Below are 288,358 nucleotides of genomic sequence, written 5' to 3' on the forward strand. Positions count from 1 at the left end.
AAAACCAAAGCCAAGGCACATTTTTGGCTGGACTATGTATTGTACAAGACGTGGACAGTCCAACCCAAAATATTCCCCCAGAAACTGAAAAACTTATAGATCCGCAGGTCTGGGATCAGGGAATCCCAGGGAAGGCAAAGTAGCTCATTTTCTTTCATAACATATAAACTTAAGGTCGATGAGGCCTGGCCAGAAAATGGGAGCCTCAACTATAATGCCATCCTACACTTAGACATCTTTTGCAAAAGGCAGGGGAAATGGACAGAAGTTCCTTATGTACAGGCTTTTATGGCCCTAAGAGAAAACCCGGAGCTATGCAAGTCCTATGTTAGGGGACCTTGCCGGCTGAGACCCATTTGGGCTACACAAAAGCCCTCTCTAGTGGCACCCCTGGAAGAACAGAAACCCCTGACAGAAGACCCAAATACTTTCGAGGGACACATTGTATTTGCAACCCACTTCATCAGCCAATCACCCCCTGACATCTGTTGGAAGCTTCAAAAGTTTGCCATGGGGCCCCACACCCCTCGTAACCTTCTTATTGACACAGCTTTCAGTGTTGTTAACGATAAAGACCAGGCTGAGGAGGAAAAGAAGGAACAGCATAGCTTCAGGAAGGAATGACAGCAAGCCAGGCTTTTGGCAGCTATCATGAGAAGACCCAACCCACTTCCTTGTCACCCCAAAAGTACTCCCAGAAGATCTCCACCAGGAAAGGGAGCCAGTTTCAGCTGTGGGAGTCCTGAACACTGGAGCAAGGAATGCTCAGGAAACAGGTCCCAGCCTTCACCCAAAACGCTATGCCAACTCGGCAAGAAGATGGGCCACTGGAAGAGGGAAAGCCCCCAGCTCTGAAGGGAGCAAGGAAATTCCCCTGTGTCAATCATGGCAGTGGCTGATTGACGGGACCCGGGACCACCCAAGGCTCCCAAGAAGACAGTCATCACACAGGAGGAACCGCAGGTGACCACTGACGTGGCAGGTAACCTTGTCCAATTTCTGGTGGACACGGGAGCCACTTACCCTGTCCTGACTTCTCACGCTGGGCCCCTTGCCCCTAAAACCTGCTCTGTTGTTGGGGTCGAAGGAAAGCCAAAACTAAAACATTTCGCCACTCCTCTAACTTGCACCTGGAGAAACACTCTTATAACTCACAAGTTTCTTGTCACGCCTGAATGCCCCAGCCCATTATTGGGAAGGGATTTTCTCTCAGCCTTGGGGGCAGCTCTCACCCTCCCTGAAAACCAAAGCCAAGGCACATTTTTGGCTGGACTATGTATTGTACAAGACATGGACAGTCCAACCCAAAATATTCCCCCAGAAACTGAAAAACTTATAGATCTGCAGGTCTGGGATCAGGGAATCCCAGGGAAGGCAAAGCTTGTCACTCTTATAAAAATCACCTTAAAGGAAACTAGTAACTTCCCTTCCAGGTGCTAATACTCCATAAACCAGAGGGTCAATAAGGCCTCCAACCCCTAATCTCAAAATTCATTAAATACGGGCTTTTGATGCCATGCCAATCTCCCTGTAATATTCCAATCCTACCTAGTCTTCTCTGGGAACCCTTATTGCCACCATCCTTTTAAAATGCAAATTTCAAAGAGGGGAAAGTAATTTAGAACTTGACTTGTCAAGAATAAAAGTAAAAATCCTAAGTGTCTTTTCTGTAAACATTAGTAAAAAGTAGCCATCTAGATAGGTGACCTTGATTTGTTCCATCTGCCAGGAGCCCAGTTTGAATCCAACCCCTTATAACTGATGGGTTTTACGTTGACTTAGGGCTACAGTTTTGAAATGGGAACTTTGAGGTTTCTGTGTCTGTGTATTTGTTTGTATCTATGTGTGTTGTAGCTGTATGATATTGCCAAAATTAATTCATAAAAGAGCTCTATTGAATTGGCTTAAAGGAAATTAAGTGCTTATATAAATACAGGAATATAAATCTGGCCAGAATGAATTTCAGGTTCATGTCATCTGGGAAATATTCAAGACTAAACTAATATCTGGTATTGAAGGTGGCTTAAGCTTGTTGGTCTGATTAATATAGACATGTCTTTAGAGTCATCAATGTTAAGTATAATACATCTATTGCAGCTAGGTTTACTAGAGGTCAAATAAGACCTCATTCTATCCATTACAAATTTGTCAACGAGAAAAGTAACTTGTTATGAAAAAAACTTTTAAGGAAAAAAGTGCAATGAGAAAAGCTTTGGGTAAACTTTTTAAAAATAATTATGTTTTAAAAATGTCTGTCTAAATTAGTCTCTCCAGATTCTGGTAACTTGAAATTCTAGAGTTGTGCTAAATTAAGTTAAATGATGGAAGTTTATTAAATAACTAGGTCATTTCCAAATAAAATAAGATACTGAAACATTAATTGCTGAACATTGGCTTCCTTTTACAGAGAAACAAAAGGTTTAGGACTATTAATAAATATGTTTGGTGTCACACTGAGATATTTTCTATAAGAAAGCACATTTAAAAAAAATTATTTGGATTTATGTTTACCAATCTACAGAGTACTGATATCAATGACAGTGCATGGTTGCTTAAGGAAAGTAGGATGTGTGTTTTCAGTAAAGAAAGTATGAGGAATGGAATTGCATTTTATAATATTAAGGGAAAAGGAAGTTGGCTGTCTCTGGATGGCTGTTTCTGGATGGAAAAATAAAGTGATGGATACAGAAAGTGATGAAAAGTTGTGGATAGGAACTGTGAGAAGAAAAAGTTTTGTGCATGGTTAATATTGACTAAGTTTAAAATGAATTTAATTGAGTAAACGAATTTTAAAAGTAAGCTGGTGCAAAACCTGAATTTGGCCTTTCTCTCTGTTAAAAGGACAAGCTTCTTAAAATGTTAAACTGCCTTTAGTAACAGGTTTTAAACTCTTTACCTTTTAAGTGATCTGTTCTGCATTTGTCTTTGAAATCTTTTATTGTCACTTTGGCTAAGTAAATAACTATTTTTTTCACAGTGACCTATGATCCTATCTGACTGTTTTAAACCCTTTTGATATTTTTTTGACAAAACTTCCTAAGTCAAATTAAATTACATGTGAAGTACTGTCAAATGAGTAATAAATCTTCTTAGGTTACATTGTATGGCAAATGTTACTAATACAGATATTCTAGAAATTATATGGAGTTCCTAAAATTCTGACATGTCATGGTAAAGTATTATCAGTCATAATTCTAGTTATTATCTTAAAATATTGTGTGTCACAACAGTAACCAAGTTTCTTTATCAATTACACTGTAATCAGATGTTTAACCATGGCTTTTAAGTCTTTTGTCATTTATAGATAGTTTTGTACTCTGATGCTGTTACAAAAAGTGCTTCATCATCAAGAAAATGCATAGGAAGGCTATGGTAGCAGTTATAACAGTCCCACATCAAGATGATGGCTATGTGAGGATTCTAGCCCATACCAAATGAAAACAAGGAGCTGTCCTGCCTCTGAGGCCTCTAGATCAGGCATCCAGAGTTTTTACTCCCTGACAGGCAGTGTCCATCCCCCTATTCAACCTTGAAGCGGTTACAGAAGATGGACTGTCACCCCTCTGTTTCCCATAAAAATACGGGAGTAAAATCTCTGAGGGGGAAATGAAATAGGAGGGAAGGGGGCAGGGCACAACCTTTAAAAGAATGATATAGCCATAGTACTTGACAAAGACTGGTTAAAGCCAACTGGGTCCAAAATGGCGGAAGATTCGACTTCCAGGGGACCTTGAGCCTCATTATACGCTTATTGTAATACATTAGCATGCTAAATGACACACCCACCATCACCGTGACAGTTCTGAGGACAACCCTAAAAGGTCAAAAAGTGTGCAGTGGCCCAATTCCTGGAAATCCTCGCCCCTTCCCCCAAATAATTGGAAAAATCCTCCCACTCATTAGCCTATGAAATTATCAGCCCATAGAAACTAACCATGCCATATTTCGAGGCTCTCTCTCACCTTCTCAAATGGCCCACACTCTGTCTGTGGAGTGTGTTTGTCTCAAGGTCTCTCGCCTTCCTAGATGGCCCACGCTCTGTCTGTGGAGTATGTTCTCTCTAAATAAATCCACTTTTTACCTATCACTTCATCTCCAAATTCTTTTGCGGCAAAGAAAGAACCTCAAATTCAATGGGAACAATTCCATAAGCTTAAATTGGCTATTTTAAATTAACCTGTAAACATCTATATTTTCTATGTAATTCAAGATTTCTGCTTTACTTAACATTAAATGTTCCACTCAGTAATTTTCTCATTAAGTAATTCATAACATTTAGGAGTGCCTATTCAGTGCCAAGGATGGTATGGGTTACTGATATTGAAATGAGGGAAGCATAGTCCCCTGTTCTTAAAGTCTTGGGAAATGGTTAAAAGCAAATTATAATAGATTTAGAAGTATGTATTGTACTGTGGCAAGGCATAGAAAGAATGCTGAATTAGATTTTGGTCAGAAAACAGTCTGGAAAGTCTTCCTATTACAACTTATACCCATGCTGTCTCCAAATAGAAGATAGGCAAGCAAAGTGCTAGGAGGAAGCACATTACCGCAAGTGCCCAGACTAAGGAGAGAGAGCGTAACAATGAAACCTAGGTTTGTGCATGGATAGTATAATGTGGATAATTTACAAAAGATGTTATCAGAGAGCTGAACAATGATTACATCACAAAGAAGACAGAGTCAGTGCCTATTGTATAATGTGCACTCAATAAATGTTTCCTTAGAGACAGTACAGACAGTGATCAGGAACTAAAGTTCTGGCATCAGATTGTTTGGGTTTAATCCTGCTCTTCCATTTATTTGAACCTAACTTAGTAGAATTAGTGCTCAATACATTTTAGTTATTAACTGTTTCTCTTTATTTAAGATCATTATTGGTTGACTTTGAAGCACATAAGAGGTGCATTCATAGGAACTATTTTTTTTAACATCTTTATTGGAGTATAATTGCTTTACAACGGTGTGTTAGTTTCTGCTTTATGACAAAGTGAATCAGTTATACATATACATATGTTCCCATATCTCTTCCCTCTTGTGTACATTCATAGGAACTTGATGTTAAATGTTATAAATTGGGGTTTTCTCAGGAAATAATTGCATCTGAAAACTTTTTATTATATCTTCTCACTGATCATCATGGTGCTCTACATATTTTTTTCTGTGGAAAAAGAAACAGTAAGTGAAAGAATTTTTTGTAATTCTGGCACAATATCACAAATTGGTAAATAATTAATTATTGTTAGCAAGTATTGGAGTACAACACATCACTATTGTTTGAAGTGGTCATCCAACATTGTGGTATGAAGAATGCAGCATGACAAACATTTCTTAGTATAGGGAAAGGAGGAGAAAAAGAAGTAGAATATCTTAGGGAAGATTTCTGAGTCCAAATACAGTTTTGGGTCTAGCTTGAGTAGGAAAGGCCTCTATACTAAATTCTTTTTTTTAAACTTATTTTTGTTTTTTCCAGCTTTATTGAGGTATGATTAACAAGAAAACTACACATATTAAGGTATAAAACATGGTGTTTTGATATATGCACACCTTGTGTAATGGTTACCACACTCAGTCAAGCTAATTAGCACATCCATCACTTTACATAGTTACCTGTGTGTGTGTGTGTGTGTGTGTGTGTGTGTGTGTTTATGTGTGTGTCGAGAACACTTAAAATTTACTCTCCTAGAAAATTTCAGATATACAATGAACTAAGGATAGTTACCATGCTGTACATTAGATATCTAGAGCTTATTCATGTTATAACTAAAAGTTTGTACCCTTTGACCAACATCTCCACATTTCTCCCACGTCCTCAGTCCCTGGCAACCACTATTCTACTCTGTTTTTCTGAGTTTGACTTTTTTAGATTCCACATACAGGTGAGAACACCAAGTATTTGTCTTTCTATGTGTGGCTTATTTCACTTAGAATAATGTCCTCTAAATCTGTACACACTTTCAGAAAAGGCAGGATTTCCTTCCTTTTAAGGCTGATTAATATTCCATTATGTATTATGTGTATATTTCTTTATCCATTCATCCACTGATGGACACTTAATTTTGATTCAACTGTTAGTCAGCCAGCATGTCTTATGCAATTTTCTTAAGAATAATATAATCTCTTAGTTTTTGGCCATTTAAGATGTCTTTCTGTTGCCTTTACACATGAAATGAAATTTGGCTAGCTTACAAGTTATGATACTTTCCATTTGTATTAAATAAAAGTAAACTCTAAATGGCTTAAACAATAAGGAAATTTACTGGTTCACATAACTGAAAACAGTCATAGGTAGGGTAAGATGAAATCTGGGTTTTAATAATATCATCAAGGTGCTAGTTACTATTTCACATTATTTTGTGATGTCGCTTTTATCCCAAAGCTTGGTTCTGTCGTAGTTATTAAAAGGTGACTCTTAGATATAGTTGCCTCCTTTTCACATAAGAGACTAGATCAATTATGGTCATGTGGTCCAGCTCACTCTGAACCAATATCTGTGGTTGGAGGAATGCAGTACATCGATTGGTTTATGTCTGGTTTTCACCTAATTCTATTGGCTTAAGACAGTCATAGTTCACCTTTGATCCCTATGGTTGGACCTAAATCCTTTTATTCAAAAATGAATATACCCCAATGTTACATGGATATTATTAATTTTTCATTTTGTAAATAATGTGGACAGACTATTTTTATTCCTATGTAGATACACACACACACACACACACACACATACACTTTCCTTTTCAGTTTTGATAGTGGTAAGATCTGTCCTTTAAAATAATAATTAAAATTTTTCTTTGCTAGAGTGATCTAGGTCTGTATCTTCCTCCAATAATTTTGCTAAGCACGTGGTGAATTATTTAATTTAGCATTAGGCTTGAGAAAGTTCTATTCTATCTTTGATTTTTTTAAAATTTGTTCTAACACTTCAGGAACATTAATTATTCATGAATTATCATTTTAATTTTAATTATTTCTATAGATCAGTTTCTATTTCATGATTTTTTTCTTTTGCTTTCCTAGAACAAAATAAATGTTTTTGATCTGCCCACTAAAGTTTCTTTTTGTTGTTGTTGTTAAGAACTTTTGTCGTCATTTATACTTTATATTCCATGCTTTTCCAGTTGTCCCAGTGTTTTACTCAGGAACTGTTGAGATATCGTGAGATCTCTTCTGACTTCTGGCATGTGAGAATGGTTGACTATTAAACAGAGTAGCAGCAAGTTAAAGGGAAAAGAATAAATATGGTTTTAGGAATGGAGATTGGGATGCTGATGGACATTTAGGAAATGGGATCTGGAGCACTATATAGAGGTGTCTGTGCTGAAGATTTGGAGGTTATCAACCTATTTGTAAAAATCAAGTAGATTTCTGAGTAGAGCGAGAAAAGAAAAAGGTAGCTGAGGAGGTAATCTTGAGTAACACGTTTAAACAGTTGAAAACAAAATCAGATATATGGGAAGAAAAAAAAATATTGGGGAGACAATGTTATGGAAATCAAAGGAGTAGTTTTATTACTTTAATACATATTTCTCAAGACTTGCTTTCTGGACATTGCTTCCACACCTAAGAAAGTATTGGGTAACATACCATGAAGTGTTTAATCATTTTTTCTATCTAAAATATTTTTCTAGTGAATATTTTAGTAAAATTTTAATTTTAGAACAATTTTATATCTACAAAATTATTGGAAAGATGGTACAAAAAAGATTTCCTGTATACCCCACACCTAGTTTCTCAATATAGTAGTGTGGTATATTTGTCACAATTGGTCAAACACAATTGATACATTATTACCAACTAAAGTCCATACTTTATTCAGATTTCCTTAGGTTTTTCCCTAATGCCCCCTTTTTTGGTTGTTGTTCCAGGATCCCATCCAGGATACCATATTGCATTAATAGTCATGTCTCCTTAGTGTATTCTTGGTTGTGACAGTTTCTCAGACTTTCCTTATTTCTAATGACCTTGACAATTTTGAGGTTTACTGATCAGTTGTTCCATAGAATATCTCTCAACTGGAATTTGTCTGATGTTTTTCTTATGCTTAGACTGAAATGATACATTTTGGGAAGGAAGACCACGAAGGTACATGGCCATTTTCATCACATAATATCAAAATTGAATGTTACTAAAATAACTTATCACTATTGATGTTACTCTTGATCACCTGGCTTGCAGAAGTGCTTGTCAGCTTTCTCCACTATAAACTTATTATCTTTTTCTCTCTTTTTCAATATTGTGCTCTTTGGAAGGAAGTCACTATGCTCAGCCCACACTTAAGGAGTGGGCAGATTTGCTCCACCTCTTTAAGGATGGAATATGTATTCATTAATTTATATCAGTATGTATTCATGGACTCTTATTTTGTACTTTGGGTTGTAATCCAATACTACTTCTTTTACTTTGTTGTTCAAATTGTTTCAACTTTGGCCATCGAGACCTCTTTCAATTGGCTCCTGAATCCCTTTAATGTATCTTCATCATTATTTACTTTTTATTTTTGGCACTAATTTACTTTTTGGCACTATAAGATGCCTCAGGCCCATTTTGCCTATTTACTGCTGAGTCCTAGAATCAGGTAATTCTCCAAGGAGCCCTAGTTCCTTTTATTGAAGAATGGTATTAGAAACCAAGATCTGTGTGATGGTTGTGCTCATTTGTACTGGAGACATTGCATCCTGGGCCCTCTCTGCCAACAAAGCAGCAGTTTGTAGTTTTCCACATATATGTATTGTACATATTTTGTTATATTTATGCCTAAGTATTTAATTGTTTGATACTATTATTGATGGTATTTTTAAAATTTCAAATTCTATATTTTTACTAGCTTTATTGAGACATAATTGACATATAATATTATACAAATTTAAAGTGTACAATGTGTTGATTTGACACACTTTTATATTGCAGTCTGATTACTACTGCAGTGTTAGTTAACACTCCATCACATCACATAATTATTGTTTCTTTTCTGTGCTGAGAACATTTAAGATCAATTTTCTTAACAATTTTCATGTGTTACAATACAATACTGTTAACCATATCACAATGCTGTACATTAGAACCCCAGAACTTATTCATCTGCTAACGGTAAATTGGCTTTTGTATATTAACCTCGTACCCTGAAGCCTTGCTATAGTTGCTTTTTTATAAAAAAAATTGTTTGGAATTTTTCTATATAGACAATCCTATCATCAATGAATAGCAACTGTTTTATTCTTTTCCAATATTTATCCTTTTATTTCCATTTCTTTTCTTATGACACCAGCTAGGACTTCCTATGTGATGTTGAATAGGAGTGGTGAATGGGAACATCCTTGCCTTGTTTCTGGTCTTAGGGGGAAAGTGTCTAGTTACTCATTGATTATGTTAGCTGTAGGTTTCTGTAGATGGTTCTCCATTGATTTGGAGAAGTTCTTCTCTACTCTTAGTTTGCTGAGTATTTTTATTATGATTGAGTATTGGATTTTCTCAAATGGTATTTCTTCTGTGTCAATTAATATGATCACATGATTTACCCCTTTAGTCTGTTGATACAGTGGATTATATTGATTGATTTTTCAGGTGTTGAACCAACCTTGCATACATGGAATAAATACCACTTGGTTGTAGTGTATAATTCTTTTCATACATTGTTGAATTCAACTTGTTAATATTTCAGTGAGGTTTTGTTTTGTGTCTATGTTCATGAGAGATACAAGTTTGTGATTTTTTTTCTTATATCTAGTTTTAGCATTAGAGTAATGCTGGGCTCACTGAGTGAGTTAGATAGTGTCCCTCTGCTTTTAATTATTTATTTTTTTGAAAGAGGCTGTGGAGAATTGATATTATTTCTTCCTTTAATGTTTGGTAGAAATCACTTGTGAAACCATTTGCATCTGGTGATTTCTTTAAGGAAAGGTTATTAGTTATTAATTCAATTTATTTATACATATAGGGCTATTCATGTTATCTGTTTCTCCTTGTGTGTATTTAGATTGTTCTTAATCCTTCTGAAACTATAAAATATACTTGATAAAATTTGAAAATGCCTACAGAGATTGCCTCAAAAAAGCAGATTTATAGATCTAGAAAATAGAATGAAGCAGCAAATGGCTTAAATTAAAAAAAAATTTACAGTGGGAATGTGAAGTCAGTTTCAAAATTTTAATCAGATCAGTTAGAATAGTTCATCATCTTTCTATTACTTAAATATTTTTGTCTGTTTGTATGTGTGCTATGAGTCTGTGTGCCTCATCATTTGTTACCCCAGGTAAGAAATTAATTTTTTTTTCTATTTTGATAATAGTATATTGTGTTATGTTTTATTTTAAATCTTTACACGGAAATATTTACTTAGTCATTTAAGATCATTTTCCTTATAATAACTTGAGTCATTCCATTCACTGATCATATTTAATTTACATTTAACATTTATCTGAAGTTGCTTCTCAATGTTTTATGGATATTCTCATTGGGAAACAGGTGTCCAAAGTACTGTGTTATTTACTTTGGAGTAATAATGGGCTTTTGTGCACAATGATGATGTCTTGGATTTTATTTTTTAACTGTGAGGATTTCAAGAGATATGTGATCTTTTTGGTCTCAACTAGCGTGGAAAATAATGGAACTGCTTACCAAAAAAATAAGAGAAACTAGCAATCATAATTTCACAGAAATAATGATGTCTTTAGGCACTTTAAGACAATGACATCATGAAGCTGTTGGGTGACCAAAAATATATTAGTTTTTACAATACAGTAACTTGTTTATTAAAAGTAGTTGAACATGTGATAATTATCAATATTGTCATAACATTCTATGACATTTATTAAACCGCTTAATTACCTAATGCCTCAGCATTCTGAAGTGCTCAACAAAAACAGTGCCATTTTCTTTAGAATTGACTGTTCAGCTATCAGTTTGCTTACTAGACAGAAACATCTGTTTTTTCATCCCACACAACACTTAGCCCAGTGGTCCCCCCACCAAACACACACACGAAGTCAGCATTAAATAGAATTTTTGAGAGGATAGGTGAATCAAAAAATGAATGAATGCTCACCTCCACATCAGCTGGTGGGTAAACAGCATGTCATTGCTTTGGTAATGTCAGTCATCTTTTCCTTACTTCTTCTGGTCAGGTATATTACTTGGATATTGGCTTCTTCTTTCTCCTTCTACCAACTCTACATGGAGATATCATTGATTCTTACATAGAGGTTGATAACCTAATCAACAAAGCAACTAAATAATCATATTCCTGGGTTCTGCCCAACTTCTGGTGTAGTATACAAGTGTTTACCAGGGAGTGGGAATCTTAGGGCTGTCTTAGAATTCTGCCTGACACAACAGCAAAAGTATTCCTACTCTAATCCATTTCCCATAATTATCTTGCTGCTTCCAACGTTATGTAAGTGGAATGTCCATTCTTAACTATCTGGACAAAGATGGCTTCCTTTGGGGATATTCTGATTAACCCCTTGATTTATTCTATCTTTGATTATTTTCAGTCTCACCTCCTTTGCTTTTATCCAGACTTTCTTGCAAGGCACACACATTTCTTTTCCTTCTTCCGTTAGAGTCTATTGCCTTTGTAAAAGTTATTTGAACTCTCCCCTTAGAAAGACTAACCTTTTATATTTCCACCTCTTGATAGGAAATTTTTATCTAGCATCAGGCCTCAACTGTAAGTTGTCCATGGATCAAAACTATCCTGCAAAATCAGAAGTCTACATTCCATTTTTTATTGTCCTAAAGGAAAAGCTAAGCACCTATTTATTCCGTAATTATTTTCAAAGTCTATGCCTGTTAATTGTGCACACAGCATTTTATTATGTACCAGACAATGGCTTAAGCATGGTATTCCTGTTCAAAACATGAAACTGAGAAGTATCATGAAAGAATGGCAACTGTGTCATATTTTTCTTCATTCTTAACACCATGTACAGCTTTTATATAAAACTCTGGCACACATGTAGTTTTTCCTTTTCCTGGAAAATGCAAATAATGTATACTTCCTTCATAAATTACATGCTCTATTGAATAAAGTCAAACACCTGAGTATAGAAACAAATTGTAATCAACGATAAGATAATTTTTCACTCCTTTTTATTTAGACATTGTATTAGTTTTCTCAGGTTGCCATAAAAAATACCACAGTCTGGATGGCTTCAAAAACAGAAATTTATTTCTCACAATTCTGGCAGCTAGAAGTTCAAGATCAAGGTGCCTGCAGGGTTGGTTCCTCATGAATCTCTTTCCTTGACTGCAGGTGGACTTCTCCCTGTGTCTTTACATGGTCTTCCCTCTGTGTGTATCTGTGTCCTAATCTCTTCTTGTAAGGACACTAATTGTATTGCATTAGGGCCTACCCTAATGACCTCATTTAACTAAATGATCTCTTAATAGTTCACATCTCCAAATACTGTCACATTCTGAGGTTCTGAGAATTAGGACTTCAATATGTGAATTTCGAGGGAGGGGAACACAATTCAGCCCAAAGTATTCGTGATGTGAACTAACTGCTTTGTGCACAAGTGTCTAAGGAGAAGATAGCAGTGCAGAATGCAGTGTAAGAGAAGTAATTACTGAGATGAACAAATGTTATACAGGGCCACCATTTTATAGCTACTGCAGAAGTACATGGAGCTGTGTAATTCTGGGTGATAATTTTCTCGGTAGATTGTAATAGACTATTCAGAGAAACCTGTTGAATATTTTCTTGGATTGAAAGAAAGAGGCACAAAAGAAACCATTTCCCAACATTTTACTTGATTCCATGAGAATTTTTAGCAGCTAATTATACTCTGCTATGTAGGAAGCCAGATCCAATGGGAATCTTTTGGGTTAATATGTGTATTACTTTCAGGATGAGATAATAACTCACCTGTTGTACAATATTATCAATATTATCTTGACATGCATTTTTAATGAATTGGTTCTTTCAGTTTATGTGCACTCATCAAACCTAATAGTTCAACCTCTCTATAAGTATCTTCACCTCTTTCTATCTGAGAAAATAACATTTTATTATAAAATGACAATTTTTGTAACTTTGATCTCATTTCTAAGATAAGAAAACAAACATTATTTTGGGGGCAGAAATAGAAACAAAGTAAACTCTCTGTTAAAGCAAAAGAAAAACTTTTTGAAACTATCCCTGGACGTACTTTTACAGTATATCAGAAATATTTCTTTTTTGGTCATCTTCTGACTGCAGTGTGAACCAAATTAGTTATGTTAAAAAACATGAAAGTCTTACTGGCTACTTGCCCTAAATGAAGAGCCATCCTTCTACCCGCAAGCAACAACAGAAACTAAAATCCCTCTGTCTTCTCTCTCCATTGTTGTCCATAATGAGGAATTTGGTCAGGAGTAAGAATAACTCAGTTATAGTCCATGTTATCACACTCCTCTCGACTTCTCTACCTCTTCCACGTGTTGAATGACTTCCTGACTTATTTTCTGCATATATGTAATGTTTGTCTCCTATCTTGGGTGCAATAGCTCTTGGTTATCAGATCTCTTCTCCCTGATACATCAGATAATTTTGACTATTATTTAAATTGTGCTTCTCCTGACTAACTTCTCTTTAGTTTCCTTTTCACTTTAGACTACCAATGGGCATGTTTTAATCTTTTACAATTCAGGATTTATTTTCACATTCAGCCTAATAGCTGAATAAGCTTAGAAATTTAGGAAAGATAAATTGGACCACTTTGTACTTTTCCATATAAGGAAAACAAACTACTTGTGTGCTTAGATGTTGCTTCTGGAGGAACTTTCCAGAGCATTAAGCAGTAATTACCAACTCTCAGAATGATGAGTCTCTGATCCTGTGATACCAACTTTCCACCTAGGTAGGGCCAAAGACATTTGGATTGGGTTGAATGGGTACCATCTTTGTTCTTAGAAGTGCTTGGTATAAGTCTTGTTATTGTTACACACAAGGGTTATTTTAGTGTTAATTTGAATACATCAGAAGAATTTATGTTAGAATTTCAAAGAAATATATGAATCTCTATAGTCTTCAAATCTCAATTTTCCTCTGTGATATAAAATATCACTCTTCTTTAAATAGATTGCAAAATTATTCCAAAATACAAGATCCAAACGCTGAACAACAAACAGTTCATATTTACCACGAGGAATAGGGTTAAATTTTGCTCTCCAATGACAAATCCCAATCCAGAACAGATTTTAGCCAGGCAGCTAGCAGAGCTCGCTGGGTGAACTGCACAAGCCATGTTGGGTGCAGAGCTCAGAGCCGGAAAGCAAACAGCTGCTGTAGCCTGATTTGAGTTAAAATAGTGTGAGTGTTTAGTCTGGCGCACGGCTTCAGGGGAGATTGGCAGCTGGGTCAAACAAAGTCCTTCCATTGGCTCTCTTCCCAGGCAGCTTCTGCTAGTATTTAGGTACTAGTGCAGTGTAGGGCCCTTTCTCAGGCAAAACCTAACATCTGACCGCACCCTCTTTGCTTTTTCCAAAAAAAAAAAAAAAAAAAAAAAAAAAAGAAAAAAGCTTCTTTTTCCTTCTTTCGTTAAGATAAATTCTCCAGTAGACAACCTCTCCCACTAATTGTGTATTAGCAATGTATTTTATCTTGAGAGCTGGCACACTGGGCTCTCAACGTGGTGTGGAAGGCAGCCTGTTACAGTGCTGGATTCATAAAAGGCCCTTTATGGTTTGTGAAAGAATATCTGTGTGCTTAGGCAGGAAACTTTTTGATCTGCAGAAAAGCCAGAAGACATCTAGGTAAGGCTGCGTATCAAATCTACTTTTTTGGGGAAAAGTTGGGCAGTGAGAATGATTCATCACAAGCGACGTGAGTTTGGAGTGTGCCTGTTCACTTTTGTAGAAGTTTAAAAGGTACTATTTGTTTGCTTATTTTTTGTTTGTTTATTTAAATCTTAAGGGAATACTGTAGTCTGCATTTTTAAGATTTTGTTTTCTGCTGTTGAACTGATTATACTGGATATAGGGTTTTATTATATAGCAAAATCTTTGTAAACTGCCGTAGAAAGAAAGTGTATTTAGAAGGGAAATTGACAAGTTTTAAAGAGTAATTGTACAATCATTTGAGGACAGAGGAACGCTGCATTAGACTAACAAGGGTTTAATTACCAAAAAAAGTTTAATGTTGCTTTGGAAGGAATATTAAGTAAGTTGTCTTTGTCTCTTACTTTTTAATTTTAGTCGCTGATTTAGCCTGTTGGGTCACATTTTTTGTTAGTGCTGAAGGCTGCCATGAATCCCTAATGAGGCCCCTTTGCACATGATTTTGGCACTTGGCCAAAATCAACTTCCCAGCGGCAAGCTTTCTCTAAAGAACCTGGAGCAAAAAAAAAAATTTTTTTTATTAGGAATCATGTCTGAGAGCTTCCATAACCAGTTGTGTAGGCATGTCAAAATGACTTTATACAGTAAATATGAAACAAACATTAAAAAAAATTTCCTTATATTGTTGCTTTGAGAATTATGAATTCCTGCTTGTGGCCACCTAAAATACGTTATAACAAGAACAATCTTAAAGAAGAAGGTTTACCGATTTTTTTGTTTTTCTCGGCAGACCAGAGTAGGGATGGTCATCACACTGAGAAGTATACAGTACGAAAGGGTTATTCAAAACACTTCAGGATAAATAACAGATGAATTCTTAAAACTGTTAATCTCTGTAAGTAATACTCAGTGAACAGTAAGTAATGAAGTTTTCTAGAAGTTTCGCTGTGTGCACAATTCAGCTTAACCTTTTTAAAATGGGATTTTTGTATATTTTAAATATCATAGTATTTGGGATTCTAAAAAATGTTGGCCCTTTTTGTATAATTTTAAAAGTGTATTAACACCCTGATGGTATTTATAACAAATGTTTTAAAAGTGCTTGATATATAAACATGACTGAATAACTTAAAATAATTGTATTTAATTGCTGTTTTGCAATAAAAATGATGATTTTTTTTTTTATGAAAGAAAGGTCAAAGTCACTTTCATCTAATTTTCAGAACTGTCAGTTTTTATTTTATTTAACTGGATTTTATCATGTAAGCCGATACGTTACTTTACACTCCAGTATTTTAAGAGTTAAATTCACAGGTTGCAATGAAATACCTTAGTAATCAGATATTAACAACCTCAGATTTTATGTAACCATTTTCAGCAATATATTTAGACATTAAAAATAGACACACTGCAGTGTATTTAAAAGCAGAAAAGTAGGATCTCTGTTGCCCTGTTTTTTTTTTAAGAAATCCTATTATACTAAATGCTATTTTGCCTTATATGTTAGTCTGTGGTAATCTAGAGTGAAACTTTATTTTTCACTTTACAATAATCATATTTCTTTTAAAAATATTGATGAGAGCCTGATTTATTCTTTAAAGAAACATGAGTTAGAGCTGTCTTACTAGGTATGTTTTTCATTTATTTATCACTATGTTTATCTTCTCTTTTTTATTATACAGTATAAAAGATTGCTAATTGGGGTCATAGAAAAAAATGAAAATTAACTTTAAATAAATTTTAGCATTAGAAAATGCATCTGATTTCTTTCAGATCAAATAAATATATATATATAATTTATGTATATATAAAATATTTTTTGGTATTTCTGTATTTACATTGCTGTTAGTTGCACTGAGGCATGGAGTGTTTGAAGTTACCCTATCAGTCAGCATTAAAATACAGAGATGCTATAAATTGGGAAAGGGCAGTACATATCTGCTATTTATAGATATTTACCTGGATAAGTTCTGTACTTCCATGTGAGTTCGCAGTTGAATTCTCATTTAATGTAATCTTCAATATTCTTAAAAAAAAAGTTAATATATGTTCGATATTTCAAAATTTGCATAAAGCAGGAACATTTTTATCATTTACTATCATCAAACAGGTGCAGGAAAAATAAGATAGCTTGCTTATTCAGCAGGGTTCTTGCTTAAAACATTATTTTTGAATTCTATTTTTATTTTAATCTTAGCTCTCATACATACAATATTGTCTTCTGTTTCCATTTTTTATTTTTTAATTAAGTATTTTGCTTACTTGAAATTGACAGAATGTTTCTCTAAAATATACTGGAAAATGTTTCAGCTGATGATTTTAGCTGTTGTTGTGGGGTTTTTTGGTTAATTAGAGGCCATAGCAAAATAAATGCCATAAAATATCGAACTTTTAAAGTACACAGATATGTTAGTTTGTGAGTTCCGAAGAAATTTAATTGTATAAAATTACTGACAAACACTTTTGAGTTGAGGGAGAAACAAGTAAGTAGTGAGAAAAATTTAAGTTATACACTTTAGCTAAATTTACTAAGAAATTTACTGTCTTTTGCTATAGCTATGAATTGTAATTGCGTATTTCAAAAGTGTAGGCTTTTTAGCAGACTTATTAGCTAATTTTCCTTTAGGAACCATAAATGCAAAACACTGATTACATTTTTTCACTGAGTTGACATTTTAAAACAATATTCAGGATACAATTACTTTCAAAAAGAAAAATATTTTGATATTTTTGTTAAATTTATTTGCAAAGAACAGTTGGAATAATTTGCTTTATTCAGCATTTTCCCCAAGTTTTTGGAAATACTAAAACCTATTCCACTTTACCATAGGGAAACTACTTCACTCTTCAGAGAAAGTGAATTTCATTTGTAGTTGTCAATTTAGATTATGGGCCTTTACCGTTTTAAGTGTGACAGTGTTTTGGTTTGTTTCAATTATGCAACAGGCATAAAATGCTTTCTTCCCCCCCCCCCCCCCATTTAAAAGAACTCTTAAATAATTAAGTATAAAATTTAATTCTTGTTAAAAAGGAAAACTTTAAAACTGCAGTGTTCTATCCACGATTTTTAAAATGTGAGAAATGTTACAACAGGGCATTTTGGATGAGCATTTTATCATTTAAATGAAATGCTTTGTTTTAAATGGTAAATTCCAGCAATGAGATAAATGTATCGCTGCATTAGATAGAATATAAGTATTGAATTTTGGCACAACTTCAGTGACCTCTGCCATAAAAGATTGGTATATGTGGGATGATCTTGGATTTGCAAAAACAAACGTAGATGGTGAAGCACGTGAGAAACCGACCTTTGTTGTTTTGGAGGAATTATGTGCTAAAAGTCAAGAGATACTTTTCATGTAAACTGCTGATAAATATTTTGTCATTTAATTAGTAAAATAAATCTTGAACATTAAAGAATTAATTACAATTTAAAAAATGCATTCGTAAGACTTTTTCCACAGAAATAACTGTAGTGTATTATTCTTTTATGAGATGAACAACTGTCATATTTCCACGCAGCTAATATTTAACTATAAATTAGATAACCAAGTAATTTTTTAAATGTTATGCTTTGATTTAAACACAGTTAATAGTGAATAAAAATAATGTTCTCTGGTTTTGACTTTTTCATATAAAAGAATGGTTGATTTGCACTTGTTGCATTTTTTACTTAATAATGGTTTAATTTTTAAATTATCATAAAGTAAGTATTGCTATTTGATATCGTTTTTAAACATGGTAGGGTTTATTTTATAAGCGACCTGACCTAGTATATATTTAAACAATGGTTATTTATATTTAGCTGTATAGTCTTTCAGAATCAAGATCAGCAAAAGGCCTCTTTTTTGGTGCTCAAAATTTTTTCTAAAAAACTTGTTTTTAGTTTTCTCTTGTTTATGTGTCCAGGTATGTCTGCCAACCTGAGTATCTGCCTACATCCTGAGATATCTGTCTTGTGAGCATTAGGCCGGAAAGTGTAGTAGTAGGCTCTAAGTTTATTCTTATTCCATATTCCACTGAATAAATGAAGATTTTAAGTTTCTTATTGAAATCTAGTCTATATATGAGTCAGTATAAAGATCACATCAAATCTGATGATTTTGATATTTTGAAGCACTGAATATCCTGTGTTAAGTTAGTGGTCATTTACATGTTTGTGTAGTGATTCTAAATATATGATCATTATTAGTTTTAAAGATTTACTAATTTATAGGAAATATAGAATGCCATCATTTGCTTAAAAATTATTATTTACTAATTTTATAATTGCTTCCACTTTGCTATTATTGAAATGTTACATAATAGTTCTCCTTAAAAATATCATGAGACTAAGTCGTGCCTTGCTTTCCATTTCTCCCATTAACTTTAGAGGTCATAATGTGTGTGTTGGGGGGGTGCCTGAAAATATTTCAAAAAATTTTTTCTTTCCTGTGATTATCAACTACGATTTGCAGAGATTTTGAAAGGAATGATTGTGTATTTTTTTAATGTTTATGTAAATGTGAGGAATACATGGGCTTTCTGTGGACTTCAGTTTAAAAAACTAAAATAGAAAATAAGATGAAGATTAATGACATGGTGTATTTTTATAGCAACTAATTACAACTTGCTATTCATACATAAACAACAAACTGGAAAGATACCCAGTGGGCTCTGAGAGCAGCCTTCACTTAAGAACTGCTGGGAAAGTGGTGGCAAAGGGATGATTTTGGTCCAGTCTGTATGATCTATGGTGTTTCAGACCCGTGCAATCATTTCCCTGTTGAAATCCTCTAGTCTTGCTTCAGAGCCCCCATAACACTAATCTCAGAAATTTTTACAGAGAGGGGTTGCAGAACACACTCTTTCTTGTTGTTCACTGGAGGGCCTGTGATTGGGGTTTCTTTGGCAAAGGCAGTGTTCTTCTCTGTATAGTGGTTTAAAAAAACAAAATCACAGTTTGGGTAGGTCAGCTCAATCAGTTGGCCAAATCAGCATAATAACCAAGCCAACTCAGCCTTAACAAGGATAATTAGTTTTTCATTCTTGCCTAAACCTGGGCACTTTCCTGAAGAATGCGGACAGTTGTGCATGAAAGGTTGAGTTGCTGAAAACTGTACAACATGCATTTTCTACTTGTGAATTAATAAACTGTGTTTTGTGATCAAAATAGTTTATATCAATATTCGTTGTGTGTGCAAAATATTTAAACAGTGAAAGAGCAATCTTCCTGAAATTAAATATGTGGGATTAGCTTTATTATAATTTTATTTGAGATGTCATCTGAAAATTACTTTTTAAAAGCATTCTTTAAGTTTTTTTCTATTACATTCTTCATAAGGCATAATAATTTAGATATGAATTTTTTGCTAGTGGAGCAGTTTTTGAAAATTATATGTATGTTGCCAGTGCTTATTCTGTAGGATTCTAACCTGATCACATGTTCTTTCCTCTCCATTCCTAGGGTTCATTCATAAATATTCTCTGGAGGGATTTTTTTTTTTTTTTGACAACAGCCAATTTTAGATACATTCAGGGAGCGTGACAGTTAAAAAGTTGATGCACAGAAAATCTCTGTTCAAATGTGATTTAGCTATTTCTAAAACATGTTCGATTGTCAGGAAATGAATCAACAAGGATGTAGAAATAAAGAACGATTTGTAATTTTGGCAGATGAAACAGAGCAATAATCAGTTCAGAATATTTATAGAATGATAACATTTTTCTATTGACATATTTTGTGCCAAAAATTTAATTTAGAAACTGCTATTTGTTACTAGAAGCCAGTAATTGACTTTGGTAATCAACAGTTCAAAATGTCTGATATAAGACAAAAGGCTTATTGAATGAATTGGTCTTAGATAAAATGTTAGGCTATTACGCTACCTCATATCTTGAATTTGTTTTAATTTTCAATACCCAAATCATTAAATAAGAATGTAGGAGTATTTGCATATTTCCTACTTTCAGAATTAGCCAGTCTACCTAATGAAAATTGTTCCCTCCTCTTAGATAAGTTAACAACTTAAGAGTAATCAAATATCTTACAGTTTCCATTTTCCATTTTAATGCCTACTCAAGATGAAACTTGTAGTAGCTAAGTCACATAAAAGTCTGGATTAATAGTGAGATGAGATTATGTAGCCCAAAATGAAATTATATATATAAAGCACAGGCATTTACTAGCATTTCTGTGGTCAGATATACAAGTTGCATTGAAGGTAGAGCTTCTCCTTTCTCACTTGAGGAAAGTGCAATCAAAAGTAATTTACAGATGTGCAAAATGTACAGCTGTGCTCTCCTAAATTTCACAGAAATGAGCTAAATTGTAATGGATTTAAATTGGATTGGAAGCATCATTACTAGGTTTACTAGTTAAAGGCAAGTAATACCTATGAGTACTTGGAATGATGTATGTCTAAGTGGCAGCAGAACCATTAATGTATTGGAAATTACAACCAGACCAAAACATGCAGCAGGTTTTGTGAAAATCAATTAAGTGTGTAGATCCCCTCTATGTACTCTATGCCTTTATGCCATTTACATTATATACTCCCTGGCAACATGCAAAATGATCCAAGTACAGCTGAAATATGTGTTTATGTGTGTGTGCATGTTCACAAGATGATGTGTGTGTGTGTATGTGTGTGTGTGTGTGTGTGTGTGTGTGTAAGAGATCTTTATGTTTTCTTTCCCTAGTGGTAAGGAAAATATCAAGAGTAGGATGTAAGTACCTTGGTAAAAATAGGGAACACTAGTAAACTGTCTTTGTCTATTGGATTATAAGCAATGACCATGAACATACATCTCTGGAAAATCAGCTTTTTTAAAAAAATCCATGCGTTTCACTTGGAGCTACTTATATACTCAATAGCGAAAAAACTACTGTCATTAATATTATCTGAGCAGGTAAAGACCTTTATTTTATTGAAGTATAGTTGATTTACAATATTGTACTACTTTCAGGTGTACAGCAAAGTGATCCAGTTTTACAGTTATATATATACATTTTTTTTCAGATTATTTTCCACTATAGGTTATTACAAGATATTGAATATTGTTCCCTGTGTTGTACAGTAAATCCTTGTTGCTTATCTATTTTATATATAGAAGTATGTATCTTTTAATCCCATACTCTTAATATATCCATCCCCCCACTTCTCCCTTGGTAACTATAAGTTTGTTTTCTATGTCTGTGAGTCTGTTTCTATTTTGTAAATAGATTAATTCTTATCCTTTTTTAAGATTCCACATGTAAGTGATAGCATATGATATTTGTCTTCCTCTGTCTGACTTATTTCACTTAGTATGATAATCTCTAGGTATATCCATGTTGCTACAAATGGCATTATTTCATTCTTTTTATGGCTGAGTAGTATTCCATTGTGAGTGAGTGTGTCTGTGTGTATACACACACACACACACACACACACACACACACACCACTTCTTCTTTATCCATTCATCTGTTGATGGACACTTAGGTTGCTTCCATGTCTTGGCTATTGTATATAGTGCTGCTGTGAACATTGGGGTTCATATTGGAATTAGAGTTTTTTTGTTTTCCAAATATATGCTCAGGACTGGAATTGCTGGATCTATTTTTAGGTTTTTAAGAACCTCCATACTGTTTTCCACAGTGGTCACATCAATTTACATTTTTCACAAACAGTGTAGGAGTGTTCCATTTTCTCCACACCCTCTCCAGCATTAGTATTTGTAAACTTTTTGATAATGGCCATTCTGACTGGTGTGAGGTGATACCTCACTGTGGTTTTGATTTGCATTTCTCTAATAATTAGCAATGTTGAGCATCTTTTCATGTGCCTGTTGGCCATCTGTATATCTTCTTTGAAGAAATGTCTGCTTAGGTCTTCTGCCCAGTTTTTGATTGGGTTGTTTGTTTTTCTGGTATTAAGTTGTATGGGCTGTTTGTATATTGCAAATTAACCCCTTGTTGGTTGCTTCCTTTGCAAGTATTTTCTCCCATTCTGTAGGTTGTCTTTTTGGTTTGTTGATTGTTTCCTTTGTTGTGCAAAAAGTCTTAAGTTTGATTAGGTCTCATTTGTTTTTTGGGGGATTTTTTGCTTTTATTTCTTTTGCCTTGGAAGACTGATCTAAGAAAATATTGGTAAGATTTATGTCAGAAAATGATTTGCCTGTGTTCTCTTCTAGGAGTTTTATTGTGTCATGTCTTATATTTAAGTCTTTAAGCCATTTTGAGTTTATTTTTGTGTATGGTGTGAGGGAGTGTTCTAACTTCATCAATTTACACGTAGCTGTCCCGCTTTCCCAACACCGCTTGCTAAAGAGACTTTTATCCATTGTATTTTCTTGCCTCCTTTGTCAAGGATTAATTGACTGTAGGTGTATGGGTTTATTTCTGGGCTCTCTATTCTGTTCCATTGATCTGTGCGTCCGTTTTTGAGCCAATACCATGATGTTTTGGATGTGTAGCTTTGTAGTATTGTCTGCAGTCTGGGAGGGTTATATCTCCAGCTTTGTTCTTTTTTTAAAAAAACTTTTTATTTTATATTGGAGTATATCCGTTTAACAATATTGTGATAGTTTCAGGTGCACAGCAAAGTGACTCAGGCATACGTATACATGTATCCATTCTCCCCCAAACTCCCCTCCCTTCCAGGCTGCCACATAACATTGAGAAGAGTTCCCTATGCTATACAGTAGGTCCTTGTTGGCTATCCATTTTAAATACAGCAGTGTGTACATGTCAATCCCAAACTCCCTAACTATCCTGTCCCCCCATCCTTCCCCCCTGATAACCATAATTTCACTCTCTAAGTCTGTGAGTCTGTTTCTGTTTTATAAATAAGTTCATTTGTATCATTTCTTTTTAGATTCTGCATATAAGCAATATCATATGAAATTTCTCTTTCTCTGTCTGACCTACTTCACTCAATATGAGAATCTCTAGGTCCGTCCATGTTACTGCAAATGGCATTACTTCATTCTTTTTACTGGCTGAGTAATATTCCATTGTATATATGTACCACATCTTCTTTATCCATTCCTATGTCGATGGACATTTACGTTGTTTCCATGTCTTGGCTATTGTAAACAGTGCTACAATGAACATTGGGGTGTATGTATCCTTTCAGACCATGTTCTTCTCTGGATATATACCCAGGAGTGGGATTGCAGGGTCATATGGTAGTTCTATTTTTAGTTCCAGCTTTGTTCTTTTTCCTCAGGATTGCTTTGGCAATTCTGGGTTGGTAAAGATGTGTTCTTGAACAAGTTTCCTTGGGCTTGAAATAGACTTCTTTTCTTTGCCAAACTTTTCTAAAACTCTTCTGGGAAGGTGTGTTGATGGTTGAAGGAAGAAGGGGAAATGGAAGGTGAATGATTGCATGGTTGCATTTGGCCAGGGAATTAAAGGGCTTTTACCCTGTGTAAGCTCAGAGATTTATTATAATCAATCCATCAGTATTTCAACAATAATTTGCTTTTCTAAGAGTTTTACTAAAATAACTGCAAAAAATTGACCTGGGAGGTAATTAGAAAACTGACTCATTGGTTAGGAGTATGCTGATGGAACCCTTTATCTATTCTGCCTACAACATTGTTTTCAAGTGATTGACTCCTGCCATTGAAAGTGTTATACATGATCAGTTATTGATGCAGTGGTTCAGATCTTGTGCAGAGGTCTTCATATATCTCATCTCCCTTAATCCTTTAACTAACCATGAAAGGTGGGGATAATTATCCCTATTGTACGGATGAGAGTTCTTAGAGTGCTTAAGTAATTTTCTTAGAGTTCCTGGTCTAGTAAGGGTCCATGTTAGGATTTGAACCTGTGTTAATGGTGCTTCCAGTCCATGCTATTTTCCATTGCACTATAAATTTAATGATTTTGACTTTGAGAGTATGAGGAACATTAAATATAATCCTCTGATTTAAAAGCTCTTTTTTTTAGCAGTTGAAGAAACAAAGTTCTGAAAGTATTAAAAATCAGTCATAGATGGAGAATAGTGAGAGATATTTTATATAATAGGTATTTTTTAATATATGAATTACATTTAATGTTGTTTAAGTTAAGCAATAGCCAGTGACCAATAAAACACTTTTGATCATAAGAGTTTTTCTCCAGAAAGAAATGATGATGTATATGGGTAACGATTGCATTTCTAGTATGAGGCTGTTTTGCACATCAGTGGCTTAAAATATTAAGAGCTGTGGAATAGTACAATAGGGGGAAAACATTCTCTCAGTCAGGAAATTTCACTAGCTTGTTTTGTTAACATATATGTTATTATAACCAAAAAGGTACAGGAATTGGAGAGGCGCAGTGATTTTTCACTGTGGTCATCAATAACACCCAGTGCCCCTGAGCAGAGCACTATCGTGGCATTCCACAGAAGCGGAGACTCAGAACACTTCCCATAGTGCTTCACTGCTCTGAAGTAGGTGTTGCCACTAGATGATGGCATCTCTTTAAAATTCAGTTTGTCCATATCACAGGCTGTGTAGAAAGAAACTTGAACTATATTATAGACCACTTGTTAGTAAAAGTTTTAAAATTAGATTTCTAACTTCTGTTGATAAGAGTAAGACTTAAAAGAAATGAGGATATGGGCATAAAATACATTTTATAAAATTGTTAATCTACTTCAGTTAAGTTTTATGTAATGCTGGATATTATTTTTCAAAATATCTTGGTGAACATTGAAAAATTTGGTCCAAAATCACTTTTCCAACACTCAGATATTTGATTTATTGTCTTTTAGAGCTGTGATCATTGAATGCTCTTTCTTTAACTTCCTTATTTTCTCCAGGAGAAAATGGTGACTTAGAGGGAAAAAAAAATGTTTTTTCTGCTCATGGTAATAATACGAGCGCCTGGAAAGTTGGCTTTGAATATAAATCTCCCTTCAAGTTTTGTATTCCTTTCTTTACATAAGGACCTCATTTATATCCAGCTAGCAAATGTTCTCTTTTCCTCTTTTTAAAACATTAGTGGTTTGGAAACAGAATAGAAGGGGGATTTAGCTTCATTATTAAATGTGAAAAAGACTAATAAAACATATATATAATCGAATATAACCTTGCCATGAATTATTGTTTCTGTAAAGTCACATTATTAAAAGTTTCTAGTTTATAATTTCATCCTTGATTTATATCCTAGATCACTCTGATCCTTTAATGAGTTTTGTTGAAATGTTCACTTAGCATCCTTTCTGAAAAATTGAAGATAGTCCTTTGAATTTTTTATTTCTTTATGAGATTAAAAGTTTTTTTTTGCTAAATGGAGATATTTAACATACATGATTCTTAACCATACAGCTGGGTGAATGTTTTACATATGTGTAAATATATGTAATCATATGCATACATGTAATCTCTCAGATCAGGATTTAGAAATTTCCAGCATCCCAGCAGACTATTTCATGCCCTACTGATATCTATCGCCATAGATTAGGTTTACCAGTTTTTGATTTCATATAAATAGAATCACACAGCACATATATATTTTTGTCTGGCTTATGTTACTCATCATTTTGTCCATGGGATTTTCCCCATTTGCATATATCAATAGGTTGTTCCTTTTTATTGTGGTGTAGTATTTTTTATGTGAATATAGCAAAATTCATTTATTAATTCTACACTTATTGGTTGTTTCCAGCTGTCTTTACATAATTTTTAAAATGTAGATCTGGTGTCAAAAAGGTAGAAGTCAGTTTTTCTCTCTAGTAGATAAAATATGAAATAGAATCACTTTAATTAAACCAGTAAAGGCAGTGATTGCTTTATATAACTGACTCATGCATATTTGAACCACATGACACAAGGACTCAGCATCACTATTATTAATGGAAATATTTTCTGAAACTGAGAACTAGTATGTATTATTTTAGGTAGATGCTACATAAGTATTTGAAAATATTTAAACCTTTAACCATTATTCTTTTGCTTTTGTTATTTATTACATATATGTAGCTATAATTATAGGTTGGCCCCCATATGCATCTTTTTAAACTCAATTATCAATTTTTTTAAAGTCCTTATGGATTGCTGAAATTTTATGGTGTAGAAAAAATTTAAACCATTGTCTTTGGCAAAGAATAATTTGGAATGATTCTGAACATATTTAACCTCATAATTTCATATATGAACAAAATAAGATCCAATATTTTGACACTAAGGATATATATTTGTTTGAAAGTAATGCAAATAGTTTTAGAGAGATTTTTGTTACCATTTTCTGTCATTTTTTTTTTTTGGTTCCAGGGTTCCTATCATTCTATATTCAAATTTAAGATGACTTACTCTACTAGGAAAACACAAACGTTACCAATGAAAATTGAAAAGTTCTTTGTTGTAGAATAAAATAAGATTAAATTGTTGTTTAGATGTTATTAAACAACTCACCTATTGAGTTATTTACTAGCTTCTACTGAGTACATCCCGCAGTGCTAATGAATATATTTGTTACATTGTCTTTATTGGTAAATAATCTGGGATTGTCATTTGGTATTATTTACACACTAATAAGCAACTGCTTTAAATAAAATAAATAACATTAAAGTAATGTATTCAAATGTAGTTTACAAAGCCCGTTCACATAATACACACATTAACTCTGGCAGGGAGAAGATATCGCACTTCCCCAACCCAAACAGTGAAATAATTAGTATCCTATAGTTAGTAAAGAATGATCTATGAACTGTACTAGGATTTTTTTCCCACTCTAATTCTGTTATCTCTTATTATAAGAAACTACATCTCTGTAAATAATGGAACCCTATTTAAGAGGCCCAGGGAGAATTGTTTACTACATTTTTCCAAAATATTTTTTAAAACTGGTTTTATTTATATTTATTGCACTACAAAATTCCCTTATAATATGGAAATTTATCCTCAATAAATAATAATTTGTTTTTACAGGTCTTTCAGGGATTATATTTTAAAGACACTTTAGCCTCTAAAAACAGTAGTACCACTTTCTAATATTTTTGTTTTTATACAACCAGTCCAAATTTGGCTGAGGTCGGTGATGCTTTTTATTATTTTTGACAACTATACAATGCCCAATAATGATTCTATTCTTGATACCAGCTGGCAGTAACCTTCTCTCTCAGATGAGTTCATAGATGGCCTGTTCACCATGCAAACATGTAATGGACACTCCAAAATTCCACTGCTGTGCTTCTGCTTAATTAGGTGTAGTTTCATCTAATAGGAAGAGAAAACCAACTTCCTGCAATGCTTTTTTTTCCAGAATTTTATTTTAGATATTAAATACATTTTTAAAACTGTGAAATATCTGAAAGCCTCTGAGAAAACAAAGTAATGCAGACATTTTAAAAATACTAGTTTGCCTTATTACTATGTTATGTATCTTTGGCTTTGCAAAAATATGGTTGACTTCAAAATACTGTCCTCTTTAACTCAGGATGTCACCTTGTAGCGATTGGCCTTTACTGACCCATGAAAATGGATGGAGTTATTCTGATCTCACTATGGAGAAGGTCAAGTTCACAGCTTGGATTTGAGAACAGCAGAAGGAATCACCTTAGAGGAAGAAGCTGATTTTAAAAAAGCAAATGTTTATTTACATTGAGTCCATTAGAAATAGGTAGATATCAGGAAGGAAACAACTGCAGAATTACTTCAGGATATTTTTAAAGCGCCTCTACTTAGGTATCCTTGTCTAAATATGCTAGCTTTATAGCCATTTCCTCATGAAGAACGCATCAACTTTTCTCTAGACCCATTTTTTTTTTCAGTTAACACATGCCTATTTTCTTGCTGTAATATTTAAGCAATTTTATCTTAAAGATTTCATAATACTTCATCTGTCCTTATTTCTGTTGTTTTGCAATTCTGTTTGCTTTAATAGAGCTGCTATAAAAAGCAACCATGGTAATCAGAAATAAATATTATAATTCACAAAACTAACATGGCTTACAGAGATACAAGTTAAAATATAGTAGAATATATGCATATATTTATTATTATAAGTTCATCTCAGTAAATATATATGTATATGCATACATATACATTTTACTATAAATATATACCATAAATACATTTATATTATATATAATATTACAGATAAATATATATTTATAGTAGAATGTATATGTATGTGTATCTATTTACATATACACATTTATTTACTGAGGTGAACTTAATTCCTGAAAATTATTTTATGCTTTGAAAATTTTATCTGGAATAGTCTAAATCTTGGGTTATCTTGGGTGGGTATAAAAGGTCTCCAAGAGAAAACAGCAATAAATATGACTTTTTATTAATAGTAATTCATTTTGAAACTATAATATTTATATTCTGAAAACACTATTTTTTTTATTTGTTAGTTTGATATAGAGCAAGAAGCAGTACATTAATAGGTTATCATTTTTCCCAATATTATAGTTTTTTGTTAAAAGAAACTGAATTTACATTTAAGTACAATGAACAAAGAAAAGAGCTCAATGTTTTTATTTTGTCCAGACTTATTGTGAAATTAGTCTAAATAATTTCTAATTAAAGTACAAAATTTCTAATCAATAACATGTTTTAAATGCACAGAACTTAACTGTCTATAATAGCTGTTTTGCTGTAATCATAGTTATGTGTATAATTTATCAATAAGTTTTCTTTTGAAGGGAGGGGATATATCTGATATTTCTTTGATTTTTTTCTTGTCTTGTTTGTAAGAAGTTCTAGTTTATAGAAAACTAAATGGCAATTCTGGCTGATACAGGCCATAATGATACCCAAACTCAAAAAGAAAATTGCCATATGTAGAAGATTGTCTTACTGCCCTGTCCAAACTAGTTATTCCTTATTCATTGTAAGACCTAATGTTCATTGATAGGAAATAACATTCTATTCTGATGCATGACTAATTTGTCATTTGAGTTGTGTTAAAAAAATCAATAAAATTCAAGCCATAAAGGATTAAAGAGTTATAGATTATCTCATCCTTTTGCACCATTTTGATTACAAAATTTTTTTAAAAAGTCTTTTTAAAGGAAATGTTGCAGAATTAACTGCTAACCTTTAAACCTGTGGTGTTCTTCCAGTTTCTGGTGGGTGCTAGCTATTAAGTAAATGATTCAAGGAAGGAAAAGACGAACAAAGGGCATGGTGTATGCATTGAGCATAGTAATATCTGCCTTCTCCCTAGAATAATAAAAATCAATCTGCAATCAGAGTGGTTCATCAGTTACCTATCTTCCATGTAACGAACACACATTTCTATACCCTTATTAAAAAGACATTTGTAGGTACCTCTGTCCCCATGAAGATTATAACTTGGTTGAAAATATTAAACAGAAATGAGCCACATAAGAAAAATAGAAAATAGGCTAAATTGACTGAGCTAGTGGATTTTTTAAAAAATCATATGCTTGGGTTTCCCTGGTGGCGCAGTAGTTGAAAGTCCGCCTCCCTATGCAGGGGACGTGGGTTCGTGCCCTGGTCCGGGAAGATCCCACATGCGCAGAGCGGCTAGGCGCGAGAGCCATGGCCACTGAGCCTGCGCGTCCGGAGCCTGTGCTCCGCAACAGGAGAGGCCACAACAGTGAGAGGCCCGTGTACCGGGAAAAAAAAAAAAAAAAAAAAAAAAAATCATATGCTTTACTTAAAAGAAAGAATAACCAAATCAATGCCAGTAACAATCTCTTTGAACAACTTTCTATGAAAAATAGACTTTGAAATTCCATATGAGCCTATTCGAAAGATAACTGAATTTTACAAGACCATTAGTTGATATTCTGTATGAAAACTACCCTGATAATATATTGGGAACCCTACTTTTATATCTGTTGTAGAACAGGAATTGACATATAATTAACAAATACATGTTGAATGAATGAGTAAACAATCCTAGTAATATGAGTATTTGTTTCTCCAACTGGGTTTCCCCTTCTCAACATGGTTCATTTTCTTAAAGACTAAGAAGATTCTTAAAGCTGTTTCTGGAGTGCTTATCTTTCAATGATTCAGTTACTTGGCAGAGGACTGGCATCTAGTTAAAACTTACATATTCAGAGAAATCACTCTAATTCCCATTTTGTAGTATTATCAGCCAATGAAATTGATAATTTCAGAGGATCTTTAAGTGTGGGAACTTATAATCCTTGTGGCTTTATCTGGTCCGTGAAAGAACGAAGGCTTACCAAGGGTTTAATAATTAAAGTAATATTCAATTATTAATAAATTTTGATGTTTAGTGAGGATACATACAGAAATATTATAATAAATTTGTTTGGCGCCTATGTTATAATACCTTTTAATTGGTGTAGTAAATGGAGCAGTATTTTTCCTCTTGATGTAATGATAACTTCTAAATACTACAGTTCATAGGTATCCTGATTCTCCTATTCATGGCTGTTGACTTTGGCTCTCTGTTTGCCAAATTATCACTAGAAAATTTCTTTACTAATCATCAAGAAGGTTTAATCAAAATCAGTTTGTTTAGTTACCAGCAAATGTACCCTTAGGAGTATGGGAGAAGCCAAGTTTATAATGATTGAATTATTTTATTATGTATTATGAACACAGATACAAAACCCACGATCTTTCCCCCTCCTCTCTCTTCCCCCAAATAATAAATTGAAGAGAATTGGGAGCAAATAATTTTTTACAGCAAAAATATTTTCAAAATCATTACTAGCACCTACTACTAATACCTCTTGGAGTCTGTACTGGGCTTCTCCTGGAACAGTATTGTTAGAAGAATGGGTACTGGAGTCAGACTGCCTGATTCAAACCCACGTCTGCCACTTGCTAGTTATCAAATCTGGGAAAAAGTACTTTCCTTACCTTCCTTTTCTTGTTTGTAACTTGGTAATAATAACACAACTGATTTTTGAAGTATTTGTTAAATTAAAAAATAATAACATCCCTTCCAATTAAGTGACGATGTATAGAACTTAATCCAGATGTGGGAGTGAACATGAATGAAATGGGAAAGGAGGCATGCCTTTGGAGATGTTAGTCTTCCTTAATATAATGTCATTGAAAAAAGCATCATAGTAGCCAGTGTACTGCCATCATGGAAGTCAAAACAGAGAACAGAGTGGCAGGTTTCTAAGAATATTGAAAAGTGAGAAATGTTGCCTGCTTCAGTTTTTTGTTTTTTTTGTTTTTTTTTAAATCAGCATTAAGTGGAGGGTATGCCAGCCTTACCTTCCATTTATATTTTATTTTGAAACATGTCATCAAAGAACCATAATCATCTTAATTACACCAGAGTAAAACTTCAAAGAATCCACTTCACTCATATTATAGGTTCACATAAGAAAGAGCAATTAATTTAAAATCCAAGTTTTATATATTCCCAGGTTTCCAGTTGGGAGATGACGAAATATACGTTCTCAACTCTCTTATTTCTCTCTGGAATCAATTGTCGCTTTCTTTTGGTCTTGTTTTCTGAAGTAACTGGTTATTTTGATTACCTTCAAAAGGCTGAATGGTGTTCACAATTATCTCCTTTCTCCTTCTGACTCTAATTCTATTGTTTAGTAAATTAAGGGAAAGGAATGCCAGATGAAATGAAGCCTGGTATGATTTTTAAGGTTTGGAAAGGAAATCAGTATTAACTTAATTGTTGTCTTTTACGTACAGGTTTGAATATTTATATTTGGAATAGCCTTTGAGCTTAATTCATCTGTTTAGACATGAAATATAGTTCCAAGTCAAGCTAACCAATCTTTCATTAAGATGTATTAGTGTCAGTGTATCTTGCCTTGCTTAAAAATATCTTTTTATACTTTCTGTTTTGAACTATTTAATTTTTTTAAACTTTAGTGAGTTTTCAGTGTGGAAAGTCTTATTTGTCTCTAATCTAACCTCTTTATACAAAGTCTAATAGGTCCATTTTAAGAGCAAAATTGACCTTCTTTAGATGACTAGCTATTAGTGGAGAACACAGCACCTAACCTATGCTTATCTAAATCTCAGAAATGTTTCCTATCTCGGATCTCTTGCATTGCAGATATTGAAAGCATCAATGCTTCTATTCTCTAAAATTTTCACAAAAATATCAGACCTGATAGTGTGATTTTTTTTTTCCTTTTTACCTCAAGATCTAACTAGAAACATAAATCAGAAAAAACTAACTGAAAGAAAAAGTTTGAAAAAAAGAAAAAGAAAATGAATTGATGCTTTGGGAAAGGAAATGATTTGGTGGTAGAGTGTAGATTAGATTAAAGCAACCAGGTTTCAGAAACTAGAGTGTTGAAGTTCAATAAAAGATGCCCAGAATTCTTGAGTGCAGTAAAACACATGTATAGCAGAGGGCCTTCTGTAGAATCTGGATGTTGCTTGGTTTAACAAAAAAGTGAAAAATATCCTTCAGTGGATCTAGCAATTTCTGAGAACATCTGTATGTTACCCATCCAAAGTAATAAGGAGCTGAAATCATCTATCACTACCTACTGCCACTTACTTCATTTTCATAACATCCTTCTAACTATGTCTCATCAGGAAATTAAATTTCTATCACACAGGTTGAAGGTTATTTACAAAACAGACTTCCACTGTGCTAGTTCATCCTGCATATTGCAGCTAGATGATTACAGCCAGATTATTGCAGCCATTTTCCAACTGATCTCCAAGATTTTATTCCTTCGATTATGTACTCTTTTTCTTTTTCCTGAAGTTTCCTTCAAAAATTAAGATCACATCTCTCCTTTTCTAAGAGTCTTATGACTCTGTTGCCTGAAGTTTGTTTCCTCCCCACAAACTTGCATATTGAGTATCATTAACTGGTTATTAATACTAAATTGATCTTGGAGAAACTTTCTGTGAGAAAACATTTCTTGGTATTGTTTTGTAAGTTAAAATACATAGGCACCTTAGATGGCTCAATAGAAATTTTGCAGAAAGATTCTGAAAGATTTCTTTTTCTCCCCACTTTTTTTTAATTGAAGTATAGTTCATGTACAATATCATATAAGTTACAGGTGTGCAATATAAAGATTCTGAAAGATCTTAAGAGGTACATGGAAATAGGTGAAGAATAGAGCTGATAGAGAAAAGTGATGGCCTTCTGCAGGGCAAGACACATTATGTAGAGTTTAATTTTTCTTAACCTGCCTTATTGAATAAACTGAACGTTTTCAGAAATTCCATCTTTTAAAATATGACCGCCACAATTAATATTTAAGACAATAGCTCTACATATAAGCCATGTATTAGGTCTCTGAGGTCATTGCTTGACTAAACACATAGCTTTGAAAATTTCAGAAAATCTCTTCAGCGTCAACTTCTATAAGCTTGGCAATCTGCATTTAAAGATTGAAAAGAATGAGAAAGTGATTTTGTTTCATTACCAAAACATAAAAATTATATGCTGTGGTTTTATTTTTTTTTGAACAAGAGTTTAAGTAAGGAGGTAAAATTCTCATTATTTCAGTAACTATTTTCTAGTTGTTAACTACTCCCTGAAGATATTATATTACTAAATTGTTTTAGCACCAATAGCTACCAATGTAATATAATAAGATATTTGAACTCACTGTACAAATAACATCCAGAACGTTTTTAAATGAATTTTTAAAAATCAGTTGAGTTTGTTTCTAAAGTATTTTGTTGGTGGCCATGGTAAAATATTGACAATAATGGATTTAAAATAAATGAATATTCTAATTAATAATAGAAGTCAGACTTCCACAAAAATTATTGGAAGATAAAGTTTTTGAAATTTTTTATGGCAGTAAAAGAGTAAAATGAAAAAAAGAGAGAAACACAGGTCCGTAGTATTAAACATCTATAAAAATCACTATTTGAACTTTCTTGTTACTTTACGGTCCTGGACTATCACATTTATATATTGAAATGCTCAATATAGTTTTTATGTTATTGGGGGGGGGGAAATGGTGTTCTTCAGAAATTGTACTTGCTACAAGCAAAAAAATTAAAAAGTAACTTCAGTAAGAACGAACTGGAATAATGAGAAATTTCTGTATCATGGTCAAAATAATGCCATTACCTCCTGCAAGATTGCTGCAGTGATTTTTGAAAGCTATACAAGTTGTTTTATCTGATTTTGGCTCTCGAAGGCTTTTTCTATCTAAAAGCAGTTGTGGTAATATACAAATGTAGAATAACTTGTGAGTTATATTTTAGATCTAAAACTATATGTATTTAATGGTATGACCAAGTTCATGTTTGGGAAAGCATCACCTGAAAATTGGGTTTTTAGTATTTTAAGTATTGTCAATTGAACTAAGAGGTGACATTTTTCCTGTTTACTTACATTATAGTTTGTATGCTCTATTCAAAAGCAAAAACTCAAAATTCCCAGTTTTAAATGTTACCATAGCTTCGTATACCAAAGAAAATAGTTTACTTAATTGAGTTTCAAATCTTGAGCTGGATTTAGTATTAGACATAGTTTAGTGATTATGTATATTTTTCATTGATAGTTAAACATACACACAAAGTATATTTTCTTTTTTAAAAAATGCAAAAGCTGCTTTAACATAAAATATGAACAGTTGAGCAAAGCATGATAAAAATACTTACTTGGAAGGATTGGGAATTGAGCAAGCACAGTGTATTTTTTGCCCCAGAGGTGGCAGTGGGAAAAGGTCTGTTTACCCGAGCTCTCCTGCTTCCAAATGAGGTCTGATGATTTTAGTTTGATGAATGACTTCAGGGAGCTATGATGCCCACCACACTGCCCAATGTCTTGGCCCAAACAACAAATCAGCTCATAGGTCTCCATTAATGTGCTGCTGGAAAGGATGTGGATTGGTTGGGGATGTATACAGGGAAAAGTTATTTCTGAAGATGGTATTTTTTATAAAATAATATTTTAACTGTGCTTCTCCCCTGCTTAAATACTTCCAAGGTAAAGACTATTATTTCTTATTTATGTCTATCCAGAGTCTTGTATATAAAGGTTCCTTTCCTCATAAATGTTTGTAAAATAAAATTTGATGTTAGTAGCAAGAATGAACTTTTTGCTTCTTGTTGCTTGCAGGGTTAAGGCAAAACTCATGGGACAAGTCTGGTTTTATGTCTTTTGTTTGTTTGGGGCGGGGGGTTGTTTTGTTTTTCTTTTTTGTCTTTTTGATGAGCTGTGGTATAATAGAAAAAAAGCCAGCAAGCGAGCAAGAGAGTGATGGTAAAGAGGACAGGAACTAGGGGAAAGTTGTTTGTCCATCCTTTCCATGTCAGCTTCACATTTAAGGCCTTTGCCACTCCTCTTTAGCATATGATTCAGTTAGTGTGGAACTCTCACCAGGTTTTCCTAGCACCATATGTTTGTATATACTATTCTACATCATGAAAAATTCTTCCCTTCTTTTTTATCTGAAAATTGTCTGCTGGTCCTCCAATATTCTGACATCTCCTTTGAAAAATCCTCGCTTACTCCCCCAGGCAGAGTTTGATTGTTCTTTTCTGGGATGGTACATATCTCTATCACAATGCTTTTCACAGTGCCTTACAAATATTCATTTACATACATGTCTGCTCTCAGGCTAAACTGTCAGCTCCGTACAGCAAGGCATATTTCTTATTCATTTCTGTATTCCCACCACCTTCTATTATGCCTTTCATAGTTGGCATTTGATGAAAGGCTGATTAATCTTTCTAAGCATTAAACTAGTCTTTTAGAACAATAATGTATTTGCCATGCAGTGATATATGATCCTGAAGAGTAGTTTATGCTCTCTGCTGCCTTTTTTTTCTCTATAAAACTACATAATAAAGAAAAAATGCACCAAATTTAAGAACAAGATTTGTTTGAAAAGTGCTAATTTGAGTAACTTGAATAAAATAGCTAAAGTAGTATGAATATCATATTAAGATAAATTGAGATTATAAATAATTTTTTCCACACTGCTTCTCAGTTTTTCCTAGACAATAGAATATTAAAGTAGAAGAATCATTAGAGGGTATCTTATTCAATTACATTATAAATGTATATTGAATAAATAAAGGAATGAATGAAGCTGAGAAATGTTAACTGACACACTCAAGTCACATCTTTTAGTGTCGATGCTAGGATTGGAGCGCAGATCACAATGTCAAGTGAAAAGTAAAACCCTGACTTTTAAAATGCTGTGATTTTTTTAAACTTTTTATTTTCCAATAATTTTAGACCTATAGAAAAGTTGCAGAAATAACACAGAGAGGACATGTACAGACCCTTCCTTAGTTTTCTCTATTATTAACAACTTATATATTGATAATTGCAGTATAATTATAGAACCTGGGAAATTAACATCAAATTCAGGATCCCACATTACCATTTTTTGTTGGGTCCCTTTGTCTCCTCAATATTTTATAGTTTCTCTGTCTTAACTTTTTTATGACCGTGAAGGGGACTCATCAGTTATTTTGTAGAATGACCTTCAATTTGGGCTTGTCCGGTGTTTTCTCATGAGTATATTGGGATTATGCATTTTGGACAAGAGGAAGTGTTATGCCCTACTCAGTGCATCATATCAGGGGATACATGATGTCAATTGATCTTATTATTGACGAGGTTAACCATAATCTCTTGAGGAATGTGGTGTTGGCCTGGTTTTTCCAATGTAAGGTTACTATTTTCCCCTTCATTATATAACTATATATTTATTTATATATATATTTATTTTTATGTATATATCTCGGAATAGATACTTTTAAACTGGGCAAATATCCTGTTTTCCTTCAATCTTTTGCCCACTGATTGTAACACTTCTTGGTAGATTTTATCTGTAACAATTGTTACTATTGCGTTTGCCTAATGTGATTTTGTATGTCCCTCATTCCTTCTACATTTATTAATTGGAATTCTTCAAAAGAAGAGATGTTCCTTCTTCCCCATTTGTTTGCTTATTCAATTATACATTTACATTAGTGTGGACATGGGTATTTATTTATTGTAGTACTTATAATTCAATACTATCATTGTGTAGTTTATTCAAATTATTCCAGCATTGGTTATTGGGGATCTTTTTCAGGCTGGCTTATTGTCTATTTGATATGTCCCATCCTTTTTTGAGGACTTACCTATTTTTTGGCAACACAAGATATTCCAGACTCACCTTGTGTTTTTCCTGCTCAGCCCTGAAATAAGCCACTTGTCCAAGGAGTTCTTGTTCCTTTTATTGGAGAATGGATTTAGAAACCAAGATCTCAGTGCCAGCTATATGTATTGCTAACAGGGTGTTATTGTTTCTAGTCCTTTATTTTTTTGTGGTACGCGGGCCTCTCACTGTTGTGGCCTCTCCCGTTGCGGGGCACAGGCTCACAGGCCCAGCTGCTCCGCGGCATGTGGGATCTTTCCGGACCGGGGCACGAACCTGTGTCCCCTGCATTAGCAGGCGGACTCTCAACCACTGCGCCACCAGGGAAGCCCTATTTCTAGTCCTTTTTAATGGACAGTGTTAGGGAATATGTGTATATATACTAATCCATGCATAGACATTCATCCATATTTATTTCTACATCAATCTCTTTCTAAATATATGAACAATTATGAATTAATATTGATATCTCTGATTCTAATACAACAGGGTTCTCTCTAGCCTCCAGCCTTTCCTTATTTGTAAATCTTCCTCTAATAGAGAAAAATGTGGCTCTCATTATCTATAGTATATTTACTTATTTGTTCAGTCCTGGTATGCACATCAAGTAATTACAAAGTTGATAACCCTTACCCCTGTGGGGAATTGACTTACTAATCAGAGTAAAGTAATCCTGTACAATTATTTTTGCCCCACAGTATCTCAAAATATTTTTTTTCCAAAGCTACTTTGGTTCATCATTTTATTTTCCATTCCATTCAATGTGGTTGTGTTATTCATTTATAACATAACTAGGTTCATTTGTTACTCATATGTTTACCTCATATACTGGGGTTATTTAATTTTTTAATTAATTTTTTTAATTTTATTTTTTATTAAATTTGCCATGGTTCTAAAAGGCAAAACTATCAAAAATGTTATACTTGGAGAAGTGTTGCTCCCACTACATCCTTACTACCAGGTTTCCCATTCCTCCCTTCTTCCCACTCTTTCTCTCCCATTCCGTGTAGGTAACCGCCTTTTTTCGTTTCTGGTTTACCCTTTCTGTATTTCTTTTGCAGATATGTAAATGAACAGATACATGTTTATTTTCTTGTATCTTTTTCTTTCTTATAAGAAAGGTAGCTACTATTGATAGTCTTTTGTAACTTGCTTCCTTATTTAACAAATCTCTCTGAAAACCACTTTGACTCAGTTCATAGAGATCTTCCTCCTTCTCTTATACAGCTGCCTAGTAACTTGTTGTGTAGCTCTAACATAATAAAGTCAATGACTTTCCTGTGCATGAACAGTAGGTGGTTTCCAATATTTTGCAAAAAAAACAATGCTGCAGTGAATAACTTTGTGCACACATATTTTCTAATTGCTGGAGATGTCATGAGGGTAGAGTCCTAGAAGTGGGATTGCTGAATCAGTAGGTGATTGATTGCATATGTAGTTTTTGTTAGGTATTGCCCAATTTATCTCTAGAATTGTATTTGAGTTAGAAACACATTTCCTAATACATGGAAAAAGGGGAATTTATTCACGTTTTCTTCTGGTACTTATATGGTTTCATTTAAAAAATCTAGGTCCTTAATTCATTTAGAGTTTATTGTGGTGTGTGCTATGAGATATGGACCTAATTTTATCTATTTCCAAATGGCCACCCAGTTGTCTCAGCACCTATTATTAAAAGTTTATCTTTACTTCAGTAATTTGAGATGCCACTTTTAACGTGCCAGATTTCAGACTGTTTCTCGTTGTTGCAGTCCACTTTTCTGGATTATTTGTCTACCTTTGTGCCAGTACTACTTGTTTTAATTATAGAGGCTTTATAGTATATTTTAATCTAGTAGGGCTGGTCCCCCTTACAGTTTTTCTTATGTAGTGTTTCTCTGGCTATTCTTTTATATTTGCTTTGAAAATGGACTTTAATATCAAGTTATCTAACTCCATAAAATAGCTTGCTGGTGTTTTTATTGAGATTTTATTGAGTTTTAAAATTAACTTAGGAAAAGCTCACGTCTTTTTAATGTTGAGTTGTCTCAACAAGATCAGGGTATGTTTTTTCATTTTTTCAAGTCTACTTTTATGTCTTTAAAGGGTATTTTTTAATTTTTTTAAATGTTCCACATTGTTAAATTAATTCCTAAGTATTTAATCTCCTTTATTGTTATTGTAAATGGTTTTCCTCTATCATTATATCCTTTATTAATTTATTGGTATATTAAGGCTATTTATTTTTGTATGTTCATATTATATCATGATACTTACTGGAGTCTATTTGTTTGAATTAGCTTTATCATCCATTCTCTGAGGTTTTCCTTGTATTCTATCATGTTACCTGCAAATAGATAGTTTTGTTCCTTCTTTAACTGTGTTTGTGCCACTAATTAATTTCTGTCATCTAATTACATTAGCTAATATCTTGAGTGCATTACTGAATAGTAGGATAAATAGTGGGCATGCTTACTTTGTTCCCAATTTTAGTGAAGATGCTTCTACTTTTTCCTCATTAAATAAGATAATGGATTTTGGATAAAGTAACCCTTAATTCCTATTTTTTTTTTGCACTTTATTTAAACATGAATGAGTGTTCAAGTTTGTCAAAGTTGTTTTCAGCTTCTATAGAGATAAATTTTCCTTAGATCTATGACATAATAAGTGATAGCAGTAGATTTATAAATATTGAAGTGATTTCCCATTTCTAAAATAAAGCCCATATGGTCCTGGTGCATTATTTTCTTAATATGGTATTGGATTCTGTTTGTTAATAGTTTATGTAGTTTTCTTGCATTAATTATGAGTGATGTTATTCTTTTCTTTCTTCATAATGTATTTATATTTTAGGTATCATTGTTATGCTTGTTTCATAAAAGAAATTATGAATTTTTAATTTCTTCTCAATGCACTGGAATAACTTCTAGGGTCTTTAGATTATATGGTCATAGAAAGTAGGTAAAAAATCCCCTGTCAAAACATCAGGACCTGGGGCTTTTTGTGGAGTAATTTCTAGAATAGTTTCAGTGTTTTTTCCTGTGGAAATTGGACTAAGATTTGTAATTCACATGTAATTAATTTGGTAATATATATCTATCTAAGTTTTCAAATTTATTTGAATAGAGCTCTGCAAAGCAGTCCTGTGCGTGTGTCTGTGCATGCATGTGTACATGCATGCATGTATGTGTTTTAATTTCTTTGGTTTCAGTAGTTATTTCCCTTCTGTCATTTCTTACTTTACATCATTTCCTTCCTATATTTTCTTTCTGCTTTTGCTTGATCAGATTAGCTAGTACTTTTTCTCTCTTATTATTTTAAAAAACAAGATTTTAATTTATTAATTAGATCTACTTTTTTATTATTCTCTGATCATTTACTATTTTTTTTTTTTTTGCTGTACGCGGGCCTCTCACTGCCGTGGCCTCTCCTGTTGTGGAGCACAGGCTCCAGACGCACAGGCTCAGCGGCCATGGCTCACGGGCCCAGCCGCTCCGCGGCATGTGGGATCCTCCTCGGACCAGGGCACAAACCCATGTCCCCTGCATCGGCAGGCGGACCCTCAACCACTGCGCCACCAGGGAAGCCCTGATCATTTACTTTTATTTTTATTATTTCCATCATTGTGATACTTTTTGTTTTATATTTACTCTTTTTCTAGTTTTTTGAGCAGAGAATTTAATTCATTTACTTTCATTCTTTCTTTGTTATTATTTAGTGCAATGATCTTCCTTTTATCAGATATAGTGTTTTCATTGTCACTTTTTTATTTCTATAATTTCAGTTTGTGTTTCCCCTTTTAACCAAGAGTTATTTAATGAAAAGGTGTTTTTTTACATCCAAGTGGAAGGACTCCCTTGTTTGTTTTTTAAATATAAATATATAATTTCTTATTTTATGGCCTTATAATTATGGAGTATTATTTATAATACTTTTACTTTATGGAAGTTACTGGTATTTTCTGTGCAATTTAATATGTGATCAATTTTTGTTAACATTCTCACCTGAGAAGAAAGTGTACTCTTTATTCTTAGAGGTAGAGTTAAATATACATTCATAAGATGTTGGTTATGTTGGTTAAATCTTCTATCTCCTCTCTAGCTTTTTTGTTCACTTGTTCTGTCTTGTACTTAGAGTGCCATAATAAAGTCTTTTATTATTAGTGTTTTTCTCTTCTTGCATCTCTTGTAGATTTTGCCTCATAAATGCAATGTTTTGATTTCTTTAGACCTTTTCAGCTGCCTGAATTCATGGATGATTCATAAACCTTTCTCATTGAATGAAATGGCAAGATGCATTGGAATTACCTTATTGCTCTGCATAAAAATAAGATTCCATCGATTCTTTAATATATAAATCCCCTTGACAGAATTCAGAACATATGCATCTTACCTCAAAGTGAATTTTATACCAATTCTATACCAGACAATACAATGAGAATTGTCTGTGTATATCATATAAAACACTTTGTCTCAAAAATAAATTTTTTTAATTGTAATATTTAGCATTGAATACTTTAGACCATCAAACTATTGATATTTCATGAAAGTTAGCCCCGTGGTTCCCAAACTTGACTGTGCATCATGTTAAGAGCTTGTCACATAGATGCATATGCCCTACCAATGGAATTTTGGTTCAGCATATCTGGATGTGGCCTGAGACCCAGAAACAGAAAATCCAGAACTAGATAGGGGAACCACTGATGTAGTCCTCTCATTTTGCAAGGGTTCCTCTTAAGCAATATTTAATTCCTCACTAACTCACTTTGATATTCAGATGCATTCATATCTATTATGTTGCTTTGTTGGTAAATGTCCCCCTTCTGGACCTTTGGCATTATGACATATATTCAACCATTTAAAACATACTTAGCTTGACAATAGGCAGTATTAAGACACTCCTGGATAAAATATAAAAATTTCCTTAAATCTATTACTCTTATCTTCCCAGACAAAAAAAAGTCAGAGGAACTGTACTAGCGTCTGAACTAACAGCCTTAAATAAAGCTGAAGGATGTGATTATTTAACAAATTTGTTCACCATAAAAAAGAAAGGAAAAACTTTGTACGCCATAGGTATCTGGGCACTTAGTAAAGACTGTGAGTGATAAGAAATATACAAAGAAGGAACATGAACAGAGATTATTTGGAAAATTATGCAGCAAAACTATGACCATTGAGCTCATTCAAGCAACAGAAATATTAGAAGCCAAGCTCTAATCGTTTGGGGTTTTCCTGGACTTCGAAATAACTAACATCACTTCATAAAGTCAGGTAGGGGAATATTCTGTAAAGTCTTTGTTCTGAGTTTTTAATTGTTTTGCTAAAGCCTCAGGCTCAATTTCAGCTGAATTGTTGGACTGAAGTCTCATCCAAACTGACAAAATAAGCAGCGAATCTCTGCAATTCTCTACAAAGTACAAAGGAAAAGAATAGGTTATATAACTGACTACATTGCATTTGGCTGGTAGTTTTTCTGTTCAGCTGGTAGGTGAATTACTTATCGTCTCCTTCGATTGCAAAATAGATGCAGTGTAGTAATTCAGAGGTTATTCATATATCCTTTAAGATTGATACTGTGTGTTTACATATTGCACATTGACAACCATTTTCACAAAATTATTGTGAAAGCATTGGTCTTACATTTTTACGTGGTGAAATAGAGACAGAGAGGGAATGCTCTGCCTCGGGCTGTCAGTGTGAATCTCTGAGATGACTGGAGGCTGGGAAAGAAATTCAAGCCTGTCTTCATTTACCAGGCCAAGATTACTCTACCAAACCAATTTTCAATTTAGATATAAATGTAGTCTTTGATTTCCCTTCATAATATGTGTAAACACATAGAGCCACCTTTGTCCTTATTTCAGGGTTCCTCACCTTCTGCTATTGGAGGCAAAGCAAAAGTCAGGAGAATTCAACTAATTTGAAAAATGACCAAATTATGATTGCCCTGGAGCAGGGCACAGTGTGAGTTTATCAGTGAGTCATTTTATAGCCTCTGATAATGTTTCTATCTCCTGAATCCATCCTCTGCTAATATTCCTATATCTTCCAAAGCAACTCCATGGAGGAATTAATCAGCAAAATTGTTCTTTTGCAATGGAAGCACCTTAATTCATTGAAGTTAAAGCAAATTTTGTCAGTTTTTACTCCAACCCAAAAAATGAAAAATACCATAAGAGAGTCATACATAACAGATGTTAATATTAAACAAAAGAAAAACTACAAGATCTTTCCATCTTTTGAAAGATAACAAGGTGTCCAACCACTATTTTGTTACAGTTCTTGACTATAAATAAGACTAAAGCAGAATCAATAAAATTATTTTACTTAAGAGGTACTCATGCATCTCCAAGAATATTTAAATATCCATTGACATACAGATGTTTGGCTATTCAACAGATGCCTTCCACTGATACATGCAATACTTTCAGTGATATACGCAAACAAAATTGCATTTACTTCAGAGTTTTGAATGTGTCAAAAATGCCCTGGTATATTGCTTAGTAGTTACAAGTAGTAAACGATTATTTGCACAATTATTGATTTGAGATAAGATCATTGTCATCAGATCCTGGTTCAGAGGAAGTAAACACTATAGTTATACTAATAATGTACACATTTTAAACAGTATTTAAGGGACCAATTGTTTTAAACAATGTTCTTGGTGCAAAGACCCCCTGATAATGACTTTTATCCCCATCACTTCTTTTAGAAACAAACATTGTAGGCAAGAAGATATTATATAAGATTTTAAGCAACTTTGCAACAAAATTTGGTCATGTAAGAATTATTCTTGAGACATTAGTTTGGTTAATAGATGTTCCAGATTTACAATAAGCAGTGTCTGTTAGAAAAATTGTTTTAGAGTTTTTAATTTTACCAAAAGAAGAAAGGAGAATTTTAGTGATTAAGTTCTGCTGGATAATGCTTAATTAGTTGTGTGATTGTAATAATGATGCTAAGAATAGTAATGTAGCAGTTACCATGTTTTCAATATTTGCTTTGTACCAGGCACATTGCTATACACTTTACAGTTACACAACTACTGTTATCTTGGGCATTTTGTGTAAGCAGAAGCCACTCTCAGAAAAACTAGGTAACTTCTCCAAGGTTAGACTTATCCATAATTTATACTCATTTCTACAAATGTCTTCTCTCCGTGGTTAAGCTAAATCTTTGAAGAACTGCCTGGATCATGCAATGTAATCATGATACAATGTTACAAGAGTAGTACCAACTCTTTGGGCTTTCTGGATAATAGTAATGATATTAAACTGTACTTGGGGAAATCATTTGACCCTGGGTGTAACTGGGTCCAATGTAATTGTGAAGTTCTTTATAATGGGCTTTGATTGTATCTGGTTTTCTGCTTTGCTGCAGTGACAGGACTGTGTGTTTGATGAGAGTCACATTGGTATAGCTATAAATGTGATACTACAGATGATTTCATATGCAACACATGAGACAATTATTTAATGAACAATGACTATAGCATTCTACATTGCCTTTTATTGAGAGTTGCATAAGAAAAACTCTTTTGTATTCCATGAGCTGATGATAGAGTAATTATATAGTATTTTTTTGCAATGGGAAGATTATGAAACTTTCATTATATAAAAACTAAAGAGATGACAATATAAAATTCAGTAAAGATGCCACCTACTCCACATTTCCATACACATGACTATTTTTTCCAATGTTCTCTTTTTGTCTAATTGCACTACAGGAGAGTCTGAACGTTCATTGAATTAGGTAAATTAAATGTGGCTCCTGGTTTCTACCTTTCATTTTAACTCAAGTTTTTCAGACAAATTGTGGTTTTAAAGTCCTTAGCTCAGAGCTTTAATAAAAAAACAAACAAACAACAACAAAAAAAAAATTTGAGAAAACATTTATATGCCCCAAATTTATTGAGTACCAGCTCTGGGCCAGATACCTTGCTTGAGACTTGAGGACAGGAATAAATGATTTAGTCTATTAGTTGAGATATACAAATTAATACATCATTATTCACAGCTTTTTTACATGAAGTTCATAGCCTCTGTATAAGTCTATGAATACCTTTCAGGGGATTCTTGAAATCTTAAAATTATATGCAAATCATTGTGGGTCTGTGGATATGTACACTTTACTAGGGAGGCGTTCATGGATTTCATCAGGTTCTCCAAAGTTTCATAATGTAAACAAAGTTAGGAATTATTAATCCTCATCTTCCTTGGCAACGTTAACTAGTTTTAGTGGTATAGTTTTTAATATGTAAAGAAATATTGGTTCAAAAGTACTGTGACTTGCTTAATATCAAGTATCTTTTTAATGGCAAGTTTAGAATAAGAATAATAAATTGTCTTTTGACATAATCCAGAGTTGCTTCCCACCATGTATTTATTTCATTAATATTATCTGAATTTTTGTTTAAACTCTAAAATGTTGGCTAGCCATATAGCCTGAACCATTTTTTTCCTACATTCTCTTCATCTGTTAAATGGAAACATGGGCTTTCATATGCCTCCATGTTTAATAGGGGAAAATTCCAAGCCAGTATTAGACATCCAAACTCTAATTTAGTTTTTATTTCTGCTCAATTTTTGTAAGAAGTGAATGATCACCAGAATTTTTTCGATGTAATTTCCTGGAGGAGACCTAACCTGAGAGTGTTGTCCATCCAAGTCACAATATCTTTGATGTCTAATAATCTTTGTTCATCATAAAGATAAATTACAAAGGAAAGATTCCATTTACTTCATCTATTCTCTGCCAACTAGGACAAGGGCATAACTGAACAGAGTTTTAGATATTTCAACAGGATTGGGCCAGATGTTCTGGTTAGATAAGTAAACCAGATAGCAGGGTTAGTCTGCGGAGCCCATTCTCCATGCATTCTCATAGTCGTCAGTGGTTTGCTTTGCCTTTTTCGTTTGTTTGTTTGCTTAGCATTAAGATTTGGTTTCGCCATCAGGAAAATGGTGTTTATCATTTATCAGTGTAAATCATAACAACTTAGTGCTTTCTTATAAGACCTCAGAGTGTCACTTTTATCAATACAATATATAAACACACATTGGTTATTTATAATCCTTCTGTGAAAGCTGCATTAAAGATTTTACTTGTTTTTAGTTGAAAAGTTAGAAGACATGATCTTTTCAAAAAAGATAATGTGTGTTCCTATTTCGTCATTATGAAGAGTAAAGTTCATGTTACATTTCATGTACTTATCTAACATTTTACCACCCTAGGGACTGAAACATAGAAGGAAATTAGGTCAGACTTAGCCTTTATAAAGGCATTTTTACTCTGACACACCACTGGGTGGAGTACATTGCTAGCCCAGAATCTAATGTTACTGTATTGTAGGGTGTTTCTGTGCCAGATGAGAGAAACTCCTAATCAACGTTGAGGTTTTGTGTATTGTTTTAAAAATTTGGGCATGTTTACTAAAGGCCAAATATTAGAATATAATACCAACATTGAATATGCCCTGGCATTATAACTTTCAAGATTCAATCCATCTTCTCTACACCCATGGGAGATAAGGTTTGATACCCTGCCTAGAAAACTCAAAGAATTATTTGGAAGAAGGCCATTTTATGTTCTCTTCAAAAGAGCAGCTGCAATTTGGGCTGAATTAGTGCTTTAACTCTACTTGGAAAAGCATAAAGCTTATTTTTGATAATGGAATCAAACTGTACCCAGATATTGAATTTGACTTTTCATTTGATGTTGCTTTGATACAGTTTATATTGGAGCTGAGCCCTAATCTTATAATAAAATGAACTGTCAGATGCTCTGTGGGACTATCGTTGTCAATAGCATTTACCTGAATTTGGCCTTCAGAACTTTAAGGATGAGAATGATTTCCTAGTAGGTGTTGGTTCCTATGATTTTAAATTTCCCCCATTCCTCTCTTATCTCTCTAATTCTTTCTTTCTAATGCTGGGAAAATGAAATTTACCGATCAAGTCTAAAAATCTCCAACCTTACAAATTTACTGTGCCTCAAACTTTGCAGTCTAATAAAATTACAAGATTTCTATAAAACTATTTAGAATCTATAATTCTAAATATATGGGTGCATATCTCAAGTAAGTATTTTATGTTCCTTGTAAGAGAGGATTCTCACTTTGACAATTCCTTTCTCTTTGTTTCTTTTATTCCTTTAATTTCATTTTCCTGCTCACATTACACTTCCTCATTTCTTCTAAGCTTTCAGCTCTCAAACCTCAGCCTATAGCTTTCATGCTTCTGAAGCAGCCCTCATTCTCCATTTTCTATTCTAAAATGAATTCTTTCGACTGTGTTTGTTAATAATGTCATATTTTCACTTCACTTAAATTTTCTTTCCAGTGCTATTACAGATTCTTTATTTCTCCTTTCCTCCTCACCCCTCCCTACCCCCACCCAAGTATAGCATCTCATCTATTTCTCTATATGAAGCTATGGTTTACCCAAGGGAGGGACTTTCTCATGCATGCAGCTCAGTGCTATGATGATTTCAATGGTGCCAGCATATTTTAACCACATCATTATCATGTAGTCTCAAAGCCTTGCTCGCTGAAAACACCATCTTTAAAAGGATTTCATTTCCATTAATCAATTTTAAAACTTGAGATTCAAGCACATAATGCATTTATTAGAATGTCCCCTACTTGTTCCCACATTCATTTCATTCTCTTGACTATCTAAGAAAAAGGAATTGTGCAGGAGTCTTTTCTCTCTCCATGCTTACCTCTCCTTTCTATATCCCACCGAGCCCCTCCAAGTCTATTCTTCCATACAGTAGTTAAATCAGAGCATGCGGCAGGACCGCATTGTGTGAACTGGTGGCCACACAAGTACTTTGTATTCACTGGAGGTTTAAAAGTACAGCAGCTGCATATAAATATGCATAGTTGAGAGATTCATGATGGTGCCACCTCATTCTAGTGCTGGTTGGCTGCAGTGCAGGCACTACAAATCAATGAACATTTTCCCCATCCATCAGCTGCTCGCTTGCAAGCAGACAAAACACTTACAATGCCAGAAACCCACAGAGAGCTCCTTAGTGAACGAAACCTCACTGTCACAAGATTCAAAATAGCCCTATCCCTCCCACCCTGAATCTCCACAGTTCTCGACCTCAAATGTCTTTTTTATCCAATGTGGATCGCAAGCACTTAAAAAATAACATGAGAAAAGAAAGAGAAAAAAAAAGGAGCAATGATAAATCAGGGTTGGAGGGTCCTCACGTTACACTTGTCATAAAACAAAGGATTCTTTGAGCATTAACCTTTTAGAGAATAAAATAAAGATGGATTTGCTTATGTTGACTATACTGCTTTATAGCTGTAGGGTGTGAGTGCTGAAGCATTTAAGTATGCAAAGCATTGTGCCATGCTCTGGCAGACATTTGTAATTTATCCATAGTTATTTGATGGCTTTGGGTGTTGAAGGAGTTATAATATGCTGATATGAGAAAAATAAATCATAGGTATATTTAATAAGTAGAAATCATGTTTTCTCCCATTGATTGAACAATTTTTGCAGAGGGCTTAGGTATATTTATATTGTCAACCATTCAATCCATGTAGAAATTTTAATAAAAGCTTAATTCCATTTAATAAAATTTCCTGTGAAATATATTAATGAACCAAATGTATATTTCTTGGTGAAAAGGTATACATTCATTACATCTAGAGAACAAATCTATTTTTCATTTTTAGATAGATAACATTAGCAACAAAAATAGTTTATTCTTGTGTAGAGTGAGTACTTAGCTATTCATCAGTTTATAACACTTTCTGACAACTTGCCAATCAACTTACCAATAAGAGCAATAATCAATTAGATTTCTCATTCATTTTTTCAACTATTTGTCAAATACTTACTGTAGCACTATGCAACATAAAATAATATATGATAATATCTATAGTCCCTGTTTTGAAGATGTGAATATTCTTGTTAGGGAGACAAGAAATACAGTTATACAGGGCTTCCCTGGTGGCGCAGTGGTTGAGAGTCCGCCTGCCGATGCAGGGGACACGGGTTCGTGCCCCGGTCCGGGAAGATCCCACATGCCGCGGAGCGGCTGGGCTTGTGAGCCTGTGCCCTGCAACGGGAGAGGGCACAACAGTGAAAGGCCCGCGTACTGCAAAAAAAAAAAAAAAAAAAAAAAGAAATACTGTTATACAAATGACCATGTAACTTTCAAATTTCAAAGAAGTCTAGTTGGGGTTTGGCATGTTCAAGATATTTAGTAAATATTTGGTAAGTATATATGACATATTGATTTAAAACTTATCTAGCTAATTAATATGTTTGGTTACCATATTGCAGGAAGGGTAAAAACAAATACAGTAAAGGTAGTTATAATTGTCCATAACTATGGGTCAGAGAAGCTGACTTAGCCCATGTTTTGTTTGCTTGTAAGCAGCAAAACCAAAATTCAATCCCCTATCTGCTTAACTCCAGAGTCCATCCACTCACTTCCACTGTGCCATGTTGAATTACAAGACAGGATGTGATAATTGCTCTAGTGGATCAGAGGAGGTAAAGATCACTTCCAGCTGGGATGACCAAAGAAGACATCATTAAGAAGGAGTAGCATTTGAGCAAAAGCCTTTGAAGAACAGGCACAGCAACAAAGCAGAAACTACAGACAGGGGTGAACACCGGTGAAACCTTATGACTCTGGAAAACAAGTTGCCAGATAGACAAAGGACATCTCTTTCAGTGAAATGGGTGCTGTAAATACTACCACTTTTAGAGAATTGCCAACAGGACTCCTCACTTATTAGAAGTGGAATCCACAAAGTGATTTATATTTCAGATTTCAAAAAGAAGTCAAACTGTCTGGATCCCAGTTTCTTCATTTCTAAAGTAAGGATTTAAACAAAATAACCAGTGAAGACTCCTCTTGGGGGTTCTGTTTTGTAATGCTTTTATTTTCATTTTTCTCAGAATACAAAACAAAAACGCTAGAAGTAGCTGATTCAGTGTATACTAGTTATATAACCTGTGTATATGTAATTATTCTTAGAATACAAAGCATATCTAGATATTCAGATATCTATATCTATATGTCTATATCTATATATAAATAAGTTATTTGCATTTAACTGGCTAATCTAAGCTCTAAATTTAATTTCAAGAGAGCATTTTTTTTTTTTTTGGGCCATGATGTTTCCCCATTTTGCTTCCCATTAGTGTTGGAATGCAAACTAATTCTTGAAACAATTTAATCAATACTTAAAGAGAAAGTGAACATATATTAAGTACATGATAAATACAAAATTTGGGGATTATGCACTCTTTCATAATATCTGTTTCTGTATTTTAACTATTGGAGAAGATACAGAGATTGGAATATTAGATATTAAATCATCAATAAAAAGGCCTTTTTGCAGTCTTAAATGTTTTGAGTAGATTCATATATTTTCCACTTATCTAGCCTATAACTCAGACAATGCTCAAAGCAATATTTTGGCAATGTTTATCAAATATGTATCAATGATATATATACGTATATATCAGATGAATATATTGTGTGTGTGAACACGCATGCATGCATGTAAACAAGTTAAGGGAACATGAGAACTTAAAAGAATGATACAGTACTTATTTTTTCCTGACATCAAATCTTTTTTTCTTTCTGTCAACATTTTCCCCTAATTTTCCTTCCCAAACAAGAAAAAAGAACAAAGAGAGAAGTGTTTTGTTTGAATTTAGGGTGAGAATAAAATCAAACGTCATTTTTCTCATAATTTTTGCAAAGGCTATTAAAGGGATATTAGTGGGGAGCTCTTCCTTGAATAGAATTACCCTGGATGGAATTCCATCCTGCCATTGTTGCTGCTAAGCACATTCAGGGGGAACTGGATGTTGTGAGAGTCTCAGACTCTCATTTTCCATCTCACTGTTTCTCTTATGTCCTAAGGTAGTATGTTTTGGTAAATACTTATTTGATTCCAATCTATTTGAGTTGAATTTATTAGGTTTGTTTTAGTGATTTGAATTAAACTGAACCCCACTCGTAGCGAACAATGCAATGCTTTGATCATTTTCATTCTGGTTCTGATCTTAAGTGGGATAGTTTAAGCTTATTTTGGTTAAATCAGTTTATGGTCAAATTGGCTAATCTTCTTAACAAATATTTACTGAGCACCAACTACATTCATTAGCACTCAGTCTTGTTACAAAGAAAGGACACATAACAAGATTTCTAACCTTGACGGCTTATATTTTATGTTGAGAAATAGTATTAAATCCTTGAAAACTTAACCAATTTATTAAACTCTTACATACATGAATGCTAAATGAGTGATAAGGTATACAAAAGCCTTTGGAAGTTCAGAGACCAGGAACTTACATTAAGTCCTGGCTTTGTAACTAGGCAGTTTTGGCACCGCTTTCTAATGGGAGAAAACTCTCTAGATAAATTTGCCCTCTGTTGCATGCTGAGCAGATTCAAGTTGAAAACCGCTGCTCCAGGCAGTGAAAATAGTTGAAACAATTTGTGCAGATAATCACTTAATAAAAAGTAGATGAAACCGGAGCAATGGGTAGATTGCAGTAAAATTTACTATCATAACGTGAAAAAAACGTCCCTTCAGAAGAGAAAGGGTAGGATCTTAAGTTAGAAGAACTTTAGTTTTATAAATGCATTTCTGGTGGGAAGCATGAGTTACTTTGCAATAGAATCATTGATTTTTGTCAAATAAAATTGTCAAACTTATACCATGTAATAATTAAGAACAAACATTATTTAGTAATTTCAAAACCAGTCATGGAATTGAATACTTATATTTCAAGAAAAAAGAATATGAATAAATACCAAAAATGTACAACAACATCTTAAGGCTGGAACTTGAATAGTATGTTAACCTAATAACCCTTAAGTCTTCCCATTTTTCTTCGTTACCATGTATATAATCACCTATTTAAGTAAGCAGCAGGTCTAGTAATGTGTTAGGTTGGAACCAACATTCAGATGTGCATTGCTTCAAGTTAGTCCATTTACACTCTCAGTGAACTTGGAAATCTGTTTCAAATCATATAAATCTCAGATTTCTCAGCAACAACATGTAAAATAATAATTGTTACCAAACCTACCTTCCAGAATTGTGAGGGCTCTGTAGGAAGTAAATGAGTATGCTCTAAAAGTGATGCAGCCCACATTTGAGACATTGTCATTGCTGTTATATGACCTGCTTTGTTCTGTGATAATTTTCTTCTAATGTTCAAAAAGTCAAGTATGTTTTAAATTCTACCTTTTAATAAATTTCCTGTAGACAGAAATTGTGTTATTTCTTGTCTTTTCTTCTCTTATAAAATTGATAAAAATTTTGTCTGATATACACATTTATTATTTTAATCAGTAGCTGGAGGAAAGGTGAATGCATATTAAAAATAATTATAAAATCTGTCACTAGAAAACCTGCAATTGTGGACAAAATAATGAGAAAACTACTTCTAAATTAATGATTAGAGTGTAATGTGTGAGCTTTTTAATCTATTATTGAGTGCTGGATTCCAAAACCATGTTATTTCTTAAAATCTAAGTCTGCTGAAGAGGAATAAAAACAAACGTCTTAAGATTAAAAAACTAATTTTATATTGAAAACTTACTATTGAGTCCACAATAAAGTGCTACATGGCAGGAATATTATTAGCTAAACAAACATAAATTTGGCTAAAAAATTTAATTTTGACCAAATTGACATTTCATTGTCAGTGTTCATGCACTGTATATTCAGTTTCAAATAAAATTCTGGTCACCCAAAAACACCTAGGTAACAGGACATCCTCTCATCTACAAAGTGATTTGTTTATTTCTTCTTAAGCTGTTTGGGTCCAGATAGTGATTTGAAATGTTATTCATCTCTGATTTGAAAGATATTGGGTTGTTCTTAATTTGCCATTTCCTAACTCACTCACTGGTTCTCATAGACAAAGCCAAGAAATTTCTCCCTGTGTAGTCAGGGTAATGCTTTGGGCTTTAGAATAAGATCTAGAAAGTTCAGATTCTAACTCTACCACATTATGCCTAGGGCCAGTTATTTAATCTCTAAGGTTCCTGCTCTGTGAGAATGGAGATATCATTTTTTTCCAAATTTCATGTATTGGTGAAAGAGGATATGTATAGCAGAAATGAACTAGCTTGATACCTACCCCTTGCTGAATACTTAGTAATTATTAGTGTTGCTATTCATCCAGTCATTAGGTATTTATCTGTCAAGTACTGTGCTAGGAAGTGAGGGTGTAAAGATGAATGTGACACATTCTCAGCCCTTAAGGAATGTTCAGTATGGTGGATGAGAGAGAGATGGGACAGACCAAAGAGGTAGGCAATTATAACGCAGTATAAGTATGCTGAAGGGTAAGCAGAAAGAGCTAATGAAACATAAAAATGTCTAACTCAGATTTAAGAAAAGAGAGCTACTTGAGTATTCGTTGAATCATTCAGACAAGTATTTATTTAGGGCCTACTATATACTAGTCATTGCCCAAAAAGCTAGAGATATGGTGAGAAGAAAAACAGATATTGTGTGTTCTGTGGGGAAGATATCATCTTGTGGGAGAAGACAGTATTCTAATAATTACTACAATAAATATAAAATCACAACTATAACAGTTGCTACTAACTATAACAGTTGCTACTAACTAACAGTTGCCACTGATCACAACTATAACAGTTGCTACTCTCAACTGAGGGTGATTTTGCTCCTCCCAAGAGACAATTGGCAATATCTGGAGATTTTTTGAGTTGTCCCAACTGAGGGAGTGCTACTGTCATGTAATGGGTAGAGGCCACGATACTGCTTAACGTTCTACAACACATAGTATAGGACCCCACAATAAAGAAATATCTAGGTCAAAATGCCCATTGTGCCAAGGTTGGGAAATCCTGAAGTAATTCCACCACTCTTTATAGAATATAAGCCCATGATGGCAGGGGTGCTTCTATTTTTTTACACTGACATAAGCCCAGTGCCTAGAAACATGCCTGTCATATAATAGGTACAGACGTCCCTCAGTATCCACCGGAGATTGGTTTCAATATCCACCATGGATACCAAAATTCACGGATGTTTTGGTCCCTTAGTCACCCCCGTATCCACGGGTTCTGCATGGGCCGATTCTGCATCCATGGATTCCAGAATCGTAAGCATACTATGCAGTCCACAGTTGGTTGAACCCACAGATGCAGAACCCGGGGATACAGAGGGTCACTGCACTTAGTAAATATCTGTTGGGTAAATGAATTAGCTGTGACTGACTACCTGAAAAAGTGAATAGCATATTCAGAAGTCTGGGCTTAGAGTAAGTAGTTTATGTTAAGAAGCTGAAAGGAGGCTAATGAGTCTGGAATCAAAGCAAGCAAAAGGATGGTTCCATTGATAAAACCAATGAGAATGGGCTTATAGATATTTAAAATCTAGTTGCAAGTCTTGATCACTTTTTATGTAAAACCTAAATTGTTCCTCCTGAAATTTCATACAGTTTCTTTTTATTCTGCTCTCACTGGAGAACACATTATACACGTTTAAGTAAATCCAACCCTTTTTTTTGGTCAAAGAAGTCTAAAATATTCTCAGCCTATCATTTTCATCTTTGCTGATTTCTGTTTTCAAGGTCCTCAGAATTGTGGTCTAGATCAAGAACACCAGACAAGAATCAATTAATGACTTAGACAATTTTATGTGTGAGAACAGATAACTCTGGGAGGGATTGGGTTCCTTAGAGTGGTAGTTCTTGAGGGTGTGGGTAGGATGCTGGGGCAGAAATAGGATGGATATTTCAAAAAAGCTGCACAACTGTCTATTCCTGCCATTTGCATCCAACCAAAAAAGTGGAACATTACTTTATCGGGTGATGTGCTTTGACTCCCTGAATGAGGCAGTGTCTACCGTTTAGCAGCTCTCCCAGCTCCCTGTCTATCATTTCTTAATGATGCCTACATTATAAATATTTTTCTTTCTCCTTTACCAGTGGGGAAAGGGTTAAACAGTTTGTGAAGTAAGCATGGTAAAAATAATACTGATAGTGATTACATTTGTGAAAATCTTAGAACATATAATGGATCAGCAAAAGCACCAACATATTACAAGCTTGCACTCTCTCTCTCTCTCTCTCTCTCTGTAATAATATATTCTAAGCAGTTCATCCCATCTATGATTACCTGAACTGCTTCAGCTTTCCTTAATCAAGCAGGAAAATGTGCCCTACTGTGTGCATACATGTACACACACACATTTTCGCCAGTCACTGCTCCTAAGGGCACAGTAGTAGCCCTCCGCATTTGAAGGCAAAGGGATGTCTGGGAGTACATGGGGAGTGTAAGTGAGGAAGGGAAGGAGAGGCTAGGGGGCATGCAGCTGGGTGTGTTCATCTCTACTCATTTCAGCTTCCATTCTATTTGAAAAAGGGAGAGTGTAGCTAAAAAACAGGCATAATTAACAAACCATTTAAATATTTTAGCCATTTAAAAAAAATCTATATACTTATTTTTGGCCGGGGCATGCAAGATCTTATTTCCCCGACCAGGGATGGAACCAGAGTCCCCTGCAGTGGAAGCACAGAGTCTCAACCACTGGACCTCCAGGAAAGTCCCCTTAGCCAATTTACATCAAATCATGCATGTGATATCCAATATTCTTATTTTTGAAATTGTGTTACTATATACTTTTGTATAGTTTATACAATTGTATTATGCATCTAAATAGCTGATTAACAAATATTAACAAATAATTAACAAAATTCAATTACTCCAAGTTCAACTTGTAAAATTGTGTAATTTTTTTGTTATCTGAGTGTACCATCCTTTTAATATTGATGTAACTGAAGAACTTAGAGAGTCATAAACTGAAATTTTAGAAAAAGTACCTAAAACCTAGCAGAGGCATTCCTGGGGTCTCTTTCCATGCCCCAGTGGAACAGTGGAAAACCCGTATCAATCTATTGCCCACCTTGAAGCTTTTCTAGTACAGATGAAAAGTTTCATTTTTCTGGTGGATGAAGGAACTTCAGGAGTAATTGTGTCTACATCATGACATTTATTGAAGTAGACTAAATCAAGAATGGGGGCCATGGTCTGTGGGCTGAGCAATCCTCACTCCCATGTAGGACAGTAATTCTTATCCCCATCTGAGCATCAGAATCACCCTGGGGACCTTTCAGAATGCACGTGCCTTGGACCCATTCCTGGATATTCTGCTTCAGTAGGTCTAGAGTGGAGCGTTGGCATGTATATTTTGAAAAGACTCCTGGGTAGGTCCTGTGTACTTTGTGGATTAGAAATCACCAATCTAGGGTTTTCTTCTCACAGTCATGCTATGAGGGTCCCTAATATTTGGAGAGTTCTCTACTGGACAGGATGTTAAGAGACTCCATTCTTTAGGACAGTGACGTACCACCCTATGATTTTTGGATGTAGACTAACCTAACGTCCTGAGTTTCTTCCCACATTTTTACTTGTGATTAACGCTTTATCACAAAAGCAAAGCCCTACATGTTTTGCCCGTGTTTAAATAATATTTCAAAGAGAATTTCTTGTAGTGTAAAATATCTCCAACTACTAATTTATTTTAAAAGATTCCTTTTTAAGTAATATAGATTAATAAATCATGTATGCTTCTTTGAGAAATAATAATGTAGAGAAATATTTTCAAAAGACAGTGATAATGAAGGAAATAACAATAGGTATAAATAACAAATAAATGCATAATAGTTTTCCCTTATAGAACACCTTTATATCTAGTGTCTAACCCATTAGATTATAGGCATTCTGAAGCTCACATGTATTTTAATTAAAATGTGATTCATCCTTCTATATATTTAAAATAATATAGAAATGACCTATTTTTGAATTAGTATTTCATTTTTATGTTATATGTACAAGGAAGAAATCATAGCCTTGCTTTTATTTATTCAATAAACATAAGAAAACCTTTATCAGGTAATTTTAAAATATAATTTCTGCCTTTATGATGCTACTGAAACTACTCCGCTACTATGAACACCTGATGAGGTTTAGTTGCAGATCCAAGGGACACATGTAGTTCTTACTTTATTGGACTTCTCGATGCATTTGACTTGGACCACCATGCTGTTTGAAACTTTATTGACTTCTGTGACTCTCCCCGTTCTTCTCCTTCTAATTTTTCACTATTCCTCCTCTCTGTGTCCAGGAACACTATTATCTATCATTCTTGAATTTCTTGTCCCTACACTATACATAGTGTTTCTAGGTAGCAAACTGATTCTCATAATTTCAACTCTTACTAGTAGGAGTTTCCCCAATTTTTATCTCCAGCGAAATGACTTCTCACCTGAGTCACATATTCACTGCCCTCTAGGTGGCTCTACCAGTATCTTAAATTTCGAAGCCACATCTCAGCATTTCCTCTTCCAATCTGCTGTAACTCTAACACCTGCTATCCAAGGTGATGGCATCGGAATGAACCAGTTTCCAAGCTGAAATTTAAGTCACCTGTGACTCCTTCAACATCATCTCCCATACCTGACCCCTTCTAATATGACCTTCTAAATATTTCTTTCTTTCTTGTTTTTTTTTTTGTTTTTTTTTTTTTTGGCTGTGTCAAGCAGCTTGTGGGATTTTAGTTCCCTGACCAGGGATTAAACCCAGGCCCTAAGCAGTGAGAGCGTGGAGTCCTAACCACTGGACTGCCAGGGAATTCTTAAATATTTCTTGAAACTTTCCTTCCTCTCCCTGTGTATTCCCACTGCTCTGGTTTAGGACTCTCATCATCCCTCTTTTGAACTGTTACAAAACCCTCTTAATTTGTTTCACCATTCCAATTCTTGCCTGAGCAATCTACAATTAAATAAAAATCTTAACATATTACCCCTCACATACACTGAAGGGCATCAACTATGTATAACAGGAATAGCAAATATGCCATCAACGCCATGACTCCGTTGCAACTATGGAAATTTTAGTAACTAAAATATTCAAATTTAATAAATCCTAATATTCATCCAGAATCCTTCTCAAAACAGAAACCAAGCCACCCAGTTACGTCATAAAAGCTTTGGCAATAAGAGTAAATTCACTTGCCATGTTGATTAGGATAAACCCCTTTGTAGGACACAAGTTCATCCATGATCTGGCGTTCGTCAAATTCTCCAATTTCATCTCCATCCACTCCCTGCCTCATATTCTATGTAATGCTTCAGTGATAGTCTTTTCTTTCTTAACCATACTGTTTCTTCTTTCTGGGCTTTTGCTTATGCTGACCTCTGTGTCTGGAGGCTTTCTCTTCACACCTCCAACTTTTTGCCAATTTCAATTCCAGTTAATTCTTTCCTGTCCTTGTGGAGCCAGCCTAGTCTGTACCTCGTCCTGACTCCAGTGAGAGATGATGACTCTAATCCATGTTCCTGTAGTATCCTGTGCATATTTCTACCACTGTGTCATTGCTCTTATTTTTCTTGATTATAATTTTTTCCAATTATGTGTTTGTCCAGATGATAGGAGTCTTGAAACAGAAACGCAGTTTTATTATTACTCTTTGCAATCTGGGGACAACTTAAACAGTAACTAGCACATAATCAAACACTATATAAGATGAATTAATTAATTTTAAAAGTATTGCTGCAAATGGGGAAAAGTAGGTACATATAGGAAAGGTTTTCATCTTTTTTACAGCAAAAGTCATCAACTTCTGACATGTACTCTCCAGCCTCATAATGTCCACCCCAGTCCACATAATTAATTCATGTTGTCAGGTTGCTATAGGAATTAGAGTTTCAGACATCTGTCTAAATGCCAGAAACACTAAATACATTTTCCATAAAAATGTATATTTAAATGATCACTGCATTAATGACTTCAGAGAAAACAAGCTTTTGTTTTTTTTGCAAATTGCCTCTAAATATCTAAATTTGGGGGTTTTGTCATGAATTATTATTATGTATCATACATCAAAGTTATATATATTTTGTGTTTATTTGTCTTTGCCCATATTTAAAAGAACACATATTGACTTGATTATCGGTGCAATGTAAGTACTATTTATTCATCTCATCAACATGCTGTGCCTTTATATGGTTGCAGAACATCTAACAGAAGTAAGTGTTTCAAGGTAGTTTTTATAACATAATTCATACTACTTTTCTGGTCTTCTTAGTCATAAACTGAAGCTATAACTTTGCCTTCAGTGAAATTAGCTATAAGAGCTCTATTTAGCCCGGAGAAAATTTCTATTAAAATCCACTTTAATATGGCAATAGATTTTTAGAGTCCTCAGTCAAAAAATTTTGTTCTCTTGAATTTTACTTGTATGTTTCTTTTGTAAAACTAAACAGAAATGACTCTATGCTAATACAGTATTTCCATATTGTCTGAGTCTAAATTCTTGATCAAGGTGTGTGTGTGTGCACATTGTAAAGAATGTGAGAAGAAAGAGACAGAGGAAGAAAAGGGTCAGTTTCAAAATACAAATGCCGTGTCATTTGATCCAATAATACATGAGCTTTCAAGCTGGAACTTAGGTGAACTGGATCTCATATTTTACATGGAATGTTTTGAGAATCATGAGACAGCTATATGAAATATTTCCACTTGATTCACCAAAACATCAGTAAATAGTGCAAAGTAGTTTTCTCTTTGGTGTCTGAATATTATCTGGTGACTCCTAGTTTTGGAATGTGTTGAAATAAAATTGTTTGTCTTAAAATATGAGACAATATGTGCACTGGCCAGTTCACAGAGATGAATGGGAGGCTCTCCAGACATATCATAAAAAATTTCAGGGAAAAATATCTGTATGACAAATAGAAATAGTTCCCTTTTTATCCTTGTTTCAAGTTAGCTAGGGAAACCAACTTCATTTACAGGAAAATGGAGAAGGAAAATCTGGCCAAGGAAATGACTGATTCTGGGCTTTCATAAGTATGTGTTTCTATGTGTGGGAGTACAGATAGGAATCATTTCCTCTGAATGATGTTGTAGCCCAATTCATTCATTCACTAGTGTTTCCCGAGCACTTACTACACGCCAGGGATGATAAGCAAACCAAAGAATTGACCCCACCTCACAGAGCTTACTTACAGTTTAGTAGCAGAGAGAGGCAGATTATTCAATATTCACACAAACAAAAGTAAAATGTTAACTGTCAGAATTGCTGAGAAGAAGGAGTGCAGAGGAATAAACAGGGTAGTGGGGGACCTGTCTGAGGAAGTAACACATCAGTTGACATTTGGAGGATGGATAAATGTTAACTGGGCAAACAGAAAGGGAAGAGAGCTATGCAGTATCTTTGTTATGAAGACACACATTCTTATAAAAGTTAAAAGTCACACATAGAAAACATACCCACTGACCTCAGACTGTTATTGGTATCTGAGGTGGTATGGAGGGGAAATGAAATATGTTGGGTAGACCTGCGGCTACAATAAGATATTTATTTAGCTTACATTCTAAACAGGGGAACAGATAATAAACATTTTGGCAAATAAATATATGTTAGATAGTAATAAATGTTATGAAAAATGAAGCAAAACGAGAAGATGGAAGAGTTAGGGAGTGATGCCACTTCAGATTGGGTGGTAAGGGAAGACTTTTCTTAGCAGATCCCTGAATGAAGAGAGATAGTGAGCTATGCCCTATTTTATTAATTTCAAGAGCTAGATAAAAAGATGACTTTGGCAAAATGGTAATACCTATTTAATCTGGGTTGGAGATTTAGAACCTGTTTTATAATTCTTGATAATTCTGTACATTTGTATTTTGAAGTATTAAAAAAATCATTATATAACGTATATGTTTTTAGTCTATGAGAGGGAGGCTGGTGTCTGCAAGGTCCTGGAAGAATCTAGGTTAGCACCAACAGTAGGGTAGGAGTTTCATGTGCGACAAGCCTGGAGAAGTGGGTGGGTGCTAAACCAGCAAGTCCTTGTAGACTCTGTTGAGAATGTCGGTTTTTATTCTAAGACCAATGGGAAGACATTTAAGCCTGAGTAGGAGTAACAAGATTGGATCTATGATTTGAAGAATTTAAGAATTTCCATTTAGTCAAGAAATTTTAAACTGGCATCTACCATTTGCTAGGTATGGGAAGAATAGTGGTGATAGATCTTTATACTTAAAGAACTTGAAGTATAGAGATGGGTGAAATTTTTGCTATCATCTGTAGATGAACTCACTGGCTAGATAGTTTGAGATCTCCCAGTAAACTGCATGTTCTGCACCTTCAGCAACCTGCGTGTTACCATCTTTGGCAAAGGTTGGGCAATCACCTTGATCTCAACGGCTTTGAGAATTTTGGTAACTCACTAATTCATTTATTGTGGAGAAAAAATTTGTTTTTGTGTAATCAAGTATCTTCCTATATGCCGTTTTACCAGTTTTCTGTTGTATCCGTGCAATGTTTATGATCCTTTCCTAAATTGGAGGCTTCAAATATTTCAAGATTAAGAAGTCCTGGGCAAAGGACAGAAGAACCACGTGAGGGGCATGTTCCTTGCTAAAACAAATATATATATATATATATATATATGTATAGCTGATTCACTTTGTTATAAAGCAGAAACGAACACACCATTGTAAAGCAATTACACTCCAATAAAGATGTTAAAAAAAATCACCCCTTTGGAGTGTCATTTGAGGATTGGAACTTCACAGATTTTGCCAAAAAGGGGATTTAAAATTCAAGTATCAGTGAAGAATAAACTTTTCGTATTTTGGAGGTAGGGTATGTCTTCTGTCTAAGGAACATTAAGTGATTCACTACTACTGAAGACCTGGAAGAAGTGATAAAGATGAACTCTTGATGAAAATATATGAGTGTATGGAAGGATGCCAAACAATTCCAAAAATTGGTTTAAGATCTTTTGAGCACTTGCTTCTGACTTTCGTATTTCCCAATGATTTACATCATTCCTCTGGTGTTTATTATTTTCCACAAAAGTTAACTAATATACCTCTCAAGACAAATGAGGTTCGTAGTTTGCCATGGAGCACATGTTGGTGTTAGTCAAACTTGGTCCTTGATCCATTCTCTTTAGTTGTGTACAAAACAGGGCTACCAAGTTACTCCATCATCTCAAGTGATTTATTGACTGAGGCATAAATTTATTGGCAACTAAGATTTTATCTAAGTAACTCAGATTGACACCATATAGAATAAGCTACCTTATATTCATCATAAAACAAGAGCAGTTTCTTTCTGGAACTTGGGAGGCTATTAAATCTTAATCTTTGGAACATCTAAAATTCAGTTATCATACTATGAAAAAAATAATTGTGCCCAGACTATAATATCTATAGATGAATTCTGAGGAAAAATAATGTATAGCTAATAATGACATTTGCTTTTAAGATAATCATGGGTAATATAAGCAATTAACTGAATCATACATATTTTTATGCAAATGCCAAAACATTGGTGGAATTGCATAAAGTCTGACATATAACTTTTTATGTTGCCATGTTAGAATTGATGAAATTGATTTGTTTGAATGTGGCAAGGGAACAAAATGAAGGGTAAAATAAGCTTATTTATGAAAGAGAGTTGAAATTTATTTATGAAATCAGAAAATGAGGGAACTTGATTTTCAATTCTTTTGTATTTGTTACTACATAGGTTCAACCTCAAGGAAAAAAAAAAAAAAAAAAAAAAACAGAATTGCATCTCCAGTTTGGAAAGCCTTTGCCTCACTTTTCTAACTCAAAGTTTAAAGCGGTATGATACAGTAGAAAAACAAACGGATTCAGAGTCTGCTAACTTAAGATTTAGTGCCGTCTTTCTCAGTAGCAATGAGATGAAGTTACATAAGGATCATATAACTGTTTTGTCTTCCCTTTCCTGAATAACACCTACTTCATAACTTTTGTAAGAGTGGCAGTAAGTAATTAGGGAACATGCTTTAAAGAATTTTAACATATGGCAGAAACATAAAGCATTAAAGTTATTATACTAGATATTAAAGATTGAGAGAGTTGACCTGATGGTGGATGGAGCCTTATGTTTCATCTTCAGAGGGTCAGTAAGGTGGAGCTGCAGGAATTGGGCTTTGGAGCGACAGGGACCCAAATCAAAACGCTGCCTTTGCCCCTTATAGTCTTTCTGAGGTTAGGAAGTCATTTAATCCTCTTAAGTATCCATTTCCTTATCCATAAATGGAAATAATGAGTTTTAACTAATATGTGTAAATGACCTAGGATGGTGTCCAAAGCTAAATGAAGCTCATTAATTTCCTTTCTGGTGCATTTTCTTTAATCACTGTGTTCTTTTCAGATATTTATCTATAATATTTTTGCAATCAATTATGTGCTGCAAAAATTTGAAAAGTGTACTTGTTATCCCATTTTACAGCAAGATCACATGGTGACATGAAGGAAAATCTCAGGCTCAAACGTTTCTAATACCATAAGAGCAAGGTGATAGCTGAGAGCCTCCAGGAATCAGTGTGATTTCTTCTTTTTGTTCTTTTCCTTCCTGATCTTCCTAATCTTCCCACCTTATCTAAAATCTTAACACCAGCTCCTCACTTTCCCATTTCCCTGCTTTCTTTATCTTCATGGCATTTATAGCCATCTGTTATGTTCCATATTTATGTATAAATTAGTTTATTATTTTTGGTAGTATATAAACTCTGTGTGAACAGGAATTTATTATTTTGGATGTAACCTTCCCTTAGTTAAAATTACTAATTATTTTGTATTTCCCAAAATAAAAGTTGGGATATTTTAGGAATAAAATACTGTGCATTTAATTTGTTGCAAAAGAAAATATATTTAAAGAGAGTGTGTATGTCCTTTTAATAAATGATTTAAAACTTACTTTGTCATGTATGTAATAAGCATAGCTAAAAATTATGCATCCTAAAACTGTGTGATTTTTAAAATACAGCACATTTTCCGTGTATGGAGATTTTTACTGCAGAAAGGTATCTAACATGACAATCTGACAATCTGTCATTGGGATGCCACCACTGCTTTTCCCAGATCAACTGACAAGACCTCAGCCGGGTTCTTACAGGTTACTTAAGAATACTTCTAGAGCCATCCTTGGCCATGAAGTTACTGTTGGAACTATTCTTAAACCATGCTATCACCATGCAAGGAAGCTGCAGGTTTTGAAAAATCAGGAGTGGGATTATAATGATTTAGACCTTCTTACTGTTAGGTAGTGAAGGTGATTATAATACTATAAAAGCCCTGGGTCTTACACCCTTTTGTGAGAAGGATCTGTGTGCCATTAATTAAACCACAACTTCTACTATTAGATATTATTAAAGAGACCAAACCCAAGAGACTAACGATAACCCTCACCCTACTGTGGACTTGGATTCAACGTGTAGAATTGGGTTATTCCAATTATAGTGTATAGAAGAGAAAATAAGTCGTGTAAAAGGCTAGGCAGAAACAATACATTTATTTCTTATGAACAAAAATTTATGCTTTACAAATAATGTCAGAAATTTAGTATTTTAAAATGGAGATTTATTTTTTAATCTTGTGTTATTCTTCTATGTTGACCATATAGAAGAACATGGGTTTTCAAGTAAAAATATTCTACTAGTAGACATCATATAATATGAAGGGGAGCTGGAAGTGAGCCTCAAAGCTCAAAATGTGAATGCTTTCATGCCCACTATTCCTAAATAATAATTATTATTAAATAATTATTATTAATTATTGTAAATATTGTAGTATACATCTTAATTCATCTATATATCTGTAAAATAAGAAGACTTATCTAGATAATCAAAAAACTTTTAACCCAGTTGGCCTACAGATAATACTATACTATCAAATTCTATTTTAATAAATATGTGAAGTATAATTATATGTTCATTATAAGAAGCATGCATATTTTGTGTTAGAGGTGTAAAGTGTACACATTATAAAGTTGGTTGTTCCTATGTACTTTTGTAGAAATGCTAAGGTCTAAATTTGCTCTTCTTCAAATGCATTCAGCAACTTTGTGGAATATACACTTGTTGTGACATCTTATTCTAATGAAAGAAATAAACCCTTTGGGAATGAAAACTTAGATAATATTTTATACAATATTTTAAATTCTCTTGGTTGTTCAAACTGCATTTTTCTAAAACAGGATATCTTTTAAGTGTTTTTGGTAGCATCTTTAATAAGCAGTAGTCTCTCAGTGGAAGAAGAGAGCAGAGAACAAGAGAGTTTCTAATTTGTATTAAAAATAGTAATTTGACATTTACTTCTTAGTCCTTCTCCAACTGTCTACAAAATCTTGCCTTGCACACTATGGTAATCTTGCCTTAAATTGGCAGTGATTTGTACCATGTATGTCACTTTGAAACTTGTATTCATGTTTATTTACATAACCCTGATATTAGAGATATTTAAAAAGCCAAAACTCTAACCTGTAGTCAAGGATATTTGAGAACATAAAATGCATAATGGATTAGAAGTATGTATTTCAGTGTTTAACCATATTTGCTTGTGTACAATATAATTGTGTCCATCCACAATACTGTGTGTGTGTTTATATTTATATAACTGTAAGAGTGCTGAACTATAATCGTATAGCTTCTTACAGAAAAATGTAGAAACATTTTATACTTTAATGATTACTGAAATTTCAAAGAACATATTTCCTTGTAATTCCTTCTGTGACTTTATTTCTCTTAAATATGTTTGGGTTAAGTTGCTTAAACTTTGGCTCTCAAAAAAATTTTTTTCTCAGAATTCTTTCTTCATGATTTAAGCAGAATTGAAAAACTGGAGCAATAAAATCCAACAAATACATCTTATTACTTAATAATGCTTTATCTTCTTAGGGACACTAGCTGCTTTGGCTAGATAAACTTCAAACTCTCCAAATGTTTGAATTTCACATTTTGGAAACACTTTTTATTTAATGTCTTTTTTATATCCGCTATAACTTTTAAACTTATGACATTCATCCTTTGACATTCTGCACAGGAAACATGAATTAATCATTGAGTTTGTCCGGCAAGGGGAGCGGCATCTTACACTGATACTGTGAGCACACACAAGCTGTGCCTGAGATTATAGCACAAGAAAACATCCCAACAGCTATTGCACTACTGCTTGCTCAATTCCCAGTCTCCTGAAATTCTAGGCCTTGATAGTACAGGGGTGGACTCTATGCTTATGTAATGTTGACTTTGTTATTGCACTTTCTGAAAACATAGAGGTCACTGTTAATAGCAATGCAAACTGGGCCAGGGGTTGCAGTCCATCTTTTGAAAGCATTTACAGGAAACGGTTTAATAAACCATTGTTATTGTTACAAAAATTATATTTTATTAATTAAGAATCACAAATGATTGTAAATATATAAGTATTTTTTTAATGAAGTCTAGCTGGAAAGCAGATGATTTCATTACTGCCTACAATAATACAGATCAGCCTAGAAAGGGGGAGCATTTGTTAAAGAGCAGTGTTAGACTTTCTTTGAAAGCTGCCCAGAAAACAGATTTTATGTGAAGTAACTACTGTGCGGTTTCTCTCATACCCTGCCTGTAGTGTTAATGACTGCTTTTGTCAGCTTTGTAGCTCTTTTTTCCTTGATTTCTTTTTTTTCCCTACTTTCTCTCACTGATTTGTAAGCAGTTTAAGACTAGAACCCTGTCATTTAACTCTTTGGTACAGTGGTTCTCCGTATCCATGGGTCTGCATCCATGGATTCAACCAACCGTAGTTGGGAAAATAGTCAAAAAAAAGAAAAATTCTAGAAAGTTCCAAAAAGCAAAACCTGAATTTCCTATGCAGACAACTATTTATGTAGCATTTACATTGTATTTACAACTATTTACATAGCATTTACATTGTATTAGGTATTCTAATGATCTAGAGATGATTTAAAGTATACGGAAGGAGAGAAATAGGTGAGGGAGATTAAGAGGTACAGACTTCCAGATACAAAATAAATGAGTCACAGGTATAAAATGGACTGTGGGGGGAATATAGTCAATAATTATGTAATATCTTTGTATGGTGACAGATGATAACTAGACATCATGGTGATCATTTTGAAATGTATAGAAATATCAAATCACTTTGCTGTGTACCAGGAACTAGTGTAGTGCTGTAGGTCAATTATACTTCAAAACAAACAAGTAAACAAACTCATAGAAAAAGAGATCAGATTTATGGTTACCAGAGGTGGGGGGTTTAGGGAGGGGAAATTAGAGGAAGGCAGTCAAAATGTCAAACTTCCAGTTATAAGATAAATAAGTACTAGGGATGTTATGTACAACCTGATAAATATAATTAACATTGCTGTATGTTATACATGCAAGTTATTAAGAGAGTAAATCCTAAGAGTTCTCATCACAAAGAAAAAAATTTTTTTCTATTTTTTTATTTTGGTGTCTATATGAAATGATGGCTGTTCACTAAACATACTGTGAAAATCATTTCATAATGTAGGTAAATCAAATCATTATGCTGTATACCTTAAACTTATGTAGTGATATATGTCAATTATACCTCAGTAAAACAGGAAGGAAAAATTTAAAGTATATTGGAGGATGTGTATGTGTTATATGCAAACAGTGCACCATTTTATATAAGGGACTTGAGCATGCGGGGATTTGCGTATCCATGGGGAAGGGGTAGAACTAATCCCCTGTAGATACCAAGGGAGGACTGTATCTCCCTTCACCAAGGAATGGAGTTTTGAATGAGGTAGATACAATAAATGTTGATGCTGTAGGTCCTTTATGCAGGTAGAAGTATGAAGCTTCATCAAGAAGATGGAACTTATCCAGAGAAGAATACACAATTCCACTCCCTCTACTCCTTTCCAATCTTGGTAGTTACAAAGAATTAAGTAACTTAATGCTGTGGGATAATGATGGGTCTGGGAGATGGAAATTCTACCCTTAGTTCTGCCATGAGCTAGCCATGGGATCTTGCTTTGTTTTGCAAAGTGAGGATGTTGGACCAGTTGATTTTTAAATTACCTCCTAGTTCTAAGATTAATTCTTTTCTAATGAAGAGCACTAGAATATCCTTACAGTAATTCCCTATGCCAGGTAATAACTCTCTTAAAACTCTGGAACGTAGGACTTGATTTCACTACAAGCTGAAATCTTGTGATCATATCCACAAAATGGACCACAATTTTAGTACCTGTATTTTTTTAAATTTTATTTTATTTTTGTGGTACGTGGGCCTCTCACTGTCGCAGCCTCTCCCGTTGTGCAGCACGGGCTCTGGACGCGCAGGCTCAGCAGCCATGGCTCACGGGCCCAGCCGCTCCGCGGCATGTGGGATCTTCCTGTGTCCCCTGCATCGGCAGGCGGACTCTCAACCACTGTGCCACCAGGGAAGCCCTAGTACCTGTATTTTTAATGATATAAAAAGATGTTATTAAATCTAGAAGTGTTTTTAAATTTTTTTGTTGTTTTTAGGTTGTTGTTCTAGGTTTTAGGTTGTGGTTTTGCTTCATTTTAGTAATATGGCATGACTTTACATTTTTCTTTTCACCTTTACCAACTGTCAATAGTAAAATTTCTAAATTGGCTAATAGTTGTGAACTACAAGAGTCTTAATCACAATGTCCACGTACTACAGACAGTAAAAAGTTCTCAATCCACATATATATTTTATTCTAATACTTGTGTGCCCTTCAGTGTTGCCAGAATCATTTGTGGATGGAACAATTGATGCCTTGCCATGGTAAATAGACTAACCCCCAGCAAACAGACCACTAACACTTAATGTTAATAATAATGCTAAAATAATAATGCTTAAAATCCTGCTATTTTATTATCCTCTATGTCATCTATTTTCCATTTGTTTCTTAGGGTATCCTTGAAGGTTAATCAGAGAACCACTCACATGCCTCAAGGTAGGAAAAAGAACCCTTTTTTTGATTATAAAATATTTTGTATTTGTTTTAGCTATGTTTTAATACTTCACTCCCTTTGTTAGATATAGATAGAATTGATGTTGCTTATTCTGAAAACCTGAAAAATATTATGTCTACTTACCTGTTAAACTTGAAATCATCCAACACATAGTGTTTAGTCATCAGTTTGAATTTTTCTTCCATACTATTACATACTACTACAGTTTATTATATCTTTTAGAGTTTATGTTTTACTGCAGATAGAATTTATTCAATATTTTATATTTTTGTATTACCTTTTTCATAATTTTAGGGTAGTTTGACATTACCATATACTATTTCCATGTATCAGGAAGATAATTATATAATATATACTCTTAGGTATACTAATATATGCAATATATTGTTAGAAACTGAGATTCTCTAGCCTACCATAATTTCATAGCTTTCTTCTTATTTTAAAACTGTAATTTTTGAAGAAACCACCAAAGTAACCATAAGTATAATTAGCTATCATGATTTAGTAAACTAAATGTTAATTTGGAAGAATTTACTTCAGTGTTAGCTTTTCTTAATAAGAGTGCCAGAAAATGTGGCCCTTTTCTTGGCTAGGATGTATGTGAAGATAAATTTAGAATTTCTAGTCTAGTAAATAACTTCTCTGATAATAGCTTAATTGTAGCTATTTCTAACCAAATTGTTTAATTGTGATAAATCACATGCAAATTGTTCAGATGTAGGTCAACCTCTCACTCCTTCATTCTAGCACCTCTTTTCTAATTCAAGACAAACCGCTCAATGCCTAAAAGAGGTAGAATGGTACAGATTAAAAACATAAGACAAAAACCAAACAATAATAACATAAAAATAAATAGTGGGCTAGGAGCCACAAAGATAGCAAGGCAGGTTGCATTTATTTTACCTTAGCTGATGATCTCTTATGCTGTGTTTGTACACTATCATTTGCTCACTGCTCATGAGATTTGTGGGTGACAAATCATGGTGCCTCTAGGATGCTAAGTTTCCTCATCTGTATTTATTTTTGGTGATCTGGTTGAGTGACACAAGTGGGACTCAGTGATGGGAAAGAATGCCTTGTGTGGCTCTGGGGAGGCCAACTGAGCTATATTGCAGTTGTATAAGGTCTGGAAATCCTTTATTTTCCTAACTGCTACATTCTAGTTCTAATCTATAGTTGCCTTTGTGATGGGTCATTGTATCACTTTCTGATGAACAGCTGAGATTTTATGAATTCTATTTAATCATTATATGTTGTCTACTATACTTTGAAAGAAAAATTTTTATCTTCAGTTTCTAAAGCATCAAAAAATGATAAAGCAGATTCATGAGTTTGTTATATTTGCTGTCTTTTACCTCTAGGTGATTATTGCTGATGCTTTTGGTATATTGACAGAAAATAGTGAGCATTCCTGGTTATTGACAAAAAATTATTTTGGCCTTAGTGCTAATAAAATTAGAAATCTGCCTTACTATAAACATAATTTTTAAAATTATCTTCATTGGAATTTTATTTAAGAATTTGAGTTTATATTTTCATATAACTTATGATTTTAACATTTTCTAACATTTGTTTTGAGTTAAATTTTTCATTCTTGAAAAATTACTGAATGAAATTACTGACTTAAAAAGTGCCAATGATTTTTCTAATTCTTAGAATGGGGAAAATAGATGGTGTATACTTCGTATTTCTTTCAATATAAATACTTTTGTTGTTTGAATTATTTAAAATTAAAAGTTAGAGAATTATACTAAATAGAAAGTGATATTTCCCTCAAAGTTAGCTACTAATAAAGTTTGGGTGTTTATTCTTCCAGATTCCTTCTTTATATACATAAACATCAATATCAATCTATGCACATAATGCTTTCATACCATATGCATGATTCTGTTTCTTTAACATTTTAATTATGAAATTTTTTCTAAGTCAATATATGTTACCTATTTCATCCTTTTTAATGGCTGCATTTTAGACACATTTTTGATGTACCATGATTTATTTAACAGGCCCTCTAAACTTCTTCTTAATAGAATTTTATAATAGAATGAAAGCAGGCCTTCCTTAATTACATTTTTGGCAGGCATACAAAAGGGTAATTCCCATTTGTATGTTGAATTAGGAAATTAAGGAGTGAAGGAAAAGTGTTACAGTAAAGAGGCATAAAAAGTATTAGGTAAGTGCACATAAATGGTCAGCGGAAAGAAAAGGGAATAATATAGATGTTCATGGAACCGTGTTTTAGATATGTAAAAGTAAAATTCTGATATTTTTTCCAGGTTCACACCACATGATACACCTTCCATAGCTTTCAAAGAGACATTTCCCTTCATCCTCAGTCTCAGCAGTCTTACATCTTTTTAACGCTTTGGGGAAAAATAGATCTCATCACACATGTTATGTCACAATATAAAAATTCATCTCGCATTTATCTTTTTTTTCTCTACTTGCTGTTAACTCTTAGAGGGTAATGACTGTGGGCTACTCATATCTGAACTTAGTAGGTGCTAAATTGGATTGAAGTGTGAAAAGGGGGAGAAATCAGGTAGAAATGTTTAATCTTACCAGAAGAAGAAGGTTCCACTATCTGCCTATTATCTCTGGAGCAAATACAGTAATAATTAATTATTCTGATGAATGGGATACAAAGGATATAAACACGTGATTTTTGATATATAATGAAAGTTCTTTTAAACTGAATTTTAATGATTCTTAGAGGCACTCATGCTTAAAATCAGACCTACAAGTTAAGTGTTTCAGAAAAATATTTATAAATTTATGAAAAAATATTTGTATAGTACTGAGTTTATTTATACATTACCTCATATGGATCTAAAAACACTTTGTCAGCTTTAAAGTACTATACACATGTAAGACATTATTTTTATTGGTAAGACAGTAAGAAAGTTGGCTCCGTGGATTTAAAGTATGGATGGTTATTTACAAAATAGAAGTAATATATAAAAGAAGCAGTTCTTTATGTGAATTCTGTTAGAAGAAAGGGAATATTGCTTTTAATACTTGTATATAATGCAAATTGCTACTCATGCCATTTAAATGAATCTTTGACATTATCTCAACCAGCAAAAGTAGAGTTATTAATAGTTTGAATTATGCCTGAAAGAACCTTTGATTTCACATTAGTCTGAATTCAATAGTAGTGTTAATTTAAAATATCTGAACATATGTACCAATTTCTTTTTTTTAACAGGAAAATGAAAAATTAGTGGGTGTAAAAGTCTCTTTTGAAACTGAATGTAATACCTACTGCATAATAGCTTTTCTCCTCATCTGACTTGCAGAAGTCACTAGCCCCAAACTCTGATTTTACATACATTTTACTGGACAAATCAGGAAGGAGAAAAGGATCTTGGTCAGCCTTCTAAATACATTTTTGAGCTTGTTTTGCTGACATTTGCTTGACCAGAGCTTGAACCTTAGTATTTCAGATGTATATTTTTACATTGTCTTTGCTCTCAAAGCTCTCCAGTCGTTGTTATCTATTTGGCCAGGGTTGTAAATTCAAGTATTTTTGGGACCCATGAATATAACAAAAGTGGGTATAACAGGCCAGTATTGTACAATAGGGAGTGGTGTGGATTGAGGAACAGATGATCACATGCTCAACATCCAGGGGCTGCTTCTGCTCATTGCAGTCAAATATTCTAACTAACTGTATGTTCCAGTAGCCATAACTTCTAAAGGTAAAGGGAACTAAATATTGGAATTTCTATGTGAAGTCTCACAGTTTTTGAATATGGGCTCAGATTTTAAATGTTGGGGAAAAAAAGAAAACCATGAAAAGCAATTATGACGTGCCCTAGATAAGCAATTTGCTACCTTTGCATAGATACCTTGTAAATATTTTCTCAATCAATGAGTGAATTATAAATCTCAATAAGATATAGGGAAATTAAAGAGCACTCTAACCCTTGTTCTCCCATGTCCATTGGAAATTTCATATAATTCTTTAAGGAGGGTCATAGCCATTAGCAACAAATATGGAGACCTACCAGATAAGCCTTTTCAGTCTATCTCTGGATTCCAGAAAGGGGAAAGCAAGAGTGAACCTTTGTTAAAATATAGTATGATATGCAAAAGAATGATGGTTAAGAGACATCTTTTTTGAACACATTTTTATCTTACCCCCAAATTCATCATGCTATTAATTTATTACCATTTTTTCTTTCTTTTTTTGTGGTACGCGGGCCTCTCACGGTTGTGGCCTCTCCCGTCGCGGAGCACAGGCTCCGGACGCGCAGACTCAGCAGCCATGGCTCACGGGACCAGCCGCTCCGCGGCATGTGGGATCTTCCCGGACCAGGGCACGAACCCACATCCCCTGCATCAGCAGGCGGACTCTCAACCACTGCACCAGCAGGGAAGCCCTACCATCTTTTCTTTAATTCAAGCCTTCTGCAAATCTTTTGTCATTTATTAATTTTAAAGAAAATGGTGAATTAAAATATTGAATCAAAGGGAAGTCAAACCCAAGGGAAAAATAAAAATCACACATGCAAATCTTGACACATAATCATTAATGAATAAACATGGATCCAATGGACTCTGTTTTATCTTTTGACCTTCAAGATTTACTTTTTTTTTGAGATCTCTTCTGCTTTCCTTCTGGACAAACTCACCCTTCCTTCTTTTATTTCAGTCCCTTATATCACCACACATTTCACTGCATTTAATGGTACCTAATTACGGTTGCTCTCATGTCTCGCTTCCCAAGTAGACTTGAGAATCTCAAGTATTTTGACAAAGTGGCTCTATTTCTGCTGAATCTAATAATTCTAAAGTGATATTAGTAGATATATTTTATCTGATTTTCTTTTTTATTCCATTTATCTAGTAATTAATTACATTATATTTGCCATATTATTGATCCACAATGAATTAGAAGTTTAAAATGGGTCACTTATCACAGTTCATGGTCATTCCCATCAGAGTAAAGTGCAACTAAAGTGGGCTAGAACTTGGTGGGATTTGACCTTGCACCTGAAGAATGGGTAAAATCTTACTAGTTTAAAAGTTAGAGAAATGGATAATTCAGGCTTAACAAAGTGTAAGAATAAGCCTGTGTGTATTTGCATTATGTGTGTGCAAGTGTGCTCTTATTTGCTTGCTTGTGTGTATTGGATGGGTATTACTGAATGGAAGACAAGAATTTAAAAGACAGTAAGACCTCATGATTCTAATACTGAGTGGTAGCAACTCTTCCTGCGTCTGATTGCACTGCATGCCAAAAGAGTAGCATTGTCCTCTATAGAACATTCTCATGTTCTCCCTTTCCTTTCTGAAAATGTTCTTTCCCTTGAGCACCAGAGATTTAGAATTCCCATTGCTGGCAAAATACCAATAAGCTGCTCTGACCAAGAAAGTGGCCAGTGCTGCTATTACCACTTGTAGATGACAGAGCTTATGCACAGATTTCCAAATATTTAAATGGAAAAAGGAGAGATGTAATTAGAAAAGAGGAAAAATGATGAGAGAAAGAATAGAGTGAATATAAGAAATACTGATAGGGGGCTTCCCTGGTGGCACAGTGGTTAAGAATCTGCCTGCCAGTGCAGGGGACACAGCTTCGAGCCCTGGTCCGGGAAGATCCCACATGCCGTGGAGCAACTGGGCCTGTGTGCCACAGCTGCTGAGCCTACGCTCTAGAGCCCACGTACCACAACTACTGAAGCCCATGCGCCTAGAGCTCGTGTTCCGCAATTAGAGAAGCTACTGCAATGAGAAGCCCACGCACCGCAACGAAGAGTAGCCCCCGCTCGCTGTAACCAGAGAAAGCCTGCACACAGCAACAAAGACCCAACGCAGCCAAAAATAAATTAAATAAATAAATTGAAAAAAAAAGAAATACTGATGGGGAAAAAGAACCGAAAAGGAAGGATGTATGATTGCATCAAGATTAACTTACACTGGCGGCTTTCAAGGGCAATAACATTCAGTTCAGTTCAAAACATGTTTATTAAGAAACTGTCATGGACCAGACACTAGACTCGGGGAATGAAAAGAAGAATAAGACACAAGAACTTGCCCTAGAATGACTTCAGTGTTTTGGGTAAGACAGATAAGCAAACCTGATTTCAATGTAGTGATTGAGACATTCATTGGGATATTCACAGGTACAGAGGAAAGGATGATTGTCTAGCCTCCCAGGCTTCTCTGAAGAGATTATGCGTATGAAAGGTCTTGATGAAAACTATAACAAATTGATAAAAACAGGATGGGAAAGAAGCACAACTTGATAATCAGCACTCAATCTAGGAGCTGGTACATTGTTGGTGCTGAATAAATAGTTGTTGAATGAATAAACAATTTAATTAATTAGAATGAACTGACAAACTAGAGGTAAATGCAACTCTAGAAAGAGGAACTAGAAAGAATCGTGGAAGCATAACATAGCAGTGGTGAGTCAGGGAGAGCAGAAGATCTGCAGTCCTCCATGGTGGAGTAAAAATTGTGTGACAGAGACATGTGAGTTGAGAATGGAGACATAAGTAGAAGGCAGGTAATGGAGACATTTCTCTGCAGTACTAAGGCCCCAGGCTTTATCTATGAGTAATAGGGACGTGACATTGGGATATTTGTATTGTAGTTTGATTGTAGATGACTAAGTGTGGGGAAGACAAGACAGACACAGTGATACTAGTTAGGAGGCCAGCTCACTGGTCTTGACAAGAAAAGACAAAGATCTAAGATACAGCAATGAAGGAAGGGATAGAGAATGAGGAAGGGGCAGGTACACAGATTCAGGAGTCACTTGAGAAATAAAATCGGTGACATGTTTCACTTCTTTAATAGATAGTGTAGAGGGAGATGGATAAATCACAGTGTGAAGGAAAAGGGTGAAAGCTTGGACAATTCCTATATTTATGACTTGAGTTTCTGGATGAATGATGATATCCTAAATTGAGCTAAGGTATATGGGAGGACAAATAAGTATTTGGAAAATAGGGAGAGACATCAAAATGAATCCATTAAATTGAGGGGCCTGTTGAGGAAGAGAGATGGTCAAAACTGGAGAAATGTATGTACATATTTTTATATATGTATATATAAATATATATGTATTATGTAATATTACAGGTATACATATATAGCAAGGGTTTAATGTGTCAATTCTGTCTGCACAGGATCATGTAAAACTACTTTCTCATTAATTTATTGCTGTCAAATTAACTTACTGCTTGAATATATCATTTGAAACTCTAGTAGTTCACTCCAAATTTCAAAACGTACCACAGAGAAAATGCTGTAACTTAAAACTGGTTCCAGACTTATGAAAACATCATGTGTCTCCGCAACCAAAGCCAAGAGGAGAACTGTGCCAATTCATGCCTGAACCTCTTTCAGTTTAATTACCTGGATTATTGAGGCAGAAACAAGCTTTGTGCCTAATTCACCCTTATAATTGCCTTAGTTCTCTGCTTTGCCTTTCTTGTGGGTGTATTTCCATGTTCCACTATTATTAGAAAGGAAAATACACTTCCTTTTTAGGTGGCTCCAGAAAAAATCATTTAAAACATACTTTACAGTTCAGAGAATTAACATTTTATCAGCCTCTGTATCTAGAGAGTAATATACTGAGCAAAGGGAAGAGCGTTGACCAGTAGTCACCTCATTGTCATCATGTGACAGTTCAGTTACCTCTTACTCTTTTTTTTACAACCAACCCCAGTGACTCAGTCATATCAGTAGTGATCTTTGAGCATCTCCCAATTTGAGATGTCCAAAGACCAAATAGATTCTTGAACTCTCCATATGTTTGAGTCAGTGTTATAAAGGTTAGGTCTCCAGTCAATACACACACCTGCAGGGAAACTCAAAATGGATTAGTCAACAGGAAGAGAATGCTTACCCTTCAGTCTCTCAACCACAAATTCAGCTTTTCCACATAGCAGTCCAAAACCTAAGAACTTCAACTAAATGGAGACATTAACAGCACAGACGTCATTACATCCCTAATATTTCACTCATAATACCTACTCAGTAATTTTTTTCAACTCAGTTAATGGAAAACCCAGAATGGTAAGGTCATACATGAATAAATTATGATTCTCTCAGATTACCATTTTGGATTATCTTTTATGAAAGAAGTAGACAAAATTTATGTAATGCCACTCCTTTTCCCCTGGACACAGTCTGTGAGAACGAGTATTTTTAGTAATCAGTTTCACCTATCTATCTTAAATATATAGACTCCAAAATGTACAAATCTAAGTTGAGTGTTAAAACTCAGAAATATTTAACAGTCCAAGTTCACAAAGTATGTGGGCAGCCTCTCATCTTTTATTGTCATCCATTCAAGTGTTTATTCATATGCTGATTTCGTCAATAAGTACTGAGCACATGCTCTGTACTAGGCACTGTATTAGGCTTTGCAGACTCATAGGCATAAGTCAGATTGTCTGTCTTCAGAGGGATGCACACAGATATAAAAGCACAGAGGATAGCTTTTTAACCTTAATCTGTCCCAGAAACCTCAGGTATGGCTTCCCAGAAAACGGGATATGAAGGTAGAGATTTGAACAGTCCGGCAGACTGACAAGATGGATAAAGGATTTCCAGTTACATTAAACAAATATCAATGGCAGGAAAAACTCACTTGAGGAATAAACCATGTGATGTTGAGAAACACAGAGGATAGGTGGGGGAGGAATAAGACAAGTAGGCATGTGCCAGATCACAAGAGCTTTGAATGCAATGCTAATAACTTTGAATTAAATTCTAAAGATGGTGAAGAACAAATGAATAAATATTAAGAATGGGCATGAATTGACCAGATTTACATTTTAGAATGATCTCTGGAAGTTTTTGCAACTGTGAAAGCTAAGTAAATGGATCAAGTAAGAAAAGTCAGTAAAGAGGAGAGTTATCAATGAATAGAAGAATAAGAAGAAGGTAACTGTGTAGGTTATCCAAGAGCTATTTTAGATATCAGATTGACCACTCATGTGAGGGAGGTTAACATGAGCTGGAAATCTTGGATGACTCTCAAAGTTTGCAGGAAAGTTTGGGTAGATAAATGTGCCATTAGCTGACTACAAAGAAGAGGTTTGGAGAACAGACAATGAGTTCAATTATGAACATGTTGAGAGGTTGACGTGTGTTAGGTACATTCAGTTAGTTATGCAGGTTGACTGTTGAATAGATAGAGAGAAACTTAGACTAGAGCTAAACTGGAGGTAGTGATTTGAGTATAATCCATATAGAGGTGGAAGGTAATTCACTGATGTAAGTGAAACAGTCCAGCGGTATACCTATGGCAGGAAGTGAACATAGCTTCAAACCATGGTGAGCCAGTAGAGTACGTGAAATTATAAATGCAGGACTGATATGACGAGAGTCTTATCCGAAATCTTAATGTCTTTGAATATTAATGTGGGATGGCTTCTTTCAAAAGATGCCTTGTATTTTGAAAAACAAGGATCCAAATTCTAGGAAAAATCTTTCCCAAATAAATAGAAGAGCACCCAAATCTTGAAATATGTTCCATTTCTGTAAATCTTATTTTTAAACAATCCACTTTGTTTCAACTCAGAAGTAATTAAACTAATCCTGTTCATATATGAGCACAAAAACATGATCAAGGATTACTCAGCACTCAGGATCCCACTTTTTCCTATCAGATTTTTTGTTTTTCTTATTATAGCACCCAACTCACTTAAAGAAGAACAACCTTCTCAAAGTGTGATGTTTTCAATATCTAACTCACTCAGCTATGGCAGTATTTTCATACATTAGCTCATCAGAAAGAATGCCAATGACATAAAAATAAATGGGAGTAAAAATAAATTAAATATTTGACTTAATAACATATGCTTAATTCCTGTTTTGTTTAATGTCGCCTTCACATGAATTAGCGTAATCTAAAAGAATGATTTCATTTTCTACACTGTAAAACATAGTTACAGAAAGTTTAAATGACCACAGAAAGAAACATAGTCTAGGAAGGCTTTTTTTTCCTTTGAGAATTAAATAGGCTTTAGACAGCTATTAAATCTTATATAAAATATGTTTAAGACAACATTTTAGTCAAGTTAATATTTGACTTTTAATTATTCCTATACACATTAGTGAGATCTTTGTGGGATCGATATTAGTAAAAAAAATATGAGGTTGAATGCCATAAAGATGAATCAATTCCATAGTCTTTTTCCAATTCTTAAAGTCTTTTAGGATTCATTATTACTCAGATTTTACTATACTTCATTATCATCATTAAGATATTTTTCAAGCAAATCAGTTAACTTTTATCAAAACCAGATATAAAACCTAATTACTTAGTTTGATAATAACTTTTTTCTAATTTATGTTGTCAGAAAATGTATATCATTTTCATCAGATTGTCATAATTGCCATTTTAAAATATATATATGGGCCATGCATGTCCAAGTCATAAATAAACAGATAAAGCCTTTATAACACTCATTTGTCATACTAAAAACAATTTTTTAGAAATTGGCTTCACAAACAAAAATAATATTTTATCATTTAAGATAATTTGAAGATCAGTCATTACTCATGAACACATTGGATGGGTTGATTCTTTGTTAACCCAAATTCTCACTGCTTGTTCCCCTTCTGACTCCATGCCTCCTCTCTCTTTGATGGAATATTTTCTTGACCAGACAGAGCCACATATAGCTCTGACCTGTGTGTTGTTAATAAATATCAAGAGAATTTGGAATGCTTCCAAAAAAGAACTTTAAAAAGAAAAAACTTTCTAAAGGGGAAACACAAAAACAAAATTCCCTTCCTCACTTCTCAACTATCATATGTTGTTTGTAAGTGTATGACTTTGAGGGTTGCAAGAGGACAGGGCAGGGGTGAGGGGAAGGTGGGACAATGTGCTTGTTTGAAGGACTGTCGAAAAAATTATGCCATACAAGACTAGTATTTTCATGAGTTTCTTGATGTAATATATAATTAAAATAAGGGTTTGCTTATTTTAATATTGCTCCAATCTACTTTTAGCAAGAGGCTTGTATCCAATTTTATGGAGTATATTTTTAATTTAGTGTCTAAAAATAAATCCTTCCTTAAGTTTAACTACTAACATATTTTTCCAGCTTAGGATTTCATGAGCAAAAAAAGTTTGTATTTTTAGCGTCAATAACCCATTAGAATATAAAGTTTTTGTTATCTTGGGTTTAAAATAAGGAATTCATGTATTCATGGAGGTAAAAAAAAATTAAGAACACTTTTGACAAAAAGTTGCATTAAGAAAAAGAAATGTTCTTGTAACAATTAGACCTTTTCTCTTATAGCCAACGAATTAGATCTTGACTTTTTTAAAGGAAGCATTTTTGAGATGTTTATTTTCTCATATATCAACTTACATAGACATCTTTCTTCTTGGGCACTTTCATTCCATTCAACTTGGTCTAACTCCTTCTTTTCCAGATCTGTGGATAGCTTCTCCTTACTCCTTTGAGATTGCCATTATTTTAATGAAAAGATATCCTTCATTTTTTCCCCTTGTATTTTTCTTTTCTCTATACCTTACAAAAATTGGCCTCACCGTCTTCTCCAACATAGCTCCAACTCTTTCTTCAGTCTTCTTCCTACCTTCCCTTAGCTCTCCCCACCCTGCATGCCCCTACCCTTGCCTCAGTATTGCCTGGTCAAGGCCCCCCTTAGGCATATCCACACTCTCTATGGAACTCTCACTCTATGAATAAACATCAAGCAGAGCAATGCATTGCATTTATTGATTATCAAACTCTCCCTAATATTTTATAAACTGAATTGTATTTATATTCCCAGAAGCATGCTACATGATGACAGATAGTTCTAGTTGCTCAACAGTTGTTTATTATACGAATGAATAATTCCATCATCCAGAAAAAAAACAGATATTTGTATTTTTAAGCTAGTTCCTTCAGATATTATTTAGTTTCCATGCAGTATTTTTTTAACTGACACCTAAACACACTCTGCCTGGTTTTAGCACTGTTATGTATTAATTCAATAAGTATTTTCTCATGAAAATTAAAGTTCTTTGTATGTAAAATTTTTAACATAGCTCAATATTTTATTTCATATACATATCATTTTATAGACATTTATCTATATTTTAATTTTTCCTCTGGATACATTTCTATAAATTAAATTATTATAATCCTGCAAGTTTAGATTTTTTGATACATTTTGGGAAACTATTTTCCAGAAAGATAGTACCAATTTATATTTCCATGAGAAATTTATGAGACTTCCAAATTCACTGCTTTCTTACCAGTACTGGAAAGTCCAGTGGTATTTAATGTTTGCTAATTAGATAAGCATAAAAAATTTTAATTTGTCATTTTAAAATATTTTTTTCATTTATGCTAGTTAATGGATAAAGTTGTTAAATGTTTAGCACCATTTTCATAAGAGTCTTCTGACTTCCAGTCTTCCCACTTACTACCTCTAATCCACTACTGCCTTATAGCACAGTCCTGCCCGTGTTGTGCAGAGAATATCAGTGATTCCAAGTTATTCACAAAACAACTTCCAAATTGGTCATCCAGATTCAGATTACTATCCTCTTTACAGTCTACTCTCAACCTCCTTTCTCTTCATAAAATTTCTTACCTCTCCCATACACACCCTGTAATTGTGTCCAGCTGGTATACTTTCCAATCCCCTTCCTCCTATAAATTTTATCCTCCCAGTTCTACCAGTTGAAATCCTACCTATGGTTTAATATTTGGTAAATATGCCCCAACATTTTTGTGAGATCCCTGTCTATCTAATATTACATTTAGTTTTCCATTTTCTTGTCCTAGATGTTCAATTTTACTGAAAAGTCCCAATGCTGACATTTCAAAAGACCTTTGAAAACATGTCCTACTGTTGTAAGATTTAATTATAAAACAGTAGACCTTGTTAAAATCTTGTGTTTTAAAATAACCTCAGGTCTACATATCTAGAATTTCCCAGAAATGTTTGTCAAATTTTGGTTTCTGAGTCTTTGAAAAATAGCATAAAGATATATAAATAATAAGTATTTGAACCAATTAAGATAATTTAAAACAATCTACATATGGTGGTTATGTTCTATATAAGTATATATTTAAGTTTAATTCAAAAATTATGCAGACTAACTTTGCTTAATTGTCACCAAATTGTAGTCATTAAATCCTATTTATTTTGTAGTGTTCTTGGGATACATGTGTTTCATTTTTGATAATCTGCCTTCCATTCAGCCAAACACATGTTTTTTTCCCAAAGAAAAAAATAAGAGCATAATAATCAAGATATGCACTTGGTTTACAAATTAATTATTCATGGAAAAATAGACCAATTGACTTGATAATCAGTTCTATTGGCTTGTATTTAGGGCTGTAACTTCAAACTCTAGAAAATAAATCAAGGATATTTTCTTTCATCTGTTAATATCACCTGTCTCATTTAGATATATATTTAAATTTATATTTGCATTTATAGGTATATTTATATCTTACTTAGCATCGTGGTTGCACACAGTAATCAGGAAATTACAGTGGTCCTTTTAATAACCAGTGGTAGGTCCAATTATAAAACTATATGTAGGAAATCAATCAGTAATTTTTAAATTCTTTAGGTTTTTCTTTTTAAGTAATTATCTGGAATACGCTTGCTATTGCTCTAGTCTAGATGGAATTTGAATTTTTTGTGGTTTTATTAATTTATGATCATGGACTCAAAGAAAGTATAGTTATTGCTTTAGGTGAAATTAGAGTGAAAAGTAACATAGATAATATTCTCAGGTCAAATATTGAGTTATCAGGATCCACATTTATTAATGACTTTGATATAAATGTAATTGTCAATTAACTCTGTTGGAGAGAATTGATGTTTTTTATAGTATTCAGTTTATTTCATCTAAAATAAATAAAATGTCTTTGTGGCCAAAAAAAAAAAATTACTTTGGTTTCCTGGTTAGGCATTTTATTTCCAGAATCTTCAAACACCTCAGTCACACAAAGTACAATTCCAGTAGTCTTGAGACCACACAAACAGTACAATGTTTAATACTTGCTTTAACAAAATAGAGGTATTAGCACTCACAATTTTGATTCTTTACATATTGACTGGACTCTTTAAGGCAAAAGATCAAAGACCCTTTTTAAAAAGAAAAAAAGGAAACCTCCATGGTAGAAAAATGCAGAAAAGCTGAGCTTGAAATTAAATCCTAAACCTTATAGGTTGGCTTTTCAACAGTCCAAACTTCAGTTTTTTGCTTTTGCTCCCATTTGAAACAAAACTAAGTGCTATGTGTTGCTAGCTTTTTTGGTTTCTTTGTTAACAGCATTTTCTCTTTTTAATCAGCCTGTCTCCTGCTTTTATTATTTTCTTTGATCTGTTCTCTTTTAATTTTCCTCTCTTTCTACATAGTCCTTTATTTTCTGTCACCCCTTTTCTTCATCCTCCTGTAAATCTTCATACTTGAATCTATTGATTAGACCTTATAGCAATAGAATACTTTTATCTGCTTGGAATAAACATGCATAGACAAAACTGTGACATATTCTCAGTACTTTTGTCCCACTTCCACTATTTTTGTAATCTATGAAGCTATAGTAGATGAAATTTGAGAAAATATTCTCAACATATAAATTCCATCTCTTGTAATTCTCAGTGCCAATTTGGAGTATTGTTCATCTATATGCTTCTCTGGCTAACTCTCTGGCTAGTTCTCTGGCTAGGTGGCACCAAACCACAGTACTTCAGACCACACAATGTACTTCATCAACACTTTAGTTAAACTGGCCTTTTTGTTTTTTTTTCATCCTATAGCCAAAAACAAAAGAAAACATACCCCACCAAAAATATTATAATTTTAAACTTTTTGGTTGGTAGTTTTGGCATCAAGTGCATAAGCTTTAATTATAGAAATGCCTTTCTTATAGAAGGGTAGAGTATGCCAACAACTAGAGCAAATCAAATTTAAAAAAATTCTCAAGACGAACAGGGCATTCACGCAGACACTGTGGCAAGGAGGCTGGCACTTACTCATCTAAAGGACAGTGTCTTTTGGCCAAGGCTACCCTCCTCTTTGCTTTGACACTTGGAAATGGTAACTGAGTTCCTAAGACAAAACTAAACATTATGCTTCTTAATGTGACGAGAGTATGAAATAGAACTCACAAACTGGAATTCATGAATACAATTATGTTGCAATATTGCTGGAAAACAACAGACGCATGACTATACTAAGTCAATGATTTGAGTGTAAGGCACCAGTACGTTTAATTTATTAAAGGGATGATTTGGATGTAGTCAATTCCAGAGAAATGGATGCCTTCGATTACTGAACTTGGGCTTTCATTAAAAGTCTGCAGAGCGAGACGTAGGTTAAGAAAGGAGACTCTTAAGCGTCGTGTCATTAATTGTTGAGATTTTTCTCAAGGCATATGAAACAAAGAAATACTGGTATAAATTCTACTCTCTTTGATGTTGATTTGGAAATAGTTATTTTAGAAAATTTAGAGCAGGTAAAATAGAAATAGAATTTTAATTTTTTAAATTGAAGTATAGTTGATTTACTATGTTGTGTTAATTTCTGCTGTACAGCAAAGGATTCAGTTATACATATATATACTTTTTAATTAGAATTTTAAATTCAACACCAAAGTAATTTGAAGAAGTAAAATGAAAACATACTTTAGATTGTGGAGTTTTCCTAGTTTATTTCTGTGTTTGCTGAGTTTTCCCTATGCAGTAGAATTGTATAAAAGATAAACAGTAACCCTGTATTCTACAAAGAAATCAGACAACACACCTTTTTTTTGGTGATTGTTGTTCTTTGAAAATGCCTTATTTGAATTTGAAGTGAGAACAATATCATATTTCTGGGAATAATCCTACAGTCCTAAAATGAACAAATGTATAGAAATAAATTTGTTATCACAGCTCTCCTCTTTACTTTGCACATTTATATTATACAGAGCAGAAAAACACATCCCACTAGTTTCCCCAGACCACCCCATGACTTTGACCTTTCCCGTCTATATCCTACAAGCTCTCAGATTTCTCAATCTCTATCCCTATGTGTTTAGAACAATCTCCTAAGCTGCATTTCTTTTTAGAGCACTAGATATCTTACTATTACTGTTAGAAATATTAATAAAATATGCATTATCAATCTTATAAAATATTATTAATATTATCTATGTGGTATCAATATTCATTATGACCCCCTCTTCAAAGATGATAATATATATGCAAAGGTGCTAAGGTAGGCAGATCCGACCCTCCAACAAGAAGGGACAGGATAGAGATGTATGAACAAAGAAGTAATGAGATCCAGGGAAATTAGAAATCTCATCTAGGAGAGCTTCTACTGGACCCCTTGTTGTTGCTTTAGTTGGTAGGGATAAATTACCAGTGATCCCTGTGTTTTTAAAATAATTAATGGCAAAATAGAATTGTTGTACCTTTTGACTTTAGAATGTCACTTCTTTGTAAGTCTATAAAAACTCGACAAGAATCCCGATGGGAGCTTATTTCTAGAATTATAAACAGCATTGAAAGAAACAGACAAAATACCAAACAATTTTTTACAAAAGGACAAAAGCTTTCAAAATGGTTAAATTTATATAATATTCACTAGTGCAATGTAATAAGAATTGATCACCCCTGAGGTGTGTGTCATTTTTACTGATCATAGAGCTTGAAAAACTTTAATTGCTGGATTATTTAGTTTAAAAGAATGGAAACAACCAGAAAGAAAATAAAATCCCTTCAGAAATCCAAAAATTACTTTAATAAAGAATTATTAAAGGTGCATTTGTTACTAAGTTCCCTTATACTATCAATACAGATGTGCTGACTTTTGAGGAAATGGGAAAAAGCCTTAAATAGTGTGTAGTATTTGGGAGTTTGTGTCTACATTTTTGAGCAGGAATACACTTTGGGGTTGGCATAAATTGTTATTTACATGTCTTCTCATGGTTCTGAAATACTGTGCTACATATATCTGGAAATTCAGAAGTTTTATATACAAGAGTTTTACCTTTTAAAAGTCAGTACCATGTGACAAATTTTAACTTGCATAAATAGCAAAGAAAAAAAAATTCTGTTATGGCTTAAAAACCATTTCCATTACAAGAAAAGCAAGAAGAAAATGTTTTATGAATTCTGAAGTGAGCAGATATGTAATGCTTTAATTTTTTACTGCTAAATGTCCACTACAATTGATCAATAATTTATAAGTGCTTGCTGTATTTTAGTACAGTTTTCATCATAAAGTAAAAGATACCAAAGGAATTAACATTGTACCTCTCTTCAAATAGGTTATGATATAATTATGGAAATGTATCTGAAACACATGAAATAACTTTGAATGATAAAAGCTTTATTACCAGAAAGTGTTATTAGAGATAGAGGAGTTGAGAGGAGATGGGGCCTAATGACGGTGGCAATAAGAGAGGGCTTCATAAAGCATCAGGATTATAATATTGACTGTGTAGAATTTTGTTAATGAAACAAGGGTAAAAGTGGAAGGCATTTTATATGGGGTGAATCTGATGAATGAAAAAATGCAGTTTCCAATGGATGTCACCTTTAATGAGACAGTGAGAGGATGATCCAGAAGTATTTGTTGGTGAACCTCAGTAAATTAATTTAGATGAGACTGATGGAAACAGTTTATGTATGGTCTTGACCTCTAGATAGAAAAGTTTGTGTTTGGTGTGGTTTGAATAGAACTCTATAACTGATTTTTAAGCAAAGTTATAATATGATGACAGTAGCATTTAAAATGGATTAGTCTGGAAGTGGTATGTAATATGTGGGTGACAGTTGAAGTGTGGAAAGAAAGGCGAGAGGCATCCTGGAGTCATGAAAGTCCACAGGAAACAGTTGCAGTGTTGCAGGTGTGGAATGAGTGATAAGCTTTTAGCTTTAGGTGGTGGCAATTAAGATAGCATGAAAAGGGAGGATACCTGACACATTTAATTTACAATAACACTATATATCTATATTCTAATCTTTTAACTACTCTCATATGTTTGGTCTGAAGGTTGTTGGTTTAGTCCTGTGAGCAAAATATGTTTTCATTAATGCATTTCTTATCTCTTAGTTAAAAAGGCCTTATTAAAAATCCACATTGTCCTGTCTATACAAAGGTAGTACAACATAGTATTATGTCTCCACTAAGAGCATGTACTTTTAATTATTTGCCAACAAAGGCAGTAGAATTTGCTGAACCAAATATATGCTCTCAATCTATCCCCATGGTGACCAACAGCCAGGACTTTTGAGATTGTTGGCAAGAGTTAGTGACCCAATGATGGCTTATGACTGAAGTCTATAGCTATGAAATAGAAGGTAGCAGGTACATAATGCATACCAGCTCCAAATAGTATCATAAATGCCATTTACTGAGCAGAGAACCGATCCACCATGTGTAATATGCAGGGTAAGCTGGCTGCCAGAAAGATGGTAAAAAAAGTTAAACAGAATTTCTTTTTGAGCTCTATATCTAAGAAAGCCTTCTAACTTTTCACTAGTTCTGTAAATTATCAGAATCCAGGCTCCAACTCAGGCTAATAGCATATTTAATGAGATATGAGATTGATGCTTATATGAATCTTATGAATAACAAAGGAGTACATTTTCCATTTTTAAAATAGTTTTTTCACTTTTAAAATAGCAATTCATACTGTTTTTGTCAATTAGAATGCCATTTAGAGGTCATTTATGAGATGGAATTCAGCAATACAAGTATGAGAATTCTTTCCATAAAGCGGGAAATTTTCTTTCCTGCCCATTGGAAGGATAATATCCATTTTGTAATTAGAGGGTGAACATTAGAAACAGTGTTTTACTGTTGTCATTGCTACTGTTGTTGTTTTGTTTGATTTAATTTTTATTTTTTAATTTCTATTTTTTATTGAGGTAAAGCTGATTTACAATGTTTTAGGTATACAGCAAAGTAATTCAGATAGGTAGATAGATAGATAGATAGATAGATAGATAGATAGATAGGTAGATAGATAGAGATCTATTATTTTTCAGATTATTTTCCCATATAGGTTATTACAAGATATTGAATATAGTTCCCTGTGCTATACGGTAGGTCCTTGTTTTTTATCTATTTTATACATAGTAGTCTGTATCTGTTAATTCCAAATTCCAAATTTATCATGTCCCTCCCTTTCCCCTTTGGTAATCATAAGTTTGTTTTCTATGTCTGTGAGTCTATATCTGTTTTGTAAATAAGTTCGTTTGTACCATTTTTTTAGATTCCCCATATAAGTGATATCATATGATATTTGTCTTTGTCTGATTTACTTCACTTAGTATGATAATTTCTAGGTCCATTCATGTTGCTGCAAATAGCAATATTCCATTCTTTTTATGGCTGAGTAATATTCCATTGTATATATATACCAAATCTTCTTTATCCATTTATCTGTCAGTGGACATTTAGGTTGCTTCCATGTCTTGGCTATTGTAAATAGTGCTGCCATGAGCAATGGGGTGCATGTATCTTTTCAAGTTCGAGTTTTCTCTGGATATATGCACAGGAGTGGGATTGATGGATCATATGGTAGTTCTATTTTTAGTTTTTTAAGGAACCTCCATATTGTTCTCTACAATGGTTGTACCAATTTACATTCCCACCAACAGTGTAGGAGGGTTCCCTTTTCTCCACACCCTCTCCATCATTGATTGTTTGAGGACTTTTTAATGATGAGGAGGTTTCCCTTTTCTCCACACCCTCTCCATCATTTATTGTTTGAGGACTTTTTAATGATGGTCATTCTGACTGGTGTGAGGTGATACCTTATTGTAGTTCTGATTTGCATTTCTCTAGTAATTAGTGATGTTGAGCATATTTTCATGTTATTTTTGGCCAAAAAATACATGTATGTCTTCTTTGGAGAAATGCCTATTTAGATCTTCTGCCCATTTTTCAGCTGGGTTGTTTGTTTTTTGTTGTTGAGTTGTAAGAGCTGTTTGTATATTGGAAATTAATCCTCTGTCAGTTTGCAAATATTTTCTCCCATTCTGTAGGTTGTCTTTTTGTTTTGTTTATGGTTTCCTTTACTGTGCAAAAGCTTTTAAGTTTCATTAGGTCCCATTTGTTTAGTTTTGTTTTTGCTTCCATTACTCTTAAGAGACAAATCAAAAAACAATATTGCTGTAATTTATGTCAAAGAGTGTCCTGCCTATGTTTTCCTCTAGGAGTTTTATGGTATCTGGTCTAACAGTCTTACATTTAGGTCTATAGTCCATTTTGAATTTAATTTTGTATATGGTGTTAGGGAATGTTCTAATTTCATTCTTTTACTTGTAACTGTCAAGTTTTCCCAGCATCACTTATTGAAAAGACTGTCTTTTCTTCATTGTATATTCTTGACTCCTTTGTCATATATTAATTGACCATAAGTATATGGGTTTATTTTTGGGCTTTCTATCCTGTTCCATTGATCTATGTATCTGTTTTTGTGCTAGTACCATACTGTTTTGATTACTGTAGCTTTGTAGTCTAATCTGAATTCAAGGAACATGATACTTCCATTCTTCTTTCTCAAGATTGCTTTGGCTATTCAGGGTCTTTTGAGTTTCTGTACAAATTTAAAAATTTTTTGCTCCAGTTCTGTGAAAAATGCCATTGGTAATTTGTTAGGGATTGCATTGAATCTGTAGATTGCCTTGGGTAATGGTCATTTTAACAATATTTATTCTTCCAATCCAAGAACACAGTATATTTTTCCATCTGTTTGTGTGGTCTTCAATTTCTTTCATCAGCATCTTATAGCTTTGGAGTACAGGTCTTTTGCCTCCTTAGGTAGGTTTATTCCTAGGTATTTTATTCTTTTTGATGTGATGTTAAATGGGGTAACTTCCTTGATTTCGTTTTCTAATATTTCATTGTTAGTGTATAGAAATGCAACAGATATTAATTTTGTATCCTGCAACTTTACCTAATTCATTGATGTGCTCTAGTAGTTTTCTGGTGACACCTTTAGGATTTTCTATGCATAATATCATGTCATCTGTAAACAGTGACAGTTTTACTTCTTACTTTCCAATTTCTGATTGCTGTGGCTAAGACTTACAAAACTGTGTTGAGTAAAAGCAGCAAGAGTGGGCATCCTTGTCTTGTTCCTGGTCTTAGAGGGAATGCTTTCAGATTTTCACCATTGATTATGATGTTAGCTGTGGGTTTGTCATATATGTACTTTATTATGTTGAGGTATGTTCCCTCTATGTCCACTTTCTGTATTGTTTAATTTTAGAATTGAAACCATTCTATACTGGCTTTTTCCTAAACAACCTCTAACCTGACTAAGGGGGTCAATACAGGATGGTTTTGACATATCAATGTTATATACATTGTATCTGAAACCTGGTCAATTCAATTTACCCTGCTGTTTTAACTAATTTTCTCATATCAACAAATTGACAATTAAGTGACCCAAATAAGTTGTTTTGATAGCTCAAGAGATTGCTTTTAATATGCGTTTTCCCCTTAGACATTTATACAACTTTATACCAAATCTCTGTGTATCTGTCTATTTTTGCCATTTCTAACTCCCTAAAAACTGTTATTTATATAACAGATATTCAATCAGTTATATTGTTGCAACCCATAACCCATGACTCACATGCATTACTGTATATTACTTCTACATCTCAGTCATGGAAGAATTCTAGAGATATAAGTAAAGTATTGTGTGAATTTTATATAATAAGGCAAGTATTTTTTAGGACTTTTTGAACCTTGAGATTGCAACTTCTATTTTGGAAAGTAATTAGTGACCCATATTTGAAAATTTCTAGGAATTTTCTCTGGGCAATACTAGCCTTTCACTTTTTAAAGCGATGGATAAAACTTCCCTTTCTGAGTTATACTTTTCTGAAGCAACAAAATATTAGAACTTTGGTATCAGCTGACAGGTAGCCTAATTCCCCTTGGCTCTAAAATGCCTAAAAAAGCTTGAGGGAGGTGGGGGAATCGATTTAAACCATATAGAGAGTTCACTGTTTACAGCCAGTTTATCTGTCCTTTTCCCACAGGTGTAGTGATAATTAAAACTTACTCATCAATATGGGGATTGCTTACTTAATAAAGAAAAGAAAATAATCCTTCCTTGTTAATAATGAAGAGAAAGTATAAATAGTTTAGATGGGAACATCAAGCTGATAGAAGTGAAATTATGCCAGAATCATGGAGAGGGAAAGCATCACAAGCTTCTTATAACACCAAAAATAGCAAATGAGGAATAAAAAGTACAGCAGTGGTTAATAAGTGTTTTGATATTTTTGATGACTTCAGGAAAAGAACACTATTGAGTAGACAAGTATAAAACATATTTAAGATATTAAATCAAAATGTAAAGACCAAGAATTGATTGTAACAGATTGTACCATATTAAAAGGAAAAAAATAGAGATAAAGCCTTAAAATCGGTCTATTTTTTAAAAGCCTAACTATGCTGAAATAATACAAGTCAAGCTGGGATAGGTTCAAACCAGGGATTTGAAATTCTTACTCTAAAATATGAGCATGAAGTTTATCTGAAAATTGCTCATGTAAATAATTTATTTCCATGCAAATATTTCATATAATTTTTTGAAAAAGTCCGTGTGAGAAACTATATCTAAATTTCACAAGTTAGAACGTTTTGTATTATATTTCAATTTCTGTTCAGAGAATAAAGAATCTTATGCACTTTTTAAGCTTTAAAAGACACAAATCTCCCCATTGTCTTATAAGTATAGAACAAAATAGGAAAAAGGAATTTCTGGAATTCCATGGCACTTTCTGCCTTTGATTAGCCACTTATAATGTAGTGTAGGTCTTGCAAGCATCTTAATCATTGTGGAGAAACCAGTTAATTTTTTTGTTCTTCTGCTTATTTATTTATTAATACATTTTAACAATATAATTAATAATAAAATGTATTTGCTAATCACAAGATGTATGTTCTCAAGACACTGTTAGTAATCATGTTTTACTAAAAATGATTTTACTAGATTTATTTCACTTACTGCTGTTTTTCTTTTTTCAAGAAATTTTATCTTCTGGCATGAAAGAATTGTGCCCATCAGTCTGTGTATAATAGGAAGAGAGAATGCAGAGGAGAGAAATAAAAGGACAGTGAGTGAAGGAAAAGTGGAATGTAAAGATCTTTGGGAAGAGATTAGAGAACTGCTCTATAAATCAGAGAAATTGGTAGTCAAAACCAAGAGCACTGATCAAAATCATGTTGCAGAAGTAACCATAGAATACTGGATATCAGTGGGAGAGCTTATATATGCCACTGGACATTTGTACATGTGTGAGTGGTGTGTGTGTGTGTGTGTGTGTGTGTGTGTGTGTGTGTGTGTGAGATAAGGGGGATAAGGAGGAGGGAAGCATTGGTGTACTTTTTATTCTGGATCCATTTTCTATTTAGACGCAGTTACAATGGTATTAAGATTTCTGGGAAAAAAAGACATTTTAAAAAAAATTTCTGCAAATATATTTAATACAACACATTCAAGTCTGTCCTAAATACATTTTAATATAATTTGTCAACCTATAATTCTTCAAGAATTGGAATCAGTGGTTGACAATAATTGTTCATCTGTGGTTAATTAGCTCAGTTAGTTGAATCATAGCACTAATAAGGCTTTGGCCTCATATGGGCCAGTGTGGTCCAGTGAGGTTTGCTCTTTTCTTGAGCCACAGACTACAGTTCAAACCCAGGCCAACTATCTCACAGTTGCGTGCCACTGACCATAAAGAAACTGGGCAAGAGAAAGTAAATCTACCAATATGCCTGGAAATGATTGTCAACCGTACACATTATCTGCTTGTTAATATTTATCAGTAATGTTCATGTGTGAAGAGAAGCATCACTTAGGCACTCAGTACTGCTACAAAAGGATACAAAGGAAACTGTCTGTGGCCTCAAATGGCACATGAAGGAATAAATAATACTTAAAGTTATCTAAGGAGCCCATGGAAAATGAACTAATTCATAACTAAGTATTGAATCTATCTCAACTTGCAAGTGAAGCAAAATTCCAAGGGTGATTTTTGTTCAGTAGATCATAAGGGCCCTTAAGAGATCTGATAGAAATGCAGCCTACAGGCTCCTTTCAATTCTGAACCAACTGTGAAATAAGACAAAGGAAGAGGAAGAGGAGACAGATGGCAGGCCAAAATATCACATTTGAGGTGAATAAAGACTATATTGGAGGATTTAGCTTGGACCTATAGATATACAGACTTTTTCATAGTAACCTCAGAATCAGAGAAACTTATTCACCCATTTGTACTAGAAAAGCAAGGTCTCCTCTGTGGGATGGGACCATTTTATTGCCTGATAGCTCTTTTTGCAGTAAGATCATCCCCAAAGAAAATAGGACAGCAAAGGGGATTGATTTATTCATGGACATTTTTTCTTGCAAACATATCAATCAGATTAGGTCACTGGAAAGACTGAGTAAGAGGAGAGAGGCCTGGATTGTTTATAGGAAAAAAAAAAAACACATCAGGAATTGAAAAGAATTCCTGCCACCCCCACCCTACACAAAATCTTTTAAATTGAATAACTAGCTAGCATAAAATAAAAAGCAGGGAAGATGCCAGAAACTTCAACTTACACTATGTGTACATTGTGGTGGAAAAATAGTTGTAAACTTTTTGAGAATTGATGTAGCTCCGTAGTGTGGTGGTCCTTCCTGATGGTCTCCCAAAATTCTGAGGGTGGATGGTTCACATGATGTCTGCCAGATTGTGGTCATAAACATGATTGGAGAGAAATGCCTCGATTGGAAAAATATACATACCGTGATGAAAAGTCATATTCAAAGCAAATATTTTGGTGAAATAATTCAATTTACTGGCTCATTATCATTTTTTTAAACATCTTTATTGGAGTATAAAGTGCTTTAAAATGTGTTAGTTTCTGCTGTATGAAAAAGTGAATCAGCTATACGTATTCATATATCCCCATACACCCTCCCTCTTGCATCTCCCTCCCACCTTCCCTATCCCACCACTCTAGGTGGTCACAAAGCACCTAGTTGATCTCCCTGTGTGATGCACCTGCTTCCCACTAGCCATCTATTTTACATTTGGTAGTGTATATATGTCCATGACACTCTCTCACTTCGTCCCAGCTTACCCTTCCCCCTCCCCGTGTCCTCAAGTCCATTATATACGCCTGTGTCTTTATTCCTGTCCTGCCCGTAGGTTCATCAGAACCTTTTTTTTTCTTTCAAATTCATTTATGTGTTAACATACAGTATTTGCTTTACTCTTTCTGACTTACTTCACTCTGTATGACATACTCGATGTCCATTCACCTCACTACGAATAACTCAATTCTGTTTCTTTTTATGGTTGAGTAATATTCCATTATATATATGCCCCATCTTCCCTATCCATTCATCTGTCGATGTACACTTAGTTTGCTTCCATGTCCTGGCTATTGCAAATAGAGCTACAATGAACATTGTGGTACATGACTCTTTTTGAATTATGGTTTTCTCAGGGAATATGCCCAGTAGTGGGATTGCTGGGTCATATAGTAGTTCTATTTTTAGTTTTTTAAGGAACCCCCAGACTGTTCTCCATAGTGGCTGTATCAATTTATATTCCCACCACCAGTGCAAGTGGGTTCCCTTTCCTCCAAACCCTCAACAGTGCAAGAGGGTTCCTTTTTCTCCAAACCCTCTCCAGCAGTTATGGTTTGTAGATTTTTTGATAATGACCATTCTGACTGGTGTGAGGTGATACCTCATTGTAGTTTTGATTTGCATTTCTCTAATGAGTAGTGATGTTGAACATCTTTTCATGTGTTTGTTGGCAATCTGTAAATCTTCTTTGGAGAAATGTCTGTTTAGGTGTTCTGCCCATTTTTGGATTGGGTTGTTTTTTTGATATTGAGCTGCATATACTGCTTGTATATTTTGGAGATTAATCCTTTGTCAGTTGCTTCATTTGAAAATATTTTCTCCCATTCTGAGGGTTGTCTTTTCATCTTATTTATGGTTTCCTTTGCTGTGCAAAAGCTTTTAAGTTTCATTAGGTCACGTTTGTTTATTTGTGTTTTTATTTCCATTTCTCTAGGAGGTGGTTCAAAAAGGATCTTGCTGTGATTTATATCATAGAGTGTTCTGCCTATGTTTTCCTCTAAGAGTTTTATAGTGTCTGGCATTACATTTAGATCTTTAATCCATTTTGAGTTTATTTTTGTATATGGTGTTAGGCAGTGTTCTATTCTCATTCTTTTATGTGTACCTGTCCAGTTTTCCCAGCATCACTTATTGAAGAGGCTGTCTTTTTTCCATTGTATATTCTTGCCTCCTTTATCAAAGATAAGGTGACCATATGTGCAGGGGTTTATCTCTTGAGTTTTCTATCCTGTTCCATTGATCTATATTTCTGTTTTTGTGCCAGTACTATACTGTCTTGATTACTGTAGCTTTGTAGTATAATCTGAAGTCAGGAGCCTGATTTCTCCAGCTCCCTTTGTCTTTCTCAAGATTGCTTGGGCTATTTGAGGTGTCTTGTGTTTCCATACAAATTGTGAATATTTTTTTTCTATTTATGTAAAAAATGCCATTGGTAGTTTGATAGGGATTGAATCTATAGGTTGCTTTGGGTAGTATAGTCATTTTCAGAATGTTGATTCTTCCAGTCCAAGCACCTGGTATATCTCTCCATCTGTTTATATCACCTTTAATTTCTTTCATCACTGTCTGATAGTTTTCTGCATACAGGTCTTTTGTCTCCTTAGGTAGGTTTATCCCTAGGTATTTTATTCTTTTTGTTGCAATGGTAAATGGGAGTGTTTCCTTAATCCCCCTTTCAGATTTTCCATCATTAGTGTAAAGGAATGCAAAATATTTCTGTGAATTAATTTTGTATCCTGCTACTTTGTCAAATTTATTGATTAGCTCCAGTAGTTTTTTGGTAGCATCTTTAGGATTCTCTATGTATAGTATCATGTCATCTGCAAACAGTGACTGCTTTACTTCTTCTTTTCTGATTTGGATTACTTTTATTTCTTTTTCTTCTCTTATTGCTGTGGCTAAAACTTCCAAAACTGTGTGGAATAATAGTGGTGAGAGTGGGCAACCTTGTCTTGTTCCTGATCTTAAAGGAAATACTTGCAGTTTTTCACCATTGAGAACAATGTTGGCTGTGGGTTTTTCATATATGGCCTGTGTTATGTTGAGGAAGTTCCCTCTATGCCTAGTTTCTGGAGAGTTTTATCATAAATGGATGTTGAATTTTGTCGAAAGCTTTTTCTGCATCTTTTGAGATAATAATATGGTTTTTATCCTTCAATTTGTTAATATGGTGTATCACATTGATTAATTTTTTTATATTGAAGAATCCTTGCATTCCTGGGATAAACCCCACTTGATCATAGTGTGTGATCCTTTTAATGTGACAATGGATTCTGTTTGCTAGTATTTTGTTGAGGATTTTTGCATCTATGTTGTTCAATGGTATTGGCCTGTAGTTTTCTTTTTCCATGACACCTTTGTCTGGTTTTGGTATCAGGGTGATGGTGGCCTTGTAGAATGAGTTTGGGAGTGTTCCTCCCTCTGCTATATTTTGGATGAGTTTGAGAAGGATAGGACTTACCTCTTCTCTAAATGTTTGATAGAATTCACCTGTAAAGCCATATGGTCCTGGGCTTCTGTTTGTTGGAAGATTTGTAATCACAGTTTCAATTTCAGTGTTTGTGATTGGTCTGTTTATATTTTCTGTGACTTCCTGATTCAGTCTTGGAAGGTTGTGCTTTTCTAAGAATTTGTCCATTTCTTCCATGTTGTCCATTTTATTGGTATATAGTTGCTTGTAGTAATCTCTCATGATCCTTAGTATTTCTGCAGTGTCAGTTGTTACTTCTCCATTCTCATTTCTAATTCTGTTGATTTGAGTCTTCTTTCTCTTTTCTTGATGAGTCTGGCTAATGGTTTATCAATTTTTATATCTTCTCAAAGAATGAGCTTTTAGTTTTATTGATCTTTACTATTGTTTTCTTCATTTCTTTTTCATTGATTTCTGATCTGATATTTAGTATTTCTTTCCTTCTGCTAAGTTTGGTGTTTTTTTGTTCTTTCTCTAATTGCTTTAGGTGTAAGGTTAGGCTGTTTATTTGTGATTTTTCTTGTTTCTTGAAGTAGGATTTTATTGCTATAAACTTCCCTCTTAGAACTGCTTTTGCTGCATCCTATAGGTTTTGGGTCATTGTGTTTTCATTGTCATTTGTTTCTAGGTATTTTTTGTTTCCTCTTTGATTTCTTCAGTAATCTCTTGGTTATTTAGCAGTGTATTGTTTAGCCTCCATGTGTTTTTTTTTTTACAGTTTTTTTCCTGTAACTGATATCTAGTCTCATAGCATTGTGGTCGGAAAAGATACTTGATATGATTTCAGTTTTCTTAAGTTTACCAAGGCTTGATTTGTTACCCAAGATAGGATCTATCCTGGAGAATGTTCCATGAACACTTGAGAAGAAAGTGTATTCTGTTGTTTTTGGATGGAATGTCTTATAAATATCAATTAAGTCCATCTTGTTTAATATGTCATTTAAAGCTTGTGTTTCCTTATTTATTTTCATTTTGGATGATCTGTCCATTGGTGAAGGTGGGGTGTTAAAGTCCCCTACTATGGTTGTGTTACTGTCAATTTCCCTTTTTATGGCTGTTAGCATTTGCCTATGTATTGAGGTGCTCCTATATTGGGTGCATAAATGTTTACAATTGTTACATCTTCTTCTTAGATTGATCCCTTGATCATTATGTAGTGTCCTTCTTTGTCTCTTGTAATAGTCTTTACTTTAAAGTCTATTTTGTCTGATATGAAAATTGCTAGTCCAGCTTCCTTTTGATTTCCATTTGTATGGAATATCTTTTTCCGTCCCCTCACTTTCAGTCTGTGTGTGTCCCTAGGTCTGAAGTGAAGACAACAGGTCTTGTTTATGTATCCATTCAACCAGTCTATGTCTTTTTTTTTTTTTTTTCTGGTGGTACGTGGGCCTTTCACTGTTGTAGCCTCTCCCGTTGCGGAGCACAGGCTCCAGACATGCAGGTTCAGTGGCCATGGCTCACGGGCCCAGCTGCTCTGTGGCATGTGGGATCCTCCTGGACCGGGGCACGAACCCGCGTCCCCTGCATCAGCAGGCAGACTCTCAACCACCGCGCCACCAGGGAAGCACCAGTCTATGTCTTTTGGTTAGAGCATTTAATCCATTTACATTTAAGATAATTATCGATATGTATGTTCCTATTACCATTTTCTTAATTGTTTGGGGTTTGTTATTATAGGTGTTTTCCTTCTCTTGTGTTTCCTGCCTAGACTAGTTCCTTTAGCATTTGTTATAAAGTTGGTTTGGTGCTGCTGAATTCTCTTAGCTGTTGCTTGTCTGTAAAGTTTTTAATTTTTCCTTTGAATCTGAATGAGATCCTTGCTGGGTAGAGTAATCTTGGTTGTAGATTTTTCCTTTTCATCACTTTAAATATGTCTGCCAATCCATTCTTGCAGAGTTTCTGCTGAAAGATCAGCTGTTAACCTTATGGGGATTCCCTTGTATGTTACTTATTGCTTTACCCTTGCTGCTTTTAATATTTTTTCTTTGTATTTAATTTTTGATAGTTTGATTAATGTGTCTTGGCATGTTTCTCCTTGGATTTATCCTGTATGGGACTCTCTGTGCTTCCTGGACTTGATTGACTCTTTCCTTTCCCATATTAGGGAAGTTTTCAACTAAAATCTCTTCAAATATTTTCTCAGTCCCTTTCTTTTTCTCTTCTTCTTCTGGGACCCCTATAATTCGAATGTTGGTGTGCTTACTGTTGTCCCAGAGGCTCTGAGACTGTCCTCAATTATTTTCATTCTTTTTTCTTTATTCTGCTTTGCAGTAGTTATTTCCACTATTTTATATTGCAGGTCACTTATCCGTTCTTCTGCCTCAGTTATTCTGCTATTGCTTCCTTCTAGAGAATTTTTAATTTCAATTATTGTGCTGTTCATCATTGTTTGTTTGCATTTTAGTTCTTTTAGGTCCTTGTTAAACATTTCTTATATTTTCTCCATTCTATTTCCAAGATTTTGGATAATCTTTACTCTCATTACTCTGAATTCTTTTTCAGGTAGACTGTCTATTTTCTCTTCATTTGTTTGGTCTGGTGGATTTTTACCTTGCTTCTTCATCTGCTGCATATTTCTCTGTCTTCTCATTTTGCTTAAATTACCATGTTTGGGTTCTCCTTTTCGCAGTCTGCAGTTTCATCATTTCCGTTGTTTCTGGTGTCTGCCCCCAGTGGGTCAGGTTTGATCAGTGGGTTGTGCAGCCTTCCTGGTGGAGGGGACCGATGCCTGCATTCTGGTGGGTGGGGCTGGATCTTGTCTTCCTGGTGGGCAGGGCTGCATCTGGTGGTCTTCTTTGGGGTGCCTTTGAACTTAGTATGATTTTAGGCAGCCTCTGTGCTAACAGGTGGGGTTGTGTTCCTGTCTTGCTAGTTGTTTGGCATGGGGCATCCATCACTGGAGCTTGCTGACCTTTGGGTATAGCTGGGTCTTAGTGTTGAGACAGAGATCTCTGGGAGAGCTCTCGCCAATTGATATTATGTTGTGGCCGGGACGTCTCTGGTGCACCAATGTCCTGAACTCAGCTCTCCCACCTCAGAAGCTCAGACCTGACACCAGGTTGGAGCAGCAAGACCCTGTCAGACACACAGCTCAGAAGAGAAGTGTGAAAAAAAGAAAGAAAAAAATAATAAATAAATAAATAAATAAAATTATTAAAATAAACATTTAATAATAATAATAAAAGAAGAGAGCAACGAAACCAATAAACAAATCCACCAATGAAAACAAGCACTAAAAACTAAACTAAGATATTCATAAAAGTCAGAAACAAATCAGTCACAGATAACTCACCCCAAGTCTACAGTTGCTTAAGTCCACCGCCTCAATTTTGGGGTAATTTGTTGTCTATTCAGGTATTCTAGAGATGTAGGGTACATCAGGTTAATTGTGGGGATTTAATCCACTGCTCCTGAGGCTGCTGGGGGAAATTTCCCTTTCTCTTCTTTGTTCACACAGCTCCCAGGGTTCAGCGTTCATTTTGGCCCCACCTCTGCATTGTAGGTCTCCCTCAGGCATCTGTTCCTGCCCAGACAGAACGGAGTTAAAGCAGCAGCTCATTAGGGGGCTCTTGCTCATTCAGGCCAGGGGGAGGGAGGGGGTACGGTAGTTATAATTGGAATGCGGGGCGAGCCTGTGGCGGCAGAGGCCAGTGTGATGTTGCAACAGCCTGAGGAGGGCCGTGTGTTCTCCCTGGGAACTTGACCCTGGATCATGGGACCCTGGCAATGGCGGGCTGCACAGGGTCACGGTGTGGGGGATGGTGTGTGGATAGTGACCTGTGCTTGCACACAGGATTCTTGGTGGCTGCAGCAGCAACGTTAGCATTTCATGCCAGTCTCTGGTATCCGCGCTAATAGCCGTGGCTCGCACCCATCTCTAGAGCTCGTTTAGGCAGTGCTCTGAATCCCCTCTCCTCACGCACCCCAAAACAATGGTCTCTTGCCTCTTAAATAGTCCAGACATTTTCCCAGACCCCCTCCCGGCTACCTGTGGCACACTAGCCCCCTTCAGGCTCTGTTCATCAGCCAACCCCAGCCCTCTCCCTGGGATCTGACCTCCAAAGCCCAAGCCTCAGCTCCCAGACCCGACCCACACCGGCGGGGGAGCAAACAAGCCTCTCAGGCTGGTGAGTGCTGGTTGGCACCAATCCTCTGTGTGGGAATCTCTCTGCTTTGCCCTCCGCACCCCTGTTGCTGTGCTCTCCTCTGTGGCTCTGAAGCTTCCCCTCCACCCACCCCATATCTCCACCAGTGAAGGAGCTTCCTAGTGTATGGAAACTTTTCCTCCTTCACAGCTCCCTCCCAGAGGTGCAGGTCCCAACCCTATTCTTTTGTTTCTGTTTTTTCTTTTTTCTTTGGCCCTACTCAGGTACATGAGGAGTTTCTTGCCTTTGGGGAAGTCTAAAGTCTTCTTCCAGTGTTCAGTAGGTGTTCTGTAGGAGTTGTTCCACATGTAGATGTATTTTTGATGTATTTGTGGTGAGGAAGGTAATCTCCATGTCTTTTTCTTCCGCCATCTTGAAGGTCCCTCTTACTGGCTCTTTATCATTAATGATAAACTCAATGTAACTTTATTCTAATGAGATATCCCATAAATCTTTTATTTTTTCTTTTTGATTTTACTACTTTTTGTTTTGGTTTGGCTTTTCTTCCAGTTTTACTGAGATATAATTGACATGCAGCATGGTATAAGTTTAAGGTGTACTGCATAATGATTTGACTTACATACATCATTAAATGATTACCACAGTAAGTTTAGTGAACATCCATCACCTCATATAGATACAAAATTAAAGATGTACAAAAAAATAATTTTTTTTGTGATGAGAACTCAGGATTTACTCTCTTAACTTTCATGTATAACATATAGCTGTGCTAATTATACTTATGCTGTACATTACATCCCTAGTCCTTATTTATCTTATAACTGGAAGTTTGTACCTTTTGACTACCTTCATCCAATGCCCCTTCCCCCAACCCCCTGCCTCTGGTTGCCACAAATCTGATCTCTTTTTCTATGAATTTGTTTGTTTGTTTTGGAAGTATAATTGACCTAAAACACTATGTTAGTTCCTGTTACACAACATTAGTGATGTGGTATTTCTATGCATTTCAAAATGATCCCACCATAAACCTAGTCACAATATGTCACCGTCAAAGATATTACATAGTTATTGACTATATTCCTCACACTGTACATTTCATACATATGACTCATTTATTTTGCAACTGAAAGTTTGTACCTCCCAGTCTACGTCACTTATTTCTTTTCCTACCCCCACCTCCCTCCCCTCTGGAAACCACCTGTTTGTCCTCTGTATCTGTAACTCTGTTTCTGTTTTATTATATTCATTTATTTTGTTTTTTAGATTCCACATCTAAGTGAACTCATACAGTTTTTGTCTGAAGGTACTGATATATCTTTGAAATACCATGTGGCATGTTCCCTTTTGGGGATTCATAATACCATGATGCATTTCAGCTCTTTAACATTTGACTCTCTTCTAGCATTTCCCATACTTTTGATGAGAAACACTATTGTAACCAGTGTTTGGTAAATTTAAGATGGGGAAACACTCATTTAAATTATGGTGTAGATTTACTATCTTCCAAATTCTTTGTAGTAAGATTTTATGGTGTCTAATTTACAACTAACAATGAGGAGAGAATTTATCCTCAAATTATGCTGTTAAAAGAAAATGCATGGCATACCAAGTGGAAAGAGCGTTTTCATGTTGTAGAACTAGTAAGCTGTTTTGCATTTATACTCTGTTGCCATCTATAAAGACTCTAGGAATATGTTTGCATTGTAATGATTATTTTGAGCGTAAATGACTATAGATATATTAAAGATTTTTATAAGGCAAACTTCACATTTTTTCAGAATATTACTTTGGTCATTGAAAATATTCCATTTAAATTTCCACATAAAATTGCAATTATTTTTTCCAAGGAGAAAAACCACCTTGGAAAATTAACTTGGTTATACAAGTGAGAACAACTCAATATTCATTAATTTGATGAATATTTGGAGCACCTCTTTTGTGCCTGGCACCTTCAAAACACCAGTGATACAGCAGTCAACAAAATAGACAAATATCCTTGCCCTCATAGAGTTTACATTCTAATGAGAGAAGCCTACTCCTCCACCACTTCTCAAATATTTTGCAGTAAATACCTCTCCAAATTTAAATAAATAAAAATGTTTGTATATAGGATTAAAAGCCCCCCAAAGCCCCCCAGTAAATAATAAAGAGGTAGGAGGATTTGGGTTGTTTGAACACAATTTGTTTACTCTATTTTCAAAAAGGTAGATTATAAGATTATACCAATACAAAACCTTCTGTGCATTTTAGAACCCACAGAAAGCTTTTATGAAACAAGTAATTCAATATTACTCTTTTGATCCCTCTTGGAGCATTTTTCTCTTCTGTTTTCTTTCTGATCCCAAGAAAATTTCTAATAATCAATGCATCTTTGTCACCTTTTCTACCTAATTTATCTGCATTCTATGACTGAATATAACTGAATTTTCAGTCATCAAAACAACAGACTAAATTAACTATATTAATTTCATGATTCAAACTCTATAACTTCTATGCTTGTCATAATACTTTTACTACAAGTGGCAAATAAGTGGTTTCATGATAACCATTAAGTGTGAACTTTTACTTTCTCTCTAAACTCCATACTTTTAAACTATTCTGAAATAATATAGATTAGAACAGAAAATAGTTTATGACCCTAGTAAAGAAAAACTCTGATAATAAACTTAAGTTCATAATTTTCCATCACAATACTAAGTTATAGTTACACTTTAAATACATACCATGCAGTCTTTTAGGAAAATTGTATTTTTTTTATGGATTTCCTATATTTCTAATTTGCCTTAAGTGAACCTGTACTACAGATTAATGAATATTTTAAAAATGAAATATCAGACAACACTGTATATATTAAGTAAATAAAATTTTATTTAATTATGATAAAGTGGATGTTTTATTTGAAAATCTTTACAAGTCCTGCATATTATTTATGGTTTACAAAAAAGTTTAACCTGAGTTTATATGCTGATATTAATTAGATTTCAGTCTCAGTCTCAGTCTCAAGTCTCCATGTAAAGTGGATATATGGATTTTTGTGAAATCTGATTCACAGTCATTTAAGTTAATAACATGCTCTTTAATACTATGTGCAGTCCTATTATTCTTTATAGATTTAATTTGATCTTTGGAGATGGTATTAAAATGGTTCGACTATATTTGAAATGAATAAATTGTAATTGTGAAGATTCAAAATTGTATGGAAAAAAATCTATAAGAAAATACTTTTTAAAAACTAGGCCTTTTCTTGATGAAAATAATCATAAAAAACATCTCAGTATGTTTACTTATCATGTTAATAAAACTGGATGACAGTCTAATTTAACTTGAATTCTTACCAATTGGTTTTTTTTTTCAGAAGTTATCACGAAACGGAGCTCTAAACGTTCCTCACATTCTTCATGTTCTTCTTTGCATAAAGCAAACAGTCCAAATAATCAGAATTCACTAAACTCAAAACTATTTGCTTTTACTTATTTTCAGTGAATTTTATCCCATCCTCAAAAAGACCCAAAAAACAAAAAACCCAATGTCTAGTGGTCTAAACAAGACTCAAAAATATTCAATACAATTTTAATGGTAAAATAATTTTATATTCTATGCCTCCTCCTATCCCACTACCCCCACGGTGGGCAGGAGGTGGGAGAAGGGAGAAAAAAGGGAGAGAGGGACAGACGGAGACAGAGACAGAAACAAACAGAGAGAGAAAGAGAGGGAGAAACAGGAAGAAAAAATACAAGCTAAAAGATTTACTCTTCAAAAAAACAGCGTGTCTAGTGAAAAAAAAAATTGGCCTTGGATAAGAATCAGATGACCTGGGTTTCTGGGTTTTATATCCCAGATATATTACTTTAAGCAAGGATGCTAATCACTCTGACCTTCAGTTCATTGATGGGTAGATGAGAATAATAACACCAGCCCTATTTAGTTTTTAAAGAAGTGAAGATTATCAAATGATATATGTAAAATACAGCATCATATAAATGTACAATAGTGGTAGCAGCATTGATGTTTATAAGAAACGTTACTGGGAAATATTGCTAGATAGCTTTTTGTTATTTTCAATTGGGCTTAAAGTTTTGAGGCTTAAAATGACTATAATAGCTAACATTATTTAATGTTCATTATGTGTAGACATGCTCTTACCCCTGTAGGTGAATTTATGTATTTAATCCTTTCAACAATCTAAGGAGTAATTATTATCTTTATTCCTATCACAAAAGAGAGGAAAGTGAACATAGATTGATTAAATGACTTTAATCAGGGTCACAGTGCCAAAAGGGCTTCAGATTATCTGGTCTACCCTGTCTCAACAGGGCAGTATCTTCTGTGGGATTCATCTGCACATTTTTCCAGCCTCTGTTGAAACATACCTGAGTAACCGAGATGTGGATGATGTGTTCACTGTGGTGAGAAGGCCTCCTTCTATAGTAACTCCCCAGTCTTTAAAAAGCACTTCCTTGAATTAAGTGGATGCTTATTTCCTTATTACAGCAAACATAAATATCTAGAACTGTAGAAAGAAAACTACTTCAATAGTTCACTACTCCTATTAAAAGAAAGGAATTTCAATAATAATTTGGACAAATGATAGTGAAGGGGATAGGAAGGGTCAAGTTCTAAAGTAAGTTATTAAATATCATGATGGGACCTTATAACTGCATTCTTAGATGCTTGTTATTATGTATATGGGGAAAGACATTTTGTAGTTATAATCTAAGCAATAAACCTTTTGAAATGAAACATATTGACCATGCTTGCTCAACATATGTAGGAAATTCTTGCATATACACATACACATGTTAACATTTCATAAGCTCAGACTGAATAGTTAAATAGATCCATTTTCCACACCCTGGAAATGTATCTCCTAGGAACCACCATTATCAAATTCAGATAATACAGTTAAACACAGTGATCATTGATGGATTGTTTGTGAAGTGAATAAAGCAAATGAAGTCAAATAGTCAATTCTGACCCCAACTCTGACTATAGTCTAAGCTATGCTTTCTAAAGCAAGTTTTATTCTAGTTATTAGATTATTTTTTAATATATTCAGCATATCTAAATGTTACTTTTAATTTTGCTGATCTTTTTTCTCTTTTCTGTCTTAAAATAACAAATAGATGCTCCTTTTCTTTAAAATTGAAAACAGTGTCATATAAAGAATAGTTTTAATTATTTAACTATAAGTAAATAACACTACACACACACACACAGACACACACACACACACACGTGTTCTCTTTTCATATAATTTCCTATTTTCAAATAAGAAAACACACATTTGGACAAGCAATGCATGGAGTTTGTTCGGTAGAAATCAATTTCAAAAGTATTTTGAAAATAGTCAAGTGTATAATCTACCTTTTAGCCTACTTGAACTATTTAATCAAACAAAATATGCAGCTAACAATGATTTTATTCAGGTACGTGCATTATACCTGAACTTTATCTTTTTCTTTTCTATCTTTGGTGCAGAGTTGTATATGTTATTGTCTATGGACTAAAATCGATACTGCACCAAACACTAACTTTTTTTGCCACCTTCTAGATGCTATCACACTGAACGCCAGACAAAGCTTTGCAATACACATCCCATAAAGTATATGATTTTTGTAACATTAAAGCACAGAATGAATTTTGAAATATGTCATAGAATTGTTCTTAATGTCCAGATTTTTACTTAACCATCAATGTCTAGGTGCACATAAAGCTCTTCTAGATTTTCTTTACACTGCTTCTCACTCAATCCTCTCTTTACACCTGTTCTCAGTCATAATCCGCCTTTAAAGGTACATATGACTTAACTGTTACAATGTGTTGGAGGAAAATCATTTAGTCTTATGTTAACTTTTTGACATATTTTATTATTTGTACTAGATTTTAAGCTTTTTGAAGATGTAGGACTACTTCTTGCATAGCAGCTTACACATGTGCAGTATTCGTTATTCATTAAATGTTAAAGGAGTAATGCCTTGATTATTTGTTTTTATTTTAGCCACATCAGATTAAATTCAGTAAATAAAGAGTTGGCATAGACCCTGACCAACCAATAGACAACTGACATCCCTACAAGGAAACAAAAGTATATGAAGTTGTTGAAACTCAAATTATAATATATATATATATATATATATATATATATATATATATATATATATATATGACCTGTAATATAAAATATAAATATAAGGAGCAAAACATCATGTAGTTTAGGGATGAATAACCAAATTATATCTTTGAAAAACTGTATTGACCTTACACTCAGTGCAATAGACTACCTAGGCACTTAATGTTATGGCAAGTTAAAGGAGCACATTCTTTTTTCTTTTAATAGATTTAATTTTCTTAGAAAAGCTTTAGGTTTACAGCAAAATGGAGAAGAAGGAAGGTATGGAGATTTCCCACATGATCTGTGTCCCCATGCATGCGTAGACTCCCCCATTATCAACATCCCCCAGGAGAGGGGTACATTTGTTACAATTGATGAACCTACTTTAATACATCATTATCACCAAAGTCCATGAAGTTTACATTAGGATTCACTCTTGATGTTGTCCATTCTATGGGTTTGGACAACTGCGTGACATCTATCACCATTCAGATCCTCTGTGCTCTGCCTAATCATCCCTTCCTTCCCCCTAACCTGCTGCCGTAAACATAAGTGTGTAGGTTTTTGTGTAGTGGCAAATGTTTTCAACTCCTTTGAGTAAATACCAAGGAGTATGATTGCTGGATCACGTGGTAAGGATATGTTTAATTTTGTGAGAAATTGCCAAACTGTCTTCCAATGTGGCTGTACCATTTTGCATTCCCACCAGGAATGAATGAGAGTTCCAGTTGCTCCACAACCTTGTCAGCACTTGGTGGTGTCAGTATTTCAAATTTTGGCCATTCTGATTAGTGTATAGTAGTATATCATTGTTCTTTCAGTTTGTATTTCCCTGATAACATATGACGTGGAACATCTTTTCATATGTTTATTTGCCATCTGTATATCTTCTTTAGTGAGGCATCTGTTAAGGTCTTTGGCTCATTGTTTAATCAGGTTGTTTGTTCCTTACTGTTGAGCTTTAAGAGTTCTTTATATATCTTGGATCAATCCTTTATCAGGTCTTTCACAAATATTTTATCCCAGTCTTTGGCTTGTCTTTTCATTCTCTTGCATATTCTTTTTTCTGAAAAACTATCTTGCTCTATTACAGAACTGGGACACTATATTCAATCAAAGTTTAATTACCAAGGCCCATAATAATGATGCCAAGAAAACTAAATATACCTAGAAAACTAAAATTATGATAATATATTCTGTTTAGTAAGTAAAATAAGCAATGTGTTCTAAACATATATGCTTATATTTAAAAAAAATATTTTCCTGTTAATAAAGTTCCATTACTGAAAAAATAATTTGTGGGATATTCCATTCTCTGATAACGCAATATAAACTATATAGTCCTGTAATATATTTTATAGCTAAAGAATTGGGGAACAATAGAAGAAAGAACTGATTAAAGTGGGTTGAATTCATGTACAAATCACTTCCCATTTTATTTTTTGTAGTTACACATGGTGTTTTATGAAATGAAAAATGCTTTTAATTTATGAAGTTAACATTAATGAAATTATCCTTGCACTACTTACAAAATGAAGGTTGTTGATAAACAAAAACCTATGTTGTCACTCATACTAGTATGCTAATAGAGAAGAGTTTGCATGCAAAATATGAACAGTAAGTTCCTTGTGCAGACCATGAGATGATTCCAACTGTAAGTATCCCAAAGAATTTTCATTTAGTTCTAGAGAGATAAAGAAGATGTAAAAAATGATGTAGTTGGACCAATGGCCATCAATGTGGGACTAATCTGAAGCATCCCCATTATAAATCTGGAATAAATTTAACACAATTGACTACAGATGGCAGCATATGAATAATCCATGTTTTGCTAATTCTGCCCACTCTTGTTCAACCACAGTCCTTTTAAGGAGAATCTGTCATCACACATACAGAAGATATGCAGACCTGGAAGATGACACTACACCAGCACAACCACAAGTTAGTGGGGACGTTGAGGGTAATTTTATCTGAAATCAAAATTATTTTAAAGTATCAGTAATTGAGAGTACATGCATGAGGGTAAAGTCAGGTCATATGTGACTTTTCAAAAGTAGAATGTGCTATCTATAATTGAGAACAGACAGTGGAAAAAGATGTGGTGAAGAGAAAACCGAGGTGCACTTCCTTATATGCAGTTAGATACTTAAGTATGTTATAGAATGGATTGCCTCTGCCCTTCTGGGATGACATTAATTAATAATTATTCTATTTTTTTATTCTTCAAACACTTTATAAATTACATGTGGAAATCACTTGAGTATATTCATTTCACTGCAGAGAAACATTCCTATCAAATAATTCACTGGCTAAAAGGAAATAATGAACAGGCTTTTCCAGTTCTGAGTGTCATGACCTTCCCAATAGTACTCCCAACATTGCCTCAGTCCTAGGATCAGGTCTTGACTGCACACCTTTGGCTGGTGTTCTGCTCACTTCCAAAGGCTTTACCGCTTACTTCTGGGAACGCAACTGGTAAAGTCAAGTGAACATTTGATATTGAGTCAAGGGACCCATCGTGGTGCTTACCATTAAGTAGAAAGCAATGTCTTGGCTATTTATGACTTTGTTCCTTAACTTTTCTAATAAAAACTTCCATTTTACTAAACAGAGATTCTTACAGCCCTTCATTGTCATGAAATCTGAAATTAGTTAACATATAAGGCACAGCTACTAAGTGACTGTGCCTTATATGTTAAGCAAGAAAGATGCCAGACTTACAAGATTGCCACACTTAATACGTCAGCCTCACTTGTATGTGAACCAGGAAATAAAATATCATGCATATTTATGGTAAATGCTCATTTTAAAGTCAAATTAATACAAGTAACAGTTTTACCTGTCTGCAACATTTTTAGCTACGCAATTTTATTAATTTTAAACTTGATATGATTTCTCTTCTCCAACATTTAATACAGTACTGGAACTGATTAAAAGTCCCATAGAAGGAGAGCATTGATGACATACACATAACATACACATCAGTTTATTTAAGGGCCTTGTAATCTGGTTTGTATACTTCCAGAGGGGATGATCTTGGTACCCAAAATTCTTAAACCAGCCGAAGCCTGAAAGAATCTGCTAATTACTTGTGGGCCAAATCTCTAGATCTGAGAAGGCCCAGATATCCGAAAGCAGCAAAAGAGGCATTTTTTAATTAGTTAGAAAAGACTTATATACTGAAAATTGCAAATATTTAGTTTCTGTGTTTTGGAAAAATAAAAATTGAAATGTATAATTCCATAGTCACTGCAAAAGTAATGGTTAAAAAACTCTAAGCCACTTAAAACACCAGTGTTACCACACACTTAAAAACAACTCTTTTCCCCAATGTGGAAGTGTTATACCAGCAAAGATAACCATACATGTATGAACTTCTTCATGCTCCTCAAGGTTGTATTAGAGATATTAGTCTTAAAGTCATCAACTGAATCAATTCACATAAATTGCTTAGCACCAGACCTATAACTTGAGAGTGCTCAATAAGTATTAATACTTTTCTATAGCTATTAAAGAGTTTTAACATGACTTTTAAGTATATGTATTAACTAGATAAGTAATGATGAAGCCTCATTTTACTTTATGGTCAATATTTTAAGAAATCTTGTTTATTTAAAACTTCTCATTTCAATTAAAATGTTTTTATCGCCTCCCCTCTGATAGAAAGATAATTAATGGTCATAATTTCTTAATGAGTCTTGGTGATCATAAGGGTAAAAATAATAAATGATTTAATTTTTGCATTAATTGTTTGAAGTCAGTTAATTTAAAAAAAGCCTTTGTTCTCCATTTATTCATTCTAATTTTCTTAAGAAACTCAGACAATATTGTCTGAAGACTCCTGAATGTTCTTCGTTTATATAATTTAATAACTGTGTTTTATGGTGTCTTTAAGCATATTTTTGTAGAAAAAATTCTTATTTTTCCTGAAAATAATAATCCCATTAGAAGCCTTCTCCTTTAAAACCCACATGGTCTCAATGGAGTATTTTGACTTCAAGAATATGCAAGTTATTACTTACTATTCTTACTCCCATCTAGGCTTTGTTTTTAAATTTCACATTGTGCTTGACATAGTTTTATATTTTTCTGACTTAAGATTAATTCTGTTAAAAGATAAACTGAGGCATATTAAACATTTTAAGCATTTATTTGAGTAAAAACTGATTTGAATCTGGCAGCACCAAACGGAAAGTGGTTAGAAGCTCTCAGAAGGGCTTTACTGACAGGAAATATGGGATAGACTTTTTACAGAGAAGACAGAGAAGCAAAGCCAGGAAATTATTTGATTGGCTATACCTTAATCAGTTGCCTAATTTGGGAAAGTTTGTTGGCTGTTTGTGATCGGTTGTCCTTAGGTTTCAATTTCTTATCCTTGAGGCATTTCAGGCTTAGGTTTTGGTTTGCTCACAAAGGCTACTAAGGCACTAAAGCCACCTCATCTAATGCCCTTCTTGTGTGATTTGTTTAACAATTTCAATCTACTTTTTATTGTCATGAGCTATTTATGTTTTCTGCTTTTTAATACCATTTGTGCTCATCATCACCACCCCCTCCACCTTGCCAACCACCATCATGCAAGTGTCAAGGAGGAAAATAAACTTTCCTATGCCCTTCTAGGTTCTTCTGGTTGGTCTAAGAATTAAATTAATGTGAGACATAATGTGAGACAGGTTAACAGGGTGAAATAAAAATTAGTTTTGTATGTACGGGAACCTCACAAACATGAGAAGTTCAAAGACAGAAAGGTAAAGTGAGGTATATATGCCATCTTGAGCTAAGGAATGGGATAGGTGCCTGGGCTTCCAAGGATAGGAAGGTCATTCACAGGACAATAAGAAGAACAGATGTTCAGTAATTAGATGTTTACTCTACCATATAGGTGAGGCCACTAAGATAAAATTTATCTTTGATGATAACTTTTTCTGGGAAAAATCCCCAATTTAAATTCTTCTCGTTAAGGGAGGGGTAGTAGTTTCTCTTGAGCCAGCAGGTCCTCAACTGCCATTAGCTCAAAATAATCCATGTGTCAAAGTGGTACATCTTGGGGAGATCTGTTCTGAACCCCTACAAAAGTAATACCTATAACCACAACATACCACACTGTTTCTTTTTATTCTTTTCTTTTCTTTTTTTTTTTTGTGGTACGCGGGCCTCTCACTGTTGTGGCCTCTCCCATTGTGGAGCACAGGCTCCGGACGCCCAGGCTCAGCGGCCATGGCTCACGGGTCCAGCCGCTCCGCGGCATGTGGGATCTTCCCGGACTGGGGCACGAACCCGTGTTCCCTGCATCGTCAGGCGGACTCTCAACCACTGCGCCACCAGGGAAGCCCCACACTGTTTCTTATAGCCTTTTTATTTATGTTTTTTAAAAACTTTCTGGTCTAAACAAATTTGAATCTTTCAAATAATTTGCTTCATGTAGTTTCTTCTCTTAAAGTTTCTCAAGGCCCATATCATCAAAGAGGCCCTGTAAAAGAAAGTATTTTTTTCTCACTAAAATTATGAAGAAAATTAAACAAAAGGTAGTATGGGGAAGATAACTTTATCCAGTTTTTGATTTTGTCCCAAGCTTCACATTTCAGCAGTAAAACTTCTGTTTGTATCCTCTGACAACACAAGAAAGGAAAATGTAGATGGAGGGACAGTGAGGGGGAATTCCTAAATGGCAGCAGTTAGTATCGTTTGAAATATAGAAAATGTTCAAGAAGAAAATAAAAAGGAAGCAAAACTGAAACATAAGACAACAGAAGATTTCAAAAATTGTAATTTAGCTCAGAGGTCAGCAAACTGTAGCTGGCGGGCCAAATCCAGGACCTATTTTTGTACATTCTACTTGCTAAGAATGTTTTTTACATTTGTACATGTTTGAAAAAACAAACATATTTTGTATGTGAAAACTGATGAATTAAAACTGTGTTGTCCATAATAAAATTTTATTGGAACACTGCCACATTCTTTAATTTATGTATTGTCTGGACTGTTTTCATACTGCAATAGCAGAGTCAAGCAGTTATAACAAAGACCATATGACATGCAGCACCTAAGGCATTTATTATCTAGCCCTTTAGAAAAGTCTGCTGACCCCTGATTCAGAACATTTCCCCAAGCTAATTTTCCTAGCTGATCAAATCATTGTTTATTGAATAGCATTCTGGGATTTCAAGTCCAAATAAACCAATAAGCAGCTAGTTTGTTCAGATTTTTCCAGGAGCATTTTCTTTAGAATAACACAAGGACAGTGCAAACAACCGTGAAAGCAGTTGCTTTGGTGTATTTGTTACTAAAATAATAAATAAATAAATAAATAAACTGCTTATTTTGAGATAACTCATATGCAGTTCTAAGACATAAAACAGAGAGATACCATGTATTATTTACCCAGTTACCACTTGAAAATAATAGTATGAAATCACAACCTAAATATTAACATGAATACACTTAAGGTACAGAATATTTCCATCACCATAAAGGATTCTTCATGTTGCCCTTTTATACCTACACCTGCTTGCCTCCCACTTCCACCCTCGCCTTAACCCCTTAACCACTAATCTGTTTTCCATTTCTATAGTTTTATCATTTAAAAGATTTGGAAATGGAATCATAAAGAATGTAAGCTTTGGGGATTGGCCTCTTTCATTCAGCATAATTCTCGGTTGTGGTGTGTGTCAATAGCTTGTTCCTCTTTATTGCTGAGTAGTACCCCATGGTATGGATTTATCAGTTTGTTTGACGACTTATCACTTGAAGAACATCTGGGTTGTTTCCAGTTTCAAGTTATTATGGAAAAAGCTGCTATAAACATTCATGTACAGGTTTTTGCATGAACATAAATTTTCATTTCTTTGGGATAAATGCCCAAGAGGAAAATTGCTGGGTCATGTGGTAAACAAATGTTTAGTTTTTGAAAGAATATGCCAAATAGTTTTTCAGAGTTGCTGCACCATTTTACATTCCCATCAACAATAATATGAATGATCCAATATCCTCACCAACGTTTAGTGTTGTCATTAAATTTTTAGTTTTAGCTCTTCTACTAGAAGTGTAGTAATATCTCATTGTGGTTTTAATTTGCATTTTCCTAATGGCTAATAATGTTCAACATCCTTTAATGTGCTTATTTATCTATATATCTTTTGGATGAAATGTCTCTTCTTTGTTTTGCCCATTTTCTATTTGGATTATTTGATTCTTTTACTGTTGAGTTATGAGAGTTCTTGATATTTACTAGATACTGGTTCTTTGTCAGATATGTGGTTTAAAAATATTTCCTTTCAATCTGTAACTTGTCTTTTCATACACTTAATTGGACCTTTTATGGAGCAAAAGATTTTAAATTTGATGAGGACCAATCTATCCATTTTTCTTTATGGATTATGATTTTGCTGTCAATTCTAGGAACTCTGCCTAGCTCCAGATCCCAAAGAATGTGTTCTATGTTATTTTCTAGAAGTTTTGTAGTTTTATGTTTACATTTAAGTTAATTTTTTGAGTTGATTTTTAGTTGTTTTTAATTAATTAAAATAATAAAAAGAATAAAAAAGAATAAATTACTAAATAAAATACATAAATTGAGTTTTAAAATTTTGAGTTAATGTAAGATACATATCAAAGTATTCTCTTTCTTTTTTTTTTTTTTTGATTGGTAGATGTTTAATTACTCCAGTATCATTTGTTGAAAAGTTTATCTTTCCTCCATCGAGTTGTTTTTGCATCTTTGTCAAAAATCAATTAGGCATGTATATATGGGTTTATTTCTATATTCCCTGTTCTGTTTCATCGATCGATGTGTCTATTTCTTTGCCAATGCCACACAGTTTTTTTTTTTTTGAGCCACACAGTTTTGATTATGATCAAACAGTAATCTAATATTGTATTTATTATTAATATATTATTATGTAGATATATAACCTTATACCTAATGTTAGTATATTAAGTAATATACTATTATATAATGAGTCTTGAAATTGGATAATTCCTACCAATATTTTTTTTTCCAACATTGTTTTAGGTATTCTAGTTCCTTTGCAATTCCATATGAAGTTTGGAATAATATTATCTGTCTCTACAAAAAAAATCTTGCTGGAATTTTGATAGGAATTGTGTTAAACCTATATATCAATTTGGGAAGAATTAACATCTCATCTATATTGAGACTTGCAATCTGTGAACATATGTTTCTCCAAATCTCTTAGGTTTCTTTCATCAGCATCTTTATAATCTTCAGCATACAAGTTTTGTACATTTATTTTAGATCTATACCTAAGTATATCATTTTGAGTGATTTTCATTAGTACTGTATTTGTATCTTTCATTTTCTTTTTCCTTTTTTTTAAATATACTTTGTTACCCTAGCTAGGAAAGAACTTACAGCACTAAGTTGAATAAGAATAGTGAGAGTGATTATTGCTTATTGCTGATTTTAGGGAACAGCATTTAGTCTTTCCCATTAAGTGTAATGTTGACTATAGGGTTTTTTGGTAGAAGATCTTTATCAAATTGAGGACATGCCCTTTATTCCTAATTGTAAGATTGTTTTCAATCAGGAATGGAGGCTGGATTTTTTTCAAATTCTTCTTTAGTATCCATTCATATTTTCATGTGATTTTTTGTTTCTTTAGCCTGTTAATATGATGGATTATATTGATTTTGGAATATTGAACTAGACTTGCATCCCTGGAATATATCTCAACTGTCGTAGTGTATAATTCCTTTTATATATTGCTGAATTTTATCTGCTAATATTTTTTTAAGAATTTTTAAGTCCATTTTCTTAAGGGATATTGGTCTATACTTCTTTTTTCTACTGTCTCTCTCTGGGTTTATTATCAAAAAGATATTAGTTTTATAAAATAAATTAGGAATTGTTCCCTTTTCTATTCTCTAAAAAAAAAGTATAATTTGCATTAAATCTGTTTAAATATTTGTTAGAATTATTCAATGTAACTGTCTAAGCCTGGAGATTTCTTTTTGAGGGAGTTTTTAAATTATAAAGTCAATTTTTAAAAATAGCAATAGGGCTATTCAAATGATCTAATTTATATCGGGTGAGTTGTGGTAATTTGTGTTTTTGAAGAAATGGTCCATTTTATCTAACTTGTCTAGGTTCTGTGTTTAGTGTTTGTAGCTTTCCATTATTGTTTTTTGTCTGCAAGGGTCTATAGTGACATATCCCGTTTCATTACAGAAATTGGTAATTTGTGCCTTCTCTCTTTTTTATTTGCCAGTCTTGCAAGAGATTTGCCAAGTTATCTTCTGTTATATTTCCCTTATTGGTTTCTAGTTTGATTCCATTTTGTTCAGAAAACACACTCTGTATGATTCCACTTACTTCTAATTTGTGCACATTTGCTTTATGGACCAGGATATGGCCTATCTTGGAATATGTTTTGGGGCACTTGAAAAGAATGTATATTCTGCTATTGTTGGATCGTATGCTGTAAAAATGTCAGTTAGATCCTGTTGGTTGATGATGATGACTCTATATCTGTGCTAATTTTCTGTGTAGTTATTCTATCAATTGTTGAGAGAGGTGCATTGAAGTTTACAACTATAACCATGGATTTGTCTGTTTTTCTTGTCTATTACCAGTTTTCACACTATACAGTTAACAGCTCTTTTGCTTGGTGTATACACATTCAGGGTTGTTATGCCTTCTAGTTGGACTGTCTTTTTTATTTTTTAATCATTTTATGATGTTTGTCTCTGAGAATTTGCTTTGAAATCTCTTTTATTTGATATTAATATCACTTTCTTTGATTAATGTTTGCATGATATATGTAGTTTCCATCATTCTACTTTCAACCTGTGTATATTATTGTGTTTGAATTGAGTTCCTTGTAGAGAGCATATAATTGAGACATGATTTTTTTTTTTTTTTTTTTTTGCATTACGCGGGCCTCTCACAGCTGTGGCCTCTCCCGTTGCGGAGCACAGGCTCCGGACGCGCAGGCTCAGCGGCCATGGCTCACGGGCCTAGCTGCTCCGTGGTATGTGGGATCTTCCTGGACCGGGGCACGAACCCGTGTCCCCTGCATTGGCAGGCAGACTCTCAACCACTGCGCCACCAGGGAAGCCCGAGCCATGATTTTGTTTTTCACTCTACTGTGCAGGTCTCTGCACTTTAATTAGTATATTCAGACAATTTACATTTAATTTAGTTATTGATATGTTATGGTTTAAGTCTGCCATTTTATTCTTTGTTTTCTGTATTTTCTCTCTGTTTTTCATTTCTCCTACCTTGCTGTGGGTTACTTGAACAATTTTTAGAATTTTGACTTACCTAGTATTTTTCAGTGTAGTTTTTTTTTAGTAGTTGCTTTATATATTAAATTATATATACTGATGTCTTCATTTTGCCAATTCAGGTGAAGTATGTAAACTTTACCTCCTTTTTTTGTACCTTTATCCTTATCCATTTATGATATAATTTTCTTAAATATTTCCTCTACATAAATTTAGAACTGCATCAGATAGTGCTAAATTTTTATTTTCACCATCAACCATAATTTAGAGAACTCCAGAGAAGGAAAGTCTATTATTTTTACTCATTTTATCCTACTGAATTCTTTCTTCTTTTCTGAAGTTGTTCCAAGGTTCTTCTTTTATCATTTCCTTTCTGTTTAGACAACTTCCTTAGCCATTCTTTTAGGGTAGGTTTACTGTTGAAAATTATCTTAGTGTCTGTCAGATACTGTTTTGATTTCCCCTTCATTCCTGGAGGATATTTTCCATAGATATCGGATCCTGGGTTAACAGTGCTTTTCTTTCAGCCTTTAAAAATGTTGTGCCCCTTCCTTCTGGCCACCATAGTTTCTGATGAGACACTCACTTGTCAGAATTGTTTTTCCCCTATAGGTAAGGTTATGTTTTTCTCTTGTTGCTCTCAAGATTTTTTTCTTTAGTTTTCAGAAGTTTGACTAAGATGTGTTTTGGTGTGGATTTCTTTGGGTATTTCCTGCTTGTGGTTTGCTTAACTTCTTGAATCTGTATGCCTTCTGCTAAATTTGGAGAGTTTCCAGTCATTATTTCTTTGAGCATGTTTTATAACTTGCCCTTTTTATCCTTTCTTTCTGGGATTCCAGTGGCATAAATATTTTATCTTTTCTTATAGTTCAATAGTGCATAAGTCTCCATTACCTTATTATTTTTTAAGCATATTTTCTTTGTGTGGTTCAGTTTGGGTAATTTCTATTGTTCTAGCTTTCAGTTCACTGATTCTTTCCTTTGCCCCCTCCATTTTTTTTTATTAGTTATTGTATTTTCTACTTATAAAATTTCCATCTGGTTATTTTTTATATCTTCTATTTCTTTGCTAAGACTTTTAATTTTTTTAAATTTATTTCAACCATGTTCATAATTACTCATTGAAGCACTTTTGTGATGGCTGCTTTAAAATCTTTGTGAGGTAACTGTGATATCTCTATCATCTTGGTGTTCACATGCATTGATTGTCTTTTTACATTAAGTTTGAGATCTTCTTGCTTCTCTGCATGAAAAATTATTCTCAGTTGAAACCTGGACATTTGGGTATTATGTTATGAGACTCTGGATCTTATTTAAACCTTCTGGTTTAGCTAGCTTCCTCTGACACTAATCCAGCAGGAAAAGGGGGAGTACAGCCTTGTCACTGCCAGGTGTATGTAGATGTACAGGCTTCCCCCTTGTGGCCACCACTGACACCTGACTGGGAGGGCTCCTTGTTACTGCAAGGAAGGGCTCAGAGTTCCTCTTCCCCAGCAGGCCTCCACTGATACCTTCCCGGCTGGGAGGGGTTGGAGTGGTTTGCTACTGCTCCCTTCATGGCCTTTGCTGGTTTACAGGTTGAGGGATAATGGGGTTGTCTTATGACTACTGGGAAGTTTCTAATGTCCTGACTCTCCACTAGGCCTCCTTTGTCTGACACCACTTTAGTGGGAGGAAGAAGCTTGCCTCATTACTTTTGGGTTGGAGTGGGTGTTCAGCTTCGCCATGAAGTTTCCACTGAAGATGCATTTGGGAAGGAGGGCCCTTGTTATCCCCTGACAAGGACGAAAGAACCAATTTCCTACTCAGACTTTCCTACACTGCCCTGGGGCTGGGGAGAGCAGGTTGGGGCATTTTGTTCTAGCCTAGCAAGGGTGGCACTAGGCTCCCCACTCTGTCTTTGCAGGTATGTGGTGCGTGTTTGTGTGGTGTTGACTGGAGCAAAGTGTTACTGTCCCCGTGTTTTCCATCTTTCTAGCCTGCTGCTTTCCTGGTGTTTGGCTACTTCTTCAGATCCAAGTTTTGGATATATGAGGCAAAATTAAAATGCAGGGAACTCACCACCATGTTGTTCCTTGGGTCCTAGAGTCCCTAATTGGACTGTCTTCTCTCCATCTTTCAGAGTCTCCTTACCTTTGTTTTATATACAATGTCCAGGTTTTTTTCATTGTACTTAGCAGGAAGATTTAGGAAAAACTACATCTACTCCATCTCCCTGGAAGTGAACATCTGCCATGTCCATTTTTTGTTTTTAATTGGCAAGGCAATATATAATTTTCAAATTAGGTTCTTTAAGTAATCAAACAGAACTATGAAAAGCTTATAATTGTATTTTGTATTAAAAAGAGAAAATTTAAAATAGCAAAATGACAGAAAGCGTCTCTATCTGTAAGCTATTTTTTATATCCATTTCACTTCCACTTTCTAATTCCTATCACTTTGTTTCTTGACTAGCAATAAATGCTCGTTTAGGACCTACAACCCTTCTCTTTAGATGTGAGCTTTTCTCACTTAAAAGTTCTTACTGAATGAGTCCCACATGGGAGCATGTCCATTTGATTCATTGCTGTTCCCCTATGTCTACCAGAAGGCCTGGCCACATACTACTACTTAATAATATCTACTGAATAAGTGAATGAGAACTCAAAATTTAATTTTTTTCTTTCTGTGAGAGCTTATCTACTTTCCTCTTACTGTGCTGAAGCATGGGGCATATGTGTGTGCCATGCTCAATTCTCCACCAAGCACTAAGGCTTAGGACATTAGCAAAATTTGTCCAGAGTTTTGCAATCAAGAAAAAAAGCATTTTTAATTTCAGTACATATGTAAGTTTTGTTTTATGGTTTACAATTGTTTGTATTCTGAATTACAAATGGAGAGGACACCAGGATGTTTCCCACGCATGTGTGTGTACACATTCACTTCTACCATTCCTCAAGAAAGCGACCCAAGGACCATGACTCAAAAAAGACTGTAGACCTTTTCCAGGATATTTCCTTGGTCCCTGATTTTTTTTTTTTTTTGATGGTTTTCTTTTATTAAGCAAGTCATGGTTTGATTATTTTTTTGAATTTTTGTCAGGTATTGTGCAGTGTGTGTGTGTGTGTGTGTGTGTGTGTGTGTGTGTATACATGGAGGAGGGATAACATTAGTCCATAATTTTGTAAGGCACTGAATATAATTGAAAAACTTTTGGTAACATAGTTATAAAGATTCCCTCATTGTTGAAAAATTGAAACATTTTTAAATGCAGATAGGAGAACATGATTCTTTTTAGTACTACTGAGTATATTTGGCTTAAATACTTATAAGACTTGCTTTACCGCTTGGCTTTAGATTCTGCTTAAGGAAATGGTGAAAGATTTAACTCACTGTACTTTTGTTAGAAGGTATGGAAATGTTTGTCCACTGGAACTTTCGTCGTCTGCTAGAATGGCAATTCATTCAGCAGAGGGAACCATTTCATTTTAATGCCTAAGAGCTGTTGATATATTTCCTGCATCTTTCAAAGGCATCTTTCATGCCACACAGGAAAACTGTAGCTTGTGAAGGAACAGAAAGATCACTTCTTACATGAGTCAATCTCAGCAAAGTTGCACAGCAGCTGTGCTAGGTACTGATGAGGATTACCACAGGACCCAGTTGCAGGGGTTTGTGTGGTTGAGGAGACAGCTGGCTCCCTCAGGGGACCACTTTGAAGGAGATTGCAGCAATAATGCATCCCCACTGTTGCTAGTGGATATTGTGGCCATGTAGTACAAAACTGGTGCCAGATAAAATCAGAAAGTAATAAAAAGCAAGACGAAACTCAGAGATTTTAAATCTTAATGTGAGGAACTAAAACAAATGTCCTGGGCTTGTTGCATTCACTCATAAGGAAAAGGAGACAGAGGAAGGGATGCCTTTAAACTCAGAAAACTTACAGAGACTTCAGTCTTTTCATTTGAGAACCATTTGGGTGTGTTGTGAAATAAAGTTGCAGAGTAGGCATGTTCAGACCTTTATTTGCTACATTTAGTAGGAAAGATTCTCCGCCCCCCCGCCCCCTCCCCCTTTAACTACAAGAAGCCAGAGTTTTCCGTGCAAACTGAAGCAGGCATTGCAAGAATCAGATTCACTTTGGACGACTCTTCACATTCCAAGTCATCATTGCATTAGGCAGCACAATTCCATCTCTGGTTGATGGGCAGAAAAAGTGGGCAGCTTGCCAGGTAGACGTTTCCATGACTCCCAGCCCCCAAAGGTGATGCGTTTTTCAGCTAATTCAATGAAGAGTGGGCTGAACTTTGGGTCTAAACGAGACAATAGCTGCCTTCGCAGTATCAGCAGAATGGGTGATGGGAACGCACTCTACATTTGGCAGAGAATCATGTGACCTTACGACTGAGATTTTGTGATGGTGCCAACGGAGACTTGGAAAGCAGCAACCGTCCTGACTTTTTTCTTCTTTTTTAGCATGGCTCAGAAAATGGTGGATCTTAGTACTTGACTTTAGCCAGACTCAGCAAGAGACTGAGCTTTGCAGCACAACTTCGCCTTTATTCTGGGTTTTTGGCAGGCCACCAGGAGGCTGTCCCTTTCACGCCTGATAAATTCTGCTGCTTATCTCTAAATAGGGGGGGAAAAAAAAGAAAGAACATATAAACAGAATATTGAGGCATAACAAGTGAATCCTAAAATTGTATGTGCTTTTTGTTTTTTGCTTTTTCTTACTGCTGATTTTTTTTTTTTAATGTTAATACCCTTTCTGCTTGCTGAAGAATCCAAGTAGTTTTGTTTTGTTGTTGTTGTTGTTGGTTTATAATGAACAGGCATTTGAACTGGGCAAACAGGACGACAGCAGCAGTGAGCATGAGATCATTGCTGCAGTGTAGCAAACTGGCACCCTGCCTTCTCACCCTTTTGGTTCAGGAGACAAACGTGTGCAATCCTCATTTCTAAAGTCAGCACAGCCTGGAAGGATTCCTGGTCTCTCCCACCTTCTACCATTCTGCTGCCAGGGACGGCAAGGATTGGTGCAGCTTCTGCGCAGTGCTTTGTGCCTGGAATACCGAGAAGGAAGAAAAAGAAGACAAGCACCCTGGTCCTTTTTTCCAAGAAATAACAGGATCCATGAAGAAAAAAAAATCTGAGTTTGTCTTACTCCATGCAACAGTGCTGAAAAAAAAAAAAAAAGAGAGAGAGAGAGACGCTACTGCTCAAAAACAAAAACAAACAAACAAAAATCCAAACCAAAACAAACAAAAAAAAAAAAAAAGCAAACATTGGCTTGTATAACTACAGAGACATCGCGCTTTGTAAAGCAGCTTTGTAAGGCAGCATAAGCAAATGAGCCTTCTTTATATGTATATTTCAAAAATATGGCATAATAAGCAATATATTGCACTTGGTGAAATCGCACCTTTCATATCAGGTATAACTTTTTTTGTTGTTTCTTTTTAAGTCTACTGTTATATAAAAGGGGATACTTGAACTTTCAGTTTACTCTTTTATAGCTCATCACCCACCTTACTCTTATTAACTTTTTCCTTTTGCTCTCTTGCTCTAATCCTGACTAGAATAGAAACTTTAGTAAAAATAGAAAAATCTCTATGAAAAAGACAATACCTGTTTTTATTTTTGTTATACATAGAAGTTTTGAAAAAACATTAACATGTTATCTGTGCTTTTTGTGTACAGTATTAGTTTTTGCTGTCTAAGAAGAGTGAGTGTTTAGCCCTAGTTGGTAAAGAAACTAAATCTTTCATGTGCTGTGACTCATAATTTGAAATGTGAGAGAAGAAACTTTTTGAACTTCTAGAAAAGGGTTGTATTAGAATATGTATTAAACTTCTCTGATAACTGAAATTTAGTTTAGGGGAAGTTATATTTAAATTACTCACCAGGATTTCAGTATACCAGAAAAAAGGGATGAAAAGATCATTTTCTCAGTTGCTAAGTAGAAAAAAGCTTTTTCCACAATAATACTGACTTTTAAAATATATTTTAAAGAAGAATTTGTCTTACAGCTGTTACTGAGAGCGTTGGAAAAATCCATTAAGTATTTTAGTGGAGAAAGTACATATAAACTTATATGTTTAAAGCAATGTTTTGGCTTAGCAGATAAATGCATTGCATTCTAATTATTTTGTCTGTTTGTAGAAGTAAATTGCTAAGCAGTTTAAGCATTTTATTATAAAAACCCAGTTTTGCCTGGTTCAGTGGGAAAGGATTAACTGATGTATTGCACCTATTTTAATTTTTATTAAAACTGTTTCTAAACACGTTTAAAAATTGTTAAAGAGAGAAAATGCTTTTGAAATATACAGCTTATATAAATAAAGCCTATAATTTGCATGTTAAGAATTGATACTATATTTTCCATGAAAAGAATAAACTTTAAGCAAACTGTTGTGCTTTAAAATCGTATTTTATTATAATAAAAATATATAGGGTATACAGTGAAAAATACTATAGAACCGATGAATTCTACCTTCTTATTTGTTATTCTACAAAGAATTGTGGGAAATTACAAATACCCTATATACTGATAACATTCAAGTAAAACGTTTTATTAAGTTTATTGGTGATTGTTCACTAATTATTTAAAAAGTAGCTCTTGTTCCTTTATGCTGCCTCAGCTAATGGAACATCAACTTTCACAGGCTTAATTAACATTTATAAACCTGTTTTCATGTTTCAAGATCCTTTAGTTGAAAAACATTATTTTAAATGTTATTTTTAGGAGCCATTAATCTCTACACTCTTAATTATCTTATTAAGCTCCATGCCAAATCCAAATCTCTTTTCAGCTTTCACTAGTTCATTGTGCAAAACCTAGTCCCTTCTTTAACAGCCATGCCTCCTTTCACTTTCAAAACTGTTACTGTGAAAACACCACCAACCAAAATGAACGCATAAATGCAAACTATGAAACCACATTATATGTCATATGAGTAGCCTTGGGTGGGGCTCCATGAGTCTTCCAAGCCTTTAAAAAAAATACATTAAAAGGTTTTGCCCATTTTGATATTGTGTTTTCTTCTCGATCGTCTACCTTCATTCCCACCATCCACCCAGATGCTCCTCCTAAACAGCAGTTGTCTGATATTTCTCCCTTTGTGGTTGTTTTAGGGAAAAACTTAAAATGGATATGAGAAGTGAAGAAAGTGATCATAGGAGAAAATCATCTCAGGTAAAAATAAAAAGCAAAAGAGCAATTAATGTTTAAATCTTTTAAAGAAAAAATAATTTTGACTGTGTTTAGTTATAAGAATTTGTTTCATACTCTTTATGGATCTAGCTGTTGGAACTGTCACTGATGGTTTAAGGATTTATAATATTACCTACTTTTGTGAAAAATTTTTCTCTCAGTTTGTGATCAATGTACAGTTCGGTTCCCTCTGAATATAGATCTATATATCCATTCCTATAACATAGGTGAAATACAGTTGAATAGAAAGTAATTTAGGAAAAAGAAAAATTATATTTTGTCATTTGTCATACTATAAAAAAGGAAGTGAAATCTAGGGAAAGAGAATAAAGTCATGCTTTTTCTTTTTTATGATCTAATAAGAGAATGAAACCAAAATATACATTCTTATAGTTAAGATGAAATGCAGAACAAATATTGCCTTTTATTTCATGTCTAAATTTATGAATATATGTTGAAATATTTTTACTACATTTGAATTCATGATTATTGACTTTTTTTACTGTAGTTTTTAATAAGTATGGGAATAGTTAGAAAACATAATAGTAAAAATTATATAGACCACATTATCTATAGTTTATAAAAAACATTTTATTTATTTCAAAACATGCAAAAACACTAATTAATTTTTATGTAGTAATATTAGTTTTCACAATGAAGATATAATTAAAAATGCTAAATATTGTGGATATGTGTGAAACGATTAATAATGTACAACTTTTAATTTTGTTGCCCTTGAGCCTGGAATCTTAAAAAACGTGTACGTGACTGGCTTTATGTTTACTCTTTGTGTGTTTGCTTATTGTCTGGTGGTTTAAAATTTTTTTTTTAATAACAATTTATTTTGCCCAACCTGTTGACCAGATGAGAGTTGTATGCAGCCATATAGTATGTTTTGAGTATATCTTTTTTGAACAATAAGTTTAAATATATTGTGTTTAAGAAACAAGATATCCTCTTTTAGGCAATAGACCTGGAGTTTAAATGTTAGCGCGTGGTGGTAGTAATAATGCTATTAATGTGTCATTAATTTTTGTTTTCTGATATTAATTTCTCCAAATATTGTTCATTTCAGTATTATTCCAACTACAGACACATATGTATATTTAAGAATTTAAATAACTTCCTGTGTTCTTTGCCTAATCAATAAAATCTTACTTGTTTTATGAGAAAGTTATATTACCAATTCCTTGAAACCACTAACTGAGGTTTTATAAGAGTTAAAACAAGCAGTCTAACTCTTACACAATTAGCTTAATAGTTAATTTGGTCTTAATTATAGGCTTATAATACTATATTCATGCCTCAAAATTACGTAATTCATACATGCATGTATGGATTCTTTTTTATTTTCTTTTAAAATTCATCATTAATTAGAATAGTCTAATTCCAAAATATTCAACCTGAAAACAAAAGTAATCTGTGAAAACTCTTTCACTATACTATTTTTAAAATTCTCATGTATATAACCTGTATTTAGTGTAGAATATTTATGAAGCCCTTTAAGTGGGAATATGCATACTTAGAGAATTTCAGCATTTAAATACTTATGCTAAGGGATTGATATTATTATTTTGGTCTCCTAACTTCATCATACATTTACAACAAATTCTGCATTATGAGGGAGCCCATGTGAGACGTTGCCCATTGGCATAAACCCGTAGATCCGATCTTGTGGTGAAGTGGACCGCACAAGCTCGCTTCTATGGGTCTGTGTCAGTGTGGTAATCTGACAAAATGCTATACACAATGCAGTTAAATAATATTTCAATCAAACTCCTGTTAAACTCTAGTTGTTTACTTTTGAAGTGACTATATTTTCCTTTGGTTTTCATGTATATATATAGATATATATATAAATCCTCACCTGTCTTACGAGGCAGGCTTCAGTTGTTGACCACTTGGAAGGGCTCATAGCACAGCCATTGAAGTTTAAATCCAAGTATATTAAATTGCTTAAGAAATTTGAATTTTTTATAGCAAGGTTTGCACCAAGCTCTGAATAGATCCTGTTCAGAAACTTCTGTTCACATTCCAGTGGTTAGTGCAATTCATCAACTTTAATAAGAAAATTAAAGGCTATAACTGGATTTTGTGTCCCTATTGAGCCTAGTTCTCTTTATAAATGAAGCTGAATGATACTGACTTTTAATATTATTAATTGCTGGTGGAATTACTCCATGAGAGATGTCAGAAGACATTTTATATGACCTATGCTGGAAACCCAAGAGGTTAGGGTAGTCCTAGTAGATACATATTAAGTTTATTGGTAAAATGTTAGAATATTATATCTACATCCTTGCCAAGTCCTTAGGTATATGGCTGCCATATTTGGAGGAGCTGACTGAAGATATGATAAGGAGTTTGAAGCAACATTGGAAGCTGTGTGCATCCGGGTTGAGGTAGTAGGTTGTATGGTTTAGAGTTACACCCTGGGAGTTAACTGTACAACCTTCTAGCTTTCCTTGGAGCACACTTGAGCCATCGAGGAATTCTTCATCATTTTAATCTAATCGAGCTAATTTCTGTGCAAGAAGGTTATGTGTCATGAGTATTTTAGATAATTAAAATTATCCTTTGTCCGTAAATATTAGATTATTATATTTGCATCTGCTTATAAACTCTGGCAAGATGGTATTTCTGATAGGTTGTTACTCTATGATTAAACATTTTTAAGAATTGGTGAGTAGTGACAAACTGCATTTATATTGCAGCTTTCATCATCCATAGATTCACAAAATTTGGCACTTAATTTTGCAAACTTGTCATTGGTCTTTCTATTTTTATTGGCTACTTAGACACTACAGTTAAAAAAAGAAGTCTGCTAGTGTCAATGACTTTCACAGCACATTGTCTGAGTCTTTCTTATGACACATCACTTTCTCCCTTATGTTATGGCTATCTATGTGCTTGTTTATTTTTTCCATACTAGACTGTAAGCCCCTTGAGGGCAAAGTCCATGCCTTATTTTTCATTGTATCCCCTGCAACGCCTTACACATAATAAGATCTATTTATTTATTGGATGAATGAATGGAGATCTCACCCTGTGATGAGTTTCTATGGAATATTTGAACGAATTACAACAGTGGTCATAAATCTGAGTTTTTTTTAATTTGTCCTAAAACTTACCTAAATTTAATTCACAGAATGCTGTGCAACAGCAACATACTTGACTTGTTTTTTGACTGTGTTGAGTATGTCTACTCATCATAGACATATGATTTAATTTCAGACTGCTTTTTCTCTAGAATAAAAATAATGGACCAAGTTCATTTTTATTAATAAGTTCATTACAGTTTATAATCTTACATTTTGATTATGTAGATTTCTTTTGACTTTTTAAAGTCCTTGATTTCCAGATGAATGATTTTCCTTTCAGCATGTCTTATAAATCAGCTTTTTGTATACTGTATACTTTCCTTATCTTTTACTTTTAATTTTTCTACAGCTATATCTGTTGAGTAAAACAGGAACAACTAAACCAGAAACGTATTAAGAAATTAATAACAAATAAGTATATGAAGTATAATTTGAGGATTACATTTTTGCTTGCAGGAAAGGCACCTACAATATTCTGTCTGTACAAAGCAGATTGGTCTCTTTGGAGTCCATTAGCTTCGTGCCAACTTTAATGGCAGTGAATGGTGTAATTTATATAGATTGTTTTTCAGTCACAGAATTAAATAGCTGTAGATATTATACCTTATTTAAACTCCCAGCATGAAACATTGAATACATAAGAAAAGGTTTTTAGATACAATTATATGTTAAGAACTATAAGATCCTGGCTATGTGGTGATGAGATTTCTATAGAACACTCTGGCATCCAGATGTCTCAGAATCTAGAATTTACCAACAATGGCAGTGAAGAAGGAACTTTCGAATTACCAAGGGGAAGAACACATGAGCCTTAGAAGGCTTGAATACCAGTGAGTTCAAGCAAAATTATTTGACTGCTATGCAGAAGTTATAAACTAGTAGTCTCTGAGAAAGAAAAGTCTTTTCAAGGACTAATCAAGAGATAATGAACAAGGGTCAGGTGACATAGACAAGAGAGTGAGAAAAAGAGGGTTAGAAGAAACAGACAACTGAGTGGTAAACAATTACATCTTATAAATAGTTTAGCCCTTGAGAGCCTAGTTTCCCTTGCATGTGTATGTGTGCATGTGTGTATCCCAATACTCTGTGTACAGATTTGGAGACCAAGTCATGTACACATTGAGGTCCAAATAAAATACTATTTCCAATAAATGCCTGTTTCCATACAGTGCAATAGAGTTAAATATATCGCAGAAGTCAACTATGATGTGCAGTTTAAGGATAATTTTATAAAAATACTATGACAGATGTATAGAATATCTAAAGTGAACTGGTATAAAAGAGTACCTGAAAAGTGACAAAGATGTAGCTATGATCCACTGTGTTAGTCTTGCAGAAATCATAACTCTGAAGGGCAGAGGATAAAATTAGCCTCAATGAAGAAAATAAAGAGAATACTATGTGGGAGAATTATGCTTTCATTAGTGATTAATAGTAAATTTTGCTCTTCCAGGTCCTTTATTTATGTGAAAAAAATGGCAAATGACAAATATATAAACTGACAAGATTATTTTTAAAGAAGCTAAGTTTCAGGACCACTGCTGGTGTCTATATCTAGAAATAGTTAAATTATGACTAAGAAACCATGGAGAAACTTTGTACATTTAGAAAGTTAGCATTCAACTGGAGAGCAACTATGTAGATGGAATAATTCCTTTAAGAATTTTAAGCGGTCAAGTTTTACTCTGTTCCAAGGTTTCCACATTTGGTAACAAAGGAAGTGTGAAAATTCAGGAAACAAACATCAGCAAATCATATTTTACTTAACTAATATCTCTTTTGGTATTTTGGGACACTAAACTTAGGTTCATAGTGGCTGATTGACCTTACATGCTTTGTGGAATGAGGCAGGAAGGAGTGAGAGTAGGAAGGAAGGAAGGAAAGAGGGAGAAAGGAAGGAAAAGAAGGAAAGGAAAGGAAAGGAAAACAAACTGCAAAGCAATTGATTGGACCTTACCAGAAAAGTCTAACTTAGTTCATAATAATAGCTCATAATATTATGAACTAAATTGGCCAAAGTAACTATGAGGGAATCAGATAAATCGCTTGGCAATTGGACTGAGTCTTCTTGAAAACAATCCAGCAGTTCATGAACTATGTTATTAGAATAAATGAGTCACTTTCTGTAAATAATCATTTTGTTTCTCTTATTCCCTATTACCAAACGCTGACTCATGAGCCTAGGTGATTCCCCAAATGATGTGATTCAGGATTCTGCCCCCCTGAGCATTATTTCACACCCATATCTAGTTTCTCTTCTCAGAATATAGGAATAACTCTTGAGGCCACTGATGTTGGCTATACCCACAACAGCCCCCTAAAAGACCCCTAGGGAACACCCATGAAAATCATTAAGTGAAGATTCTGACATAATCAAAAGAGCATTTATCTATCACTTGCTTACCAATTCCTGTCATCCACTACTACTTCCAAGCAAACCTGCTACCAGTTGATATCATGTTCTTCAAGATCCATGTATATCACCTCTTCATCCACAAAGCTTTTTCTCTTTCTCTAAAAGGGAATTTCTCCATTTTAAATCCTCCTAGCCCTTGCAGCTTTTATTCCCACAGGGTTTTCTCTAACTTCCATTAGTAGTGAATCCAAATGCCCCAAGGGAATGTGACCTGTGACTGACCTTTGTACCTCCTGCAGTATACATATAGTTTTTAACTATTGGATTGAGTTGAACTTTAAATCATTTATAGGCAATCGAACTTACACACATCTTAAACTATGCTTCAGCAGTAAAATCCTGTGTTATTCAAGACATTTCTATACTCTCCAGAATATATCATTATGGGATGAGGAGGGTTTTTTTTGTTTGTTTGTTTTTAACCCTGTCTTGATTAACAGACCAGCCTTGATTAAGCCTGTCATATGCCATTGAAGCTTATTTATGAAACTAACTAATCTCTATTATTTTTAATAAATCTAAGCCCCTTACATACAGAAATATGTATTTTCGAAACTCACAACTCTTACCATAGTGCTCAGCTTATAGGGTGAATTGAAGAACTCTCTGGTGAATAAATAGAATTTTTTTAGTGAAATAAAAACATTATGTGATACAGTGGAATAATTTTATATTTAAGTGGACTTCTTCCAACTTTTAAAATTTGGAATTTAAGAGAAATTAGGAACATCACTTTTAACTATTATGAAATCTGTTTGATGGTGGTTCTTAATTTTTAAGTTGGCGTTGTCTGTGTGTGCCTTCATTTGTAACCTCACTCTAGGCTATGCAGAATGTGTGAGTTAAATAAACTACCAATGTTTCTTCCCCACACCTATCTGATCCCTCTTAAATCCCAACTTTGTTACTTTTCACTGTGAACTCTTGGAGCACCTACTTGACTCCAATCATACTCAGCCTTGCATTTCCCCTTACTTTTTATATGTTTAAATAGCAAGTAATAAAGTTATATTGTAAGCCGTATAGTTCATGTATACTTTTACGTAGTAGGCACTTAAGGAGTACTTGATGGAAAGTAAAAATAAAATCTAGAATTATAAATGGTAAGAACCTTAGAAATCAATTGGCCCACTTTCCAGGTGACCAAACTGAGTCCCAGAATGTTTAATGATTTTGCAGGGGTCAATCCACTAGCTATGGACATAGCCCAGATTTCTATCCAGGCCAGTGATCTATCCAAGAAAACATATTTTATGTTTGCTATCGATGGATTTTTGAGTAGTAATTTTTGAGTAATTAATCTTAATTAATTAACTGATTGAAATGAGATAAGGTTTTACTACTGAAAGACTACAAATAACACTATCTTCAGATAAAAATATAAGTATATAATTAATATTGTTTAAAATCAACTCCATATCCATTTAATTCTTTCCTTTCAAGTACCAGTGCACTCTTATTCTTCTAGGCATAGAGAGGAATTTACCCTCCAGCTCCACTGTGATACTTCTCCTCCTTCCAGAATCATTCTTTCCTTCCAGAATCATCCTCTTCCAGACAGGAATTTACCCTCCAGTTCCACTGTGATACTTCTCCTTCCAGAATCATTCTCTAGAAGTATGGCCTAGCAGTTCGTGGTATATCTTAAGTGAAAAGGGAAGAACTATGAATTGGTTAACCTCTTAGCATTGTGTCGCTTAGGAGAATGGAAATTAATATGAAATGGTAGCCATAACTAAGTCTAGCTTTAGAGCTCAATTACCTATGCCCCCCATGAGATATGCAAGGTAACATGTTGTAAAACACCTTACCAGGGGTCATGAACTTAAATAACTTCGGAGTCTAGGCTGTGTAATAAGCCAGACTTAAAGACAGAGGAAGTGAATGAGGACTGTGGTAGACCAAAGAAACCACGCTTACTTTCAAGATATTCCAAAATGACTTCAGCAGTCACTCTAAATTTGGCCCCCAGAGTCAGCCAGTTCTCCATCTTTGGTATGAAGGTATCACACAGTAAAGCAAAGTTGCAGTAAAACTGTTTTTTTTCTGATGAGCCTAACCACATCTTCTCTTCTGGTTGAACTAGATAATTTGGAGTATCTTTGATACTTTCAGGTAATTCTAAGGAGTATAAAGAAAAGTAAATTATGGCACACTTACATGCTTATGCTGTTATTTCAAATAAACATGTATGATTCATGATAGTCTAAATATTTCCTTGAATGTAATTGACTAATGAAAAATATTCATTGGTCAAGCAACAACTACCAATTACAATATTATTTTGATGCTATTTTAATGAACAAAATGTAGTAGTAGAAATTGTAGTAGTCTTAGTAGTAGTATGTAGACTTTCATTTGCATCTAAATCTAGATGTAGAAAGCAATGAAATTCTTATACTTCTTATTTCTCAACTAATTAATGTTATAGATAAATGGGTAGATAGCATTTTCAAGTCAGAAAAGAATCAAAAAGTTAAATAGAGTGAACACAATTAAAGTTGAGTGTTCTTGTCTCCATATAAAGTCTTAGACACTCAGGCAACTGGGTAGACTTCAAGAGTAAAGTAATAATATTGCTGTTAGTTATATTTTGTGTTATAATTAAAAGACCAGTTATGCATAAATCTGGAATTAGATCAGGTTCCTGTTCATAAGTTTTTCAATATAATTTAATCCAATGAAAAATTTGGCAAATAGAAATGACACAATCATTTGTGAGTTTGAAAATGCTGAGTTTATAGTAATAAAGAAAACATGTGTTTGCAATTTTGCTATGCGTAGTAGAAGCCTTCTTATTTAATACAATTGGGATCAGTAGTTGAGTAAATTCACAAAGACTTTTAAAGCAACAGTTCTTAAAATTAATACATGCATACGGTACATATTTTGTTTAAATTTTAAAACTTGATTATACGTTTATTTGCCAGTATTTTTAATTTGGCAAATAAAAATGATACAATCAATTGTGAAAATGCTGAGTTTATAGTAATGAAGAAGGCATGTGTTTGCAGTTTTGCTCTGTGTAGTAGAAGCCTTCCTATTTAATACAATGGGGATCAGTAGTTGAGTAAATTCACAAAGACTTTTAACAAAACAGTTCTTAAAATTAATACATGCATACTGTGCATATTTTGTTTAAATTTTAAAACTTGATTATATGCTTATTTGCCAGTATTTGCCAGTATGTTTATGTAAGCCAAGACCTGTTTCTGAGTTTGGGTTGCTGATTATAGATCTTAGTCACCTTTTCTTTCTGTAAATCCCATAATGCATCATTTTTGATTTCTAATTTTGATTGCTTATATGTCTTTAAGTGCAAATCCAATACAAAGAAATCTGAAAGGAGATTCCTGTTTTTCTCTATGATTTTTTTCTAATGTTGTCTTACCTACATTTTATACTATAATAATTTTTAAAGTGACAATTTTATTGTCTTTCCAAAATTTTCAGGTTTAGAACACCTCTCATTCTTTTACACTCATATTTAAATTGGTTTAGATAATATTTAATTAAATTATACAATTTTATATTAAGCCAACGGACATAAACTGGTTTGGGAACAAACATAACTGACTGCCAACGGGCATAATCTGGTTTGGGAACAAACAAAACTGATTGCCAGCAAGCATACACATCTCTTGGTGGGATTAAAAATACTTGGGTGTTCTAGAACTTTCTGAGGTGATGGAAATGTTCTCTGCACTGTCCAAAACAATAGCCACTAGCCATATGTGGTTACTGTGACTGAAGAACTGAATTTTAAATTTAGTTAATTAAAATTTAAATAGCTACATGTGGCTAGTAGCTAGTATATTGGACAGTACAGCTCTAGAAAGTACTTTACTTGCTTTTAGCATGCTGATGGCATCTGTAGAAAATGTCAGATAATCTGTAAAGTGGTGAATGGTTAAGAGTACTTTCTCTGTAGTTGAATTAAGATTTAGGGGAAGAATGGCTTGGGAAACTCAAACTGGTTTGGAATTCATTTTTGTTTTGTTTTTAATTTGTTTGTTTATTTTGATCCTATTTGAGTATAGATTTAGTTCGATGGAATTTTAAAACTTTATTCAAAAAAAGCAGCCAAAACATTAGAAACTACAGAGGTTTGCAGTTTTTTTCTGAAGCATTCGATCAACACAAACCTAATTAGAAAGTAAAGACATTACTTCTCACATTGCCCTGCCATCCCCCCAAAAAAGTGTTCTTAATTTAGGATCCTAGATCCATAAGGAGCCATGGAATAAACTTGTTCAGTCTCTGTGCCCTTTGAAAATATTTATAATTCTTTAAAGGTATGCGGATGTGTTTATTTTACTGAGGAAAAAGTCCTAGCTCTTGTCAGATTATCATGGGAGTCCATGATTTCCTGAAAAAGTTAAGAATAACTTTGGTTATTTGTTTAATACTTTTTAAGGTGCCAGAAGTTGATTAATTAGTACATTCTAATAGAATTGTAAGCCTTCTCTTACAAATATTGTAAATCTATCTACCTATCCATCCATATATATGTTTCAAATTATATAGTTTATATATGTTATTAATATTGAAATTTTAATTAAACTTTGTACATATATAATTTATATGTAATTTAATTAATACTATATGTATAATTTAATTAATTAGCTAAACCTCTGGAATGTGGTTGAAAAAAGAGAGAGAATAGCTTCATTTCTTGGAAAGATTCAATAAAATTGAATAGCTAAAATCCCTGTCATATTAAATTTGAAATTTCAACTGTAAATTATTACAAAAAATCATAAAAATGTAGATTGAACCATCTCTGTTTCTTGTATCAGTACCTTTACGTGTTCTTGCTTAAGAATGGACTGGGTCCACTGAAATGGCACACCATGGGTACAATTTATGAAACCTGAAAACACCATTGCCAGTCCCATACTCAATGAAAGGAATTGTCTCACATGAAAATATTGGAAAAATTAGAAAATTATACTTTATATATATTTTTTAGAGAAGATGTTGGGGGTAGGAGTTTATTAATTTATTTTTGCTGTGTTGGGTCTTCATTTCTGTGCAAGGGCTTTCTCGAGTTGTGGCAAGCGGGGGCCACTCTTCATCGCGGTGCGCGGGCCTCTCACTGTCGCGGCCTCTTTTGTTGTGGAGCACAGGCTCCAGACGTGCAGGCTCAGTAGTTGTGGCTCACGGGCCTAGTTGCTCTGTGGCATATGGAATCCTCCCAGACCAGGGCTCAAACCCGTGTCCCCTGCATTAGCAGGCAGATTCTCAACCACTGTGCCACCAGGGAAGCCCTATACTTTATATGTTTTAAGAAAAATTAGGATATTTATGTTTTAATGTATATTTGTGCTTCCCTTTCTATTATTTTTGTTTAATACGTCAACTACTGAGCCCAAACCCATCAAGTAGGATGGCCTCTACTCTAATAGTATCAGTCCTCTTTTAAAAGTGAGAAAAGCCACAGTCAGGTTTATATAGTTCCCTACAATCACATAAATGGTAAATCCTAGCACTGGAACAAATGTGTCTTACATCAGAGGGGTTCATTTGAACTGTTTTGCTATAACGCTTCCAGTGACAGAGGCTTAGCAATTCGGGAACAGTTGGTCCCCACAGTAAAAGTTTGAAAGTAAGATTTGCTCTACTTAGAATGAAAATGCAGCTTCGCTAGTTAGCTGACCAGCCCTTTTTGTGCCTCCAGAGACTTCCTAGACCAGTGTTTCTTTCATTGAACAGCAAAAGTTCAATGGGCTCTTTTCCGTTTCTGATTTTTTAAAACATAGAATAACATGAGGTTGTCGGACCTACCTAAGAATAACAAATATATTTACTTCTAACTGGGAATTTACCAGCTCAGTGTGGTAAACAGTTTATTTAATGATAAAGAGAAACATGGAGCGGCATCTATTACATAAATAATTACTTCTGTTTTTAAAGTCTTCAAAACATAGGAGTACAATAAACCTTACTCACAGGCTACTTGAGAGAGCTTATTGCAATTTGGGACATATCTAACAGTGTTCCTTACATCGTCTGGGGACTCAGAGCAACCTCCTGTTTCTTTCTACCTCTTCTAATACTATTAGCTTGAAGCTTGTTTATTTTCCCCTGCCTTGCTCTGAGTTTTAAGACCTCTTAGAACAGTGGTTTCTCAACTTCACTGCTTGAAGACCTGCAGTGGGGAGGGGAAAGTGGGGCAAGAGGTGGGTGTAGTTCGAAAAAGTCCTCAGTGTTATTCAGATTTTCCATCTGCGTTGTCACCTATTCCGGAAGACCTCCGTTTTGTGATAGTATTTCAGAGGCCTCAGAAAGGTCACTCCTGCTCCAAAATAGCTTGGTCTTTGATTGCACAGTAAGCTTAGAGCACAGTTTTTAGACTGTTCCCCATTCTGCAGTAATAAGGAGATTGAACTCCAGCCCTGGAGTCTGGCACACCTGAATTTATAACAAGTCTGAGTCAACTACCACTACAAAAGCTGATTTTTCCATCAGTGCCTCGTGACCTTCATCTGTAAAGTGAAAATTATGGCACTAATACTGCAAGGTTTTCGTGAAGATGAGAAGATTATATATATGGCATGTAGCAGGCGTGGTGCCTAGTAGATAATAGGAATTGAAAGAAATATAGTTATTATGGCCATCATTACACATATTAAGTGGTGCAGTGTAGTGTTTACTTATTAAACATCCCACAGATTCAGTGCTGTGGAGTTTACCCTGGTGGAGCCACAGCAAACACTGAGAGGAGGTGGTTTTCTCTGAGTCCTCCCCCTTGATTCCTGAGCACCGTGGCTTTGCCGCCTGGCTTTGCTGATTTGAAGAGGTCACATTTCAGATGGTCTTCTCACTGGCAGATCATGGTAGACAAGAAGTCTCACCTTTTTCTTCTGGGAAAGGAAATAGTCCATCTTCCTATGTCTGAAGTTGTCTTTTCCTTTTTGGCTCATTTTTACTTTGAAAACAGGCAGTTTGTCACTACTGCGATAAGTTGCTTAAGTGCCTTAGTTTTCCCATCTGTAAAATAGGGTTAACAACCCCTTCCTGTAATACTTCTCCAGACTCTTGAGAAAATAAAACTATGTAATGTGAATAAAGAAAAAAATGTAGCATCAGCATTCCCACAAATAGAAAATTAACCATTTAAACTTACCTACAGGAAATTTTGTAGACTTCCAGGGAAGGGGAAGTAGCAAAGTCTTCTTAAGCTATTCATTCCCAGGGAGAAGATGTCTCTCTCAATACCTCTCATTGTCACTGTCTCTTTCTCTGTCTCTGTCTGTCTGTCTCTCTCTTTCTCTCTCTCTCTCCTTCTGTGTCTTCCCTTTTCTCTCTTGTGTTCTGTTTGTATTACTGCTCATGAGTTCCTTTCTCAGATCTAGCCAAGTGCTAAAAGTAAGAATGTTATATTTATGAGCTAAATGAATGAATTATTGATTAATCAAATCAGTTAATGAGAGCAGCTACAGAAATGTAGATTTTAGTTCATAAGAAACTAGAAGGTATTAGCTACAGTGTAATTAATATATTAATAGTTGGTTAATCTTCGTGATCATCTTGGACAGGTGATGCCATAGGAAGCTAAGTCAGTCCTGTAACTTCTTCCCAACAGGTTTCTTTTTTTATAAAGCTGATCATTTCAGTATGAGCTAGGGCATGCCCACCTTTCCTGTGTGATAAGATCGATTTGCATTAAACATTTCTCACCGAAAACTAGGTGGGTCCCTATGTTTCATGATTAAATTAATGTTTGGTTAATCTATAAAAACTTAAGTTCAGTTTGCCATGCTAGTCCAGTGAAAGCATATTCAGTAATTTTATTGCAACCAATTTTCATTTTAGATAATAGACAGGAGGTTTTTGAACTGAGTTCAAAAGTTTGTGAGGTTTCAAACATGGTTCTTTGTCCCTCTTTGCCTCAAGCTGGATACAGTGCTATGTCAGGGTATTGGATGGTTTCCCGAAGCAGGATAACTTCCAGGGAGGAAGCAACATAGGCATCTAAAGTTCAATGGTGTCATGCATGTAGGGTCTGATATCCATTAACTATTGCTCTGATCATGTCCCACAAATCTACAGAAAGCCCACATCGCCTTCCTGGGTCCTGGATGAGGGCCTAAATACTCTCCAGAAAATAGCATCTTTACCTACTTGGCCCTAAGCACCTATTATTCCATTCATGGTGGTGTCAGAGATTTCAGAAGCTGAGATAGTGACCTTGCCCATTTTCAGATGCTGACTGTTAAAATGATGACTTTGAAAGTGCTGTGGCTTTCAGAGTAGGTGTTTTCAGACTAGGTGGATGATTGTTGGGTGCAGGGAAGGTGGACCTTCTTTCTTTGTTTAGATAGGTTCATTACAAAGCATGGGCTTTATATATAGGGCTGTTAGATTTAGCAAGTAAAACTATGGGATGCCGAGTTAAATCTGAATTTTAGATAGATGATGAATAATTTTTTAGTATCATTATGTTCATTACTTCATGTTGTTTCCATTGTTTGTCTGAATTCAAATTTGACTTCACCACTTACATTTTTTTTTAACATCTTTATTGGAGTATGATTTCTTTACAATGGTGTGTTAGTTTCTGCTTTATAACAAAGTGAATCAGTTATATATATACATATGTTCCCATATCTCTTCCCTCTTGCGTCTCCCTCCCTCCCACCCTCCCTATCCCACCCCTCTAGGTGGTCACAAAGCACCGAGCTGATCTCCCTGTGCTATGCGGCTGCTTCCCACTAGCTATCTATTTTATGTTTGGTAGTGTATATATGTCCATGCCACTCTCTCACTTTGTCACAGCTTACCCTTCCCCCTCCCCATATCCTCAAGTCCATTCTCTAGTAGGTCTGTGTCTTTATTCCTGTCTTAATCCTAGGTTCTTCATGACATTTTTTTCTTAAATTCCATATATATGTGTTAGCATACAGTATTTGTCTTTCAATTTCTGACTTACTTCACTCTGTATGACAGACTCTAGGTCCATCCACCTCATTACAAATAGCTCAATTTTGTTTCTTTTTATGGCTGAGTAATATTCCATTGTATATATGTGCCACAACTTCTTTATCCATTCATCTGTTAATGGGCACTTAGGTTGTTTCCATCTCCTGGCTATTATAAATAGAGCTGTAATGAATATTTTGGTACATGACTCTTTTTGAATTATGGTTTTCTCAAGGTATATGCCCAGTAGTGGGATTGCTGGGTCATATGGTAGTTCTATTTGTAGTTTTTAAGGAACCTCCATCCTGTTCTCCATAGTGGCTGTATCAATTAACATTCCTACCAAAAGTGCAAGAGGGTTCCCTTTTCTCCACAACCTCTCCAGCATTTATTGTTTCTAGATTTTTTGATGATGGCCATTCTGACTGGTATGAGATGATATCTCATTATAGTTTTGATTTGCATTTCTCTAATGATTAATGATGTTGAGTATTCTTTCATGTGTTTGTTGGCAGTCTGTATATCTTTTTTGGAGAAATTTAGGTCTTCTGCCCATTTTTGGATTGGGTTGTTTGTTTTTTTGTTATTGAGCTACATGAGCTGCTTCTAAATTTTGGAGATTAATCCTTTGTCAGTTGCTTCATTTGCAAATATTTTCTCCCATTCTGAGGGTTGTCTTTTGGTCTTGTTTATGGTTTCCTTTGCTGTGCAAAAGCTTTGAAGTTTCATTAGGTCCCATTATTTGGCAACTCATTTTGCCAAATGAGCATTTTCCATAATAAAGTGTCTTATCCCATTTCTCCATATATTCTCCACTCATTAAATAAGGAAGTAGAAGCTTATAAAGAGACCAGAATAAGATTTATGTCATGAGATAGTGGAGAAAAGCATACAAAAATAATATAATAATTTATATTAAAATAATAGAAAATTTGAGATAAACTTTTTTTCCTAAATGTTAGGGTCATGCAAAATAAGTATTAGGCCATATTACTTTACATGATTAAACAAAGTAGTTTAGCAAGTGACATTTAATAAATAGAAGCCAGTTAATAACTTCAGCATAAAATTCAGTGGATAAAAATTTTGTTATAATGTCAAAGCAACATTACCTGGTGCATTCTGTGACATTCTAAGCCATCTTTGCATTAGTAATGACAGATTTTGTTTTGTGGTTTTTGTGAGGTTTTTGAGAGCTCTGGAGGGCAAGTTTTCCAGAAAATGAACATTCTGGTGAAAGCAATTTCACTTCTCAGTGAATGTAAAACGTTGCTTGCTTTGCACATTATCTGTTGCTGTCAGTTACTTTAGAATCTTTGTTAGCTTTTCAAACATCGTTTGCCATCACAAGATAAATCTTCTACACATAGCTCATGCTATGCTGTGTCTGGGTTTGCCCTAGACTTGGAGAATATTTCACATGGGGCCTCTTAGAGTTGGGTGATGCCGACCGCCACACGCACTGTGTACACACCACAATCATCCTTTCTCACTGACTGATTTCTTCCTTCCCCACCATCCTGACTGCCTCCAGCTCAATGGCTCCCACCCTTTCCAGTTTGGCTCAGACCCCCACCAGAGCCAAGCTTCCCAGCTGGGTCTTTCTCCCCACACTCATCAGCCCCAAGTTCCTTTCTATTCTGGCAACCTTGGGCAGAGAATCAAGGACGTGGAGGCTTTCAAAGTGTCACCCATCAAGTCACACGAGGCACACATATGCTTGTCCATGTGTTCACACGCAATGAATCTTTTCATTTAATGAGGCAATTTGTCCTGTCCACTTGGCCCGTTTCCTTTATTTTATACAGAAGGACGTAAGTACATAAAGATCAGAAGATTGTTTTCAAAGTCACATAGTACTTACAAGTCAAGGTTGGAACCCTTATCCTTTCATTAAATCAATCTTTTCAGAGAATTAAGTTCTTCCTCTGTCATATGGGATCATATGGCCAAAGAATGATGTTTTGTGAGAATTAAACAAAAACCTAAAGTATCTAGCTGAACTGCTTATAATGGGCTTTCAGAAAATATTTGTTTCTTCCTACTATTTTCACTAAACAATTTATTAGAATTTATGAGTAAAATTTATTAGAAGACCTGGCTTTGGTTGGGGCTAAGAATTCCATTCATTCCCAGATCTCTGCCTAGCTTGCTTTTTGACACTGAAATTTATTTAACCTTTCTGTTCCTGTACATAGTTCTCTGTCATACAATAATGTTCTGTCATTATATGATTCTATAATTTTTCTATTTTAGAGTTTGCCTCATTAATTAGCCTATAGTTGTTAACTCAATAAGTATTTTCAAATGAATAAACACGAGTGAATGGCAGTGTCCAGTGCTGTTATTTTCCAGCTGTTAAAGACACATCTGAAAGTAATATAGGTATTATATGGTTTCCATAATAGTTTGAAGTAAACCATGGGATATTTTAAAGTAACTGGATTTATAAAAATTGTCCCTTATATCTAAGTTAGATATTTACTCAGTTTTCACAATATTTCACATTGACCCTCACTGAAACCTCTCACTTTATCACTTCCAGAAGCTCCCTCACTTCTAAGTCGTTCTGCAAGTCAAGGAGTAGTGTGCATTTTATAAAAGTTTCATTATCTTGTATACAGAATAAAGTTTAAATTCCTCAGCAGGACAGGAGGAACTTTACAGTCTGTTACCAATGTACCAGCATAAATCTATGTCAGGCTACACTTCCATCTCCTGACACTATTTCTTTCCAGGTCATACCCACTCACCACTGCCTTATATTCAGCCACCCTGGGGCTCCATGCCCAAGGGGAGCTCAAGCTCTGTAACGGAAGGCAGTAAAGTACATAAGCACAGGCTCTGGAATGAAGCAGCCGGAGTGTAAATGTGGACTTATCATTTTGTAGCTGTGGAGTCCGTCTCTATAAACCTTACTTGTGTTGTCTAAAAACTAGGATAATAATACAGCATAGAGCTCCTGTAGCATTAAATGAAACAGCATAATTTAAATTATGTTATAAATTGTTACTGGGAATGCAGTAAGTAGAAGCTGATGTAATATGATAAAGATGAATGTGAAAGTCTTTGCTGATTTTGTTCCTTTTGTCTAAAAGTTTTTAAATTATTTTTATTTCTGGCAAAATTGCGTTCATTCTTTGAGATCTGCTTTTCCCCTATATTCACATTTATATGTAATGAATAATGCTTAAGTTGCATGCTCTGGCCTTTTCAGTCTCATATTTTTTTAATTGACATTGTATCCTTTTCTATTCTTTAGTTTGTAACTTAAAAAAAAATCAGTCATAGGTAATAAGAGTGACAGGAACTTGGACAATCATTTCCTCTAATATCCTCATTTAATAACTAAGAAAACTGAAGCTCAAACTTTTTTTGAAATTAATTTTATAATGTCTGCCTCCCTAGTAGTCTGTGAATTTCCAAAAAGTAGAAAACTACGTGTGTCTGATCAGTTTAGTATCCACAGTGATTGGCACAAGGTGGACCTATAGCGATGGATATTTCCAGAATAAGTGAATGCTGTGGAACTACTCCTGGCCAAACTTCTGAATTCTAGGTTAGTGCTTTTGTGCTATACTGTATTTCTTCTTATTCAAACTTCATCTTATTTTACAGATTCATTTACTGAAAATCTCTCTTGAAAGTTGTTGATCATCCTGGAGTGGCCCATAGAGGGCTTATCTTTATAAGATCCAGGAAATCTTCTGGTTCTATGATACAGTCACTTAATTTGCTTTGGAGTTGTGACAATGCATACTTCCAGGGATAGGCCCAGGGAAAAGCGAAGCTGAAGCAGTATTATTTTTCCTAGTGAAGTTGATCTGGACATGTGGATCTTCTACCCTTGACCTCAAGCCCAGTGGTCCTTTCTTTTGCCTAACAGTTGGTAGTTTCAGCTTTGGCTTCATAACAATGTCTACTTTGTGGCAGTCTGCAGACTACTTGTATGCTTGTTACCTTGTTTCTATTCCATAATAACCCAAGGAGAAGCAGGGAAGTTATTAGGATCCATGTTTTGCAGATGAGGAAACTAAGGTTTGGTTTGAATTCAGGTTTCCTTTCTCCCATCCTGCTGTTTACACTACACGATTTTGCCTCTCATTGCTTGGTCTGGGCTGCCTTAGACCTATGGCTGAGCTATTCTACACTAGTAGAATATTCTATACTTACATACTCACTTATTCTACACCAGTAAGAGAAAACTAATATTCTCCCACGTACATTCCAATAAAGTTCCAAGAACAGCCATGGGCTATACACCCATTGAGTCCCCATGCTACAGGTCCCTTTAGTTCCTGAAAATAAACAGCTGGCTAGTTCAGATTGCAGTTTAGGGATTCTCAATCTGTGTTTAGTAATTAGCTCTTAAACTGAGCAATAACCTTCAATGAGTCTTTCACTTCCCTGCTCAGGGAGAGAGAGAACAACAAACAGAGATAGAATGTGCTCCAGTATCAGGTTGTCAGATTTGGAATAGTTTGCTAGAACTGTGCTTCAGATGCTTCATCTGTAAAGTGATGCCCAACCTCAAAGGCTGTGGAGAAGGCTGAATGAAATAAATGGAACAGAACAGTGCTTGACTCGTAGTGAGGGCTCAGTAACTATTAACTCCTAGTCATTATTATTATTATTCATTACTTTGTGGACATTAAGAGCAACAGTTTCATCCAGTCGGAGTTGGTCATTGAAAATAGTATTATATTTTTCTTTATTCAAGTAAAAACAAATTCCTTTTAAAATAAGAAATGAAGGGGTTTGGAATTAATTTTTTTGTGTACAATGAGGTGATTTCAGTTCCCTCTATTTTCAGTTTAAGCATCTTTGTCAGTTTTGACCATGGTAGAAAGTGAACACATCCCCTCTAGCATTACTGGCCTCGCACTGGGAATGCATAGAACCTTATGTTGAAAGTACAATTGCAAGTGCCAGATCCTCTCTTGATATTTGCTTGAAATTCATCCCTTTAGGGTTATGTGTTAATAATGAAGGTTGGAAATATGCTGTAAGCATTCAAGTTTGATTTAGACATAGGTTGATATTGTTTGCTGTAATATGTTTAACATTCCAAGACTCCTTTCTGATTTATTTTATCACATCTACCGTAAAACTAACAATTATTAATCACTCCCATTTTTCTATGAAATCAGCTAGAACACAACAAAGCAGAATATTAATATAGCTTGGCAAATGATAGAATTTCAGAGCTCCTTCTCCTAAGAAAATGGAAAATATTCAGTGCAGGCCATTGTCAGTAAAAAGGAAATCTGTCCCTACAAGGTTATCTCATATAAATATTAATATTCCTTATATGGCCATTACTTCCAGCATTTCATTTTCCAAATGCACTTTTTACAAACATGTAATATTATGGTCCATTACCAACCACTAATGGAGAATTTTATGACTAACTTTTGCACCAAAAATGATTATTTGCTGTGTGAGGATAAATTTGCAAAACAAGATATGGTAGCATTTAAATGGCCACTTATTTTTAGAAGAAGACTGCCCTGACTGTGTCCTAACACTTAGATTACCATCTCATGGCATCATTATCTCCAGGCCCAGATGGGCGTCTCTTGCACTTAAGGAGCATAAGGGAAGCCAATTTGATTAAAATAGGCTGTTTCTTATCATTAGGAAATTTGGGGATGGAAAAATAATAACTTGTGTAATAAATACTATATGGTTTGAAGCCATGTTCATCTTCCAAGGTAAGTAGCAATTCAGTTTTTTCAGGAACCAGGAAGGCACCAGATTTTCCTACTGTATGCTCTTTTCAGGAAGAATAGTGGGTATAATTGATAAGTCAAAATGAGCAAAGTGAACTGTTGCATTACAGTGTGAATATGATGAGAATTATTCCATAGGTCATTTCCTCTCCTGAGCCCATAAAACTGTTCTTTTAAACATATTTACACTCCAAATTTCTAGAAAAATACCAAAGGATCCCCTGTTGTAATAACCTCATAATTCTTTCTATCTCAGTTTTATTTGATATGTTGGATAGCTGGATCTTTTAATATTATTTTTTAAATGTCTTCCTTTATTGATGTTCCTATAATCCATTTCAAACACTGAAATCTGAGGATAATTATAAACAACGATTCAGTAAAACATATAATTTACATTTGTATTTTAAATAGTGCTCGAGGAGATTTGGTTCTTAGTCTAGAATTCATATACTGGAATCAAAGGTGATAATGTGGAAGTTTTTTTTTTTAATTTTAACTTCTAGGACTTACCCATACTTAAATTAACTTTAAGTATATATAACTAATCTCCACTGAAAGCTCTTTCAAACATTGTTTCCGTGTTATTTAAAGTGTAAATGAGGAGAATAAAGAAGATAATGGTTAAGAAAAATAGAAGTTAAGCGACACGCCTGAAGCCACAAAACTAGTTCATAACTACACCAAGAATTCAACCTTGATGTTTTTTGTTTGGTCATGTTCTTTTCACTACTCTTTTAAAGAAGTCAGTGTTTTATTTAACACAACTGACCTTAGTACATGGTTTAATTTTGTCAGCACAAAATACACTTCACAATATTATGGTGTTTACATGAAACATACAAAATATAAATGCTAATATGACACCTAGTATGTGATGATTAATCACAAATAGCAGTGTAATGTGGCAAAATTCATTAAATTGATAATTCTTTCAACATATTTCCATGAAAAGTATTCTTTTTACCTTAAAGAAGTCAAGTAATACCAATAATTAATGAGAAGTGAAATCACTCAGTGGTAAAATGCTTTCAGGTTTTTAAAGCTAATTTACTTATATGCAATACATTTAGGAACACTATTAAGGATTTTTGCATTGTGAAGATGGGATTTTGCTATTTCTTCTGATAGAACATTTACCAAATCACAAAAGTGATAAGTAAGCTTATAAGTTAGGAAATTCTTGGAATGTAGTTCTGAAGAGAAAACTTCCTACATGATGGAAGAAAAAACTACTTTAACTGAGATATTTTTCAGTACAGTTTGGAAATTGATGAACCGTACAAGATTACAAAAGGTTGTCGGCATGATCTTTGGAACAAGACTAAGACATGAGGAATTGAAGGCAGCCCCCCACCCTTACATACATAGCATCATCCCTCTCACTCCTCCCTCCTGGTCTTTTCATCTCCTCCATTGCCTGAAATATTTACCTGTCATGCATCAACCTTAGATATTGCATTCTCTAAGAATCCTCCTTAGATACCTTAAAGCTGTGGTAAAGATTCTCCAGTGTGCTCCTTAGCATCCTGTAATTTGCCCAGCCTTTGTCACAGTGTGTTATTGCAGTTGCCCATTTGTCTGGCAGTATCTCCCACCAGACTTTCAATGCCATGAGGAAAGGAGCTGGATGTTCCATTACCTAGCCCAGTGTTTCACACATAGTAAGTGGATCAGCTCGGACTGAGCTAAAGGATCCCAAAGTTAACCAAGTGCCATGCAACTCTTTATGACTTACACACACAGGATCTCTTTTGAGGCTCTATACAACTCCTTATTTCACCCATATTACAGATGAGGAAGGTAAGATTCAAGGGGGCTAAGAGCTAAGAGGTCATGCACCATAAATGGAAGAATGAGGGAATCCCACACATTCTCTCTCCTCACTAATTCTTTCATTTTATGGATTTATGCTGAGCATCCTCTACTTGCCAGACATTATGTCAGAACTTGGGATCCAAAGATTAATAGGTTAAGATCCCTGAAGCTCTCTGCCTGGTCAGAAAAATAGACTATAAACAGTAATTATAATACAATATGATAAGGGTTTCGACAGAACAATGTACTCTTGTGCTTTGGGATTTCCAAAGAAGGAATAAAAAACCATGCATATTCACTTGCTCTATTTTATTTTATTTTTAAAGTTCTTTTATTACATTCTTATGTCTGAATGTTTAGTACATAACCAATCTACTTCAGAAAAAGGTAAGCAAAAGCCTATGCAAATTAATGAAAGTTTAAATATTGCAATACTATTTCTAAACTAGTTTTCATTATTGTTCATATTACACATTAATTTGAATATCAAAAAGAAGTCTATATGAAGCCTAACCCATGATAGTTTTAAATGGCTTGCTTAGGAAAATCACTTTCATCATCATTTATGTAACTTGGAATCCTAATATAATTCTCAAGAGAGAATTATCACAAGCATATTAACAGGAATAGATGAGTGGAAGAACTGGGGTAGGAGTGCAATATGGCATGAAGATGGCTTCAGGTGAGTCAGGAACTCGCAAGACCATTCTAGAAAGCAGCTGTGTGCCTGAGTTTTGATCAGAAGTTTATTTGCTGTTTTGAAAAATCTTTTAAAGAAAAACTAGTTGAGTGGAGGAAAAGACTTACTTCCCTTTTCTTAGTTTTTTAAATTATTTTTCAGAGAAAAGAAAGCAACCATGAAAATGAATGGTATTTAATAAAGACAATTAAAATATTTTACTGAAGGAATGAAAAATAGGTAATTGTCAATAAATATTTAGCATGAGTCTATTTGCTGTATTACTAATCTAGAGGAAAAGGGCCTTGCCTTATTTACCTGTGTATTTCCCATGCTAAGTATGGTGTCTTGCTCATGGGTGAAAAGCTTCCACCAAGATGAGATGATTCTCTCAACTTCATTCTTTAAAAATAGAATAAACAAAACAAAAATTGAAGACATCCAAATGAAATGTGGATAAAATGTAGCTCTGCTTTGAAAGCCCAATTTCAGAAACCTATAAGCAGTCCTTTGTCAGTGATTAAGAGCTAGGGAATTCACTGAGTATTTCAAAATAGTACCTGTGTCCTACTGATGCAGCCAAACCACTGAAAATGGGTAGATGCCAATAAGGGGGCAGTCACCTCTTCCCAGCATCTAAAGAATGCACATTCAACACATTCCAGGAACAACTCCCCCGCTGGTGACTTTGCTCAGCACAGTGTCTATCCACCTCAAACTGCATTGTGCAAAAATTAATCGGGAAGAAAGAGATGCCTTTCTGGAATTGTCAAGTTGCTCCACACTGGTGACCCTTTCCCTTGTAAGTCAGTAAGAAACCCACTGCAAAAAGGGGAAAAGTGTGTATCCAAAAGTTTCTGGTAAAGGGAGTGGAAAGGACTGCAGGGATAAAAACAGTAACCCACCTAGAACTTGGTAGATGTTTTTTTTTTTTTTTCCTTTTAGTCACTCTTTATAATTCTTTGGTTGAAGCGCCATCTGACCACCCTCAACTGAATGCTCCTGTTTTCCCAGTGTAAGAATGGAGGAGAAGGTGTTTCATTGTAGACTAAGGCCACCCCACCTGTGGCTTAATAATGTGAATGGCTTCAGTAAACAGAAAACCCATCCCTTACCAGTGTTCACAAACCATCCAATTGCTGTTAACAAACCAAGCCTGTCAGGAAATTCATTCCACCCTTGATAACCAGAAGCAGTAAATCAGCAAAGTGAATTAATTGTACTATGTCACTGGTTTTTACTGCTATGTCGATACCTATGGATCCCCCTCAAGGGACACCTAAATCTCATGTATGTGGTGATGACTTGCTCCCAGTTCTTGTATTTTCTGTCAGTACCTATTGTTCTTAGTAAAGTGCTCGTAAAACTTTAGCAAGATTCTAAAATTAAAAAATGAGTCCTCGGGCTTCCCTGGTGGCTCAGTGGTTGAGAGTCCACCTGCCGATGCTGGGGACGCGGATTCGTGCCCCAGTCCGGGAGGATCCCACATGCCACGGAGCGGCTGGGCCTGTGAGCCATGGCCGCTGAGCCTGCGCGTCCGGAGCCTGTGCTCCGCAACAGGAGAGGCCCGCGTACCAAAAAAAAAAAAAAAAAAGAGCCCCACATAACTAAAATTTCTACTGTAAAATAGCAAGATAATTGTAGTGAGGTCTAGTAATTATCTGTGTTAAGTATGATTTCTCTGTAAATCATACCTTTTTTTCTTACATAGGCCTATGCAATCATACGTCATAAAACATATTGGGTCACTTTTTCACCAGATAGGTATTATGCTTCTATCTTTTTTGAAAAATAATTCTGTTCTAGCTTCATATACTAGTGGGAACTTAATTTAACATTTACTTTTCATTATGATCATATATTAACTTGAGGTCATAATTCTTTTCTTTTTCCATAATTCCTCTCTTTTCTAAATTATAGATGTAGGAGGATGAAAGTGTGTTTTATCTCAGAACAAATCCTGGAGATATATCAGTCTTGCTTTTAAAAGACCAATCATTTATGTAAATATTTATAAAATATTCTAAAAAATGGCTTTTATCACTGCTTGTCATGTTATTTTTTATTGAAAGTGAATATTATACTAATTCTAGTTGACTCAGATTTTTGAGACAATACATTCTAGTCTGTCCTTCATATGGGAAATGGTTAATAAGACAGGTTATTTTTATGGGACCAAAAGTTGGGAATGAACTTTTCTCCAAATAGCTGTATTTCTTTATGCCATTCCACCAAGTAGAAAATGCATGTCCTTGGATTTTACCTGCATGGTGTTTTCCTAAGACTGAAGTTACTAATTCTTGGTTTTGGGGCACATGTTTCAAATTCTTGGCATTTTGATTTTTATCATTCTCAGGTAGAATAAATTTGTTCTTAGGTGTCTTGCCTTCACTAATTTTCTACAGAAAATATAATAAGTGACAGTACAAGCTCTCTAATGAGAATTTATCTACTTTTGTTGGTCAGTTGAGAGGCATCAATAATTAGGAGAGGATGTATCTGCAAAATTGTGAATAACATTTTGGTGTTGAAACCAACGAGGCTTGTTAGTCTAATATGTCCCCTATATGCCACTCTAGGCAACACTTACTCCTTACTATTCATACCTACAATCTTGTTTTCCCATTTCTACTTGATTTTCTACCTTCAGATCCCGTGTGTGTGTGTTTGCGTGTGTGTAACATGATGGCTTTTTGAAAAGTAATGTAGATAGGAGAGATAAACTGGGGAGTAAGTACAATGATTAAGCTGTATTTTAAGTGTGCTAAGTACCATACTATAACATCAAGACTTACCGTATATGTTCAAAATTGAACATTAAAATGAATATACATTTTTATATAATAAAAATTCATCTTAAAGTTATGCCTATGGAAAAATGCATAAAATATTAAATATAATTAGTCAGGAAAGGGTCACATTCAATAGTGAATTGTATCCTGCACCGTTAGACTATGATGTCTCTGGTTAAATATTTTGTAACCTAAATTCATGAGATGTACCTTTTTTAAATCTTAGTTACTTCCATCAAATGATTTGAGTGTGGATCCCACTTAGTCATTGTTTTTTGTTCTTACTGGCAACATTTTAATTTAAAAGTTCTTATAAAAAATACAGATGATCATGTTACTAGGGTTTTTGAGATGATTCTGAGCTTCTTGCCTATGTTAAATACCATGAGTTTATAATATCTAATATCATTTGTCAAAAAAGCAAGTTTATTATTTTTATTTTTCTCAGCAAAATCTTTAAGGGGAGAATTAATGTATCCACCTTGCCCTGTTCTCTTCCTTAGTAACTGACAACCTTTGTAAAAACTAACTTTAATATCTAAGGAATGGAACATCATGGATCCATGTTGCAAAGTGGTCAATTAAAAAGCTTTTTTTTCTGAACCCAGCAAATTTCATTCCTTATCCCTTGAATCAAGCTTAATGTACACTGAAAAATAAATCTTTACTTTGAATTATTAAAATTACTGTAAGATCACCATTTTTTTTTTTTCAGATTTCCATGGTCTTCAAGACTCTAAGGGGTTTACTCTGAGACCACTTAACCAAACCTTAACATTTTTGGTGTTCTTATTTTCTCACTGGCTATCAACACCATACCATCATCAATAACAGAAGGTTTTCCTTAAACAAAATAATTATAATATCTTCAACATTGCTCACTAATATTTTTCCTATAGGAAAAAAATCCTCCCCTATATATTTATAGGCAACTTTTGATCCCATATTTGGTCTAGATTAGCCTCTCTGCTAATTTTCATGTGCAGCTGGATGAAGGGATGACTTCAAGTTTTATATTTCTTGGAAACTAAGAAAAAGTGAGTATCCCACATAAGAAAATCAAATTTACTATACTTATTTCCTTTGTGCTGCTGACTCACACATGTTGCATGCATGGCAACCTTCTGCAATGAAACTGGTTAATTTATATGCGAGGCCTCTCTTTCAATCTTGTAAAAGGTATCTAAATATTTGATAATGCATTGTCCACACCTAGGGTTCCAAAACATAGACTCAATTAACTGTATGAATCCAGTCTCGGAAGAGAGGTAAATTAAAAAGCATTTAAAAATTGTTTTGAGGAATGCATTGCTGCAAGGTGGCACAGCCATGTAAACATGACACCACCATCTTATGGAATGTACAAAAAAGGGGTGGCTTTTGTGCCAAATAAACATTCTTCAATTAACGCTGCACAATATGTAGTGTGAACGTTCATAGTCTGTGTTTATCCATCCTGAGGCTGCTACTTTTAATGCCTCAAAAACTGTTGCCTGTGTATATTCTCCTTCTGGTGGATCTTGGGGGGGAAGATCTGATCACAGACACATTTTCCCCTTGAATCTAAAAAGCTGAACTAAAACCAAATGAATATGAGATAAACAAATTAAGTGTGTCCTATAAACAGAAGTTAGAGAGGACTACAAGAAAACCAATGGCATAATAAACTCTTTGTATTTGACCATATAATACTTACTTTGAATTCCATAGTTAGGATACTCATATATAAAATGTTTCCTACTCAGTATGTTTTTACTCATAGTTTTGAGGGAAAATGTTGTTTATTGTGAAGCTTTGGAAAAACATTTTGACACCCATTATCTATTTGCAGGGAAAGGATAGGTCTTCAAAGTGAAATAGGCCGTGTTACCTGATTTCTCCCTTTTGCAACTGAAAGATTTACTCTCACATTGTTTTGTCTGTACTACTCTTATTTTTTTTAATTAATGCTCATTACTTTTCATTAGTTTTATATTTTTAATAAAATATAACACCTTAATTTTGAATAGCTATGAATACCTTTATGTGTTATTCTTCAAAGAGGTTGATGTTCAAATAATTATAATGGTTCTATTTATTATACATTTATACATATTCTGAAGACAAAAAAAATGCTTATCTTTGGCATGGCTTAAATTGTTTTGCCCCCATTTTTTCAGGAGTATTAATATTTCTTAGAGCAACCAAAATTCACATTACATCAGCAAGTATACAGACTTCAATATTGGGTGATTAGGCTTTAGTGGGAGGGCATTTCCTGCATGTTTTATTAATGACTCTATTTCATGGATTTTTATTTTCCAGTGTCTGTACCTTGAATTACTTTTTCTTTGCTTGTATTAGCCTCAGCTTCATAAAATGATGTTCAAATGGTTAAATAGTTCTTTGAAGCTCAGATTTTAACTTGTTTAGTTCTACCAACATGATTTATTCCAACTAAATATTATCCCACCCCCCTCTTAGCTGCCTGTTAAGTGGTAGTAGCAGAGGTTGGTCCAGTCTCATGCAGGAGAAACAAGGATGGATTTGGCAGATAATCTGGTCAGTGAGGCTATGTCAAGTGATGGCTCTTAGAACATTGTTGAAATCACAGGTTGTTCCAAAATAGCTAGGGTGATGCTTTTTGAACTGTGGGAAACTGGCCTTCATCTTGATGCATATATTACCTCCTTCATCATTGCTAGCATTTTTTTCCACTTGTTATTTTTACTGGAGGAGAGACATAATATTAGCCTTATTATATTCCCTTATGTGTAAAAATACAAAATGTACATATTACCTAAATCATATAAGATCCATTCTTCAATAGAAATTTTAAAGTCAGTTGTTCTTTCCTAATAATTATTCTGAAAATTTTTAAATAATAGGTAAAGCTAATAGGTAGTGGTCTCCTTGGTGTAGACTCTTAACTAGAACTAAGCAATGCTCTCTGATAACCAGACTTCAAGGTATAAAAATGTTTTTCATTATCAGAAACATTGTTAGTATGACTTAAAGCTCCAAACTGTTATTACATTTATGAAATTCAATTCTCTGGTTACTTCTTTCATATTCAAGTTATCTTCACTTAGAGCATGTTATTGTAGCACTTGGAGAAGACAAAGATTTACTTGGCTCCAGTCTCAACTAGAAAATGCAATGAAAATTCATGTGATGAATTTTGCATGTATAAGTAGAAAGAAGTTTTATTGTTTGAAAACAAGGTCAAGCATATTTTTTTAATTGCTGTAATAAATAGAATCAACATTGGTTTACAAAACAAGTGCTAAACTACAACCAACTACACTCCAAATGAAGACAACTGGGTAAAATTAATAAAGTATTTTCTAAAAGTCATTGCTAAAGTTTCAAAGGAAAAAGAGACAGTTGCAAAATCACCAGGTCTGGTGAATGAACCAGTTGGAAGTGTGATTAAAAGCCAACGGAAATTATAGAAATGGCAGCAAAAAAGCATCCTGCATGTAGGTAGAAATAGAGGTACACTCACTGGTCAAGAGTAGGATTTCTGTTATCACGTGGCTGCATTAGCTGCCACGTGATAACAGCTTCTAGCTGCAATACACACTAGAAGACAGAGGTTTCACGTTTCTTAATGCATCTGCCCAGTGGATAAGTAACAGGTGATATGGAGGTTGTTCAGTAAACCCCACGAAGATATAAACTGGAATGTGAAAGAAACATGTTTGAACCTCATGTTGTTCAATTTTGAAGCCCTTAGTAATTTCATCTTTTTTTTTTAAATATATCATTGTTTTTTCTCCTGAAGAACAGGCCGTTCTATGACTTTTCTTTACTGTCTTCATATTTTTAAAAATAGTATCTAACGCATTCTGTACTTAACCTCAAGGAAAATTTTACAGGGTTTCTTTAAATCCTTAACTCAGTGTTTTACAAGGTAGGGCAAACCATTCTGAAGAAAGAAACACAAAATTCCAGACATGTTTGAGGTGTGTAAAAACTCTAAAGTACCTGGATCCTGAAGAATTGGAGGCAACAGCTTAGGTAGCTGTCCAGAAAATTTGGAAGGTCAAAAACCTCTTTGGTTAGAAAGTCTACCTCTTTGATTTGTTCAAGATAGACTTTTTTTTTTTTTTTTTTTTGGCTGCGTTGGGTCTTCGTTGCTGTGCGCAGGCTTTCTCTAGTTGTGGCGAGCAGGGGCTACTCTTCATTGTGGTGTGTGGGATTCTCATTGCAGTGGCTTCTCTTGTTGTGCAGCAAAGGCTCTAGGTGCACGGGCTCAGTAGTTGTGGCTCACAGGCTTAGTTGCTCCACAGCATGCGGGATTTTCCCAGACCAGGGCTTGAACCCGTGTCCCCTGCATCGGCAGGCAGATTCCCAGCTACTGCGCCACCAGGAAAGCCCCAAGATAGCCTTTTTTTGTGAAAAGAGTTTTGACTGTAAAGAGTGAATGAATAAATGAATAAGCATTTTTTATTAAACAAGCTCGGCTTTGTTTCATTGCTGCTGTTCCTTTGTTTTTGTAATGTATGCTTCTAATTCATGCAATACCCAAGGTGTTTTTCTTCTCTTTAAGAAATAACCCTTAGTGAAATACTTCCACTTCTAAACAGTATGACACACACACACACACACACACACACACATATATATATATATGTATATGTATATGTATATATGTATGTATATATATATTTGAAATTTTCTTTTAGTTAACAGAAATCTATGTAGGAGTGTTGTCTGGAATATTGATAAAATTTTTTCCAAATACCTTCAAGTCTATCTGAACAGGAAATGAAGAGTACTCAGAGTAGAAATTTACCTTCTATTTCCCTACACTATTGATTTTTTTTCTAAATAATGAATAAAAGGGAGAAGACACTTTAAAAATTATCCAGGGTATATGGGCATGTACTACTACTCACTTTACAGTTATAAAAAGTTGGCTATCTGAAGTTGGGATAAATTATTGCAGTCACAAGTCAGCTTCCTTTAAAACTAGCTGGGATTATTTGAGAATCCACCCAATGGATCCTCTCCTACCCTACTGAGAAAGTCCCTCACTATTACCGCTCTTCAGACAGAAAGATCAGGGTTCATGGAAGAAACCAGGAAAAGAATCTCTGTATATTACATTTCCCTGACTTGTTCACTCACTTCCTTTTCCTCCTCATAAGAAGTAGATGTGTTTTTAGGGTCTATGTGCAAGTTGTTATTTTCAAAATTATTATAAGGTCATCTATTCAAAGGAGTCTGAAGTGCCTTTCATATTTTTAATTGCTTTTGTAAATCAAACTTTAGGAAGGGACTTGTGAATTGAGATAGCATTATTACAATTTGGAATTTTTATTTATCTGATTCTTCCTCTTAGAATAACAGTGCCCTCAGACCCTGAAAAGTCCACTAGTTGTTACTATTTCTTTTTACCCTACTAAATCTTATGTACCTCAATTAAAGGGAAATGTTTAGACTTTTCCCTTTACTCTTTGCTCTGCTTCACATCTTTAAAACCCAGCAACTTTGACACCATGTTCCAGGTGCATCAAGCCAAGTTTAAACATAGAAATGAATTGGGAACATTTTTTTTGTTTCATTTAACAAAATTTGATTTTAAAGTAGCAGGTAAAATAACCTCAAATCAAACTGTTACATGAACATGTTATTTTGCATTGATATGGCACTTTTTGTTTAAAGTGGGCTTAGTTGTGAAATTAACATTCCAATCCAATGTGGTAGCTTGATGCTTTTTCAAATTGGGCAACCAAAACCTTGAAGTGTTAAATAGCCTGTCGGTAGTTGCACAATGAACATAGCAGAGAAAATTAGAACTCATTTTCTAAGTTTCAGTGTATTTTTTCATCTGCGTTTCTTTCATATATTAAATTTTCAAATTAGGAGTGGTATGTGCTTTCAAAATTAATTTAGACCTCTCAAAAACACTTGTCCTATGATACAGTTAGCTTTTCTGTGATTTAAGTGCTTATTTTCAGAAGGTTAAAAATGTTAGAAATGTGAATGAAATAGAAACACAAATAAAAGTCTCCAAATTGATAGATTTCTTGTTTAGATAAAATCCTCATGGGAGATTTGGTACAAACTTTGATGTTCTACAAACTGACTTTATTCCTTGGAATACACATAATGGTGTATTGCTAAATACTCTTTTATTGTGTAACTTGAAAATACCTCATGAGAGAAAATAGAATATTTTGTTGATATGTCCTTTGAACATTAAAGTATTCAGTGGCTATTCTCAAAGTCTACTAGATAAAGAAAAGTCTTAAATTTAGCTGATTTTTTTAGCTAACTGATGTGTAGTCAGATCAGAAATAGATGAACAACAAAATAGTTGGGTAATGAACCAATGGAAAAAATGAATGAAACTTACAAGCAAAGGCTTTCAAGAAATCAAATTAGATATTACGGTTGTATGTTTGATATGTTGTAAAATTCAAACAAAAATGGAAAAAAATCTCTAGGCCACCAATTATTCAGTTATGCCCAAGTTACTCAGCTGTTTTAAATCATAACTTTCCCACTTCTGCAATGTTACACAAAGGAAGAAATTCAATAGGGAACAAGACACATGGAGAAAAGTATTGATTTCAACACTATTTGTAACATCCCCAAATTAGAACCCCAGAGATTCTCAGCAATTGGGAAACAGTTAAACACACTATGGTACTTTCCCGGAATGAAATTTTATACAGCTACTTAAATTATTAATTAGACAAATAGTAACATGCGATTAAGGGAAGAGCATGAGCTTTGGGATTGAACAGACCTATGTTTGAATCCTTCTGCCACTTCCAAAATTCTCAGAATATAGAGGGACTTCTAGAATCTCTGTGCCTAGAAGTTCTTCCTTACCTGATGGAGACTACCTATTTTGTTGGGTAGTGAGATCCAAATTCAAAAGTCTACTCTCAGAGAGGGCAGTTTAATTTTGAGTTGGTGCTGTGACAATACACTTAAGAAAGAGATGAACTTCAGAATTAGATAAGCCAGGATCAACTTCTAGCCATTTACTAGTGGTTTGATATTGGGTACATTACTTTACTTTCTTTGAACCTCAGATTCCCTGTCAACAAATTGCAAATAAGGATATCACTTACCTCATGGAGTCATTGTGATGATAAAATAAAATGGCATGATCTATACCAGCACCAGACTAGATAGGAATTAGGTGTTGAATAAATGGTAATTATTTGTATTACTGTTGGTGGGTCATTATACTAATCAAAAAAACAACCCTACTCAAAAAGATTTTAATTGTTCATTTTTGACTAACTTATTTTCAATATAATATTAAAGACCCTCTGTAACTGTGCTCCAATTCAACTGCTTGGCCATTTTTCCTAATAACATTCCTTGCATAAGCCAGTTGTACCTCTCTCACCTGGTCGTTTCCCAAATGTTGTATGAATTGCCCCCCTTTAAGCCTTACCTCTTTCTCTGCCCTCAGACCCGATGTCTTTTCTCTCTGATGTTGCCTTCTCTAACAATTCTTCTCATCCTTCAAGGCTCAACTCAAGTGGAGTTGTTGGTAGTCTCTCTCCCCTATGTTCTTACACAGTTTCTTTAAAACAGCATGCTTCCCATTTTCCCTGCATTATAATTTTGTTTGTGTCTGACACTTCCACTACATACTAGGCTGTTTTAGGACAGAGACCATTTTTCCCCACATGTTATTAATTTTTTTAGCAACTTAGTCTCTTGTACACAGTGGAAAGTCACAAACTATATGTCAAATTCAAGACCGACTGAAACTCTAGAAATAAGCTTGTGTAACCCTTCTTGATGGGTAAGTGCCATTTGAAGTACCCATTTGAATGTGATTTTTCTAACTTTTACATATCAAATTTTCATTTATATGAGATTGGTCCTGTAAAGGCAAAAAGTATTGGAATACCTGACCCCAAATCACTTTTTTTCCACTCTAATTTTAATTAATTACACAGATATAAGAATTATTGGTACATGGGTATCATACTCTTTCTGTCTAGGCTAATTCATGGTCATAGCCTCTATGTAATCCACAAACTCTATCCCTGGCTTGCTTACAACAGTGCCTGTAGTATTGTGGGAATTTTTTACTACTTAGAAGTATGGAAAGATAAATGCATTCATTAACATGGTATATTTGGGAGACTTGTAAATCCTCTGCAAAGAAAATAGACTTGAGATTTCAAACATGCTTTATAATTGTTTCTTTGGAAATAAAGAAATTTTAGGTCTTTAAAACTGATTTACTACAAGGGTGGTGAAATTGGGAGAAAGAAAAAGCCAAAAGCCTTGACATGAATGTCAGCTCATCTTGAAAGAGTTCTTAATTTCAGTCTAATTAAAATAATTTTTTTTAGCTACCTGGTCTATAACTTCACCCATTGATAAGTAATATCCATTAAATCTCAAAAGATAAAAGCTACCCTTGTAGATTTTTGATTTCTTCATATCTTTACAAATCTAGGAACCATTTTTACAGAACATTGCTCTCTGAGTGACTGAAAAGATCAATTAAATTGCAAAATCTGATACATATATAAAATATATATGTGTATACGTATACATTATATACACATGTAGGTTTTTTCTTTTCCAAAGAATTTATACCCAAATTAATAGCCTATTCCTTCCTGACCTAGAGAATTTGGCTAAACCCTTGGATAAAACATTCTAAAATGGTTCACGATACTCACTTTCTGACAAGGAGTCAGTATATCTGATAATCCAATCAAAGAATCAAAATGCCTGATTATAATCTTATGACTTTTAAATATCCTATTACTTTCTCTCAGTGTTTCATATTGAATGACCCAACCCTGGTTAAAGAAGTGACTGGACCTGCCATAGTTTGACAAAGAAAACCCATCAAAATTTAAAACTATCAAGGTCAGAGTAGACTTTCAAAAATCTTTATTCTTGATCATATGCAGTAGTGAACTTAAACTTTAAAGATAAATCCATCAGTGTTTTTCAAATCAGTAGAAGATCCAGTTCTCTTTTATCAGAAATAGAGAAGGAATCATTTAAGCATTACTTATTTTTCTTCAAATAGAAGAGACAAACTAGTTCATGTGCAATCCTAACTTGTAAGTATTATTTGATTTAGGAAGAATCTAGAATATGTGTTAAGAATCTTGTCTTATGAACCCTTTCTCTGTTTCACCCCAGCCTCACCCTCTGCCCCTGCATTCTCCTCATGTTCATCTTTATGCAACAAAACAGGACTTCTCACTCCATCCTGAATATGTATTTTTATTACTTTCTACCTTGCCAAGTTCCAAACCACTTTTAACTTTGTAATATTCTACTATTTCCCCATGGAGACTGAATGATACTTGTATACCACCACTATAAACAAAATATACATGTAAGCAAACAGCTAGTACAAGTAAATGCTGCTTTGATATTAAAAATTAATTATTAGGATTTAAAAGCCTTTATTAAATAACAAATATAATCCTTAAGCTAGTTTAATGGTAATTATATTTGAGTACCTACTTTTAAAATTTATGTTGTGATGCAACACCTAACCCCCCAAAATTAAAACTATTATCACCACACAAATTTATATGTAATATGCCTAACAAAGGATTTGGAATATTGATGAAATACCATGTCTTGCTAGTACTTAAAAAGAGTCAAGGTAATATTAACAGTGAAATAATCCTTTAGCATAGTAAGAGCAAAAATCACAAATAGACATGATATATTTGCCTTTCTGAGACCATTTCCCTCAGTCTACCAGCTCAAAACTGGATGAGAAATCCATTCTTAGTTCTTGAGGATGAATTAGGACTGGCACACATTTGTAGAGTTCAGTAGCTCAGAGTGACACAGATAGGGCATTTTTCTATAAAGTTTTCATAGCCTGTGTTGCATGGATCACATATTAAGAATTTATTTTATAACTAAAAGGCCAGAGAAATTGTGAGAAAAGAAAATGAGTAAAAAGTTAAATCAAACTTAGATAATATAAAGTTTTAGTAAGGAATTAATTGCTTTCTATTACCTTGTAATTCTTAAAGATAATCCTCACGGCATTGAATAATTCATTATTTATTAAATTTAGTTGTTAGCTGAGCATATTCTAAGATATTACCACTTAGAGAACACCTAAGATAAAATATTTTTAATAAGAACCCACCTGCTGAAATTGTCATGGGAAGTCTATTTTGTTTGTTTGTTATGAAAAAGTATTTGTGGAACAGTTTGTCATGCTATTGGTACAGGTGATTTTCTATGGTAGATTATGAAGATTCCTGGATATTTTTTTTCACAAACATAATAAATGTTCATTTATATAAAATATGTGTATATATGTAAATATATTATATGTTACAGATGTCTTAAAAGTATTACACATGTGAATAAATATATAGGCATCACAGGGTCACAGGATTCTGGAATACATGTGAATTCAAGTAACAAAAATGTTTATAAATAGCACTGAAAACTTTAGTCATGTAGATTTCCTTATGAAACATACTTTAATATTGCAGTAGAGAACAGTGTGGGAGTTGCCTAATTTTAGTTCTATTTTAAAACAATGAGAAATTTAACTGGCTGCTTAATTTTAAATGGCATATTCATAAAATTAAGCTGTGTCCATTCAAGAGTTTTTCCTATCAAGTTAACTTTCCCTGTGCTTACCAAAAACATTATCTAGTAGATTTCTGGATCGGTTGGTTCATATTTGAAAAAGGATAGATTGATTTTTAGTGGTGTTCACCCCCAAAGTGATGAAACTAAAAAAGAAAATTGGGGATTTCACATTTCAGGAGCAATAGGATAAACAGATATATTGATATATTAGGATTTTTGAAATTATCTACAAAATTGTGGACATTTGATCTGGAAAGGACATTAGATCCTGATTCTACAGGGGACCTAAAGAGAGTATGTGTTTCCTCTAGATCCCACAGCCAGTTAATAACCGGCGATAGACAAGAGCCTTTTGGTTGGGTGCAATTTTCTATTGCCCTGAAATTCTTAAAGGTAATCCTCAGGACACTGAGTATTTCATTATTTATCAAATCACATTTCCAACCCTTTCGAATATTTTTCCATAGCCTGTGTATACAGTGAATGATACATAAAAATCAGTCACATGTTTACCATGTGAATGAACTTAAAACACCTTTATGTGAATTCACTATCTAGTGGGAAATTGCTACTTACTATGTGAGCACCATCTGTCATTCAGTAGGGAAAGTATACCTTATTACTATTTTTTTTCCACTCTTTTTAGTTAGAGGTACAACTCATAAAGAAGTTACTGATTATTGATCCAGTGTAATTGAAATAGCCACACATTTGAATAAGATGGCTAAATAATGAAAATAACATGTTCACCAGTATATTAACTAAGAAAAGAAAATAAAGTATATTTGTGATTTATGTTTGTTTTGTTTTGTTTTGTTTTTGGCTACGTTGGGACTTCATTGCTGCAAGCAGGCTTTCTCTAGTTGTGGCGAGCAGGGGCTACTCTTTGTTGCAGTGCGTGGGCTTCTCATTGCGGTGCTTCTCTTGTTGCGGAGCATGGACTCTAGACACACGGGCATCAGTAGTTGTGACATGCAGGCTCAGTAGTTGTGGCATGCAGGCTCAATAGTTGTGGCTTGTGGGCTCAGTAGTTGTGGCACACGGGCTTAGTTGCTCCACGGCACGTGGGATCCTCCTGGACCAGGGCACGAACCCGTGTCTCCTGCATTGGCAGGCAAATTCTTAACCACTGCACCACCAGGGAAGTCCCATGTTTATGTTTTTTAAACACAACAAAAACTGGATTGAGAAGCTTGCCAGACATATTCATTTTCCCAAGAATATCTTTTTTACGGCTTTAGTGAAGAAAATGATGCATTTGAATCAATATATTGTGCATAATTTAAATGTCAAGGATACAGTTACCCTTCTGGGTTTTTATTTGCTTTAAATTTATCAAACTTTTATGGAAGGCTCTTTACCGCAAGGATTGGCTGCATCAGATTTTGTTTTTCAGGGAATCTTAACTTTTACCCTATGTGCAGTTATATGCTTCCAGGGTAGAGCTAAGTGGCTGCTGCTCTTGGATTTCTCTTCTTCCAGTGCCAGAATCACCTCCCTGCAGTACTGCATGTGGAACATTCCTAATCCACATTTGTTTCTCCCAGGACGCTGGTTCCTTGGGGACTTGCCTACCTAGCTTGATGGAAGTATTCCAGCTCTGCTTTCTTTAGAGTAGTATTTCTCCTTCATTTTTTCTAAATAGAGGATTATATTAGTTAAACATGATTAAATTTGAGATATGAGTAGGTACATTTCTGGTATCTGGTTTTGTTACAGTTTCTTATGGCCTATGTCTCTGCATGTAACATAGTGTTTTAATGTGACCATCTTTTAGTAGCTACAACTCCTAGGAAAAAGTTTGGAAGCAAGTTGTTTGAAAGAAACAGGTATTTAAGTTCTTAATTCAATTAGTAACTCATAAAATCTATACTGATGAGGATGCAAACAGCCTTTATAAGCTATAATTTCATGAAATGAACATTTTGTAAAAGTGAATGTTGAGTTTGTAGATCCTTAGACAAATCTTCACCGTCGGTTGAATTTATTTAAAGAGCTTTTCTGGTCACCTTTGAACTTCAATGATTTCTCCAGATGTACAGAAGTGAACAATGTAAAAATCTTGCTGTTTCAGCAGAACTGATTCCAGCTGGCTGGGAACTGGATCTGCAAGTCATTGGTTACAGCTGTGTTTCAATTTATGTGATGGTTGAAAAAATAAATTACCCGATTAGATGGCTAGAAAGAGGACTCTTTGTTTAGCCCTTGTGTGGGGACTGAAAGTGTTTATGGTGCTGTTTTCTACGCAGTCTTTGCAAAGTAAGCTGGACAAATAGACTTATTCAATGCTCCTAAGAAATGTTGCATATTCAGCTTTAATTCTTTGCTAAGGAAACTTTTTTTTTTTTATAATGCTGTCATCCAGCAAATGTTTTAAAGGTCTAGCATTTAAGAGAAGCAGTAAGTTTTCTGTCCTACTGAGCACTGCATTTGGTAATTGAAAAGCTGTTTCCTTTTAGTGTGTGCTTTAAAACATGTCTTTGTCAGGCATACGAATTAAAATACATTTCTCTTAAATTCAAAGCTTTATAATAGCAAAGTATCCAAACATAAATTCTAATTTAACCCTTTTCTTTAATGGGTTATGTCTCATGGCACGTAAGAGAAAATTAAAGTAGTAAATAAAGAAATATAATCAAGCATTACTGCAAAAAATTGACATGTCTGTGGGCCACTTAGGCTATGAGGGGTTTGAATTTGTGACTATTTTTGTTGTTATCTAAGTAAAGATTACAGATAAGAGTAGGAACCGTATTAAACAGCATGTAACTTTTCAGGTTAGTAAAAGTCAAAATGCTAGTACCTCTTGGAGATTGTTACCCTCCCAAGAGAATTAACATACTAATATAAGATTGTATGAAGTTTTTTTTTAAAAAATTGTTTTCCAAGGTAGGTTTTCTTCCTAAGGTTTTTATAAAATCCTTAAAAGGGACAGAATTCTCGAGTGAACTTGAAAATGAGGCCAAGCACTTGATCAGGTGTTATAATGTCCACCAAGTTCAATAGCAATTCAGTGTGGGGAATACCCAGGAACATATCATTTTTTACCAAGATTATTCTTTAACCATTTCCTTTGTTAGACTGAGATATATATTATGGAATTTAAGTGATGCGGAATGAATAACCGTAATGTAACGAAAAGGAAACAAAGGTGGGATTGATCTGTCTTGAATTAGCAGACACTTTTGCTGTGTCAGGCTATTTTTCTGATCAATGGAAGTATACCCTCTAACCCTTAACAAGTCAATGCAATTGCTTGGAAAGGATGGAACAAAGCATGAGAATGCAGGATACACTTGAACCTTCACAGTTCAGAAATATTTAAATGATGTTTATATTGCTTTAAGTATTTTCCCCTCCTCCCATGTAATGGTAGCTTCTTCAACATACATTGAAAACCTATATAGTAAGGTTCAAGAGTATGCTGTAGTGGCATTCTTCATGAAAGAATATATTTTGAAAAGTTAAAACTTGTCTCATAGTTCTTATACATCTAAAAGTGTGTTAATCAGGAAACAATCTCCATCACTTAGCATGGAGACAGCAAAGTGAAAATTAAATCTTGAAAAAAAATATGTATGATTGTGTGATATTGTTTCAAAATGAACAGAAAAAATCAGGAAATGAAATAAAAATATCTATAAAGAGAGAATATTTTATTTAAGATAACTTACCCTATCATTTGTGTTCCATTCCTACCTATCATAATCAATGGATAAAGTATTATCTTTTCCTTATGTTAAAAAGCTTACAAAATTAGCATATTTTTTCATATTGAAGAAAACTCAAAATCTAGAATAAAAGTGATTATGAGCAATCAGAATAATAATTATCCATTAATAACTTTACCTCACCTAAGTTAGGCAGCATTCAAAATGAGTATTCTTTAAAAAATCAAAAAAGGTGTTTTTAAAGTATTTGATAGATGATAGAGATTTTTAAACCTATGATTCACCTGATTTTCTGATATCTTTTTTTTCCTCAGGCTTCTAGAACCCACCTAAGTAGTTTTATGAACTGACATATTTTAGCCTGAATTTTAAATGCCTTTTTAAAGCTAAAATATGTCTATTCAATCAATTAATCCTAGATTTGTTTAAATCCGTGTAGGCTAATTTTTATCAATAAGTTGTCCAAGGAGACTGTGAGTTCATCTCCTTAGTGCATGTACCAATAACAGTGTATATATATTTTTCTAAGACTTAGAAAATTACTACCTCCCTACATCTAAAATAAAAATATTTTATATATTGTTTCAAATCAATGAAAATTTAAATGTAAATAGGGTAATCCACATAGAAGATCTAATATAACATTTTAATATTGCCATATTCTGCAGCTAAGATGAAAGGTTACATTTTTTGAGATTTAATTATTAGGTGAGATATCACAGGGACATATGAAGAGGATTTATCATTAGTCTTTCTGGATATAAATGCTACTGGACAGTACTATAACTATTAAATGATGCAATTATGCATAAAAACATCTAAATAGTAGGTAGTAATGACCAACACGTGTTTCCAGTTTTACTCCCTTTCATTGCACAAAATTTTAGAGCTGAATTAGGTCTTGGTGATGAACCGAGTTATCTCTCCTAATTTTAAAGATAAGAGAACTAAGGTTCCAAGAGTGAAATGACTCATCCAAGACCATAAATTTTATTATTTACCAAATTGGCACTCGAACCAATTACCTGACTCCTAGGTTACTTCCCTTCCAACTTCTTTTGAAACTGTTGTATATAGAACATAAGGAAAATAGTACAGTTGGCCCTCCAAATCCGTGGGTCCTAAATCCACAAATTCAACCAACCGCAGATCAAAAATATTCCACCCCCCTCTCCCAAAATTCCAAATGTTTCCAAAAAGCAAAACTTGAATTTGCTGCATGGTGGCAACTATTTACATAGCATTTACATTGTATTAGGTATTATAAGTAATCTAAATATGACTTAAAGCATATGGGAAGATGCGTGTCGGTTATATGTAAATACTACACCATTTTATATAAGGGGCTTGACAGTTCCTTATATAAGGATTTTGGTATCCCCGGGGGTTCTGAAACCACAGATACTGAGGGATACCTGTACTCTTCCGTAGTTTGTTAGCTAAAACATAAGTTATTATGGCTCCTTTGCCATAGTATTCAAGCTCTAAATATGACAGTAATTCTGAAATCACTTGATCATTTCCACCTAATGTCCCATCTTAACAAGTGAAGATTAATTTTTCACTCTCTCATCTGTTAGGAAGCACATTAACAGAGCAGAAACATTCCTTTATTGTTAGAACGTATAAGCCTGCTAACTATTGAAAAATACTCTTCTGGATTGCAAGATGATTTGATATGGCATAGTTTTTTTCCATGGTCTCCAAATTGCCCCTCATTATAATACCCTACCTTTCTCCTGAAAGAGAAACACTCCACCAGCATCTTCAAGACTATTTGTTCATGTGTGTGGCTGTACAACAGTCACTGTCATTGTCACTTCCCCCTCAAGACCTCCCTCAAGTTCGTATTCTTGCTCTAATTACCCCTATCTCAGACTTGCTCTCCTTCTGTCATCTCTCTGGTGTGGCTTTGAATGTGGCCCCCTTGTGGATATTGATAACAGACTGGACTGGCAAGCGGGTTACACACTTGGGGAAAGCAGTGGGGAGGAGAAGGGGAGAGGAAAATGGGGGGAGGGGGAGAGAGAGAGATTGGTATAGAGTGTTACAATCATACATTTTCTAAATAGAAGAATGAACATTAGATTTCACATGGCAGGGTCTAAAGGGTCATCCTTGAAAGGAAGAGAAATCTGTGTGATTATTTTTCCATGTTAGTTGTGATGCTCTGCACTTATATATCAAAAGAGTAAGAAAAAAGTAATTTTAGGTTGACGAATAAGCGTTTTGCCTTACAATCCAAAAGTGTCTGAGTTAAACACTGAATCATCCCCTAGTCCAAATACTAAAATACTAGAAGAAAAGATGTCAGGTTTTTTCTTGTTGAAAACCAGCTGCATCACTCACCATGAAATTTTTAAAGTAATAACATATACACTTATGTTTTACTTTATTTTCATTTTGCTTAAGATAATTAGTTCCAGAATCTGATTGATAACTCAAAATTATCTTAACAATGTCTACACACACACACACACACACACACACACACACACACACACACACCTGTTTTTCTTTAATAGAAAATTCCCAACCAGGTCATCCTAATTCACTAGCATCTGATTCTTGTCTCCCCTGCCCTTTAATTATTCTTTTCTCTTTTAAAAAAAGGAAGAAAATGGTATAACCGTACTTGTTGCTCTTAACTGCAATTTTTTGCTTATATGAATAGGATTTTTAAAAATTGCTTTTTCTCTGTATTTTTGCTACTCACACTACTATTACAGCCCTTCTTTTTTGAAAATAGAAATTTGTAATATGGGTTGTTTGACACCAAAAAGAGCATGACTCTCATTTCTGGAAAGGTCAGACAAATAAGCATCTGACAGATTTATTCGGAGACTTTAGTTTGAGTATGTTTTTGTGTCTTCTGATGGTTTTGTTATCAACTACCTTAAAGTTCATTTCTGTACAACCCTTCCCCTTAAGTAATCTTACATATTTCAAAACTATTAGTAAATAAAAGTATTAGATGCTCTTTAGTCAAATGGAATTCTCATATTTTAGATCTTCAAATAAATCAATATAAATTTCATCCTCTTAAAATAGACTGGAATAAAAGTATTGTGATACAGTGACCAGTTATGCTATAAACTTTCACAAGGACAGTTTAAGTTAGCACTGTCCAATAAAGCTTTCTGCAAGGTTGGAAATGTTTTATAGCTGTGTTGTCCAAAATGGTAACCACCAGCTACATGTGCTGTTATACGTTTGAAATATGGCTAGGGCAACAGAGGAACTGAATTTTTACCTTATTTAATTTTAATTTTCATAACTACATGTGGCTGGTCACACCTTATTGGAAAGTGTAGGTTAAATAAAGCAAAGAAAATATGCAAGTAATAAAAAAACAATATATTCTGCACATCCATGAATTCTGAGTCAAAGTTAGAGCTGTAGATCATTTTTTGTCCTCCATCTTCCTTATCTTAAACCTCATCAATGTTCTTAAACACAATTCCCATAATAACAATGAGTTCAAATGACCTCTCTGAGAAAAGATCGCTTGCCTTAGTAATAAGGTAGAAGGCAGGTTGTATTAAAGTATTTCAGAGCAGTCATTGCTTCCTTTAACTTAATACATCATTTGATAAACATCCAGATCTATCTTAGTTTTTTTTTTTAAATATTTATTTATTTATTTAGGCTGCACCGGATCTTAGTTGTGGCAAGTGGGATTATTTTTTTGTTGTGGCGTGCGGGATCTTCAGTTGCGTCACTTGGACTTCTTAGTTGCGGCATGCATGTGGGATCTAGTTCCCCAGCCAGGGATCAAACCTGGGCCCTCTGCATTGGGAGCACAGAGTCTTACCCACTGGACCACCAGGGAAGTCCCTATCTTAGTTATTTTTTAAGTTAACGGAACAAAACTCAAATAATCCATAAAAATAATTGATCTAGGAAGACCATACTTGCATTGCTTGCTCAAATTAAGTATAAAACAGACTGAAAAATTTACTTTGTAAAAAGTTTAGCCATAGTCAGAGTCTCATTTAGGGATGTTTTAGTATTGATGAATGGAAGTTTAGAATAAGAAGAGACCTTAAACCCATGTCTATGACAGACATAGTTGAACTGATTGATTACATCTTCTTTCAAATAAATATTGATTTAATCAAGTCTGGATTTCCAGTGGCCCAATGATGGTCTTGACAGAAGCCTGGGCACTTGAAACTGGCTCACCCCTGTCTGGATATAAATATTTTAAATGCCTGGACATTTATAATTATTATTTTTCTTCAATCCTTTATTCGTGATTTTCTAACTCGCTTGGGTAATGTTTTTATGCCTTCTATAAAGTTATGCGTGTGTCTGTCTCTGTATGTAATAAACAGAGATAGTGTGGAATAGGAAAAAGAAAGTTGTATTTGCATCCGTTGTTTCTGATTCACAGAGCTGGGAGTGAGATGCTTATGCAGGCAGTCCACAGAGCTAAGATATCAGTAGGCAGTTTGCTGTAAGCACATGTTCAATTATTAAAACAGTCGACATTTTATGTCTGATAGCCATAGCGAGGTCATAACATTAATTTATCCAGAGTATTGTGGGCAACTGTCTAGAAAAAAAAAATAGCATAAAGGACACTGATGATGCTGGAGAGAGAGAGGAAAAAAAGATGGATCTGAGCAAAGAGATTTTAAGAGATGACCAGTTTAATACACACACGTAGAACAGGAAGGATGAAGGCAGCAGGCTTCTCACTGTTACCAACAATAAGTATTTTAAGCTATGCCGTGCATGCATTAATTTCTGTTACAGTTTTTCATTAAACTCTAAGCTTGAACATTATTCTGGAATCTTTGGTTTCTGAAATCTAATTTCATATTTCATTTGTTGCTTCAGGGCTCAGTGATTCTCTGATCTTTCCTCTCAGTCCCTTTCTTCCCCTTCTCCACCTTTCCCCTCCCTCTTCCTATTTTCTTCGTTTTCTTTTCTTCCTCCACCTCGTCTTCTTTTCCTTCCTCCCTTTCTCTCTCCAGTGAGAGTGTGTACTTAATACCATGCTTCCTCCGGATGCCCACTTCTTTATTTATTTGTGGTTTTTTTGTTTTGCACTTGAGTTTTTCCTTTTCTTTCCTTTCTCTTTCAAATCAGGAGCCTGTAGGAGCTGATGATAGAGATACGTAGCCTACTGCAGATGCTTCTTTCTCTCTATGGGTTGTGTGATGTTTTCTCTGGAACCTCTGCAAATGATTTTCCTTCACGTTTGTTGCCACAGTTCTGTTGCCAAACTGCTACCTTAGTTGGTCCTGCAGTGCCGCAGTGCATGCTGGGATCTGTCTGTGTCGGTAAACCGAAATTTCTCCAGCCCCAGACAGCAATAGAGTTGGCTTGAGAATTGTCGTACTTTCCTTTGTATGTATTTCTTGTATGCTGCAGAGTCACTGATGGCTAGCTCTGTCTGGCAAGTAATTCAGAAATATCGCTCGTGTAGAATGGAAAGGTAGGCAGTTTACCACATTCTATCATTAAAGGGAACAGTTGAAGAACAAAGGAACTGGATAAATACCTATATACTGCTTTTTATGTTATGAAACACTGTAGTACAAACACGACTGTGTTCAGCCAAAATTGTACTTCCTTTTGTAACAATGCACATAGTAGATTGTTTTCACATATGTACACAAATCCATATTTTACGTAAACATATATTTAATTATAATATTTATAGCCTGCAAACATTTCTTAGTCTCAAAGACTTCCACATATTCGCCAACATGGCTATTTATTATTATTTTTAAGAGTTATTAAATCGAAAAAGTAAAAAATATACTAACATCCTGTTGGTTGATTTCATTCCAGCAAGTTAGAATTTCAACACAGTTTAAGTCATATCGATGATTCAGATCCTGGCAGGTCTTGTAATTCCTGTGAAATGAGAGCACAGCTAATACAAATATTAAGCAATTATTTTTATTAAAATCAGGGTTTTTTTCGTTATTCAATAGAAATGATTGATCTATACAGATCCACCTAACTCATCTGTCTCTTGGGCTGCTTGGGGGCTTCATATGGAAGTGCAAAGGCTCTTTTTGCTCTTTCATCAGCTGGGAAGGGGGAGGATGGGGGGGAATGAAGGCATAGAATAAAGTCTAGGACTGCTAAAGAATTGCTGGCATTATTTTTCTATCACGTGTGTGCCTGGCTGCCTGCTTCTTGAGGTAGTGAACCCAGGGTGAGACTGTGTCGGAGCCTGTTTCCACAACTGTATTTGGATATCTGTGTTATTGATCGGGGGGGAAAGGGGTGTGTATCCAAGTTTGAGGGGAGGGGAGGACTAACTGACTACTGGCTCACTGAAGCACAAGACAGCTTCTTCCGGAAAGATGTCAAACAACTGAGACATAGCCACGGAGGAAGTAGAAAGGTGGAAAAATAAGGAGACCCTGGAAGAAATGAAGGCTTTGGGGGCTTTTCCTTTTCACTCCTTTTCTTTCTTTCCTTTTTTTTTTTTTTCCTTCTGTCATCTGACCTGCAAAGGCTAGAGTGACAGCGTCATGCAAATACTGCAGTCCCGCAGGTCTGGGAGAGGGTGGATGCTAGACTGTGAGTTAATGTTAATGATGAGCGCAGTGAAAATACCAGCCGCTGCCACCCCCTGCACACAGAAGCGCTCTGAGTCAGCATCAGATGCTTTGCCTCGCCTCTCGCTGGGTGTCTGTATGCCTGTGCGCGCGCGTGCTCGCTCGGGCATCCGTGTCTAGCCGAGGGGAGGGGGTGGCGTGTGAGTGCGTGGAGGGTAAAAGCCAGTCAGTCAGTGAGAAGCAAAGGTACGTTGGAGAGCAACTAGAATCTGACTGATTTCCATCTTTGGAGCATCAGATGTATTCCCTAAGGAGGATGGGTCTCCGTGATGGGGGTGGTATAATTATGTTAATGTCATATTTATGGAGGGGTGAGATTTTTCATTCTAATAATTGGTTGAATGCTATGGTCAAAAATTGTAAAGCCATATTCAGTTTTAACGAAAAGCATGGACTTATATCTAAGGACTGTTTTATTTTTTGCTTTTTGTGAGTGCTGCTTTTTTGTTTTAATTTTTTTAACTATTTACTATTTTAAGCCATAACTGATTCAGTATGGAAAATCAAACGATAAACAGAAAGAGATCTTATATAATGATGCATTACATCATGGAGCAGAATATTTAAAGTCTTAACAAGGCAAAGTAAAGATCTGGACAGAGGGTCGGGGGTGGTGGTTGGAAAGGGGTGTGGTACTAGGGTGGAGGAGGGGGCCAGTTAGCAAATATTTTGTTCAGTATAGCTTTCCTTGCAGCTTACTTGGAAATGGATGATTCACCTGTTCTGCAGGAAAACATTCTAATTCTTTCCGTTTTTGTTTTTTCCTCCTCTTTTCCCTTTTAAGATCAACCACTTCAGAAGAACCAGATTCCACTTCTGTGGCCAGGACTTTTATGTTATGGCTGGTCCGATTGTTTTACCCTGCGTTCTATGCTACTAAACCTTGGATCATTCCTAAAGTACAAATTCTGTTCTCGAACCACAAACAAGGCTAAAAGATCGGAGGAAATTCAGTGAATATGCAGGATTGGGATTGTGTATTTTCAAAAGTATTGAGCTTTATAATGCAATTGTTTAAAAGTAGAGCCTTTTTTTTCTTATGTTGCCAGCATTTTAAGTTACGTGTTTATTAAGAGGCATTGCTCAAATAGCTACAGAGTATGCATGGAAATATTGGCTGTCTGAATAGTTTGGAGATTCAAAGAGAAATAGCAAGCTTCAGAGGTATTAAATTATGACATGCAAAAAAGTTTTTGTTTTATTCTTAACTGCAACAGTGTATATTTAAATTAGAGTTAAAGTGTTATATGTCCTGGGCCCACCTTACAAGTTGTGCTGTGTAGATGTGTAATGGGAAGCAAAATTTCAATTAGGGTCCCATTAACTGGCATATAATCCTTCTTTAATGTAACAGAGGTTATGGTGTTGCTGTACAAATCTGCTAGAAACAGATTTTAACCCATTTTTGGTCTCTTTCTTGGATCTAATGGAATGACTCTTAACTGTACATTATCTGCATTGTTTCATACATTCTTCATTATTTTAAAGTCTGAAATTAGTCTCTAAATGGTTGTCATGAATATTCAGCTCATCCTAACTTTATATACCATATATATATTTCTGCGTATGTATTTTAATTAGTATTTAGAGGAAAAAGTTAACTGAACCCAACTGTAATTTCGAAACTAGCCTTATCACTGGAAGAAGAATTCTACCGCATCAAACCAGACTTTTCCTAGTCCCTGAGACCCTAACTTGTGAGGTATTTTAGTAACATCACAAGTCAGGCTCTTGGGACCTAGGCGGAGGGGAACCAGCAGCTTTGGACCTTATTGATTGTCTGCAGTTACCATCAGAACAAAAGAACATACATAGATTCTGCCTAGGAGAAATGAACAATGCTCTTCTTTATAATCAGCAATGTTTTCACCATGACCCACCCCCCAAAATACTATTTTCAGAAACTGTACTCTAAAGTGATGACAGAGTGCACAGGAATAGCATTTGTATTATAACAACATTAATATAAAAGCAATATATCTGTGTAAGAAGCAAAATTAAATACAAGTGTTTTTAAAATGCTTCTTTTGGTGTATTTAAGGTGGCTAGCCTAAGAGACTAACTCCTTAGTTAATAATGAAGAGAGTGGTTTATATTTGTAACTTTTTTCTTATGCATAGAAATCTATACATTAGCTACTTAAGTAAATCCTTTATGTTTTCACACAACTACAGCTGAGAATATGTAATGTATGGCTATAATCATGCTTGAGGCCTAGAAATAAAATCATTTGCCATCTTCTTTATTTGACCCTATTAGATTTTATACTGATTTAAGAAGAATGCTGCATTATACTTAGTATTTATTGCCAGAGTTTTCTTTAGTCTTTTTAACCAGACAACATGCTTTGTATGTCTTATTATAAGACATTATCTTGTTATAAGAGTTCGAGTTATCATAATTAGCAGAAATATAATACCTTTTAATTTTTGCATTTTACTTGGCATATATCATGGACATATGTGTGATAAGTTAGTAAACACCACCTATGAAGTCAGGCTGTTCTAGTTCATCTATCAGCTGAATCTGAACTGCAGACTTTTATGAGAATTTTAGTTTTATATGAGGTAACTATTCCAACTATATCATGTCACATTTGAATATTATTAGCCATTGCCATATCAAATGTGCTTTTTTGAGAGCAGAATTATACATTAAATCTATTTTTAAATTTTACAATAATGTTGCAGATAATAAGATTCAAAATGGAGATGAGAGATTTTCCATAATAGGAGAAACAAAATGATTTCATTCTTTAAACTCTATTGCTTTACAGGGGTACTATAAATTATATATATCTTCACATTTTTAAAATAAATTTCTGAATGTGTTTTAGAATACTGTAATAGAGTCTTTGTTCACCTTTGTATTGGACTTGTTAGAATTACTTATGATTTGAAGTATCACAGAATACAAATCATCCACGAGTTATATTTCCTAAAAAATTGATGTTACAATATCATAAACATATTCCTCACCTATGAAGGCACATAGAATGTGTTTAAGCATATATCCACCCTGTATCTATTCAGATTCTTTACTTATATCACCTGTTTCATTTATCTGAAATTTTAAGTGTGTGTATGTGTGTGTGTATAAACAAATGTTTTAAAACTTCAAATGAATGGAGATAATATAAACCATAAAGTTTTGGGTAGTATTTATTTTTTACTTCTTTTAACCTTATTCTCATTGTAATCAAGCATTTTTAAAAGCATAAGTTTCTCAATACAAAGAACTCTATGTATATGTAGCTACAAGTACACAGAAACTTGATTATATTTAATAGCCACGTTTACACAGTGTATCAGAAACTACCTCTTATATAAAACAATATCACATACAGGTATATGTTTACAGACACCTGTATGTATAAGATGTTCCATCAATTTAGTTCCAAAATAATGTAAGGGATATATGTTTGTTGGCTATAGTGATATCAAATATAACTATTTCAAATGCAAGATTTTTTTATGTCATCATATTTATGAACCACAATATATATTAACTTCTGTTTCATAGTCGGAAGATACCAAAGCTAGATTTAAAATGCAATTGTGTTTGTTTTCCCCAAAAACATATAAAATGTATATATTTTTACTAATCGTCATGCATTCTCTGAACCCTCTGTATGTAACCTTCCGATCTATGAACTATCTCTTCTGAGAGCGTCATTGATAAAGCTTTTCTCTTACTCCATAAAGGTGAGTAGAGCTATAAGTGGGTAACTTTGTTTATATAAATTACTTTATGCTGTATATGGATAGATGGATGCCACTTTTTTTCTGCATTTCTATCTTAGCTGTCACAGGATAATATTGTTTGGGGGCTGTATAATATGATTTGGAAAATCAGATCATGCTAAGCTTAAAATAAAAGGAAGGATCTGCAACAAAGAGCAAGAAAATGATGTGTTGCATACAAAAAAAAGCAGTGATATTAACAATTCGATGGCTTCCTGGTTAGGAGACCAGCCTGAGCCAGACGCATATATTAAAGGCTGTCTGCTGCCGATGCGAGCTTGCTCAATGCGGTGGAAATGAGGAATCACCTCCTCTCTGACACCAGCTTATTTTTACATTTTAATTCTGAAATAGAGAATCACTGTTTTACATAAATATACTAACCCCTGCTTGATTCTTTTCCTTTCTCACATTGTTTGCTAATTTACTGTGAGCTTCAGGTTCTATTTTTTTAAATATCATCACTCACCTTAAACGTCTATCAAATACCAATGAAGTAGTAGTTTTTCTTTTGTCTCTTTTATATTGCTCTGTTAATATTGTTATACTCATGCTTTTAACTTTTAATCTCTGTAAGGAAAACAGCAGTTTTTCAAAATGACATTTTTTAAAGCCATTTAAGGTCCATCAAGGAAGGCACTGCTGGAATTTTGCCAAATCTAAATATGATTATATTTCATTTCAGTGCTCATGGGGTCAACATCTTTCTGAGTATAGAAGTCCTTAACACTTTAGTGTTCCAGTGAAGCTGCAGATGAGGTGTAGAGAGATTCTCAAGTCATTTAAGTATTAGGCTACATAAATAATGTCAAGGAAGAGGTATAGGTATCTCAGGGGAATTATAGTACAGGTTAATTACTAATGAAATCACAAAAGGTATATACTATCTTAAATTTCTTACGTTCAAATGGACATGCTGGTACGTGTGCCTAGGCTCAGTTTAATTCACCTGATAAATATTTAAATGGTTTTGCAAGTTGTCATGTTTGGATGAGTTTCGAGAAAAGCAGTACGTAAAGGGTTAGCTAACGCCCGAATTTTCTTGCCATTTACACATGCAGAGCATAGCCTACATTTTGGTAGGCAGCGAATGCAGTCATCCTTTTGATTACTTGGATTCTTTTGTCAAATTTCTTACTAGACATTTAACTTAGCACTCAGGTCCCACTGATCCTTTAGTGACTGTATTTGGAAAAGGAAAACAAAGTTCCTAATATAGAGAAGTTTTCAAATATCCTGAATGTTTGTAAGCAATATGAAAAACAGACTTGTTAGTGCAGCTTTGCAAATACATAGTTAGTATGTAGAAACTTAGGTGCTACCATTATCTGTCATCTCCATCTCCGTATTTAGTTTTTTTATCTATCAGTAACCAACTATACTCTGAGGCATTATATGTATATATATTAATATATGTTAACATATGTACTTAATATATATCAATATATACACATGAATATATAAATTAATATATACGTTTTATATAGCTACATATTATATATATATATATCTTAATTTTTTTAAACCCTTGGTAAAAATAGTATGAAAAGTGAGACTTTGTCATAAACTTATCCACATTGTTTTCAATAAATTAGCTTCTATTTTCATTGAATGTTGCTTTTCCCCCAGCTTTATCAGATGGAGTGTATTACTAGCCAATAATATTAACTTGTATGTAATGTCTTACTTGTGGAAGTTTGAAAGCAGATAGAACTTCTTTTCTTAAACATCTTTATTGGAGTATAATTGCTTTAAAATGGTGTGCTAGTTTCTGCTTTATAACAAAGTGAATCAGCTATACATATACATATATCCCCATATCTCCTCCCTCTTGCGTCTCCCTCCCACCCTCCCTATCCCACCCCTCTAGGTGGACACAAAGTGCCAAGCTGATCTCCCTGTGCTATGTGGCTGCTTCCCTCTAGCTATCTCTTTTACATTTGGTAGTGTATATATGTCCATGCCACTCTCTCACTTCATCCCAGCTTACCCTTCCCCCTTCCCATGTCCTCAAGTCCATTCTCTACATCTGAGTCTTTATTCCTGTCAAAAGCAGGTAGAACTTGAAGGTAACTGAGATTAAGTGAATTTGAGATTAAATAGTGTTATATAATCAATCAGCTGATTCCATGCATATTTTATGAAGAATTTAAAAGTGAAAAACTTTCATATGGTTAAATAAATTTTTCCTTGTATCTGATGTAAGAAATGTGATTTTTAAGAGTGTTACTTTAATAATTAATTCCTGAACAAATAAAAACTAGCGTAAAAATAATCATGGGCTATATCTGTTAGGTCAACTAAATTAAGAATCGTAACTCCTAGGTTTCATCTCGGCCTTTTAAGGTTTCTGGGGTGCTTTGGGTTCTTTTACGTAGGTGGATTTAACCATTCCCCTTTTCTAAGAAGTTTCTTCCTCTCTGTTGGTAGGTGTCTGATGATTTGTGGGCACCAAATGGCTATTCTGTGGAGTCATCTCTCCTTGCCTTTGAATTAGTTTTCCCTTGGCCATGAGTCAACATCAATATTTTATACATCCAAATTGGTAGGTCTTTCTTGAAATTCTTCTATGTATTTTTCTGGACATATAAGTGAATTGTGAGAAATTAAATGTACTTTGTTATTTATGGTCTTTCCAGTTTTCAAACATCTTCACTAAGAGATTTGGGTGATGTTGAAACGTTAGCCAATGGAAGCACTTGGTTTTGTAGGATTTAAAAATGTAATGTCTTTCTCATGGTAGACTTCTTATTCTTAGCGGTGATGGGGGAACCGGTAGGTGGCTAAGTTATTACTCTGTTAAACATCACGCTGAAAACCCAGCCCGCGCATTTCTTTTTTTTTTTTTTTTTTTTTTTTTGCGGTACGCGTGCCTCTCACCGTTGCGACCTCCCCACAGGCTCCGGACGCGCAGGCTCAGCGGCCATGGCTCACGGGCCCAGCCGCTCTGCGGCATGTGGGATCCTCCCGGACCGGGGCACGAACCCGCGTCCCCTGCATCCGCAGGCGGACTCTCAACCACTGCGCCACCAGGGAAGCCCAACCCGCGCATTTCTAAAGCTTGGGGAGGATTCTACATTAGACAACATATTTTGTTGGGGGGTTACACCACAGTCGGTTCCCTTCACTTCTCTCTCTTCCTGACACTCCCTCCACCCAACATGGAGCCTTTTCAACTTCTTCAAAGAAGTGGGGAAAAAAAAGTAGACTCTTTATTAATGGCAGAAAACAAACTGGCTGCTGGACTTCGGAGACAGCCTTCTAATAATAAAGCAGAGTAGGCACTGGAACAAGGAATTCTTGAACGTACTAAATATATAGGGAAGCCTATTTAAATTCACCAGAGGGGCTTAGAGGACAAGCAACAGAAAGTTTAGAGTTCAATTCAAGCCATGCCAGAAAATGAAAATGTACCTTAAAAAGGATTTCTGAAACAATTGTTCAAAGACATGTCAACTTTTAAGGTTCTTTCGAGAATAATGAAATTTGTACTTTAATTTCAGCGGTGATTTTTTTCAGTTAGAGAGGAAAAGTGATTAACAGGATATCCAAGGAACTGTGTCTTATGTTTAAAGAAAATGTGTTTTCTTTCCGTAGGGTGTGCTCTAGTGAGGTCCGCCAAGTACACTGACGAAGATCGCCCAAATATATACATGAGACAAAGAGATGATGTATTTTTTTCAGCACTTAGATGCATCATAAAATGGAAACCCTCTTCCTACTTTGGAAGAAATTTACTCAACTTGTATGTTCTCTCTAGTTCCTTTCCTCCCATTGAATTTTATGACATATTATTTTAAATAAATGTAATGAAGTAATTCTGAAAGAGTAAATTGCTAATAAATAATAGGACTATGTGTTGCTAAATTTGAGAGGTAAAAAAGATGATCCCTACCTTATCTCTTATTGACTTTAGAAAATGCTCTTTAGAAAATGCTCTTACACTTTATAAGACGTGCATCTATAAGAAGTACCACATCTATAAGAATGTATATTTTATTAGTCAATGTTGAGATAAAGAACTGCTTATAAAGTTTATTTAAAGGCCTTTATGACTGACTCAGGGAGGAAATTTCTAGTGGGCTTTTTCTTAATGTCTTCTTGTAGAATTAACATAGATATTAAAAAAGATTGTCATTCTTTGTCTCAAGGATTACAAGTTGTAAAGAGGATGGAAACTTGGTCTCACTAGTGACACATCTTTGTTGCCATTGAGGAAAGATTCTGCTTGAGAATGAAACCCACGTGAAATTCACCAATTCATAAATACAACTTATCACCACAAAATAAACTGTTGAATCATTAATTCATCCATTCACTCATAAATGTAAATTTAACATAAAAACAGAATTCAATGAATTAAGGCTGCATAAACATATGGGACCACTATGGCCAATTAAGATGTGACCATTTAACAAAATTTGATTGACTTTCAAATGAAATGTCAGATATGTGAATATTAGTTATAGATGTTAACTATTTAATGATAAAAAGTTGTTGTTGCCTTCAATAAGTTAGATGAAGCCTGATTCATAATATACCAAACAATTGTACTGCTTTCCACTTAAGTTTTAATGACATTTTAATATCAAGGACATTTTAATATCAGGCTTAATGATTGATCAGTGAAATAATCCAAGTAAATTCCTTAGGTCAGTGCCTAACACCAAGAAAGTACTCAATGAATATTAGCTTATTTCTTCCTGTTTGGATTTTAGTATTTGCTTTTGCTAAACAGACTATTTTTTTCATCACCCAAATTTACTGGGTATACACTGTCTCAAAGGGTGAGATGCAGACACCATTAGGAAATCATTTCAGCTCCAGGGAACTCACAAATCATTTATTATAAACATCTTTATCAAGGGTTTTCTGAGTGTCAGCTATAGGAAATAAAAAGGGGAAATCTGCTCTTAAATAGCTTATGGTCTACAAAACATATCTTTCAGTTGTCCAACACTTTTTATTGTTTTTGTGTGCCTTAACCTTTCATAAGTTCTGTAATTTGGAAGTTTTATTCTTTTTTATATTTTATAGATTAGCGTTTTATGTGGTTTGTCCTACTTTCTAGTTGTATATGTGATAACTTATCTCTTTATTTGAGTTGCTTTGGACAAGATATGGGATGCTATTAGGATTTTTCACTGCTGAGATTCTGGTCATGTTATTCCCTATACTATGCAAAGGTCTGGTGATTAAGAACCATAGATAGACCATGAAAATATTAATAATAACTGTGGTTTATAAAAATGGCACTTCCAGAATAATTGGACCAAAATGCAGTATTTACATATGATTTCAGTCCATCTAAAAAAAAAAGCCATCATTTAATTTTTTTTTAAACATCTTTATTGGAGTATAATTGCTTTGCAATAGTGTGTTAATTTCTGCTTTATAACAAAGTGAATCAGCTATGCATATACATATGTCTCCATATCTCCTCCCTCTTGTGCCTCCCTCCCTCCCTCCTTATCCCACTCCTGTAGGTGGTCACAAAGCACTGAGCTGATCTCACTGTGCTATGCGGCTGCTTCCCACTAGCTATCTACTTGACGTTTGGTAGTGTATATATGTCAATGCCACTCTCTCACTTCGTCCCAGCTTACCCTTCCCCCTCCCCGTGTCCTCAAGTCCATTCTCTACTTCTGTGTCTTTATTCCTGTCTTGCCCCTAGGTTCTTCAGAACCACTTTTTTTTTTTTTTTAGATTCCATATATATGTGTTATCATATGGTATTTGTTTTTCTCTTTCTGACTTACTTCACTCTGTGTGACAGACTCTAGGTCCATCCACCTCCCTACAAATAACTCAGTTTTGTTTCTTTTTATGGCTGAGTAATATTCCATTGTATATATGTGCCACATCTTCTTTATCCATTCATCTGTTGCTGGACATTTCAGTTGTAAAAAAGCCATCATTTAATTTCTTAAAAAAAATTAAATTGAATATAATGATATTGATCATGCAGAGTTTCATAAAGCAGCAATTATAATAATTAGTCAAAAGATCAAAACATTCTAATTGGGCTATTCTCTGGGAGTTAATAAAATATGCAGAATAAACTTGGACTTTTTTAGACTTTTGCATCATAAATGCTACCATTGAACTTGAATAGTGAAGCAGAAATAGAAGACCAAAATTCTAATACCACTCTTACCACTAGTTATCTTATGGGACTGAACCACTCTCCTTTTCACTTTTTAAATTTACAACTGATTTATAAAATTAAAATGTAGGGAAAGATGATTTTAATGTGATTTTCAGGTAAAAAAAATCAGTGTATCATGAGATAGTTGGATATTTTTCCATCCTACAGGGGACTTTTTGAGTCAAGTTAGGAAAGACCTAGCATTAGTTTAGATCACTACATTAATCAGACTCTTTCAGTAGCAAAAGATCAAATCTCAGCTCCAACTAGTTGAAACAACAAAGGAAGCTGTATGTACATCATCATCTCCTCCTCCCCCTCCTCCCCCTCCCCTCCCCCTCCTCCTCCCCCTCTTCCCCCTCCTCCCCCTCCTCTTCCTCCTCCTTGTTCTCCTCTTTCTCTTCCTCCTTCACTTGCTTCTCTTTTCCTCCTCCACCTGATTCTCTCTCCCTTTCCCTCTCAATCTCTCTCTCTCTCTCTCTCTCTCTCGCTCTCTCGCTCTCTCTTTCTCTATCTCCAATGTGTTGACTTCATTCTCAGGCAGTTGACCTCATTCTCACATTCTCTCTGTCTGATAGCCAAGATGACCATTGGGAACTCTAGACATGCATCATACATCATTCCTAGAGCTTGTGACTCCAGGAGGAAAAAATAAAAAGGTTCTCTTCATCCCTACGTCAATTTAATTTCCCTGAAAGGCTTGATTGGCTCTGTTTTGGAGTCACTTCTCTGTGCATTTGAGAGTTACTCAGATCGGACAGCCTGTGCAGGGAGTCGGTACAAGAGTCACCCAGCAAAATTAATGTCAATGGCAGACGGTGAAAGAAATTCAAAGGAGGAAAAACTGTAACAGGGCTTCCAACAACCACTACATATTTCTAAAGTGCTTAGCATAATGGTATTGTTATAGGCTTCGGTCACATATGTTTGTCTTGGTAAACTTAGTGGACCCGGTCAACATATAGGCAATATTAAGTTTTTTAGCCCAAATGTGTTCTGTACAGCTTTATAACTATAAAACATCTACAGCAGCAAATCTCAATCTTGAGTATCATGGAGATTAATTACATTTTATTAGCATTTTTCATGATCATTTAATATCTGGCATACATCAGGAAGTCAATATTTGGACTCATTTAGGAATTTCTCATTTTAAAAATTATTTAGGATTATTAAAAATGGGAGACTGGGGCTTCCCTGGTGGCACAGTGGTTGAGAGTCCGTCTGCCGATACAGAGGACACGGGTTCGTGCCCCAGTCCGGGAGGATCCCACATGCCGCAGAGAGGCTGGGCCCATGAGCCACGGCCACTGAGCCTGTGCGTCTGGAGCCTGTGCTCCGCAACGGGAGACGCCACAACAGTGAGAGGCCCGCGTACCGCAAAAGAAAAAAAAAAAAAAAAATGGGAGACTGGTATAAAAGGGATGGTGATTATATTTTGTAATCTAGTGTCTACCTCAGCCACCATATGTTTAGGCCATTCTGTTATAGCAAATTTTATATTCTTTCCACTTTTACCTCTAATATTATAATGTTAGGGAGCTTTATGTTGCTGATTCTTGAAGGTATTTTATTTTGGTTTATGAGTTGGTTTCTTCCTCTTTTAGTGTCTTTAAAGATACATCTATATATGTATATGTATGTGTATCTATATAAAACATTCTAATTGTATAAAATCAATACAATGACTATAATTTTATACAGATATATTTGTATATATAGTCATATATACATTCATATAATACACATATATATATAACTACGTCTTCTTTATATAAGTACAACCATTATGTGATTTTATATAATTTGAATGTCAGATCCTTATCCTTTTCAGCACTTTTTTTTTTTTTTTGCGGTACGCGGGCCTCTCACTGTTGTGGCCTCTCCCGTTGCTGAGCACGGGCTCGGAACGCGCAGGCTCAGCGGCCATGGCTCACGGGCCCAGCCGCTCCGCGGCATGTGGGATCTTCCTGGACCGGGGCACGAACCCGTGTCCCCTGCATCAGCAGGCGGACTCTCAACCACTGCGCCACCAGGGAAGCCCAGCACTATTTTTTATCATGGTATGACCTGGACAAGTTTAAACATTTTACTACCACAAACTACTATTTAGGGATCTTCTTCAATGAGAAAAAGATTACTTTGCTATGAATAATTATTCTCATGAAAAACATTTTGGGTTTTTGTGATGCAGATGAGTAATGCTATAAATATAATTTAGAAAGTTTGAAAATTGATTATAACATTCACAAGTTTTCTTCCTAATTAATCAAATTACAAAAGTATGCTGTGGTTTCCACTATATTAAAATGAGTTGTCATATTTGGAATATCCATTTATACTCCGTGTTTCTAAATGTCTGAAATATAGATTGCCATAAATAATGTTCATTATTTATTCTGTGGAAGTATGATACCTACTTCCTCCCACAATTCTTGTTTATTTCCCACAAAGTAAATCTTCCAGATTGTATTTTATCTTGATCTTACCAAGATACAGAAAAAAAAAAGGTTAAGCTTTTAGTTAAACCTTGCTGATTGGTTAAGAAAAGGACGGTTGCCATCGGCAGCCTTTCCAGACACTGGACCGTGGCTCCAGACAGTCAGCTGGTACTACTGCTTTGTCTCAACTATAAATCAGTCTTGTAATGGCCAAGGCTGACACGCTGACATTTTCAAGAAGAGTAGAAGACCTGATTTGAATGGAAATCAATTTTATTTCACAAATCTTTGGTTGCTACTCCGAGCCTTTTCTTCTTGTGTCTTCTTGAGACTTATTTGGGATTTTTTCATGATCATCAGAGGATTGAGTTGTTATATATGTTTTAGCTGTAAAAACCATATTCCTACTTCCTTATTCAATCTCAAGATGAAAACTTGATTTTTTAAATTTTATATAAGAAAAAACATCACCGATAAGCCAGATTTTATTTTAACCACGATGTATTGATAGTTTAAAAATGTGGCAGTAACAGCAATTGCCATTAGTTTTGCAGAAATTTTGTAAAGTGTTCTGTGATTTAAAAATATAAGCTGTGTCCCCTGCATTGGCAGGCAGATACTTAACCATTGTGCCACCAGGGTTTGAGCCCTGGTCCTGGAAGATCCCACATGCCACGGAGCAACTAAGAAATTGTGCCACAGATACTGAGCCTGCGCTCTAGGGCCTGCAAGCCACAAGTACTGAGTCTGTGTGCCACAACTACTGAAGCCCTCGCGCCTAGAGCCCGTGCTCCACAACAAGAGAACCACTACAATAAGAAGCCCACGAACGGCAACCAAGAATAGCCCCTGCTCACCACAACTAGAGTAATCCCATGCTCAGCAACAAAGACCCAACGCAGACAAAAATAAATTAATTAATTAATTTAAGAAAATACAAGCTGTGTACACACATACCCAGATTAACCTTTGATTAATAATACATAATGTCATTTATGGAGTGATTTTGAACTTCAATTATAAGAGGGTCTCAAGCCTAGAATCCTCTGAAAAGTATTTGATTTATACTTTTATGTTCTTGCACATAAAATGTAGGTTTAAGGATTATAAAGTCAGTGAGGAATAGCATGCATTTAATTGTATTACATGGGTCAAGCATTAAATTCTGCCTCAATATTTTTGACCAAGTGGCATAGAAAAAGTTCCACATTTGACTAGTGTGAAAAGTAGTTCTATACAGATCTTTTAGGAACTTGGCATTGAATGTTAAAAAAATTCTTAAAAATTAATTATGCTGTTATGTCTTCCACCTTTAGGAGAACACTGCAATTTCTTTAAAACCACAGAAGGAGAGAAACTTGTACTTCCTTAGTACTTTTGCTTGCTCCTTCAACAAGGTTGATTTAAACTCAATGAAACTTTAGATCTTTTAAACACAATTATTAATTGAGAATCTGAGCATCACCCCTCTCTCTTGTCAAGTATAGAAAAATTACCACAATGCCTGGCAGTGATTTCTCTTTATCATCTTCATTATTAGTCGTCAATTTTGTCCCAAATCTCACTCCTAAACAAGAATATTCTTTGATTGCTAAATTCATTATTTTGTGATGCCCCATGAACAAGTACAGTTGTAGACAGTTGAGGAGACTTTCAACCCTTAAATCTTTTTATCCACCCTTCTACTCATCCATCCATTCATTCATAATCTATACAAAACAAGACCCTATGCTAAGTATGTGTAAAATACAAAATGAGATTAGAATTCCTTCTTCACAAGATATTATGTTCTTATGAGAAAATAAGAAAAACTAAAAAAAAAAAAAGTCATCAACTCGGAATGTGACAGATCCAGAAGGAATATATAATGTTTTGGGTTTGGAGAGGAAGTATTTACGTTGGTTGTTGAGAATCAAGGAAGATTCCCTAGAGGAGGCTGCGTTTAGCTAGTCTGTGACAGATAGGATTTCTGGAGGGAATAATGGCTGGATTTCGGGAAGAATATGCAGCATGTGCAAATGTGTAGATGCAAGAAAGATGGGCTGTGGTTGGCATTCAATTTTGTTGGAAGATTTGGTGCATTTTTATAAAATGGCTATTGAAGTGTAAGCTGAAGTCAGTTTAAGGAGGCCCTATAATGGTCACACGGGCTCTTCTGGTAATTGTGTAGTTTTACAGTGTGGCAGGCACTGAGAATCCTTTAAAGATTTGGGGGATGATGCAAGATTAATCCAAAGTCAGTGTAACTTAAGACCTCAACCCAGGGGACATAACAGATCTACTCAGAAAGACTTATGAAGATACACCATTCTTCCTACCCTGTACTTTCTGACTCAGTATGTTAGAAGTCGAGCCCATGCAGTTGCATTTTGTAAAAGCTCCTAGATGATTAACACCCCAATTGATAAAGAGTTGAGTAGAGAATGTTAAACTATGAAGAATCAGGGATAATTAGACATAGAAAGAAACAAAAAAGGAGATCTAAACCAAGGATTCCTAATCTGAGGTCTACCATGTTCCCATGAGATTATAAGATTATATGAAATATTTTGAATGGATATTCATTTTTGGGGGGAAAACAATCCTAGTGTTTATAAGACTCTAAATGGAGACTAAAATCACTCCAAAATTAAGAACCATTAGTAATACTTAGTGTGAAAAGGAGAAGGTAAATATGAGAAATCATGACTATATAATTAAGACAATTTCATAACCTAATATATTGCATGGGGATAAAAATTATGGCAGGTAAGAAAGGAGTAGAAAGTGACAATAAATTTTTCCTCTTTTTGACACTAGAAGAATGAGAATGATGATAATCCTTCTGTGAACCAGCATCAGATCCCCCCTGGCTCCTATTTCAGTTAGTAGAACTTTGATACCATGCATGTTGGATTCATGGTGTGAATGTGACTCCCAAAGGTAAGATGTCAAACAAGTAATGAAAATTTTGGAGGTGATTACACAGCTTTGAAAATCATTTTTATGGAAAGCTGGTCAGCAATCTAGGTTTCTTCTATCCTGTTTCTCTCTTTGACTGACTCATTTCTCAGGTAATCTCAAAATGACCATTGAAGCTACACCATGTTGTTTTTTGGTCAGTAGGAGTAAGAAGAGAAAAATAAGGACACTACACTTTCTTTTAAAGAAAATTTCTGGAATTCTTATACATACCTTTCCCCATGCCCTTAGATCTCAGTCAGCAGGTACACAAAGCTTTTGGGAAATGGTTGCATGGAAATGTAGACTTTCTTCTGAGTAGTCATTCATCCAGCTAAAAATTAGAGGAAAGAGAGGAGAATAGATATTGCAGAAAGCTAGCAATCTCTGTCATAGTATCTCACTAATAATTTTTAAGCATTCAGTAAATAATGAACAAAACCATAATATAGAGACGTTTTATCTCAACCTTCAGCCTAAATAAATATGTTGATTAGCAATAGGTAGAAATTTCTTTGTAACGTATTTATGAAAACATATCTCATTTCAAACTCCTGTTTTCCTCAAGTGCTTCATATCCTGAAAAATCCTGGAATTCTTCTGTATGCAACTGGAAAGATAGCATTACTGATTAAAAATAGAGTAACTACAAATGGAGTAACCTACCTATCCAATGTTATTAAACTTACTAGTCTCAATCCATCTTAAGCTAATTCAAGATATTTTCACATTAGTCCAAAGACAACTAGCTTATTTACAAAATAAATTAAACTTTTCCTACACAATAACAAGTGTTCATTTTGTAAAATTAGAAATTCCAGACAGATAGAAAAAATATACATATATGTATGTATGTATGTATACATATATATATTAATCTCATCACTCAGAAAATAACTCCTGTTATCATATAGTATATAATCATACTTCTCTCTCTCCCTCTTTGTCTCTCTCTCTCTCTCTCATTCACACACACACATACACTGAATATCTTCATAAATATTTGTAACTTGCATTTTAATTGTTAAATACCAAATGAACACTTCCCCACATATTATCATTTTAGCATATGCTCATTATGTTATTGTTTGAGTATAATACAGTTTGTTTAACTTGTGCATTCATAGGTGTAAACTGAGTTTCTTTCCATCCTTTTTTTCCTAATATAAATAGTATTCTGATGATAAATACACATTTATATAATTATTCCATTGATATATTAATTGGGACAGATGATAATGGCCTGAATGAAGGTGGTGGCAGTGGAAGAGAAGAGACAAGGAGGGAACAGAGAAGTGTTTAGAAGATAGAATTGGCAGAACCAAGTGATTAACTGCACGTGGAATGATTTCTGGAAATGTTTAACCAAAGCTATTACTTTCCCAATTTATGTTTGTTGCTTTATTTTTCTGTACTTATTTGATCAATGACATATACTTCTTTAGTGGAAGGGCAAACACAGTCAAGAACAGAGTCAACAGAAGATTTAAAGTGCTTAGTAGATTATTTTTTAAACTTTAAAGCAAGTACAATAAGCTCAAAATGAACTGTTCTGATTTGGAAGAGCTAGGCTCTGGAGAGGGAAATGGTTTTATTTTTCATTCTTAAAGGGGTTGGTTAGAAGTATTAACCTGATGCTAGAGATCTGGATCATAGAATTTATAAAAGTTAACCCTACACGAGAGAAGGGTTCAGGATATGAGTTAGAAGTAGTTGGAAGTGGGTAACAGATTCCTGTTGGATGAGTATAAAGACATAAGGGCCAGAGGGGTTATGAGCCCTGACACCTGGAACCCTCCTGGGGACGGGGGGCAGCTTTGTAGATGCTTCTAAGAATGGCAGCAGGGGAGAACTAAAGGGAGTCTGAACTAGCATCCTAGCCCTCTCACCCTAAACCCATCACCTTCTCCCAAGAAAGCCCTTCAGCAGGGCACAGGAGAGATCTGGAGAAGCTTCCTTGTCTTCAAGAGGCATCAGGGAGATAGCTGAAAACAGATGGAGGATGCTGTGGAGTTTCAGAAGATCCACAACAACAGCTAGAACCAAGGAAAGAGGTTTAATCAGCAAGCTGGGCTCGCTGAGAGCAGCATTATATAAATAGTTTCACTGCTGAGGGAAGAATTTCATGAATTTTTCAAGGGTGAAAGACCAACACCCAAAAAAGACATATTAGCAGAGGTTAGTGAGGACCAGAAAACAGAGGGTAGCCTTAGTGGGGAGAAAGTAGAAATCAGAGATGTGAAATGCCGACTTTATTACATACAAAATTCTCATATATTCTAGAATATTCTAGTCCATTTTAAAATGGTAGATTCAATAGTGATAACTATATTTCTAGATTTTCTTTTCCATTCCCTTTCTAGTGAGTGAATTAATAACCTTTGGAAATTGGAACCTTTTTCATGTAGTTTATCCAAGGTTTAGCTAGGATGTAGTCTTTTTCAAGTTTCTTTCACGACTTTGTTTTTTCTTATTTTGTCTCGGTCCTTGTCAGATAGGCTCGTTCATTTATTCAATCAATCAACAAACACGCTGAGTACCTTCCATATGGCAAGCAGATTATTCTAATCTGTAAATTTAGTTTTAAAATGTAAACTTAGTTTCAGCTACAGTTTATTTTATTGTATTTGTTTAGTGTTAATTGAACATACCCATTCCTTTGTACTGGGTGGAGCATGTGCTTCACAAAATTCTTGCCTGTGGGTGGACAGTAGGATTACAGTTAGAAAGAAACAAAAGCGCGCAAAAGCACACTTACCCACAAAAATATAGGGAATGTTGATGATGCTAAAGGAAATATGCCATGGAATAGTTGAGAATGTGCTATGCAAAATCATGGCACATCTCTTCAAAATCATTGGCTAAGAGAACATCATGAGAAAAACAGTATTATTTCTTTGTTAGTCCTTCCAATATCCTCCCTGGCAATTCAGGTGGAACAGAATCCAGTGAAATCTGGTGCTTTGCGTCATTATTAAGCTCATATCTTCAAGCTAATCATGTGTGATAAGGTTAAAATGTAAAAGCATTTGAATCAATAGCTCTTTCAGATGTTTTCTGATAAAATTGCTTCATTTTCTTTTCCAACTAATTAATTCATGTAGGTGGAAAAATTAAGAGAAAAACTTATTCATATTATGAGTAACAGGATCCAAATCGTTTATTGGACTGTATTGTTGGCATCTTGGCAACCCATAAAAAACTCTTTAATAATCAGGTCTCAGAAACATCTGTCTTAGAAAGGGGTATACACTCTGGCTTCTATTTACTTGAAAAGGAATTAACCTAGGGTCAGGAGCAGAGGTTAGGTTACTTCTACCTGGAAGTTAATCAGAAAATTCATTTTGCCCTTTGATGTTGCTTGTCTGCACACTTCAACCCCACTACTACCACCTTTATCTTCTTAAAATCCTAAAGCTCCCTTTCATGCATTGTGGCAGTGTAAAGGAATTTAAAGTTATGGATTTCTATATTTATGTAATTATATACTGAAAATATAATAGGGTAGGGTAAAATGTTTTTAAAAGATGTGACACCTTAAAGGGAATTCACAGACATCATAGGTGACTCTAATATACTGGCAAATTTCAGCCTACGTTCTTAGTCATATTTCTGCTAGAAGAAACCTACTTTCCATTTTGTGTTTTCTGATTTGCATTACTGCAAAGTTATTCATGCATATGAAAAGGATATTGTTCATCTCCAGATCGCTTCCTCTCCATATTCCAAACCCAGTGTGTTTATGAGTTATACAAAAACACTGCTATATCTGTATATTTATGCATGTATATCTATTTGATTCAAATTTGGTATCACAACTGGATAGCAAGCCCAAGTGATAATATTATGTACTAGACGTGTCTTATTACATCATTAATGGCATATCAAAATTGTCAAATATGTTGAAATCCAATAATTGTAACTGACAAGCTTTAGCATGATTTGTCTCCATTGGGAAAGATTGAAAGAGAGAGAGAAAGGAATGTACTTCTGAATTCCTCCTCTAAGTGCGTATGACTATATGGTAAGCTCTTATTCTGCAAATATTTTTAGTGAGATGCTGTTTTCACTGTATTCATGGTAACTGGCCAGTGAACGTTCTGTGTGTGTAAACCTTATCATCTCCTAAATTCAGAAATCCAGTGCTGTTCCAGAAAGAACTACAAAGTTGAACTGGCAAGAAGAAAAATGACCAACCTGGCAGGGCTTATGTCCGTCTAATGTATGATTCTCCTTAACTCAGTATTCTAGGAAATTTTCACCTGACAGTCTAGAGTTCACAGAGAAAAAATATTTCTCTTCTACTCTCTAGTTCTACTTCTACCCCTTAGAAAAGCAAATAGTATTGCTTAATTCCAAAAAGTTTTCTCTCAAAAATATCTTGGCATTTGGCAATAAGAGAAAAAGAGGGTGATAATGAATTTCATGGACACAGAATCATTCATTACAATGATGAGTTATTCAAGAATCCCCACCCTTTGTGTTCTGCTTTATCTTTATTTGGGGATGGCATGGAGGAGGAGAAAAGGGAAGTTTATGTTTTCTCTTTAAAATTAATTTGCAGGTAGCCATTTACTAGTGGATTATTTTAAGCCTAGAGGATGTTATAGTTGCATTTTTCTTTTAAGTAATTGTGGCAGATATTCAAGTGAATAGACAATGGTAGGCATGTATAGAATAACCTGGTTTTCTAGACAGACCCACATGTCCGAGATCAAACGGCTACAGCACATTTAGGGTTACAGTCTCCTTCCCTTCCACCTCATTCTCAACGGCAGTGGAGCTTTTTCCAGCGTTGCCATGGTAACACTATATCTGGCTGCTAGCTCTGTCGTAAGTTATTGAACTGAGACTGGCTTTTGGTTTAGCAGATAATTAGGTTCTGTCTCACAGGTTCATTTTCCTGTGACTGGGACGTGAATATGACCTACAGCTGGCCTCAATTTCAGTGTCACAGACAAAACTTTAACCCTTCCGGAGCTCCCAAGGCAGTCTCCTAAGCCTTGCTTGTGAAGTGGAGGGAGTCCACTGCAGCCCACCTATACCTCAGAGAGGATTACCAAGCCCCATTTTATTTTTTATCTTCATCATAACACTAAGGAACATATGATCAAGATTGTACACCTAGAGCATTTTCAAAATTAAAAATATATCAACAATATGGTATATGTACTTATGTCTTTTACGTATAACATGTAGTATATAGAACTTTCCCATGTCATTATCATTTCCCTGCTTCTTTAATAATTTTTTAAGTTTCATTGAAGTGTCTTGTGTTGCAGTTTGAATCCCACAGTACTTAGATGTCAAAAACACCATTATCAGGAGTATTATCTTGGTACACTTATTCTCAGCTTCCAGAACCGTCTGCCAGTTGGTTCATGCCCCTCTCTCTCCTTTTTATAAACCCTAGATTTTTGCTGATGTTGAATGGTTCCTTTGGAATCACAAGCAGGTCCGTGCTACAGGGAACAACGCCATCACTGCTAAAATGCCCAAAATGTTCACTCAAGGCTTGACTCTTGCTGGTTTGGAAAATCAGCAAAGGTCTGCCCTTTGTTTAGGACAAAGAAAGAAACATAACTTTGAGGACAGATATTGAATTTACAAAACCCACAGCAACATGGAGACCTGTACGGTTAATATGAGAGAGTATGTCTTTCTATGTCAACGATAAAGACCTTCAAAGAAATCTGTTTGAAAAATTTACTGTATTTAATCAAAACCTTCCCATGGAAAGATAAGAAAGGAACAAGGGAGAGCTGAGATCACCATAATTAAAGCATGAATTAAAGAAATTCTATAGCTTAATTGTCTGGAGAATCACATAGCTATGTCAATAGATATAGGAAAGACTTGGAAGACTCAACAGTTGGACATTGAAACTAGGATGTGTGTGTGTGTGTGTGTGTGTGTGTGTGTGTGTGTGTGTGCACGTGTGCGTGTGTACCACATAGACTATATTGTTTTAATCCATTCCTTCCATTCTCAGACTCTAGATGAGAAGAGCATCTTGGATGGCAGCAGCCTCAGATGTCCTGAGTGAGAGCAGCCATGGGCCCGGCAGGGTCCCATGAATTCAGAGAACTTAGTGGAGGAGATGGAGGTCAGGGTGGTGGGGGGTTGGTGAGGGGAATTTGTATGAAGTAAGGGAAACAGCTGATATGTGAGAAACCCAGTTATTGGCAGCTATTTTCCACTAAACTGAGCTTCATTTAACTTTAAATCTCAAGTATATAGCACTTGTTTTCTTATTGATGATCAATGTGTTTGTTGAGTGAATGTATGAATTCCTCCCCACTCTCTATCCTATGCAGTGAGAATTAAATTAACACTCAGTTTTAAAGAGGACTTAGGAATTCTACATGCATTTTGAATCCAAAATCCTTTTAACTGTCTTCTCATGGTTTCTAGTAACCCCTACGCCCTACACATACAGGTCATCTCTTGCCTGCACGATTGCAATAGCTTTGTAACTGCTCTTCTTCCCTCTTATTACCTACTGTAGTCTCTACTATGCACAAAAGATAGGGTGTTCATTTAAAATGCATATCAGGGCTTCCCTGGTGGCGCAGTGGTTGAGAGTCCGCCTGCCGATGCAGGGGACACGGGTTTGTGCCCCGGTCCAGGACGATCCCACATGCCGCCGAGCGGCTCGGCCCGTGAGCCATGGCCGCTGAGCCTGCGCGTCCGGAGCCTGTGCTCCGCAACGGGAGAGGCCACAACAGTGAGAGGCCCGCGTACCGCAAAAAAAAAAAAGAACCTAGTAGGCTGGACCCTAGTAGGCTGGACCCTAGTAGATTTTAATAAATATTTGTTGAATGAATAAGTGAATGAATGATTGAATAAAGAGATTCAGGTAGAAGGTCTGGGTATCCCAACCTATGTGAGACCAGTAATGAGTGTTCCCAACACAATGGATGAGATCTCATCCTACATGATGAAATTGCTTGAGTAGATACAATAACATTGAGGGGCATAGCTTACATTTCTGCAACTCTCTTCATTAGATTGAGATAAAACAAGGAAATGAAGCTTATTTCTACCTCATCCTTGCATGCATTAAACTCAAAGCATCATCCATATACCAAACCCATTTCACTCATGGAAGACTTTCTCTGTGAAGGATAGTAGATAGTTTTGGCTCTGTGGACCATACAGTCTGTGTCACAACTTCTCAGCACTTCTGTTGAGGTGTGAAAGCAGCCACAGGCAACACATAAACAAATGGGTGTGGCTGCGTTCCAATAACATGTTACTTATTAGAACAGGGGATCAGCCACATTCAGTGCACAGACAGTAGTTTGCTGGCCCCTGATGTAAAGTCTTTCCCCAATTTCTCCTCCCACCAAGTTATTGAGAGAATGCCCAAAGGACCATGGCTCTCTCACCTGATCTTTCAAGAGATGAAACCACTTGGGGAATGGCTTCCCAGAGTTGGCAGAACACTACTGAAGCAGTTTTTTTTCCTCTCTCCTTCTTTGCTCAATATCAGTCATTTCCTAACTTTAAACAGTCACTGCAGTAGCAATAACAATGATAAATGGTAATGTAAATGGTAAATGTCTAACAGTTGTCTCTCTGGGGGAGAAAAAAAGATGTTTACTTATTTCTGTAGTGTAAATTCTCCCACCATGGCCATTTTAAACTACCAATATGATGTCACTTAACCTTGAATTTGGAAAAAGCTGCACATAATAGTCTCCTGAATCAGTATGAGCTGGCTCCAGTGCACAGCGGGATACATATTTAAAAGCTGCAGTAACTTTCCTCACCACCACTGCAAAATCTGTAGGACAGTGGTGGGCTTGATGGGTGCAAATGGCTGGATGATCTCTTGGAATGCCAATAAATAATGAAAAAGTATATAAATGTAATGCTGTATGTAAAGCCCTTAGATCGGTGTTTCGTTAAAATACATACTCAGTAAATGGTAGCTATTATCCTCTAGTTTAAGTTTTTATAAGCATTAAAATTAAATGTTTAGCTACAGACTCAATCCAATTTTAATGCCTTTGTGTTAATAAGGCCTCTTAACATGGAAACAACAAAGATAAAGGAATCTTATGTAGCTATTCATGATTCTGCCCAGCTCAAGGTTAAAATAGCAACAAAATACTCCAACCAGAATAAAAGAAGTCTCCACTTGACTGCAGATCTTCATAACACTTCACAAGGGTCAAGCTGTGTTATTTTCCTTCAGTGTTGAACAAAAAGCATCTTAGGAGCATAGTTCAATTATTGATTGTATAGTGGGTTCAATTTGACTGTAATTCTAACAAATATACTCCGATGAGTTCAAGACCAGGGCTGGGCCAACAAAAGCTAAAGTTTTCACTCAAGCTTTGAGGCAAATGCTCAGATTAAATTAGTAACATGGATGTCTTATAGTGTTGGGCTACTAACAATACTGCTCAGTACCAGTTAGACAATGCTAGTAGAATAACAGGCAAAATATTGACGACGGTTTGGATGATTAGACACCAAAATGGACATCAACCTAAAAGAAATTACTGAAAAAAAAATATAGACTCTGAAAGAGATGAATACACAGCTTAGGTTTAATCACTCAGTATTTAGGAGAAAAGGCTAATATATGCTGTTTTAAATACCATAGAAGTGCTTTTTCAATTATTTACCCTCTAGTATCCTTTGCTCATTCTCTTCAATCTATAAAGTTTTCTGTACTTGTATAAAAGATATGACTTAGTGTTTGGTCTGTGAAATAAGGTGAGAATGAGAGTATTCCTTTTAACCTTTTAGCTAATCTTAATCTTTTTCTCTGTGCTTCTATTAGCATGTAATTCAAATATATTGGTTTTGTGGTGGTTATCCTCCTCTAATTCTTGACGGCCCTTTGTTCTAGAAGACACAGTTTAACAATGGAATACCTCAAACCAAACCCTGGTCAGAAGCTCCCCAGTCCCCAAATATTACTGAATGAGTTGTATTTTCTGTTTCAGTGAACTCTTCCATATGTATTTTTTGCTACATTTTCTTTTGGTTTTCTGCTCATTCTAAAATTAATGAAAATATATTTTAGGTAATCAGCTTTCTTTTAAAAAGAACTTCTATTATGGAAAATTCCAAAGATATACAAATTAGAGAGAATAGCATAATGAACCTCTAAATGCTCATCCCCCATAGAGGTTCAACTATTCAATGATTTATTAGAGGGGAGGGGGAAAATTGACATCTTTTTTCCAGCTGCATTGAGATACATTTAACATGCAACATTATGTTGTATATGGTGAAATGATTATCACAATAAGGTTAGTTTAACACATCCATCACCTCACATAGTTACATAGTTACTGTTTTTTGTGGGAAGAACATTTAAGATCTACTCCCAGCAGATTTCAGGTGTTCGATATAGTGTTGTCAACTACAGTCACCATGCTGTACTTTACATCTCCAGAACTCATTCATCTTATAACTGACAATTTCTACCCTTTGATCATCATCACTCATTTCCCCAACTCCCCAGCTCCTGGCCACCATCAACCTACGATTTATTTCTATAGGTTCGTTTTTTATTTAGATTCCATATATAAGCGAGATCATATAGTATTTGTCTTTCTCTATCTGACTTACTTCATTTTGCACAATGCCCTCAAGGTTCACCCAGGTTGTCACAAATGACAGGATTCCTTATTTTTCATGGCTGAATAATATTCCACTATATTATATATACATATATATACACACACAAACATATACATACACACCACATGTCCTTTATCCATTTATCCATCAGTGGATACTTAGGTTGTTTCCATGTTTTGGCTATTTGTAAATAATGTTGCAATGAACATGGGGCTGCAGATATGTCTTTGAGATAATGATTTCACTTTCTTTGGATATACACCCAACTATTCAACTTTTATCAATGTATGGCCAATCTGGTTTCATCTGTACCCACCATTCACTCACTTCTAATTTCCTGGATTATTCTGAAACAAGCTCATCCATCATATAATATGCAGGCATTTATAAATATTTCAGTATGTGTCTCTGAAAGTAGAGCACTGCCTTTTTAAAAGCACAATATCACTATAACCCTACAAATATTTACAATAGTTCCCTAATATCATCAAATATCCCATAAGTGTACAAAGTTTCCTGATTGTCTCATTTTTTAAATGTTAGTTTGTTTGAATGAGGATGCAGACATGGGCTACACATGGCATTTTGTTGACATATGTCCAAAGTCCCTTTCAATATATAGGTTCCTCTTCTTTTAGTTCTTTGCAAGTTATTTGTTGATGAAACAGAATCAGTTACCCTTTAGTGTCTTTCTCATTCTGGATTTTGCTGATTTAATCCCTAAAGTGTCATTAGTCATGTTCCTTTCTAATGGTGTTTCCTGTAAACCAAGTGCTTCACTGAAATGCTACATTCAGATTCTTTTCCTTTTTTTAGTAAGATTTGTTTGCAAATGGTATTGTATACACCCCAACAGGAGGCACAGAGAAAACCTGTCTTTATTGTGACTAAGTGGGAGGGATTTTGTGATTTTCTAAGTATTAAATTATGGTTGCATCATCCAGGAATCAAATATTTCAAACTCATGTTAGAATTTAATATAACATTACTTTATGATATTTCAAAAAGAGCACCTTAATCTCCAGGGATTCCATCAACTGAGCAGGTTTGAGCACATTTACCTAGTGCATATCAAACTATGGATTATTCCACTTGTATGTCTGAAATTGGATTAAATTATGGAGAAATTCCAGGGAAAGTAGCCTTGAACAAACACAAGGTACATATGTAGACCTTCTCCAATATAAAATAATTCTAGTTCATTCTCAGAAAGGTATGAGGAATATTGCATTAGAACTAGACTTTTGTGGTAACCTTTAACTTTATAAGAATTTTAGAGAAGATCAGTATGGGCTAAATTACAGGGACAGTTCAAAGCATCAGAACTGTCTTGTGGTGGAGCACGTGAACCATTCTAGCCTGCTCCAAGAAGATGGTACAACTCTGTCACAATCCTGAGAAGTGCAGAGTTGAGATAAAAATGTGAAGACATTATATGAAATGTTAATTGTCATTTAAAAACAGAAGTATGTGTGTATTCTTGGGAATACAAATAAAAGAATGTGATTGTTTATGGACCTTCAGAAATGTATGGCTTTTTGAATAGCCACCTCTAGGGTTGTCTTTTTGATTCCTCTTATGAAAAAAAACTGGAAAATTAGATGGAGTTAATTTATAGTTAGCTCATTATTGACAGTGCTTTAATCTCATATCCCTTGCCAGATATAAAGAGGATATATCTTTCCTTTATATATTTATTGGGGATAAGTTATAGCTAGTTTTCCATTGGTATGGATGCTTTGAGTTCAAAGCTATGCTATCACATATAAAATACTCCAATTTTTCAATAATACATCACTAAAATTAGACCCATATTCTATTTTGAAACTGGGAGAAAATCTTACTTAGACTCTGAGAACTGGATTACATTAATGAATTTTCTTCAAGTTCTAAGGTTCCCTGAATCTATTTTAATTCCATGTCAAGAATTGGAGAGATTTTTCCAAGAAGTTATATAAATTTACAAAATGAAATATGGGAGTCTATGACCCACTTCTTAAACTTCTATTCTTCCTACTGCTTTTGCCCCCAAAGTAAGAAAAGAGACATATTGCTTTGTTATATCATTGTTAGCAATTTTTAAAAGAATTTTCTGTTTTAATTAAGATACTTAATCTAATATATAATTTTTAAATATTATTTCATATCATATCTTACTTGTCACAGTTAGGAACCTGGAGCAGGCTGAGCCTTTAGAACAAAATGATGATGTTATTGTGAAAATAGGCAAGGATAGCCCGAGGCAACCCCAAACTTATAGGGTCTACAGAGCAATAGCAATAAGATATTCTGAGCTACGTTGGACCAGGGAGTATTACACTTCTCGTATGGCAGGATTCTTATTATTTTATTTTATATTTCATAACATTATCAGGCCCATGAAATTAGCTCCCTTTAGTAAAGTGCTTTTGTGTTGCTTGTTCTGACAATGCTTTGTGCTGATCAGAATATTAACAGAAATGTGTGAAATGTAATATTCCTTATATCAAGGAACAAGTTAGTTTCTATTTGTTCAATAAAACCCATACTCTGTTTTACTCAAGAACCTAAAATTCAGTTGAGTGTAAAGAAATGGCAATTACTCATGAAACCTCAGGAGGCATTTTTCATGAGCGGTTGATGTGACATTTATTGGGATATTATAATGTGAAAAAATGTTTCATGAAATGCAAGTAAATATATTTTGCATTAAATTAAATTGTTGTTAAGTGTGTAGTTTATGTTCTTGTGTGACAGTTTTACATTTTGTTTATATTCACTTATGATTCATTTGAAAAAGCTTTTCTGGAGTTTGATTCATTTGCAACTGAATATCAGTTCTTATGGTACATCATTAAAATTCTGTATTGGTGATAGAAGTGTTTTTCAGAAAAAAGATAATTTCCATTAATATTTAAAAGTAAGTATTCCTTAATTTATCCTGATAATGACAGAAACTTATATGGGAAGATTGAGTCAGCACTTTATAAATTTAAATGTTCTATCCTAGGGCATTCTTTTTTTTCTAGTATTTTTAAGCAAAACAAAATTAACAGATTTTGTAAGAGCCAAATTGAGCAACTTGCCCTATTAAATATGTAATCTTGGTTCAATTAGTTGCTATTTTGAAGAACTATAGACCATAAAATGGCAGAATCTTAGAGTTTGAAGATATCTTAAAAATTATCCACCGTCCTCTGAGGCCAGAATCCCTTAATAATCCATCTGGCTTATAGCACTCTACACTGGGAATTAATATATTCAAAGGTAGAGAGTTTACTGCTTTCATAAGCAGTTAATGATATCTTTGGATAAGTCTAATTTTTAGAAAGTTCTTTCCGACATTGAGCCAAATATTTTCTAACAATATCAAATATGTCTACCTGACAATACTTTGAAAATTTAAGGTCATTTTCATGCCCCTCCTCTTCACAAATTTTTAATATGCTATAATCCATCTTCAAGGATCTCTGAAATTATTGTGTTATTGTTGTACATCTACACAGAGTAAAGGGTATGGTCTTCCAGACTGTTATGATCTTCCAGTCTGCCCAAGATTTTACAGCTTAACTACAAGGAGTTAGGGGCCAACTACAAAGTTAAAGGGAAGAATCCACACAAGACCACCCTTTCTTCTGAAAGTTCAGGTTTCTCAAACCTATGTTCAGTTTGATAATTCACTAGAGCAGCTCACAGAAATAAATTAAATCTACTCTACTTGCAGTTTCAGTTATTACAGGGACATGGTACTGATAATCAGCCAAAAGGAGAGCACACGCGGAGACTAGGAGGGTTCCACGTGGAAGCTTCCATTGTCCTTAGAATGTGTTTCCCTTCTAAGTAATGATGTGTGACAACACACATGATATATTGCCAACAGGAGAAGCTCATGTGAGCTTCAACGTCTAGTTTTTATTGGGGCTTTATTATATATGCATGATTGATTGATTGATTTACCACGTTGTCCAAAAGGTCCACAATGAATAATAGATACTCCTAACACTTGGGAATTTCCAAGGTTTCAGAGGTTACCTCCCAGGAGCCGGGTATAAAGGTCAGACCTCTCTTTAGGTAAGGCCATATCCTTATCATGCGGTATTATTTACTATTTTCTTGGAGAAAAGACTTCAGTTCCTTAATCTTACATAAGATATAGTTTTAGGGCTTCCCTGGTGGCGCAGTGGTTGAGAGTCCGCCTGCCGATGCAGGGGACACGGGTTCGTGCCCCCGGTCCGGGAAGATCCCACATGCCGTGGAGCGGCTGGGCCCGTGAGCCATGACCGCTGAGCCTGAGCGTCCGGAGCCTGTGCTCCACAACGGGAGAGGCCACAACAGCGAGAGGCCCGCGTACCGCAAAAAAAAAAAAAAAAAAAAAAAAAAAAAAAAAAATATATATATATATATATATATATATATATATATATATATAGTTTTAGGAGCTCAACATATCTTGGTTGCATTTCTCTAGATAATCTCTAATTTATTTATGTCTTCCTTGGGGGTCTCAGAAACTTTGGGTAACTCTGGTAACAAAATATATACCTCATATCACTCCAAAAGCCTCCAAAGGTCTCTAAACCCATCTCTCTATGTTGAAGTATTTGGTCCCTACTATAAAGTGTGAAATAACACTTTGGACTTGAGGGTTCTGCAGACAGGAGAATCCTGACATTTAGCAGCCATTAGACCTTGTAAAAGTTATGTGTGCTTTCTGAGCTTCCATTTCTTCACAGATACAAAGTTAATAATAATAATTATCTATATATTAAGGGGACTAAATGAGATCACATGTAAAAATCTTTAATGTATCATAGGAGCTTAAGAACTATTAGTTCTCTTCTGGAAAAATTACTGTGTGGTATGAATTTGTGTTTGAGAGGTATCTTATACAATGTTTGCCTACTACATATTTTACACTAGATATATGCATACATTATTAAAACAAAACAGAATTCATTCAATTCATCAAATATTTATCTAAGTCCAGCCGAGAAGTGTAAAGCTTTATGCTAGTGACAGAGAGAAAAAAAAGATAGTTTCTGCCTTCCTGGAGAGAGAACATTTTCATAAATATCTAATATAAGTAGACTGGCAAAGGTGTTGAATTAAGGGACATATCTCCTGCAATAATGGAAGTATTAGAGAGAAAGAAATTCTGATTGTAGTTATTGGAGAATGTGTCTCTAAGAAGGTGATATGTCATGGAAGGCCCAGAGCATTAGGAGGGCTTTGACAGCATTTTCTAGAATAGTGAATACCATTTTTCAGAATTTCTGAATAAAATTTATTTCGTAGAAAAGTGAATTTTATGCTCGCTTCAGCAGCACATATGCTAAAAAAGAGAAAAAAAGAAAAGTGAATTTTGAGGCAAGATGTAAATAAATTTATCATGAATATAGGGACAAAATATAAATAAAATAATCTTACATCAGAAATGAGTTCTCTAAAATAAGTGGCAATCTTAGAAAAAAATTAGCTGAAATCTTAATCTTTGTATTAAAAATATGTTATTGATCTTTTTGGAATGTTAACAGATTGCTTCTGTACTTTGTACTTTTAAAACTCAGAAGACTTTACCCTATTTCTGAAATTCATTCTGAAATTTATTAAGTCAGTTTTTGAATTCAAGGAAAATGTAGATTTTACCTGAGGCAGGCAGTTTATTTGAGAACTGTGAGAGAGTTAAGCATCATCAAACAATTCATTCAGCAAATATTCACTCTATGTATTCTGTGTGCCAGGCACTGTTCCAGGTTCTGTGGAAAACTGACAACAAACAAGTAAGTACATAGAATGTCAGGTGGTATAAGTAGCATCAAGAAAATTAAAGCCGTGGAATGGGTGATAGTTTTGGAGAAGAGTGGAATTTGCTCTTTTATAAGTCAGGAAAGACCTTTTGACAGAGGTCTGAGCAGAGACAGTGTGGAAGCAAGTCAAAGTGTTCTCCTGGGGTGAGGGTTCCACACAGAAAAACAGCAAGAGCAAGGCGAGGTCAGAGCATGCGTGGAATTTCCCAGGAACAGCAAGGGCTCCAGCATGGCTGAGGAGAATGAGAGAGGGAGAAAGCAATGGAGGTGGCTGTAACATCGGGCTTTGTAGACCATTGCAAAGACTCTGGATTTTATTACAAGTGCTATCTGCATAACCTGAACCATGCCTACCTCTTAAACCTTGTATTCATTTCTTATCTTTGTATTCCCTACACCTGTGCTGTCCAATATGGTAGCCACTAACCACATGTAGCTACTGAGCATTTGGAATGTGGCCAGTTTAAATGGACAGTATGAAAAAAGTAAAATATCTCACAAATTTTTATATTGTTTAATAGGTTGAAATGAAAATATTTTGGATATATTGGCTTAAATAAAATAAACTTAATCTGTGTCTTTTAATTAACATTTTTATTTTGAGATAATTCTAGATTTCATGCAGTTGAAGAAACAATACAGAGAAATCCTGTGTTCCCTTTACTCACTTTTACCCAATGGTGACATCTTGCAAATCTATTGTCACCATATCTATTGACAGTGATACATCTTATTCAGATGTCCTTAATTTTAATTGTATTTATGTGTGTGTGTGAGTTTAGTTCTATGCAATTTTATCACATTTGTAAATACATGTTTCCACCACCACATCGAGGTTCAGAACAGTTCCTTCATCTCAAAGATTCTTTGTGTTGTGCTTTCATAACCACAACTACCCCATTCCTGTGCTCCATCCCCCACCCCCCGGCCCTAACCTCTAGCAACCACTAGTTTGTTCTCCATTTCTGTAATTTTGGCGTGTCAAGAGTGTTAAGTAAATGGAATCCTACAAGATATTTATTTTGGGAATTGTTTTTATTCCCTTAGAATAATTATCTGAAGGTTGATCCAAATTGTTACATACCTCAATAGTTCATCCCTCTTTATTGCCAAGTAGCATTCCATGGCATAGAGGTACCACACTTTGTTTAACTACTCACCCTTTGAGGCACGCTTAGATTGGTTCTAGTCTTTGCTATTATAAATAAAGCTGCCATAAACATTCCTGTGAATGTTTTTGTGTTAATGTACGTTGTAATTTATCTAGGGTAAATGCTTGAGTCCATCAGTCATATGGTATTTACATATTTAGATTTATGAGAAGCTGTCAAATCATTTTCCCAGAGTACTGTACCAACCTCTTTTTACTTTTTGTTAACATGGCTGCTAGAAAATTATCGTATGTATGTGGCTCACATTTCTGTTGAACAGTGCTGCTGTGGTTCATCCTATATGCATTTCTTTCTCTCTGGAGTGTGTTTTCATCATCCCTTCACAAATGCACATGAAATTCTATCGTATAGTAGTTAAGAGCAGAATCTAAGACCAGATGGTCTGTGTTTGTATTTTGCACCAAACCCTTACTGACTCTATGATTTAAGATATTTAGTACCTTTCTTTCCTCTGTTCATTTGTGAATGGGATGACTGTAGTAGTACTGATTTCATTGGGTTGGTGTAGGATTGAGTGCATTAACGCATGTGAAGTTATTTTCCAATGATACCCTTATGACCCACTGTCCAAGAGCAGATTTAAATCCTAATATAGACTTCCACTGCAGTCAACATCCTCATTAAAATTGTAACTATATGATTATTTCATATCTTTCTCCATTACTATAAGGGAAGTGGCACTGTCTGATTCAGTGCTGTATCCTCAGAGTTAGCATAGAACTGGCCAAGAGAGGGCGTTAATGTAACATTGTCGAATAAATGAGTGAATGAATGAATGAATGAATTTCCTTCAATGTAAACATTTAAGTAACTCATTTAAGTAACTCATGAGTTACTTAAAATATTTTATTTCATCTTAATATTTTTTAAAGTCATATTATATTATTCATGTTTCTCTGATTGAGAAGTCTTGGTCTCTATTTTAAGTTATATGAATAGTTTTTTCATGTGGATCCTCTATATTGTAGAATAAAAACTGTTCTGGGGTAGTGATAGAATTCGATGGTAAACATATTAAGACTCATATGTATACTATAATACTCTTTGATTCGTAATTTTGGTTAAATTGTTCAGTTTAAGTAATCATTCCATTGTTATGCTGGGATTCCCTGAAGGTTGATGGAATTCATGTTACTTAACTGCTTTCTTTGGCATTATGGGCCTTATGAACACTGATTCCCCTGAAGCATCAGTAGATGACATTGAGGTAGAAGTCCCTCTTTACACTTCTGTAGATAATTTTATCTCAATATTTCAATTATTTAAGGCCTTAAATAGGTAAGTTCCATGACATTCTTAGGAAAGTCAGAGAAAACCATGGCTTAACATAGATGATTTTCATTACCTGCTCTCTGTTTAACCCAAACTCTGCACTAACTACCAAGAGCACATGCTTTTTTCATACACACACACACACACACACACATTCACACACACTCACACAAATACAGTTTATCAGTGATCCACCTTTATCTTCTCACCTACCAAGGGAGGTTACTATAGTAGAATGAACACTGACTTATGGTCACTTTGATCTACGGTGAGTGAGGCTCTTGTTATTTAAAAGACCAGTTAACATGTTTGAAAAGACCAATTGATGTGTTTCATCCTTCATTTCATTTGCTAAGTAATGGGGATATGATGAGATCTACCAAGATCTCACTGCAGTGATAATTAAATACAAGGGTCCATCTATAGATCATGGACATATACATACACGTATGTTTCCTCCGATTTTACCATCTGCCCTCAAAGACAGCTCTCATTAGACCAATGTCACATCTTAGCATGCTGAGTATCAGAAATGCACTTAACTTCACAGTTACATGATAAGGCTTTGCCATGAAATTATGATCCTTAACTCTAAACTAATCAGGAGAGAAATAAAATATCCCTTCTTCCCATCTAAATATTTGAGCTCAGATTTTTATTGAAGCATATCCAGGTGTAAAAGAAAGATTATGATGGTATTTGTTTCCTGGTTTAATGATTCTTGATGCTGAGTTGATTAAAATAATGCAAAATAACAAAATTTGCTGATATTTATTGAGTGTTTACTTTGTGATTAGAGCTATATTAAATAATTTACCAGATTATTTTTATTGAGATATAATTAACATATAACATCGTAAATGTAAGTTTAAGGTGTACAACATGTTGATTTAGTACATTTATATATTGCTATATGCTTTCCACCATAGCATTAGCTAACACCTCCAATGTGTCCCATGATCAGCATTTCTTTTTTGTGGTGAGAACATTTAAGATCTAGTTTCTTAAAAAAAAAAAAAAAAAAAGATCTAGTTTCTTAGCAACTTTGAAGTATATAATACAGTATTGTCAATATAACAACACAAGTAGTTACTATAATCATTCCTATTTTACACTTGGGCACACAGCCTAAAAGAGATTAAATTAGTGGCTCAAGGTCAGAGTGCTAGTAATTATTAAAGCTAGGATATGATTCTGTGTAATGTGAGGGTTCAAGCCTTTAACAGCAATGCATGTTGCCTCTTATTTCAATAATTTAAGTTGGTCATTTGGGTTAATAACAGAGAAAGTGATGCTCCCTTTGTTTTCATGTGCCTTATATTTTTCAACATATTTCATTTACATGCAGTGTGGTAAAATAAAATCAGGTTCTCTTTCTCCTATGCCTTTACATTTACCATGTTCCCATAGCCTTTATAAATAAAATAAAAAATAATAACAAGAAGCCCTTGCCCAAAGTGAGTAAAAATTCTAGCTTCTCCCATCTTCTTATTGCAGCCCAAAGACTTTGACATCATAAATATCTATATGCCAACAATATTGAATTTTCATCATCAGGTAACTCCAGTGTTATAGACATGAAAGTGTAACACCATATCTTTTTACAATCACTCCTGCCACATTTTAATAGATCTATAGTTACCATCTGGAATAATATTAAATGGATTATTTTTTCTCCTTAAAATATTAAATCCTTATTTAAAGTTGACCATTTGTTTACATAGTACACAGGAGTCTATGTTTGGAATTTGTTAGCCTTCTCTCTACTGTACATATGCTCCACACAGCTATTTTCATGTGAAAATTGTTGCTTTATAGGACCACTTTGCCTCTATGTTGCTATTTTATTATTGCTATTCCCTTTAATTGAAATGCTCCTATTGTGTAACCAGGAAGAGTTCCTTCACCCGGGAACATTTACTTCAAATAATATAGAAATGTTTGTTTGTTTGTTTCTTTCTTTCTTTATTATTGTCATTTTCCTAAAATATCAACTTTGACTAATAATTATATACAGGCTTTGTTCTTATCTGGGTGTCAACAGTAATTGGAATCCATATCCATATCCTACCTTGCAATCATGCTGCAAAAGGCCCAATAAATTCCCGCTGAGCGTGTTACTTGTTAAATTTAGTGCATTACTTTCAGGGTAATGAATAAAAGCAGTGGGCCGTTACCTTCTGGCTGGCTGAGGAAGGCTGGAACAGCCAGACTCCCCTGAGGCTTTGAGCCAGCTTAAAACGGTGACAGGCAGAATCAAGGGAGTCCCAGAGCATCACAGTTCAGTTTGTCTCCCTTAATTTCCTCTTCTGTAGAGACTCAGAAGGCTGTAGGAAGGTGAGGTCGTCTTAGCCGTTAATTCACCACACGTTCCTAAGACGCTGCATGCTCTGGTTTCATTAAAAAGAAAATACAGTTTATATAGTTACCTTTTTACCTTCAGCAGAGAGATGAAAATACCATTGAACATATATTAGTAGCTACGCCTCCATGCAGTTTACTTTGTGTATCTACATATGTCTTCTGTGTATTCATTTTTGTATGTTAAATATGTCCATAGGTTTTTTGTTTTGTTTTGTTTTTTTGCGGTACGCGGACCTCTCACTGTTGTGGCCTCTCCCGTTGCGGAGAACAGGCTCCGGATGCACAGGCTCAGCGGCCATGGCTCACGGGCCCAGCCGCTCCGCAGCATGTGGGATCATCCTGGACCTGGGCACGAACCCGTGTCCCCTGCATCAGCAGGAGGACTCTCAACCACTGCACCACCAGGGAAGCCCGCCCATAGGTATTTTAATATGAGTGAATAACCAATTAAGCAAGCTCCATAGAGATAATGTACTTATTTCCATCTCATATTTATTGAACATACATAAGCAGGTACTGAAAAAATGACTACCACATTCTTAAGCCAACATGTAGCTCTTTCTTAATAGATATATTCTTCATATGAAAAAATTCTTTCTTAAACTATAATATCATAAAATTTAACATATACTGTAAATGCACAAATGCAAGGATGTTAGAGCAATGTGCTCTATGTTCTCAGTAAACTTTTCTTTTTTAATAACTGAAAGCCAGTCTTCATTCTTCCAGCAAATAATTGTTATACACTATGTTTTATGCCAAAGCCAGGTGACTCCCTTAGTCTTTTGAATTATTCTGAATGTTAATATCCATCTAGAAACAACTAAATTCTCAAAGAAAGGAGGAAAAAATAATTTGTATGAAATGACTACTTATATTATTCTTGAATGTCTTGGAAATTTTAGTGTAAGTGTCCTTTGCTATCCATGGTAGACATCTGGTTCCAAATAACATGGTGTATCTCATTAGAGAGATATTAGATCTAATTATGCAACATATAAGTGAGATCATTACAGCAACATTATCTCAGTGAGGGAAGTAAGCACATGTGAAACCTAACACTCTGCTGCTTGAAAGAATTTTTGAAAGCAAATTTAAGGAATTAATGTACATTAAGAGATGTTGAAAACCAGTCATGAATCTTTGACATGTAATGGAAAAATATAATAGAATGATAGGTACCCCGATTAATTCTCCTGGAGATAAAAACAAATATCTTGGGCAAATACTATACTTTAATACAAATTATTTTCTAAACAAGATAAAACGAAAAGGTGGTAGAGGAGATATAGCTTTTGTTATTTTGTTTATTCTATTGCCTTTTTTTTTTTTTTACACTTCTACTGTTTTAGAGATCCTCAAACTTTAGAGTGTAACAGAATCACAGAGAAGGAGTGTTAAAACAGACTTTGCCCCGTCCTCAGAGTTTCTGATTCAGTTTGGCTGGGTGGAGTCTGAGAATTTGCATTTCTAAAATTCCCAAGGATGCCGATGCTGCTCGTCCAGGGGTCCCATTTGAGAACCACTGGACTATATGAAAATCACTATAGAAGGCATTTAATTCACATTATCTTCTTGATTATTTTTCAGTAAGATGAGAGTCCAAGGATCTTATACTCTGCTCAATATTTTTCAATCAAGCTGTATATCTTGGGAAATACAGACTCTATTACAAAGAAAACATTCTTAAAATATAATTAAGGCTGCTGTCTGACAAGTGCATTGGGCATATTTTTAAAATAAATTTATATATTTATTTATTTTTGGCTGCATTGGGTCTTCATTGCTGCGTGCAGGCTTTCTTTTTAGTTTCAGTGAGTGGGGGCTACTCTTCGTTGTGGTGTGCAGGCTTCTCATTACAGTGGCTTCTTTGGTTGCAGAGCACGGGCTCTAGGCGCGCAGGCTTCAGTAGTTGTGGCTCGTGGGCTTCCGTACTTGTGTCTCGTGGGCTCTAGAGCGCAGGCTCAGTAGTTGTGGAGCTCAGGCTTAGTTGCTCCATGGCATGTGGGATCTTCCCAGACCAGGGCTCGAACCTGTGTCCCCTGCTTTGATAGGTGGATTCTCAACCACTGTGCCACCAGGGAAGCGCTAACAACATATTTCTAAACAATGACACGATCAAAAACATGAATAGATATTACCTAGCAGTGAATAGACCAAAAATAATGAGAAGTTATAGCTCCATGAAGCTAATTTAACTCACTCTTATCTGTAGATGTTTTCACTTTCCTAAGATATTGGAGTATGTTAACTATTAAATTGATCAATTCTAATGTACAGCATGGTGACTATAGTTAATAATACTGTGTCATATACTTGATTTACTAAGAGTGTAGATCTTAACTGTTCTCATTACACACAAAAAAACTGGTAAGTATATGAGGTGATAAATGTGTTAATTAACCTGATAGTTATAATTTCTCAAGGTATATGTATATCAAATCATCACATTGTACACTTTACATATTTACAGTTTTATTTGTCAATTATACCTCAATGAAGCTGGAAGAAAAAATAACAAATAAATTGATTGATGCTGTCAAACAAATTTTAAATTTAAAAAAGTAACAATAAAATAAAAATTGTCATCATATATAAAACAGCTAATTGGCTCTTTCCCTTGTAAAGTAGTGCTAACTATAGCTTGAACAGTTCTGCTAAAATATTACCTAACAATGTGTTTAGGAAGATGTGTATATAAAATACCACCAAAAGTTTGCATGGATTTTGTTTCTATTTGTTTGTTTTTTCTGTTTCTTATCTCAAGTCAAGCATTATATTAGTTATGGTAATAATGTTCAAAAGACATTTCCAGAGGGACTATGTCCTTGACGCTACTCAGGCAGCCTTCAAAATAAAATAATCTGGTCCATATTCTGAGCTCAAATATCTGAGCTTTATAAAATTAGGAAACATCTATGTGGTAATCTGCCTAAAAATAAAGGAAAAGATTGTAGGACCTCAATGTCAGGGCAGTAACTTCGTTGTTTTTTTTTGTTTGTTTGTTTGTTTTGTGGAATAGAGCCCAAACCAAATTTTGAAACAAAACTCTTAATTTTTAAAAAGTGGGTTATAGTCTGTTTTTCCATGTTGGCTTTAACTGAGCTGTCTGATCAACTCTGAGGAACCCTTTTGTTGTCTCCCCTCTTACCCCAAAATGCAGCTGGACTCTCCATTCATCTGCATGTTAAAAATGATGTAACAGTTATTATTGCAATGATACAAGTGGGTTTTTTTTTTTTTTTTATCATTTTGATGTGATTATCCTATTCCAGAACAAAGTTCTGTCTCCCAGTATCACTTTTTTTTTTTTTTTTTCCGGTACGCGGGACTCTCACTGTTGTGGCCTCTCCCGTTGCGGAGCACAGGCTCCGGACGCGCAGGCTCAGCGGCCATGGCTCACAGGCCCAGCCGCTCCGTGGCATGTGGGATCTTCCTGGACCAGGGCACGAACCTGTGTCCCCTGCATCAGCAGGGGGACTCTCAACCACTGCGCCACCAGGGAAGCCCCCCAGTATCACTTTTAAGTGTCCAAAAAACTTGGGTTGTGTTATATCCACAGGCAAAACTGGACTGAGTGTTCAGATTCCATTAAGTCTCCTATATTCTTATTCTTGGTTGCATTCTGTAGTCACATGAGAAGCTTTAGAAAATACTGACACCTGGGTCTCAACCAAAGTGATTTGGATTTAATTGATCTGGTGAGTAGCTAGGTCATTAAGATCTTTTAAGAATCTCCCCATGTTATTACAATGTGTAGCCAAGTTTGAGACCAATGTTTACTTACAGGTGAATCCATTAAAAGGGCTAATGACAATGAAGTTAGTGTAGGCACCTCACATTCCAAGGGTCTGAGCACAGGGGAAATAGTAAAGTGTTCATCCCATTTGTATGGATTTGTGTGTTGCCTGTGTTTTTGACCATGGCAGAGATGGGGTTATCAAGGTGGAATCCACTCTATGGAATTACCATAATCTTGGTGGTAACATGTTTCTGGTAACATGCACTTACAGAAGCAATGTTTATTATGTGGGTTTAAATTTTACTTGGTTGGGTTCTTATCTTCTCTCTCCTGTTCTACTGTGTTAGTTCCTTAAACAGAATTCCTGAGAGCACATGATGTTCCAGTCGTTGTGCAGGGATAAGAATATAGCAATGAAGGAATATAAAGGTAAGATTATACAATTGTTGGTAATATGCTTTTCAGAAAACTGAGTGAAAATATGAAAACCATTGGCAGAATAAAGTACTTAAATGTTTTTTCAAATTAAACAACAACGAGTTGGTATTAAAATATAGATTATATTGACAAAAATTAGAAAGATAAATGTGGACATGGGAGTGGAAGGAAGAGTGGGAGGATTATAAAAGGGAACATGTAGCAAGATTTTCATCTTAGCAGGGAGTAGCCAACTATTTTGCTTCATTCTTGGCTTTGATAATGACACAAGTATAAGGTATAAAGAATGTATGTGGGCATTTTAAGGGAAATATAAAATAATGTAAAATATAAACATGATGTGTAACTACCAAATCACTACAGACGAATTGCATCATTTATTTTTTTTTAAAGATTTTTTTGATGTGGACCATTTTAAAGTCTTTATTGAATTTGTTACAATGTTTTTTTCTGTTTTTTGTTTTGGTCTTTTGGTGGCGAGGCATGTGGAATCTTAGCTCCCTGACCAGGGATTGAACACGCACCCCTTGCATTGGAAGGGGAAGTCTTAACCACTGGACTGCCAGGGAAGTCCCAAATTGCATCATTTAAATAACTAAAATTAAGGAAATAAAAGGGAAAGTTAATAACTGATATCTATAAATACCTCTACCCTACAAACAGAAACTACACTATTTTTTTCAAGCATTTGTGCTTTATTTACCAAAATAGGTCAGTATTATTCAAGAACAAATAAATGATAAAGAAGAGAAATTGAAGAAATAACATATGGTCACAATTATACAGTGCTAAAGGATAAAACTACCCTCCCAAATACAAAAAACAAACAATAAAACAAAAACAACATTAAATAAACACACCATTTGCCTAAGTAACTGTTGGGACAAATTGAAAAATAAAATCGTAGCTGTAGACATTAGAGATCTACTAACATTATAGCACAATGTTTCAACAGAGGTGTATTACCAAAGCTGTTCTAAGTGACAGATTCATAAGCTTTAGCCTTTCTATATTAAAAATAAATGTAAATGAATCAAATATTTACCTAAAGAACTTAAGTAGACTGCAATAAACCAAAGAGAAAAAGGTTAGGAACAGAAGCAACACAAATATAATTGAATTAGAGAAATGTAAAATCAACAACTGAATTAGAACTAAATCTATTTTTCTAAGGAAAAATCCATTTAATTTTATGCAAAGAGTAAAGAGAAAAAATAATAAATTAGAAATGAGAAAGAGAATACAAAAATAGGAAATGAAAAAAAATGTAGAGGGTAATCTTGTTCAAGAAGGTAGTTGTAATTTTCTTGATGAAATACTAGCAAATATAATTTTCACAGAGTATTAAAATAATACCCAATAATCCATCAATACTTCCATTTACCTTACCATATATAGATGATTTAATGACTAATTTATAATATTGGTCATATAACAACAGTATGTTGCTCCATATATTCAAGTTTTCTTATAGGACCCATAAATACATTCTAAGTGTATTTCTTACAACTGTATATTTTTGTGCAAATTTGAATCAGAATTTTTTCCATTATATTTTCACCTGGTTATCGCTGGACTAGAAGAGTCACAAAATTCCATACACACAACAATTTGGATGTAAAGAGAAAATATAGCACCCATAATCTAATCTTTCTCTCAAATAAACATCCAAAATTTGTCAGTAAAACAAAGTGCTCAATCTCTTTAAATCTACTTTGATCTGCTATGTTAGAAAATGCTCAGTCTCTCAGTAATGTATTTCCCCCTCCCCAGGATTTCTTCCTAAATGCCGCTTGGGAATTGCAAGCCCATTAAAGTTCTAGTTCTGCTACTTAGCAGAATATGGATTCCAGTTTCAGCTCAGATAAAGGGACATATTAAAAAAAGTCAACATTTTTTATCAATATCATTAAATTTTGTGGAGGGTTTTTGAAACTTCTTTATTTATATACTTTTGCTTCATTTTATGTAATTTTTATAAAATACCTCTTTTTAATTTTTTTACTTTTAGCAGATATGATACATCTTTGAGAAATATCAATAATTACTAGAGACCTGCATTTTACTCTCTACTGCATTTTCTTTTCCTATCATCACTCCTTGGATTTCAGCATTACTGGCCTTGGGACAGCCTCTTCCCCACAAACACTGTCCCTTACCCCCACTCCCAATTGTTGTGGCTCATCCTGTTTATTGATGTGGTGATGGCAGAGCTGACTTACAAGATCTTTGTAGACTGGACATTAGGACACAGGCCTGTACCATGAGAGCAGCAAAGTGGTATCTCAAGCCTCATTCACAAAGGTGGATCTAGTCCAGGTCCTTCCCGATCTCATACTCATTTACAACTCACTTTTCTTATTGTAACAGCCCATGTCCTATAACAGACAACAAGAACCATTAGCGAGCATAAAGAGTGACACATTTCCACTGTTTGTCTTCTAGGATCTCATTCTGTGAACTTTACATAGACTGGGATACCTAGCACTTGTGAACTTACACTTGAAGAGGATCAGTCTATATCATCATTTCTCCAATTTCTTAGCACCAAGTATTTTTTTCATTCACAAATGCCCAACCTGGGACATCTAATAGAAACTGATATGTCAAAGATGAAATGAGTATCATAGAGGAAAGTAAAGAAGGCCAACTCTAAATATATTTAATCATAAAAATAATTTAGAAAAAAGTCTAAAATAAATGGGAATGTAAGTATTTCACACCAGTGAGGGTAGGTGTGAAATACCAATTCAAAGCACACTTTCACCCTTGAGGCAAGCTGTAATTTCTTCTTTAATTGGGAACTTACTATATATCAGGCGTTGTGCTTAAGAAATTTGCATATGTAATCACACTTAATCTTTCCAATGCCCATGTCAGGTAGGCTCTATTATTATCCTTCATTTTTTAGATAAAGGGAGATAAAATTTGGAGAGATTAAGAAATTGGTCCTCCACAATACAGATAATAAACAACAGAATCTTGATTCGGACTCTAATTTTGTACCTGATTTTACGTTCTTAAGCACAATGTTGTAATGTTGTTATGAGCTACTTTTACTGATTGCAAAGGATTGAACTCCAACTTATAGTTTATAAAAAAGTAGAAATCATAGAAAGGAGCCTGAGGGGTTTCATAGAACCAAAGACAGGAATGAAGCTGGGCCTCAAGAACATCAGAAACCAGGCCGTAAACACTGTCCAAACTTGGTTTCCACCCACCTCTACTCTCACTGCATCACCCTATCCCATCAACCCCTACTTGCTCCCTCCCTGGCTCCTCCCCCTACCATCTACCCACCCCTCGCCTCTCACTGGCTTACTGTCTTTGGTTCATAGTGAGGAGAGACAGGCAATAAATACATTAAAATTATAAATATCTGAGGCAAGTACATATATTAAATAAATATATGTCAATGGTGCTAAGTTAAAACAAGGTAATATATACAGCGAGTGACGGGATGGAGTTCAACATCAGAGGATACTTCTCTGAGATGACTTTTGAGTAGAGACTCAAATGACAAGAAGAAACCAACCATCAAAAAATCAAGGAAGATCATTCCAGGAGGAGAAGATGAAAGGTACGAAAGCAATGAGCTGATACTATTAGTCAGCCAGGATGGCTAGAAATCAGTAAGTAAATGGGAGAAAGATAGGGGATAAGTTAAGAGTCAGAGAAGAAGACAGGGACTAAAAATCTGTATAGGAGACATTTGAAAGTTATTCAAAGTGGAAAAAGTTATAGCCATAGGGAGGATGCTTTCATTTGCCCAAGTTGGGTCTGATCCCTTGGGTTATATTTTAATTTGGCTGCTGTTGCTGCAGCCAGAGGGCTGTAAAAGGAGGATGGATATTTCCCGGTGGGAGCTGTGGTTCTGGGCAGATAAAGCAATGAACAATTCTGTCCTCTTCACAGTTCTGTTCAAGAACCGCTGTTATAAATTCCTTTAACAGTTCCCATATATTGTCAAGCACTACCAGCCACGATTCCTTCAAAGCCAGCTTTATATAGGTTATATTTCATACCAGTTTTAAACATTTTAGGTTTTCTGATTTTTCCATATAATTTTAAGGCTTTTTGAAGGAGCCAGTTCACTGGAATATCATCCAATGTTGGAAAATTATCTTTTTTAATGCTGATTTGTTGATTGATTACCTCTTGGCTAGTATGTACTTAAATACTGTCTATTGATCTAGGCATTGGCTTCCAGTTCAGTTTCACTGGGTGTTGTTTTTTTTTTTTCAACATCTTTATTGGAGTCTAATTGCTTTACATTGGTGTGTTAGTTTCTGCTTTATAACAAAGTGAATCAGCTATACATATACATATACCCCATATCTCCTCCCTCTTGTGTCTCCCTCCCACCCTCCTTATCCCACCCCTCTAGGTGGTCACAAAGCACTGAGCTGACCTCCCTGTGCTATGTGGCTGCTTCCCACTAGCTATCTATTTTACATTTGGTAGTATACATAAGTCCATGTCACTCTCACTTCGTCCCAGCTTATCCTTCCCCCTCCCTGTGTCCTCAAGTCCATTCTCTACACCTGTGTCTTTATTCCTGTCCTCCCCTAGGTTCTTCAGAACGATTTATTTACATTCCATATATATGTGTTAGCATACGGTATTTGTTTTTCTCTTTCTGACTTACTTCATGCTGTATGACAGACTCTAGGTCCATCCACCTCACTACAAATAACTCAATTTCGTTTCCTTTTATGGCTGAGTAATAATCCATTGTATATATGTGCCACATCTTCTTTATCCATTCATCTGTCGATGGACACTTAGGTTGCTTCCATGTCCTGGCCATTGTAAATAGTGCTGCAGTGAACATTGTGATACATGACTATTTGAATTATGGTTTTCTCAGGGTATATGCCCCGTAGTGTGATTGCTGGGTTGTATGGTAGTTCTATTTTTAGTTTTTTAAGGAACCTCCATACTGTTCTCCATAGTGACTATATCAATTTACATTCCCACTGACAGTGCAAGAGGGTACCCTTTTCTCCACACCCTCTCCAGCATTTATTGTTTGTAGATTTTTGATGATGGCCGTTCTCACAGGTGTGAAGTGATACCTCATTGTAGTTTTGATTTGCATTTCTCTAATGATTAGTGATGTTGAGCATTCTTTCATGTGTTTGTTGGCAATCTGTATATCTTCTTTGGAGAAATGTCTATTTAGGTTTTCTGCCCTTTTTTGGATTGGGTTTTTTGTTTTTATGATATGGAGCTGCATGAGCTGCAAATAAATTTTGGAGATTAATACTTTGTCAGTTGAAACGTTTGCAAATATTTTCTACCATTCTGAGGGTTGTCTTTTCATCTTGTCTATGGTTTCCTTTGCTGTGCAAAAACTTTTAAGTTTCATTAGGTCCCATTTGTTTACTTTTGTTTTTATTTCCATTACTCTAGGAGGTGGGTCAAAAAGGATCTTGCTGTGATTTATATCATAGAGTGTCCTTCCTATGTTTTCCTCTGAGAGTTTTATAGTGTCTGGCATTACATTTAGGTTTTTAATCCTTTTTGAGTTTATTTTTGTGTATGGTGTTAGGGAGTGTTCTAATTTCATACTTTTACATGTAGTTGTCCAGTTTTCCCAGCATCAGTTATTGAAGAGGCTGTCTTTTCTCCATTGTATATTATTGCCTCCTTTATCAAAAATAAGGTGACCATACTTGCATGGGTTTATCTCTGGGCTTTCTATCCTGTTCCATTGATCTATATTTCTGTTTCTGTGCCAGTACCATACTGTCTTGATTACTGTAGCTTTGTAGTATAGTCTGAAGTCCGGGAGCCTGATTCCTCTGGCTCTGTTTTCCTTTCTCAAGGTTGCTTTGGGTATTCAGGGTCTTTTGTGTTTCTATACAAATTGTGAAATTTTTTGTTCTAGTTCTGTAAAAAATGCCATTGGTAGTTTGAAAGGGATTGCATTGAATCTGTAGATTGCTTTGGGCTAGTATAGTCATTTTCACAATGTTGATGCTCCCAATCCAAGACATGGTATATTTCTCCATCTGTTTGTATCATCTTTAATTTCTATCATCAGTTTCTTATAGTTTTCTGCATACAGTTCTTTTGTCTCCTTAGGTAGATTTATTCCTAGGTATTTTGTTCTTTTTGTTGAAGTGGTAAATGGGAGTGTGTCCTTAATTTCTCTTTCAGATATTTCATCATTAGTGTATAGGAATGCAAGAGATTTCTGTGCATTAATTTTGTATACTGCAAATTTACCACATTCATTGTTTATCTCTAGTGGTTTTGTGGTGGCATCTTTAGGATTCTCTATGTATAGTATCATGTCTTCTGCAGACAGTGACAGCTTTACTTCTTTTTTTCTGGTTTGGATTCCTTTTATTTATTTTTCTTCTCCGATTACTGTGGCTAAAATTTCCAAATCTATGTTGAATAATAGTGGTGAGAGTGGAAAACCTTGTCTTGTTCCTGATCTTAGAGGAAATGGTTTCGGTTTTTCACAATTGAGAATGATATTGGCTATGGGTTTGTCATATATGGCCTTTAACATGTTGAGGTAAGTTTCTTCTCTGCCTACTTTCTGGAGGGCTTTTATTGTAAGTGGGTGTTGAATTTTGTTGAAAGATTTTTCTACTTCTATTGAGATGATCCTATGGTTTTTATTCTTCAATTTTTTAATATGGTTTATCACATTGATTGATTTCTGTATATTGAAGAATTCATGCATTCCTGGGATAAACCCCACTTGATCATTGTGTATAATCCTTTTAATGTGCTGTTGGATTCTGTTTGCTAGTATTTTGTTGAGGATTTTTATGTCTATGTTCATCAGTGATATTGGCCTGTAGTTTTCTTTCTTTGTGACACCTTTGTCTGGTTTTGGTATCAGGGTGATGGTGGTCTCATAGAATGAGTTTGGGTGTGTTCCTCCCTCTGCTATATTTTGAAGAGTTTGAGAAGGATAGGTGTTAGCTCTTCTCTAAATATTTGGTAGAATTTGCCTGTGAAGCCATCTGGTTCTGGGCTTTCGTATGTTGGAAGATTTTAAATCACAGTCTCAATTTCAGTGCTTGTGATTGGTCTGTTTATATCTTCTATTTCTTCCTGGTTCAGTCTCAGAAGGTTGTGCTTTTCTAAGCATCTGTCCATTTCTTCCAGGTTGTCCATTTTATTGACATATAATTGCTTGTAGTAATCTCTCATGATCCTTTGTATTTCTGCAGTGTCCTTTGTTACTTCTCCTTTTTCATTCCTAATTCTGTTGAGTCTTCTCCCTTTTTTTCTTGATGAGTTTCGCTAATCATTTATCAGTTTTGTTTATCTTCTCAAAGAACCAGCTTTTAGTTTCATTGATCGTTGCTATTTTTTCCTTCATTTGTTTTTCTTTTATTTCTGATCTGATCTTTATAATTTCTTTCCTTCTGATAACTTTGGGTTTTTTGTTGTTCTTTCTCTAATTGCTTTAGGTGTAAGGTTAGGTTGTTTATTTGAGATGTTTCTTGTTTCTTGAGGTGAACTGTATTGCCATAAACTTCCCTCTTAGAACTTCTTTTGCTGCATCCCATAGGTTTTGGGTCGTGTTTTCATTGTCATTTTTTTCTAGGTACTTTTTGTTTTTTCTTGATTTCTTGATTTTCTTTTTGTTTTTTCTTGATTTCTTGATTTTCTTGATTTCTTCAGTGATCTCTTGGTTATTAAGTAGTGTATTGTTTAGCCTCCATGTGTTTGTAATTTTTAATTGTAAAATTGTAATTGATTTGTAATTGATATCTAGTCTAATAGTGTGTGGTCAGAAAAGATACTCGATACGATTTCAATTTTCTTAAATTTACCAAAGCTTGATTTGTGACCCAAGATATGATCTATCCTGGAGAATGTTCCATGAGCACTTGAGAAGAAAGTGTATTCTGTTGTTTTTGGATGGAATGTCCTATAAATATCAATTAAGTCCATCTTGTTTAATATGTCATTTAAAGCTTGTGTTTCCTTATTTATTTTCATTTTGGATGATCTGTCCATTGATGAAGGTGGGGTGTTAAAGTCCCCTACTATGATTGTGTTACTGTTGATTTACCCTTTTATGGCTGTTAGCATTTGCGTTATGTATTGAGGTGGTCCAATGTTGGGTTCATAAATATTTAAAATTCTTATATCTTCTTCTTGGATTGCTCCCTTGATCATTATGTAGTGCCCTTCTTTGTCTCTTGTAATAGTCTTTACTTTAGAGTCTATTTTGTGTGATATAAAAAATTGCTACTCCAGCTTTCTTTTGATTTCCATTTGCATGGAATATCTTTTTCATCCCTTCACTTTTAGTCTGTATGTGTCCCTAGGTCTGAAGTGGGTCTCTTGTAGACAGCATTTATACGGGTCTTGTTTTTGTAACCATTCAGCCAGTCTATGTCTTTTGGTTGGAGCATTTAATCCATTTACATTTAAGATAGTTATCAATATGTATGTTCCTATACCTTTTTCTTAATTGTTTTGAGTTTGTTATTGTAGGTCTTTTCCTTCTCTTGTGTTTCCTGCCTAGAGAAGTTTCTTAAGCATTTGTTGTAAAGCTAGTTTGGTGGTGCTGAATTCTCTTAGCTTTTGCTTGTCTGTAAAGATTTTAATTTCTCCATCAAATCTGAATGAGATCATTGCTTGGTAGAGTAATCTTGGTTGTAGATTTTTCCCTTTCATCACTTTAAATATGTCCTTACCCTCCATTCTGGCTTGCAGAGTTTCTGCTGAGAAATCAACTGTTAACCTTATGGGGATTCCCTTGTATGTATGTTATTTGTTGTTTTTCCCTTGCTGCTTTAATATTTTTTCTTTGTATTCTTCTTCTTATTATTATTATTGTTATTTTTTTTTTGCCATATGCGGGCCTCTCACTATTGCGGCCTCTCCCGTTGTGGAGCACAGGCTCTGGACGCACAGGCTCAGTGGCCATGGCTCACGGGCCCAGCCACTCCACAGCATGCAGGATTTTCCTGGACTGGGGCACGATCCCGTGTCCCCTGCATCAGCAGGCTGACTCTCAACCACTGCGCCACTAGGGAAACCTCTGTATTTTTTTTTTTTTGATAGTTTGTTTAATATATGTCTTGGATGTTTCTCCTTGGATTAATACTTTTTGGGACTCTCTGTGCTTCCTGGACTTGATTAAGTATTTCCTTTCCCATATTAGGGAATTTTCAACTATAGTCTCCTCAAATATTTTCTCTTCTTCTTCTAGGACCCCTATAATTTGTATGTTGGTGCGTTTAATGTTGTCCCAGAGCTCTCTGAGATTGTCCTCAATTCTTTTCATTGTTTTTTCTTTATTCTGTTCTGCAGTAGTTATTTCCACTATTTTATCTTCCAGGTCACTTATCCATTCTTCTGCCTCAGTTATTCTGATATTGATTCCTTCTAGAGAATTTTTAATTTCATTTATTGTGTTGTTCATCATTGTTTGCTCTTTAGTTCTTCTACGTTTTGTTAAACGTTTCTTTTATTTTCTCCATTCTATTTCCAAGATTTTGGATCATCTTTACTATCATTACTCTGGATTCTGTTTCAGGTAGACTGCCTATTTCCTCTTCATTTGTTTGGTCTGCTGAGTTTTTACCTTGCTCCTTCATCTGCTGTGTGTTTCTCTGTCTTCTCATTTTGCTTAACTTACTGTGTTTGGGGTCTCTTTTTGGCAGGCTGCAGGTTCATATTTCCTGTTGTTTTTGGTGTCTGCCCCCAGTGGCTAAGGTTTGTTCAGTGGTTTGTGTAGGCTTCCTGGTGGAGAGGACTGGTGCCTGTGTTCTGGTGGATGAGGCTGGATCTTGTCTTTCTGGTGGACGGACTATGCCTGGTGGTGTGTTTTGGGGTGTCTGTAATACCTTATTATGATTTTAGGCAGCCCCTCTACTAATGGGTGGGCTTGTGTTCCTGTCTTCCTAGTTGTCTGGCATAGGATGTGCAGCACTGGAGCTTGCTTGTCGTTGAGTGGAGCTGGGTCTTAACGTTGAGATGGAGATTTCTAGGAGAGCTTTTGCTGTTTGATATTACATGGAGCCAGGAAGTCTCTGGTGGACCAATGTCCTGAACTCGGCTCCCACCTCAGAGGCACAGGCTGACACCTGGCTGGAGCAACAAGACCCTGTCAGCCACATGGCTCAGAGGAAATGGGAGAAAATAAGAAAGAAGAAAAGAAAGAAAGAAAAAGGAAAGAAAAGAAAATAATTTAAAAAATAATTATTAAAAATAAAAAAATTAAAGTAATAAAAAAAGAAGGAAAGAAAGAAGCAACCAAACTAAAAACCAAATCCACCAATTATAACAAGCGCTAAAAACTATACTAAAAAATAAAATGGATGAACAGAACCCTAGGGCAAATGGTAAAAGCAAAGCTATACAGACAAAATCACACAAAGAAGCATATACATACATGCTCTCAAAAAGAGAAAAAGGAAATATATATATATATATATATATATATATATTTAAAAAGAGGAAGAGAGCAACCAAATCAATAAACAAATCTACCAATGATAATAAACTCTAAATACTTAACTAAGATAAACATAAAACCAGAAACAAGTTAGATACAGAAAGCTAACCCTAAGTCTACAGTTGCTCCCAAAGTCCACCACCTCAATTTTGGGATGATTTGTTGTCTATTCAGGTATACCACAGATGCAGGTACATCAAGTTGATTGTGGAGATTTAATCCACTGCTCCTGAGGTGGCTTGGAGAGATTTCCAGAGATTTGTTCCCACAGCTCCTGGGATTCAGCTTTGGATTTGTCCCAGTCTCTGTGTGTAGGTCACCTGAGGGTGTCTGTTCTTTGCTTAGACAGGACGGGGTTAAAATAACAGCTGATTAGGGGGCTCTGGCTCACTCAGGCCGGGGGGAGGGAGGGGTACGGAATGCAGGGCGAGCCTGCGGCAGCAGAGGCCGGCATGATGCTGCACCAGCCTGAGGTGTGCGGTGTGTTCTCCCGGGGAACTTGTCCCTGGATCACAGGACGCTGGCAGTGACGGGCTGCACAGGCTCCCGGGAGGGGAGGTGTTCATAATGATCTGTGCTTGCACACAGGCTTCTTGGTGGCTGCAGCAGCAGCCTTAGCGTCTAATGCTCATCTCTGAGGTCCGCGCTGATAACCGCAGCTCGCGCCTATCTCTGGAGCACGTTTATCTGAATCCCCTCTTCTCGTGCACCCTTAAACAATGGTCTCTTGCCTCTTCGGCAGCTCCAGACTTTTCCCCGGACTCCCTCCCTGCTAGCCGTGGCGCACTAGCCCCCTTCAGGCTGTGTTCACGCAGCCAACCCCAGTCCTTTCCCTGGGATCTGACCTCCGAAGCCCAAGCCTCAGCTCCCAGCCCCCGCCCGCCCCGGCAGGTGAGCAGACAAGACTCTCGGCCTGGTGAGTGCTGGTCGGCACCGATCCTCTGTGCGGGAATCTCTCTGCTTTGCCCTCTGCACCCCTGTTGCTGCGGTCTCCTTTGTGGCTCCGGAGCTTCCCCCCACCCCAGCCACCCCCATCTCTGCCAGTGAAGGGGCTTCCTAGTGTGTGGAAACTTCCTCCTTCACAGCTCCCTCTCAGAAGTGCAGGTCCCTTCCCTATTCTTTTGTCACTGTTTTTTCTTTTTTCTTTTGCCCTACCTATGTATGTGGGGAGTTTCTTGCATTTTGGGAGGTCTGATGTCTTCTGCCAGCGTTCAGTAGGTGTTCTGTAGGAGTTGTTCCACATGTAGGTGTATTTCCCATGTATTTGTGGGGAGGAAGGTGATCTCCATGTCTTATTCCTCTGCCACCATGAAGGTTCCTTCATCGGGTTTTGTATCTTCAATTTCCCACCTTCCAAGCTCTGTTATTTGCCATGCTTATTTTCAGTTTTCTTAGTAAAGATGATTTGGATGTTGAGGGTGTTTGTTAGGTATCAGACAAGGAGCATCATACAACTATAAAAGCAAGTCAAACTAATGGAAAAATGGAATAAAATGGAAAGAGATGACAGGAGAAAGGAGAGAATCTGCAAGCAAAAAGAAAATGGAAACTATAGACAGTCAAGGTAATAGTCATATCCAAAAACAAAGAAATAGCCCGAAGAGTTGTGAATCGCTACAGCAGAATTAATGACATGGAAAATTTCTCAAGGAAAAGAGCCAAGGATAGATAAAGGAAGAAAAACCCAGCATAAAAGGAAGAAAAAGCAAAATAAGAGAAAATAAAAATTAGAAAAACCCCAGGTGCAAAGTGAAAGAGTAAAACAAAAGAATGGATAAATTAAGAAATGGTGCATTGAATTAGAGCAAATGTATTCTCTTTTCTTTATTCTTATCTTTAACTGGCTTTGCATTTCTTGGGTAGCAAAGCCAAACTGAAAGGATAATTTTGTTTATGTACCCAATTTGCATAATTGTGCAATATAAATTACAATGCTAATTAAGGACAGCCCTTGGGCTTCTGGAATTGGGTCAAAGTGGCTCCCTGAGAGCAAAGAGGTTGGGGCATTGGCTCTTTCCCCTCTCCCACCGCAGGGAAGCTGGGCAAGAGCAAAGAAGCTCTCTGACAGTGTGTGAAATCTTGTCAGAATTTGTTGAAGACCCAGAACTATATGTCTCACTCCAAAATTTGGCTTTGGAAATCATCTTTGTGTGATTTAGCAAGGAGGCACTTAAAAGCTAAAAGTTCTCCTAATCCTAAAGGGTCTGTATTGCTTATCATTTTATGAGTTTTTCTCCCCCTCACTTTTTTTGAATGCAGAGAAAAAGACTTTTTTCAAACTGTAGATAGCTGAGTGTGAATCTGGCATATGATATTTTTGTGCTGGACTGTTGCCAGAATTGTCCCAAACCAGTGTATGACATGCCTTGCTTGGAAGCCTGGGGAAGCCAACAAGTTACTTTCTGAGCTTTAGTTAAATCCATGTCCTAAGCTATTGCACCATAACTACATCAAAAGTTCAATCCCAGAGAGTTTACTCCCTGTACTATTCTTAAGAGGGAACTGAAAGGTGTAGGATTCATATAATCGTTAGCTTGGGTTTTTCAAGAAAAGAATATCTCTGAGTTCCTATCACGAAGGCTGCCCTCATTACAACGGAGGAGCCTCTGTTTAGGCCTGTTCTAAAGGAGGTGTTTTGCAAGGGTTTTTTTAGCTATTGAATTCCGACCTCAAGCGAAGGTTATCTGGAAAATAGGAAGAAACAGATCCAGGGACTTCCCTGGTAGTCCAATGGTTAAGACTCGGCACTTCCAAGGCAGAGGGTATAGGTTCGATCCATGGCCGGGGAACAAAAATCCCGCATGCAGGGGGCATGGGTTAGATCCCTGGTCGGGGAACAAAGATCCCAAATGCCTCGAGGTGCGGCCAAAAAAAAAAGCAAGAAAACAGTAAACAGATCCAAAATCACTCAGGTTGGAGTAAGGATGAGGGAGTGGCAGCACCAGTGTGCAGGTGTTCTCTCTCAGCCCTCTCTATCCACTTCCCCCAGCTCTTCATCTTTGAAGAGTGCAGAAGCCACTTCTATAAGGGATTTATTATCTACCTAACTTAGGTGACAGGGCAACAGTCAGGGATGTTGGTTTTATACACTTCATTTTGACTTTAAGACATCTGAAGGTTCGGGGCTTCCCTGGTGGCACAGTGGTTGAGAGTCTGCCTGCCGATGCAGGGGACGCAGGTTCGTGCTCCGGTCCAGGAAGATCCCACATGCCGCGGAGCAGCTGGGACCGTGAGCCATGGCCGCTGAGCCTGCGCGTCCAGAACCTGTGCTCCGCAACGGGAGAGGCCACAACAGTGAGAGGCCCGTGTACCACAAAAAATAATAATAATAATAATAAAATTTTTAAAAAGACACCTGAATGTTCTTTTCACTGGAATCATAGGAATAATTGGAAAACACGTGGCTTATTTCTTATCCTATGATACTTTGCTTTCTGGAGTATTTTTTTCAAATTCTTTTAACTCTAGGCATTTAAAATGGTAATATTCTTATGGAACACTGGGATAAACCAGGGGAGAATTGAGACTGGATGAGGCTGCTCATGTTCCAAGATGACTGTGCCTCGGCTCTAACCAACCCAACCCTCCAGCTACTTGAGGCCATAGGCATTGGTTCATGGTTCAAAATTAGACTAAAGTCTTGCAAAATACAATCCATCTCAGGAACAATTGGGAAAATTGGCAAAATCTTGAGAATATTGTGTGAGAGTGTGGATACAACCAAGAATATGTTTTCTAACTTACTCTTGGTACAGGAGACAATATGCTTTCCATTTTGCTAAAGTTAATTTGAGTTGTTTCATTTTCAACTGGAAGAGCCCTAATTGATATATATTTTCATTCCTTAAAATTCAGGTCTAATAGGTTACGTTCCAGTTTAAAAATCTTCAGGACTCACCATTTCATATAGGAAAAAGTGCAAATCTTTATCTAATTATCAGAAACTGTGGGGATGGGTCTTAGAAATCTGTGTTTTAACAAGGTGATTCTCTTGCGTGATAAAGTTTGCAAACCATTGTCAAGGAGAGTCAGGCTTAGAGAACATCTTTGTCGAGGACTTTCTAAACTCCTCTCTCATTACTTCAATACACTTTCCTTATGTCTTTTTAATTTCTGTTTCATTGGAGTTTTCTCTTCTATAGGGAACTCATCCCCTCCAGGGCTAAATCTTCCCTAACCAGTTGGGTTTGCAGTTTAACAATTTCATGCCCATGTTGTGTGGGTGACTATTGTTAGGTTTTCACTTCTTTAAAATTTTCCTGGAAGATTGGAAAATTAAAGTTACTAGATTTATCAATCACATGCCATCATATTTCCTTTTGGATGGAATTTTGAAATCATAAAATGTACTTTTTCCCTTCTCAGTTTGCCTCTTGTTGATTTCAGGCTAGTATGAAAATCATATTTCCTAGGCATACAAAAACTGATAACTTTGTGAGATACAAAACAATCAATATTGCATGGCAAGGGGACATCATTCTAGAGTTAAATTCTTGTCATGAAAATCCACCAAGAAGGCAAAATACATTTGCATAAATTGAACGCTATACTTGCATCATGTAGAAGATATAGATGAATACAAGCCTTGTTTAGGGGTTTAGAGCCCTGATCTACCACTTACTGGTTATGTGACCTTGTACAAACCCTCTGTGCCTCGGTTCCTTTATCTGCCCACCACAGAGGATTTGTTCAGTAAATTTTAGCTAACTATAGCTGTTGAAGCAGCATCTTGCCAAGGATACCCACTCATAGTAGTCAGGCAAGGTTTGTATAAATTAAGCATCTATCTCTAAAAAGACTCATATTTTGATGACAGAGGACAGGTCAAGAATGATTAAACCCACACTGGGAAATGAAAACAATGAATAGGTTCTTTTCAAACAGGCAATATATACTCAAACCTAATGGAACTTTAATTGGTATTCAATGAGATTTAGTATAGTTTCCAGTTTTCCCAAACCCAGAAACTTACACCGATTTTAGCTAAGATAATAGTTCTGTTATTTCTAATCTGTGCTCATTTCATCTGACTGTGAAATTTCTTCCTTTTTGCAGAGCCTCATTCTCTTCTAGCCCCCCTGCTTCAGAAAATGTTACCTTCATGTTTATAAAAGGATTGTGCTGATTTGTTGTTACTTTGATGCCTGTAAGCACATACTATTGTTTGCCGGAAATGTTCTAAAATTTGTAAATAGCTCAAAGTCTATGCTAAGATTCTTGATAGACACAAGTCCAAAAGAGGTTTGGCTTTTCTACACTTTGGCTAAGCCTGCCAGGAATTTCTTAATTATCCCAGAATGTTTGTACTGTCTTTGAGAGTCTGGGCTTAGAATTTTGCTGTTTTTCCATTTCACACTCTGTATCTTATTGGCTACATTATTTTCCTTCACAGTTACACCCATAATATGCTTTCTAGTCTTGAAAACTCACTTAAATATTACATTTATGATTGTATATTCTTATTAAAAATATATTAAGCACCAGGCACTGCTCCAGTCATTTAGGGCAAATTGGTTATTAAAGTTCTAGCCATCATAATGCTTATATTAGTAAAATAAACTGTAATTTCCTAGAAGACAGAAACTGAAGCTTATTATATCTATTTTCCTCTTAGCAGACTTCTGGGAACATAAATAGAGTGTCCTAAGTTCACAAAACCCACATAAGATAGTTCACTCAACCTTTCAGGAATGTTGTTAAGAATTAAAGGAATAGAATATTTGAGAGCACTCTGATACATTTTTATAAATGTGAATTATTTTCCCAGGCAAACAGAATTGGGTTTGGGGAATGTGTCTTGAATGGAAAGATGGTGATGAAAACAGGGAGTCATTGGGAAAAGGGGAAACAAGCCGTAGTTAACAATTATGTAGGACTGCTGTGAAATTCCACCCCCACCTCAGAATCTAAAACGCATATATAGACCTTCTAGAATATGTAACTTAGTCATCAAGAAGTTCAACTACAGTGCAACTTGCAGTTTAGACCATTATTGTATAGTAGAGTTAATTAAAAAATATTTAATCTCTCTGACTCTGAAATATTTAGTACAGAATACAAATGGAAATTTAAGTATTTCTCCAGTCCATTATGAAAATGTCTAGCATATTTTGTGGACAATACTTTCTTAGATTATTAGTTACTTTGCTGTTTGTTTTTCAGTAGGTGCAAGCATATTGTGAAATGTTCTATATTTATGAAACTTATGACAAACTGTGAAGATAACATAATGCATTTTGGGTTAGCCAAAGCAGTAACCCAAATACTTCATTAAAATCCAGACCAACACTTTGGGTTGTATAGTTATTCATAGATAGATTTAAACATATTATTGAAGATACATTTTGCATTGCCATTTTTTAATTTCCATTTTTAGATTGTGAGACATGCATTAGACTGAAAATCAGCAAACATGAGGACTGGTCCTAACACTGACTCATCCAGGTTGGATATCATGTCTTTGGAGAAGTCTTCTCTGCACCCCTCTCCCAATAAAGCTAAACATTCTTCCACCATGTGCTGTCCTCTAATTTGTTCTCATATTTTCCTCTGGTGTAGTTGTGTGTTCACATACCTATCTGTTGTATCAGACAGTGAGTTTCCTGATGGGAGGCACTTAGTCTTTTTCCTCTTGGTTATTTTAACACAGGACCTGGCACATTGTTGACGCTCAATAAATGTTTCTTGACTCCAATGCATTCAATTGATATAAATATTAATCTTTGATTAACTCTGGAAACATGCTGCAAGGTTAGTTAGGACCATCCAGAACTCTTTTTATTTCAATTCTGATTAAACAATAATTGAACCTCTGAACTTCTGAACACTTGATTTACAGAAATAGAAACCTGGGCAAATAGCATTTATGTTTTTATATTCCTGCAAGAGTATGCTTATCCTTTCAGTGAAAGAATCTACTGAGGAAATCCACAGATATTGAATGCAAGTGAGCAAAATGAAGTGGCCCAAGTGCATGTCTCTGTGTGTGTGTGTGTGTGTGTGTGTGTGTGTGTAATTTGAAGGTTAGATGGGAAAAGGCTGTGTCAAGATGGCAGATCTTATCTTGTTAGTCACTAACAGTGACAGCCACTACCCAATGCCTACTCTGTACCCACTTCTCTCTTTCTTAACAGCCATTCCAGTTACGGAGAATTGTGTTCAGCTAAAAACTTTGCTTTGCAGCCTCGGGTGTAGCTAGTAGGCAAGAGACCAATTCTGGCCAAAGATAAAATTAGTGGAAGCCTCTTGCTAGGGCTTCCAGGGAAGTTTTATAAGAGAAATAAACTCACTGGGATGCTTTTTTATTCCCTTTGCCTTCCTCTCAGATAGATGTCTGGATGAGCAATCCTCTTGCAATCATAAGCATTAAATCCACATTTTAGGATTGGTCCCAGTAAGAATATGGAAGAAATCTGGATCCTTGATGACACTGGGCTACGGTACTCACCCTGATCTTTCTATCCATGGCTTGTTGCATAAGACAAGTAAACCACTTATTTAACTCACTGTTGAGGTTTCTTGAAACCAGACACAGTTCTGATACATTTGCCCTTCCAAGGAAAAGGGGAGCACATGACTTTCAAGTCTGATGAGACTTTCCATGGCCAAAACCATGAAATAACTCCACTGAAATAACTCTAGTGAAATAACTCCATCTCTGCCCATGGTGCAGGGGAATTGTACTGAATGACATATGGTGTATGAATATTTCTTTGTTACTTTTTCCTGAAGCCTAGGTTTAAAGAACATATGAGAGTTGTCTTAGAGGTAAATATGTAATTTCTGTGTATATCAATAGATGAATTCAATTACTATATATATGCCTAGGTTTGGCAAAAGCCAAATAAGCAGCTCCCCTTACATAATGTTGCTTTAATTAAGTTCATTTCTCTCTGGGTGTAGTATATACTGCAGAAGCACAATCAATGAACATTGGTGATTTGCTTCAATCTTGCTTTTTGCCCCGTTTGTATAATTTATTGTGTCAGTGGTTCTCGAGTGGTGTGCTCCTACAGCTCATCATCTGGAAATCCTTCCCAGATGTGCTCAAAATTTTTTATTAATTTGTGTACTTTATTTTTTATAAGTGAGTACACATGATTGTGACTGGAAGAGAAAACACCCTTCTTTTAATCCCGGAGGATTACTTGGCCTTGAGAATAATTGATTCATATCCTGCCCACTCCACCCCTATTATTCAAATAGAGATTGTTGAAGAAATCTCTGCCCTATAAATTTAGCTGATCCAAAAATGAAAGGGAAAAAATACTTTATTTTAAAGATGTCTGCAGGATCCATGTATAACTCAGGGGTTTTTTCCAATTAAGAATCATATGATCCTAGAAGAGTTTCCATTCCTAGGTATCAAAACTGCAACACAGTTTTAAAACAAGAAGTGATCATCTCTACGGTGGCATTTATCCACGGAGGTAATATTTCTGGTTAGTGAATTTCAGGACTTGAAACCAGGCCTCTGCCTCTTAGTTTGTGGAACAGTCAAAGGGCTAAAAGAGCTCTGTATAATCACATGCAAAACTATTTATGATAAGCAGCTATCATTATGTACATTGTTTCTCTTTATGAATTATAGTGCTTGTCAGTGGGGATTGTATGCCCATATACGTATACACATGTGTATACATGTATGTGTTTGTTTGACTCATTAATCTGCTAAATACACCAAAGGAATGAGGAGAAATATTTTTACCTTAAACTGAAGGACCTGGCATAGCTCAACATCTGTACAGTCTACTTTCTAGTGTCCAATTCTTTACCATGAAGAAGGATACCTAAAACTGAAATTGCATTAGCTAGACTGCTTTGCAGCTTGGTTTCTGGGTGAAATGATGTTTGACCAACCAGATGACCTTGCATAACACTTAGAAGGTGACAGTGAGGCAAAGGTCACATGGCTGGCTGATTGTTTATTTTTAATGACATTCATTGGGATACACATTATATAGTATATAAGTGACCTTTATTGGGGTACACTTTATATAGAATATACATTTTAAGTTTATAGTTTGATGAGCTCTAACAAACGTGTAGACCCGTGTAACCAGTCTCAGTATGAAGGTACATAATTCCCTCACCCCAGAAAAGTTTCTAGTGCCTCCTTCCAGTTAATCATCCACCCCTGATCCAGGCAACTATTGATTTCTGCTTTTTATTACCACGGATCACAGTTATCTTTCCTAGAGATTCAAGTAAGTGGAATCGTATATGTATCCTCTTTAAATCTGGCTTATTTTACTCAGCAGACTGTTTCTGAAATTTATCCACATTCTAGACATGGTGGACAGGATTCTAAGCTTCTCTTAGTTATTCAGTCAAACTCTAATCTAGATGCTGTTGTGAAGGTATTTTCCAGATGTAATTAAATTCTCTAAGTTTACTTTAAGTAGGGAGATTTTCCTCAGTGAGCCTGCGCTAAACAGATGAGACTTTACAAAAAGTTAGAGATATCTGAAGTCTGAGAGAAGCTCTGCTATTGCCTTTTAAAGAGAGAACTTCCATGTTGTAGAGGAGTCATAGCAGAGAACACCAAGCAGTCTCTAGGAGCCGAGAACAGCCCTGTGTTGACAGCCAGCAAGGAAAGCTGCAACCTCAGTCTTACAACCAAAAAGAACTGAATTCTGTCAACAACCACAGTGAACTTAGGAGAGACCCTGAGCCTCAGGAGAACAAAGCAATGGCCAACACCTTGAGTTCAGCCTGGTGGGACCTGAGCAGAGAGCCCAGTTATGCCATGCCCAGACTTCTGGTGGACAGAACTATGAATTAATAGATGGGCATTCCTTGAAGCTGCTGAGTTTGTGGTAATTCATTATGCACCAATAGAAAACCAATACATTGCATATGTCATTGAACTGTTCCTTCTTATTGGTGAGTGTGAGTTATCTACTACTGCATAAGAAATCACCAACAATTTAGTGTCAAAACAACACACAATTATCTCAGAGTTTCTGTGGGTCAGCAATCTGGGCTTAGCTTCTGTGAATAATCCTCTGATTCAGGGTTGCTTACAAGCCTGCAAACAGTGTCAGCCAGCACTGAGGTCTCATCTGAAAGTTACCTTGGGGACAGCCCACTTTCAGTGGGAAGGGTCCACTTAATGTGATTGTTGGCAGGATTCAGTTCTTTGAAGTTATTAGACTGATGGCCTCAGATACTAGACAGCTGTTAGCCAGAGGCTTCCTTCAATTTGTTGCCTTGTGGGCCTCCTGGAGATGGCAGTTTGCTTCATCAAAACCAGTAAGAGAGGGGGTCTGCTAGTAAGATGCCACAATCTCTAGTAATACGATCATAGAACTGACATCCCCTTAACAATGAGGTGTTTTATTAGTTAGAAATATAACACTCATGGGGAGGGGATTACAGAAAGCTGTGAATACCATTTGGAAGCTGGGATCCCTGGGAGTTATCTTAGAAGCTACCTACCACTGCAGTGAGTGAATTTATGTGAATTTATCAGAATGTTTTTATCCATTCCATTCAACAGTAGGTAGACACTTTTGTTGATGCCAGATTTGGACTTTCATTTAGAAAGAAAACAAAAGTTGCTATGAACATTCAAAGTATAAGTGTTTCCATGGCCATATGTTTCATTTGTCTTGAGTGGAATTGCAGGGTCACATAGAAAGTATATGTTTAATCTGAGTAAGAAACTGCCCCCAATGCTTTCCAAAGTGATCCTACCAATTTATACTCCCTACAATGCACAACAGTGTATCAGAGTTCCAGTTATTCTGTAGCTCCATAAACACTTGAAAGTGTCAGTCAACTACACTGTAGCCATTTGAATGGGAATATAATGGTACTCATTATGGTTTTAATATGCATTTCCATAATACATATTCGGTATGTTAATGAGGTCAAGCATCTTTTCACATACTTAGAGGCCATTTGTATATCTTCTTTTGTGAAATATGTTTGAATAGATTGCCCATTTAAAAAATTGACTTGTTTAAAACTTTTTATTATTGAGTCTTAAGAGTTTTTTTTATTTATTCTGAATACAACTCCTTTATCACATATATGTATTGCAAATGCTCTTCCTAAGTTTGTGGCTTGCATTTTCAATTTTTTTTTTGCGGTACGCGGGCCTCTCACTGTTGTGGCCTCTCCCGTTGCTGAGCAACAGGCTCCGGACGCGCAGGCTCAGCGGCCATGGCTCACGGGCCCAGCCGCTCCGCGGCATGTGGGATCCTCCTGGACCGGGGCACGAACCCGTGTCCTCTGCATCGGCAGGCGGACTCCCAACCACTGCGCCACCATGGAAGCCCTTGCATTTTCAATTTTAAACACTCTACTGTAAAGCTGTTTTTATATTTGATGAAGTACATTTTATCCATTTTTAAAATGATTGTTACTTTTTGAACTACCTATGAAAATATTTCTATCTCAAAACAAAACTATTGTATTTTTATCTCAGGAGTTCTATGATTTTAGCTTTTATTTTTGTACCTGTGATCTATTTTGAATTTAATTTTTCTGTGTATTTTGAGGTAAGGGTCGATTTTTTTAAATCTATTTGTAGATACTTCTAATTTTCCCAGCACCATTTGTTGAAAAAACTCTCCTTTCCCCATTGAATTATTTTGTCTAGATTATTACGTTTAAAATCAAATGACCAATATATGCATGGTCTACTTTTAAACTTTTTTTTTTTCTCCATTTATCTGTATGTGAATTCTTTCAACAATACTATTGTCTTGATTACTGTAGATTTTTGGGAATCTTAAAATCTAAGTACTCAAGTTTTGTTCTTTTATAAAGTTATTTTGGCTATTCTAGGTCCTTTGTATTTCCCTATAACTTTTTGAATTAGATTGTCAATTCTCAAAAATAAAACTTGCTGGGATTTTGAATGGGATAGTGTGGAATCAATAGATCAATTTAGGGAGAAGTGGTAACTTTTAATATTGAGTACCTTAATCCATGACATGGTATTGCTCTCCATAATGATCTTTTTTTTTTTAATGATTTCTTTTTTATTTTAATTTTTTAATTTATTTTTGGCTGCATTGGGTCTTCGTTGCTGCATGCAGGCTTTCTCTAGTTGCAGTGAGCCGGGGCTACTCTTCGTTGCAGTGCACGGGCTTCTCATTGCACTGGCTTTTCTCTTGCTGCGGAGCACAGGCTCTAGGCCCGCCAGCTTTAGTAGTTGCAGCATGCAGGCTCAGTAGTCGTGGTGCACATGCGGAGGGTGCACAGATCCCTCCGCATGTGGGATCTTCCCGGACCAGGGCTTGAACCTGTGTCCCCTGCACTGGCAGGCAGATTCTTAACCACTGCGCCACCACGGAAGTCCCTCCATAATGATCTTTAATTCCTCAGCAAAGTTTACAGTTTTCAGTGTGCAGGCCTGGCAGTTCGTTAAATTCTAAGTATTGATATTTCATAGTTTGGGATGCAATCGTGAATAGTTAAAAATTAATTACCTTTTGTTCATAACTAGTACACAGAAATACAGTTGATTTTTATATTGATCTTATCTTCTGCAATCTTGTTATACTCACTTGTTAATCCTAGTAGCTTTTCTTGTAGACTCCTTAGGAGCTTCTACATACGTCATCATGTCATTTGCTAATTAAAACAGTTTTACTTCTTACTTTCACATTGTGTCTTTATTTATTTATTTTGCTTTATTGCACGTCACTACAGTTGGTTAAGGATGTTAAGTGTGGAGGCCCTTTCCTTTTTCCTAATGTTAGGGAGAAAACAATCTTTCACTTTTCAGTATGATGTTAGTTGTAGTTTTTTATAGATATTCTTTTTTTTTTTAAACATCTTTATTGGAGTATAACTGCTTTACAATGCTGTGTTAGTTTCTGCTGTATAACAGAGTGAATCAGCTATACATATACATATATCCCCATATATCCTCCCTCTTGCGTCTCCCTCCTACCCTCCCTATCCCACCCCACTAGGTGGTCACAAAGCACCAAGCTGATCTCCCTATGCGATGCAGCTGCTTCCCACTAGCTATCTGTTTTACATTTGGTAGTGTATATATGTCCATGTCACTCTCACTTCATCCCAGCTTACCCTTCCCCCTCCCCGCCGTGTCCTCAAGTCTGTTCTCTATGTCTGCGACTTTATTCCTGTCCTGCCCCTAGATTCTTCAGAACGATTTTTTTTTTTTAAGATTCCATATATATGTGTTAGCATATGGTATTTGTTTTTCTCTTTCTGACTTACTTCACGCTGTATGACAGATTTTCTATTTCTTTTTGAGTCAGTTGGGTAATTCATAGCTCTTTTCAAGGAATTTATTCTTTCCATCAATTATTTAAATGTATTGGCTTAAAGCTGGTCATAGTATTCACTTATCTTTTTAATGTCAGTAGAATTTATATTGATGACCCCTTTTTCATTCCTAATATTGGTGACATATGTCTTCTCACTTTGTCTCGGTATATTTTCCTGCTTAGGGTTCATTGTGCATCTTACATAGTTAAGTTTTTTTCTTAAATTTGGAAAATTGTTCATTATAGCTTTAAATATTTGCTCTGCCACCACCCCTTTCTGGGACTTCAATTATACAAGTTTTAGATTGCTTAATATTGTCCCACTGGTCACTGAAATGTATTTCAATTTTTTTTTCACTCTTGTTTTCCTCCCTGTGTTTCATTGTAGGTAGTTTTTATTGACATTCTTTAAAAGTTTTCTAGTGTTCCTTCTGCGGTATCTAATCTACCATTAATCCCATGTAGTGAATTTTTCATGTTAGATATCCTATTTTTCATCTCTAGAAATTCTATTTTGTTCTTTTCAAAATATTTCCTTTGTCTCTACACTATGATTGTTTTTCTGTACTCAATTGAACAAAACTATAATAGATGTTTTAATATCCTTTTCTTCCAATTCTCTTTCTATCATTTCTATGATTCCTTGTTCTGCTTAATTTTGGTAGTTTTTCTCTTGGTTATGTGTCTCATTTTCCTGTTTTTTAGCATGCATAGTAATTTTTGGCTGGATGCTGGATGTGTACTCTTTACAGTGGTGATGATCAGTAATTGTTGTCCTACTTTAAAGAGTGGTGGCGTTTGTTCTAGAATGCAATTAAGTTACCTGCTGTTTAACTTCATCTTTTTAAATTTTTCTTTGGATATGACTTGGATAGCCTTTACTCTAGGTATAATTTGGCTCCCCTCCTAAAATGTGGCTTTTTCTAAATCTCTATTGAGTTTTAAGAGTCATCAGTGAGGTCTCTCCACAGTGACTGGAGCAAACATATGGATCCCCATCTCTCCCAGTCAGTTTTTGCCTATTGTCATAGGGTTTCATCCCATGTGTTTACATCTTATTATTCAGCTAAGTTTCAAAGGGCCTTCTTAAGATTTCTAGTGTTCTTCTTCTACATAGCTCCCTCCTCGTTGGAACTCCAATTCACTATTTCCATGCTTCTTAAACTTCTTGAATTACAGTCTCTTTCTTCTCAAATTATTGATATAGCCATTATCTGATTAAAACCATCTTCCCTACTCCAGGTTCTAGAATATATAACTCCAGATAGAAATCTAGGGCAATCATAAGGCTCACCTTATTCATTCCTAGTCTCTTAAGGATCACAGTCCTGCACTAGCCATTGTCCAATGTACAGAAACAGTAGTTTCTAAAATTATTTTATTATTTTACCCTTTAATTGTATTTTTAGTGCATTTTTATTTGATATAACCTTAACTGTGTTTTCCCCCAGTTTTATTGAGATATGATTGAAATACCTGTGTAAGTTTAAGGTATACAGCATAATGATTTGACTTATATATATTGTCAAATAAGTACCACAATAAGTTTAGTTAATATCTGTCATCTCATAAAGATTTAAAAAAGGAAGGAAATCCCTTTTTCCTTGTGATGAGAAATCTTGGATTTACTCTTTTAACACCTGTCATATATACCATATAGCCGTGTTAATTATTGTCATCATGCTGTACCTTTCATCTTTAATACTTATAACTGAAAGTTTACACCTTTTTTTTTTTTTTTTTTTTTTGCGGTACCCGGGCCTCTCACTGTTGTGGCCTCTCCCGTTGCGGAGCACAGGCTCCAGACGCGCAGGCTCAGCGGCCATGGCTCACGGGCCCAGCCGCTCCGCAGCATGTGGGGTCTTCCCAGACCGGGGCATGAACCCGTGTACCCTGCATCGGCAGGCGGACTCTCAACCACTGCGCCACCACGGAAGCCCAAGTTTACACTTTTTGACCACTTTCATCCAAACAGTAATTTACTGCATTTTAATATACTTTGTCCAGTTCTCTCTTTGCTAAAGGCAGGAGAGTAAATCTGATTTTTTTCTTTCATCATGAAAGCAGAAGTCCTTCTCCTTTTCCTACTTCTCCTCTTCCTCCTCCTCCTTCTCCTTCTTCTTTTTCTCTTGGTATTTTCTGAGGTTGTTTTCCAGTGTTCAGTTATTGTTTCAATGTCTGGAGATTCTGTCATGGGACATGTATTTTTTGTCACGCGGCGTGGATTACTTGCAATGATAGTGACTTCTTGATGGCTAGATTATACCAAAATGGCAAGTTACTGAATGATATTTTAACAAATCTTATGTTTAACTTAATTTTATGGTATAAAACAGGAAATTTTATAATACCTGTATTTCTGTCTAATAGAATTACCTTCTTCAAAGCAGGTCTTAAACATTTCATTTTCCTAAAATATAATAATGGCTTATATTTTTCTATATGTCATCCACTTGGGGGGAAAAAATCTGTATTAGTTTCCTAAGGCTGACATAACAAATAAAGCTTGTGGCTTAAAACAACAGAAATTTATTCTCATATTTCTGGAGGCCCAAAGTTCAAAATCTGGTTGTCAGCAAGGCTACATTTGCCCTAAAATGTTCTAGGGAAGAATCTTTCTTTGCATCTTCTAGAATCTGATGGCTCTTGAAATTTCTTAATTACATCTGCAAAGATCCTTCTTCCAAATAAGGTCACATTCTGAGACATATCTTTTGGGGGACAATAATTCAACCGATTACAATACCTAATGAAAAGAACATCATTTAATACTGATCCCTTGAATTTCATGTGACAAGCTGATGAGAAATTGTGACTTTCCAGGAAATGACTATATGACTATGATATTATGAAATAGAACTTCTCTCTCTCTCTTTCTCTCTCTCACTCTCTCTCTCCAAAGAGAAATACCTTGTTCACAGGTTTGTACCATTTGCTATAATAGTCATAAAAGAATAACATAGTACCCTCCTTCAATATAGTTACTGATAAGTCATCAATACACAAATAATTAGAGCTCTGTTCAATAGAGCAAATTAACAAATGTCCAAAGGCAGGTTGTAAAATGGATGGGTATACTACTTTAGAGAAGAAACATCTGAAGTCTGCATTCAACTGGAAAAGCTTCATAAATAAGAGGGAGCTTGAGAAGGGCGTTGGAGCACGAGGGACAGAATGGAGGGCACTTCAGAAGGAAAAGAGGAGAGAAACCAGAGTGAACAAAGGCTTAGGGTTAGGCATGGGAAAAGTGATCAGGTGAAAGAGGTGGAAAATTCAGTAATTAGGTGACAAACTATGAATTCAACCTAGGATAAGACCTTGATGTTTGTGATATTGTGATTTGTAATAAATATATATTTGGTTTTCATCCCCATTTCTGGCACACAGCTCCTAAAACCCTTGGAATTTCCCAAGTATAGAGCATAAAGGTGTCTTTGTTATGTTAATGAATGACTTTGGGAAAGCATCTAAGGATGCTGGTTGCTAGGGGAGCCAACCATGTGATGGAGGGTAGGAGATCTCAGTCACATCCCCTGAACTCCAGGGAGAGGTGAGGGGCTGAGTGAATGGCCAATGGCCAATGATTTAATCAATCATATCTATATAAGGAAGCCTCCATAAAACCTCCAAAGGAAAGAGTTTGGAGAGCTTCTGTGTTGGTGAACAATTGGAGATGTGGGGAGAGTTGCACACATGGAGAGGGCATGGAAGCTCCATGCCCCTTCCCACATACCTTGCCCCATGCATCTCTTTCATCTGGCTGTTTCTGAATTACATTCTTTTATAATAAACTGGTAATCTAGTAAGCAAAGTGTTTCTCTGAGTTTTGTGAGCTTCTCTAACAAATTAATCCAATGCAAAAAAGGCATTGTTGGAATCTCTAGTCTATTGTCAGTTGATCAGAAGCACAAGAGAAAACCTGGACTTGCAATTAGTATCTGAAGTGGGAGGCCGTCTTGTAGGACTGAGCCCTTAACCTGTGGAATCTGATGGTATCTCCAGGTAGAAAGTGAGTTGAATTGAGTTGAACCGTAGGACACCCAGCTTGTGTCTGAGAATTGCTTGGTCATGTTGGGGAAAACCCCACACATTGGAATTGGTTACAAAATCATAATATTTATCTCATAGAAAATGAAAATCCACTTATTTTTGGAGCATGGATTATGAATGATCTTATCTCTTTACCTTTTTCTCCCACTTCCACCTCTTCCTCCTTCAATGTTGTTCCAAGATAATCTCTCCAATAGACTTTCCAATGTTGTTCCAACATAGTCTTTCCACTAGTCTACTATGCACATTCAAAACCTCTTCAGTCTTTTTGCATTTCTTCAACACCTCCCCCAATCTCATAATTTTCTCCTCCCTTCTCTCAATCAATTTATAAAACTTAACATAGTGACTCTATGGTCATTTAGATGTGAATGTTTGCAAGTGAGCCATGTGCAGAAGTAGTACCACCCAATAGACATTTTTCTTTCATTTCAAACCCAGAAACTATTTAGATGTTGACTGTACTTGAATATTCCTTTGATTAAGAGGTAGGGTTTCTATATTTTATTATAGCTCCAACCTTACTGTAACAAAATGCAAGGCAGATTTAAGTTTATATTTAGCAGGGATCTGTTTAAAATGTGAATGAAGACCAGTGTGGGTGAGTGGGAACCACACTTGCATTCACTGGTAATGCTCTGGTTCACTCTGGCTTCAGTGATTTCCCTTCGGCATGCTAGGGTGGAGCAGAACAGCTGATGAAGGGGGCAGCAGTTTGAACATACGGTTTAGTCATGTAAATATTCTCTAAGCTCCAGCACTGAAATATTACTCTCAGTTTATTAGTTCACAAGAAAAACACAAATATGTGTGCAAATAAGCATTGCATGCAAAGATACCTTTAATACTGTAACTAGTCTTATTATTTCCAATTTAGTCTTTTCTGGAAATGAACAAAAATGAGGATTACAAGCTTGTCATGATATCTTCACAATAGTTATTTCTAATACAACTGAAAACAACAAGGCATAATCTATGGAGTAAGAGGTGGTAAGTAGGTTGTATATCCCATTTCCCTTCCTATGTTCCTCCACACATCACATGACCACAGATAATGAAGTATCATATGAATGCTTTGTTTCTCAGCCTTTACACATTTTCTCCTCCCATCCAGGCTGCCACATAATTAAAGGAGCACTTTAAAGAGTCCCATATTGTAGAGCATCACGTAAGCCTCAGGCAAAATATAACAGCACTAACTGGTCATGATAGAAAAACCCTCCCATAGCCATGATTATTAGCGAAAACAAACAAAATGAAAATTATGCAGACTAACTAGACAAACTTTATCAGAAGTGTCTACTCTCCTTTTAAACAGCAAAAACAAAGCAATGAAGAAAAGTTTAAACATGACCACTGATTCTGGAAAAGGAAGAAGAACATTTTAGGTACTCTTTCCTATGCCAAGGTCATCTGCTTTTCTGCATCACTCAATCCTAATTAAAGGTAAATGAATACATCCAGTGACAGTAAACTGGCTCCTAGGTGGTCTCGATCTCCCAAGGGCCGGAGGAAGAACATCTACAACAGCAGGTAAAATGTATTAGATTTGCTGAGCCTATGGAAAGACAGAATATGCAAAAGTGTAAAAAATTGTCTTTGAATGTGAAGTGGCAAGCTGCTTATTCCCATAAGGCTGAGGATTGTGTCTAAATTAATCTTGCCCCTGGCATGAACTGTAGAGAATCAGATACTTTTACAAATGTGACTGTTACTGTTATAGCTAAATGAATGCAATGTATGGGACAAAGGATTTAGGTTGAGCAGTTTAAATAATTTGCACATTTTAGAATTTTAAAACTGGAGTTGTCAATTTGTTTTTGTAAAGGGAGAGAGAGCAGATATTTTAGGCTTTATGAGCCATACTCTGCCACAACTACAGAAATCTGCTGTTGGAGCAGGAAGGCAGCAATTGATCATATGTAGAATAATGGGCATGGCTATGCACTTGCACTGAACTATTAACAACTCCCACTCTAAAGTATTAACATGTTTACCAGAGCTGAGCCAAAGCATGGCTCTTGGGGAGTGAGAATGAAAGTGGCTGATGATGAGGTTTATTGTCAAAGAGAAAGGCTAAGCTCCAACTCCCATAGCTTCTGCTAAATGTCTCTCTAGGGGAAAAGCTGGCTGGCAATGCAATGGAAGCATCAATACAAATTCCATAGACCTCTTTCTAATTAGACTCCTGCACTCAGTCTCCACTCCATCCACAGCAATGTTGCAACTTGCATGGCACAGGAAAATACAGAGAGTGTTCACCTAGCGAAAGGAATAAGTGAGGTGTCTTTCCTGCCCATTAGGAATGGAATATATTGCTTCTCACAGCCAAATCAATTGAAATATTTCAACAGTTTAAATAAAATTGAATTCTGATCATTACGCTAGATCAATGGTTCTCAACTGGAGGTGATTTGACAATGTCTGGAGACACTTTTGGTTGTCATAACTGGAGAGTGAGTGGTTGCTACTGGCATCTTGTGGCTAGAGGCCAGGGATGCTACTGGACATCTTACATGCACAGGACAGTCTCCAACAACAAAAGATTATCCAGTTCCAAATGTTACTGAATCCAAGTTCACACTGCTCACAGCATGACAGGCCAGTAAATCGAGAGATGAGTTGTGGGGCAAGAAATAGCAACTTTATTTGGAAAGCCAGCAGACGGAGAATATGGTGGACTAGTGTCCCAAAGAACAATCTTCCCCAAGTTAGAATTCAGCCTTCTTTTATACTAAAAGGGGAGGAGGTATTGTTGGTTGCTGCAAATTTCATGGTGCCAGAATCTTTTGTTCTTCAGCTGTCCACATAGGTCTGGTCACAATGTTCCTATAAATATCCAAGACAAATGTTATTCTCTGTTCTGCAACTTTTTATCTCTGTATGAATGGAAAAGTGTTATACCTTTAAAGGTCAGAATCTTGAGAATGGGCTATGCTGTATATTTCAGGCTATAGGCAACATTCTTAACCTGTAGCAAAAGCAATAGAATACAAAGGTTAAAGTAAAAGACACAGATCCAATATGGAGTCAGATTTGTTCTTCCCCTTTTCAGAAATATCGATAGTGCCAAAGTGGACAAACCCTGTGCTGATACTTTAATAAAGTCCTCCTTTAGTGAACATAATTACAAAAAACACAAAATACATTATCTGGAGAAGTATTGAGAGCCATCAGCAAATAAAAACTTGTAAGAGCAAAAGGGTTCCAAGTAGTTTGCTGAAGGTATTCTCTTGAAAATATTTTGCTCTTTCAAATTAATGCAAGAAGCAAAAGAACACCTCTTATTTTTAGATCTCAGTGCAGTATCTTTCAGAATATGATTTGAAACAATTTTGTTTTGAATTCAGATATTTTGTAGTTTAATTTTCTAACCCTGACACTGGTTACAAATTTAGATATATTTAGGTTTTGCAATATGTACATGATATAGTCTGGAATTATATCAAGTTTGAACAATAATTTACCTGGTTGATGCTGAGGATTGGAACTTTGGAAGAGAGATGGTTTAAAGGACGTGATAAAATAGGAGCAATGCTTTTGTAGAGTTGCAAAGGGATTAGTGGGGCCTTAGAACTTCCTGAAAACTATATGCTTTTCTGTCGGGAAGGCAGGAGCTAAGATATGGTTGAGGCTGTACTGACAGAATCAGGTCAAAGTGTTCTGCTTCATTTTGATGTGTCTTAACATGGAGTTCCTCAGATGGAGATAAACCTATATAACTCTGAGTCTGGGGAAAAGAAGAACACTCCAGCAGACACATGGAGTTTCCTCAATGGATAAACTTAATATGTTAATCAAGTTTACCCTAAATGACCAGGAGCTATTGAAACTTATCATAATATTCCAAATCATTCAATAACAACTAAATTAGGAAACAGGAACTAATCAATAAATTCTCCCCTGAACAAAAATAAAATCAAACTAGCTGGTTATTTGCAGCATTTAAAAGAAAATTCCTGCTACTAGGTAATTAATTAAAAAAAAAAGTTTATCTCAAACTCCCAATCTATCCCTCCACCCCACCCTTCCCCTCTGGTAACTATAAGTTTGTTCTCTAAGTCTGTGAGTCTGTTTTATAAATAAGTTCATTTGTATTATTTTTTTTTTGATTCCATGTATAAGCGATATCATATGATATTTGTCTTTCTCTGTCTGACTTACTTCACTTAGTATGATAATCTCCACGTTTGGGATTGACACGTACACACAGCTATATTTAAAATAAAATGTCTTTTTATGAAAAAAAGTTTACTTTAGAGTAGTTTTAGGTTTATTTTTTAAAAATTTGAAAGGTAGTACAGAGAATTCCAGTATATACCACATCTGGTTTCCCCTATTATTAATTACATTATTACATTACATTATTAATATCTTACATTAGTAAAGTGCATTGTCACAATACTTTATTATCAACTAAAGTTCATACTTTATTCAGATTTCCTTAGTTTTTTTCCTAACATCTTTTTTCTATTCCAGGATCCCATGCAGGATGCCATATTACATTTAGTCATCATATCTTCTTTTGTTGCAAAAGTTTCTCAGACATTCCTCATTTTTTGATGGTTTTAAGAAGTCTTGATCAGGTATTTGAGAAGTCCTGATCAGGTATTTTGTAGAATGTTTCTCAAGTGAGATTTTTCTGATGTTTTCCTCAATATTAGTTTGGGGTTGTGGGTTTTGGGAGGAAGACCAAAGAGATAATGTGCCAATCTTAACAAATTGTAACAAGACTACATGCTACCAATGTGATGTATAACTCTTGACATTAACCTTTATTGCTGAGCTGAGTTAGTGTACTTCATTGAGGTATTCAGTGTTAAACTGAATTTTATTTATGTGTTGAAATTGTATGTACTAAGTGACATACATCATATAAAATAGCTTGACAGAATGTTCAGGTAACTTTCCTTTTTTTAAATCACTGTATTTCCCTGAAAAGTATTCATTCAACTATTTCTTTAATTGAAACCAGAACCATTCACTACTGTGTCACACCTGATCCTAGACTAACTTATATTAAGCCTATGCATAACAGTCTCTACTTTACTTCTGTGAAATGATAGTGAAAGACACATCTCTTTTCTAAGGTGGCATAAAAACACACTATTACTATTGACTATGATATTTTTAGTGAGAACATCTTGCACTTTTTATAGCATTTTCACATGCACTACTTCTCTTGAGTCACATCAAAACCCTATAAAGTAATCAGCAGATATTATTTCTTTAGTCACAGTAACTACCTTTGGTAATTAGCTTTCAATATAGCAATTTTTTGGATATTGTATGTGTCTTCATTGTTTTGTGAAAGCAAAGATATATTAACAGTTAAGGAAAAGTACAACTCTTCTTTCCCTAAAAAATTTACATTTGTACTTATTGAGTGTATGTAATATATAAACTTGTAATTAGAATATATCCAATGATTTCCATTATAAAAAATATTGTCAGCACAGGCCCATCATGTAGCTGCAGCACAGCATTCCCTAACGTTGCAACTGGGGGAAAAATCACTTTCCAGTCTGTTTTGCAAGGTGTGCATGTCCATCTGGATTCCCTGAAAGTCCATCTGCTGCCTCGGTCAAGAGAAATTCCACTTGCATGAAGGTTGCATGCCTGCAGATTGCATCTTTGTTGCAAAACTAGCTACAGAAGAGAAGCAAGACAAAGTCTTCTGTGTTCCCCTCCATTATCAAAGGAAAGGGGAAAATGTCTCAGTTGAAAGCCATATGACTGATAGGGTCTTAGTGTTCTGGCCTGGTGTCAGGCCTGAACCTCAGAGGTGGGGGAGCCAAACTCAGCACATTGGACAACCAGAGACATCCCAGATAATATCAGTCAGTGAGAGTTCTCCCAGAGATCTCCCTCTCAATGCTAAGACCCAGCTCCACTCAATGACCAGCAAGCTCCAGTGCTGGACATCCCATGCGAAACAAGTAGCAAGACAGGAACACAACTCCACCCATTAGTAAAGAGGCTACCTAAAATCATACTAAGTTCACAAACACCTTAAAACACACCACCGGATGTGGTCCTGCCCACCAGAAAGAAAAGATCCAGCCTCATCCACCAGAGCACAGTCACCAGTCCCCTCCACCAGGAAGCCTACACAACACACTGAACCAAACTTACTCACTGTGAACAGACACCAAAAACAATGGGAACTACAAATCTACAGCCTGCAAAAAGTAGACCACAAACACAGTAAGCTAAGCAAAATAAGAAGACAGGAGAATACACAGAATGTGAAAGAACAAAGTAAAAACTCACCAGACAAAACATATGAAGAAGAAATAGGCAGTCTACTTGAAAAATAATTCAGAGTAATGATAGTAAAGATGATCCAAAATCTTGGAAATAGAATGAAGAAAATACAAGAAACGTTTAACAAGGGCCTAGAAAAAATAAGAGCAAACAAACAATGATGAACAACACAATAAATGAAATTAAAAATTCTCTAGAAGGAATCAATAGCAGAATAACTGAGGCAGAAGAATGGATACATGACCTGGAAGATAAAATAGTGGAAATAACTACCACAAAGCAGAATGAAGAAAATAGAATGAAAAGAATTAAGGACAGTCTCAGAGACCTCTGGGACAATATTAAAAACACCAACATTCAAATTATAGGCATCCCAGAAGAAGAAGAGGAAAAGAAAAGGACTGAGAAAATATTTGAAGAGATTATAGTTTAAAATTTCTCTTATATGGGCTAGGAAATAGTCAATCAAGTCCAGGAAGTGCAGAGAGTCCCATACAGGATAAATCCAAGGAGAAACACAACAAGACACATATTAATCAAACTATCAAAACTTAAATACAAAGAAAAAAATATTAAAAGCAGCAAGGGAAAAGCAACCAAAAAACATACAAGGGAATCCCCATAAGGTTAACAGTGGACCTTTCAGCAGAAACTCTGCAAGCCAGAAGAGAGTGGCAGGACATATTTAAAGTGATGAAAGGGAAAAATCTACAACCAATATTACTCTAGCCAGAAAGGATTTCATTCATATGTGACAGAAAAATTAAAACCTTTACAGACAAGCAAAAGCTAAGAGAATTCAGCACCACCAAACCAGCTTTACAACAAATGCTAAAGGAACTTCTCTAGACAAGAAACACAACAGAAGGAAAAGACCTACAATAACAAAATGAAAACAATTAAGGAAATTTTAATAGGAACATGCATACTGATAAGGACATTAAAACTAAATGGATTAAACGCTCCAACCAAAAGACATAGACTGGCTGAATGGACACAAAAACAAGACCCGTGTATATGCTGTCTACAAGTAACCACTTCAGACCTAGGGACACATACAGACTGAAAGTTAGGGGATGGAAAAAGATATTCCATGCAAATGGAAATCAAAAGAAAGCTGGAGTAGCAATTCTCATATCAAACAAAATAAACATTAAAGACTATTACAAGAGACAAAGAAGGACACTACATAATGATCAAGGGAGCAATCCAAGGAGAAGGTATAATAATTGTAAATATTTATTCACCCAACATTGGAGCACCTCAATACATAAGGCAAATGCTAACAGCCATAAAAGGGGAAATCAACAGCAACATAATAAAGTAGGGGACTTTAACACCCCACCTTCACCATGGTCAGATCCTCCAAAATGAAAATAAATAAGGAAACACAAGCTTAAAATGACACGTTAAACAAGAGGGACTTAATTGATATTTATAGGACATTCCATGCAAAAACAACAGAGTACACTTTCTTCCCAAGTGCTCATGGAATATTCTCCAGTATAGATCATATCTTGGGTCACAAATCAAGCTGTGGTAAATTTAAGAAAATTGAAATTGTATCAAGTATCTTTTCTGACCATGATACTATGAGACTAGATATCAATTACAGGAAAAAAAAAACTGTAAAAATACAAACACATGGAGGTTAAACAATGTGCTACTAAACAACCAAGAGATAACTGAAGAAATCGCAGAGGAAATCAAAAATCACCTAGAAATAAATGACAATGAAAACGCGATGACCCAAAAGCTGCGGGATGCAACAACAACAGTTTTAAGAGGGAAGTTTATAGCAATACAATCCTACCTCAAGAAACAAGAAATATGTTAAATCAACAACCTAACCTTATACCTAAAGCAATTAGAGAAAGAAGAAAAATAAACACCCAAAGTTAACAGAAGGAAAGAAATCATAAAGATCAGATCAGAAATAAATGAAACAGAAACAAAGAAAACAATAGCAAAGATCAATGAAACTAAAAGCTGGTTCTTTGAGAAGATAAACAGAATTGAAAAACATTTAGTCAGATTCATAAAGAAAAAGAGGGAAAGGACTCAAATCAATAAAATTAGAAATGAAAAAGGAGATGTTACAATGGACACCGCAGAAATACAAAGCATCATAAGAGACTACTACAAGCAACTCTATGCCAATAAAATGGACAACCTGGGAGAAAGGACAAATTCTTAAAAAGTTTTAACCTTCCAAGACTGAACCAGGAAGAAATAGAAAATATGAACAGACCAATCACAAGTAATGAAATTGAAACTGTAATTAAAAATCTTCCAACAAACAAAAGTCCAGGACCAGATGGCTTCACAAGTGAATTCCATCAAATATTTAGAGAAAAACTAACACCCATCCTTCTCAAACTCTTCCAAAAAATTGCAGAGGAAGGAAAACTCCCATACCCATTCTATGAGGCCACCATCACCCTGATACCAAAACCAGACATAGATACTAGAAAAAAAGAAAATTACAGATGAATAGCACTGATGAATATAGATGAAAAAATCCTCAGCAAAATATTAGCAAACAGAATCCAACAGCACATTAAAATGATCATATAACATGATCAAGTGGGATTTATCCCAGAGATGCAAGGATTTTTCAATATACGCAAATCAATCAATGCGATACATCATCTTAACAAACTGAAGAATAAAAATCATAGGATCATCTCAAAAGATGCACAAAAAGTTTTTGACAAAATTCAACACCGATTTATGATAAAAACTCTCCAGAAAGTGGGCATAGAGGGAACCTACCTCAACGTCATAGAGGTCCTATACGACAAACTCACAGCAAACATCATACTCAATGGTGAAAAACTGAAAGCTTTTCCACTAAGATCAGGAACAAGACAAGGATGTCCACTATCGCCACTCATATTCCACATAGTTTTGGAAGTCCTAGCCACAGTAATCAGAGAAGAAAAAGAAATAAAATTAATACAAATTGGAAACGAAGTAAAACTGTCACTGTTTGCAGATGACATGATACTGTACATAGATAATCCTAAAGATGCCACCAGAAAACTACTAGAGCTAGTCAATGAATTTGGTAAGGTTACAGGTTACAAAATTAATGCAAAGAAATCTCTGGCATTCCTATACACCAATAATGAAAAATCAGAAAGAGAAATTAAGGAAACAATCCCATTTACCAACACAACCAAAAGAATACAATACCTAGGAATAAACCTGCCTAAGGAGGTGAAAGACTTGTACTCGGAAAATTATAGAACACTGATGAAAGAAGTCAAAGATGACATAAACAGATGGAGAAATGTACCATGTTCTTGCATTGGAAGAATCAATATTGTGAAAATGACTATACTACACAAAGCAATTTACAGATTCAATGTAATCCCTATGAAACTACCAATGGCATTCTTCACAGAACTAGAACAAAAAATTTACAATTTGTATGGAAACACAAAAGACCCTGAATAGCCAAAGCAATCTTGAGAAAAAAAACAGAGCTGGAGGTATCAGCCTCCCTGACTTCAAACTATAGCACAAAGCTACATTAATCAAGACAGTATGGTACTGACACAGAAATAGAAATATAGATCAATGGTACAGGATAGAATGCACAGAGATATATCCACACACATATGGGCACCTAATTAATGACAAAGGAGGCAAGAACATGCAATGGAGAAAAGACAGTCTCTTCAATAAGTGGTGCTGGAAAAACTGGACAGCTACATGTAAAAGAATGAAACTAGAACACTACCTAACACCATACACAAAAATAAAAACTCCAAATGGATTAAAGACCTAAATGTAAGACCAGACACTATAAAACTCTTAGAGGAAAACATAGGAAGAGCACTCTTTGACATAAACCACAGAAAGATCCTTTTTTGACCTACCTCCTAGAGTAATGGAAATAAAAACAAAAATAAACAAATGGGAGTTAATTAAACTTAAAAGCTTTTGCACAGTGAAGGAAACCATAAACAAGACAAAAAGACAACTCTCAGACTGGGAGAAAATATTTGCAAATGAAATAATGGACAAAGGATTGATCTCTAAAATATACAAACAGCTCATGGAGCTCAGTATCAAAAAAACAAACAATTCAATTAAAAAATGGACAGAAGACCTAAATAGACATTTCACCAAAGAATACATACAGATGGCCAAGAGGCACATGAAAAGATGCTCAACATCACTAATTATTAGAGAAATCCAAATCAAAACTACAGTAAGTTATCACCTCACACCAGTTAGAATGGACATCATGAGAAAATATACAAACAACAAATGCTGGAAAACATGTGGAGAAAAGGGAACCCTCTTGCACTGCTGGTGGGAATGTAAATTAATACAGCCACTATGGAGAACAGTATGGAGGTTCCTTAAAAAACTAAAAATAGAGTTACCATATGACACAGCAATCCCCCTACTGGGCATATACCCTGAGAAAACCATAATTCAAAAAGAGTCATGTACCACAATGTTCATTGAAGCTCTATTTACAGTAGCCACGTCATGGAAATGACCTAATGCCCATCGACAGATGAATGGATAAAGAAGATATGGTACGTATATACAATGAAATATTACTCAGCCATAAAAAGGAATGAAATTGGGTCATTTGTAGAAACATGGATGGACCTAGAGTCTGTCATACAGAGTGAAGTAAGTCAGAAAGAGAAAAATAAATATTGTGTATTAACACATATATGTGGAATATAGAAAAATGGTACAGATGAACTGGTTTGCACAGCAGAAATAGAGACACAGATGCAGAGAACAAATGTATGGTCACCAAGGGGGGAAAGTGGCAGGGGTTGGGGTGGTGGTGGTGGTGGGATGAACTGGGAGATTGGGATTGACATGTATACACTGATTTGTATAAAATAGATAACTAATAAGAACCTGCTGTATAAAAATTAAATTAAATTAAATTAATAAAAAACAAGGTATACCAAAAGGTGAAAATAAAAGAATAGAAAATGCTGTACTTTTTGATCAGTACCAGAAGAAAGCTGGTATAGCTATACTAACAAAGAAGACCTTAATGTTAGAAGCCTAACTAATGATAATGAGGGTATATGATAATTTTCAAAAGTAAAGTCCACCAAAAATATCCAGCAATTCAAAATTTATAATAAGAACAATTCAAAATATATTAAGTAAAACTAAAACTAAAATGAGAAACAAATCTACAATCAGAATGGGAAATTTCAAAATCTTTCTTTCATGAATGGATAGAGGCACTTGACCATATCCAGGGTTATAAAATTTACCTAAACAGGGCTTCCCTGGTGGCGCAGTGGTTGAGAGTCCGCCTGCCAATGCAGGGGACACGGGTTCGTGTCCCAGTCCGGGAAGATTCCACATGCCGCGGAGCGGCTGGGCCTGTGAGCCATGGCCACTGGGCCTGCACGTCCGGAGCCTGTGCTCCGCAACGGGAGAGGCCACAACAGTGAGAGGCCTGCATACCGCTAAAAAAAAAAAAAAAAAAAAAAAAAAAAAAAAAATTTACCTAAACAATTGAAAGAACAGAAATCTTAGAGAGTATATTCTCTGATCACAGTGAAAATTACCAAGAAATGAGAACAAAAAAATAACTATAATATTTCCACATGTTTGGAAATTATTCAGTACAGTTCTAAGTAGTCCATGTGTCAAAAAGAAATCACAATTGAAATTCGAACATATTTTGAGTTGAATGGAAATGAAAACGCTACATATCAAAACACATAGGATGTATTGAATACTGCCCTTACTGAAAAGTTTATTGCCTTAAATTCCAATATTAGCCAACAATAAAAGCTTAAAGACCTATAATCCAAGCATCCAAATGACAAATGAAATATAAATAAAATGAAACATCTGATGAAGTCCAAAGCTTAGAAAGGAAGGAATAATAAAAACAAGAGCATAAACCAATGGGGGGTGGGAGCACAAACCACAAAGTTAGAAGTTTGGTTTTTGACAAGATAAATAAAACTGGCAATCTCTTTGCAAGATGAATCAAGGGTGAAAACAAAGCACAAATTACCAATATCACAAGTGGAAAAGGAAATTCATTATAGATCCTAGAGCTTCAAAGAACAATGAAAACATATTTGAGAAAGTTTATGCCAATACATTTAACAATTTTAGATCAAATGACAAATTCCTAAAATTACAAAATTAGCCAATGGGCACAGGAAGAATTAAAAATCTGAAGTCTTGTGGAGAAAGGACTTGAGGACACAGGGAGGGGGAAGGGTAAGCTGGGACAAAGTGAGAGAGTAGCATTGACATATACACACTACCAAATGTAAAATAGCTAACTAGTGATAAGCAGTTACATAGCACAGGGAGATTAGTTTGGTGCTTTATGATCACCTAGAGGGGTGGGATAGGGAAGGTGGGACGGAGATGCAAGAGGGAGGGGATATGGGGATATATGTATACATATAGCTGATTCACTTTCTTATATAGCAGAAAGTAACACTGCATTGTAAAGCAATTATACTTCAATAAAGATGTTAAAAAAAAAATCAGAATCTTTTCCCTCATATTTGAAAAACGTGTCTGTAGGAGAATGTCCAGATGGCTTTGCCATGCAATTCTACTAAAATTTTAAAGAAGAACGAAAATGCAAAAGACTGATAATAGTAAGTGTTGACAAGGATGTGGACAAACTTGATCTCTAATAAATTGATATTAGGAATTTAAATGGGTACACTTTAGAAAACTGGCATTGTCTACTCAAATTAAATATACCCATACTAAATTTATACCCAACAAAAATAGCTACCTATAGCTGCATAAAAAGAACAGTCAAATATTTAAACAACCCAGTTATTCACCAACATTTGAACTCCTAACTCAAAGTGTGTCATTTTTATACAGTGGAATATTATGCAGCAATGAAAATGAACAAACTTGTGCATCAACATGAACGAATTTCAAGCACATAATTTTTAATGAAGGAAGGTGGACAAAAATAATCCAAATGACATAACTTCATTTTATGAAATTCAAAACCAGGCAAAATTATCTTATAGTGTTGAAGTAGAAGAGGAGTTATCTTTGGAGGGTGATTGGAAGAGCTTGAATTGGGGAGGTTCTGGGAGATTTGTGATGTTCTATTTCTCAGCCTGAGTTATTGTTCCATGAGTTTTTTTCATTTTGTGATAATTAAGTTAACTGTACACTTTAACATTTTTTCAGTTTTTGGTATTTATCTTTTTAAGTTAACTTAAGAAAGCAATTCTTCATCAGTAGAACTTTGTGCACATGGAATTTAATTTAGTGTCTGTATATCTTGAATATCCTGCTTATCCTACATATTTTTAGTAAGAAACTCTTGCCGTAATTCCACCTGGAGTACTTTTTCCCTTCCTTCATAAACTCCTTGAAATAGCACCACGCACAATCTTTCTTTCTTCACCTATCTCAATGTGTTGCTATTTTTATGTCTATGGACTGTATAATATATGTTTCTAACCATAGTTTTCTGTTACTAGTAGCTTATCGTTGTATACTGTTGGATTTCTTTGTGTTGAGTTCATTCATTTTAAAGGATTAATTTCATTTTAGAGAATTAAAAATAGCTGAAGTTTGTTTAATTATGTACCGTGAGACCATTAAAGGCACACATTACACATGCTAAAAAAATAGATGCTGCTGCTATTCCTTCTGCTCATGGTGATGGTAGTAATGAAGGAGAAAAGGAGCACAGGCTAAGTGAAATAATGTAGAGAGTCTTCCAAGGGCATGCCTGAAGAATGCTAGATCCTCTGGTTGGCAGAAGTCATTGATCTTTCATTTTATTGAGTGAAAAGTACAAGCCAAGGGAGCACATGCTCCCTTGTTCAAATACTTGGGAGCACAGAAAAGGAGATTATTTAGAAATGGAAGAGAAAGGATAGATATGATGTGGTTTGCGGAGACATAAATTATGAAAAAGATATGCTTTTAAAAACCTTTCATGGAATTTTACTATATGGCATATGTTTAAAACCTTGTATCATATCTTCAAACAAAATATTCAGTAAAATATCCATTTTTACTATTGACATTTTTTGGTTGGATATATTTTTCACCCGCATAATGATCTCTGTTTCAAAGTCAGGAGGTTGGCAACAAAATATGCTCGTGCGTAGCCCCCAGTATCTTGGTTACAACTAGAAAAAAAAACAGTACAGAGATATTTCTTAAAACGCATCAAAATAAGATGGCTAGATTTTAAATCCTAAGTCAATTGCTTAGAAACTCTAGAATTCACTGACTAGCCAACAGTAAATTATCTAGCCTTCAAAAGCAGGAAATAGAATTCTCTGTGCTTCTTTTTAGCCCTGTTTCTGCTTCCAGAGTTCTTTATTCCATGAATTTACCAAATTCTGCCTTTAAAAAAATCTTTATTTTCAAACTCATCCTGCTCAAAAATTGCTTAACACTAAAAATAAAAACCTAATGGGACTTTTTCTAGAGATCCTGGATTTAGATTACCTATCAAAAGATTCAGGATGCTTCAGTTGGCCTTTTTTGCATCTCTTATATTTCTCAACAATTCTAGGCAAACATATTCAAAATTCAGGTTATTTTTTTACTGTTAAATTTCCAATTAAACTCTCTTTTGTCTGATACAAATTTGAGTCATTGCAAAACTTTTAAGTATGATTTCAACTCCCTTAAATATTAAAACTGCAGATTAATAAATTGTTAGCATATTTTAAAAGTTAACGGTTTTCTTTTTTGGTTTATTATGATCACAGGTTCTTCAGGGATTCAAAGTTTCTTAAGCTTAAATTGAGAGCTCTGTATCACAAATCAAATCTTACTGACTGCCTTTGAGCCTTCTTTCTTAGGAATGTGAGTGATTTGGTAGTTTGAAATTAAGGATTATATCTGTACATTTTTTAATGACTATTATCATGTTTTCTGAGATCTAAGATGACAGATAAATTTACTGCTATTTGGAAGCAATTTAATTTGTTCTTGTTTTCTTATTTTCAGAAGCAAATGTCTCTCTGGAGACCTCACAATATGTTAAATAATATGTATACTTATTATCATACTTGAAAATTTAATTAATTTATGAGTTAACCTTGCCATAATATTTACTTGCTAGTCTCATGTTAATAACGGGTCTAGAAAAAAGACAAATCTATACATTTCAGGAAAAGAGAAACAGCGTTTGCTTTAGAATGCATCAGGTTTTGCCTCAGTTCTTTAAATAAACTCTTAAAAATACAACAGTGGAAAGTCAGTAATTATTATTCTGTACCTATAATTGAAAAAAAAATGCATTTGGTTGTGACATGACTTTGTTCCCCATGTCTCCCTTTCTAAAGTGTTTACTTTCTTCTTTCTGGCCATCCTAAATCTATCCTTATATAAAGAGCCCATCTGACCCCTCTCCCTATTCCTGGGCAGCTAGTCACATTCACAGCAGTGTATTCATGGCTTTGGGCTGTTCAATATAGCAAATTTCTGGGCCTATGTATTTTCTCTTTAACTGGAGGGCAGCCACAATTTATTTTGTTTCCCTTATATCTGCTGTATCACCTACAATGTCCTGAATATATTTTTCCTCAGCAATGTACACAATAAAATGAATACTTATTCACCAATTCTGTGATATATCTTCATCTCTGGTGACACCAGGATGATATGATGCTATGTCTAAATGGATCTCTATGTGTCAAGAGAAGTTCATAGAGTCTAGTACCCATATAAATATGTTGCTTAAGATAGATCTCTCTTTAATTAATTCAGTTCAAAAGGTATTTATTGAGCACCTACTATATGCAGGACAAATACAGATAGAGTAGAGAATAGAACTGACAGAAGTCTTTGCTTTTATAAAGCTTACATTCCAGTAGGGATCAGATGATAAGTAGGAAAAATAAGTGTTGTGTGTGTGCTTGTGCACACGCGGGCATAACATCTGAGTATATCTGAGAGAAGAGCATTCTGGACAGGGAGAACAGCAAGTGCAGAGGCCCTGAGTTGAGTATGAAGGCATAGCAAGGAAGATGTTACAGAGTTAATAAGAAGTCAAGTGACATCAGTCCTTAGTATTAGATTATAATAAGAAGCCATTGGACAATTTTGAGCATGATCTATAATTCTGTAAGATTATGTAGCCCCTTTTTCTTCTTTTTGTCCCTTGGTGCACATCCTAAATAAAAGTATCAATTTATAATCTGTATATGATGACAATCTTTCTACACATATCACATATGTTTCATATATGTATAACTGAGAATAATATCATACAGATGTAGGAATAAGGAAACTTCCTATTACATGATCACCCCCATAAAAGTTAGAATCTAATTTGTAAATACTCAAATGCTTTGTACATACCATCGTTCTTAGGTTTACACAGAACTAGTTTACTCTCTGAAATATTCTATTTATTTATTTTTATTAGTTTAATTGAAGTATAGTTGATTTACAATATTATATTAGTTTCAGGTGTACAGAAACATGCTGATATTTAAACAGAAATGTTTCCAGAGACATTTTGAAAGTAAGCAAATGGGCTTTTTAAAATCATTTTTGTGATTATGTACATACTTCTTTCCCATGCATGTATTTTAAAATTTAAAACAAAAAAGCAGTTGTGTCTAACACACATTTTAACACACATGTGCTCAGTATCTAATCAGTGTTTAGGTGAATCATTTTCACAGTTGTGTAAATATTTCAGAAAAACACACACACGCACATGCACACACACACACACGACCCAAAAACACATTTTATCAGGGAATTAGGTATTATATGTACCTATTGAAACATTTTCTTTATGTTTAAAATATTTATTTCATTATGAGGGAAATTACTTAGCAAAAATAAAGCAATAAAAGAAAATATTATTGCTAGGATGTTTTTTCATTCATAAATCCTAACTTCATACAGATAATCAATCAATAAATAAAATTACAAAGATTATGTGATGAGTGAGAAGAGCCTTTGTGTTTAACCTATTTGGGAACTTTCCCATCCCTTTCTTCCCAGAACATATCTTACTAGTTTTGGGGAAATTTTTACCTGTTTCCATGTGGTTCTCAGGTGGTTGTCAATAGTAAAACAGGTGTGACCTAACCTGAAACAATCATCTATTTCTGTAAATATCATGTTTAGTATAAGTGTGACTAAGCAACTCAAACTGAAGGAATTGAAATTCCTTATTGGAATTATCTGCATTCCTTATAGAGGTATAGCTTTATTTTCCTTTTCTTAAGTGACATTTAAGTGTATAATTCTGGATTAATCTGCATCTATATTTACTGACATGGAAAAATCCACTTTGCAGAAGGAAACAGTGAGAACAAGAGAAAAAAGTACAAATGAGAAGAGGATTTACAGACACATTTAAAGGAGTCAGAGAACAGAGAGAGAGAGACAGACAGACAGACAGCTAGTGAGAGATAGATAAATACAGAAGCAAAGAAAGACATTTATTTTCCCAATTCTAACCTACTCTACTGTCTCCCCCAGCCACATAAACAAATAAAATTCTTTGTGTTTAAGGAAATTTGAGAAGAATTCCTGTTATCTGCAACCAAAACAAATGAAACAGAAATTAATACGAGAAGTTATGTTGGAAAAAGAAGACCCTAAAATGGAAAACTGGCTGTGTTGAGGTGGGCTAAGTTACAAGGGTGATTCCATCATCCCAGGATGGAAATTGGCAGCCTTTGTTACACCACAAGAAGCATATCTTTGGGTTTCATGTGCTTACTGAGACTGGAGCTATAGGAGACTTGCTGGAAAATATCATAATTCTTAGAGTTGATTTAAATCCTTTCCTTCAGTAATGTCCTGAATGAACATCACAAGCTTTTATATAAACTGGCCCATTGAAAATTAGAAAGGGCATAGCCATTTTGAGTTTATTTTTGTGTATGGTATGAAGGAGTGTTCTAATGTCATTGATTTAATGCTGCTGCCCAGCTTTCCCAACATCACTTGCTTTCCCAGCATCACTTTCCCAACATCACTTGCTGAAGAGACTGTCTTTTCTCCATTGCATATTCTTGTCTTCTTTGTTCAAGAGTAACTGACCATAGATGTGTGGATTTATTTTGGGGCTCTCTATTCTGTTCCATTGATCTGTATATCTGTTTTTGTGCCAATACCATGCTGTTTTGATTACTGTAGCTTTGTAGTATTGTCTGAAGTCTGAGAGTGTTATGCCTTCAGCTTTGTTCTTTTTTCCTCAGAATTGCTTTGGCAATTCCAGGTCTTTTGTGGTTACATATAAATGTTAGGATTATTTTTACTAGTTCTGTGAAAAATGTCATGGGTAATTTGATAGGAATTGCATTAAATCTGTAAATTGCTTTGGGTAGTATGGCCATTTTAACAATATTAATTCTTCCAATCCAAGAGCATGAGATATCTTTCCATTTCTTTGAATCATCTTCAGTTTCCTTTATCAGTATTTTATAATTCTCAGCTTTCACCTCCTTAGATCCATTTTCTCTCCAATACTTTGTGAACTAAAGCAATGACAGTGAGAATGAAACAGTAAAAAAAAAACAGCTGATTCACTTTGTTATACAGCAGCAAGTAACACAATAATGTAAAGCAATTATACTCCAATAAAGATGTTAAAATAAATAAATAAATAATAAATAAAATAAAGTGCAGGGAACCACGAAAAAAAGAAAAGGGAAAAAATGATTTAGGCTGTATTTAAAAGATAAAATATATACAAAGATGTCATGGGTAAGAAGGAGAAGTAAAGATGACTGAATAATTACTTAATATGTATCAATATAATAAGCATAATATTTCAATTTGCTTATAATTTTTATTTCCCTGCTGAAGAGATGGGAATGCTGAAGAGATTAAGCATTTTTTTTTATTGTTACTGACCATACACTTACATGTCATTTGCCCATTTTTGTATTTTGTTCATGTGTGTATGTTTTAGGGCATGGCACACAGAATTGTTGAGGGACCTTATTTATTCTTTCTCTGCCTCTCCTCATTTAGCTTGGGACAAAACGTTAGGAACTGGTTATTTTTCAGGAAGCATTAATTATGTAATTCTGCAATGGTCTTGGATTGTTGGTAAGAGAAAGAGAAGAAAGAGAGAGAGAGAGGAGTTGAAGAAATGAGAAAGAACTATTCCATAGATCTGTCTGTATCAGTTTGAATTCTCTAAATTTTGACTAACAAAATCTAATTCCAATTCATTTGAGCAGAAAAATAACTTATTAGTTTAAAGAACTTAAATTCCAGTGACAACCTGAGCTGTATATCCAAGGACTCAAACGATATCCTCATGACACAGTTTCTTTCTGACTACTTGCTCTGCTTACTTCTGAGTTTGCTCGATTCTCAGAGACGTTCTCCTTTATTCAGAGGGAAAAGATAGTTGTTAGTAAGTCCAGATTTATATCCTCCCAACTCCACTTGTAGGGAAAAACATTGTTCCTCTCTTCTGGTACCTTAAGTGAAAAATCCAAATAAAAGTCTCCATCAACATGACTGACTTGACTTGTGTGATGTTGGGCAAATAACTTAATTTTCTCTATCTTACTTGTAATGTAGGAGTAATAATTATAAAAATAATAACAAAAGTAATAGCTGCCTGATAGTGTTGTGAGGAATGTGAGTTAATTTATGTAAAACTTGGCAAATATAAGGTGCTTGGCAAATATGAAGTTCTGTAAAAAGATAAGCTTCTACAATCTACCATAACCCACTCATGCTCAGCACACATAATAGTGTATATTAGTAGCAATAGTAGTAATAGTAATAATAATTATTAATTAATTAATTTATAACTTTTTAATACAAATTTTAAAGGTTACTTTCCATTTACACTTATTACAAAATATTGGTTATACTCTCCGTGTTGTACAATACATCCTTGAGCCTATCTTACGTCTAATAGTTTGTAGCTCCCACTCCCTCATCCCCACACTTATGTTATTATAGCAATTGTTTTAAGCTATCCAGAATGCCTTATGATCATCATCCTTGAATTAACAGTACCAGTCAGCTTTAGGAAATCCTCTCTTTCTATATTCACTCATATTGGAGCTGCCAATCATGGTGTCACTTTTTTCACAGGGTTTTAGATTAGCCAATTGATGTAGACTGGCTCAGATCCTAGACATAATGATTATTCTAAAAGATGAGCATGTTCAGTCCAGAGACCATTTCCCAAATTTTCTAAACAGGAAGTGAATGAGGGTAGCTTTTAATTCATCTTGGATCAAAAGCCCTAAATATGTAGAAGTGAAGCCATATAAGATTTTATTTCTGCTATATGGAGATAGTTGGTCTGAAAGGGTTGAGAGGGAAATTTTGGTATTTTTGCCCAATTCCAGTCCCTAAAACTCAGTTTTTGGTTCTTTTGATTTTATTTTTAGCTATTTTATTATTTTTCCCAGTCATGTTCATGACAAAATTCCATTGTTTCTTAGGCTATGATGAGTAATATTTCATTGCTCAAAACCAGAAGTGACTGGAATAAGGTAGGATGTTATTATAGCTAATGAATTATATACAGTTTGATAAATGTCTTACAGAGAGCTAGTCATAGAAAGCTAATTCTGAGAAATCCCCAGAGATCATTGAGACAAATGTCCTCTTAGATATAGATAAGTAAATTGGTCTTGGAGAGGGTGCATTAGCTTTTGATTTCAAGAAGAATCCAGCTGGCTAAATCAAGCAGATCTTTAGATAATGCTAATATCTAGTGTGGCAATAGAAGGAGAGGTTTGGAGGAGAGGCATGAACTACAGGTCCATTGTCCACACTATAAGAAATTCTGGGAACTGATTCTTATAAACCAAATGCAGAAGATCAAATTCACAAACCAAAATCTCCATATCTTAATTTAGAATGTGAGACGAACTTTGATCGTAAGACATACCAGCCATATAAGAAGACACTCAATTGCCTGTGTATTCATTGGTTATCACACATAAATTTATTACCTAATTCTTTATGCTGAGAGAGACATTAAGCAATGACATCTCAGTGTCACCAAGCATACCCAGTACCCAGACCTTGGTTTCTATACCACTCTCTACTAAATACGTCTGATATGGCTGATTCTGGGATTGAGGCTGAGAAATACAAGATGTACCTGGAGCACCTTGTGGTTTGAGAAAGTAAGAAAGAGCTCAAAAAAAAAAAAAAGATGAGGTAATTGTCCAAAGGACAAGAGGTGCCAACCTGAAAGACCCCAGTAGCCAGAGCAACAAAAATATGTAAGCAACAAAATAAATAATGTAGTATTGGATTATAAACCAAAGTATAAAATAATTATACATGACTCCATATAGATATAAATAAATGCTTGATAAGTAAACAGGGAGAAGAGTCAAATCTTTCTTGAAAAATATATTCAAATAATTTATGTAGGTTCTTTCTCCTATAGGTGGTAGAATTTAATTCTCATCTGACCCCCTACACTTGAGGATGGGCTAGACTTAACCACTTGCTTCCAAAGTATAGAGTAGGGAATGGGAAAAAAAGTAACTTTTTAGTGCAGAAACCTGGAAAACACTACCTTAACCAAATGATAAAATCTAACATTGTTAGTGATTTCATGTGAATATCATGTCATACCTGATATGATGTTACAAGTATGGTGCTTCACCTAGTTGGCATTTTTGAAAAATATAACTTCAGTCTAATCATGAGAAAAACAAAAAACAACCTCAGATCAGAGGACATTCTATGGGATACCTGGTCAGTACCCCTCAAAAAGCTCATTAAAAAAAAAAAAGATTGAGAAATAGTCACAGACCAGAGAGACTGGAGAATTGACTACTAATTGCTGGTAAAATCCAAATAAAGTCTGGAGTTTAGTTAAGAAGTGAACAGTCATGTACCAATGTCAGTGTCCCAGTTTTGACAAATTTACTATAATAATGTACAAGGTTAACCACTGGGGAAACTGGCTGAGGGGGTACACAGGAACTCTCTGTATGATCTTTGCAAATTTTCTATAAACCTAAAATTATTCCAAAATAAATGTTCATCAAAGTAGTAAGAGTATGTTGAATATTCTTAACAAATATTTTCATTAATTTATGAACTGCCTTTTTTGACTATAGGGGTGCTTTTGTTAAATGTGATTGTGTTTGGATCAAAATACACAGAAAGTGCATCAATAACATTCTTTTCCTTAGCTGCTTTTTTTCTGGCACTACATAGGACAGTGCAGAATCTGTCCTGTCATCCCTCATTGCAGTCACTATTCAACAGTATTATCTGAAATTAGTAGAAAGAGACAAAGGAAGCATTGGCATTTCTACTTTCATAAATGCTAGCAGATGGAGAGTCAGGAGGTCTTCCCAGACTTAGCCAGTGGGTGGTTTCAGAGTTTCCTTCCCAGCGTGGTCTTATTTGAATAATGGTGGCAAATTACACATGACTTTATTAAGCACCTTTCACTTTTCAGAAGAAAACTACTTTCCATTAGATGTAATATAATAATAGTTATGTTAATAATGACACCAACCTCTCATCATAAGAACCATATTCTTTTTTCTTTAGTTACTATAGAAATCACCTTAGATTATATGTTGAGCTTGTTGCAAAGTTGAAATGCAACATAAATTGTCTTCAGTATGATTTTTTCCAACTTGAGTGCAAAGTAAAACTAAAATCCTAGAACTCAAAGCCTCAAATCACTATCTAAAATAAATTGAGAGTAAAAACATTAATTAGAGATGTTTTCTATGAAGGATTTATAGTTTAAAAGAGAGGGTAAGAGCTGCTTTTGAAATATGTTTGAACCTATGGACTAAGCAGATTTATGAGATAAAGAGATTCAAGATATAATTTTTATAAAAATCCAAGTAATATTAAAAGCACTAGCAATTGTAGTCAAATCAAGCCTTGGTAGTAAAACTATTATAAAACTTATGCAGTACTCTTAATTCTCAAAAATTATGCTGCTGTTGCTCTATTTATCTTTATGATGCTCTGCAGAAAGTTCTTCTCTGAAGAACCTGAAATATATTATATTAGGTGATCTCTGAGAATTGAGTGTCTAGGATTATTTGTACATCTTGTTGCTTAAACTGATGCTGCTATGAAAAATCAATTAATTAAACAAGAAAGCAAATTAAATTGGGTTTTTATAAATCTTTTCTCCATCTGCTTTGTATATGTTCTTTTTTCAGTAATAAACAAGTAGGGGTTTTGTAATAAAAATTAGTAAAAAATATTTTTCATACACAAAATTGAACAAGACTTCCATCAGTTAACTGACTAAATAGTGTTAAACAGAAATATTGAGCTCATTAATGATCACACTTAGCTAGAATTAAGAGGATTTGGGGGACTCCAAGATTAATCCAAAACTCCAAACATATTTGGAAAGAAGGTATGCTATATACCTTTAAAAATAAACAAGGCAATTTGTCTGTCCTGAATCCTTTCATTCCATTATTTTCTGGAACCAAATTTGCTGCTAGAACTTTTTGTTTCCAACAAACTTTTACCATTGCTGATAAAAGAGCTTACTTATTTTTAACTCTAAATCAAGCAAGAACAAACTTTGTCCAAAAATCACAGGAAATTCAATACTTGAATGTCCCATCATGACCTCCAACGTAACTTGCACAAAGTAGAACTTATCATTTACTAATTTCCTCAAATGCTACAAACCTATAAACAACACTGCCATTATTCTATTGTTTACATGCAAGAAATCTTGGAGAAACTTAGAGAAACTTTTCCTTTTTTTATCAATCTTTTAAAAAAAATAATCACCAAAGTTACCTACTTATCTTTTGAGATATCTTTTGGAATCACAGCTTCTTTGCCATTCTGTCCACAACCGCTGTCACCCAAGAATTAAGCTTCTCATTTCTGGACCATCAGTTGATCCTCCTAGTCTCAATCTGTCTAGTGAGATTGTCTATTTAAAGAACTGAGATCGTCATCCATCGGGAAACTTACCTTTCTTTTATCTAAATGTTCATATCGAGACTCTATCCATTCAGTCTACTATTGAATTGTCTTTGACCCATTACACTTATAATCAGCACAATGAAATTTACCATTGCTTAATGATTGCTATTTATGTACTATTAAAGTTTTATCTTCAAATAGATTATGAATACTTGAGTAGTTGAAGCCATGTCTTATATCCTGCTCTCTCATAGTGCTAGTATAGTTTTAGGATCAATAAATATTTGCCTGATCACAAAACTATTTTAGTGCCTCAGGGAGTTTTATTATTTATGAGTGATAGCAGACATGGTTTATTTCAAATTCTCATTTGAGTTGCAAAGAATGGTGAAGATGAAGATAAAAAATCAGTACCAGTGTAAGTAATTCTCCTTCCAGGTTAGCCTATCAAAATAAGGACCTTGTTGTGGTGTATATGTGCAGGATGCAAGGAAATATGATGGAATAAAAAGCTCTTTGGTTTTTATCCAGACCCTACCAGTAAGTTCAAGCAAGCAAGCAAACAACTGTTTGGCTAGTACCTCCTTTTCATAGTGAACAGTCTCATTTTATAAAGTGGTTAGAAAGTATGTAATTGTAACACGATGGTGCTAGGTAAAGACTTTCCCCCTTCTACTCTCAGAAATTGTCCCAAAGCAACAGAAATAAGAAGACAACATGCAAAATGAACTAAACACAAGTTGACAAAATTCAATACAACAAGTGGATATCTGAAACTCTAAATCACAAAATGGCTGCCTAAATCTATGAAGAAAATAAACAGTAGTTCAGGAAGATGCTAAAAGAGGGTACCTACAGCTGCAGATATCATTTTTAAAAAGCCCTTTAGCATATGTCATCTAAAAAGTGGTATGTCTGGGGTATAAATCCACTACTTGGAAGAGCCCCTGTGCTTGAGCTAATTTCAAAGAAAAGTAAGATGATGAAGCTCAACAATAAAACATTTGAGACATATGCAGGAAGCAGTCTGCTATGGAGGCTGGCAGGGATAAGAGAGATTGAATTCTGAGTAACTCTATAGCTGTCAACCTCAGCTGATTGGGCCAAGGAGGATGGAAGGGTCACAAGGGCCAAGGGAATTCATTTGAATAAACAACCCTGAGGTAGTAGGAAAATACCTGCTTACTTTGTAATATAGTCCTGGCCTTTGCCTATATGAAATTTTTGTAAATATGCGCTCCAGGAGAAAAACTCTCACATTAGCTGGAATAAAGTGAATAAAGAGGAGCCAAAACTAACGTAACACAAGGGGAAAAATGATATGAAAATTTAAAAGTATAAAGGATTATAGAAAAGTGATTCATATGTAATTCAAACAAAGAGGATTAAAATATGCACAGTTTGTATCACAGAAGGAAAATAAATGAAATAATGTAACAGAAAAAAAGTTAAAATGAAGTTGACAGAATTACAAATGAATCGGAGAAGAACAGATCTACATATTGATCCAGGAAAACTAAACAGATAATTCATGAGGAAAATTGCTTGTAGACAGACTGAAAAAAATTAAAATAAAAATTTCTATGAGAGGAAATAATCAGACTCATCTCACATTTCTCCAGCACCAAAGACTAGAAAATAGTGGAACAATGCCATGAATAACTTATGGAAATAAGTGTACACAAAGCCAATGTATGTGCATATATAAAAGCAGTGAGAAACATTTTGGGTATATAGGAACTCAGGAAACGTTCTCAGGAAGCTATCTTGTAGAAACCACTTGAGAACCAACTTTAAACAACCAAGATATGAATTGAGAAACAATAGTAAATGGATCATGCACAGTATTAAACACCAATAAATCAAGTAATTACATTTACAGAAAGGAATATCAATATTGTAAACCTGACACAGTCAAAATGATACAAAATAATAGTATTCGGTAAGAAAAGGGAATGAGAAGCCCATAGGTAGTGTAATTACACTAATTTTCTCACTTTAAGGCTAAGAATCTGAGGAGCTCATTTATTATTTTTTAATTTAATACAAAATTATAAAATCAAAGGTAAATAACAAAACCAACTAGTGTTAAGTGGTGGATAAAAGGAACGAGAAGAGGAAGAGAGACTCAATGTATAATTACATCATTGCTTCTCCTAGGGAGTCAATAAACATCTCAGTAAGTGCAGAAGAATTAGTCTGTTATTAAAAAAAAATTACTCAGATTTGAAAAGGAAGGGAATTCTGACACATGCTACAACATGAATGAACTTTGAAGACAATATGTTAAATGAAATAAGCCAGTCAAAAAAGATAAATACTTTATCTTTCCACTTATCTGAGGTACTTAGAGTAGTGGAATTCAGAGACAGAAAGTAGAATGGTGTTTGCCTGGGGCTAGGGTGAGGGGGAAATGGGGAGTTATTGTCTGACAGGCATAGAGTTTTAGTTTGTGAAGATGAAAATGATTCTGGAGATGGATGGTGGTGGTGGTTGCACAACAATACGATTATAGTTAATGCCATTGAGTATACACTTAAAAATGGTTAAAATGGTAAATTTTAAATTTTGTATATTTTACCACAATTTGAAAAATAATTTTAAAAAATATAAGTATTAAACAACTATGGAGTATTTACCATGAAGTTAATGAAACATGCTTCAATGTCCCTCTTCTGCACACTTTCTACATTTTGTTGTGATTCATTTCCTAATTCTAAAAAAAATTTTCACTTGCCTGGTTATTTTGTTTCATTACTTTATTTTCTTGAAGAAGGAACTTCAAATTTTATAAGCTTTAGATTCTACTGGATCTACTCCTGGTTTTAAAGGTAAATATCAGAATAAAAAATACACAAGTCATGTGTGCACACACACACACGGCACAAAGTCATTAAATACATAATGGGACTGTTTGAAAAACTATGACAAATAGAATAATTATATATATAATACATATATATATGAAGAACTAAGATGAAACAAATCTTGATTTTAAAAACTGTAAGTGGACCAAACTCACTTTTTTTTTCATGGAAAGCATTTTATTTTAAATATAGCAGTGTGTACATGTCAATCCCAAACTCCCATTCCATCCCTCCTCCCCACCCTTCCCCCCTGGTAACCGTAAGTTCATTCTCTAAGTCTGTGAGTCTGTTTCTGTTTTATAAATAAGTTCATTTGTATCATTTTTTTAAGATTCTGCATATAAGCAATATCACATGATATTTGTCTCTCTCTGTCTGACTTACTTCACTTAGTATGATAATCTCCGGATCCATCCATGTTGCTGCAAATGGCATTATTTCATTGTTTTTAAAGAATGAGTAATATTCCATTGTATATATGTACCACATCTTCTTTATCCATTCCTCTGTTGATGGACATTTAGGTTGCTTCCATGTCTTGGCTATTGTAAACAGTGCTGCAATGAACATTGGGATGCATGTATATTTTTGAACCATGTTTTTCTCTGAATATATGCCCAACAGTGGGATTGCTGGATCATAGGGTAGTTCTATTTTTAGTTTATTAAGGAACCTCCATACTGTTCTCAACAGTGGGTGCAACCAATTTACTTCCCACCAATAGTGTAGGAGGGTTCCCTTTCCTCCACACCCTCTCCAGCATTTATTGTTTGCAGATTTTTTGGTGATGGCCATTGTGAGTGGTGTGAGGTGATATCTCATTGTAGTTTTGATTTTCATTTCTCTAATATTTAGTGATGTTGAGCATCTTTTCATGTGCCTGTTGGCCATCTGTATGTCTTCTTTGGAGAAATATCTTTTTAGGTCTTCTGCCCATTTTCTGATTGGGTTTTTTTTTGGTTTTTGGATATTGAGCTACAATGAGCTGCTTGTAAATTTTGGAGACCAATCCCTTGTTGGTCACATCGTTTGCAAATATTTTCTCCCATTCTGTGGGTTGTCTTTTCATTTTGTTTATGGTTTCCTTTGCTGTGCAAAAACTTTTGAGTTTAATTAGGTCCCATTTGTTTACTTTTGTCTTAATTTCCATTACTCTGGGAGATGGATAGAAAAGATATTGCTGCGATTTATGTCAAAGAGTGTTCTGCCTATGTTTTCCTCTAAGAGTTTTATAGTATCTGGTCTTACATTTAGGCCTTTAATGCATTTTGAGTTTATTTTTGTGTATAGTGTTAGTGTTCTAATTTCATTTTTTACATGTAGCTGTCCAGTTTTCCCAGCACCATTTGTTGAAGAGACTGTCTTTCCTCCATTTCATAGTCTTGTCTACTTTGTCATAGATTAATTGGCCATAGGTGCTTGGGTTTATTTCTGGGCTTTCTATCCTGTTCCATTGATCTATATTTCTGTTTCTGTGATGATACCGTACTGGTTTGAAGACTGTAGCTGATTCCTTCAGCTCCGTTTTTCTTTCTCAAGATTGCTTTAGCTATTCAGGGTCTTCTGTGTCTCCATAAAAATTTTAAGATTTTTGAATCATTATAAATATTAATCTTTATAGTGTGTACCAGAGAATCTCCTAAAACCAAATGACACAGAGAGATTGAAAGTGAAAGATGGGTAATGTGTAGCAGACAAATGAAAATCAAAAATAAATCAGTCACAATCTTAACATCAGACCAGGCAAAATCCAAAGGAAAAAGCACTATACAACAAGTATACTACTATATAATGAATAAGAGTGAAATCCACAGTGAACATCTAACAGATAACTTTCTATGCACAAAAAAAGGTATAGCATCAATAATCAACCAGAAAAAAAACTAAAGAAAATACCTGAAGAAAGTGGTATGAATGCATTTGTGGTCGGTAACTTTTATTCACCTTATATGCTCAAGGAGTCATAAAATAAGTTCCAAAATGTAGACTTATGTATTAAAATTGAGATGTGCTAATTGATATAAAGTTAACTTTGTTCCCTGAGTATAAGAACAAGCCTAAATTTTCTAGTACCCATGGAATATTCACATTAGCATGGGCACACACACACACACTAATTGCTGAAACCAGAGTGGTAAGTAAATGGGGAACTATGATTGTCCTGAGGCCAAATGCTATTATCAGGAACCTCGAATTTGGGGGAAATTAATGACCTTTTGGGTCTTCACAAGATGGACAGTTAAATCTGAGAGGCCTGCACAAGATTGGAGACATCTAAGATACTATAATCTCAGTGAGAATCTTGGTTAAAACAGCAGCAACCGTAACAAATGGAACCAGAAGGAGATCTGTCTGTCTCTGCTACAGCTCTGGATAGAGTAAAAATAATATTTGCTGAACCTGATAAGCATAGGCCTGCCTCACTAATTTACACCACCTGAACTGGTCAGGGGCCCCTCAATTTGAGAAATGAATTTAAAGTTCCAGTTTATTGGTATCCAGGTACTAGCAGAGGCAACCTCAATTCTTCTCTGGAGATCCTTATTCTAGTAGCACAGGAATTTCAAAGATTAAAGCCAGCAAATAGATTTAATTCTTAACAAATGACAAATACACAATGAAACAAGTCATGATCAGGAAACAATAGAAGCAACAGGAAAATAATTTTGTTTATGACATGCTGGAATAACTAGACAAGAAAAAAATAAAATAAATATGTACAGAATATTTAAGGCAATATAACTTATTGGGAAAATGGTCAAATATCAAAAGACTATCATTGCTAAAATGTCCAGTTATGCAGAACCAGCAATAGCTTGCCACAGATATAAACATTACACTAATAATAAGTATAGGACACTCCCCACCATTAGGAAATTTTCAAAGCACAAAATGATGAAGAAATCCAACTAAAGGACTCTATAAACTAAACTTTATATGGCAAAAACAAATCTTCCCCCTCCATTCCTGACGGACCGAATTGCAATTCTCTTGCTTTTCTTCTAAGAGGCACTGATAATCTCTTATCCAGGAAAACCACCCTTTGAAACTACGATCTAAATATTAGCCTTTGCTTTCTCTTGCCAAATTCAACTAAAAATCGTGTAAAGGTAATTTTGACATTACTTATGAGACTAATAATGGTAGAGGTGTACACCCTTGGCTATCGTCACAGCTACTATGGCCTGGAGACACATTTCTAAGTTTAGAAATTGGCTTATGAGTGTGTTATCTGTCCAACAATTACATCTCTTCACAATGTACTATATAAACTTTACAGTTGGTGAGAAACTTTAATAAGCTTTTTGTAAACTGAGATTACATGGAAAAGGAAACTAACAACATTTTAGTGTTGCCTTGTGGGTTTCTTTCCTTTTATTTCTCTGAGTCAGCAGCATATACAGGCTCATGTCGTTGAGTGGGTAGCCAAACTCTGCCAACCTTTTGCCCAATGTTAAATTCCTATTTGACAAAGAATCTAGGGCTATTTTTTTAAAAAAAACAATGTTGTCCCATGTTTACAGTCTTAACAAGTGACAAAACATTGCTCAAATGAAAAAACTTTAATTTGAAAATACAATCAATGCAAACCACAGCTCCTTCATACAGTCTTCAAGAAACACTTCCATTCTCCAGGAAGTTGTGTAATGAATTGGCCATAGCTGGATATTGAATGTGGCACTGTAACTACATCTTGAAGCCCCAAGAGTTTAGATTGGCTTTTCTTGAAGTGCTTAATTTACCTGTTAAAAGTCTGCACTTTAACAATTTTCTCTCATCTCCTCTGCTGGAAGCCTGATAGCCAGGTGTTCTGTCTTCTTGTCTCTGGCAGTTACAGCTTGAGCATTTGACCAGTATGAGATTTATAGTCTTAACAACATGACCAAAGGTTACTTGTGCCATTGAAAATATAGCACCTGTGGCTTCACATGTCCTGAGAAAGCCACGTGCAGGGCAGCAGTGACAGGGGTACATCCCAACCCAATGGCTCCCCAATGAGAGCCTTGCTCTTTTCCTGCTGCCTCTCTTTCTTTGCTTCTGCCTGTTGATTTGGCATCCCCATCCATTGCACAAGTTATCAGCCTTCCACTATATTCCTTTCTGCTCAGACTAGAGTCCATTTCTATCACTTATAAGAAATAAGCCTGACTGATGTAATATCTCACCTAAAAAGTAAAGTATCTGTCATGATATCTTTTTTTAGTAATTTTTTCCATGTAATGCAGGTGAATTTTCTGTTTGTTGGTACAATTTCACTGTATCCTGATCTCTCCCTGCTTTCTCATTTCTGAATTTGTATACCAATAGAGTACAAGATTAAATTTTTCTAATATATGCTTAACTTTTCTTTTTTTTTTATTGTTGTGAAGCAACAGGCACACAAGTAGAAGGCACCAGGGCAGAAGCCAGAGGATAGCAGTTGTGAGGCGTTCATCTATTATCAAGTATCCTGGGAATGTGTTTCTTGGGGGCAAACTAAAACAGAAAAATTTGAATTGTTTGATGCTGAAATCAGCTCCTTAAGAAACTGCAGGCTCTGTTAGATTTAACTCCCAAAGGAAAATATGAAGTACAGAAACAATGACAAAATTAAAAAACGATGGGAAAAGTTGTATACAATAAGGGGAAGTAAAACAATTTTAACATTTTTCAAGTAAGATTTTACTCTGCATCAGGCACTGTTTCAAGTGATTCAGATCAGGGTTTCTTAACTTCAGCCTTGTTGACATAGTGGGTGGGATAATTCCTTGTTGGGAGCACCCATCCTGTGAATGTAGGATGTGCAGCAGCATCCTTGGCCTCTATCCACTACACCAGTTACACACCCTCAACCTCATTTATGGAAAAAAAAAAAGTGTTTCTGGACATGTTCAATGTCACCTGGGTAGGGGGCAGGGGAATCACCACTGTTTGAGAACCATTGCTTTAGATGAATTACTCATTTAATCCTCAGAACAAAAAAATGAAATAGGAATTATCATTACATCTTTTTTACAGATGAAGAAAAGGAGGCACCAATATTTATAGCTGCAGTCAAACAAACAAACAGCTAATATCAGGAGAGCTGGGATTCAAATCTAGGCAGTCCAACTCCAGAATTTTTGTTCACATTATTTGTCAGTTTTACCCAAAATGGTTGGGCTCAAGGGTTTGTTGATTCAAGGGTTTATTGAATTCATTTAAATATATAATTCATTTAAAAAATACAGTCTCCTAATGTCTTCTGATGTTTCATTTGCAGAAACTCACTTAGGTATTCAGTGCCAGGGAAAGGTTCACAATACCTAAGCTTACACTTAAGTCATCATTCCTGTATTTTAGATACACTTAAAAAAAGGCTTGGTGGGGAAAAAAATGTAGAGATATGACTTTTAAAAGTCAGCATTAGTATCTTCTAAAGTGAAATTAATAGCACATAGACAATTTCAACACCCCCTCCTTTAAATGCATTATAGACCTGAGCTATGAGCAGACTCAGTCCCACCCCAGTACAGACACACTTCACATGTAAGACCACGATTGCCTTGTGAAACCAAAATAGCAAGTCAGGTTTTGGCTTAAATCTCTCTAAACTGGAGCACATGCAGTGCTTATATGAGAACTTTGAATATATGCTGTTTCAGTCAATTTTTCTAAATTTCGAAGGCTTTGGGTTTTTTTTTCCCCTCCAAAGCAGAGTGTAGGTAAAAGAGGGGAATGAAATATGGACAAAAAGGGAATGTGGAAAGGGAAAGTTTGTGAGAAAAAGGAAACGGGAACTGAATGTTTTACTTGAAAGCAATTTTCCCCCTTTAGAACATTTTTTAAATTTATAATTTTAAATATTAAAATTTATAATTCTTGAAAATTAAATTTTAAATATCATCTGTAACTTGAGTTGGCAAAGTAATTAGATATATCCTGCCAGGAACTCTACTTCTAGTAAACAAATAAACAAATCTACAGAATGTCCCTTTTTTCTCTAGACTCACAAAAATTTTACAATTGGTTATCTTAATATATTGAAACATACAATTTTCAAACTTACTTTAAATCTTTGTTTCTTTCTAACTTGGCTAGAACATAAGGATCAGGTGGGGTGGAAATTGAAATGTTCTTGCAAATTTAGGAGAAATGGTTCATCAGAGATGAAAATTCCAAACAGCATGCTAAAGCTAATAGAACTTAGTGCCTATGGATTCAGCGCAGGTCATAATCGAGTTTTATTTGCCCTTTTAAGGACTTAGGCAAAGCTTTATTCCCTTAGCATAGTACATACAAGGTGCACTTTTCAACAGTCTGACTTCAATTATGGATCTTTTGGAAAGCTAATGATGTCTGTATTGTTAATACTGCCAACATTGTGTCAGTACATAGAAGAACCTGTGATATTAAACATGCTGATGTAAAAATATATGTTATTTCTGTTCAGCTGTGTGCAAACAATCTGGCTGAAGTGTTAGAATTATAGGCAAATCCTCTCCAGAGATAAAAGTAGAATGGAATTCTGTTGAAAGCCAGTAAAATGCTCTCTTCTTTTAAGTGGTTTCTTGGAGTGTCGAGGCCAAAATTTTAGAAGTTAATTACATGAGGTCTGTCACTCAAGACTTTTGGTTAAAGTTATAAATCCTTACTATAATATTCTTATTTTTCGGGGTGGGGAGGGCATCATTAGATATCATTTAGACAATCATTTAGAAATTTTAAAAATCTATACAAATTGAGTATTGAATAAAATAATTGATGATGTTTAAATTTTAAAGACAGTGGCAATAACAGTTCTTCAAGCAGCAAGATATAAGGATCTGAGACTCAATATTTTCCATCACCTAATTACTGCAACAAAGCTAAGATCATATTCTTAATGTTTATCCTTCACAGTAAACTTTCATTGATTGGTTATGAGTGTTGGCCATTGTGATGGGTTCCAGATGTTTAAATACAGTGACAGCTCATTGATAAAATGAATTATAGTGACCAAAGTAACAAATGAAAAGCACATTCTTCTAAAAAGTAAAAGGAATAATAAATGTGATATTTAGTCACATATTTAAGGTATCATGCTTCCAGATTAGTTTTTAAATATTTTTATTACTTAGTTCCAAATCTCTTGCCTAATATATCTCCTTTAAACAATGAATTCCCAGTGATATTATTTCCCATGTATAAAAATGTTTGTTTGATATTTTCAGAGAATAAACCTTATTTGGCATAAAATTAAAGTATATGCTATACATTAAAATTTTCTTTCATTTGCTGGTAATGACCAAAAGCAACAAAGTATTTGGTGCAGAATAGAAATTATCTTATCATAACAAAAAAACAGTGAGGAAGAAAGGTTTTATTATAAAGGAAACCCAAGAAATAGCATATTTAAAAAATATTGCTATCTTAGAATAGTATGGTATATTAATTTAGAGGTAGTCAAGAAAATTATGTGTCAATAAAAAGATAAATATTATTCCAAAGACCGTTGCTGCAATATAAATATTAGAATATATTCTTAGAGGCTATTATTTAATAGAATTTTCGTAAAGTTTTAGTAAATAGCTTCACTTATATTACAAAACAGAAATAATACTGGTTTTCATCTATATAAACTGTGATGGTGTCTCATATATAACTTCCATATAATAATAAATATTATTAAATATTTATAAAACAATAAAATAAATATAAGTAGAGACTAAGAAAAGTAATCTTTCTCTAGAGGTCAAATTCTGTGGTGTTTGTGTTTATTGACCCTGTTTTGCTTATATTTCCAGTGGAAATGAGTTTGATGATGGTGGAAAAGTGAAGATTTGGCACCCATCTAAGATTAAAGACTCAAGTTTATCATTACATAGCAACATTTAAAATGACTATTACCTTTTAAAGTAAATTTGTAATGATGGGAAGACTTTCTGGAAAAATCTTTTCATATAAGGGAAAAACAAAGATTTTTTTAACTAAAAAATCATAATGGTGATAAGTAATCCAGGTTCTTGGGCAAGACGTCATCAAAATTTTGACAAAGTTAGAAACATTTTTGCAGGGAGGGGAGTTTTAGGGGGGAGAATGGCAGATGCACAAGAGATGATTATTAAAAACTTTGATGATCCTTAGTATTAAAGGTGATTCAATTATAGAAATAACTCCTAATATAGTAAATCATTGAGCCACCTCACTGAGTACATTTTTGTCTTGTTTTATTTCATTTTTATAGGTGCTCTGACTAATTTTTGCATGATAAACTGTTGCTGAAGATAATTCTAAATGGCCCTGTGGAGTATTTTAAATTATAATATAAATTGATTTTCTTAATTGAATGATGTATCTCCTTTGTCTTAGTTTTCTGTTGCTGCATAGAAAATTGAACAAATTTAGTATTGTAAAACAATACCCATTTATTAGCTGTAGGTCAGAGGTATGGGCACAGCATGCCTGGGTTTTCTGCTGAGAATCTCACAAGGCTAAAGTCAGAGTGTCATTTTGGCTGCAGTCTCATTTTAGAGGTTGGGATCCTCCCCTAAGCGCACATAGTTTGGGCAGGATTCAGTTCCTTGCAGTTGTGGGACTGAGGTCTCTGTTTCTTTGCTGGCTGTCACCCAGAGGCCACTCTTAGCTTCTAGAAGCCACCCACATTCCTTGCCATGAGGTTCCTTCCATCTTCAAAACCAACAGCAGAGTATTTCCCTCTCATTAAATCGCTCTCACACTTTGAATCTCTTTTGCAAGAGCTCGATCCTTTTAAGGGATCCCTTGATCCATTAAGCCCACTCAGGATAAATTCCCTATTTTAAGGTCAAATTATTTGGAAACTTAACTACATCTGCAAAATCCCTTTGTGATAGGAGTTCTGCCTACCACATCTCTCCAAACTGAACTCTCCATTTCCTTCAAGCTCTAATCTGCTGCCAGATAGCTCATATTTTTTTTCTAAATCCAAATATAATTATGTTGATCAACACCATCACCAACGTCATTTCACATGTAAATGCAAATATTTTTCTGGCTTTCATTTGTTTATCCTTATGGTAACACACTTAGCTATTGTTTCTTCAAATATTTTCTGCCTATCATATCTTCATACTTAGTCCTCAAGTTTCATTTACCTAATTTTAGTAACTTTTTAGACCTTTCTTACTTCCAGGCTCCCTCATGCTTTGGATGCTTATTTCTCCAAACATATTAGCTACCTCTCCACTATACAAGTGTATTATAATTTTAGGTTCATTAAGATTCCAGCTTGGCCATCATACCCAAGAAACTTTCCTATCACCTTGCCACCATCCTTTGGTCTGGGACAGATGTCTTGTCTCTGTGATCCCATAGGACTTGTGTGAATCTCCTAACATCATTCTGCACTTTAGTTGCCTGTTATTCTCTCTACCTCACTGGACTGTAACTCTCTTGAGGAAAAACCTTTCTGAACTTTCTCCCATATCTCAATTGTTGTATTCCTGGTGTCAGACATAGTGTCTGTGACCAAAATTTGTCGAATTCATGAAATTTTGACACTTTCCAATTGTTTACATCATGTGTATAAAACACAAATAAATGGACTATTCTGTATTCTGGTTATTTCAGTTGCCTTATGGATTAGATAAGATCACTTCCACAGAGCTAATGCAATAGCTGGCTAAGTAAATGTTTATTATGTTTGTACAACTGGGAACAGGGTACTAATTGCACCTTTATTTTGCCCAGTTAGTTAGTAGAATAGATAACGTTGGAACCTGGATCAAAAAGGACCCCATAAATTCAACCAAAATGACGCCACAAATGCATAATTAATGAGGCAAAACGATAAACTTTTAATGAAGTTAAAAACTCAAATAGATGTTATCTTTGTTTTAAAATATTGGATTTATCTTGGCTGCAAGATATCCTTTATATCCTAGGTTGTATTTCCTTTTATTTTAATCTATTACTTTAAGAAAGTTTCCAGGGTGAGATAATTCCTTTAAGAATTGATTCTCCTAGGTCTACCAGGCACACGAAAGCATTTATATAGTTTCTTTTATCAACACTGATTAAATACTAACCTTTTTTTTTTCTTTTTAGTGAATGGCAAATAAATAAGCTCTTAATTTCTTCATATGTTATGCACTGATTGTACCTTTTTTTTTTTTTTTTTTTTTTGCGGTACGTGGGCCTCTCACTGTTGTGGCCTCTCCCATTGCGCAGCACAGGCTACGGACGCGCAGGCTCAGCGGCCATGGCTCACGGGCCCAGCCGCTCCACGGCATGTGGGATCTTCCCGGACCGGGTCTCCTGCATCGGCAGGCGGACTCTCAACCACTGCGCCACCAGGGAAGCCCCGATTGTACCATTTTATAGGCATTTTATCATGCATGTGTAGACATTGAAGAGTTAGTATTAGTTTTGCTAACAAAATATTGATCCTACAATGCAGATAGTACAATTATAGAAACAATTCTTAAGAAAAGTAATCTATTGAGAGAAATGAAGTCCCCATCATCAAATACAACATACATACACACACACACACACACACACACACACACACACACACACACATACACACACATCACCCAAATTAAAAATATATGTATATTTTTAGGGCAAATTTTCTTGTTGATACTGAAGAGTGAGAACATGCCCCTTTCTGCTGAATCATTTCAAGTATAAGCAGTTGTATTTGTTTTTTGGGGGGAAATGCTTTAAGTATTAGCGTGTATAAATTAAGTAATAAGAAGTAACTCATCCGGTGTTTACACAACACTTCAGCAAGCTATAGTAACACAATCATATAAACCCATTGCACAAGTGTAAAAAAACAGTTTACACCTGGCTTCTCTTTGAATGTGTTATCAAGTCCTTCATTAAATGAAAAAAGTCAACACTACTTTTTCACTCAGAAGCATGCTTTAAATAGCCATTCCTTTCTACATTCCACTTTTAAGCAATTGACAGTTTGCATTAGTTATCAAAAGCTTGTGTTCTTAGGAAAATTCTAAGTAAAATAAACATTTATAGGTGACTTTCACACATCTGAAAATATTTGTTTGAGAATTGATCATGCCTTTTAAACGTGGTGAATCTGACAAAAAATTTCTTTTCTCTTCTATATCTCATTTTTACTTATGAGTATTAAAGTTCTCCCAAAGATTATCTTAATTGTCATACTTGCTTTAAAAATAACTTCTTTGGGGGCTTCCCTGGTGGAGCAGTGGTTGAGAGTCCACCTGCTGATGCAGGGGACACTGGTTCGTGGCCCGGTCTGGGAGGATCCCACATGCCTCGGAGCGGCTGGGCCCGTGAGCCATGGCCGCTGAGCCTGCGCGTCCGGAGCCTGTGCTCCGCAAAGGAAGAGCCCACAACAATGAGAGGCCCGCGTACAGAAGAAAAAAAAAAAAAAAAAAAAAAAAAAACTTCTTTGAATTATACTTTTTATAATTTTCTTTCTTCAAATAGTAATAACTTTACCCTTGAATCTTACACTATTACAACAAGGACAAGATTTTTCTTCCAGGATATCTTCACATGTAATTATCAGTTATTTCTTGCCTTGATTTGTTAAATTGCATTCAAATAAAGTCTATTTTAAAACTCAAATTTTAAAAATTCCATGTGAGAAACGTTAGAAATGTGAAATTTATATTGATCTTCTTCTGACCCAACAAAAAGTGAAATGCTAGCGCTAGTTCTTAGTCTTGACCATTTACTAGAAATACCTGGGCAGCGGGGCTGCAGGAGACTCCTTATATTCTGGTTGCACCTCAGGACAATTGCATCACATTGAAGTGTGGGAACTTGGCACCAATATTTTTAAGAATTTCTAGAAGTTTCCAATGTGCAAGCAGGATGGGGAACCACTACTCTAACTTGGTGGTTCTCACTTTTTTGCACATTAGAATTATCTATGGAGCTTTCAAAACTTCTTTTAAAAAATCCAAACCATACTCCATACCAATCAAATCAGGTAGAGTGGACATGAGGATCAGCAGTTTTTAAGTGTTCCAGATAATTCCAATGTGTAGCCAAGTTTGAGAACTAGTGCTTTGGATTGAAAATCAGTTTAGATATATTTGTCTTTTGTATTATGTGTTGTGGTTTTATGAGATAGGGAGGTGGTGGGAAAGATGGCAGGAAGGGAAAGAATGATCACTGCAATTTTAAGAAATGCTCTTTTGTAGATTCTGTCTATTTAAGAGCAATTTAATTAAAACTTAACTTGTACTGTAGGTGAAACACATGTAGCAGAGACTTTTGCATGAAAACAAAATAAAAGTGTTTAATGAAGATCTGAAAAGTTTAGGAGAGGAGCATGTAAACCACTATGTAAACCACCCTTTATATTTTTCACAGATGAAATACATAATAAAGGGGACAGACATATGCTAAATAAAGCAACAGTTCTAGAACTTTTATTTTCTTTCCTTATACATTGTGCCCTTTGTTGAAAAACTAAGTGATAGATGGTTTATTTTTTTATATCCTTAGGTTGTATGAGATGTACCATTTTCAAAACCTGTTCTGACATTTTAGTCTGAATTGAGCTTGGATTCTTCCAAGTTCTATTACCATATAGATTAAGTTTCAATCCAAGTTTTAAACTTTCAGTTATGCTTTTTCAATAAGCATTCCAAAGAAAAGCTACAGTCAGGTCAATTTCTTAAAATGTTCTAGAAAAAAAAAGCCAAAATAATCATGAACTTTCCCCCCATAATCATTATGTTTATTCCTACATATGTCCAAATAATATTTTATGTAGTTCATAGTCAACTGTAGACATGCCCAATATTTTCTTTGTGCAATTCCTTCTGCAGCAAGTAAACTGCCAATTCAATACAATTTAAAAGATATATAAATTCTAAAATATGGAACAAATTAAATTTTGAATAAGTTTTCTTATTCCTTGGTGAGAAGGGTTGTGAAAAATATATATTGAAATTTGGAACAAAAGTAAGAATTTTACTAAATAGCTCCTTCATGTTCTTAAACTCCTGTTTCTACATGTGTCATCAAAATCACTATCTAGCCCTCAAGGGGTGTTATATTTTATTGAAGTGAAGATACTCTCTGCAAGGCTTCTATACCACACACACACACAAACACACAAACACACACACACACACACACACAAACCACATAAAGTTTTCCTAATAATCATTTCTCTACTGGCTTTTTGAAATTATGAGAGTAATTATATTTCTACTCCCTGATTTTGACCATATTTCAATGATCAAACATTGTAGAAACAGGATTGAAACACATCCATGCTTTAATCAACATCATTCTCCCTGCTGGAGCTATCATTTGCATCAAGGTCAAACATATGAACTCAGATTGAAAATCATTCAAAAAGCTAGAATAACTGTGGCAAGGCATTTAACCAAGACTCTACATGATCAGCCAAAAACAACTGTGTCTTTCACTCTTTTTTGGTGATTTTACTCACACACCCCTAGGTTTAAATTGGATTGGTTTTTTGGAGATAAGTGTCTATACCTTATGTACAGACACTTAAGTGTCTGATGACTTCCTAAAGCCCTGTTGAGCACATGACTCAATGAATTGGGAGGAGTCCTCTATGTTAGAAAACCTATGCTTTCATGTCAATGGAAACTCTTGCTATGACCTTAAACCTTCTGTTTGATCTGCTGTGGAGCCCTAGCTGAATCCCTGTCTCAACCATGAGGCATACTGAATAAAAATTATTGAAATGCCATGCTTGTGGAACAGTGTGTAAATCTTTGAACTACTGGATGAACGAACCTTAAATTTAACGTCTCTGCTTCCTGATCTTTAAAAAAAAAATAGCTATCAGAGATGAAACTATTTATATTGCCCTTGAATATATACTTTAGGAATTAGCCTGACTCAATCCAGTCATTTTGGAAATGTTTTTATCAGTAGATAGAAGATGAGTTTTGACATTAGCCAGGCATAAGTATGAGCTTCATCACTCACCGGCTCTCTAACAATGGGTAAATCATGTAATTTCTTAATGCTTTAGTTTCTTCATTACAAAATGGAAATAATAAAACTACCTAGGAGTTTGTGAGATGCAGTTAAATAGGACACAGTTTGTAATTACCTAACGTAGTAAATTGCACACATTAGACACCAAATTAAAATGACCTTTCCTGCTTTATAAATGTAAGGAAAGAGAAGTCTGGATCTGAGAGTGGGCTGATTTGAAGTGATAAAATAAACAATATCAGAGAGGTAAAAATAAAACCTATATAAAACTAATATATTTTTCAACTGTTCTATGTAATTGCATTCCCTTGCCTTCTTTGACCCACTTTCTACTTGTTTGTCTCACTCCTCTGGAGGATTGTATGCACGTCTATTCAGCCTAACCATCCCACAGGCACAGATGCATACTCTGGCTTTCATGTCTAAAAATATTTTAAAACAAATATATGCAGTTTAGATCAAAATATATACATAATTGTTTATAGATATTTGAGAAATATATTTTCTCAAATATCTATAAGAATATCTCTGAACAATGTACATTTACACTCAGTAGCAATGGCAAAAATGTGATAAATCAAGAAAACTAGGAACCACCCTCACATTTCTGACTTATCAAAAAGCACATGCACTCATGCTTCTGATGTGCTGACATAAACACATCACCACAATGTTTCAAAGATGAAGGTGTGTGGTATAGCAGTCTTAGTGAAAAACTTATCAGTGCACTTATTAAGAAACCCTATTAGGGCCATTTCAATATAGCTACTATTTTACTTATTATTTTTGAAATATTTATTTACTTATTTGTCTGCTCTGGGTCTTAGTTGCATCATGTGGGATCTTTGCTGCAGCATAAATGACATCGTTCCCTGACCAGGGATGGAACACAGGCCCCCTGCACTGGGAGCACGGAGTCAACCATTGGACCATCAGGGAAGTCCCTATTTTACTTATTGATAAATAAAAACTAATATTCATTTTTTTTCTTGGAAAAATTTGACTCAAGGATATTGTTAGATTTATCTAGCTTTTATTATAGACATTGGCGTGCACCATTCATATTCTTGGAAATTTTTACTCAGAATAAGGTGAAAATCACTGTATTAAAAGAAAGTTTGTTGACACCTTCAAGATGGCGGAGGAGTAAGATGTGGAGATCATCTTCCCCGACACAAATACATCAGAAATATATCTACATGTGGAACAACTCCTACAGAGCACCTCCTGAATGCTGGCAGAAGACCTCAGACCTCCCAAAAGGCAAGAAACTCTCCACGTACCTGGGTAGGGCAAAAGAAAAAAGAAAAAACAGAGACAAACGAATAGAGATGGGACCTGCACCTCTGGGAGGGAGCTGTGAAGGAGAAAAAGTTTCCACACACTAGGAAGCCCCTTCACAGGTGGAGACGGGGTGGCAGGAGGGAAACATTGGAGCCACGGAGGAGAGCACAGCAACAGGAGTGCGGAGGGCAAACCAGAGAGATTCCCACACAGAGGATCAGTGCCGACCAGCACTCACCAGCCCGAGAGGCTTGTCTGCTCACCCTCCGGAGCGGGCGGGGGCTGGGAGCTGAGGCTCGGGCTTCGGAGGTCAGATCCCAGGGAGAGGACTAGGGTTGGCTGCGTGAACACAGCCTGAAGGGGGCTAGTGCACCACAGCTGGCCGGGAGGGAGTCTGGGAAAAAGTCTGGAACTGCCTAGGAGGCAAGAGACCATTGTTTTGGGGTGCACTAGGAGAGGGGATTCAGAGCACCACCTAAACGAGCTCCAGAGACAGGTGCAAGCCACGGCTATCACCGTAGACCCCAGAGACGGGCATGAAACCCTAACACTGCTGCTGCAGCCACCAAGAAGCCTGTGTGCGAGCACAAGTCACTATCCACACCTCCCTTGCTGGGAGCCTGTGCAGCCCGCCACTGCCAGGGTCCTGTGATCCAGGGACAAGTTTCCCAGGAGAACACACCGCACATCTCAAGCTGGTGCAACGTCATGCTGGCCTCTGCTGCCGTAGGCTAGCCCCGCATTCCATACCCCTCGCTCCCCCACGACCAGAGTGAGCCAGAGACCCCTAATCAGCTGCTACTTTAACCCTGTCCTGTCTGAGTGAAGAACAGATGCCATTAGGTGACCTACATGCAGAGGCGGGGCCAAATCCAAAGCTGAACCCCAGGAGCTGTGCAAAGAAGAGAAAGGGAAATATCTCCCAGCAGCCTCAGGAGCAGCCGATTTAATCTCCACGATCAACTTGATGTACCCTGCAACTGTGGAATACCTGAACAGACAACGAATCATCCCAAAATTGAGGCAGTGGAGTTTGGGAGGAATTGTTGACTTGGGGTTGGCTTTCTGAATCTAACTTGTTTCTGGTCTTATGTTTATCTTAGTTTAGTATTTAGAGTTTATTATCATTGGTAGATTTCTTTATTCATTTTGTTGCTCTCTTTTATATATATATATATATATTTCCACTTTTTCTCTTTTTGTGAGTGTGTATGTGTTTGCTTCTTTGTGTGATTTTGTCTGTACAGCTTTGCTTTTACCATTTGTCCTAGGGTTCTGTTTGTACGTTTTTTTTTTAGTATAGTTTTTCGCACTTGTTATTATTGGTGGATTTGTTTTTTGGTTTGGTTGCTCTCTTCTTTCTTTCATTTTTTAAATTACTTTTTAATTTTTATTTTAATAACTGAATTTTATGTTTTTCTTTCTTTCTTTCTTTCTTTTTTTCTCCCTTTTATTCTGAGCCATATGGCTGACAGGGTCTTCATGCTCCAGCCAGGTTTCAGGTCTGTGCTTCTGAGTTGGGAGAGCCGAGTTCAGGACATTGGTCCACCAGAGACCTCCCAGCTCCATGTAATATCAACTGGAGAAAATCTCCCAGAGATCTCCATCACAAAGCTACGACCCAGCTCCACTCATCAACCAGCAAGCTACAGTGCTGGACACCCTATGCCAAACAACTAGCAAGACAGGAACACAACCCCACCCATTAGCTGAGAGGATGCCTAAAATCATAACAACATCACAGACACCCCAAAACACACCACCAGACATGGTCCTGCCCACCAGAAAGACAGATCCAGCCTCACCCACCAGAACAGAGACAACCTACCCTCCACCAGGAAGCCTACACAACCCACTGAACCAACCTAGCCACTGGGGACAGACACCAAAAGCAATGGGAACTATGAACATGAAGCCTGCAAAAAGGACACCCAAAACACAGTAAGTTAACAAAGAAACACACAGCAGACAAAGGAGCAAAGTAAAAACACACCAGACCAAACAAATGAAGAAGAAATAGGCAATCTACCTGAAAAGGAATTCAGAGTAATGGTAGTAAAGATGATCCAAAACCTTGGAAATATAATGCAGAAAATGCAAGAAACGTTTAACAAGGACCTAGAATAACTAAAGAACAAACAAATGTTCTACATTTGTTTGAACTACACAATAACTGAAATTAAAAATTCTCTAGAAGGAATCAATAGCAGAATAACTGAGGCGGAAGAATGGATAAGTGACCTGGAAGATAAAATCGTGAAAATAACTACTGCAGAGAAGAATAAAGAAAAACAGAATGAAAAGAATTGAGGACAGTCTTAGAGACTTCTGGGACAATATTAAACACATGAACATTCTAATTATAGTGGTCCCAGAAAAAGAAGAGAAAAAAGAAACGGACTGAGAAAATATTTGAAGAGATTAGAGTTGAAAACTTCTCTAATATAGGTAAAGAAATAGTCAATCAAGTCCAGAAAGCACAGAGAGTCCCATACACGATAAATCCAAGGAGAAACATGACAAAACACATAGTAATCAAGCTATCAAAAATTAAATACAAAGAAAAATTATTAAAAGCAGCAAGGAAAAAACAACAAATAACATACAAGAGAATCCGCATAAGGTTAACAACTGATCTTTCAGCAGAAACTCTGCAAGTCAGAAGGGTGTGGCAGGACATATTTAAAGAGATAAAAGGGGAAAATCTACAACCAAGATTACTCTACCCAGCAAAGATCTCATTCAGATTTGACAGAGAAATTAAAACCTTTACAGACAAGCAAAGCTAAGAGAATTCAGCACTACCAAACCAGCTTTACAACAAATGCTAAAGGAATTCTCTAGGCAGGAAACACAAGAGAAGGAAAAGACCAACAATAACAAAACGAAAACAATTAAGGAAATTTTAATAGGAACATGCATACTGATAAGGACATTAAAACTAAATGGATTAAATGCTCCAATCAAAAGACACAGACTGGCTGAAAGGATACAAACACAAGACACATATATATGCTGCCTACAAGAGAAAACTTCAGACCAAGGACACATACAGATTGAAAGTGAGGGGATGGAAAAATATATTCCATGCCAAAGGATATAAAAAGAGAGCTGGAGTAGCAATTCTCATATCACAAAAAATAGACATTAAAATAAACAGTATTAGAAGAGACAAAGAAGAACACTACATAATGATCAAGGGATTGATCTAAGAAGAAGATATAGCAATTGTAAATATTTATGCACCCAACATAGGAGCACTCAATACATAAGGAAAATGCTAACAGCCATAAAAGGGGAAATTAACAGTAACACAATCATAGTAGGGGATTTTAACATCCCACTTTAACCACTGGACAGATCATCCAAAATGGAAATAAATAAGGAAACACAAGCTTTAAATGATACATTAAACAAGATGGACATAATTGATATTTATAGGACATTCCATCCAAAAACAACAGAATACACATTCTTCTCATGTGCTCATAGAACATTCTCCAGGATAGATCATATCTTAGGCTACAAACCAAGCCTTGCTAAACTTAAGAAAATTGAAAGTGTATCAAGTATCTTTTCTGACCACAATGCTATGATCTAGATATCAACTATGGGAAAAAATCTGTAAAAAATACAAACACATGGAGGCAAAACAATATACTACTTAATAACCAAGAGATCACTGAAGAAATCAAAGAGGAAATAAAAAAATACCTAGAAACAAATGACAATGAAAACACGATGACCCAAACCTATGGGATGCAACAAAAGCAGTCCTAAGATGGAAGTTTATAGCAAAAAAATCCTACTTCAAGAAACAAGAAACCTCTCAAATAAACAACCTACCTTACACCTAAAGCAATTAGAGAAAGAAGAACCAAAAAAACCACAGAAGTTATCACAAGGAAAGAAATCATAAAGATAAGATCAAAAATAAATGAAAAAAAAATGAAGGAAACAATAGAAAGGATCAATAAAAATAAAAGCTGGTTCTTTGAGAAGATAAACAAAATTGATAGACCATTGGCTAGACTTATCAAGAAAAGAAGAGAGAAGACTCAAATTAATAGAATAGAAATGAAAAAGGAGAAGTAACAACTGACACTGCAGAAATACAAAGGATCATGAGAGATTACTACAAGCAACTTATGCCAGTAAAGTGGACAACCTGGAAGAAATGGACAAATTATCAGAAAAGCACAACCTTCTGAGACTGACCAGGAAGAAATAGAAAATATAAATAGATCAATAAGCACTGAAATTGAAACTGTGATTAAATATTTTACAACAAAGAAAAGCCCAGGACCAGATAACTTCACAGGCGAATTCTTTCAAATATTTAGAGAAGAGCTAACACCTATCTTTCTCAAACTCTTCTAAAATACAGGAGAGGGAGGAACACTCCCAAACTCATTCTTTGAGACCACCATCACCCTGATACCAAAACCAGACAAAGATATCACAAAGAAAGAAAACTACAGGCCAATATCACTGATGAACATAGATGCAAAAATCCTCAACAAAATACTAGTAAACAGAATCTAACAGCACATTAAAAGGATCATACACCATGATCAAGTGGGGTTTATCCTAGGAATGCAAGGATTCTTTAATATACGCAAATCAATCAATGTGATAAAACATATTAACAAATTGAAGGAGAAAAACCATACGATAATCTCAATAGATGAGACAAAGCTTTCGACAGATTTCAACACCAATTTTTGATAAACACCCTCCAGAAAGTAAGCATAGAGGGAACTTAATTCAACATAATACAGACCATATATGACAAACACACAGCCAACATCGTTCTCAATGGTGAAAAACTGAATCCATTTCCTCTAAGATCAGGAACAAGACAAGGCTGTCCTCTCTCACCACTATTATTCAACATAGTTTTGGAAGTCTTAGCCACAACAATCAGAGAAGAAAAAGAAATAAAAGGAATCCAAATCAGAAATGAAGAAGTGAATCTGTCACTGTTTGCAGATGAGATGATACTATGCATTAGAGAATCCTACCAGAAAACTACTAGCGCTAATCATTGAAATTGGTAACGTAGCAGGATACAAAATTAATGCACAGAAATCACTTGCATTCCTAAACACTAATGATGAAAAATCTGAAAGACAAATGAAGGAAACACTCCCATTTACCACTGCAACCAAAAGAATAAAATTCCTAGGAATAAACCTACCTATGGAGACAAAAGATCTGTATGCAGAAAACTATAACACATGGGTGAAAGAGATTAAAGATGATAAAAACAGATAGAGAGATATACCATGTTCTTGGATAGGAAGAATCAACATTGTGAAAATGACTCTACTACCCAAAGGAATCTACAGATTCAGTGCAATCACTATCAAACTACCAATGGCATTATTCACAGAACTAGAACAAAAAATTTCACAATTTGTATGGAAACACAAAAGACTCCAAATAGCCAAAAGAATCATGAGAAAGAAAAACAGAGTTAGAAGAATCAGGCTTCAGGACTTCAGACTATACTACAAAGCTACAGTAATCAAGACAGTATGGTACTGGCACAAAAACAGAAGTATACATCAATGGAACAGGATGGAAAGCTCAGAGATAAACCCACGCACATATGGTCACCTTATCTTTTTTTTTTTTTTTTTTTGTGGTACGTGGGCCTCTCACTGTTGTGGCCTCTCCCGTTGTGGAGCACAGGCTCCGGACGTGCAGGTTCAGCAGCCATGGCTCACGGGCCTAGCTGCTCTGTGGCATGTGGGATCTTCCCAGACTGGGGCATGAACCCGTGTCCCCTGCATCGGCAGGTGGACTCTCAACCACTGCACCACCAGGGAAGCCCTGGTCACCTTATCTTTGATAAAGGAGGCAAGAGTATACAATGCAGAAAAGACAGCCACTTCAATAAGTGGTGCTGGGAAAACTGGACAGCTACATGTTAAAGAATGAAATTAGAACACTCCCTAACACCATACACAAATATAAACTCAAAATGGATTAAAGACATAAATCTAAGGCCATATACTATAAAATTCTTAGAGGAAAACATAGGCAGAACACTCTATGACATAAATCACAGCAAGATCCTTTTTGACCCACCTCCTAGAGAAATGGAAATCAAAACAAAAATAAACAAATGGGACCTAATGAAACTTAAAAGCTTTTACACAGCAAAAGAAAACATAAATAAGACAAAAAGGCAAACCTCAGAATGGGAAAAAATATTTTCAAATGAAGCAATGGACAAAGGATTAATCTCCAGAATTTACAAGCCTCTCATGCAGCTCAATATCAGAAAAACAAACAACCCAATCCAAAAATGGGAAGAAGACCTAAATAGACATTTCTCCGAAAAAGATATACAGATTTCCAATAAACACATGAAAAGATGCTCAACATCATTAATCATTAGAGAAATGCAAATCAAAACTACAATGAGGTATCACCTCACTCCAGTTGGAATGGCCATCATCAAAAAATCTACAAACAATAATTGCTGGAGAGGGTGTGGAGAAAAGGCAACCCTCTTGCACTGTTGGTGGGAATGCAAATTGATACAGCCACTATGTAGAACAGTATGGAGGTTCCTTAAAAAGCTAGAATAGAACTACCATAAGGAAGCAATCCCACTACTGGGCATATACCCTGAGAAAACCGTAATTCAAAAAGAGTCATGTACCACAATGTCCATTGCAGCCCTTTTTACAATAGCCAGGACATGGAAGCAACCTAAGTACCAATTTACAGATGAATGGATAAAGAAGATGTGGCACATATATACAGTGGAATATTACTCAGCCATAAAAAACAAAATTGACTTATTTGTAGTGAGGTGGCTGGTCCTAGAGTCTGTCATACAGAGTGAAGTAAGTCAGAAAGAGAAAAACAAATACCGTATGCTAATGCACATATATGGAATCTAAAAAAAAAAAAGTAGTTTTGAAGAACCTAGGGGCAGGACAGGAAAAAAAATGCAGATGTAGAGAGTGGACTTGAGGACATGAGGAGGAGGAAGGTTAAGCTGGGACGAAGTGAGAGAGTGGCATGGACATATATACCCTGCAAATGTAAAATAGATAACTAGTGGGAAGCAGCCCCATAGTACAGGGAGATCAGCTTGGTGCTTTGTGACCACCTAGAGGGGTGATATAGGAAGGTTGGGAGGGAGACACAAGAGGGAGGAAATATGGGGTATATGTATAACTGATTCACTTTGTTATAAAGCAGAAACTCACACCCCATTGTAAAACAATTATACTCTAATAAACGTGTTAAAAATAATAATAACCTAAAAGCTTTTGTATGGCAAAGGAAAAATATTCAATAGAATTAGAGGACAACCTCAAAGAATTAGAGAAAATATTTGCAAAACAAAAACAAAAAATAAAAAAGTTTGTTGAAATAGATTTAGGTATCTTTTTTCCCCATCTCATAATCATAATGTTTCCTGTGTAAAGACTTCTGACCACTCTTCATCCCTAGCCTTTGAGGACTTCAATTAGAACTATGTATGTAACTGTTCAGCTCTATTACCTGTATAAATACTTTTGTGACACCACAAAACTATTCTATGTACCAATTATAACTGTAATGCTTTTTGGTCTCAATCCTTAGATTTCTGCTCTTTTCTTTCACTTTAATTTTATTTTGAAAAGTATTGAATATCAGCCTTCAAATGGTCATA

General features: G+C 35.0%; 2 long non-coding RNA genes across 3 annotated transcripts; both read left to right on the forward strand.

Annotated features, from left to right (window-relative positions):
• The first annotated feature begins 13,965 nt into the window (after positions 1-13,965).
• On the forward strand, positions 13,966-172,311 carry LOC141278606 (uncharacterized). Its single transcript, XR_012331570.1, has 4 exons — positions 13,966-14,733; positions 69,477-69,520; positions 124,710-124,770; positions 171,860-172,311. It is a non-coding gene; the product is annotated as an uncharacterized lncRNA (long non-coding RNA).
• A 515-nt stretch (positions 172,312-172,826) lies between these two features.
• Positions 172,827-227,716, forward strand: LOC109547828 (uncharacterized). Of its 2 annotated transcripts, XR_012331571.1 has the most exons (6): positions 172,827-177,363; positions 178,416-178,563; positions 186,207-186,329; positions 210,637-210,718; positions 226,230-226,320; positions 227,551-227,715. It is a non-coding gene; the product is annotated as an uncharacterized lncRNA (long non-coding RNA). The 2 variants fall into 2 exon arrangements; XR_012331572.1 differs by lacking the exon at positions 226,230-226,320 and having other exon boundaries at positions 227,551-227,716.
• The last annotated feature ends 60,642 nt before the right edge of the window (positions 227,717-288,358 follow it).

This window comes from Tursiops truncatus, chromosome 4, assembly GCF_011762595.2.
Source record: "Tursiops truncatus isolate mTurTru1 chromosome 4, mTurTru1.mat.Y, whole genome shotgun sequence".
Classification (NCBI taxonomy): Eukaryota; Metazoa; Chordata; class Mammalia; order Artiodactyla; family Delphinidae; genus Tursiops; species Tursiops truncatus.